The sequence below is a fragment of the Cupressus sempervirens genome, chromosome 4 (genome assembly GCF_028749045.1).
Source record: "Cupressus sempervirens isolate cs-2001-9-10 chromosome 4, ASM2874904v1, whole genome shotgun sequence".
Lineage (NCBI taxonomy): Eukaryota > Viridiplantae > Streptophyta > Pinopsida > Cupressales > Cupressaceae > Cupressus > Cupressus sempervirens.
Window position 1 is genome coordinate 876,211,031 of NC_143121.1, and position 288,358 is coordinate 876,499,388.

The 288,358-nt window shown below is 37.5% G+C and overlaps 1 protein-coding gene across 1 annotated transcript; it reads right to left on the minus strand.

Moving 5' to 3' along the window:
* Positions 1-14,838: 14,838 nt before the first annotated feature.
* LOC149564190 (uncharacterized) lies at positions 14,839-214,792 on the minus strand. Its single transcript, XM_089827267.1, has 3 exons — positions 213,485-214,792; positions 89,826-90,133; positions 14,839-15,355 (listed from the first exon to the last, which is right to left on the minus strand). The coding sequence occupies exons 1-3, from the start codon at positions 214,693-214,695 to the stop codon at positions 14,997-14,999; spliced, it is 1,878 nt and encodes a 625-aa protein (XP_089683393.1). The 5' UTR covers positions 214,696-214,792; the 3' UTR covers positions 14,839-14,996.
* Between the last annotated feature and the right edge of the window lie 73,566 nt (positions 214,793-288,358).

Consider the following 288,358-nt stretch of genomic DNA (forward strand, 5'->3'; position numbering starts at 1 on the left):
CATAATTTGCTATCTCAAAATTTGCTATCTCCCCCTTTTATCATACTTATCATTTCATTCCTGTACTTAACTCTTATTCTTATTACTTATTCTCCCCCTTTTTGACACTTATGTCAAGGGTCTTTACAATGAAATGCCATACTTGGCCAGAAATGTGCTATTTACTTCAAGGAGTACCTTCAGAGCTACATCCCAATTTGCTAATGCGACATCCAATGTCTTATGCTAGATGGCAATCTCTGCTGCTATGTGTACAAGTCCATCAGATGAAGAAAGATTGGGGTCTTTCCTGAGGATTGTTTCTGCATTTATCTGCTCCTTGTGAAGTAATTCCAAATTAGGAGTAATTGACGATTGAATTTGTATCAATTTGGCTTTTGTGGTTGCCTCCTCTGCTGCTAAGATAGCTAACTCTCTTTGTGTGTGAAGCGATTGGATAAAATGCTTCTCACTCTAAGCTGGATCTGTGGGGAGTTGCATGCTAGAAATTTTCAAATTGTTTTCCAAGCTCAGTATTTTCTGGATAGTGTCCTGTGTGAATGTGGAAAAATCACACAACTTGTTGTATAGGGAAAAGATGTTTCCTAGTACAATTTTAACTGTTATAACTTTCTTTGCTAGTTCTTCTTTAGACAGTGCTATATCACCGGATATTTTACTATTTACTTTACCTTCGAACTTCTTTTCTGACCATTCAAGCAATCTGGCATTTGTTTCTTGGTCTTCATTAGTCACCTGGTCAACTATATCAGATAGTTGTTCCATGATTGGTCTTGACTCATCTGGAGATTGTAAGAAAAAAGCTTCTATGAATATATCTTTAATTTCATTCAATGTAAGCTTATGCTTGTATTCCTTTCTTAATGCTTCTTGTCTCCTTCTTTTGTCTAATGCACTCTGAATTTCATTAATCTTTTCTTCAGTAAGAGTGCTAGATTCATAATATGGGATCTTTATTTTTTCATCAAGCTCAGGAACTCCATAGTGAAGTTTTCTGACTGCCTTTGATGAGCTCGATCCTGGTGTCTTGATTTGCAACTGTAATCCATCTGTGCTTGGCTGCTGAAGAGTTTGTGTAGGAGTACCAAATTTTGGTAATGCAACCAATGTTTGTATTGCAGTCTCCTCCTTCTTCTTTGTCTCATCTTTTTCTTCAGCTTGAATATCCCTTTTATGAATGCTAGGTGGGGTTGAACTTGTTGGTTGTTCAGATGTTTCTTTTATTTCCCCTGCTGCTGTACTTGGCACTTGGAGTGTATTAGTGACTATACTTGGTGGAGGTGGTGGTGGAAGGAATAGAATACCAGTAGTTTGTATGGTCAAAGGTGGCACTTGTGCTTTTACCTTGACTTCTGGATTCTGTAATTCATCAACACTGACCAATACAGGATTTGAACTTAATTTTGCTACAAGTGATGATTGGTCAAGGATTTCCAAATCCTCTGTAGTTAATGGATTGATGTTTAGATTTGAAGTATCTGTAACATCCTTTATTTTTATGATATCTGCAGGTGTGATGGTGGCATGAGGAGGACTAGGAGGAGATGCCTGTATATCTTGTATACTTTGATCTTGTGGCTCAACTGTATCTTTCTCTTCCTCTTTCTCCCCATTGTGTGCCTCTTCTTCCTTTTCTTCTTTCCTTTCCTCCACTAGTTTCTTCTCTTTTTATTTGGTTTCTGTCACCTTCTTTTCCTTTGTCTTGGCAATTGCCTCTGCCTTATATTCTTCATTATATACATCTTCAATTTTCTTGTAAACTATTTTCCACAATCTTTGGATTTAGTAACTACCTCTTCAATTTTATTCTACAATATGCTAAATGCTCTATACTTGGGAGTGAATCTATTATTATGCCTTTTTACGGCATTTATTATTTGATCTTTAGTCAGATCAGGCAACAATCTCGCTAATGTAGACTCCCTTATTTCTTTTTCCATTTGTAAACAAAAATGCCATTTATCCTCTATAATTTTATACAATTCTCTTGGCATAGATTCATCTAATTCTAGAGGCGTGTTCTTATACTCAGCCATCATAGCATACACAGATTCCTCTAATTTATTTTTCTCTTCTTTGGTGAGCTTAGAAAAAATCAGGTTCTTTAGACCTTTTAAATCATTATTTCTAATTTTTGAACATAATTTATCAACAATAGTCTGAGGTTTGTGTCTTACCACTTGAAATTGACTATTGTCCTCTGACTCTGTTTTCTCGTCATCTGTTTCAGGTTGGGGAATAAATTTCCTTTTGTTTGACTCAGCAGTAGTCTTCTTTGAGTCTTTCTTCCTTCCTTTTGCCTCTTCTTGGGCTTTTTGTGATGTAGCCCTTGTGGTAGGTCTCTTTGATGCAGGGGCAGCCACTTTCCTTCCCTTGGATTTAGGAGCAGAGGGAGTTGTGGTCTTTCTCTTAACTGGTGCTTCCTTGGCTTCTTCTACCTCAGCACTTTCCTCTTTGTCTTCTCCTGACCCTTGAGTCTAACTTTGAAGTTTATCTCCTTCTTCTTCAATGTCTTCTCCTTCTTCTTCTACTATTCCTTCTTCTTCTTCCATGCCAAACTTTCTTTTGATTTGGCTCACCATTTTCTCTTTCTTCTTTACTGTTGAAGCAGTCTTCAAATCTATTATTACCTTTGATTTGACAACATCATAGGTTCCAAAAAATTTTGCATTTTTATCAGCTTCTTCTGCAAGTAGAGCTGTTATTGCTGCAAAGGCTTGATCAACATCAAGTTCATAACCTAGTGGCCTAAGCCATCTTATTCTAGGTATAACTGCTTGTATGTAAGTATAATCTATATCTACAAAAAAACAAATGTCTTTTTCATATTTCTCAGTCAATGAGACTGGAATTCTCATTCTTTGTTTCATGGACTTTTTGAAGTCCTCAAAATAACCAGTCATTTGGGCATCAAAATTTTCACCCATCTGTTCAATGTATCCATTAATTTGTTCAACAATTGTTTTATCCGGGTTCCATTTTACTTTACCCATAGAAGGAAATTCTTTCATCAGATAGAAAAACATACACATCAAAACTGATCCAAATTTTCATTGAGCTCCCTTGCTCTTCCTTATAGCTCCCAGATTTTCATTAATCTGTTGAAACATGAGCTCTGCCAGATCATAAGTGTGATCTCTTTTGATTATCTTGTATACAACATCAACTGCTATACAAGGTACACTGTTCAACCTGCTTGATTGATAGAATTTGTGTGAAATGATTCTCATAGCAAAATCTAGTAGGGGATCTATGATTGTGTCGATAGTCATTCCTCTATCGTTCCATTTGGCACCTGTATTTTTCTCTATTATTTCCCTTTTGTCACTTCGCAGGGTCTTTGGCCGATCTAGGGTTGGAATACTAGTAACCCTAGGAACAATTTTCTTGGTAAATTTTACTGGCCCTAACTCTAACCAAAAAGCTCCGCCATGTATTCGGCTCAAAACTATTCGTACCCATTCAGTTTTGAAAACAATCGGAAATGCTAGGGTTTTGGTCAATCCTTTTCTTTCTACTATTGAAAACTCATTTTTTAGTACTTTGTTTTCACATAGTTTATCATATGCATTATGAATTTCTAAGTCTCCTATAGCACCAATTTTGCAATTATAACATCTTGGACCATAACAACTTTATCCGGAATAACTGATAATGCACCTGCAAGATCATTCTTGTATGCTACTTCTGGAATGGGCTTAAATTCAGGTTGTTTAACTTCGTTGCTGACCAACTGAACTTCATGACTCTCTATACCCTTAGTGGTTCCTGACCTAGATGCCATTGTTTTCCAAACTAGGGTTTATAATTCAAACAAGTTTATAAGTCCTACGTAGCTCGACACTTAAGTAAAATACCTTAAATCGATGAAATTTGTCTTGAATCGTTGATGAAATCTTCACGAATGGCTTCTGAGCTGATCTTGATCTTCTTTGCTCTTTTTCGGCTTTGCTTCTTGTTTGAATGGTGGGAAAATGATCGAAAATCAGATTTACGTACCCTTCAAAATAGAGTAATAAATGCTTAGTATGCTGCCAACTGTCTACTCGGCACTTTGAAAGGTTTCGTCATAACTCGGCTCCCATTATGTTTTACTTTACTCGGTTCTTATTGATATTTTGTAGCTCGGCATCAACTATCAACTTGGTCATTGTTAGCAACTTGGCTTCTGAAGGCAATTTTGACATATCTTCACAAAAGTTGTCAATTTTGACTTAGCATCTTTGTTTATGCTGATTTTATTTTTGCAGTTCTTATATGTCTTGGGACTGATTTATGATGTAACTTGGTTTATCAATCCCTCACACTTATTTTTTGCTTAATTTGATGAAGTGTGATCACTTGACCTATTGGGTGAAGTGATCTCTGTACTTGATGTGCTAGACTCATCTTTCTTCCTCCATGTCTTATTCATTTCACTTCTGATATGTCCAACATCCATCTTTGCCTTTCCTTTGCTGAGCTCAGAACTTGATGCCTTTGACCTTGTTGGGCAATTTTTGCTAACATGACCAATTTTTAAGCAACTTAAACATGTGGTTTGACTCAACCATCTTTTGTAGTTCCCTCTAAAATGCGTTCTTATGCAGTTCTATGGGATATGTCCATATTCTTGACAATAGTGACAGCTGTACCTGGTGTTGTAATCCCAAAATTCATGGTTTGATGTCTTTGCTAGTTGATTAACTATCCACATAGGTTTTAATCTACATCTGAATGCCCTATGTCCATACTTTTTGCAATTATAACAATGTCCATCAAATCTTTGAGTCCTTGTGACATTTGATTCGCAATTTTTTGTCTTATGTCCTTGCATGTTGCACTTGTGACAGAAACTTTTGGGTATGTTTGATTGATTGAATCTTCTACTCCTACACACATTAGCTGTATGTCCCTTCTTATTATAGAAATGACAAGTGGGTTTTGAATTCTTATCTTTATCACTTCTTTGTTCAGCACTCTTTGATGATTCTCCAACTTTAGTGCTATTGTATCCTAGTCCTAATGTATCATGGGTAGATTTTGGTGATTTCAGCAACTATTCAAAATATTTGATTGCTTCACTTGATTTGTTGAGATTCTCTGCTACCTCTTTTTCCCTGTTCAATTCATTCTGCATTTGTTCATTTTGCATCTTCAAGGTAGAGATCTCAATATCCTTTACATTGAGTTCACGATGAAGGTTCATCATTTGCGCAAGTGTATCCATCTGCATGTTTGAGATCCTTGTCAGTTCAGTACATTTTTCTTCAAGTCTGTTTGCAAGATTCCTTTTGTCATTTTCCATCATGACCTTATCATCAACTGCTCTTTTCTTTTGTTCTGTAATTTCACATATCATTATAGCCTGTGATTCATGTTCCATCTTGAGAGTTCTTATCTCATCTGCTTGAATTTTATTTTTCTCCATCAGTTCTGCTATTGTTGTATCAAACTCTTTAGTGTCTCCATTGGAAAATATGTTGGTGGTGTCAATCTCCTTGTAGTGTATATCATTTTCAGCTATGGCTAGATCCTTCCTCTTTTTTCATGAGTTTCTCAAAAAAAATTTGAATTCCTCCAAGCTATGCAGAGCAAGTTGCACATCTATCGCCTGATTTTCAATGATCTTTCCAAGTTTGAAAGCTTCCATCTTTAGATCTTTTCCCTCCAAGCTGTTAGGCTTTTCCTTGTGAGAACCTGGCTAGCTCTGATACCAATTGTTGGAATATTCAAATATGGAAAGAGTGCTTTTGTTACTTTGGCCAATAAAATTTTAACTGAAAGTAAGTTGCATGCATGTAAATACATCAAATAAACATGTAACAAAACTCATGCATCAGTAACTCGTAACACCAAAATTTTGGTAACCCAGAAACCCTCCAGGAATAAGGTAAAACTGGGGTGGGGATGATGCCCACAAAAATTTACTGCAGCAATATTGTTCAACCACTTCTGATGATTTGCCCTGTTAAAGGCTTTACACTGTATTAATAGTGACCTGGTTAGAGGATTTACAAATACTTAACATGAAGTGTCACCCGGTTAAAGGATTTTAATCACCTTTTCATAAGGATCTTACAAAATAGTTGTAAAGATAACCTATCACCATAGGATTTTTATTCTAATACAATTGCTAGAGAATATTAGATACAATAAACCTGATAGATTACAATCCTTTATTGCTGAATGTAGGCTCCTTTTCCGCCTTCTCCTAATTTTGATCCTTTGTGATCTGATAACTCTTGCTTCTGAAAATAGATTTTCTTATGCACCCTTGTATGTCCTTCCATATGTATATTTACAATGAAATTTCATCTTCCTTATAAAGACTTCGAAGTCTTAGGGTTTTTTTTGGATCTACGATCCATATTGATTCTCAATTTCCCACTCAATACTTGTCTTTTGCTGATTGGTTGCATACCTTTAGCATTTTTCTTATTGGCTGCATGCAAATTACATAGGAAAAATAAAATTTTCGATCTCATCATTAAATCCTTCGAGATTTACCTTCTGTCGGTTGCAAAAACTGTTTGCATCATAGTTTGCGTAATTTCAAACTTTTATACTGATCTACTGAGTTACTTAGCTCCTGAAGTATTTCTGATACTCAGCACATGTTGTTTCCTGGATAGCTCGGCACCTAAACAAAACTGTATCACTCGACACATGTTGTACTCGGCACTTGTTGCACTCGGCACCTATTGCACTCGGCACTTGTTATCACTCGACACTTGTTATCACTCAGCACCTGTTGCACTCGGCACTTGTTATCACTCAGCACTTGTTATCACTCGATACTTGTTATCACTCAGCACCTGTTGTACTCGGCACTTACTTTTGATCTTGGTTAAGTGTATTGACACTCAGTTGTCAAATTTATTCTTTAAGCTAACAAGTGTTCCATTCAAGGTTTCATTAAAAGATTTACCACCTCTAGGACAGGTTTGTCCTACCATGAAATCCCCTTGAATACTGAATATTGATAACATATGTTTATATTCATCTACTAATAGGTCACCATAGGAAGTGTTTTCATAATTAGTTCTGGCTAAGATTGTTAAGATAATGACTTTTTCTTGAATAAATTTAATTACAACTAGGTGTTATATACAATTTATTTGGTATTAAATTTGAAGTTTTTAACTAATCAGTGTTTATAGTTCTTTATATTCATCCCTTAACATGGGTTTTACTATTGTCCTACCATATCATAGTCATTATCTTATCAAACCATTTGGATGAAATTTTCAAGGAAACAAATAAGGAATCTAAAATTGGGATATGCAGGACCATGATTAGCCTATAGCCTATAAAAAAATGTGATTGCATTTCTTTTGATTAGGCTTTGAATAGCTTTTAAGGTTGTTTTCTTGTTCATTGGATTGAGTTCTTCCTTTTGAATTTTCCATTAGACTAATTTCATGTAACCATATCCTTTTTGATCTTCTACTACCATTGCTATATATCACCTCAAAAATTTGTTAACAACAATAGGATTATCTCTTTATTCTTCACTTGTCCACTATGACTGTTGTACACCTAGACACTAATTAAGTTTGTTATGCTTTATGACTTGTGTTGTTAGTATGCTTTAGGTGCTTTATGGCTTCTTTTGATTAGGTTTAGTAGTAATAGATCAAGATGCAAATGCTCATGATATTAAATGTTTTAGTCAATAGGTCATTTGACTATTTGTGCTCCTTTACAGTTGCTTAAGATGTGCTAAGAAGGTCCATTAATATAGAAAATCAAGATAAAAATTAAAATACCAACCCTATTCGCATAACTGTAATGAGGAATGATCAATTTGTTTCTATCCCAGGACTTCTACACTTACTGGAATCTAAACCTAGAGCATGTAGCATTTTGTAGAGAAAGGGAAGAGACATATACCAACTTCTCTTGCAGGCAAACAATGAAGCACTTCTAGAAGGATTAACAATCCTTGAATAGTTCCCCAATCTCATTACCGATATGAAGGTAAATCCATATGACGCCAAGACATTAGTTTTAAAGATGAAAGCAATGGTATATTTTAAATTATTTAGTGTTATTTTTGGAGGTTTTCACATGTGCTTTAGTTGCCAGGTTTTTGTTCTCTGATACATTCTAATATTAAGATTAATGACTGGTATATATTCTATATTCTATTTAAGGAGAGAGATTCCTTTTCAACCTTTACAATTTGGAGTGTCATTCTTCCCATCAATTCAGATGATATATACTTATAGTTCAAAAAGCAATTGTAGACAATTCATTACCAAACAAGTATTAGGAGGCCACTAAAATTCCCATTGTGTATACTCATGTCGTCATTATTGTGCACAATTCAATACCAAATAAGCTTTACTAGACCACCACAATGCCCACAACATGAACAAGAAGAAGCCCATTCCCAAACCCATGGCCATTTTCATCTCTATCTTTTACCACCACCACAGTTGGATCACTGCGCAAATTAACACCTCAACCACCAATTTCATTCGGCCTTTCATCAACCAAAAATCCTCAACATTCATCACTATCACTCTATCCTAACTCAATTCCCCAATATTCTTCATCCCAATTGGACTTTTGTCATGCCCTTTCACCTCTATTGTATTTTTTCTTTTAAACAAATGAGATTGGTTGAAACTTCAACCAATCTTGGTCAACATTTCCACCAAGTTTTGGTCAAAATTTTGACCAATTCTTTGGTCGTGGGTATGGCATTGTGGTTGTTGATAGACCATAATTGGTTGAACTTTCAACCACACTTTGGTGGCCATTTCGATGAAGTTTGGTCAAAATTTCGACCAACTACCACCAATAATGCTCATACAAAATATAGCCTATTTCAACCAAGTATTTGGTCAAATGTCCGACCAATTGGAGGGTTCGTCAAAATTTCAATGACAAAAATTGCAACACATTATTTGGTTGCAAATTCAACCAACATGGGTTCAAATTTCAACCATTTTTTGTGGAAAAATGGGTCAAAATTCACGAGTGTTTATTTAAGAAGGGTTTTAACCCTAAATCATGATAATGTGGATTCAAGAAAGAAGAAAGCATGAAGGAGTGAACAAGTGAAGTATAGAGCAAGGAAGGCTAAGTCAGAGAGAAAATCAGACAGAGCAACCTAGCAGTGAAGGACAAAGCAAAATATATCGGATAAGGAGATCAGTTTGAGATATTGAAGAGAGGAAATCTATAAACAACTTGTAGAGAAAATTGAAGGATTAGGTACTAAATCAGTTTTGGTAGATTGAGTTAGGGAAAATCTCTTAATAGAATGTTTTTAACAGACCTTATTTAAATCTCCTAATAGATTCCTTACTTCATTGTAACTATAAAATCCTTTAATCAATATGAGACCTAATAGTCTTACAAAGCTTTTAACAAGGCAGAGCCCTCATATGGTAGATCATCAGAAAGTGATCAAATTTTAGCCCTAATAGGTAGACTTTGTTGTTGCAGTAGTAAAGATTTGTGGGATACCATCCCCACCCCAGTTTTGCCTTCATCTTGGAGGGTTTATGGGTTACTAAAATCTTTTGTGTTATGTGTTTATGTTTTCATGGATGTTATGCTTAGATAGATTACATTTTCAGCATTACAAGTTTATGATTATATGGAATGAGATCTAAGATATGAGATGGATTAGGAGTGAATGTACTTAACTTGAGATATTGTTTTAATAATGAAAAGTTGTATTGATCCTGATTCCCACCCCCCCGATCTCAATATCTTGTTTCCCAATAAGACTTCCAACAATTGTATACTTGGATAATATTTTGAATTTCACTAAGAGAAAGGACGGACATTAGTTGCTTATGAGGCAAGTATTACAAAGATTAAAGGAAGAAAAGTTGTTGATCAATATTAGGACATGTTATTTCATGAAGGAAGAGATAGTACTTGAATTTTTTATTTTAGTTTTAAGCTTTGAAGATGGATCCTAGTAAGTTTAAAGGAATTATTGAATGACTTGCTTCACAGAGTATTGGAGGAGTTAGATCATTTCATGGATTAGCCAATTTTTATTAAATGTCTATCATGTATTTTAGTTCAGTTTGTTCTCCTATAATAGGGACTGTGAGAGGTGGTTAGAACGATTTTAGATGTAAACATGGAGCAAGTCAAAGTTTTGAGATATTAAAGTAGAAATTTTTTTAACTACAAGTGTTAGTTTTATTGAATTTCAACAAAGTATTTCAAGTAGATTGGATGCAATTGGAGTGGTGTTAAGTCAAGAAGGTAGACCTATTACTTTTTATGATGAAAAGTTGAATGATGATGGATCATGTAGCATGATCCAAAACGTTGATGAAAAAATTCTTACACAATCTTTCCCAGAAATCATATACCAAGTTGAATGATGTCAAAAGGAAATATTCAATTTATGATCAAGATCCTATAGTTCAAGATTTAAAGAAGTATAGACATTACTTATTGCCAAAGGAGTTTGCATTGTATTTTGATCATAAGACATTGCAATATTTGACAAGTTAAGTTAAATCAGAGATGCATAAGATGGGTTGAGTTCTTGTAGAATTATACTTTTGTACTAAAGTATAGGATTGGACAGTCAAACAAAGTAGTTGATGCATTAACTAGAAGAAGGAATTTACTGATAGAGATGAGAATAGAAGTACTTTGGTTTGATGAATTAAAGACTTTGTATGAGACATATCTTGATTTTTTAGAAGCATGGAAGGTGTATAAAGAACCAATTGTAGCTAACGAAGTAAGTGTTTGTATTATTTCATTTAAGATGATATGTTATTCAATGGAGTTCAGTTATGTAAACCTAGAGGATCAATGAGAGATAAGGGATGTATATAGTTAAGGACTTACAAGAATTATGGCATTGACAAGATAGTAATTTTGGTGAGTGAGAGGTATTGGTGTTCAAAGTTGTAGAATTTTCCAAGTTGCTAGGGGCAGTATCAAAATGTGGGTTGTATACACCTTTTCCTATACCTAGTAGACCTTTGGAAGATATTAGTATGAATTTTGTTTTAGGATTATTGAAGACATAAAGAGGTAATTATTCTATATTTGTGGTGATGGATATATTTTCTAAAATGTCATATTTTATTCCTTGTAAGAAAACATCATATATAGTACACATGTAGATGACTTATTTAAGGAAATTGTGAGATTAGATGGATTACCAAGGAGTATAGTTTCAAATAGGGAAAGTAGATTTCTAGGATATTTCTTGAGGATGCTTTGGAGGATGATGAATACTGAGTTTGAAGGTTTAGTTCTACTGTTCATCCACAAACTTATGGATGAACAAAAATTGTGAGCAAGAGTTTAGGTAGTTTGTCAAGGAATTTGGTTGGAGGCAAGCCTAGTAATTGGGATTTAGTTCTAGAAGAAGAAGAGTTTGCATATAATAATTTAGTGAAGAGGAACACAAGAAAGGCAAATTGAAGTAGTTATTGGCATGAGTTCTAAAAGAGTTTTGTAACTAAGAAATTTTAGTCTCAAGGATAAAAAGGGTGTTGAAGAAGAGGAATTTACAAATATAATGAAGTCAATACATGGGAAAGTTAAGCATCATTTAGAAGGCATGAATCATAATTATATAGAGAAGGCTGATAAGACTAGAAGACAACAGGATTTCTCAGTACGATATGAAGTTATGGTTAACTTGAAGAAGGCGGGGAGGGTGGGATTTCTAGTTGGAACTTATAACAAGTTGAAGTTGAGGAAGTTTGGACCTTGTAAGTTTTTAAAGAAATAAATTTGATTCTAGATATGTTTATGAAGTATAGTTACCTAAGGATATGTTTATTTCACTTATAATCTACATTGTATGAGTATGATGAAGCTAATTTGATTTTGGATGAAGATTCAGATGAGAAACAACAATATCCTATGAAATTGTTGGACAAGATAGAGAAAATATGGAATAATAGAGTTGGGAGAAGTACAAAAGGTAAAGAATACAAAGAGAAATTGATCAAGTGGAAGGACCTACCAGTCACAAAATCTTCATGGATTTCTTAAGCTTATTTGGATCATCTTGATCCTTCTCAAGAATAAAATTGAGAGAGTCACTTTTTTATCAACCCCTACTTTCTAATATAAGATCATCTTTGCTTTAGAACAATCTTGCATCAGCCAAAACTATTCTATAATTTACTAGTTTGTATAATCTGGGAGATAAATCCAATGATTCTTCATATCTTCAAGTTAGAATATTCGATGATTGGGGTATATTTAGGACCTATCTTAGATCATGTTTCTTGAATTGCAACTTATTTGAATCTATGTAAATTGAGCTATGATGCATTATCTTTAGGGCGGTGTGTTCTTATTTGTTCTTGAGCCTAATTGTGGAACTTGGATTTGTTATGAGGATTTACAACTTCCAATCTTTGATGGTGCATCTTACTATGTTCTCGGTGTTGGTAATTTGGCTAAGGTAAGATCATGATGTTGTCATTTATGGCAACATATACATCATATGAAGAGGGCAAGTCATCAAATTTAGTTTTATTGATAGAAATCCAAATAATTGTCTAAGTATTATATAGTTTATTTGGCAGAACAATTAGAGTTTTGGTTGACGCAGTTCATTGAGGTATTATTGGAACATGTGCACTCAAGTATAGAAAGTATAGAATATGAGGATACTATAGGTATGTGTGTGACATAGTATAGACAAAGTTATTGTAGTTTTTTCAGTTGTAGTAACGGGTCAACTGAACATGACAAAATTAAGGAAATAGATATTTTATGTTAAGGAATTATTTTGTTTACCAAAAACAATTACTTTACTAATTAGGGATGACATCCTAGATGTTAACCCTAAGTGGGAAAAGTGTAATTTTGTGTTTTGGGGCACGCGTGAAGGCATGAAGGCCGACAAAACATATTAACAAGGTATAAAGCATATTTTTTTGAATGCAATGTTATGTACAATTATTGTGATATGTATGTGATTGTTTTCTAATGTGAACTTCGATGGTAAAGCAGTAAAATGAAGAGAATGTGGAGTTGATACAATGAGTTACAAAGATTATATCAGCTATTGAAGATATCAATAGTTGTAAAGAGGTTTTTGTATTTACAATTTTGTATATTGTATATCATTGTATATTGCATATTTGGGAAGTGGGCTGAGGTTGCATGCATTCTGTAATTGTAATAACAACTCCTAGTAGAGTTAAGGCTTCTAACAAGGACTGAGACACTATACAAATATAATAGACTCCTAACGGGCTGAATTTCTTTCATATGATACTTTTGATTAGTGGATCATTTTGTGGGTATCATCCTCATTGGGGTTTTCCCTTAATCAGGGTTTTCCCTTAATAACAAAATATGGTGTTATGTGTTGCATTACTTTATGGTTGTGTTTACCATTCAGCTTGATTAGTTTATTCATTCATGCAAGTTTTAAGATTGTTAATGATATCCTTAATTGGGCAAAAGTTTGTGAAATATTGATTCCCTCCCCCCTCAATATTTCCTATTTCTAACACTTGGATCATGTGAGGACTTAAACCTACAAAAACAAGCTCTCAAATAGTGTATGTCTTGAGTTCCTTATGATTTGGGACCGAACCTATTTGTTGTATTGTGTTTCCTATTCTTAGGAAATGAAATTGATCTTAAGGTGGACTTGCATGTTGCAATGCTTATTTTTGTAATGTAATGGATCTTTAAGCATTTTACCTTTCAAACCAAAACTTCAATTGCTTGACTTTAAGATTTGCAAATTGATCACTTTCAATTACTTGATCTCTTGTTTTCTTCACTTGGAATTCAAACTTATCTTTTTCTTATGTATTGGTTTCAAATGTTCATTTCCTCCCCAAACTAGCATTAGTGTTCCTTTCCTTTCAATTTACAAATGGGTCTTTAGAGGGTTGCCACTTAATGGTGATTCAACCATGTTTCAAAGGAAACTTCCATCTTATCACATCTCTTAAGCATTTCCTCTCACCTTGCATACCACTTTACACTTTGTCATGAGTTGTAGGAATCTCAACTTGATGAGGAAATTGGCTAGGCATTAGCCATTGGAAACTTATATGGCAATTAAAAACCTCACATCCTCTTCTAGAACATGACTTGCACCTAAGACCATTTTAAGACCTAGACATGTTGCTATGTCCTCCAAATGTTTCCATACTACCACTAAGACCAACAAACCACCATCTACCAAAGTGAAAAGAGAGGTTCCTTATTTGGAATGGAGTGATGGTGTGAAAACCTTGTAACACTACAACACTCAAAATTTTAGGGTTCTGAGATTTCCATAACCATGAATTGGTTATTCCAATGCTTCAAACTGCAAGAATGCAACAGATACATAAAACTTCATATCACTTTACCACATGTTAAATGTTTCTCAAAAACGTAATATACAATTAAAAAATCACTATGAAAAATCATTTGAGCATATATTTCTTCTCTACTATGCCATTGTTTAGATATAAGGCACGATAGATTTTAAAATGATTACACTGCTTCAAACCCAGTTGGGCATGTTCCCTATCTTAAAGTGACCGTGATAGTGAAGCTCAAAGCCAGACAAAGGCCAAATGCAAATCAGTGAATTTCAATACAACCAATACCCCTGTGATGCAGATTTTCAGCCAAAAGTTAATTCCGAGCTTGCTTTGATGCAGCTTTTATGTAAGAAGATTGTTCTAAGGTTGAAAGTGTATCATCCCTCCAACAACATTGGAGAGTGTTAAGCCACCTTGTTTTAAGAAAATAAAAAGTGATCATTTCCAAGTCCCAACATTTCCTAAGACTCCTGGGAAGCAATCTTAGTACATTTGAAATGCATTTTGTGAATAAAACAATTTTTGGACAAACGAGAGAATCATGACTGAACAAGCTGGATAGAAAGCAATCTCATGGTTACATAACTTCATAATCAAGTTCCATCTACAGACAACAAAATTATGTTTGAATATTACTATTCAGAAAAATACAGATGGAAATTCTGTTTGGACATTACATTTATATTAAAAAAACAAGCAGATAAACTTATAAGTGGTCTACATATCTTTTCCCATATCCTCTCTACTTTTTACTGAGATCTTTCTTCTAGTGTCAAAGTCTAGTATCTCCAGGTCCTCTGCAATTCCTATGTAGCCATATAATACTCTCCTTTTCTTATTTGTTTCTTTATCAATCCGTACAAGATCTGGATTCCCATCATCAACTGATTTTCCTGTACACGAGGACTGTAAACGTAACCAATCTTGCCGCCCACGACAATAGTCTTGAAAATATTTGTGCAATTGTTCAGCCTCTTGCAACTCTGAAAAAGAGGGCAAAAATTTAACAAGTACTATCCCTTTGTGACCTTCCTTCCCATAGAGTGCCTTTGACTTCCCACTGCCAAATCCAAGTTCTGCAACCAAAAAAGTATAATAAGTACAATCAGGTGACATTTGTCTATAGACACAAGCTGCTCAAAATTTTGAAGAAAATTAATGCTCCTGAAGCAATGAAGGGAAAGTAAACAATGAAATATAATAATATCTATATGTAGAATTTGCTAGTTTAGATTACTTTAGACTATTGGAATCCCTGGAAATGGTCAAGTTCTAGAAAATTTTGAAGAGCCCATAGCTCATTGTTGCCCTAATATAAGAAAACCAATTTTGATTTTTTCCATTGAAGCTAATGCTGGGCTTTTCCTCAACATGATCCTTCCAAAATTCGGGAATATGTGCAATTATGTAATTACAGTCCGAAGTCCTATTCAAGTACTATCACGAGGTGGCAAAAGCCAGTCTTATCTTCAGTATCATCAAATTCGTTTGAGGATCCAAATCCATATAGCTGGTTAAAATTTCAAAGTCAAATCTCCTACCAGTCAAAAGATTGGTTAATTTCTTAAACCAGGCTATTAAATTTTAATGAGAAATATTTACAACTATTTTTGATAAATAATTTTTGTAATTTAAATTATTCCTCATTAAAATATATGGGAAGAAAGTAATTAAAATCTCAATTAAATCCCCTCCCGCTACTACCACACTCATGCTTGAAAAGTAAAAGTTTCTAACCTTTTTGGTTTAAAATGTTCAGAATTTGAGCACTCGTAACCTTTTAGATAGAAATGCTAAAAAAATGAGCATTCAAAATCCCCAACTGTCTCAATTCTCAGAAAAGTCAAAATCCTAATCTCTAAAAGGTTATAATTACTCAAATTTTGAGCATTTGTAACCTATGAACCTAACCAGCCTAATCTCTTCACATTTAGACACTTTTAGAGCTGATTCAAGAATTCATAACTGCCACGAGACTGTTTTGACAGAAAGAAATGCAGAATGTTGAGAGGATTCAAGACATTCTTAAAGCCCATGCACAAGGCTTTGTTAGTTCCAGATTCAAGACATTCTTACTTAAAAGACAATGTTATTGCAGAGATTAAATTTATTGGTGGTAATAACTGAAACAACCCCCCAAAATAGACATGCACTAAAATGATGCACACTAAAGTTAACTCCTCCATTAAAGCTCAAAAGCCAGGATTGTATTTTCTCTGACATAGCTGTTAAAGCACTGCCAAACATGCATATGTGTGAGTGAGCTGAAAAATCTTTCAAGTTATGTCAGGAAAAAGTAATCAATGAGCATGGGGAAAATTTCACATTCTCTTCCATCACCTCGACCTTGTTTGTATGGTTGTCAAAACGAAAACAAAGTATGAACATCCAGCATAGTATAATGAAAGGACACACATGAAACAGATTGTTGTAATAATTCTAGAAGTCATGCTAAATGTGGAAATACAGACAGAGGAACTGTTTGACCAACTCCCCCAAACAGATGTCATATCATAGAATGCAATGATTTTCAATGTGCTAGTGGATATACATGCAAAATGTGAAGTAAGGATACTGGATATGAACTGTTTGACAAAATGACATGAAGAGGAGTTTTCTAATGTTGTTTCTGGAGATTTCCTGTGGAATGCAACGACTGCAACTTGCCCACAAAAAGATAAATTGAAATGGTTTTATAAATTTCCCCGCAGTGCAATTTGTGGGTATAGAAACCCAAAAGGAAATCTCTTCACATTGAGCGCAACCATTTAAGGCATGGATAAAATAATTTGTTGACGAGTTTATTGAAACTTTCTAGCATGCACAATTCACAGGATTAGCCTAAATTCCACAGTATATTCCATCATTCTCTTTCCCTGCCCAAATAGTAAGCTTCAAACCAGTGTATTGACACCCATTGTCAACAGTGTGCATTAAAGGAATGTTATCTCATGATTGTTGCTTATGCTTATAGTCAATTTGTAGGAAAGACTTAAAAACTTTCAAGCAAATTGTAATTGCCAGGTGTAGAGCCAAATGCCACAACCTCTACCAGCATTATCCTTGAATGTCCCCGATTTTGGCAGGTCAACACAGTGGATGAAGTCAGCTCATCATAGTGACCCTCGTGAGCTGACAAGGTGTTTTGGGGGTCTCAGTTGTGGACTTACTATTTTTAGTAAGTCTATTTTCGGCAGTGCAGTGGGTGGCTTCACCAGTTGGTCGTCACTTGCAGTTAATAAAGTAATAAATTGCATGAGTTCTTATTTATTTATTATATCATTGAGTTGCATTATTATAATAATGTTTATATTATTATACTAATGACTTTAAGAGATATTTCTTAAAAAGCAAATTGGAAAGTTTCTAGTGTTGAGCTTTTTTCGAAAACTTCCACAATTTCTGAAGTGGAGTTTATAAATAAGAGCTCATTTCATTGGGAAAAGGACGCTTGATTATATATTTGATTTTGTGCCTTTGTGGCTTTTTCTTGGATTCTTAACTATTTGCCCTTGCTGATGTATAAGGGTTTGGAAATACTTTGCAATTTAGCTGTTGAGGTACAACTAAGTTTGCCCAACTTCTCTACTGTTCATCATTGTATCTGACAAGTGGTTTTATTCCACTGCTAAAGTATAGTGGATTTGATATTTGTTAAATAATCTCCAACTGTATTTCCTGTGGCTAGGAGTAATTGTCTTGTTGGAAGATTGAGCTCTAAAGGGTTATTCTGAGAATTATTTGTTGCAAATTGTGGTGAGGTAAACAATTTGCCTTGACCTCCTACTGTTCATACTGTGCCAAAGGAGGGTACTTGCTAAAGGTTACTGGTTGGATTGAAGAGGTGGTTAATTTGCCAAAGTCTGGAATTAATGTTCCAATTAAGGAGGTTGATTGGAATCAGTTCTAGCTACCGTCCATTATCTAGCTGTGATTTCCTATTCTCAATATTGCACCTACAAATTAGAGTCTATGCAAATTGCGGAAGGCTGACATTTATCAGTCAAGGGCTGCAATCTGTATATAGAAGTTGGTGACCAATTTTCATAGGCCAACATTTCATATACCTGCCTATGGCTTAGTTTATCAGGCTTGCGTCTAAACTAATCAAGGTGCGATTGTTTTCAGAACCCCTGTGGTTGCAAGGAGACCCTGTGGCAACATCATTTGGGCCTGCTATTTACATAAGAAGCCAACATTTAATGTGTGTAATGTTTCCATAATAAAATAAATTGTTTATCAAAATGTTGTAACGGGCCGATTGATTTAATGTATCTCCGACCCATTTTTAGTTTTGTTTTTGTAATTTGTGTCATCATCGGCTATCTTTGTACACCCTCAAAAAGTTGTTCCCGACTGGTATTTAAGCACAGTATGTAGGTTTTCTTTAGGCATGCTTTTGGATTATCTTCTATGTATTGCGAATTCCTATTAGAGTTCTAGATCGTTCGCCATTTCGAAAGTGAAAGATCTTCCCTATTTGGCTCGTGCGATTTCAGTGGGATTCAACCCTCACCCTATTCCATTGTTGCATGTAATACTTCGCTCAGATCTGGCTAATCGGAGCACCATCATATTGCGAATATTAAATTGTATACTTCTGTGTTCACTCTTTGTGTCTTGGTCGAGTTTAATATTGATTGTATTGATTTCATTCACTCCCCAATACCCGATTTTATTCGTACAGCATCTCATCGGCTCCAACCACCATGTCATGTCCCTTTTCTAGTGACATGTTATTCTTCAGGAAATTTACCTATCATGGACTCTCGTAGGCAGATGATTTTGGTGAGAGAGTCATTTTGATGATTATTTGGGGATTGGATGGTCTTATTTGCTCTTGGAGAGATGGGGTTTATCATATTTTTATTTTTATGTGTTATGCAGGGCCAAAATATTATAATTTTGAGTTGAGTTGCACTTTTTATTTTATAAAGTTACTTTTTATATAAAAGTGCATTATAAAGGGATTTCATAAGAATATTTTATGGATACTTCTAGAAGTTCTTAGAGGTTTCTTAGAAAAGTGAATAAGTAGGGTGCTTGGCCTCTCATTTGGACATCCTATGACTTGAGTTTACACTACTTTTCTCTTTGAGCATTTGTGGCGCCATGTTGGTCTGCAGATTGTCATTTGATCATTAGGAATGGAGTCTCCTAAGGATTTGCATAACTAAAGAGTTGAAATATCCTTTGAAGGGTTGCACTTTGGAAGTGCTATTCAGCTACTTCAAGTTGGGCTTATTTGGACATTTCTAGCAAGGTTTGATTTTCAGCCTGGACATACATTTTTGCTCATATCTCACTGTTGGCTGGGAGTTTGATTTTTATTTTCTAGGAGAATTTTCCTTGGAGCCTGGCGATTATTTCTACACCATTTTCGGCACCTTTCAGCTCAGCATTTATTTTTGCCAAGTGTCGAACATGTACGGTTGTACCTGCAGGCCGTACGGGCAGCAAGTTTGAGGGCAGGTTGGAGTTGTATTTTCGTCATTTTATCTTCAGCATTCAATCTCCAGCTTTTGCTCAATCCAAGTTCTTTCATTTCAGTTGTAGTTGCAAGAAATTCTCAGTTGTACTCAGCCAGTAAGGGTTTATTGTAATGTGTCATGTTGTAATGCTTTGAGTAGAAAAAATCGCATATCATATGTAAAAGCATTTGGTTATCTTTGAATGAATATATTGGTACCATTTTACATTAGTTATTTGAGTAGATTTGTTGCACAACAATTTCCTTTGTTCAACATTTTTACTTTCAGTAGTATATTTAGTTTGCATGCCAAGTGTTTGACGAAATTACATAGTTCAGTATTAGTGGTTATTAGTGGCCTATTGGCAAGGGCCATTATAGTGGTATCAGAGCTAAATCCTGCCATCCTGAGGGTTTAGCAATCACATGCAGCCACCTGGGGTTGGCTCTCACAGATTTTACACTCGCAGGCAAACTTTGTTTGACAGGGAACAAGATTTTGATAGGCAGCCAAACATGTGTGACAGACAAAAGCGTAGCCCACCAAGAGAATAGGAATGAGGATCAGGAAACAAGGGAATTTTTCAGAGCAATGGTTATAGGACAAGAGTGGATGGCTCAGGCTTTGCAAGCACTCACCATCATGGTTGAGCGCATGAACCCACAGGACAGACATAATCAGGAATCGGGCAGGGGAACACCAGAGTAAGATAACAAGAGTATAGTAGGTTCACAGGGTGCTCCTAGGCACAGGTCATGGACTGCAAACAGACCTACACGTCCTACATTCCTTAGAGAAGCAACCCAAGAGGCAGTAGAGGATTATATGCCAAAGGATTTTCAAGATGATCTTCGAGCTATAGATGTAGAATGGCAAGCACTTCCTCCACATGTTCATGAGTTGCTGAATTTTGATCACTACCTGAGTCAGAGAAGAGAGCACATGAGGAGTAGCAGGCAGAACTGGAGGCCTAGAGGAGGTCAGGACAGTGAGTTACAGTGAGCTGCTAGCAAGCTTACCTTACCATCTTTTGATGGCAGTGAACAGATGACAGCACAAATCTAGATCCATAAGGTAGATACTTTCGTACAATTGAGGCCTATGTCAGAGACGGATGCTATCAAGTATGCCACTTTGCATTTAGAGGGCACAGCACATAATTGGTGGTTACATGGTATGGTTACATTGCAGCATAATCAGGTGACATCCTATCAGAATTTTGTGGATAGATTGGTAGAGGACTTTGATAAGAAAGATACGGAGATCTTCTTCCGTGATCTTGCACAACTGAGATAGACAGATAGTTTGGAGATCTACATCAGTGAGTTTCAGAGATTATCGGTGATGGTGCAGGATGTGTCCAAGAGGAGGTTGGTTATATTATTCACAGAGGGGTTGTTTGAACCTCTAAAGGGGTGGATCAAGGCATTCGATCTCCCTTCATTGCAGGAGGCTATGAGGAAGGCACGAAGCATGGAGCTCACAACACCCTCCAGCAGGTTCACCTCCAGGGGCACTTCTTCATTCAAGGACAATAAGAAGTTTGATAAAAACAAGGGCAAAAAAGGTGACAACAAGGGTAAGTTTACTGCACCTTTGGATATGGAGACACTGAATGACTTGCGTAGGAAGAAGCTATGTTTTTACTACAGGGGTCCCTACGACAAAGATCATGATTGTCCTATGAGGCCTAAGGGGAAGGCCAATAGGGGTATGTGGGCTTGCTAAGAGGATTTAGATTCTGATAATTCTGGACATGAGGTTGACCATAGTGATGCAAAGCCTGAGGCAAAAGCAGAAGCTCCAGAGACTAAGGAGGAGCTCGAATTGCACTTCCAAGAAGCATGCTTATCTAGCATTTAGCAAGAAGGATCTTTTAGACTGTGTGGTGTTCTAGTAGGGCAGAGAGTTATTACTTTGGTTGATACTGGTGCTACGTACAATGTCATTGATGCATGTTTTGTTAAATGTCGTGGTATTATGACTGAGGAGTTTGAGGGACTACAAGTACAAGTCGCTGATGGTTATACTCTTAAGTATAACAGGATGGTTAAAAATTTGCCCTTATGCTTGAACAACTATGAGTTCAAGGCGAACTACCATGTTGTCAACATGGGTGATTTGGATATTGTTCTTGGGATGGAGTGGTTGCGCTCATTGGAAGAGGTCACCTTTAGATTGAAGCACATGGAGATTAAGTTTGAAGTGGATGGGAAGCAACACATTTTGAGATCCATCAGGAATGGAGACATCAGGACTATTTCCTTCAGACGGCTGGAGAGGTTAGCTAGACATGATGACATTGAGTGGGCAGTCGTATGTACTCCCATGCCTTCTCAGGAGGGACAGCATCAGATAGAGTATCATCCAGACATATAGTGGTTGAGAGTAAAGTATGACAGAGTCTTTAGCGACATCCTACTTGGTAGATCACCAGACAGAGGTATTGAGCACATCATTGAGTTGGAGGAGGGTGCTAAACCCGTGATGATTACACCATATAGGCATCCTAAGAGGCTCAAGGATGAGATTGAGAAAACTATCAAGGAGCTTCTTGCGATGGGTCACATCAGGCCTAGCAAGTCTCCTTTTGCTACTTCGGTTGTGATGGTGAAGAAAAAAGATGGCACATCAAGGATGTGCATTGATTACAGGGTGCTAAACAAAAGGACAATCAAGAACAGGTACCCCATTCCACGGATTGATGAGTTGATTGATGAGCTTCACGGTGCATGTTATTTCACAAAGATTGATTTGAGATCCGGCTACCATCAAATCAGAGTTAGAGAGCAAGATATTGAGAAGACTGCCTTCAGATGTCATTGTAGGCACTTTGAGTTTGTGGTCATGCCATTTGGGTTGACCAATGCGCCAACTACTTTTCAGTCCACCATGAATAAGGTCTTCTGTCACCAGTTGAGGAAGTATGTGTTAGTCTTCTTTGATGATATTCTGATTTACAGTTCGTCTTGGCAGGAGCACATAGAGCACTTGGGGATAGTTTTGGGGATCCTGCAATCGGAGTCCTTGTATGCCAACGAGTCCAAATGTGAGTTGGGCATGACAAAACTATTGTATTTGGATCACATCATTAGTGCAAAGGGAGTAAGGATGGATCCTGATAAGATCCGTGCTATTGTGGATTGGCCTCCTCCAAAGAACCTGACACAGTTGAGAGGGTTCCTTGGGTTGTGTGGTTTCTACTACAGATTTGTCAGTGGTTATTCATGTCATGTAGCTCCTATGACGGATTTGCTGAAGAAGGGAGCCTTTGTTTGGACACCTGAGGCACAAGCTTGCTTTGAGAGATTCAAGGAGATCATGACTACATGCCTTGTGTTAGCATTGCCCAACTTCTCGAAGCCATTTGAGCTTCAGTGTGATGCATCTGGAGAGGGTATTGGTGCTGTTCTAATGGAAGACAAGCACCCCATTGCATTTGAGAGTAGGAAGCTCCATGGGCCAGAGAGATCATTTAGTACATATGACAAGGAGATGTTGGCTATTATGCATGCATTGGCTAAATTCAGGCAATATCTAGTAGGTGGTAAGTTTTGCATTAAAACTGACCACAATAGTTTGAGACATTTCCTTGGACAGAAAGATCTCAATGACAGGCAACAAAAGTGGGTTAGTAAACTGCAAGCTTATGATTTTGACATCTCCTATGTGAAAGGGACTCAGAATGTGGTAGTAGATGCATTGTCACGTAGACCACATCTCACTGCTATGATTCAGATATCAGAGGATTGGAGGCACTTGATCATTACTAAGTATGCTAGAGATTCATAGGCATCCAGGATTGTTGATGGGACAGTTGTTGATACCAGGTATACACTTGTGGATGATTTGATTATCTACAAGAATAGGATATTCTTAGTCCAAGGATCAAAGGTGAAGCGAATTGTTATAAGAGCACTTCATGATTCACCTACAATTGGACATCCTGGATACTTCAAAACATATAGGCAGGTACGGGAGTGGTTCACATGGAAGGGGCTCAAGGAAAATGTGTTGCAGTATGTTAGAGAGTGCCCTGTTTGTCAACAGAACAAACAAGAGCACACCTTTCCAACAGGGCTCCTACAGCCACTTCCCATTCTTGACAGGAAGTGGGAGTGTATATCCATGGATTTTATTACAAGCTTGCCTAAGGCCCAGGGGTGAGATTGCATTTATGTGGTGGTAGACAGGTTGACGAAGTATGCACACTTCTTTCCCATCACTACTACTTACACAGCAGCGCAGGTGGCTAAAGTCTTTTTCAAGGAGGTTTTCATACTACATGGGATACCCCAGAGCATAGTGAGTGACAGAGACAGCAGGTTCTTGAGTCATTTTTGGCAGGAGGTGTTCCGTTTATGTGGCACTGAGCTCACACCTAGCACCAGTTACCACCTGCAGACTGATGGGTAGATAGAGATAGTGAATTAGTGGGTGGAGGGATATTTGAGGAACTACGTGGTTGGTCAACAGAAAGCATGGGTTAGGTGGATTTATTTATGTGAGTATTGCTATAATACTACCTATCACATGTCTATTTAGATGACTCCTTTCAGAGCACTATATGGCTATAATGCACTGAGCTTTGTTGATTTGCTCATGAGTTATGTTAGAGTTCCTCGTGCTGGGGATTTGCTTCAGGAGAGTAGGGACATTGCTGATGCTCTCAGAGATAATATTGCCAGAGCACAAAACTAGCATATATGCAAATCAGAAGAGGACAGAGAGGAGTTTTTAGGTTGGTGACATGGTTTACCTCATGCTGCAACCTTACCGACAGTCCACTCTCAGGAAGAGGGGTTCAGAGAAGCTTAAGCCTAGATACTATGGCTCTTTCAGGATTATCAGATGGATAGGTGAGATGGCTTATGAGCTTGAACTTCCAACAGACAGCAGGGTGCACAATGTTTTCCATGTGTCATGACTCAAGAAGGTGTTGGGTCAGCATGTTGTGCCTTCAGCAGTTCTTCCTCCATTGGATGATGAAGGGAAATTGGTTCTTGTTCCTGAGTACATCATTGACAGCAGAGAGAGACAACTTCGTAGGAGGACTATCAGAGAGTGCTTGGTGAAGTGGAGAGATTTACCCAAGGAGGATGCAACATGGGAGGGAGAAGATATTTTGCAACATCCAGCTTTGAGATTGCTTGAGGGCAAGCAATTTCAGGAGGAGCGGATTGTCATGTCCCTTTTCTAGTGACATGTTATTCTTCAAGGAATTTTCCTATCATGGATTCTCGTAGGCAGATAATTTTGGTGAGAGAGTCATTCTGATGATTATTTGGGGATTGGATGGTCTTATTTGCTCTTGGAGAGATGGGGTTTATCATATTTTTATTTTTATGTGTTATGCGGGGCCAAAATATTATAATTTTGAGTTGAGTTGCACTTTTTATTTTATAAAGTTACTTTTTATATAAAAATGCATTATAAAGGGATTTCATAAGAATATTTTATGGATACTACTAGAAGTTCTTAGAGGTTTCTTAGAAAAGTGAATAAATAGGGTGCTTGGCCTCTCATTTGGACATCCTATGACTTGAGTTTACACTACTTTTCTCTTTGAGCATTTGTGGCGCCATGTTGGTCTGCAGATTGTCATTTGATCATTAGGAACGGAGTCTCCTAAGGATTTGCATAACTAAAGAGGTGAAATATCCTTTGAAGGCTTGCACTTTGGAAGTGGTATTCAACTACTTCAAGTTGGGCTTATTTGGACATTTCTAGCAGGGTTCGATTTTCAGCCCGGACATACATTTTTGCTCATATCTCACTGTTGGCTGGGAGTTTGATTTTTATTTTTTGGGAGAATTTTCCTTGGAGCCTGGCGATTATTTCTACACCATTTTCGGCACCTTTCAGCCTAGCATTTATTTTTGCCAAGTGTCATACATGTACGGTTGTACTTGCAGGACGTACGGACAGCAAGTTTGAGGGCAGGTTGGAGTTGTATTTTCATCATTTCATCTTTAGCATTCAGTCTCCAGCTTTTGCTCAATCCAGGTTCTTTCATTTCAGTTGTAGTTGCAAGAAATTCTCAGTTGTATTCAGCCAGTAAGGGTTTATTGTAATGTGCCATGTTGTAATGCTTTGTGTAGAAAAAATCGCATATCATATGTAAAAGCATTTGGTTATCTTTGAATGAATATATTGGCACCATTTTACATTAGTTATTTGAGTAGATTTGTTGCGCAACAATTTCCTTTGTTTAGCATTTTTACTTTCAGCAGTATATTTAGTTTGCATGCCAAGTGTTTGACAAAATTACATAGTTCAGTATTAGTGGTTATTAGTGGCCTATTGGCAAGGGCCATTATACACCAATACTACACGGCTCAACCAAAATCGTATGGCTCTCTGCAATCATCCATACAATATGCTCATACTCACTGTACAACCCTCTGAAAGTGCCTATACAACCTTGCTTAGACTCACTGTACGGCCCTCTGGTATCCTCCGTACACACCTGCTGCATCAACCATATGACTTGTCCAAACACCATCTGTACGGCCATCAAAACACCCCCTCAACATAGTACGGACTGCCCATTCACATGTATGGTCAAGGCTCACCCGTATGGCCAAACTTTAGCTACTGTACGGCCTACTGTTCAAACTCCCTACCACCAATCTTGATACCGGACACCATACGACAATCTGTACAACATTCTCCTGTAAGGCAACACCATTATTTCATTGTTTGTTTTATCTCAGAGGTGGACAAGAACATCACAGTGGTATCAGAGCTAGTGATCTTGCTAGCCTGTGAATAGTGAATGAGAGTTTATAGCTGAAAGAGGACACATTCTGTCGATCAAATGGTTGCCAAATCAGAACTGACAGTTGCCGAACTCATGGCACTACTGAGGGAACTTGCCAAGAATCAAGCATAGATCACTAATACTCAATGACTCATGGAAGAACTCTCAAGAAGTTAGCGGACGATAAAATATCAGGAGAACAAAATGGTCACAATGCGGACTCGGTGTCGGGTAAATCAAACCCTCATCCAGCACGCTCTTGACCTTCCATGCCGACTTTTCCCCCACGAACAGAGGCGCAACACGAAGGAAAACAACCAACCTTTGAAGAGATGCAAGAACAACTGAGAGAAGACAAGAAGAGTGCAAATCTTGAGGAAGATATATCCTACAAAGATTACGTAGATCTGAGAATGAGATATTCGGGAGGTGGAAATAGAGGCTATTTTAAGATGATCTTAGAAGAAAGTTGAGTAAAGTCAATCTGTCTCCATTTGACGGATCCAATTCCAAATCTGTGCAATTGTGGGTAATGAAGGCTGATACTTACTTCTAGCTAAATCCTATGCCTGAAGAAGCAATCAAATTTGCAACGCTACACTTGAACGGAGTTGCACATAAGTGGTGGCATCACGGCACCATCACATTAGGACATGATCAAATAAATACTTATGTGGAATTCACGAAGAGATTGGTAGAGCGATTCGATGGTAAAGATCCAAAACTCAATTTCAAAGATTTGGCACAACTGAGACAAACTGGATTGATCGATCCGTTCATTGCAGAATTTCAGAAACTCTGTGTTTTGGTCACAGAAATTTCCGAAAGATGGGTAGTGCTCTTCATGGATGGACTGACAGAACCTCTAAAAGGTTGGGTAAAGGGGTTCAATCCTGCCACCCTGTCGGAGGCAATCAATAAAGCATAGAGTATGACATCGTCATCAGTGTCATCCTCTTGAAGTTACTCACATTCCAAATCACCAATGTTTCTAAGGGACAAAACTCCACCCAAAAAACCGTCGTTAGACCAAAGCTACCAGATAGGAACTCCGAAGGAAGAAACTGTGTTTCAATTGCAAAGGACCTTGGGAGCCTGGCCACAGATGCCTCAGAAAGGGAAAGATCCATTACATTGAGGTCGTGTCCAATGACAAGGATGAATAGGAGGAAACGCTCGCCGAAGATCACCCACATCACGACAACACCGACATGGTTAGTTTGAACCGTACGGAAAGAATTGCAACTTTGGTGGGGCGCAGAGGAACTATTGCCCTAGCTGGCAATTCGAGGTGCACAGTTTTTCGAGTATGGGGTACCCTTCAGGGACAAAGGGTTATGGTAATGCTAGATAGCGAAGCTACTCTAAATTTCATAAACTCATCTTTGGTGAAGCGAAGAAGTCTACCCATGAAGACACAGGCAGGCTTTCACATCAAGGTTGTCGGAGGGACTCTTTTTCCCTACACGCACCTTGTTCCTCAGCTAAGTATCATAATGGCGAATCACATGGTGACTGAGGATATCTTCATAGTAGACCTGGATGACATGGAAGTTATTCTAGGCATACAATGGATGGAGACACCTGATGAATACACTTAGAGTTTCAAACAGATGGACTTCACTTTTGTTGTTGATGGAAAGAAGGTTGTCCTCCGTGGAATGGAAAATGAAGGTCCGAGGGAAGTTTCTGTGCATTGGATGGAGACAATTTTTCAGCATGATGTTGCATGGGTTGCGCATTGTTTTATCTCGGCAGAACGCATAAAAAGGCATCGAACACCTCCACAGGATGATGAACTCTAGAATATTTTGAATAAACATGATAAAGTTTTCATTGAGATTCCTCCTAGCATACCACCTCATTGAGGGTTTGAGCATACTATCGAGTTGGAAGCAGAGCCAAGCTGGTCATAACCACACCATACCGCCATTTGAAGAAATTCAAAGATGAGATTGAAAAAACGATTCAGGAACTGCTAGAGAAAGGATGGATCTGTCCCAATTCCAACCCTTTCACATCATCTGTGGTTTTGGTCAAATAGAAGGATGGTACAATGCGCATGTGTGGGACTACTGTGCGTTGAACAAAAAAAAAAAGAATAGATATCCCATTCCAAGGATAGATGAGTTGCTAGATGAGTTGCATGGCGCAGACTATTTTTTGAAAATATATCTTCGTTCCAGATACCATCAGATCTGCATGAGGGAGGAAGACATAGAAAAGATGGCCTTTCATTGCCACTATGAACATTATGAGTTTCTGGTCATGCCATTCGGATTGAGAAACGCACCTGCTACATTCCAATCATGCATGAATCGCAATTTCAACAAACAACTGAGTAAGTACTTAGTGGTATTTTTTAATGATCTTATTTATAGTAGGACATGGGAGGAGCACTTGAAGCATCTGGATGGAGTCCTAAAGATCATGGAGGAGCAATCTTTGTTCGCCAAGCAATCCAAATGTGAATTTGGCATGACAGAAATATTGTACCTGGGGCATGTTGTTAGTAAATACAGAATTCAAGTGCCTCAGGAGAAGATTTAGGCTATCCTTGATTGTCCTCCCCCAAAATCACTCACAGATTTGCTAGGATTTTTTGGGCTATGCAGTTATTATCGAAGGTTCGTCAAAGGATTCTCTTAGCTCAGCGCACCTTTGACAGATCTGACAAAGAAGGGGTCTTTCCAGTGGAATGAAAAGGCACAACTCACTTTTGATAAATTGAAAGAGGCAATGAGCACTTGTCCCATACTTCTAATACCTGACTTCACTCGACCATTCATTTTGGAGTGCGATGCGTCCGCAGAAGGCATTGGCACAGTACTGATGTAAGATAGACACCCCATAGCTTATGAGAGCAGGAAGCTTACGCAGACAGAACGCTTCTATTCCATCTACAACAAAGAAATGTTGGCCATCGTACATGCACTAACCAAGTTCTAGTAGTATTTGGTAGGTGCCAAGTTTGTCATGCGCACTAATCACAATAGTTTGAGATATTTTCTAGAGCAATGGGATTTGAACGAGAGGCAATGTAATGGGCACCCCTAGATGTCCCAAAAAACTAAACCAAATTGCTGAAAGGAATTATGTCAAACAGTTTGCATTCAACTTCTTATTTCTCCGTTTAATGTTTTAAACCCCTTATAATTCCGGAAATCAAACATTTATTGTTTGTTGTGTTTCGTGCATGGAATTGGTATCATACAACATAAACAAGAAAGCAACTACAATGATATGCAAAGTGGAAATGAACTGCTGCTAATAAAATGTTATTTTCAGAATTCATAAAATCAAATACATAGCAGATTTATCAACTCACTAATTACTTCAGCAATATTGTCATAATACTCCAGCCCATGCTTACGAACTTGCTGCTACAATACTTTGTCCTCCAATCAGTCCACTACCTTCATAATACCATTCCCTCCAAGCGGCATAAGCGTCGGACAAGTAGTGAAGAAGATATGAGCAAAATATCAAATCTGCCTGTAGCCGGAAATGCAACTAAACTGCCTGATAATGAAGCCAATAAGAAAGAATTCCAAAGGCCAAACCCCAAGGGAATGACGTCAAGAATGTTACAAGAGAGGATAGACGCCCTCAAATGCCGAAAACAAAGCTGCAACTCACACACCAATTTCTTCTCATATTCCACCTGTCTAATGAAGCCACAAATGCTTCCTTTTATTCTATTCCCACGGGTCCCCTCAACTCATATGGGCAATGTGGGATAAAAGATGTGTAATATAAAACATATATTAAAATACCCCTTATGTCTCCCTTGGGTACACATCACCATAAAATATATATTAAAGTAACACTTTAATATTTTACAATTAAATTAGACGTTACTTTAATAAAACTTCAGGCATTAAAATGTATTAGCAATCGGACTCCGAATAATGCGAGTGATAGCTCATCGGAAAGCTCTCACCGAGGAGTATCGAGTCCAATCACCAAAATTGACCTGCACTGTGTCCTGCCGACTTACTAAAAATAGTAAGTATGCCTGAAACTAAGTAAATCAACTTCGTTTTGGCCCAAACTGGAAATGACTAGGCCAAAACACTCCAAGATCCCATTAAACCCTTCGTTAGCCCTCGGGACCATGTAGAACAAGGCTAACGTGCACACACTTGGTCAACTGCTAAAATGGGGACATTACAGTCCGCCCTCCTTGAAATTGCTTGTCCTCAAGCAACCTCAGTCCAGCCTGTTGAATAACCTGCTCACTCTCCCATGTAGAATCTTCCTCCGGCAGGTCTTTCCATTTGACCAAATACTCCTTCACTATCCTGTTTCTAAGCTTCCTCTCTCTGGTATCCACAATAGCCTCAGGTACTAACACAAGTTTCCCCTCCTCATCCAAAGGGGGTAAATCTGTAGAAGGCACTACACTCTGACCAATGGCTTTCTTAAGCCTAGACACATGAAACACATTGTGCACTCGATTGCCCTCTGGAAGCTCAAGCTCATAGGCGACTTTGCCCACTTTGCGAATCACCCTGTAGGGACCATAAAATCTAGGTTTCAACTTTTCAGCTCCGCTCTTCTTGAGCGATGACTGTCTATATGGTTGTAGCCTCAAGTAAACCATATCCCCTACCTCGAAGCTACGCTCTATTCGGTGCTGATCAGCATACAAATTCTATTGATTCTGGGCCTGTTGTATATTCTCTTTGAGCACTTTCAGAATGTCCTGACTATCCTGCAATAAGTTTTTGGCTTTGGGCACTCTACTGTCCCCCAAAACTAAATCCATGAAGCTAGGTGCTTCATAACCATAGAGTGCCATGAAAGGAGTCATCTTGATGGACATATGATAAGTGGTGTTATAACAATACTCTCCCATATGCAACCATTTGATCCAAGCCTTTTGTTGTGTAGTTACATAGTTCCTCAAATATCCTTCCGCCCATTTATTCACAATCTCTGTTTGCCCATCTGTTTGCGGATGATAACTAGTGCTAGGTGTAAGATCAGTACCACACAACCTAAACAACTCTTGCCAAAAAACACTCATAAACTTACTATCCCGGTCGCTGACAATGAATCTGGGCAGCCCATGTAACCTGAATATCTCTTTAAAGAAAAGATCTGCCACCTGTGCTGCTGTGTAAGTGGACGGAATAGCAAAGAAGTGAGCAAACTTCGTCAAGCGGTCCACCACCACATAGATGCAATCCCTTCCCTGCACTCGTGGTAAACCAGTGATGAAGTCCATCGAAATACTTTCCCATTTCCTATCAGGAATGGGCAAGGGCTGTAATAAACCTGCAGGAAATGTGTGTTCTCCCTTATTCTGTTGACAAACCATACACTCCCTGACATACCTCTGAACATCATCCTTGAGCCCTTTCCATGAAAACCGCTCTCGGATCTGCCTGTAGGTCTTGATGACCCCCGGATGTCCTGCTGTGGGTGCATCATGAAATGCCTTCAATATCGCCTCTCTCAAATGTGATGACGGAATCAAATAAACCCTGTCCTGAACTCTGATCAATCCATCTATCACCTCATAGCGATCATCCTGTATGGTACCTAAAATCAATCCAGAAGCCCAAGCATCTCCGACATACTCTGCTATAATCCGATCTCTCCAATCTCCTGAAATCTCTGCCAGAGCACATAAGTGAGGTCTCCGAGATAAGGCATCAGCCACCACATTTTTCTTACCTTTGACAAACTCTATGTCAAAGTCATAAGCCTGCAATTTAGTCACCCATTTTTGTTGCCGGTCATTAAGATCACGCTGGCTCATGAAGTATTTAATACTGTTGTGATCAGTCTTGATCACAAAATGTCCACCTACCAAATATGATCGAAATTTGGCCAATGCATGCATTATGGCCAACATCTCCCGGTCATAGACAGAATAACTTTTCTCAACTCCTCGGAGCTTCCTACTCTCGAATGCAATGGGATGCTTCTCCTGCATCAATACTGCTCCAATCCCATCACCTGATGCATCACAATGAAGCTCAAAAGGCTTTGTGAAATCCGGTAGAGCTAGAACTGGACATGAAGACATTACCTGCTTGAAATGCTCAAAACACCTCTGTGCTGCCCCTGTCCACACGAAGGCTCCTTTCCTGGTAAGATCTGTCAAGGGTGTAGCCATCTGTGAGAATCCCTTAACAAACCTTCTATAAAAACCACATAAACCAAAGAATCCCTTAAGCTGTGTAAGGTTTGTGGGAGTAGGCCACTCTACAATAGCTCTAATCTTTTCGGGATCAACCCGAACGCCATCTGCACTAATGATATGCCCCAGGTAAAGGAGCTCAGTCATGCCAAACTCACATTTAGATTCCTTGGCATACAATGACTCTCTCTCCAGAATAGATAACACCTCCTCCAGATGATGTAAGTGCTCCTCCCAGGTCTTACTGAAGATCAAGACAAATCTCCTCAGCTGCTTCCTGAATACCTGGTTCATACAACTTTGAAATGTAGCAGGTGCATTGGTTAGACCAAATGGCATAACCATGAACTCAAAGTGGCCATAGTGACATCGGAAGGCTGTTTTCTCAATGTCCTTTGCTCTCATCCTGATCTGATGGTATTCGGATCGCAAATCAATTTTGGTGAAGAAGCATGCCCCATGCAACTCATCAATCAGCTCATCAATCCTAGGAATGGGATACCTTTTTTTAATTGTTTTCTTATTCAGTGCCCTGTAATCGATGCACATGCGCATTGTCCCATCCTTCTTCTTTACCAATACTACTGCTGAAGCAAAAGGGCTCTTACTGGGCCTGATATGCCCCATCTCCAACAAATCCTTAATCGCCTTCTCTATCTCATCCTTGTGTTTCTTAGGATGACGATAGGGAGTAATCATAACTGGTTTGGCTCCCTCCTCGAGCTCAATAACATGTTCCATCCCTCTGTCAGGAGGAACCCCATGAGGAATATCGCTAAATACTTTAGCGTGTCTATCAAGTATCTTCTGGACATCTAGTGGATGACTCTTTTCTTGTGGCTCTGGTGAAGTTGGCATAATGTGGCACTCTGCCGCCCACTCTATGTCATCATGACGAAAAAGTCTCTGCATTCTCCTCAAGGACACTATTCTGCAACCTCCATCTGAAAGCCCTCTAAGTACCACAGTTCTCCCCTCATGCTGGAATCTCATCTCCAATTTCGCTAGATTGAGTGTGAACTCAACTAGTGAAGCCATCCATGTCATACCGAGGATGACATCATAATCTCCCATGTCCACAACATAGAACTCATCTTCCAACTCGTAGCCATCTCCAAACCTGATGCGAAGATTAGATATCTTCCGAGTGCATAATAACTTATCACCATTAGCCACCATGACTCTAAACCCATCATGCTCCTCTGTCTGTAACCCTCTCCTGGCTACCAACTGTGCATCTATGAAGTTATGTGTAGCCCCAGTGTCAATAAGAGATATCACTTTCTGCCCCTGGATAGTACCCCTGACCTTAAATGTGATTGCCTTTTGGGCCCCTGTCAAGCGTGCCAACGATCTATCATCCTTAGGAATGTTGCTCTCCTCTATAGTGTTACCCTCATCTGAATCGGAGTGCTGATCCTCCCCTTCTAACTCTGACTCTTCTGCTGAAAAATACTCCATTTGATTTCCCTTAGCCTTGAGAGAACATTTATGAGATAAGTCCCAAGGCTCTCTACAATGGAAGCACAGCTTCTTCTTTCGAAGTTCATTCAAGGTTTCATTGTCTAGTCCTTTTGATCCTTTTTTGGGTTTGCTATACTCTTTCTGAAATGATTTTTTGTCTTTGTCCTTGCGGTAGGAAGAATCTGTTGAATGGTTTTTTCCTTTGTATACCGAAGGGGCTAAATCTCTTTCCTTTTTAGTTGCTTCAGCTAACGTGAGTGGATCATGTCCCTTCACCCAACCTCGTAATGGATCAGCAAGACCATCACAAAATAACACCACCAATCTCCTAGGAGAGATATCAGTAACAAGTACAGACAAGCGCTGAAACTCGGCAATGTAAGCATCCACAGAACCTGACTGTTTTAACTGTGCTAGCTCCTTGAAATGTAACTCGGGATCCTTAGTGTCAAATCTCCCAATCAATGTTTCGGTGAATTCCTCATAAGATGTAATCTGATTATGCCCCAAAGTCACCATGCCATGATGCCACCATTCATGTGCAACGCCATCCAAGTGCATAGCCGCATACTTGATAGCCTCCTCCTCAGGCATAGGATTAAGCTGCAAGTATGTATCTACCTTCTGCACCCAAGCTCGTGCAGTCATCTTCCCTGAAGCATCATAATAAGGTAAAGAAAGTTTTCCAACTTTCTTCCTCAGCTCAAAGTTTTGATTCCTCCCTCCTGCTTTAGGCATGTGTCTCATCCTCAAGTCCATATAATCTCTAAGAGAAATATCCGCCTGAAACTCTGGTCCACTAGCCTCCCAGTCCCTCCTGAACTGATCCTGTAACTCGGTAATCTGCGGTTCGTTTACTGGATGAACCGGATCTCTGGGTGGAAAAGTGGGTAGAAGAGGTCTCGAGCTCACAGTCCGTGCTGGGCGTGCAACGTGTCTAAAGTTATCGGCCTCATTCCCATTGTTGCCGTGTCCATTATTACCATTAATGTTATTCTCAGGACCATTGTTGTTGCCTTGGCCTTCATGGTTATTGTTTCCCCCGTTGTTATTGTTTCCCTCGTTGTTATTGTTTCTGTTGTTGGCATCACCTGGATTAATATTGACACCCATCTGTCTAGCCATGAGCTGCAACATCATGTCCATTCGCCTATTCTGCTCCTGCTGCATACGCTGCCCCTGCTCTAATGTATCCAGTAACTGTCGGAACAGTACCTCCCCTTGATCTGGACCAGCATTTCTGCCTCCGCCTAATCCTGTATTCCTGTCATCTCGATCACCCATATTATTGTCCTGATCACAGAATATCTCCTCTGTGTCTGTATGGTTGAATTCAATGTCCCCCTGCACGGATGTACTAGACTGTTTGCTTTGCAAGTCTGAAATCCTATTTTGTCTTGCTCTGGTATCGCGGAAATTATAAGACCCCTGTCGCATGCTCAAACATAAATGCTTAGCCTGTGTTTTTTTTCTTACTTTTTCCCTCTATCCGGTTGTTCCAAATTCCCTATAAGACCTCCACAGGATGGCAGGACTTATAGCTCTGATACCACTGTAATGGGCACCCCTGGATGTCCCAAAAAACTAAACCAAATTGCTGAAAGGAATTATGTCAAACAGTTTGCATTCAACTTCTTATTTCTCCGTTTAATGTTTTAAACCCCTTATAATTTCGGAAATCAAACATTTATTGTTTGTTGTGTTTCGTGCATGGAATTGGTATCATACAACATAAACAAGAAAGCAACTACAATGATATGCAAAGTGGAAATGAACTGCTGCTAATAAAATGTTATTTTCAGAATTCATAAAATCAAATACATAGCAGATTTATCAACTCACTAATTACTTCAGCAATATTGTCATAATACTCCAGCCCATGCTTACGAACTTGCTGCTACAATACTTTGTCCTCCAATCAGTCCACTACCTTCATAATACCATTCCCTCCAAGCGGCATAAGCGTCGGACAAGTAGTGAAGAAGATATGAGCAAAATATCAAATCTGCCTGTAGCCGGAAATGCAACTAAACTGCCTGATAATGAAGCCAATAAGAAAGAATTCCAAAGGCCAAACCCCAAGGGAATGACGTCTAGAATGTTACAAGAGAGGATAGACGTCCTCAAATGCCGAAAACAAAGCTGCAACTCACACACCAATTTCTTCTCATATTCCACCTGTCTAATGAAGCCACAAATGCTTCCTTTTATTCTATTCCCACGGGTCCCCTCAACTCATATGGGCAATGTGGGATAAAAGATGTGTAATATAAAACATATATTAAAATACCCCTTATGTCTCCCTTGGGTACACATCACCATAAAATATATATTAAAGTAACACTTTAATATTTTACAATTAAATTAGACGTTACTTTAATAAAATTTCAGGCATTAAAATGTATTAGCAATCGGACTCCGAATAATGCGAGTGATAGCTCATCGGAAAGCTCTCACCGAGGAGTATCGAGTCCAATCACCAAAATTGACCTGCACTGTGTCCTGCCGACTTACTAAAAATAGTAAGTATGCCTGAAACTAAGTAAATCAACTTCGTTTTGGCCCAAACTGGAAATGACTAGGCCAAAACACTCCAAGATCCCATTAAACCCTTCATTAGCCCTCGGGACCATGTAGAACAAGGCTAACGCGCACACACTTGGTCAACTGCTAAAATGGGGACATTACAGGCAACAGAAATGGGTAAGCAAGGTTTATGCATTTGATTTTGACATTGAACATGTAAAAGGAAAAAACAATGTGGTTGCAAATGCTTTGTCTAGAAAGCTCGCCGTCTACTTACCCAAATTTCAACTGATTAGAAAGCACAGTTGTTGGTAGAATATTCCAAAAACACATTTGCCTGTGAGCTAATGGATGGCATCACCAAGGATGATAGGTATAGAGTAGTAGATGATATCATTTACTATAAGAGCCAGATATTCCTAATGCCTGAATTTAAATTGAAGTAGAAAATCCTTAAGTATACGACTCACCCTTGGCAGGACATCCGGGCTTCCTCAAAACGTACAGAAGTCTATGGGAGAGGTTTTCATGGAAAAGATTAAAAGGGGACGTGTTGCAGTATGTAAGAGAGTGTGCGGTCTACCAGCAGGATAAATCCGAACATACCCTACCTACCGGTTACTGCAACCGCTGCCAATTCCAAAACATAAGTGAGAAAGTATCTCGATGGATTTCATAACGAGGCTTCCCAAGGTGAACGGAAAGGATTGTATTTTCGTGGTGGTCAACAGGTTGACAAGGTACGCACATTTCTTCGCCATCCCCTCAGAATTTTAGTTTGCACAAGTTGCCGAGCTTTTTTTTAGATAAGTCTTTCATTTGCACGGGTTACCCTGAAACATTGTCAATGATCAGGATAGGTGATTCATCAGTATCTTTTGGACAGAATTGTTTCGGATGGCAGGGATAGAACTGTTTTTAGATAAGTCTTTCATTTGCACGGGTTACCCTGAAACATTGTCAGTGATCAAGATAGGCGATTCATCAGTATCTTTTGGACAGAACTGTTTCGGATGGCAGGGATAGAATTGTCACCAAGTACTAGTTACCACCCACAGACTAACAAACAAACAGAGATTGTGAACAAATGGCTCAAAGGTTACCTTCGGAACTACGTTTCGACACAACGGGCATGGGTCAAATGGATACATCTGGGGGAATATTGCTACAATGCCACATACCACATGTCCATCGGAATGGCACCCTTCAAACCTCTGTACGGGTATGAACCCCTTGCCTTCATCAACACGGTTCTGGGTGGCAGTCGCACACCAAGGGCGAGGGATTGGCTTCAAGAGGGACAGGACATACTGAGATGCTTAAAGGAAAACTTACAGCAAGCACAAAATCAACAGAAGATTTATGCCAACAGACACAGACTGGAGAGGAGTTTCGAAGTAGGGGACTTGGTTTATCTTAGGCTCGAACCATATCAGCAATCCTCATTAAAGGAAAAGGGAAAAGAAAAATTGAAACCTCGATTCTATGGCCCCTATCATGTAACTCGCTGCATTGGTGAAGTTGCCTATGAGCTGGAACTTCTGGAGGGTAGCCATATTCATAATGTCTTCCATGTTTCTTGTCTGAAGAAAGCCATAGGGTAGAATGTCATAGTTGCTACCAACCTTCCGCACTCAATGAAGGAAAGCTCATTTTGGAACTGGCCAAGATCCTTGAAGTACGTGAAAAGATCCTACAAAACTACAATGTGAAGGAATATTTGGTACACTGGCAACACCTACCGTTGGATGATGTGACGTGGGAGGGCGAGCACATTCTCCAACACCTAGCATTGCATTTGCTTGAGGACAAGCAAAATTTGGGATGAGAGGACTATAATGTTCCCATTATAAAATAAATTGTTTATCGAAATGTTTTAACAAGCCGATTGATTTCATGTATCTCGGACCCATTTTTAATTTTGTTTCCATAATTTGTGTCACCGTCAGCTATCTTTGTACACCCTCAGAAAGTTGTTCCCGATGGGTATTTAAGCATGACATGTAGATTGTCTTTAGGGATGCTTTTGGATTATCTTCTATGTATTGCAAATTCCTGTTGGAGTTCTGGATCATTTGTCATTTCGGAAGTGAAAGATCTTCCCTATTTGGCTTGTGCGGTTTCAGTGGGATTCAACCCTCACCTTATTCTGTTGTTGCATGTAATACTTCGCTCGGATCTGATTAATTGGAGCACCATCATATTGTGAATATTAAATTGTATACATCTATGTTCACTCTTTGTGTCTTGGTCGAGTTTAATATTGATTGTATTGAATTCATTCACTGCCCCATACCCGATTTTATTCATACATCTCATCGGCTCCAACCACCAATACTACATGGCTCAACCAACACCATATGGCTCTCTACAATCATCCGTACAACCTTTTCATACTCACTATACAGCCTTCTAAAAGTGCCTGTACAACCCTGCTTAAACTCACCATACAACCCTCTGGTATCCTCCGTACAGACCTACTGCATCAATCGTACGGCTTGTCCAAACATCATCCATACGACCATCACAACACTCCCTCAGCACAGTATGGACTGCCCATTCAGACATACGGTCAAGGCTCTCCCGTACGACCAAACTTTAGCTATTGTGGCCTCCTGTTCAAACTCCCTACCACCAATTTTGATACTATATGCCATACGACAATCTATACAACATTCCCTTGTAAGGCAACACCATTATTTCATTGTTTGTTTTATCTCTGAGGTGGACAGGAACATCACAATGTGGATAAGGATTGGTTGAAATTCTGGAAGTTGCAAATAGTTGAGAGTAATAGACAAATTACTATTCCAGGTTCCTGATTTAATTGTAATTTCAGATTCCTTTCATTGCTTAATTCACATTACCAAAAAGGGGTCGTTAGCATTCTGTATATCAACCTTATCATTCAGTATTTTTTGTAAGCATTGATAGCATTATCTAGCTTGAATTTTGAAATATTTGGTAAGCCTGCCAACTGTTTGATGAAATTTCAAATCACTAAATTGTGAAAGAAATTTGCTGATTGTGTAAGTTATAACTTGCTAAGGGTTATTACAGTGGTATCAGAGCCATTTCCTGCCAGCCTATAGGAATTGGGCTCAATTTGATCAGTGCTTTATTTTGGAGATTCAATTTTCAACGTTATGGATGGTGACAGGAGATTTAGTATTCATTATACCCATAGAGGACATACTTCTCCACCTAGAGATGGAGAATCTGAGATACGGGGTATTGTGAAACAGTTGGATGTGTTGGTGAATGAGCTGAATCAAAATCACAAATAGATGACCAAACTGATTTCAAATCCGAGATTTGGGCAAAGCATGATATCGCTTTTTCGAAGAGCAAAATGTGATGATATAGTTGTGGCTACAGATGTGCAGGCCATTTCTTATGAGACACTACACGAGTTGGGCACAGTTGTGGTAGAATGTGATGTGAATCCATGTCAAGTTCAATCGAATGATGTAGTTATTGGCATGAGTTCTAAGGATCATGTATTTGATGGCGATGCAGCGATACTAGGAGTAGGAGCATGCAAGGATACTATCATATCAGCAACCACTTCTGTGTTGGTTGAGCCATCTAGCAAGGAATTTAGTATTATGCATGCAGTGGGCATAAATGTGTGCCCTGATGATAGTACACATCATTGATGATGAGGTGAGTGGTATCGAGGCAAAGTCATGTTATAGTTTAGATTAGAATAGTGGTGAGGTTCACTTCATGGACAATCCTATATTTGACATGGATGCATCATTGTCTTATGACAATCCATTGTTTGAGGTTGATGTTGATCACTCATCTGAGTGGAGTTGGACTCAGTTTTCACCATCTGTACATTCGGTTTTGTTTTCTGTTGTAGCAGTTGGTGATGTTGTTGTGTCCACATATTTTGACATGGCTACACCTATTATTGATACAATTGGCATGAGGGCATATGGTTCTCCTGTAGCTACGTCTTTTTCTGGGATTGTTGGTGATGATTTGGATTCCAGCCCAATATATATTATGTGAGTGGAAACAAGGAAGAAGAGGATGCAGAGATTTTCTATGGAGTTGCCTTCTGGTGACATTTTGACTTCTACATTATCAGCACAAGTTTTGGGTGCTATGTTGCAAGACATGTGGTTGGTCCTAATGATGTTGGTTTGCAGTTGGATCAATGTCGACAAGTATGTCAAGCACTTCTTCATTTGGGATCCAGGTGGAGGTTGGAGTTCATTGTATTACCAGATTGCTCGAGCACAAACAATCTTGAGGAGGGAGGACTATAATGTCCCTAATTTTGGCAGTCAACACAGTGGATGGAGTAAGCTCATCATAGCTACCCTCCTGAGTTGATAAGGTGTTTCAGGGGTCTTAGTTGTGGACTTACTATTTTTAGTAAGTCTATTTTCGGCAATTGCTATTTTTGGCAGTGCAGTGGGTGGCTTCAGTAGTTGGTCATCACCTACAGTTAATAAAGTAATAAATTGCATGGGTTCTTATTTATTTATTAATCATTGAGTTGCGTTATTATAATAATGTTTATATTATTATAATAATGACTTTAAGAGATTTTTTTTTAAAAGCAAGTTGGAAAGTTTTTTTTGGAAACTTCCACAATTTCTGAAGTGGAGTTTATAAATAAGAGCTCATTTCATTGGGAAAAGAATGCTTGATTATAAATCTGATTCTGTGCTTTTGTGGCTTTTTCCTAGGTTCTTAACTATATGCCCTTGCTGATGTATAAGGGTTTGGAAATACTTTGCAATTTAGCTGCTGAAGTATAGCTAAGTTTGCCCAACTTCTCTACCATTCACTGTATCTAACAAGTATAGTGGGTTTGATATTTGTTAGATAATCTCCAACTGTGTTTCCTGTAGCTGGGAGTAATTGTCTTGCTGGAAGATTGAGTTCTGAAGGGTTATTCTGAGAATTATTTGTTGCAAATTGTGGTGAGGTAAACAACTTGCCTTGACCTCCTGCTGTTCATACTGTGCCAAAGGAGGGTGTTTGCTGAAGGTTACTGGTTGGATTGAAGAGGAGGTTAATTTGCCAAAGTCTGGAATTAAAGTTCCAATTAACGAGGATGATTGGAATTAGTTCTGGCTGCTATCCATTATCTAGTTGTGATTTCCTGTTCTCAGTATTGCGCCTGCAAATTAGAGTCCATGCGAATTGTGGAAGGCTGACATTTATCAGTCAAGGGCTGCAATCTGTATATAGAAGTTGGCGACCAATTTTCAGAGGCCAATGTTTCATATACCTGCCTGTGGCTTAGTTTATCAGGCCTGCGTCCAAACTAATCAGGGTGTGATTGTTTTCAGAACCCCTGTGATTGCAAGGAGACCCTGCGGAAACATCATTTGGGCCTGCTATTTACATAAGAAGCCAGCATTTAATGTGGATAAGGATCGATTGAAATTCTGGAAGTTGCAAATAGTTGGGAGTCATAGCCAAATTACTATTCCAGGTTCCTAATTTAATTGTAATTTCAGATTCTATTCATTGCTTAATTCAGATTACCAAAAAGGGGTTGTTAGCGTTGTGTATATCAACCTTATCATTCAGTATTTTTTGTAAGCATTGATAGCATTATCTAGCTTGAATTTTGAAATATCCGGGAAGCCTGCCAACTGTTTGATGAGATGTCAAGTCACTGAATTGTGAAAGAAATTTGCTGATTGTGTAAATTATAACCTGCTGAGGGTCATTACACTCTGCCAACATTATCCTTGAGATGTGAAAAATAGGATTCTTTGAAATAGTAAGACTAGAATGCAGAGTGTGCAAGCAGAGACAAGGAATTCAACCATTTGACTAAACACCTCAAAAAAATGTTGGATTCTAGAAATCACATCTCAATTGATTCATTGATTGGCTTGAAGGAAATGCCATCTCATGAGGATTCAAGAATTGTACGTGTAATATAAATGATTTGAAAAGGCTTTAGAGAGTTCTCAAAAAAAAAAAAAGTGCCTTTGCCATTCTCCACACTTGTGCTAAAAGTTGAAGCTTAAAATCAGTTTATGTACATCTATCAAGCTAAGTTGTCGGTTCAGAATCAGTTCCAAGTTTGAAGTTCGAGAACCAATTGGCAAATTTGTCAAAATTTTGGAAACGGGTTTGGGTTTGTTTGGGTTCGTTAGTACAAAAAGATGTAAAAATTATATATATATATATATATATATATATATATATATATATATATATATATATATATATATATATAATGAAATATGGGTTAAAATTACAATGTAGCATAGTAGCATAAACACATTTAAACAACAAAAACTTTAAAACACCATAAAAAATCAAACTTGTAATCATAGTGATCATACCATCATATAGTAACATAGTTCAATCAGCTTCAACATCAACGATTCAAAACATTTAAAATATCAAGTCCAAGTATCATTGTTTCATGTTCATTGTTTAACTAATGGAATGAAAATCTATTAAGTTCTTCAATTTACATAATAAAATGACAATGAGAGGCCACCAAAAGCAATTCATAACAACTTCTAGGGTTGTGGATGCCAAAAAACATTTAATTTTTGCCTAAAAAAACACTTTCCAGCTGTCTTTGGAGCCCAGTTTGCTGCAGGTTCGAACCGAGTTCAAAATTTTTGGTGTTGGTTCACCCGGTTCAATCCCAATTTGAACCCGATCGAGTCTGCAGGGAAAAAACAGTACCCTAGTCAAACAAAGTCTGAACCAGACCAAAACTGCGAACTGGTTCGAACTTTTCCTGTTGCGCAGGGGGGGGGGAGGTATCTGTGCAACTTAGCTATCAAGGCATGCTTGAAAGGAAGTTTTGTTGAATGTTGTAGTTGTAGCCTCTTTGTTAGAAGTACATGCAAATATGGAATCATAGACAAGCTGTGACCTCTCTTAAATAATTCCTCAAAGAGATATCAGCGCAAGGCTTGCAATGATTTCGGAGATATGCAGAAAATAGATTTCTTGAGATGACTAGAAATTTTCAAACAAATACAATTGGCAAATGTAAAACCAATTCCACAACGCCTTTGCCACGCTGGAACTAAGTGAAAATGTGTACACAACATGTGAATTGTTTACCAAATTGCTTCAAAATGTATGGTCTAACAAAAAGTAATGTTTCCCAAGTACATAAAAAATGGTTTTGTTGAAAAGGATTTTAAAAACTTTCAGGTAAATACATTGAGAAAGGTGTGAAGATGATCCCAACATCCTCCCTATCAGCAGGAAAAGGAGCTTTGGAACAGGTTATCAACCTCCATCAAAGTATAATGTTGCAAAAAAATTGGTGCATTGCAAAACATGGGATTGTGGACAAAGCATTGGTATTGTTTCATAGTCTTCCTTCAGAAGAATAGCATCTAATGTAATGCAATAATAGAAAGAAAAGCAAAATTATGGCAACTTTTTTGGCAAGGTTTTAGAAAGCTTTCGGGGATAAGCAATTTACACAATTAAAATCAGATACTACAACCTTTGCCAACGTCCTTCATGGAATTTGAACAGTTTACAGACATGAATCGCAATCTATTGAGATGGAGGGCTTTGTCAAATGGTACGGTTAGAAATGTTCAAGTTGACATGTATGTAAAATATGAAAACACAGACTTGGCACTTGCAATGTTTCACAAAATTCCCTAAGGGATTTGCACAGCATGCAATTAAATGGATTTGTTGAGATAACTTTAGAAATTCTCAAGCAAATGCAATTTGGCAGGTGTAAGGCATGTAAACCGTAAACTGTAAAGGTCAGAAGTGATGTCACATCAAGGAATACTATAAAATAATTGCAGAATTTGCACAAAGTAAATTTTAAAAAGAATGCAAATTCTAAAATTGCAGGCAAAGGCTAGAAATCAGTGCTTGGTACCTTTGAGGAACTGTGGAACCAATTATAGCATACTACAATGTTGGTCAATTTGTAGGAACGCTTGATAGAAGATGGAAATTAGAAGTTTGCAGAGAGCTTTCCAAAGATGACTAAAGTGGACTATGGATGCATGCTGACTTTGTTTACCAATGAAGCTTGAAATCATTATACTTTGAACTTTTGCATCTTCATAAATAATATATGCAGACCATTTTGTCAATTGAAGCTAAAGTGAACTGAAAGCAATCATTCTTAAGGATCAAAGATAATGATAAGAGCTTGGTGATTTGATTGAGGAAATTATTTAGATGATTCTCAAGTATGCATTAAAATTTTCCCATCTCTCTCTCTCTCTCTCTCTCTCTCTCTCTCTCTCTCTCTCTCTCCAAAATGACTCACCTAGATATGCTGAAGTGAGCATACCAAGAAAAGATAATTGATGAAATGGGTGGCTTCAAGGAAAAAATTTGTACTAAGTGTTCATATCAGATGGTCGACAAAGATGGTGGAGATGATGTTCGTGATTTGTGCATTGGAAGTAAACATAATGTTCACACCGACAAAATAAATGTCTTTCTTCCAAAATGAAAAGGTTTCAAGTTGGTCTTTTTTAAAAGTGACTTATGTCACTTATTGTAACTAAAGTTAGAAGGTGGATTCTTTTTTCACAAAAGTCAAGTGGTTTCTAACTAAACTTATTTTGTGCAAAAGTGAGGTAGTTTCTAACCGAAAAATGTCAAGTTAGTAACTAGGTAGTTATCATGCTACATGTATAACTACAAGGCAACTTGTCAAGTAGGGAGACTTAGAGAGAGGGGAAACATTGGAGAATTTTGTAGAGAAAACGTATTGATAACTTTAATGTTCAGACTTTGAACTTAAGGTTTTTTTAACTTGTCTATTTCAAAAGGATAACATAGAATGCATTCAATTTGTATGTTTTAAATGTGTTTCCTACTTATTATTTTCGATTTCTCATATGTTAAGTTGATAATCCCTTTGATTACTTACAAAAAATGATAAAACACATTCAAACCTTGGTATCTTGGTCAGAAAGTGCTAGGGCTACTTGTTTCCTTGTATGTAGAAATATGCTTCCCTTCTTTCATCATCTTTGCATTTCTAAAATTATTATTGTGCTTAACCCACTTGGTAATTGTTAGCAATTGTGAAATTCTAATTGGTCTTCGTATGTCTTCCATAGGATGTTTTTTATTCATTCTTTTATAATTTCATGTTGTATCCTTTTTGTACTCATTAGGTGAAAAGTACACAGAAAATACAAATACCCCCATCATACGAGGGAGCTACTCCTCCCAAACATAGAGGAAGGATGTGGTTGACTGCAATCTCTCCAATTATTGACACAACAAAGGGTAAACAGGGTCAGTCTCAAAGAAACAATCATAGTGACAAATTTGTTTACCAACATTCATGAAGAATCTGAAGAGACTAATACCCATGAAGTATTAAACATATGTAGGAAAGTAATGTTGACAAAATGTTAAATGCTACAGAAATAAGTGGTGGCACAAGCATAGTATAACAAAAGATTTTACCATTTAAAATCATCTCAAAAGAAACCTACAATTTGCAACACTAGCTATATTTATCCAAGTTTTCACGATGCAATGAGATTTTCCACATTTGTGTTTATCCGTAATCCATGTGTTGGTATTTATGGGTACATCAATATGGAAACCACCAAGTGTTATTACAGTATAATGGACATAAACTGTGAGCTAAAAACCACCTATTAGTTCTGATATGGTGTGCATTCTCTGAGGGATGTAAAACATGTGAAGTATACTAATACAACACATCTACGAAAATTCCTACTTGTTGAATCCTTCGCATACAAGGCCATGCATAGATCAACCAATTTTTTATAACAGACCAGCATCTTTTACATGCAAGAATATTGTACGGTTAAAGAGGTTTTGTCCAAGTGGTTTATATAGAATTGTCTTTTGCCAAATAATCAAACATGATAGGTGTTTTATAGTGCATTAAAGTGTCTCATGCATTATCATGTAGTTGTACATAAAAACCAAGACATAGCCAACATATATTAAAAAACTTAAAGCATGACTCTTTTAAGTTTAAATGAGACATTCCCATTATAACTTCAAGAAAACAAAAATAGCTCTAGAAATAGAAAAATAATTAACTACAAAAAACTATAAAATTGACTCACAAGTAAACAAAACTAAATAGAACAATTCTTTAATAAATAAAATAACTCTAAAGTAAACAAAATTAACCCTTCCATGAACATTAACACAAAGTTAATATCTTTCGGCATTTTTTAGATAAATGTATTTATAATATCTATACAACTTACACTACGTATCATAATGTAGATGAAATATAACAATACAAGCAAAAAATTTAGATCAATGACTGTTTTATTCAAAGGCAGCTTTTGTACAATCCGATTGTATATCACAGTGAATTTTGTACCAAATCAAACTGTCTTCTCAGACTACAATACACATTTAATGTCTCTAATGGTTTTTGTTGTGCCTTGCAAACACAACCTGTCATAGATAGGGACCACCCAATTTTCTTGTTGACCTTTCAGTTAGATTAGGTCTTTGTTTAGTCATAGCTTTGAATTTTGCATTATTGTCTTGGTGCTATAAGACATTGAGAACACCTTCCAAAGGAAAAGGTCGAGCTGAGAGTAACCTTCAGTCCGCCTAGGATGGAAATACAAAGGGAACCGTAAGGCCGAGAAGTCTCATAATGGAAAAGAGCATTCAAGATGAAACAATTTGGGAATTTGAACCATCACTGAAAACTGGACAATGTTGGGTATAACGAGACAATGATGGAGATACAAAGACTTCTTTTTAATTGGGGAAAAGTGGAGAGAAACTAAGATGGAGAAATTTTCAAGTCATCAAAGCCAAGCCTAGGTGAAGGTTTCATCATTTCCAAATTTACGAGAAGTTAAGCACCATTCATGAAGTTAGGAATGAGTGGGGGGTCAATTTTATGGAATTTTGATTGGTGGAAACACATAGCAATTGGATCAAGTTAGAGGAAACATTTGAAAGAACAGGAGAAACAGAATTTTAATTAAAGAGGAACATTGAAAATAATAACTTACATTCAGAAGAAATAAAAGGAAGGGTACATGGACCCTAATAACATGGATAAAAGCATTAATGGAAATCCTCAAAACCATCCGTACTGCATAAAACCCAAAGAATGATGACATAAGATAAGGCCATGTTAATCCCTAAGAAGTTGATACCTAAATAAGGGAAGTTGGGACGAGTTGTGCCCTACAAAGAAGCCTCTAGGATTTTTAAGAAGTCAACTCTTCCTGTTAGGGCCTGAATGAAAGGGGAAGGAACCTCTCTCACAAACAAAGCTAAAGGGAGGCAAAATGCCAAATTGATTGGGATGGTTTAAGAATATGAAAGATGAAATTTAAAGGAGTTTAACCATTACTAGCTAGAGATCTATGTCTCTATCCATAAGGACACGAGGTACCATAGACCCTTCATTGTTGGATGGGAGTACGAGATGCCAGAGTCAGAGTGACATAAGGGAAAATATTCATATCCCAACTTTGAAAAGCACCTACAAGGGTCTAAATAGAAGCACAAAACCCTTAAGGATGATGAAATCCCTACACCCTCAAACACGGTATAAGAGCACTATGAATGTATAAAAGAACTACAAGAGATGCCAAGAATGGTCTCTTGTGTCTTAGACATAAATAATTCTTATAAAGGATCTAGTAGAGGAACCACAATCCCTACAACAAATTTTCTTGAGAAGCAGGGCATAATGGTACAAGTCATCTTCTATTTTAGGTGCATTATGAGGAGAGCAAAGCCATCATGATCATCAAAACACCGAAACAAATAGAAAATAATTATGCCAAAATAGGGTCAGATCTATAAAGAATTAGCACAACACATTGAATAACAAAAAGAGAAAGGCAACATAGGCACAATCCTCATAATTCATTAAGAGAAAACATGCCAAAGATTTTATGCTCATAAATCTTCAAACTCTATAAATCTAGCTATATTTCCTAATTGACTGAAACATAGTTCAATCACCCACCTAGGTCCAAATGACCAACCATCGACCATATTTACAATGCAAGACATAAAGTTTTATAGAACAACCTTCCAGGTCATTTCAATCATACAATGCTTTGTTAATGTGCATAGCTATGGTCGGATTTTTTAGAACATGTATAACATCAAGGTTGTGATATGATTGCTAGTTCTCATGCTAAGAAGATCCATTCATGCAACAATCTTGTGCCCAAGTTGGTCAACCACGAGTTGATTGTGGCCGCCCTAACAACATATGTAACAATTCTCAAAATTATTAAGGCTGATCACAGAGGCTGACCTATCGCCCAAATGATGACAATTAGGGTATGGATCAACGTTGGAAGCTTCTTTGAGATAGATGAGATTGACAAGACAAGGCACTCTCTAGAGCACATAATGTTCATGTTAGATAACTAAGAGGGGGGGTGAATCGGGTATGCTCAGTTATCCTACAATTCCTTCAAACACTTTAGTACCAATTCAAACTTCATAAACATCAAAACCAATAACTCGACGATCTCATTCAACTTCACAATTAACAGTTAAAATCAATTTACTCCAAGCTGTTAACTCATTGCTTCTGTTATTACTGTGCATTAGAGATAAAACTTTACCGTTACCTAGTTCTTACCGAGTCAGTAAAAAGTAAATACCATGAAAATCAACTTGCAACATAATGACAATCACACATATGACACCATGATTTTTAATGTGAAAAACCTGTAAAGAGAAAAACCACCTAGGACTGGCAACCCAAATAATTTCACCCTTCAAAAGTTAGATCTATTGGGAGCCAGCCTTGTTAAAGGTTTACATACACATTGTTAATGTGACCTAGTTAGAGGATTTACACCAAAAGATCATCTAGACCTTATCACTCCTTGATCCCATCTCAAAAATGGCTTCTCTAAAGGACTAACAAACATCACTAATCAATGTTACCATATAAGATTTCACAGACTTGTTAGGTCCACTCTATTAAGAGATTTTTCTACTATAATTGCTAGAGAGTAACAGTTCAAATGATCTGTTAGGTTTAGCACTACCTTGCTTGTTCAAATATCTATTCTACTCAGTCTCTTTCTGATTTCTTTCTTCTGGTTGATTCACTCCTTTACTCTTTCACTTTGCACTTTGCTGTGCTTGATCTTCCTTCTACTCTACTCAGTTCACCTTGCTTCTTTCAGCTTCAACAACTTCACACTTCGATCTTCTTTCTCCAACAATTTCACCAACAATCAACAACCAAAACTTGCTCCAACTTCTCTTTAAATATTAGTCTCTTTGCTTCTAGATTCTTCTAGGTTTTGTCACTTAAGCACAATCATCAATCTTAGATTCATTGCATTTAGTCACTTATAAAATAGAACTTTCATAGAACTTTGTACTCATCCTTTTCCTTCTTCAATCTCCATCACCAAATCATTGTATTTTTCTAACTGTAGATCTTGTAACAAACTTTGACTTTATACTTCGAACTTCTTAAACATTCTTTATTCACATCATGAGTCGGCCTCAAATTCCATCTTTATAAACTTGTTCTTCTAGTTGTTACTCGGTGAACATTACATTTCACTCGGGTAATACATCACTTGGTTACCACTAAACTTATTTGGTTAACATCAATCATTAACTTGCTTTGCCAACTGCTCGGTGACAACTATAGTCACTTGGTGAAGACTATCTTTCATCTTTCACCTTGTTACTTGGTGTAGCTTGTATAGTGTTGTGAGGTTCTCACACCATCGCCCCAAAATTTTGGAGACCACACTTTTTTTATCGCCTTGGTAAATTTTTGGACTGTCCAACAATTTTGATTTTTTTGAGAGTTTTGAGTCTTAGATGCCTTCAGGCTAGGTAGGGAGAGGGCTACGTTTATTTTCACCTAGTTTCGCTTGATTTTCTAGAGCAACCAATTTCATCCTTAGGCCGGACAAAATTCAAGAGGCAATGCTTGGTAGGATAAAATTGTAAATTTGTACTTAGACATTTTCTTTTGAAAATCTGGATATAATAGTATAAATCTGAATAATTTTCAAAAGAGAAATTTTGTTAGACTTGAGTTTTGGAAAATCTTAAAATTTTCTTTGGTGAAAAAATTAATTTTGTGGAGACGAAGTCAAATTGAAAAATCAATTTTAGACTCTAGAGGTAATTTAATTTTTGTCAAAAACAAATTAATGGCATAGAAAAATTGATTTGGATATAAATTGCAAAAATTGGCTTTAATGGGTTGAAATTGCCTTGAAAACGTTTTAGCCTTTAATGAAATTGGTAATTTAATATTGAAAAATGGCTTTTGGTTAGCCAAAATCCGATTTTAATGACATATTAATTACTAAATGCTCATTAAATGGAAGTATTTAACATCTCCAAGGCATTATTTAATTTCTTTTTGCAATTTGGATCTAATTGGCAATTTAAAAAGGCAATTTTTATTTTGGCAAAGTTAATATTTAACTAAGTATTTAATTGTGGGCCATCATTTTGCATTAATTATTGTTTTTTTAGCTCCTAGGGTCCAAGTCGGCCAGCTAGGAGGGAGTAGGAAAGTTGGATATAAGAGGAGGCCTCTCTCCCATTCCCCCTCCCTTCTCACTCTTCCTCCTCAAGGTGTCGGCGATTTTAGCAAAGGCAGTCCTCTCTTCTTTTTGGGTGAATTTGGACTTGGAGCAGCTCTTCTCTTCCTAGGTGATTTCTTTTGGAAGACAGATTTTTGCATTTTTGGGCACTTTTGCTTACAATCAACCATTTTCAGAACTTGGCGATTTCTCTTGGAGGCAAATTTTTGCAATATTTGGTGATTTTTCTCCTCTTAGGGCTGCAATTTATGCCTTGGTGACTTTGGAGGGAAAATTGGAGACTTTCATGCTTGGGCAGATTTGTTTGAAGGCAGAACTTTCCACTCTTGGCAAATTTTGAGGGCAGACCTAATTTTGTGCCATAGGCAATCTATGATGGAGGTCTGATTTTCTCCATTTGGGAACTGTATTTTTCACATCAGACTTAGGCGACTTTATTTAGGAGGAGATACATGAGGAAAGTCTGATTTTTGTGGACAAATGGTGGACAGTTTCAAGTGTTTAAATTTCTGATTTGCAAGAGGATTTGAAATTCTCAAGGTCTGTTCCTAAATTCCAAAAGAGTCAAGATCCGGCTATTGGTAGAGGTGACATTTAATCATTTAGAGTTGAAAGGGGTCCTTAAGTTGACTTCCTTCTTTCGTTCTAATCTAAGGATTGCCTCCCTTGATTCTGCTTGTCTAATTGTCCACCACTTTACCATCCCGTAATAGGGCGACGAGATGGAGGATGTTAGTACAAGCAAGAATTCTAAGGGGACAAACACTAAGAAAGACAAAGAGGATATGATGCCCAAAACACCTTTCTTCTCAAAAATGAAACGAATAACCAACACCAATATCGCTATAGTAGACATGATACAGGTAAAGGACAAACTAAAGGAAGGACAATCCCCCTTAGCAAAAAAGATATATAGAAGCGGAATTGTACACGTGGCGGCTTTCCCTCTTACATTGCCCTATCCGGAGTTGGTTTTGGAATGCGCATCCAGGTTTGATCTAACCAGTCGATCCATCATTTTTGATGAAGGGAAGAGAGTGTTGGCCACTGTTGGTGGACAAGCAATTGAAGAAGCATCTAACATTTCCCAATACAAGAGCATGATAGTAGTGATGATGGATCAAGCAGCTAAATCACTTCAGGATAACCAGGAGGCCTATTTCACACGTCTAAAGTAGAATTGGATACATGAGGGAAAGAAGAGAGTCAACAGATCATCAAGGCTTATAGTGGCGAACTTCAAATCAGAATACGGAGATCTTGTTGTTCTTCTCACTCAGATCATGGGCCTAGCTCAAGGTATGCAATTTGAAAACTGGATGTACTTCATTGATGAAATTGAAAAGGGAAAAAGAAGATTTGATTGCGCTAGGATCATAAGTGAGAACCTAGAATTGCAACTCAAAACCGTGCAAAACCAAAAGCAATTCTACATTGGGTCCTATCTGTTTTACCTAATTGCTAGATTGTATAAGACTCCAGGACTTAAGGCTTTAGGAGAAGTTGGCAAGGGGCCAGGGCAATATTTGGTGCATGAATGCTATCCACAGCTCCATTTGCACAACAACAAGGATTACAAGATATTCTGTGATGCGTTTGCCATGAAGACAATAAGGGTATTACAGGGAACACCTGCTAAGAGATTTTCATCAGAAGCAAAGGCAAAGATAAAGAAGTTTGGAAGTTGGTTCATCCAATTTTCGCAATTCACCTACATTAGAGTAGCAAGGAGTATAGTTAGTCCCAAAAGGCTTCCAAGATACCCACCCAACAAGGTAGTTTTGATGGAATTCGCTAGACAACTTGAGCACTATTATAGAATAATGAGAAACGAGGGTAAAATAGGCATTCCTTCTCACTCACAATTGGTAGTGATAGTTGCCCCAATTGGGCCGCCTTTGCAGCTGTGGAGAAGGAATTGGAATGGTATCATCTAAGATGGTACAGAGCAAGGCAAAGGTTTGATCCTAATGGTCTCATCAAGGTATCTCATGGAAATGCATTTAAGCATGTTTCCACTATAGAGGACTTTTGGGCCAATGCCAAAGATGACTTTCATGTGAGGAAGCTTGCTTTCTCAAGATTGTCGGTGAACATGATGACAGATATCAAATGGAAGGGCCTTGATATTCCCGATCAACTAGAAGATGATGGAAATGTCCTAAGAGAAGATTATGATACAATAGAAGGAACATAATTGAATCCAGTGGATTGGGATGACCATCAGGATCCTTCTTTGGATGCAGTCACAAGGGCAGTAGATTTACATACAGAGTCGTGCTATAATAAAAGACTAAGGAAGCTATAAAGACAAAGGATACCTATGAGATGATGAAGCCAAAAGGAGGTCCAACAGAATCAGTCAGACAGAAGGGTGAAAGAAGTAGCCGGCAATAGGAAACAACCAAAGCCAAGAAGAGAGCCTTGGAGGTAGAGAAGAGACAGCATACAATTCCATCAAGGGAAAGCATAGTTGAGGCTAGAAGACAAGAGGTCGATTCAAACGATAAAGGGGCCGCTGTGGAACTAAGCTCTAATTCAGAACAAGTGGTTACAATGAGAGCACCGAGTATTCCCCTCTCAGAAAACCAACGAGGAGATGATATGGTAGTAACTAGCGAAGAAAAAGATGGGCCGATTGACATCGAGGCAATAAGTCAGTCGCTCGAAGCCGTTGGTGATGCTTTGTTAGTCGAACCAAATTCAGATTTGGGGAGATGCACCGCACCACTATGGTTAAGGCAAATGCTTATGCCAAGAGGCGAGGCAGTAACTGCCCGAATGGTGGAAGACATCTGAGGATTAATAGAAAAGGGTGATAGCAAGAACCAAAAACAAATGGCAAAGATGGTGGCGAAGGTAATCAGGAGCGACAATGATGGTCACCCAAAGGTTCAGATTGCTATACCAACAATCAATAAGGCAGTGGATAAGATTGTGGCCCAGGAATATCAGACAGTGGAACACGACTTGGGAATAAACATAGATGATATGGAATGTGAAGAGATTCAGGAGGGTATTGCTTTAATCAGAGAAAGGTTGAGGAAGGCAAATGAAAGGATCATAAAGTTGGAGGCCGAGAAGAAATATTGGAGAGATTTCCAACCCATCCAACAATTGCACTACGCAGCCCTTCCTCAAGATAATGGGAGCAACCTCGAAGAGATATCAGCTCAGCTACATGAAGTTAAGGATTGGATCCATGATACGATCCAAGATGGGTGAAATTTCTTGCCTTCCTTCATCTCGACATTCCGGTCATTAGTGACTATTAGGGACAAGTTCAGATTATTTGAAGAAGAGTGGAAGGATTTCCTTCCCATGAAAGATATAGCTATTTCCAGGCTATAGGCATTCATTGTGCTACCAGAGGCATATTTACAAAGGGCCAAGTTGGTTAATCAGAGAGGATTGGGTATGGTCGAATCTTGGTTTGTCGCCTTGATTACCAAATTGGGAATACTCGAAGAGATACAGAAGGCGATTGCATAGCATAACCCAAGTGTCGACACTTTCATTTCAACCATGATGAGCGACGTCAGGATGGTGCTTGATTTTGAAGACATCAGAGAAGAAGATATCAATGAACCAAGACTTGGATCGAGATTGGATGAGCTAGGAAAGGTTGCCATCAAGAAGAAACATTTGAACACCCTTTCCTCCCTAAATGCTTTCATTGGATTCGCAAAGGAATATGAGAAAGATCATGAGAAGACACTACAAGCAGCAAGCAGTATGGTGAAATCAGCTGAACTCAAGATGAAACACACACCTTGTCCTCCTATAGAGGAAGTCAATGGAAAGGCTAGCTAGGTTCATCGCCTAAGCTAAAAGAGCAAAAGAAAAGGGAAGAGTCATATTACAAGATCATTTAATGTAAGCCCAAGTGGCAATTTCTCTTTCTTCTAGAATAGGACAGGTGTCTATTTATGATTGGCTGCCATTTTGGTGTCTTCTCATTGTTTGCCACTTTTACACCTTTTTCATTGGTACATTGACGAGGTGGCACCTTCTCATTGGCCGATGGTGTGGCAACCCTAATTAGGGTTTTTGGGGTTCAATCTGGATCATCGGTTTTGCTTTTGATCTCTACAGTTGGTTGTAATTTTGGCATCTATAAAAGGCCATTTGCTCTCATTTGTAAGGGTCGGAGAAAATTGTTGCACAAGATAATACCAAAATTCGCTATTTCTTTCTCATTGTTGTGACTTGCATGGTGATTAAGGGCCTTTGGTATTATTGCATGGTTTCTACTTCCAAATAGTTAGAGTAAATTTCTTTTCAAGTTGTTGAAGCAAATTTCATTTCAAGTTGCTAAGTAAGAGTAAAGTAGATGGATAGTTGCATGGTAGCATTAGTAGGTGTTTGAGAGGGATCACTACTAGGCCACTAGCATCCTAGCGGCTTGTTGGGAAGCCTTGTGTGGCAAACTAGTTTATTATTCCTTTGAATCATTGCACCTATGGAAGTGAGGCTGTTGGTTAGCTTTCATTAGGTTCGATCCCAGTCCATTTGCTAGTCTTCCATCCTTAGGAGTAGGAGTAGGATATCAAGTAATATAGGACTTAGAACTTAGGAGAAGAGAGTTAGAAAAACACCAGTCGTAAGAACCATTCATCCTCCACCACCATCACTTTCCCACCAACATCATCTAGCATTCACAACGAACCACCATCTCCATCATCCCACCAAAGTCCAAGTCATCCTCAACAATTCACGTAAGGCCACCTACGTGATTACCAGCAAATCACATCGATAAAACTAAGCGAGTATCCACAAGTGTAAGGAACATTGGAGTTATTCTCATATCCCATGAGCAATAACTTTTCAACAGAGGAAGTGTATGTTTGATACTCCATATTAGATATTCAATTACTAATATGTTATGTAAGTGATACAAAACTCGCATCAACATTATCTGGCGCTAGAAGGAGGGCTGAATTTAAATTCATTCTTGAGGAAATTGGAGCATTGGTGAGGCACATACCCTCCACCGTTGCGCATCAACATTATCTGGCGCTAGAAGGAGGGCCTGAAAATTTTATTTTGAGGATTTGTTGGCATTCAATTATGAAGAAGAATGGTGCTCCCTAGGTCAAATCAGCCTAGAGCAACTTGGAGAACACTTCAAGATCACATTGTAGCAAGTTTGTGCTCAATTGCTTGGGAGGAAAGTGAGAACACTAGAGAGTACCTAGACATCATTGACGTGCTAAATCAAGAAGAAAAGAAAGCAAGAGCTATTGAAAGGAGAATTCGAAGGAGATTAGAACATCAGAGAGAATTGGAAAGGAAGCTTGAGAGAGAAAGGAAAGCACAAAGGCAAGCTCAAGCTATTGTTAAAGAAAACTAGAATTAAGGAGTCAACTGGGTTGGGATTATTTTCAAGCTGGATAGAAAGATTGGGTCTTTTTCCCGAAAAGATTTGAGAGATTGATATCTGATAAGAGGTAGAGGATACTGAGAAATACACAACACCAATAAGAGGACTTACTTGTGTTAGAATTTCACAAGAAATCAAGGAATCGTTGGGTAGCTGATACCTCAAATTTAGCTAGCCCCCCAAGTAGTCCACCAATTCAGGGTCAAGTTAATCCACCAATTCAAGCCCAAGTCAATCAACTAGTTCAAGCTCAAATCAATCAACCAACGATGGCTCAACCACCATTGATTCAAAACAATGCCTCACCCATTTCATTCCAATAATACCATGATCTACCAAAGAATCCGGCAGTATTCTACTCCCAATTCTTTGTTAATGACCCTAACCATACAGCAGAGGAGCATATCAAGGTATTTGAAGAGGCATTGTGCAACAGAAGAATTCGAGAGGAGGATGTCGCATGTAGACTTTTCCCTTATTTATTGGGGGAAGAACCTTATTACTGGTTTGTCAATTTTCCAGCATCATCAATAATGGGATGGGTCCAGCTCAAAGAAGCCTTTATTGCAAAGTTTGGTATGCCCACCACACCACTGGAGTTACATAGAAAGTTTGTGGACATAAGGAGACATGATAGAGAAACATTAAGTTCCTTTAACGATCATTTCCATAAGGCTTACACGAGATTGCAAGCCCCTTACACAATGACAGAGGCAGGTGCATTGGAAGCATACTACAGTGCCTTAGACAACCAAACGGCTATGTTCACAAGAATGGCAAATCCTACCCCCACAATGTTAACTGAGGCCTACACTAAAGCAATTGAGATAGGGAAGCAATTGGGCCAACAAGGAATGAAACCCCAAGGTGTTAGATATCCAAACAATCCAGTCCCACAGCTTGCATACCAGGCACCTGCAAATCAGTTAGTAGTACATCCAGGGCCTCTGTTATCTCAAGCACCACCATCAGTGCCAGTTTATCTACAGGGTGCAAGTTCCTCCCCAAGGACACAAGAAGAAAAGGATGAGATGAAAGAGTTGATTGACCAAGTCAAGAAGCTATCTATAGAAGTCACCTATTTGAGAAACCAAAACAATCATCTCCAAATCTCCCATAGAAATAATCAAGGGAATAATTACTAGAATCAAGGTGGAGGTTATCAAGGAGGGTATCAAAGAAACCATCAAGAAGGAGGATAGCAGAGGAACTATCAAGACAAAGACTACCAAAGGAATAACCAAGGTGGCAGTTATCAAAGGAACTACCAAAACAATAACTATCAAGGTAATAACCAGTCACAAGACCAGGGGTACAATGACCAGTCCAACCAGAGGAGAACTTGGAATATAGGCCCAAACAATGGAAATGTGGTGTCGCCACTTGATAATCAAGCTTCAGCAGATAATAGACCAGTGGATCGAATATTCTTAGCTGAGTCCGCCATGTCCAAGTATTGCCAATTCCATGAGACTGATCAACATTTGGAGTTAGGATGTGTAGAATTCAAGAGGGCATCTAACCTGTTTCAAAACATAATAGATGAGTCGAATAATTAGGAAGATGTTAATGTTATGGGGTATGAGATTGTCCCATCCCCGAGGTATGATCAGTGTTTGACTTTTGAAGAGTTTTCTTTCCCACTAGAATTTGAAGCTTATGAAGAACACCAAGGGAGATTTCCTCCCAAGTCAGCAAACGGACCAGTTGATGAGGAAATAGATCAGAAGGGATATAACAATGGGTCGGATTTTTCTTTCCCACCTTTGGAAGATACTATTCTAGTTCAAGGAACAGGTGGAAACCAAACATTTCAACAACCGGCTAGCAATGCAAGGTTCTATCAGAGGAACAACAAGAGAAACAATGGACCTTTTACATCCTCCATACCCCCAAATAATTTCAATACACCTCCACATTCCAACGCGAGTAATATACCGAATGCTTCAAGGGATGCACTTGAATACAAACAAGGTAACCATGGCAATGGAAATGGGCAACCGAGCTTTCAACAGAACACACATCAGAACAATCAAGGTACTCAAAGAACACAGAATGTCCAGTCGACACAAGAAGCAAATAGAGGAAGAACTGGAAACAATGCCGTGAACAATGAAGAGTTAAAGAGATTAGGACAAAGTGTGACAGAGGAGATGAAGGTGGTCAAAATCAATCTCCCTTTGTTCGAATTGTTGAAGGTAGTGGAGATTCGAGATACGTTCCTTGACAGTATGAAAGATAATAAATCCCAAGGATCTCACACTCAAGGTGCAAGAACACACACTCAAGGGAGGCCTCTTTCCAATTCGGTGCATGTGATTCAAGAGACTCCAGGAGCGAATATGACAAATTCATCTCAAGACATTTCACACAGAGAGATAGGAAGTTCTACACAAGAGATTGCATATGGTGATATCAATGAATTCAACAGAAACCCTGGGCCTCAACCAGTTTATGTGGCTCAATGTTCAACACCGGTAGAACAACAAACTCAAAGGAGTCAAGCCCCAGTAAACAATAAGGAAAAAGTGAAGAAAGAAGAGGCTGCTCAACCAACAGATTTCAGAGTGAAGCCAAAGCAAGTGCATAAGACACCCATGGTGTACTATCAAGGAAAAGATGAGCCGGCCCCATTCTTGTTATCAGTAAGGATGTTTGGGAAGCTACTTCATAATTGCCTGATTGATTCAGGAGCATCAAGTAATGTCATGCCTTTGAACATTTGCAAAAGTTTAGGAATCATGCCTTTGGGATCAAATAGAAAGGTTACTCAACCAGATAAGACAAAAGTGCCGATAGTGGGTGAGCTACACAACATACACATGCAGCTGGCATTTGATCCAAGAATGGAACATATGGTAGACATTTCAGTGGTAGATGTGGCTGATACCTATGGATTGATCCTAGGCAGAGATTGGGCTAGAAGATTGAATAAATGTATGGCAACTAACTTCTCTCACATGTGGCTCCCGTGGAAAGGACTAGCCAACCAAATCAGAATCAACAACACCCCGAGGTTAAGATTGACAATCATAGAAATGGAGAACCAAACAAAGTATTGTTTGTAGAAACGAATATGATCACCTATACACCAAAGAAGGTAAAAGTGTTGACTATGAACATCAAAAGAGAAGGAAAGGATTCCACTGAGATCCTAATTGAGTCAGATCCAAATGCTTCATCCGATGAGGGTGAAGGCATGTTTGAGAGCTTCAAGAACTTTGTGACTAGAACTGTGCAGCAAGGGATGGAGTTGGGTAACCGAACGCCAATAAGAGATTTATTATTACCCAACTGGTGCAGAATTCACAATGCATTCCACTCGGAATTATCTTGGAAAAAAGAATCCCAGGGGCCCTAAAATGAGAAGATCAACATGACATACAAAAGGTGGAGATCCAACAAATTGATAAAGCAGAAAATAGCATGATGGGTGAAACAAAGGACTGAATTACACCGCCCGATCCAGAAATAAAAGAAGATGATCAAACGAATGAGTTGAGCAATTTCCAAAAGGAGGAGTATCAAGGAAATAATGGAGTTTGGACTCTAAGGTTCGATGGCTCCAAAACCAACCAAGGAGCCAGAGCTGGGTTCGAATTAGTTAGTCCAATAGGGGCAACATATTTGGAGGCACACAAATTACAATTCCCATGCACCAACAATATGGCAGAATATGAAGCGTTGATTCTAGGCTTGTTGTGTGCTATTAAGAAAGGTGCCAAAATACTTCATGTACTCGGGGACTCATATCTAGTAATTGAGCAGATAAAGCAGAAGTTCGCTTGTCATGACAAAAGGTTGAAGACATATAGAAATTGAGTCTGGGATTTGATAGAAAGCTTCGATGCCTTCAATATCAAGTTCAGCTATAGAGCAAACAATCAGGTAGCAAATGCCCTTGCATAGACTGCAAGCTCACTAGCACCAATTAAGTTGGATGGCTTGAAGAAGTTTAGAGTTGAATTGGCATCGGTCCCATCAGTACCAGACAATGTCAAGAATTTCCAAGTGTTTGAGGATGATAGACATATCCTCAAATTCTTGACTAACTCGGATGTCTTCACTGCACAAATCATTGATGGTGAAGTGGATGAAGCGGAAATCGACGTAGGAGTGATGAGCCTAAAGACCAACACTATTCCAAAGGGAATGATTGAATTGGAAAGAATATTCAACATGGACCAATTCCACAAAACGTAGTATCAACCTACAAGAGGCGATGAGTGTGAAAAAAGTTAATTTGGGAACAGAGGATTGTCCCAAAATTGTCCATATTGGGAAAGTTTGTACACCAAAGGAGAAGGCGGACATATTGAGTTTGATGAGGGAATTCCCTGACGTGAATGCTTGGGGATATGAAGATTTGAAAACATATGATCCTTCCATCATCACACACACAATTCCACTAAAGGAAGGGAGTAAGCCATTCAAACAGCGACAAAGGCCAGTCAACCCTTTGTTGGAGCCATTGATATTTCAAGAGGTGAAAAAACTGTTGGATACACGGATCATCTTCCCTATGAGACATTCAACGTGGGTCGCCAATCTTGTCCCAGTCAAGAAGAACAAAGAGCGAAGGTGTGTTGATTTCAGAAATTTGAATAAAGCATCAAAAAAGGACAATTACCCATTGCCATCACTGAATGAGGTCTTGCAAATTGTAAACGGAGCTAAAATAATGTCATTTGTGGATGGATACTCGGGATACAATCAAGTGATAGTTGAAGAAGAAGATAGACTGAAAATGGCCTTCACCATGAAGTGGGGAACTTTTGCATATAGAAGGATGCCTTTTGGCTTGATCAATGTAGGCACAACATTTCAAAGAGCTATGGATTATGTCTTCAAGGACTTAAAGGATAAATGCATCATTATTTACATGGATGACATAACTGTATTTTCAAAGAACAAAGAGGATCACATAATGGACTTGAGGAAAGTTTTCACAAGATGTAGAAGGTTTGGAGTCTCTTTGAATCCAAAGAAATGCATGTTTGGAGTTACCAAAGGAAAGCTCCTAGGACATGATTTCAGAGAATGGTATAATGATAGATCCAACGAGTGGAAGCAATTTCCAAACTTGGCATACCAGGTAGCAAAAAGGAGCTTAAATCGTTCTTTGGAAAGATCAACTTTGTGAGGAAGTTCATATTTGCATTTGCTGAGATTGTGAAACCAATGAATGACATGCTGAAGAAGGATGCAAAAGTGGATTGGACTCCAGCAGTGAAAAGGGCATTTGAGGAGATAAAACATGCCATCATCAATGCACCAGTCCTAGTAAGCCTGGATTATGAGAGACCATTCAATATATATTCTTTCGCTTCTAATCACGCGTGTGCGGCCATTTTAAAGCAAAAGAATAAAGAAGGTGAAGAACACCCAATTGCGTTCATGAGTACACCTTTCAGAGAGGCTGAATTGAACCACCCAAATGTGGAGAAGCAACCCTATGCCTTGGTGAAAGCAGTAAAGGAATTCAAGCATTATATCTTGAGAAGCAAAGTACATGCAATTGTGCCTAACATAGCAGTAAAGACTCTCTTGATGCAAAGTGAGCTTGGAGAAAGAAGAGGTAAGTGGGTCACCACTATTCAGGAATATGACATAGAGATCCAACCAATGAAACTGGTCAGAGGACAACAATTGGCGCAAACCATGGCATCAGAGGGACCCAGACTTGTATAGCTGGTTTATGAATTGGAAGAGGTACATCCTGATGAATGGTATCAGGCCATAATCAACTATCTTTTAAATCACCGATGTCCTTCACATTTGAACCCAATGGAAAAGCGGGTGCTAAGATTCAAGAGCAGAAGATATATGCTACAAGGAGCAGTGTTGTACAAGAAAAATCACAAAGGCGTATATTTGTGATGTGTTGGAAAGGAAGAAGCAAGGAACATTTTAGAACATTTTCATGACAGATGGGGAATAGGACATGGATCAAATTTGGCCACAACACATTGGATACTAAGAGCTGGATACTACTGGCCAGCTTTGTTCAAGGACACTCACGAGCATGTGAAGACTTGCCATGTTTGCCAAACTGCGGCAAAGGGATAGAGGAAGCCAACGATGCCTTTGCGGCCAATCATTGAGGTGAGACCTTTCACAATGTGGGGACTTGACTTCATTGGTCCCATCAATCCACCTTCTTCAACAAAACACGGGTATATTTTGACTGCAACTGACTATTGTACTTGGTGGTCAGAAGCTCAAGCTTTCAAGAATTGCACTGCTAAGACTATCATTAAGTTCTTAGAGGAAAAGATCACTACCAGGTTTGGTTGTCCTACTTTTGTATGTGATAATGGTTCAACTTTCACTTCTTTGAAATTTCATACTTGGGCATTTGACCACAGGATTATTTTAAAATTTTCATCAAGATACTATCCCTAGGGAAATGGCCTAGCAGAATCTACAAATAAGAACCTTTTGACCATGATTGGAAAACTCTTAGATAGGAACCCAAGAGATTGGCACACACAACTGAGATACGCCTTGTGGGTAGACAGAACTAAAGTGAAAGAGTCCATAGGAATCACACCTTATCATTTGGTTTATGGGCAAGATCCTGTATTCCCAATTCAATTGAAAATCCCAACTTTGAGGTTCATACAGGAGTACCATGATGAGAACGAAGACCGAGTCCAAGTTAGGTTGGCTCAACTAATGCAGTTAGATGAGAAAAGAAATGCAACCCTAGAGAAATTTGCAAAACATCAAGGGGTAGTGAAACGTTAGTTCGATAGGAGAACCCAAAATAAGGCCTTCAAGATCTTTGACTTGGTCTTGTATTGGGACAAAGCCCATGAGAGGAAAGGACAACATGACAAATTTGATAAACTATGGAAGGGTCCTTTCCAAATATCCGAGATCATTGGAGATAATGCATTTAGACTTAAGACACTCACTGGCAAGGATGTCCCATTGCCTATCAGTGGGCAATTCCTCAACCATTATTTCCAAGCCTAGGACTCCACCTGGAGCCCTTTTGTACATAGTTAGAATAGGTGTGCTTTTGGTTAGTAGTTCGTTTGTTTGTTTTTCTATTCTTTAGAGTAGAGGTTTTTTTGGACCATTTGGCCTAAAGTTTAGAGTAGTTTCCCTTTCAGTTGGGTAGATTAAAGTTTCCTTTTCAATTGTTTAGAGTAGTTTTCTTTCAGTTGTTTAGTTTAGGTGTTGTGACCTTTTAGTTTCCCTCAGTCGATAGCAGTTTTGGTTTTGGGCCTTTGCAAGTGCAAAAGAGGGTCAATGTTATCACTTGTGGGCGAGGTGTGTAGATTTTACATTTTTGGTGACAAAATGGAGTCTATCTTGTTCATTTCTTGAGTATTTTCGACGAGGTTCAGAGGTTAAAGGATGTGTTTAGTTGTTGGTCTATGGTAGGACTTGTACTAAATTTGGATCAAACTCGATGGAGGTTCTTAAGTTATCTATGGCATGGTTACAACATTCTACTCACACTTAATTGCACTGAGTTTTTGATTGTCTTGAAGTGAAATTGGACTTAGTAAAAATCATACACCTGCTTCAGTGTCACTGTGGTCTTCCAAACCCTCTGCAAGCTTCATTGCTTGCAAACCAAACAAAAAATTGAAAAGAAAAAGAAGAAATAAAAGAGAAAATATCATGAGAAAAGACAAAAAGTAGTATCAAAGTGAAAATAAAGATGAGATTTGGTTCAAGGGTGTGCAATCATCTCTACTGGTGCTATAAAAATAATCACTAAAGGTAGAACCATGATTGTGGTGCCACAACGATAACTTTGTCGGGGCTATGGACGCCTGACTGGCAGCGGGGCTCTATCCAGGTTGCTTTTGAACTAAAGATATTATAATAGCTAAGTTTAATGGATCTAAAGGATTACCAAGTTCTTGTCAAGCGGGAATAAATCATTTGCACACACATGCATAACTTATGGTCAGGATGCTTAGGTTCAACTTGAGAGTTCTTTCCCTTGTTGAGTGCTCGTCATTAAATAGGTTTTCGGAGAAGCCATCTTGAGATTTTTGTTCTAAGTTATTTTATTCTTGAAACATTCAGGAACATTTCACTCGTGGAGTTGCCAGATGTTGTGAAGTTCTCACACCATCGCCCCAAAATTTTAGGGACCCTCTTTTTTTTATCGCCTTGGTAAATTTTTGGATTGTCCAACAATTTTTATTTTTTGAGAGTTTTGAGTCTTAGATGCCTTCAGGCCAGGTGGGAAGAGAGCTAGGTTTATTTTCACCCGATTTCGCTTGATTTTCTAGAGCAACCAATTTCATCCTTAGGCCGGACAAAATTCAAGAGGCAACGCTTGGTAGAATAAAATTGTAAATTTGTACTTAGACGTTTTCTTTGAAAATCCGCATGTAACTATGTAAATTTGAATAATTTTCAAAAGGGAAATTTTGTTAGACTTCAGGTTTAGAAAATCTTAAATTTTTCTTTGGTGAAAAAATTAATTTTGTGGAGATGAAGTCAAATTGCAAAATCGATTTTAGACTCTAGAGGTAATTTAGTTTTTGTCAAAAAAAAATTAATGGCATAGCAAAATCGATTTGGATATAAATTGCAAAACTTGGCTTTAATAGGTTAAAATTGCCTTGAAAACTTTTTAGCCTTTAATGAAATTGGTAATTTAATATTGAAAAATGGTTTTTGGTTAGCCAAAATCCGATTTTAATGACATATTAATTACTAAATCCTCATTAAATGGAAGTATTTAACATCTCCAAGGCATTATTTAATTTCTTTTTGCAATTTGGATCTAATTGGCAATTTAAAAAGGCAATTTTTATTTTGGCAAAGTTAATATTTAGCTAAGTATTTAATTGTGGGCCATAATTTTGCATTAATTATTGTTTTTCTTGCTCCTAGGGTCCAAGTCAGCCAGCTAGCAGGGAGTAGGAAAGTTGGGTATAAGAGGAGGCCTCTCTCCCATTTCCCCCTCACTTCTCACTCTTCCTCCTTAACGTGTTGGCGATTTTAGCAAAGGCAGTCCTCTCTTCTTTTTGAGCGAATTTGGACTTGGAGCAGCTCTTCTCTTCCTAGACGATTTCTTTTGGAAGACAGATTTTTGCATTTTTGGGCAATTTTGCTTGCAATCAACCATTTTCAGACCTTGGCGATTTCTCTTGGAGGCAGATTTTTGCAATATTTGGTGTTTTTTCTCCTTCTCTTAGGGCTGCAATTTATGCCCTGGGTGACTTTGGAGGGCAAAGTGGAGACTTTCATGCTTGGGCAGATTTGTTTTAAGGCAGAACTTTCCACTCTTCGCAAATTTTGAGGGCAGACCTGATTTTGTGCCATAGGCGATCTATGATGGAGGTCTGATTTTCTCCATTTGGGGACTGTATTTTTCACATTAGACTTAGGTGACTTTATTTGGGAGGAGATACATGAGGAAAATCTGATTTTTGTGGACAAATGGCAGACTGTTTCAAGTGTTTAAATTTCTAATTTGCAAGAGAATTTGAAATTCTCAAGGTCTGATCCTAAATTCCAAAAGAGTCAAGATCTAGCTATTGGTAGAGGTGACTTTTAATCATTTAGAGTTGAAAGGGGTCCTTAAGCTGATTTCCTTCTTTCGTTCTAGTTTAAGGATTGCCTCCCTTGGTTCTGCTTGTTTAATTGTCCACCACTTTACCATCCCGTAATAGGGCAACAAAATGGAGGATGTTAGTACAAGCAAAAATCCTAAGGGGGCAAACATTAAGAAAGACAGAGGATATGATGCCCAAAACACCTTTCTTCTCAAAAATGAAGCGAATAACCGACACCAATATCGGTACAATAGACATGATACAGGTAAATGACAGACTAAAAAAAGGACAATCCCCCTTGGCAAAAAAGATATACAGAAGCAGAATTGTACATGCGGTGGCTTTCCCTCCTACATTGCCTTGTCCGAAGTTGGTTTTGGAATGCGCATCCAAGTTTGATCTAACCAGTCGATCCATCATTTTTGATGAAGGAAAGATATTGTTGGCCACTGTTGACGGACAAGCAATTGAAGAAGCATTTAACATTCCCCAATACAATAGCATGATAGTAGTGATGATGGATCAAGCAACTAAATCATTTCAGGATAACCAAGAGGCCTATTTCACACATCTAAAGCAGAATTGGCTATACGAGGGAAAGAAGGGAGTCAACAAATCATCGAGGCTTACAATGGTCAACTTCAAATCAGAATACAGAGATCTCATTGTTCTTCTTAGCCGAATCATAGGCCTAGCTCAAGGTATGCAATTTGAAAACTGGATGTACTTCTTCATTGATGAAATTGAAAAAGGAAAAAGAAGATTTGATTGGGCTAGGATCATAAGTGAGAACCTAGAATTGCAACTCAAAACCGTGCAAAACCAAAAGCAATTCTACATGGGGTCCTATCTATTCTACCTAATTGCTAAATTGTATAAGAGTCTGGGACTTAAGGCTTTAGAAGAAGTTGGCAAGGGGCCGGGGCAATATTTGGTGCATGAATGCTATCCACAGCTCCATTTGCACAACAAGAAGGATTACAAGATATTCTGTGACGCCTTTGTCATGAAGACAATAGGGGTATTACAGGGAACACCTGTTAAGAGACTTTCATCAGAAGCAGAGGCAAAGATAAAGAAGTTTGGAAGTTGGTTCATCCAATTTCCGCAATTCACCTACATTAGAGTAGCAGGGAGTACAGTTTGTCCCAAGAGGCTTCCAAGATACCCACTTGACAAGGTAGTTTTGATGGAATTGTCCCAAGAGGCTTCCAAGATACCCACTTGACAAGGTAGTTTTGATGGAATTGGCTAGACAACTTGAGCACTATGATAGAATAATGAGAAATGAGGGTAAAATAGGCATTACCTTCTCACTCACAATTGGTAGTGACAGTTGCCCCAATCGGGCTGCCTTTGCAGCTACGGAGAAGGAATTGGAATGGTATCATCTAGGATGGTACAGAGCAAGGCAAGGGTTTGATCCTAATGGTCTTATCAAGGTATCTCATGAAAATGCATTTAAGCATGTTCCCATTGTAGAGGACTTTTGGGCCAATGCCAAAGATGACTTTCATGTGAGGAAGCTTGCTTTCTCAAGATTGTCAGTGAACATGATGAGAGATATCAAATGGAGAGATGTTGATATTCCCGATCAACTAGAAGATGATGGAAATGTGCTGAGAGAAGATTATGATACAGTAGAAGGAATAGAATTGAATCCAGTGGATTGGGATGACCATCAGGATCCTTCTTTGGAAGCAATCACAAGGGCAATAGATTTACATACTGAGTCGTGGAATAATGAAAGACTAAGGAAGCTACAAAGACAAAGGATTCCCCTTACCTATGAGATGATGAAGCCAAAAGGAGGTCCAACAGAATTAGTCGAACAGAAGGGTGAAAGAAGTAGCCGGCAACAGGAAACAGCCAAACACAAGAAGAGAGCCTTGGAGGCAGAGAAGGGGAGAGAACATTTGAAGCCTCCAACCAAGAGACAGCATACAATTCCATCAAGGGAAAGCATAGTTGAGGCTAGAAGCCAAGAGGTCAATTCAAGCAATAAAGGGGCCATGGTGGAAGTAAGCTCTGATTCAGAATCAAGTGGTTACAGTGAGAGCTCCAAGTATTCCCCTGTCTCAGAAAACCAACAAGGGGATGATATGGTAGTAACTAGCGGAGAAAAAGATTGGCCGATTGACATCGAGGCAATAAGTCAAGCGCTCGAAGCCGTTGGTGATGTTTTGTTAGTCGAACCAAATCCAAATTTAGGGAGATGTACCGGACCACTGTGGTTAAGGAAAATGCTTATGCCAAGAGGCGAGGTACTATCTACCCGAACGGTGGAAGACATCCAAGGATTAATAGAAAAGAGTGATAGCGAGAACCAGAAACAAATGGCAAAGACGGTGGCGAAGGTAATCAAGAGCGACAATGATGGTCACCGAAAGGGTCAGATTACTATACCAACAGTCAATAAGGCAATGGATGAGATTGCAGCCTAGGAATATGAGATAGTGGAACACAACTTGGGAATAAACACGGATGATATGGAATGTGAAGAGATTTAGGAGGGTATTGCTTCAATCAAAGAAAGGTTGAGGAAGGCAAATGAAAGGATCATAAAGTTGGAGGCTGCGAACAAATATTGGAGAGATTGCCAGCCCATCCAATAGTTGCACTAGGCAGCCCTTCCTCAAGATGGCAGGAGCAACCTTGAAGAGATATCAACCCAACTACATGAAGTTAAGGATATGATCCATGATACGATCCAAGATGGGGGAATTTTTTTGCCTTCCTTCATCTCGACATTTCAGTCATTAGTGATTGTTAGGGACAAGTTCACATTATTTGAAGAAGAGTGGAAGGATTTCCTTCCCATCAAAGATTTAGCTATTCCCAAGCTACAGGCGTTCATTTGGCTACCAGAGGCATATTTACAGAGGGCCAAGTTGGTTGATGAGAGAGGATTGGGTACGGTTGAATCTTAGTTTGTTGCCTTGACTACCATATTGGGAATACTCAAAGAGATATAGAAGTTGGTTGCACAACACAGCCCAAGTGTCGACACTTCCATTTCGACCATGATGAGTGACGTCAGGATGGCTCTTGATTTTGAAGACATTAGAGAAGAAGATATCAATGAACCAAGACTTGGATTGAGATTGGATGAGCTAAGAAAGGTTGCCATCAAGAAGAAATATTTGAACACCCTTTCCTCCCTAAATGCTTTTATTGGATTCGCAAAGGAATATGAGAAAGATCATGAGAAGATGCTACAAGCAACAAGCAATATGGTGAAATCAACTGAACTCAAGATGAAGCACACACCTTGTCCTCCTATAGAGAAAGTCAACGAAAAGGCTAGCTAGGTTTATCGCCTTAGCTAAAAGAGCAAAAGAAAAGGGAAGACTCATATTAGAAGATCATTTAATGTAAGCCCAAGTGGTAATTTCTCTTTCTTCTAGAATAGGACAAATGTCTATTTTTGATTGGCCGCCATTTTGGTGTCTTCTCATTGGTTGCCACTTTTAGACCCTTTTCATTGGTCCATTGACGAGGTGGTACCTTCTCATTGGCCGATGGGGTGGCAACCCTAATTAGGGTTTCTAGGATTCAATCTGGATCGTCGGTTTTGCTTTTGATCTCAACCGTCGATTGTAATTTTGGCATCTACAAAAGGCCATTTGCTCTCATTTGTAAGGGTCGGAGAAAATTGTTGCACAAGATAATACCAAAATTTGCTATTTCTTTCTCATTGTTGTGACTTGCATGGTGATTAAGTGCCTTTGGTATTATTGCATAGTTTCTACTTCCAAATAGTTAGAGTAAATTTCTTTTCAAGTTGTTGAAGCAAATTTCATTTTAAGTTGCTAAGAGTAAAGTAGATGGATAGTTGCGTGGTAGCATTAGTAGGTGTTTGATAGGGATCACTACTAGAACACTAGCATCCTAGCGGCTTGTTGGGAAGCCTTGTGTGGCAAACTAGTTTATTATTCCTTTGAATCATTGCGCCTGTGGAAGTGAGGCTATTGGTTAGCTTTCATTAGATTCGATCCCAATCCATTTGCTAGTCTTCCATCCTTAGTAGGAGTAGGATAGCAAGTAATTTAGGACTTAGAACTTAGGAGAAGAGAGTTAGAAAAAAACCAGTTGTAAGAACCATTCACCCTCCACCACCATCACTTTCCCACCAACATCATCTAGCATTCATACCGAACCACCATCTCGATCATCCCACCAAAGTCCAAGTCATCCTCAACAATTTGCGTAAGGCCGCCTACGTGATTACCGATGAATCACATTGATAAAACTAAGTATCCACAAGTGTAAGGAACATTGGAGTTATTCTCATATCTCATGAGCAAAACTTTTCAAGAGAGGAATTGTATGTTTGATACTCCGTATCAGATATTCAATTAGTAATATGTTATGTAAGTGATACAAAACTCGCATCAACATATATCTCATTACATTACAAGATTCATGATTGAAACCAATCAAACCAACATTACATTATCACTATCCAACTCATTTAGGTGCCCATTGAAGACCATACTTATCAACTCTATCATCAACATACTTTCTTCAAATCCTCTTCTACAATCAAATCCTCTTCATAAATCAAATTGTATGGCACTCTACTAAATTAGCATAATGTCTAGTTGTAACATATGAATTTTCTAGTCTTGAAAAGAAGAACTACATTCTGAAATAAAGTAGTTATGAAAGCAATACTTGAAACCATATTACTGAAGTGAACATCTTTAATCCATTTCATGCAAAATTAACTAAAATAACGATCAACTAAATAACTGATCTCTATAGCATTACAAAAGAACTCAAATCATTACCATCAATTCTATGATATTTAATAATTACAAGAAAATGAAATTCATAATAAAGAATTAAAGAGGAACAAACATGATCTAACTGAGGTGTCTTATAATGTTGTGCAAGCCTTGACTTTCGGGTAAGAGGAGAAGCATTAGCCTAGGCTTAACCTCCCAACCATAGATCTTATCATTTCCCAACACAATCTTTTATCAAGAAAAGCCCTCCCTACCTAGCAGGGTTAGACTTGGGGCACTATCAATCCATCTATCCCAGCAATACCGGTGTTTAGAATGTTCGCTCAATAATAGCGGGCATGCTTGATTAACTAGCACCACTGACATCATGTGATCTATTGAAGGCAAGCATGCCTTTAACGACCTTGGCCAAGGATTTAGATGGGTTTTATGATAGCTGATCACCACCGCTCGACTTGACAACAGAGTCTATAAATTGGACAACATGAGCTTACTTGGATGCTCTTAGAGTTTAATTATATATTTATCATGTTTGATAGTTCTTAATTTTTGTTCTTCCTTTTGCAGGGATTTCCTCCACCTCTTCACCTCTTTCATTAGTCCTTCCAACTAGGGTGAATCCTTGGTGATCGATCATGCTGCTAAACATGGAGTTCCTCAATTAGCAGTATATTGCTGACTCTCAGCTGAAAACATGAGATAAAACAACTCTAGCAGTAAGCCATTCTGATGAATCAAAAATCATAAAATAAGATGTTTCACAAACGTACATAGAACTGTTCTTTATGAAAGTCACACTTGTGCATTCCGACTCATTTCGAATGGCATTTAATTATGAAGAAAGAAGAAAGGCCGGAAGACATGAATCGAGTTCTTATACTTCACTTGAAACATTGAAACATAAAATGATTGAGGAACAATGGCAGGTTTAGATTTACCAAGATAATTACTGGCATCGATTTCGGAATAAGAAGAATGAAAGTAAACATAACTTGATCGTTGATCAGTGAGACTCAAGAAGTCTTGACTGAGCGGCTCAAGCTGTCTGAACTGTACAAAAATTGCTAGAAATCTAGTATGTAAAATCTCGTGAAATAAATGAAGCTCGATCTTTTAATGGAAAAAAATTCGAGAGGAAAGAAAAGCTGAATGTTGTCCTCGGCAATGTGAGAAGTTTTAATATAATGTCACAGCCCAAGATGGCAGTTTTAAAAACAAGATCATCGGTTTTCTTGAATTCACTGATTTAAAAGGAAGAGGCACCAAATGTACTCAACGCCTCTCATAGAAATTTATAATTTTAAAACAAATATCAAAGGGCTCCTTTGAAGAGTTATTAAAAGAAGAAGATCCATAATTATATTTATATATATATGCATATATATATTATTTTCAAAATGATGTCATCATACTATTATTATGTCCAAGGTCATACCTATTAAAATACACATCTATATATGTGCATAAATTGGAGGATTATGATTTATCTTAACCTCATATCCTCCTAATGTATATATATGCATGTATATATTTATACATATGTTAATAGAGACGAGCTTGGAGATTTAATATCATGGTGGCATCATACCTTCATACATACATACATACATACATATATATATGCGTGTGTGTGTAAATGATGAAGAAAATGAAGATGACAATATAGAACAACAAAAGTACGAATTTTGATTATATTTAAATTTAAAAATGTTTTTTATGTTGCCCGAGTAGCTCATGCGTGTCCAATGTATGTACCCTATTATGAAGTCGCTAGATCCTTGCCGAGGCAGTTAGAGGCCATACCTGACAATCGGACAAATGGACTAGAGTAATGTCTCATTCCTTAAATCTTGTTTAACAATGCTTTCTGCCCTTCATCTACTCTTGCAACCACCTATGCAACATTTTCACAATAATAACAAGTTCTTCCCATTTTATATCAATACCAAAATGTAACACAGATAATTGTAACAATGGCTAAATACCATGATCCAATAAACATAACAAGAAACTATTAACTACCATTATCAAATACATGACACACAACGGTTAACTACCATCATCAATAAGCAATTATACAAAATAACTATTAACAATCAAGTTCACGTGAAATAAATAGTTAATTATAACTTCATTTTTCACATGATCAAAGGAAATGATGGCTTTAGACTAATCATCTCAATGGCTATAAATTAAATTTAAGTAGGTCAAAAATTTGGGATGTAACACTAGTCAACTAAGACTTTGACATCAATGAAAACATAACAACTAATATGACTCTTTCACATACATTCATAGCATTCTCAGTTACATCATCAGTTGGCACTAACAATTCAAGGGGACCAAGAGGCATTCCACTAGGGTTCTCAAGGAGATTGAGAACATGGGAGGCCACCTCAATGGTAACACCATGTTGGATATGTAACAAATGGTTGCTCTAACCCAAGGTGATCTAAATAAGAACAACTTTGCCAAGTTTACCAACCCCATGAAGCGAAGAGAGTACATGTGACTAGATGACCACAAGAGGATTATTCCAAAAGCAATTAGTATTCTTGAGCAAAAAGATCCTAATGGAGTATATTGGAATATGCCTCAATTGGGTTCTCTAAAATTAGGTCAAAGAAATGATGATTGTTGATTAGGACTTGGTGATGATGGAGCTGCAGTAGCTAAGCAGAAGCAATCTTGTCTTTCAGGAAGAAATGAGCATGCCAAGTGATCCCATTCTAAAATTGAAAACCCTTTAGTGTTTTCTACAAAGGCTTGTATCAATAAGCCTATCACAATAGAGGTGGATCAACTTCATACAAATCATGATGCCAAGGAAATCTGATGTACTCTAAGTCTATTACTGTGTTGAATAGCCAAAATTCTAAATGGATATTAGCTATAGGCATATTTGACATAGATAGAGAACTAGATAGTATACCAACATGTCTAGAAGCTAGATCTGTAAATAGAATTACTGATACAACCAATGGTTCTAGGTCTAAGGAAATGAAAATAATTTGCTCGAAAGGTGGTCTTACACAATAATGGGATAATTTGTCTAGAAATGTAACTCTTTTGGCAGAAAATTATAATTGTAGGGTAGTTAGATGTGAAGATGGTTGCCTATAGGTTTACACAAAATGTAGAAGGAGAGCCTTGCCAATTGTAATGGTAAGTTATGTGCCAAAATTTATAGACCGTGATAAGGGATGGAAGTTACATCTACTTACACATAGGGACTAAATGTATCTCTAGAATGTATTTCATTAGAATTGCCTTGCACGTGACTCTCTTGCTTCTTTAGTTGCTTCATCCACAAATTCTTCTACAAATGGCTCGTTCTAAAACTGTAGGGAGCCCATTTCTGCAATCTTTGCTAAGTTCTATATCCATTGAACAATGCCTGCTTTGGTGATGTGGCGATGTGTGTTGTTGTTGCATGCATAAGGTCTCTATTTGTTGGCATATTCGATGGGAACTCAGATCTTGCGATATGGTTGATCACATATGAAGGAGCTTTGGGTAGTTGTCAGAGAATGCACAAGCGGAGTGTCTGATGTGTGAGATCACCCAACTCACGAGTTCCAAGGGGACATGCTTTCAACGCATTGGATTGATTTTCTGCAAAGGATCCGGAGGGGTGATGTTTGTAGTATGCTTTTGTATTAGAGGGAGCATCTAGAGGATTTGCTTAAATTGATATCTGAGGATCTTGGTCAGACCGACTCAGAGGGAGTAGACCATGTCAAGATATGAGGATTGGTTTCCTCTATGGGAAATTGCAATAGTCATAGGACTATAATTCATGGGATGGAGTCCCATTTATGTAGGATGGAACACCTTTATGCTGCAACCTAGGTCATGATATTCCTAATAGATGGATAATTGGTGAGCTTGGAATCAAGAGTGATGCAGACTCCAACCTTGTATTTCATGATAGATCAAAGCTTGTAGAGATCAAATATCACTATATTAAAGATATCGTGCAAAGGAATGCTATTCAATTGAGGTACATCAGCATTGATGATCAAATGACCAACATTCTCACCAAGCCCCTTGCCAGACAAAAGTCCTTGCTAATAAATTATTCCCTATAAGGGAGAAGTTTGAGGTACAATCCCTTGTTAATAAATTCTTCTCTATTTAAGAGAAGTTAGAGGTACAATCCCTTGTTAACACATTCTTCTCTATGAGGGAGATGTTTAAGGTGTAAGCCCTTGTTCCACCCTTTGGTAGTAGCCATGGTGGATGTCATGTGAGAAAATCCATGACTTAGCATTCTTCCCCATAAGGGAGAAGTTTGAGATGAAAGCCCTTATTCCACCCTTTGGGAGTAGTTATGGTTGACCCATCCTCTAGGAGTAGCCGTGGTGAGGGTTATGTGAGAGATTCCATAACTCAACACTTATGTTGATTCACCCTTTGGGAGTAGCTATAGTGAAAGTGGTGATGAGATGAAGACATCACGTTGAGTGATTCCTTGATGGGCACTTGTGCACTTGTTCTTCCCACCCTCTAGGAGTAGCTATGGTGGATTGTGAGAGACTCTGTGAATTAACACTTGTGTTTATCTGGGAGTTGCTATGAATATCAATTGAGTGATTACATGATGAGCACTTGTGTTCCTTTGCATTTCCATTCATGGGAGTAGTCATGATGAACCCATCCTCTGAGAGTAGCCAATAAGAGGGAGTGTCAATGTTATTGTAGCTACAGTCGGATTCCTTCAAGCCAACATAGATAACATAAAGGTTGTGAGAATATAAATATTATATTAAATAATATGAGTATTGGGGTAATATATTTTGTACTATAATTATTATAATTATATTGGGTCATCTTGTAAGAGTGGTAACCCTTGGCGAAGAGGCGCCACCAATAGATATAAAGGAAGAATAAAACTTCCTTTTTGGGTAACAAAATAACATACAATATTATAGTAGATCAAATTATCTGTAGTGCTCAAGAGAGACAATCAGGTATTGTCTATGGTGTGGACGAGAGATCAGTGCCTATGGCTAAACGAGCGCAAAATCAACATGATCACTTTTCTACCAAAATCTAATGGCATGTTGAAGAATCAAGCATGGGTCCTTTGATCTTCAAAGATGCGGAAGAGTATAACCTCATTGTTGGTTGATCACAGCATGCTTGCCGACCACGGCTGAAAATGGTAGTCATGGCAGTTTTATGAAGATGATCATTATTACATGGGCTAATTGAAAAATGTGTCCCTTGACAGATGATAAACTAGTTGTTAGCCTTGTACTTTTATGCATTGTAGCATATTCCCTATACTTTCAATTGCACAGATGGTTGCTTCTAGTCAAGGATTAATTTTCATACTCACTTTAGGTTTCTCTGATTAGTTATCTATGATCAGCATTAGGTCCAATTTTCTTTGAGCTACTTTCTACAGTAAACTAAAAATAGAATCAAGAACCACAATACAAAATTCAATGAAAGCAACGAAAAGAACACAAGCCAAAATGAGCAACCCTGAGCGAGAAGGAAAAAACCTACAAGGAAAAAATAGAGAACAAAACACTACAAAAGGTTAGACAAAATGCATATGTCCTCTCAACAATCAAAAGAAACATGGTTCAGGTTTAGGTTCAGGTTCATGTTCAGGTTCAGGTTTGAGCAACCCTAAGCCCTAATCCGGTTCAAGTTCGAGCACGGGTTTGGATGCAAGAAACCAGTACATGGGTTAGTGAAAAAACAAAGTTCATTATGGTTCGTGTGTGTGTGTGTATATATTATACATAGACATAAACATAAGAGAAATATACATAATTGTACAACTAAATCATTTCATAGTATGAATGTATGATGCTTGATCATTGATCAATGCCAAATGTCAAAAGATAAACATTAAAAATTTAAATACTTGAACATTGATCTATTTTCATGATTCTAAAGAAAAGCATCACATTGGATTACTGAATTACTAAATGAAAATTCAAAATATAGTTCATTAAAGTTTGAAACATGACTCAATGTCCATGAATCATGGAAGTGTTCATCACTCATCAAATGGATTATCAAAAACATTTGGATCAATTGGGTCTTCAGCAGTTGCAAGTGGTAAATCAACACCATCATTGGAACCCAAACCAGTTCCGCTAGCACTTGAGAGTGTTGTGTCATCATTGACATCATCCACATCAAGCAAAGTGGCTCGAGCAAGTTCCTGAATGGTCAAATCCAAGTCAGAGACTCGAGTGCTACATTCCAAAGCTTCTCTATCTTCTTATTGAGTTTTGGATTCTTAGGTGCCACGAGGCAAAAGTTGTAAACAAACACCAAGTATTCTACTTTCTTGCAGGTAACCAATTACACTTACTGAGTGAATAAAAAAGTGTGTACTCCAATAATGCTCAACGGTAGAAGAGCTCACAACCTAGAGAGGAAACCAACAAAATAAAAAATAAAAAATATAAGATAAATTCAAGACTGTTGAGTGTTAAATTCTTTAATGCAACTTGCCAAAAAAGAAGAAGAAAAACTCAAAAACTTACTTGTGATAGGATTTTGATTACAAGAGGTTGAAGGTACATTTAATCTTACCCATGAAGGCACCATCATATAATAGAGTCCATTTTTCTTTGGTCATTGATAGTAGTAGGGTCTATATCTTTTCCTAAGATGAGTAATGCAAATTATCTCCTAACATTTTTACACACCTCTGGATCACTAGAGAATCTACTAAATTCCTTACTCTTATACCCACTAGCAACCTCAGCATCTCTATATAGTGCCACTCTAGTCATAATAGAAAGTACCTCTAGGCTATAATACCTGGGAGACAGAGCATATGCTAGGAGGTGCAAAGGTGTAGTTATTGTGCTCCAGTAATGAAGAATAATTGGGTTCACCTTTTTGTATAAGGTGTCCACACATTTATTCTCTCTCCTTTGTATGACCTAGGATATCAAATGATGTTCATACAAGTTATCTTGATTTAAGTTATGTTAATTAAAAATTTATATATCTCTCACAAAAAGGAATAGAGGATTGTATTATAACTCGCCAATTTTACTTTCTCCAACATGTTGTCCATGGCATCATAGACGTCCCCCAAGCATGGTTCATTAGTGTCAGCAAACCAAATCAAGACATGATAGGCATGATGAATTCAAATGCATAATCCACACAAGCTCGTCAAGCATTGTCCAATATCATTTCCTCCACCTTTTGGTCCCTTGTTGCATTCGATTGCTTCTAGATACCTGTCATGTCCCCATTTTTGGAGGCAATTTGATTTAATTAATTTAATTAATTAGGTTGTCCAAAATAATGAATATTTTATGAGGATGACTAATTAATTAAATAAGTGGTATTAAGTTAATTATTTATAAAGTTATCAAATAAATAAATATTAAAAGGTAACTTTATATCTAATTAATTTAATAAAGTGACTTGAATTATAAAATATTTTATAAAGTCACTAAATAGATAAAATAAAGTAATGTTCTAGAAGCTTCTAGAGAAAGTGGAGAAAAAAGAATAAATAGGCACCCCGAGCTTCATTCTAATCATCCAAATTTGTTGTTGTTGATGTTGATGTTAGTTGATGTGCATTGTGGAGCCTAGGGTTTCTGCAATAGTCACAACTAGCCATTGAGAATGAAAACTCTCAATTGGTACGCGATTTTGAGGGTGTGAATTATCACTTTAATTATTGCGGCTGGGAGGAAGATACTTCAGTCTTCTATTTGTGCTACATTGAGAAAACATATTTCAGTTCGAAAAAGCAGGCCGAAAAAGCAATCCAAAAAAAGAAGGCCGAAAAGGCAAAACCGAAAAAGCAGGCTAAAAAAGCAGGTCCGGAAAAGCAATCCAAAAAAAAAAAGCAATCCGAAAAAGCAAAGAAAATTATTACAGCCATCTACAATCAGGGGCGGCAGCCAGAGAGGCACGACTTGGGCACTTGAGGAGGTTATTTTCTGTTCAGTGGTATTGCAATACATCTATTCTCTACGGCGACTTCATATGCCAGGTCTAATGTGTATTGTCATAGTTGCCTTTCACTATAGAGTGTTGTTGTAATTGTCATTTCGTATCAGACCTATCATTCATTAATAGATATATCATTCATTTTTACATTCCTCACAATGGTATCAGCAATCCATGGCTTTAGTTGTATTTAATCATGCATGTGATTAGCGTACTGCTGTAGGGGAGTATTGAAGTTAGATATTTAGTGTTGCATTATTTTTCATTGGCAACTGTAGGTGCATATTACTTTACCAGCAATCATCATATTTTGATATCTTTGTAAATGCCAAGAGTCTTGGCTAACTTAGTATGAATATTGTATTGGATACTCATTCTCAATTAAGGAGATACAATTGCTAGTCATTAATAGTTGTCTTTGAGCGTTAATATATCATTTTTTATCAACTAGTTAGCTTGCATACCAACTGTTTGTTAAAATACCAGTTGGCTGTAGGTGATCATTTTCATGATTAGAACTCATATATGCATTCACTATTGCCAAAATTAGTTGCATATTTATGTTAGGTCATTGTTTAGACAATTTGGAGTCTTTTGTAAACATTCTCTTTGAGGCAAATCCAAACAAGAATCACTGCAGCAATCTGAAAAGTTATATCAGTCAGAGGACCCTTGCTTGCAAAGTGTTTGACGAAATGTCAAACAACTGAAGTATAAAGATTTTTGGTGTTGGAAGAAGTTATAACCTATTGGGGTTATTACAATACCCCATTAGTTTCTAATAATCATCTATGATACCTTTTTCCCCTCACACGTCATCTAAGAACGATTGTGTGTGATGCAAACCAGATTTCGGCCACCAAAGAACATGTTAATAGTAAGTTAATTACACATTTAAAATATGTAAAGAACACAGATATTTATTCAATTATGTAAAATATGATATAAAATTATAAATGAAACTAAATTTTAAAATTTACCTTCAATAATTCCAATTTGGAGAAAGTTTTGAAAATTGCTTGACATATGGTGGTTTATCACAATCATCTAAATCTCCTTGCCCTCATCATATATTTGCTTCATCCATTCAATTTGGGTGCCAATTGCTTGCATCACCAAATTGAGAGAGTGGACGGTGCACAGTGTCCAAAAGATCTTATCATATCTAGCCTCTACCAAAGCACCTACAGCCCTACAAATTTTTGCATTGTTCGTAATTACTCAGACAACATTGTCCTAACCTACCAACTTTATGAAGACAATGAGAAACCTGGCAATGAACTAACTCGGCATCTTTTACTTCCCCTTGTCAATCAACCGCCCTCAAAAATATTGATTCCTCAGGAGATACAGAAATTACATTGATTAATAGATGGTTTTTGCAATCTTTCCATCCATTAGAAACAATAGACTCCCCCGTACAGACCCAAAGATCTCTTATTGGTTTTTGTTAACATTTTTTCTCTCGCTATGCAATAAAGTGGTGTACACCTTTTCATTTATTCAAGGCCTTGGTAACCAGAAGGTGCATTATTTATTACTTGCACCATCTCCCTCCATTAAGGGGATCTCACTAAGTTCAATGGAAGACCATTCACATAGTGGCAACATTCAATTTTTTCATCAACAATATCTTTTAACTCATTTTGAAATGCCTTATTTAATGGGCCTCTCTTGCAAGTGGTGATTTATGGTTCTACTTCTTCATCCTCCCTAGAAGGCACAGGCAAGAAGGGATGTCTAGAGGCTGGTTGAGTGGGTAGTGTTATTGTTTTTTGTTTCCCGTATATCCACCTTGTTTCCATTTTGCAACTAATTTTTCTGCATCTTCTTGTTCTTTTATGAGTGTTGTTATTTGCCCAACTGACAACCCCTTCTTATCTAACCCTAGGCCTTTGCACATATTAATTCCTTTACCACTAGGGCCCAAAAAATGAAGTTTAACTCAGTAGTAGGAGCTTCTACATCGTGGGTTGCAAAAATTACATTTCCAAATAAACCCCCACCTCCAAGACATTGAGAAATTCTTGTAGTGTGTCTCCATAAAGGAAACCCTTTATCAATTTTCAATTTTTAAGTCTTTCTCCACCCACTGAACTTTGACAACTCATTGTTGCAATTTGTAACAAGCATGAAAAAAAAATACTTCAAAACTTCTACAAAAACTTGCAAAAAATTTTGAACTTTTTGAAAACTTAAAACTATCTATCAAAAAAATAAAGAATATGGTTGAAATGCATACCTTAAACACTCAAATATTCTTTTTGGATGGTATTCACCTCTCAATAATCTATCTCCTTCAAATACAATCACCTCACTTCAAACTTGGAAGATGGAGAGAGCAAATGTAAAATAAAATGTGTTTGGAGGCTCCATATTAGGGTCATTTTAGGGTTTAGAGAAAGATTGCTTTAAGTGTGTTTGGACCCACTTGACATGTTTGGACATCATGCATCTATGGGGGTCTGCAGGCGATGCGCACAAGTCTTCACTAGGTTCCCACAAGTTCATGCCTAATCCACAAAAGGTTCTTGTTCGAACATGTGGACTTGTTCAAGTTTGTGGTGGTGTCGACTCGAACAAATCCACAAGTCTGAACACAAACCCTATACGGATCAGACATGGACCATTCCATGTACCCAAACCAAGTTGTCTGAACACAAACCCTGTATGGATCGAACATGGACCATTCCACATACCCATGCTAGGTTCACACTCGGATTTGGTTCAAGGGTAAAAGGAGAAAATAACTTACGATTTCACAAACCAAATCTCTTGTACTGAGGCAAACCCTTTTTATTAATGGAAGCTCATATGTATCTCTTAAACCAAGGATACTCAAGTTTTAATCCTTAAGCCAAAATTGCAGCAGGAATTAATCTCAAACTCATGTCCTAATTGGCTCTAAAAATACCCCATAACGTGATTAACTCTAAAAGTACCCTAGAGAGTTATAACTACAAAAGAGATGAGCTAACCTCAACCCTTGATCCACCATCTCTTAATCCAGTGTCCTCATTAAAACCCTAAAGGTGAACCAATAGGCTCCTAGAAAACCCACAACCCATGTCTTTTTGTCATGTGCTTTTTAAACTCACTTAAAGCAAATAAAAGTGGGATAACTTGAGTCTTTTGGCTAGGAGTCACTTAAGTTTTCCAAAAATAAAAGGCCACAGCTTAAAATCACTTAAATTCATGAAGTTGCATACAAAAATGTGCCCACAGCTTAAGAATAGAATAGAATACAAGATAAAGATTCCATACCCAATAATCCTCTACATCCTCTTCATCTTGGGTCATGCAACAAAAGGACAGCCAATGCACTGCTAAGCCTTGTGGCTTGAGTTGGGAGCAACACAGTCTATGATATGTGTTAAACTGTAATTTAATTTGAGGGAAATCAGTAATATTCTCAACAAATTTAGTAGTATGTGTTTTTTGAGTAATTTTTAGTGTTACCCCAACGTGGGGGTGTAGCGGTGCAAGGGGACATCGAGATGAGTCTCGGATGCAAGAAAAAAATGGCCTCAATTTGGGGATGGTGGGGATCCGGCGGCAGGGGAGTGAGTGGGGGGGGGGGAATGGGGGGAGGGGGTTGCATAGTATATACATAATATATATGACTGAAAATGCTAATTATGAAATGATACTTCAATATATTATATAACATTAACATACCAAATATAGTTGAATACAATGAATAGAGAAAATTGAAATGCAATTCACAAACCATAAGTTCAAACTTGAAACTTGAAATTTCATAACCATTACTAATGACCATTTAACAAATTAACTTAGTTCAAGATGCAAGATTCAAAATTCATTATTCAAATATGATTCTATGAATATCATATATCATAAAGATGCTCATGATGACAATGACCCAAATAGCATGAAACAGTGAAATAATAAAAATGTATCATAGCCATATCAAAGTGAGTACAATCAACAAAATGACAAAATGTCAATAATGAGAATGGAATCATCTCAAGTGCTCTCTAGTAATCCCCTATACTGAAGTCCTCATCACTGGAACTACTAGACTCCTCGTGGGTAAGATCCTGATCCTCTAAAGGAACACCAACTAGCCCATATTGGCTTCTGCTACATCGTCATCCTCATCAATCTGAGCTGGATCCTCTGGCTCCACATCCCATCGTGTCGTAGGGCTCTCCTTGTATTCGTGTGTCTTGCGATCTTTGAGCCACAAGTAACCATGTATAACAACCAACTTCTCTGCTCTCTTAGAGGTAAGTCTGTTCCCCTTAACAAAGTCAATGAAGCTATAGGTGGACCAATTCCTCTCTGCAGCTAAGGAGCTAGAAACCTGAGATAACAAAGTTGAAAGTTACAACTTACAAATTACAAACAAACGTTCATACAATTTGTTACAAATGGTAAATCAATAATTAATAATTATTAAATCAATGAATCATAAATTAAAATCCAGAGTAAAACTCTTAAAGTTAAGATTATAAAGGGTTGGAATTAGTAATTAGTATTACAAACCTGAGAAAGCAATTGGATGGCTAGTGAGGTGATCTTTGACTTCTATGACACATGACATTTCAACCACAAAATGGAATTCTTTTGTGCCATGGTTTTGAGATCCACCATTGCAATATCCAAGTATCCTACAAGTTACAAGTTTTAAAGTTTACAACATAATATTGAAATAACTTAAATAAAGTTATAACTTATAAGTAAAGTAACAATTAGTTATTAAAAGAACTTATAATTATAAAGAATTTAGAGCACTGAATCAAGATTTAAGGATTACCTGAAAGACTAGCAAATTCAGAACACTCGATGTGAATCTCACTAGCAGTCTCAATATCATACATTTTGGCAATGCATCGAAAGAACCCATTCTTCACCTCATCATCCTGAAGTGGTGTGATTCTACCAAGCCTAGGTATGTACCACTTCGGGTTCAATGCATAGGCAGCCATGTGCAAAGGAGTATTCAACTTCTCCCACTTGCAGTGAATGATAGGCTCAATGTTCTTAGTATAGAATGCTAGAGTGGGGTCTCTCTCACGCACAACAGCCCTCATCTGCCCAAGCATGGAATCAATGCACTCATAAACCTCTCCAAGGCTAGGTGAATATGCATCTCCATATCTGATCACTTGAAATATTGGAGTAATGATGGAGACTATGTATTTTGCATCACTCCAAAACTCATCCCTCTTCACTGTCTCCTTTAACCTCTTCCCTTGCTCTATTCTGAACTCAGGCCATCAATTCCATTCATGTGTCATAACCATGAGTTGCAATGGCTCCTGCAACTCAATCATTCTCTCCAAGAGAATATAATATGATGCGTACTTGGTCTCAACTGGTTTCAAGAATTGCTTCTTTGCGAAGCTCTTGAAAAATGCATGTGATGTATGGTGATTGTAGATAAAAATCTGCACCTCTCTCCCATCATTAACCACCTTTTTAATCCACTCTATTTTCCCCATGTCTTTGAATGCATTGTTCATGGCATGCACACAACATGGAGTCCACCAAATATGACTATAGGCTGCCCTAACAAGCCTCCCCGGAGCTTTGCACACATGTGCTGCATCTGTCACAACTTGGACCATATTTTGTGGCCCAACCTCCTCAATGGCCACCCTAAGCACATGAAACTGAAAATCAGCATCTTTATGATGTCCTGAACAATCAACTGCCTTCAAAACGTATGGGCCCTCAGTGCATGTAATCATAATGTTGATGAGTGGATGATGATTAATGTCCATCCACCCATCCATGATAATGCTACAGCCTGAATCCATCCAACATGCTTTCCTCTGCTCCATCAAGATCCCAACCTTTTCATAGGCTCTATCCAACACTGTGGTCCTCAACTTGTGGTCACCTAGTGGCACATATGATGGCTCTCCCTCATTCACTGCCATGGACATCATCCTCACAAAATAGGGAGATCGAGCCACATGTGTAGAGATGCCATTGGCAAAGAAGAAATAACCAACAGCATCATCTAACCAGTCCTTCGCATGCATGTTAAATAAATGAGCAATGGGGTTACTACCACTACGACTTGTAGTTGCTTTCCATTTCCCCCTACCACTATCCCCTGTTGAATTGTGTGTAGGTGAGGAAAATGATGGTGTAGGTGACATAGTCCTTGCTCTCTGATGCAAGATACGAGTAGATGTATCTCACTGCCCCTGTAACTATTGTATATTCTATACCTATTGCCTAGCAAACAAAGATCTAGGCATTGGAACATCACTATCATCAGGAATGCCCCATAGTTTGTTCACTTCAATTCTGTATTTGACATTTTCAAGATTTGACAAGAATATGCATGGGTTCATGCCATAGCCACTCCAAAAAAGGTGTGAATTAACTCTTATAATGCTATCAAACCATTATGTGCCACATATATTGCACTTCGATTTATGTGTGCCACCACCTGAAGGTGTAGGGCATATAATTTTCATAGAAAACTGTTTCAGAGGGGACTTTCGATCATAAGGACCCCTAGCATACTTTGTCAAAATCTCTAACGGGCAATCAATAGAAGGCACCCCTAGTGCAACATAAGGACGCTCTTCCTCACGCTTAGATTGACCACCTACATCAGCCCCATGATCACTTCCTTCGGGCTCGGGCTCAGGATCATAATCAAATGCACTTGCCTCATTAATTTCCATGTCTTCTGCTCTTTGGCCGGATCTAGATGTTATTTATAAAACTGCATTTCACAAAATGAAAATAAAATTATAAAAATGATCATGATACATTTCAGCCCAAGTAAAAATAAGTTATACAAACTAGTTTCAGCCTACTTAACACTTAAAAATTTACTATTTAATTTTAGCATTTACTATTTTAAAATATTAAAAAAGGAAGCTAAATACTAAATACTAAATACGTTTCAGCATATGCCATATTGCCATATTTTTATTTTAAGAACAATGAAAAAAATTAAAAATTAATATAGATAACAAAAATTATAGAACTATCAACTATAAACAAGATTCAAGAATGAAACATTCAAAAATTTAAGCTGAAACTTGAAAGTAAAACTAAATACTAAATTTAAAATTTAAAAATTATAAATTGATTTCTAAAACAAAAAAAGTTGTAAAATAAAATATTTTAAAAACCTACTTGAACTTGAGGAGACACTTGCCAAATCAAATCTTCTTGCTCCTCTTGATCTTGCAATCCCTTGCAAAATCACCCACTAAGCTCTCACAAACACCTCCAAAATCTTTTGCTCACCTAGCTCCTTGCTGCTCTAAAACAATGAAATGAAATGGTGAAATGAAAATGAGGTCTATTGGTCTTATTTAACCTTCAAATAGACCACATGGGACCCACACCCAATTAGGGTTAGCATGCCTAAAAAACAAAAACAAAAATGCAAAAACACTTTTTATTTTTGACTTTATTCAGCCCTCTTCTCGGAGCACCCTGTGAGCACCCGGGAAGCACCCAAGCACCCACCACGCACCCGAGCACCACGTCCCACCCGGGTGCTTGACCAGTGTGGCAGGGTGTAGCGGGGGTGCGGCGGAGGAAAATCTCTCGGCAAGGTTACTCGTGTGTGTGACGAACCCGCACTAGGTGCACCAGGGTTTTGACTTGGGTGCGTGCACCGGGGTTACATTGGTAATTTTATAAATTATGTATTTCAAAAGTTTGATAAAATTGTTGGGTTATTTCCAAATTTTTCCCAAAGTTCTTGCCCAATTTTCAGGGCCTACCAAGTTTTTGTTGAGTCTGACTTTTCAAAATGGTCTATTGTCATATTCAAAGCATCAAAATGTTATAATTAAGGAGATAAAATTTATTGTGCAAATCTAATATTACTTTCTTGTCATGTCCCAAAGGATTCCATCACGTTTTTTAGTCATGAATTTCTATCCAACCATGATACATACTTTGCATTCTCAAAAAGTTAATCTTCTTGATTTGTAATGTTAGTTTCAAGGAATGGGCATTTTAGTGGAGATGAAAACTTGCGGTAGAATTGTAATATAATTAACATGTTAAATGATGTTCAAGTGCACTAAAGTATGCATAATATATGGTATCTTATTTGAACAAAATTTCTTGGACCACACCATGAACATGAAAAAACAATGAATGAAATTTCTAGCTCTTGCTTCCTGCTTCTGTTTTGCTTCATTTGTTCTTTACGCAAACACCGTTTGGTGTTCCACTGCTGGCTGCGGCCCTATTGTACTCTTCAGTCCCTTAGACCCATTTGTGGTCTCTTGCTGGACATTAATAATTTATCGTATCTTATCTCCTCAATATTTTCTAAAACACATTGTTGTTCACTAGTTTAGAATATGAATTGACTTTTAAGGTGAACTACAAGCTTTCAAGGAAAACGTTTTGGCTCTTAATTGGCAATGCAGCATATGACAATTCCCTAGAGGCTTGATGCTTCCTCTCAAAAATATGCTTTGGTTAAATAAAGCTGGACTCTAGGTTGTTCGCTTGCAAGAAAAGAATTTCAAAAAATCAAGTATTGATTGCCACCTTTTCAAATGATAAACATGATAAGGATGGTAAAACTATGTCTCTATGTATAGAACAAACATCTAGTGTTACCTTGAGTTTCTGGTACAAGGACGGTAGGGGATGGGTTTTTGGGATGGCAATTGTTTTTACCAAAATTGGGGACGGGGGGTGCAAAGGGGACAGCTATATAAAATATAGGGAAATTTGCAAATATATAAGGAAATTTCCAAATATACATGACATTCATATGAAAATATGGATAAAGCATGGCATTTAAACATTAGCATTTTAAATACAGATAGCATGTCAGCATCACAGTTTTGGAGGTATGAGAGTTGGAATGATGTGTTGTTTTTGGTGTATCATTTTGTTGGTGGCAATAGCCATAGATATTTCCATTACTTAGATGGGACTGAATCTAGTCTATTTCTTATGTCAAGTGTCTCTATTGACTGGGTATGGAGAGTAAAATTATAATTACTTTTAAAATTCTTTTTTTCTTATATAATGGAGCAAGGATAGGAGGTTTCTTTCTGGTTCTTTCATCCTTAAGCTCTTGAACCAGTTTATTGTTAAAATAAATAAAGTATGGTGGCTTGCCACTTTTATTCAAACAAACATCATAGAACCTTATCATACAAATTTACAACATTTCATTGTTTCAAATCACAACATGCAATCAAAATTCGGAAATCAGAATTCATTGTCAATATCATATATACATGTGATAATGAAAAAATATGTAAATAAGTTTAACATACAAAACCAAAATGGCCAAAGGCTTAGTGCTTCTATATAGTTTCATTTTTTGATCTAAAAATCAAAATACATAAGAAGTAAACAAAGCACGCTGCTGCTCCTATTCCGATTCAGCCAACTCTACATCAGAATTGAGTCATCTCCATCATAGCCCATGGGAAGAAGGGCATCCTCATCTAATGGAGCTTCAACCAATCTTGGTGGTGTCTCCTCATCAACTTAGGCCTCATCTTCAAGATCAATATCCCAGCATAATGTTGGAGTCTGCCTATACTCTAGAGTCTTGACTTTTTTGCTAAAATAAATTTCAAATTTTTATTTTTTTTGACATTTTCGCTTGCATAGAATTGGGGACGGACGTTCATCCCTGATATAGTCTGGAGTCTGACTCTTTAGCTAAAATAAATTATTTATCGACTTTTTTGCTTGCACATAATTGGCGATGGGCAATCATCCTGAGCATAGTCAGGAGATGGCTACAGTGTCCCTGATACTTCTAGACATCCACTTTCCTTCTAGGTGACATCCCCAATTTCTAGGACATCTCCATTGGATTTGAAAAAAGCGGGATGGGGGAGATTGGAGGGATTGGGGCACGATGTCCTCAAGCCATCCCCAAGTCCCTGAAACGTTGTCGGTATGAGGACGGGGGAAATAAGGTCGGGGACACATCCCCAAGTAACCCTGTAAACATCCCATGTCTGGAATGGGAGAAAAGGAAAGGATGCAGGTTTCAAGATTCAGTCTGCGGTACCATTGAAGTTGCCAAGTTATATTTATCCATGTCAAAGTTATAGTCTAAATTAAAAATAAAATCACTGCAGAAAAGATAAAACCTACAAAAGAATGAAGAATTCAATGAAAAGGCTTGTAATAGTTGTAACATACTAGGGAAATGGTTTTGTTGAAGTGATTTCATAGAAGGCACAAATGCACCAATCTTAAAGGATTTTTAGCACTCAAAAGATAAAAACTATGTTGCATGGGTACCTGTACCCACACCCTAGGACACATACCACCCATTACTCAGTGGAGAGCATCATAGCTAAGGACCTTGATTAAGATTTCTGATTTTTGTCTCGGCTTTCTGTTTGCATATCAGCTAATTGTTTATCAAGCTTAATTCAATACGTAATTAGTTTGAAACTTTAATACAATAATAACAGTGAACTTTCACATTGTTCAAGTCAGAAGTTTACCATTTGCAATATGTCATTGTTAAATGATTTATGATCTTCTTGTTCATGTTTTAAGTCTACCTTTTGTGTTATGCATCTAAACCTATAGCATATATTATTATTACAAACATATTGGAAATCTGAAAATGAAAACAACACATTACATCTGCAAACTTTATCATTGTTCTTGTTTTGAAAAACCATTGTTGTGACTCATATTTTCAGATTTTCAATAAAATATTAAATTATATTAAAAACATTGATGTGTCCAAGTGCTTGGGGTTCCCTATTTTGAAAAATAACCATACCCATACCCTAAGTACACAAGTACCCCCATTCCCATGCAACCTTGGATAAAAATAAATCTGATACAGTTAAAGAAATATATTCATGAAATAGATAGTTATGTCAGTGCAGATAATGATCATACAATCAAGTTATTAATTGATTAAAACACAGTGAGCAAGGTTCTCAAATCTATTATATCGACCCTTCAATCTTTTGGCATGCAGTAAGCCTCAATATTGTACTAAAGAAAAGATGACAGAAAGAAAACTGCTAAAAAATCATCTTGTGAGAGTCACCTTTAAGAAGTTTATCCATTTCTGGATTTCCAATTCCCTCCCACTGTCCATCTTTATCCTGTCCCACATGTGCATTTTGAACTATAACCAATGGAGGCCATAAGATAAGGTTCTCCTTATTTGCTCTTGCTTCAGGCAAACTCAATGACTGATAGGACCTTGCATTGTCAGGTGGCATATTATGATTCCACCCCAGAAAAACACACAAAGCTTTATACAGTCCCTTGTGTTCTGCCAGCAATTTAGTCTTTTGAGAATCATATGCATGCATGGCAAGGCTGTGAGCATCTACGAACTTTTTAGAACTCCTGCAAAGAAGGTGAGACCTATAGTTATGAATCCCAATGAAATGCAGACAAGAAACAAAGTCTAAAAGATTTATGCACAAAAGGCTCTGTTTACACAAGTAGATTTTTTTACTCATCCATTAATAATGAGACCAAATGCCAATAAAAAAATTCTTTATAAGTTCTGTATTAGTTAATAGACTTTAACAATGTTTATAATTCTTCATCATAGAAGTTATGTCATCCACAATCCATAAACGTTCTCAGATAGAAAAGACTACTCTCTTTTTCAAATATCAACATTTTGGATTACATTTGTGATCCATCATCTGCATAACTGGATGTCTGTCAAGCAGTTCAGGGGCATTAGAACACAACTCCATTGGCTCCAAAATGGAGATTCTCGCTGATTTTACAGAAAGTGAGTGCCTGTGAAAGACAGATGCAGATAAGGAGTGGAAAGCCATTCATACAATGCAATTGAGGGGACTAGTATGGAAATCATGAAGAACAGGAAAGACAAATCTTCATTCTTAAAAAATGTAAGGGATCACAGACACACTAGTTCAGCTCTAGAAATGATAAAATCTTGTCAGAATTTCAGTAACAAAGTTGCTAACACAACCTCAGACAGCAGAGTCTGTTTGGTTAATTTAATTTTCCTGAAGAGTAACCCTCACCGAAGTTGATTTTTAAGAACGAGCAATGGTAAACTAAGATAATGAATTGGGTTGTAGATTACATTAGGAGGCTAGGTATGGGAAACCCCAATCCTGTTCAGACAACCTGATGCACTAGAAACTTCAGACTCTGCTTTTTTTCGAACTCTACGTTTGAGTTACTCCTTTCAAGGTATGGCCAACCACATCCAGTGAACAGCAGTTGCCAGCATTCTTGATTTTCAAAGGTGAGACAAGATACCTTCAGAACAAAGTGCTCCGACAACTGTCAGTTCACAGATGGGACATTCTTGCCCATGCAATAGAGTTCTCCAAAATTAGTGTTTGCAAAAAGAGAAAAGTCTGAACATGAGTGTGTATGCCTCTCTTAATCAAATTATGAGATTAACAGATGCCTACATTCTCACTTGCATGTGTGTATCCATGCAATAGGCATTTGGGAAAACACATATTTTTGACAGATCATAATTACCAGAAGCTCCATTTATTACCAGCTAGTCAGTGTTTCTTAGATCAAGACATTCTATATTACTTTTTATTTGATATATGCATAGTTTCCATGCTCAAACTCAACTCAGACTCAAATGACCCCAAGCTTTCAACTTGCCAATATTTGGCAGCTTAAAATACTTCTTTTCTTTTTAAATAAGATAAATTTTTGTAGAATTTAGTTATTAAATGTATCAATGAGTTTATAAACATTGGGAAAGTGTTTTGTATTAGATTGTAATGACCCTTCTCAAATCTGATCTCAAAATGCTGATAAAGGTTCAAAAAAACACTTTGCATACAAGGGTCACATGACTGATATAAAATTTCAGTTTGTTTTTATGGCTCTTTCCTTCACTTAGCATCAATAAGAATGCTTGCAAGAAGACTTTGAATTGACTAAACAATGACCTAACATGAATGTACAACTTATTTTGACAATATTCAATGCATATATGTGACTGAAACTATTTGCAATATGCAGCTACAGAAACTAGTAATTTCGACAAACACTTGGGATGCAAAATTATAACATTATTTATGCCAAAAAAGACAACCTACAGCCAATTGACATTTTGTCAAACAATTGGCATGCAAACTAATAAGCTGATCATGAGTGATAAATACATATTCAATTACACTATATCAGACCAGCAACTTATGTCTCCTTTTATTGCACATAAATGTCAACTACAATGCTAGTATGAAATGGCCAAGACTTAGCTTACATCCGCATGAATAATGCTTAAATCTATTACAACTTTCACCTATAGCCTTACCTCCTAATATGCATCTAAATGATAAGAACAATGCATGAAATATCCAAAGGAACCTGATTGTAGATGGCTGTAATAATTTTCTCCAATGCTGCCTTTTTGCTTTTCTTTTTCTGTTATGCTTTTTCACTTGCTTTTTTCAGATCTGCTTTTTCGAACTGCTTTCAAAAACTTAAACCCTCAGGTAGTCTGAATATACAAATTAAGCTCAACTTGAAATGGCTGAATACCACTTCCAAAGTGCAACCCTTCAGAAGGTCTTTCACTTTCTCAGTTATGCAATCTCTTGAGAGGTATCGTGCTCAAGGATTATGCTGAATATTTGCAGACTATCAAGCTCCACAAATGCTTATAGAAGATGTAGTTGAATTATCAAATCCCCCGTATCCAAATGGGAGCCCAAGCCTATTTATCTACTTTCCTAAGAAGTTACTAAGAACTTCTAGAAACATCCATTATAAAATCTCATTATAATGCACTTTTTTTTAATAAATAATTTTATAAAATAAAAAGTGCAATCTCAACTTAAAATTATAACATGTAGGCTGCGTATAAAAAGTAATGATAAAATAATATCTCCAAGAGCATAATAAGCCATCCAATCCTCAAATAAACCCCAGAATGACTCTCTCATCACAACCACCAGTCTACGAGAGTCCGTGATAGACTGATTCGGTACGCAAAACGATGTCAACCAAAACGGGGACATTACATAGATTTGAATACAACAAGAGTACATTACATCATCATGCAAATACAATAGCTAGCAGAGAATTAGTGTGATGCTTTTATGATTGTCATTGAAAATTGAAATCATTATCATAAATTACATTTCCATACAAGTTACATGTTACAATAATTTGCAATTTTTTCTTCTCTATTCTAATGAGAAATTGAGTAGAGGCCTACTCCCAGTAATCAATTGCAGCTCCATTCTCAACCTAGAAGGTTGTGGTTCCTCTATCAACCTAAGAGGCACAACTCCACATCTGCCTTATGTTAGACATCATCGACAATAATGACATCCAATTCAATCTATCTTACTTCTAGTGTACCTACACACTCAATACTCTCAAAATCAGAAATTAAATCTTTTACAAATGAGGGTTCAATCACATCTTGCATGACCTGCGTGATCCAATCTCATTTAAGTTTAGACTCCTTGGGCCAAGCCTAAGGTTTTATTGCCCAAAAACTAAGTTAGAAAAGCATCATGGAATCAACTTAATGGTTACTTTGTGTAAATGACTTGAAACAAACTCTAATTACACTCAAATTCAAAAACACTACAAATTTGGGGCTAAACACAAGGGCACTTAGCTTTGAAGATTCGGGTTGCTTCCACCCCATTTTTCCCATGAAAAAACTGCAAATAAGATATTGAAAAAGTTTGTAAGCCAGAAATATTTGTAAGATACATGAAAATACTCCAATTTTTGTAACCTAATTATTGGATGGGTGTCTACTCTAGAAACTAGGGACCTATTGAGGTGAGTTTTATAATCTTAGAACGTACAGGATAGAAGACTCATCATTTTAGGATAAAACAAATAATATTGAATCCTCTCTTGAATAAAGACACCACTTGTGTTAAAGATGCAATGAAAGATCATAAAGATGACTCCAAGGTTCCTTCTCTATGGTGATACTCAGTTAGAGATAATAATGTGATATACTTGTATCACGAGGGGACTTACGCTTGTTCACTAGGACTTTATCAACTAGACTTTGAATGATATAGCTTCACAATTTGCAATAAAAATATATTCCTAATTCCAACTCATGAAAAGAAATGAAATTAAACTTACGATTCTAAACTACTTTACTTACACAAGGATGCAGGGAATTCTGAATATCCTTGGACTATGCTAGATGTAGTCTTGTCATCAACTCCACTCATCTAGTGCAATCTTCTAAGGTGTATACATAACATGTTCAAATTACTACCATGTCATCAATTCCATCGATGGATGCCAATCAATGTGTTACATCCCAAACTTTGCTACATTTAAAAATAATTTTCTTGCCGTCGAGAATTCATTTGAAGTTAGTTGTTCGTTAAAATTGTTGAAATAATTGTTCGTGTGAAAATTGATTTATCAGAAAAGTTGCTGAGATATTTTGATTCTTGTAAAATGGAATTTTGGTTATTGTTTCATGTGACATGTTAGTAAGTCATTATGAAGGGAATTGAAAAATGAATATCTTATAAATTGGAAATGATTATGTGATATTTTATTATTATTTCAAAATTATGGAAATATGTTATTACCTGGAACCATTTCCATTTTGCAGAAGCACAATGAAGGGGGGAAGTGTTGCCAAAATGGGAGTTAGGAAGGGGACATCCAAATCCACTGTTAACCATTAGATATGTAATCTAACCACATAGACCAAGGATGAAATGGCTGGACAAGCAAGAAAGTACAAAGGATGACCATGAGCTAACTAGTTAAATTAAAAACATTATAAAAACTCAAATAAGAAATATTACCTTCATTATATGGATGAATCTCAGTGCATTTTGTTATGCAAGCACATCTTACTATAATAATATTGTGTCTATACTCATACTTGTGTGGTATACAATGTGTATGTAAATACACGCGCACACACATATGTATGTATGCAAATCTCAATATTTGGCGTATACATATACATATGCATATGTATATGTATATGTACGTCTATATATACATGCATATTAGGGATACTCAAACAAACATGAATATAAAAGGGGCCACATTAATATAATAAGTTATGAATGATACTGTTGTTGCCACCCTTGTTCTTTTATTTTGAACTTTGGCTATGATTTTTCTTATTTATTTAATTGCCTTGAGCAGCCACCCTTTTATTTCCTTGTTGCCTATATGGCATCAGGCTATAGTTTCTCCTTTTATTAAAATTATGTTCTTGGTAGGTTGTGAGAACATTTTCTTTGCCACCTTAGTCTTTTGCATAACTGAGCACACACATGGGTGGCCATTGATTACCATGCCCACTCTCCATGGATGCATTATATACACATAGCTATCACCCTTTCGAATGGCTCTTTTTCATACATTTGTTACCATGGGAATTTCTTCTTGTTCATATTATATTTCTTCTCCACCCATCTCAAGTAAGGAAAGGGTGAATATAATCAGCAATTATTCCAGATTTTGCTGAGCTTGTGAACTAATACAGTATTCTTTTCCGGACACAATTGAAAGCTTGGAAGCATAAGTGGGTGCTCCTTTCATACTTCACAAATCTTGCCAATTGAATCAGGTCATGTCTTACATTTAAATATAGTTTATCATGCTCAAGTCATGCAATATGAACATGTCATTGCTTCTTAGAGTCAGTCTCTATATTTGTTTTGCCATTGAAAGTTTAGAATCAGGATGTGTATTATTAACTATTCATTTATACTATAAACTTGTTACTAGAGGAAATTATCTAATTGTCGAAAGGCTCTACCTGTGGTAGTATTTGAATTCAAAAACACATGTTTATGTCATGAGTGCTGACCCATACAGAGATATGGTTGTTATATCTCTAAAATGGGATGTTGCTCTATATGATGAAGTAATAATTAGAATGAAGGCTTAATTCACTTATGATGCCATGGGCCAGAACTGGCATGAAAGATGGCAAATGTATAAGTACTCTTTGAACCAGATATCATATAATGAACCTCCCTAGTAAGCATCCCAGAGGACCAGCATGGTCGAGATGAAGGGAGAGAAAGTGGGAATAATCCTGCAATGAAAGGAAAATATAAAATCAGTAATAACATTCAAATGCAACAACTAAGTTGACTCATGGAAATCCTTTGTATAAATTCTTATTGTCAAGTTGAGCGGTGAGTGATCGGGCATTTAAGTTGCTCGTCCAAAATCCTTGGCCAAGGTAGTTAATGACATGATTGCCACTATGATCACCAGAGGTCAAAGTGCTAGCAATTGTGAGATAGGCTGATTAGAAAGCGTCCATAGCCTCATTAGCTGACTAGTCAACACTCTAACACCAAGATGCTCAATGGCTAGATAAGGGTGTCCCAAGCCAACTCCCAAGGTAGGGAGGGTCTTTCTCAATGGAGATTGTGTGGGGATACTAAAGGCCTGCAGTTGGGAGTTTAAGCCCATGCCAATGCTTCTCTCTTTCTAATGCCAAGGCTTGCACAACTTAGGGTCATTATTCACTTATTCTCTGGTAACCTTTTCATATTTTTCACATTTCATTTAATAAATATGTTGTTTTCATGTAATTGAATATTTCCTAAAGTCAAGAAATTAGTTTAGTAAATGTAGGTGAAATCATGCAAATCTAGTAGTTGAATGGTTGTTAGTTTCTAATCATTTGGAAATGTAAATTACAATTATTTTGTATTTTCCCTTTATGTGAAAGAGTGTAATAACTGATTTAATTGTATCTCTTTTCATTTGGTTAAGATAGATGCCTTTCCCTTTAAGTTAACCAGTTAATTAGACTTCAGATTTTTAGCATGTTAACAATGAGAAAGTACCAACTGAAGTTAAATTCATAATAATATCATTCTGAACACAAGGCAAGACTTACAATCAGTAAGCAACTAGTGGTCTGGTGACTTGGTCTATGATTGAGTCATGCAAGGATGCATTTACAAATGCCCTTATCCCACGAAATTACTCAAAGTAAATTCTAATTAAATACTTGAAATCAAATCTATCTGAGGAAAGTAGATTATCGTGCAATACTCCAAAAAAGATTACAAGTATTCACCGTGCACAACACAACAATGAATATAGAGAAAATTTGGTAGTACCCTCCAACATTCTCACTTACAAATGAGAGAAGTGGGGTTTAAATAGGAGTCCCAATTACAATGAAAGGACAAGATTAAATCAGGATCAATGGCCCAAATTTACTCACAAAAAACCTTAATTAGGGTTGCTACAATAATTAAATGCATATGTAATGAGAATCAAGCACCTCAAGATGAACCTGCACCATCTTAAAAAGTGTGAACTTTCTTCCTAAGACCTTTTAGCCCTCCTTAGTATGGTTTGGAACAATAGGACCTCCTTTTGCATTTAATAACTTATATCCAAGTCCTTCCAATCTTGCTCAAATCTCTAAGTTGGCATCAATTTCTATGCATAGCTTTCCATTTATTCCCCCCAACCACATAAATCATGCTTTAAATGCATTTCTGGCCATTTTTCATACATATGTCATCATTTTCCCCCAACCCCACAATATTTCTCGGATCCGGAACTTTACACCTCCAGGTCAAGGACGACCTTGTCCCCTTCCTTGGGCAAGGGACAAGGTAGTCGCTTACCCAAGTACTTTACTTCATGAAATCCCAATCCCGATGTCAAATATTATTGTTTCCTACTTGTGCAATCAGCCCTTTCAGTTTTAGTGCCCACATTGGTATAAAAGGAGGCCTTCTCACTTATTTAATAATCCATTTTTTGTGCAAGCTACTCATCCACAATCTTTATAAGAATCCAATATACACACAACATCTGCCCAAGGAAAGCCATGCTCAAGCAATCAAGCAAGTGCATTCAAGGATTTCAATCAAGCAATCAAGGCATCTTTCTTTTCCCATCCAAGCATTCAAAATCTTCATCATCCATCATGCATTTTTTCTCCTAGATCTAGCTTCTTTTCTTCTTTTGCTTTAGTATTTTCTCTTTCCCAGACATTGTTTGGTGCTCCTATTGTTGGTTGTCTATTTGTTTGTATGCTTTCAATCCCTTAGACCCTTTTGGTGGTCTCTTGTTGTACATTAATAAATTTATCTTATCTTCATTGGAGAGAGTATAGTTTTTCCGTCAAGGAGGAGATCCACTTCCAAAGAAGCATTCATCATTGAGGCATATTGCAAGAACATACATACATGAGGTTTTGTCTTACATGATTTCCTTTTTGTTTATGTGTTGACTCAAGGCTATTGTGTCAACATAATTGATGACATATCAAACATTGTTATGGTATTGTTATTGCTACATTTACTACTACTACATGTTAGCATTCCTTCATTTACATCTATTTCAATTTAAAGTTGGTTCCTCAACTGGGGCTTGAACGAGGCAAGCCCAGCCCAACCAACATAAATTCCCTCTCTAATGTGTGCAGATGCAGATCTACAGTTGCGTGGATCAGATTTGCAGATCTAGGGTTTCAACTTCCGATTGAATTTTTGGGTTTCGGATTTTTGTACAGAGTCAATCAAGGTCAACCTTGACCTTGACCCAAGTCATCCTTGACTTTGGAATTTGTCCCTATCCCAAGGCCTCAAGATTTTCTGGGTTTACAAAGTAGATCTCAAACAGTTTCAGTTTTTGCTTCAGTTTGATAGTTTGTTTCATGTTTGTATCTTACTAAGTATTCTTGCCCTTTTGTCATTTCATACTTCTTTCTTTCACAAAATCAGATTACATAATCAATTTCATAGCGCACTCGTTTTCATCATAACATTACAATCCCTTCTCTTAGGGAAAGGAGGAATGAAACACAAGCTATTCCTTATACCTAAGTAGATCACACATCGGTACTTTCTCCTTTGTACCAATTGGGTTTCCCTTGTGGGAGATCTTGATATTTCTCCTACATTTGCAATACTAGACTACATTTTCACCATTACAGAACCAATGAGAAAATTCAATGGCTTGAGGACCAATAAACGAATAGGAAGATGCCTAGTCATTATACAACTCATCATCCAAGAGATGTGCCCCCCTTTTTTTCCCTTCTAGCATATTCAATGAACTTAAACATGATTACTTTAAGTTTACTGTGGTAATACTGGGTAGGCTGCTATCATGCAGCTCAATGGCCTTTGACATCTGCATGCAAGTATCAAGTATGTTCTCCCAATCTGAAGTATGTCTCTATCAATTATTAATGGAAATAATAAGATAAAGAAAACCATTCAATTGACTCCTCTCAATAGAGTCCATGTCCCTGAAGTAAACTGATTGCATCTCTTCTTTTAACTTCTCCATATCTAACTAACTAGAAGCATCAATGTCAAGGGAAGTAATTTCTTTACATCAACAAGGATCTTTGAATGTATCTCAAGTAAAGGACCCTCAATATCAAGACAATCAGCCTATTCATGCTCAAATGTAGACCTCCTCATGGACATGTAACAATAACAATGACCAACGTCATATGCACTATGTAACAAATAGTTTTTCATATAGAAAACAAGACTAGTTTAAATAAAGATTTTCCAACAATCATTGATAGATAAATAAATTCCTATTCATATGACATTAACTATTTTAACAATCAACTGAAATAGCCATATCATTAATCATATGAAAATAAATAGTTATAATGACTAAATGAAGATAACTGTATTTAGGATCACCTGAAAATTACTGTATTTATAATCAACTGAAAATAACTATATTAACGATCAACTGAAAATAACTGTATTTAAGATCAACTATCCTTTCTTCATACAAGTAAATGCTTAACAAGGAAAGAAGGAAAGAACATACAAGAATCATCCAGAGGGTCTTTAGCTGGTTGTGCAAGCCTCGGCTTTGGTGAGAGGAGAAGCATTGACATAGGCTTAACCTCCCAACCTCAGACCATACTTATCCCCACACAATCTATTAAATTAGAAAGGCCCTCCCTACCTCGAGATCGGGCTTGGGATGTTCTTAGTCCATCCACCTAAGCATCCTGGTGTTTAGAATATCCACACAATTATGAAACAGACATGCTCGCATAACTGGCGCCACTGACATCAAGTGATCATTAGATGGCAAACATGCCTATAAACTATCTTGGCCAAGGATTTCCGATGGGCTCAACCACCCGATCACCACCGCTCGACTTGACAATAGGTTTCATTACAAGGATGAGCATGAGATATTAAGTAAGATTTATTTATATTATTTTAAAATATCAAGTCTAATTTTTACTCTCTTTATCCTTGCAAGATTTCATCTCACCTCTTCACCTTTTCCATGGCTAAACAACCGGTGAGTCCTAGGTGTTCGGAATTTCAGAGCATCCGACTCTTTATGATTCATGATTGTTGCAATCTTCTAGCATTTCACAATCTTCTTTTACAGGTTGAACTAGCATAAATATTTATCAGCCGACTTTAATATCTAATGGCAGAAATGAATCCATACTTTAACACTTCAATATGCTTATTACTAGCAACTCTCTAAAGTTATTCAATTATACTTGATGAGACACTACAACTACAGCTATGGAATTTGCTTGTAAGAAAAATAGCATGGGAATAACATAAACTGGAAATGGTTTTCACATGACCTGATATAAAGGTGGATTTGTCCTAAAGATTTGCAAGTTGCCTTACTAAACAGCACTCCTTCAGTTGTTGTGGATCGATTACAATGCCGAGATACTCAAACCTCAGTGTGAACAAACACTTACGGCAGAGTTTTATGGCTAAACTTGTGTATTTAAAATACAGATTGAAAAAGAGAATCGACTCAATAAAAGTCGAGTGTTATGGGAAGGCGGTAATAATTCTGGACACATAGCAAGGAAATAGTCGGGTGAAATGAAATACATATCCACCTCTTCTCTCAGTTTCCATTTAAAAGACAAGTCAAGACTTCTTGGCTTCGGTAATATAAAAGATTATTTGTCAATTTAAATTTGCCAAGTGTTAAATTGGTTGAAAACTCTGATACCGATTCGTGGCCCTGCTCCCTGGCTTCCGGATTCGATACGGACGGATGCGGGAAGCCTCCGAATGCGCTGCGGGTGCTGCTCGGAAGCCTCTCGCATCCGGATGCCTGCGGGTGGCTTCGGGGCAGCATCCGCAGGGAATTCGGGAGCATCCGGACGCATCCGCGGGAGTTAGGCGGAAAACAAATAAAATAAAGTATATTTTAACTTAAAACTATGAAACAACATGTGACTAAAAGCATTTTTTAAAGCATTTTTTCACAATAAAACCCTAAAACGACCCTAGATGACAACATAGAAGCATTCACAAGAGTCATTTTAGAGTTTTGTTTGCACCTACAGCCACTCCATTGTGAAGCTAAGTTCAGCATTTTCGAAGAGGATCGATCGAAGAGGGAGAGATAGCTTTCTCAAAGAAGTTTAAACCATTCAAGGTAAGTGATCAATCCTTTTCTTGAGTATTTAGATGAATTTTTTTGAGTTTTTGATGATTTTTTTAAGTTCTTGAAGATTTTTTTAAAGTTTTTTTTCAATTTTTTTTTTTTGAAAGATATGTAGAAGCAACTTTGGGTATCTATTTTAGTAGTTTTTCTCACTTCTTTCCACTTGTATGCATGATCATTGATGTTCATCGTTGTTAGGAACTAATTAAAATTTATTTATTTTCTTATAAAATAGGTTGCAAAAAACTAGGCAAGAATGGATACCGGTGGTAGTGCTAGTCAAAGTTCAGTGGAGGGCCAAAGAGGGGAAGGGACTCATAATTTCAAAATTGATGTAGGTTCTCCTTTGTGGAGACATACAACACGGATATCACAGGTTTCAGGAGGTGGGTCATACTATTGGAAGTGCAATTATTGTCAAAGTAACAAAGGAAAACCTTTCAATAGCTCATATTCTCGAGTGAAGCTTCATTTTATGGGCCCTGCTGGCAAAGGATTTGGAATGTGCAAAGGCAAAAATGGTACTGGGATGACTAGCGTGGAAATACTTTCATTTGTAAGAGAACAAGAAGCTGCTGATGCATTGATCAATAGATCAAAAAAAAGCTACTATCAAGGTCCTTCCTCAAAGAGCAAGCCAAAGACACCCACTGAACCAATGGCATCCTCCCAACACCCATTCTTGCAGGTACCTGTGCCAGAAGAGGATGAGGAAGAAGTGGAAATTTCAACCCGTAAAAGAGGCCCATTGGACACCGCATTTAAAATGGGGGAAAGAGACCGCGCTGATGAAGCTATTGCACGTTGCCTCTATGCGAATGGGCTTTCTTTCAACTTGGTGAGATCACCATATTGGAAGGAAATGGTGGCAGCAATCAAAGAATCACCAGCTGATTACACAAGCCCGGGCTATGAAAAGGTGCGTACAACTTTATTGCAACAAGAGGGCACATATAGAGAGAGACCTTCAACCAATCAAAAAATCTTGGAAAACTTCGGGTCTAACTATTGTGTCAGATGGTTGGAAGGATACAAGAAACCGGCCACTGATTAATGTGATTGCAATTTCCCCAAAAGGGGTAATGTTTTTGAAGGCCATTGATTGTAAAGGGCAAGTGAAGGATTCGGAATTCATTTCTAGAATTCTCATTGAGGCCATTGAGATGGTGGGTAGTGAGAATGTGGTACAGGTGGTCACTAACAATGCCAAAAATTGCAGGGGTGCGGGTGCTTTAGTTGAGAGTCGGTATGACCATATTTTTTGGACTCCATGCACTATTCACTCCCTTAACTTGATCATGCAGAGGATTGGCACTGAAGTAGATTGGGTGAAGAAAATATATGAAGAGGGGGAGGACATACAGATGTTTGTGACCAACCACCACATGTCACAATCCATTTTTAGAACATACTCCAAATTGGAGTTGCTGAAGGTAAATTAATTTTTTTAAATTACTAAGTTTCATGGTTTTGTAATTTAGTTAAAAATTAAAATTTATAATTATATTGTCAATTGACATATTGTTAACTTGCTTAGGTTGCTGAGACCCGTTTTGCATCTCATACAATCGTTATGAGACGACTCCTCAAGGTAAAAGATGCATTAAGTCAAATGGTCATCGGTCATCAATGGGGTGTATGGAAGATCTCAAATTCAGAAAGAGCACAAAGGATCAGGAATTTGATCTTGAATAAGAGTTGGTGGGCTTGTGTGGCATATGTATTGGATTTCACCGCGCCCGTCATGACTATGCTCCATTTTGCTGATACAGATACACCTTTCTTAGGGGATGTGTATGATGGCATGGACACCATGGTTGAGAAGGTAAAACATTCTATACAAGCACATGAGAGTGACCCCACACAATGTGAAGCCTTATGCAAACAAGTGCAAGCAATTATCAACCATCGCTGGAATAAGATGACTACCCCATTGCACCTCCTTGCATATGCCTTATCTCCTCGGTACTATAGTGAGGAGATAGCTGGTATGCCGGGTAGAGTTGCACCATTTGCGGATGAGGAGGTTGCTGAGGGGTGCCACAAAGCCCTTTCAAGACTCTTCCCACTAGAAGAAATGCATGAAAAAGTGAGGGAAGAATTTGGGTTGTTTGCTTCGGGGTTAAAGCATTCTCCATTTGCACTAAAGGACCAAAATAGAATGGGAGCTATCACATGGTGGTACATGTATATTTAACCTTTCAAGCATCTTCAACCTCTTGCAATCAAAGTCCTATCACAAGTAAGTTTTTTATTTTGTTTTGTAAATTTGTTTTAAAATTTTATGTTTACACTTGCATTGTAGAACTTAGTGTTTCACACATTCTATAAAATTAATTTGCTTTTCATTTGTATGTTTTGTGACAACTATATAGGTTGCTAGTTCTTCTGCTGCTGAAAGGAATTGAAGTACATACTCCTTTATCCATTCGGTGAAGCGCAACCGGTTAGGCTCCAAGAAAGCTGAGGACTTGGCCTTTGTCCACACCAACTTGCGTCTTTTGTCACGTAAGAATGATCATTACAAGGAAGGGGCAACAAAGCTTTGGGATGTAGCCCCTGAGTGTGCAGATTTGGATGCAACACTTCATGATCTTGTTACAATTGGAGACGGTGATGATGTTAGTGTGGCACGTGGTGCATCTAGCATAAGTGGAACCATGCTTGGTTCAAATGATCTTTCAGCAGTTGGAGATGACAATGAGAATGTGGATTTTCTTGCAAATCCCTATGATTCAGAGCCAGACTCTGATTGATTGAATTTTCAGACTTCAATCATTTACCATGTTTTTAAATTTTATTTTGTTGGAATCTTGAACATGACCTATTTGAACTTATTGTTTAAGAGTCAAGACTAAACGCTAATGTTGGACAAGCACATATTGATATTGATATATGAATATCATATGAATTTTGAAATATCTTGAATTTTGTTTAAGGGTTCAACTAACTGTTAAGTATCATAGATTCATAGTCATATTATACTTTATCAAATGATTTGTTTTTGTATATTTCTTGCATTTCGTTGCATATGTTAATATTATAATATTTTATATATATATATATATGTTTCCTCCCACATCCGCATCCAAAAAAAAAAAAAAAATCCCCGCATCCCGTATCCGCTTCTGGAATCTACTTCGGAATCCGCATCCGAATCGGTAACTTAGGTTGAAAAGAAAGGAAAAATAAAAGGGATGGAAGAAAGAGTTGGAAAAATTATAATTCAATTATTGTTATAATATATATTTACATACATTCATGTAAATATATCAATGGGGTGACATCATTTCATTAAGTTATTATAATATAATGGTGCCATTTCATTTTTATATCTATGTGTACATATATACATATATATTATAATAATATGATGAAAAATCCTTTGAGGTACGTGATGGAGCCAAAATTCCTGAGTCTCCATTATAATTCGAAGAGTACAACATAGAAGCAGCAATATAATCACTGAAATGCATCAGATTAATGTTATTGGATTATATGATCATATAAGAATCAATAATTGTATCACTATTGAAGCCGTATTGATATCAGATGCCATTGCATTTATACAAAGGATCAGATCGAGAGTGTGTTCATAAGGACAGAACTAACAGTCTAGAGAACCAGAGAGTGCCTGAGAAAGTTATTTCAATGGGTGTCTCACTTTATACACCAGAAATAAATATACTACCATCTACTTCAGTTTTCTTTCAGTATTCTGAAAATCATCAATAGTATTGAAGAATTTACTTTGCTACATACACTTTGCTTATTATAAAGGTGAGTAAGGGACATTAGGGCCAAGGAATGTCCTACTATACCACATAATATAGATGCATATGTTGGCCAATTGAAGAGTATGATGCAGCAATCCATGCAGTTACTATATTGTGTCATGTATCTGTTATGCTGATTAGCACTGCTGCTACAGTAATGAAGCACTAATGAATATCAAATATGTAATTTTAAGTTCCACAGATCAGCATAAAGCAACTATCAAGAGCTGGATATGGTGTTCAATAAGAAAACTGAATACTTACCCTCCTGTGTTACAAGAATCCCTTTTGACATCACAATTGTGCTCATGTTTATTATAGTTATTCAGTTATGGAGATAGCAGTAAAATCAATAATCAATTAGAATTAAAGTTATTGACTCTCCAGTTTTAGTTGTCTATGTCCAGAATTATTTTCAATGGATATAGTGGTAATTGGGGGATTGTTCTTAAAGTATAAATGCCCAGAAATATTTACAAGTTTCCAACCATTTGACGGGCTATATATTTAGAACTGGTTAAGAGGCTAAATGATAAAATGATAATAATGAGCAAAAGTGTTATTTTTCTAAGGATACTATCAGATGTTATAGACCAGTATTGTTGCTCAGTTACTGAGATTCAGGAATCACGAAAGAAAATGGGTTGTTGAGTTTGTCAGTTTCCAAGATATATGTTCGTTTTTCAGAAATGAAACTATCAAGTGGGTAATATAGTGATCAACAGATCTGTTCTTGTGCCTTGGAAATGTTATAGAAGCATATGCAGGGATCTGGGTTGATGGATGAGCATTGTATTCTTATATGTTAAGTTTTTATGCACAGTCAACATTAGCAGGTGTCTAAGAGATATATATCAATGCATCAATGTATCAGGACCGCTGTATATTCATCCATGGGAGCAATCTGTATGAAGGCAATACATATGTATGGCAGCCTGTTGAGCAGTTTGAGAAATTTATCATTGTGCCCAATGAAGGACTCCTTAACTTTCATAGCCGCCTAATTTTGGAGTTTTCCTTATTTAATGCCTTTCTAAAAAAATATTGTTGCAGGAACGCACATGAAGCCAGTATGAGCATAAACAATGAAAGTTTTATAAAAGAATCACCAAACGCATTATGGGGACTGGTCAATCAATTCTAATACTTCCATCTTGAGGACATTGTCTATTTTTGGCAAGCATGGCTCTCAAACGGAAGAGGAAATAACAGGAGAAAACATATTTTTTACTAATCACGAAAATTGTTCTGAGTAATATATTCATATATAAATTGTTTTAACTCTGTTTTTGTGGCAGGAGGAGCTGGTGAAAAACTGGAAAAGTATTATGAGCAGAAGATTTTCAAGCATAATTTGGAAAGTAGATGGCGTCGTCGGGAGTTTTAACGGGTGTGAGATGAAAGAAAGTTCCAGGTGGATGTTGTGAGTCGATATTTCAGAGTATGGCTAGCAGGTTAATATTCAGGAGTTGGAATCGCACAGAGAAGGAGCCCACGCAGATTCAAATTATGGAGTTTACGGGAGTTGCAGCAATCTGTTATGGCCCTAGCGTGACTTTCTGCAGATGAAGGAAAATGATGGTAACCACGATTCAGAGGGCTATCTGTCCAAAACGTTGGCAACGTGGCTATGTCAAGCAAGGAGGAGTATAAATTTGTAAACACCAAAGTAAAAAGGGATCTTTATGTTTAATATGCCAAAGATTTTAAACACAGAATTATAACCTATAATTATTTTGTTTAAAGGTTTTATTAACATACATTGGTTAGTTTATTTATGAAAGGGTGCAATGTTTGGGAGGGAAACCGACACCTTTCAGCCCTCTACAAGTATATGATGGAAAATCAAACAAATTACCATTCAAAATACTTTGAAAAGGCTGTTGACATTCCTGAAGCATATATTATTTAATTTCTCTTCTGAAAAGGATTGAAGTTGAACTAAGCTCCTGGACATTGAGATTATTGGGCGTATATATCAAATACTGTAAGAAATTGTGTTGACTGGAGCATTAACATTTGGTTGTCTTCAGCATAAATTTTTTTGCAGTATAATCAATAAGAATTTTATTTTCTCTAGAGTTAAATATTATATAGTTCGTCCTTTGTGATCATTTTATTCTTTATTTATTAACAATTCATTATCACGTTAAGTAGATCAAATTGTTCATTGCTATTTAAATTTGACAAATACAAATATTTTGAAATATTATTGTTCTCTTTATTTGTATCTATTTTGTCTCTATAAAGGTTAAAACATTATAGACTGGTTTAAATATGCATAAAAAGAAATAATTTGATGCACCGTGATAACTGAATTGTTTATAGATACAATATACTTAATATCATAAAGTTGTATGTGAGAACATATACTTTTGACTCTATTGCCCATTTAAAATTCGGCACTAATTGTTGTCGGTAAATGTATAATGTAGCCGACGGGTAGAGTAGTATCCGAACGGGCGCATGACGCTTGAGTCACCCCTTCGGAAAGGTATATGTACACGTCCGAGATGGACTTTGGAATCATCGATAGATCATTGTAGTAAGTGTAATCAGATTGTAATCTGCAAGTGCATACATGAATAAAGTACTTGTTTTGAATTGAGTCGTGTTATACATGTGTTAAACTTCTTACCCTATGCAGTAAATATTTGGCACCGTTGCCAGACGAACCTGGAACGAAGGAATGATATGAAGATTGATGCCGAATTTGCCAAACAAGGATCAGAACAAAGTAAAAGATAAAAATGAACTAAGTATAGCAAAAGAAATTTTAATTTTAACACAGCAAGCAGAGCGCAAACAGAGACTTTAGTAGATTGCCGAGGGGCACCGAAGGGGTGAAGAGGCACAGACGGAGGGAGTGCATTCACCTAGTAGGCTGAGTGCCGAAGAATTGCTGGAAGAAACTCGACAACGCTTAAATTTGGTGGAGGAAACAAGGGAAGAATTCCTTAACCTATATACGCCGAGGGGGAGTGTCCGAACGGAAGGGAAGCAACTCGCACGGCTCAGAGTGCCAAGGGAGCACGAGCATGGAGTGATCTCTTCGTCCCTAATACACCGAACGAATGGATACAGGCGGAGAATAGAACGTCACTTGAAGACTTCTCACCAGACAACGCAGTTGTTGGAAACAAGATTGTTGTACAGAACAGCGTAGGAGTCCAGAATAGCGTGGGAGCACAGAACAGCACGGGAGCTCAAAACAGTGCGTGTACACAAGTACCTCAGAATCAAAGACAAGTAACAATGGCTGGCCCTAAAGAAAAGTTCCCCAAGTTTCACGGTGATGGTTCAGCAGACCCTATCAGACATTGTAAAACATGTGAAACCATATGGACAGCAAATGGTGTGACAGATGAGGATGATTAGGTAAGAAAATTTCCAGCGACCCTACGGGGTGTGGTGATAGATTGTTTTTCTGACACTAGTCCACAGAAACTTAATACATGGGAGAATGTTAAAAAGAATTTATAGCAAAATTTAGGTTACTCCGAGATGATAATGAAATAGTGGCAGAAATCTATAGCACCAAACAAGGAAAGAATGAGACAGTCCGAACCTATGCCAAGCAACTGAAAGAATTGATCGGAAAGATGGAGAGTCAACCAGCGAATGGGTTGAAAAAGCGGTGGTTCGTGGAGGGGCTACGGCTGGCTCTTAAAAAGAAAATGAAGATTGTACAACCGGCATCGTACACCGATGCGTATACTCATGCCATGGATTTGGAAAGCGAACAAAAGACGAGTAAGAAGAAGAAGCATAAATCTTCTGATTCGGATGATTCATCCTCGGAAAGTAGCAGTAGCGATGAGGAATCAAACAAGAAGGTGAAAGCACTACAGAAAGACATGCTTCGGATGATGAAAGAATTCAAAAATTTGAAAAAGAATCCGGATACAGTAAAAGGAGAACTGTGGTGCACAGACTACAAGGAGGACAGCCATACGAAGGGTTCATGCCCGAAGAAGCAGTTTTGTGACATCTGCCAAGTGGCAGGGCATTCCCTGAAAGAGTGCCCGTTTAACTTGAAAACAAAAGGACACCAGCAAGTGTTACTAACGCAAGAAGCATCAAACAATAGCGACAACACGGGCAATGATGCAACTTCAGGTGGATATCAAAATAACAATAGACGCAGAAGGGGAGGAAACAATAACAATAACAATGGAGGTCGGGGTAGAATACAACATGATGCGAGTGGACGGCCAATGATACAGTGTTGGGCATGTAATCTTTGGGGTCACTTCGCGAGGGACTGTACTACAAAGGAAACGCCGCAACTACTGTGCAGATGGTGTGGTCCAGGGGACCATGAAGATTCAAAATGTCCAAAGCAAGGTGTAAATTTATTAAGTATTGAAACATGTGATGAGAACGTGTTGGCGATCATGAGGGAGCAGGCGAGGAAAGAAAAATATCCGAATGCGGAAGAAGAAAAGGAGAGGTTACAAAAAGCCTAAACAGAGATAGAGAAGCAGATGAAAGCAGAGAAGTCACAAGTAAAAGACACTGTGGAAACTCCGAAAAGAAACCTGGCGGAACAAAACATGGTGAAGCAGATAATGCAAACGGAAGTGCCAATTAAATTAAATGATCTTCTTCTCACCATGCCACAGCTGTGTACGGCTATTATAAATATGACACCATCCCCGAGAGTGACAGAGGAAGCAAAGGATAGTAAGGAAACAACCATGGCAGCCGCAACAGACCCGATGTTACTAGCACTTACGATAGGTAGACACCCAGCAATAGTGGAGATGGGCAGTGCAAACGGATACAATAGAAGATGGAGGATCAAGAGTGAATGTGATGTCGGAAGATATCTGGAAAAAACTTGGACAACCAAAACTATGGCCACCCACCTTTCAGTTACTTACAGCAAATCAACATGGGATAAAACCTGTTGGTGCTTGAAAACGCTAGAGGGTTTTCAATTATCCCCATGAGAATATGACATATCTAGAGGGCAGCTAACTCCCATTTTCAACATGCCATTTCTGACAACAGGCCAACTATAAGGCATGACCCTTCTTCTACTTTAGGCTCTGCTAAACCTAGGTGGGTAGACCTGAGATTCAATTGATATCGTACCAGTGCAAAAACATATCCCTGAATCTATTAAGCAAATTTTAACCTTATTTCTCCTAATAACTCATGAAATAACATCAATCTACAGTAGCTAAATGTAGATCTATGAATCTCAAAAGCTGAGTGAGGGCATTCTATTTAGGTCCTTCAACATAAAATGTAAAGATCGTTTGATTAATAATGTTGAATTCAGCAAAACCTCAGATATGTAGCAGTAAGACCTAGTGATCCTATAAACTGATCAGTGTCTTAACCATTGGGCAAATCCATGAGTCATAAACACACATATGGATATCTGATACTTGTTTATATACTCAGATATCTAATCTATCTATTTAACTTGTAAATAGACATCAATGCTCAAATTAAATCTCATTCTTACATGATATCTCCATCAATAAACTTGCAACCTTGTTGATTCCCTGAAGCATTTACACAACCTCTTGGGTCATAAGCAACAATGAATAACATACAGCCTTAAGGGACTGCAATTACAACCTAAGCTTTATGTCAAAGATTGTAAAACATTGAAAATTAGCTGATAAAGGAGACAAGATTCAACTGAAACTCAACCTGCTATTCTTTGTATTAATTTCCTTGAAATCATACAGTTATATGCATGAAAATGAAAGCATGAAAAACACCTCACAAATCTGAACTATCTATATTTATCTTTCCTACTGCTGTTCATACAAGAAGAATTTACTGAAGAAAATGGTGTCACAGTCATGGGAACACATCAAAACTGGATTCAAAACCTGGTATCATAGTAGTGACTGGTTTTCTCCCCAAAGACTGGAACCCTTACAATGAGAAAGAAAAAGATAAATAAAGGAAGAAGACAATCCCAGATCTGATCAGGAAATGACAAGTGTCCACCCAGAATTCCTTCCTAAGAAGATGAAAAAGCCTCTCTCTATCCTCTCTCTGTAATTGAAAATCAAATCCCTTCATTTTGGCTCATAAAATGTCTCAAAATATAATGATGAAAGGATGTAACTGACTCTTGATACTAAAATGCATTCACCGTAAAAGTGAAAATCAGTTACAATAACCTCAAGAAGCCAAGAAAACATATCAAAACTGACTTTCTTCATTTTCACATTTCAGCCAGCCTTTAAATCTGCCCTCTAACCAACTCAATGATGAATGATGCTCATTCTACTGCCAATGCCCCAAGAATCACAAATTGACCTATAGCATGAACTGATGAATACCTGTGTACAATCTGACTTCAGATTCAGAAAGTTCAGCTCTTCCCGGTTCCGGTGGTATATTGGAGTGCACGTTTTGGTTGAAAATTTCTCCAATTATGTCTCTTTAAAAATTAGAACTCTGCTCCATGGCTTTCAAAGTACTTTAATATTTCAAAAATTTGAAATATTATAAAGTTTGAACTATGTTTGAATCAACTTTATTTAAAATGATCAGTACGTGCATCTCAGAGGACAGAAATAAAATTTAATTTTATAACCTTTGAAATTTCCTCTACTCTTCCATCTTGGTCAAACTTGGTTTGACCATCCGCCACATGTCACTCTAAGATTAGCTCTTTTTTCTGGCAGGACCCACAGTCAAACTCTGCCCATCTATCCACATCGACACCACCTCACCACATGCCACATCATCATCGCTACCTCACTATACTAACTTCCTTGCAACTCTCCCATAGTGAGTTAACGACAGCCGTTGGATTCGCCACATGGCGCGATCTGGTGATCTCTAAAAATTGCTTGCCACATCATTGCTTGGTTATTCTATCCCCACTGCCTAGCTGCCACTTGGCACCCACTGGTTTGCTAACGGATTAGAAATGGGCCCACATTGCTTACTAACTCCCCGCCGGACTTTGAAATTTTCTGGCTAGTCGCTATGTCGTTTGCCGGAATTTCTTAGATTTTTCCGCTAGCGCCATAGCAACTAGCCGGATTTTTAACCTTCTAGCGACCTCATGTTTTTTGACGTCATCAATGTTTTGCATTTTCCCGGTCAAAATTTAACCTTCGACAAAGCCCATCTAGCTGCGGGCCCACTGCAGTTAAGGCTTCAAAAGCCTTTGTCATTGACATCTAGCCTTTTGTCTACTGGTCTATTAAAAAAAATAGAAAGAAACCCACCCAGCGAATGTGGGATATTACAATGGATGTTCCTTTACTAACGGCTTCTCCTCCTATTTGTTTGCACAGGGTCTTGCTTTAACTGCGGCTTTGACCTATTACATGGCATTGTCTGATTCCTTTATATGCCATTTTCCTTTTGATTTGCGTGGAGTTTGTTACGTGGGCTTCCTTTTTAAATGCTCTCTGCATCTTTTTCACATTGCCGACTACCCCCTTTAGTGGACATGGCCTTGTTTTCATGTGCCTGCGGCTTCATAACTTGCAGATTGCTTGTGTTTAAAATGCGTGGAGATCTTCTTTTTATTACTGCATGGACTTATGCATTTTGTCCTGCCGGTTTCCTTCACACCAGTGGCTGAGTCTGCTCCTTATTTAAATGCGTGGGGTTTTTTAAACTCTAACTGTGGCTTTTTATGGCATGAGTTTTCTTTTTCTTCATCCTATGCTACCCTTAGACACTGGTGGATTTTGGTGTCTTTTGGCGCAAGTTTCTTTATATCTTTCTCTCTGTCCCTTTTGCATGTCGTGGTCTTCTTTTTAATTGCTATGTTGACTATTGATCCCTGCCCTGTTCAACATGAACTTCTTTGTGACATGTGTGCCCTCCTGACTCATATCTTTTTCGAGCTAGTAATGGCTATCATAATGGAAAATTCCACTTTCAAAGCTATTGTTCTTAGAATGATCTAGAAGTCTTCAAACTGAAATTTTCCATAAGAAGATGTGGGGGATCGCCATAGTTTCAAAATTTTCAATTCTCCATACTTCAAGTCTGGCTTTCTAACCTGCACCTTCTTTCATGGGATCTCCAAGTTTCACATCGTGCACTCTTTCTGGCACATAGACAGGAACTTGCTCAAGCTCTGATGGACAAATCATGTAGTATGGCTGCACCAAGATGAACAAAATTATATACCCCTTCCTGGGATCTTTGGCTTGCACGCATCTTATCGGTTCTGAAGGAATCAGTCGGACCCCCAAGTGGGTCCAGCTAAAAAAAATTCATTTTCGGACAACTGAACCATCAAATTGATCCATTGGCCACCTCAAACTAATTTGAATCAAATTTGATCACTGACTAATCATTTGAAACTCACTTTATCACTGCTCTACAAATTGTCAAATTTGCGCCAAAAGCTCTTTTAACTAGTTTTAAAAAACTAACCCGAACCTCTGACTAGGCTCTGAGAACTGACCTACTGATTCTCTATTCCAAACTCTTTTAGCCTGTCGAATCTCGTCTCATGACGAATTTAGGGTCAAAAGATATTGACCGTCAAAGTTGCCTTCTCAAATTGACCTGCAAGAAAACATGTCAGAAAACAACAAATTGGGTTTGGATTTGGCTCGAAAAATTGGGCAAACGGGTACATGAGAAGACAAAAACTGGGGCATTAAATCTCTGTGATGAGAACATTATGAATCTATGATTTGGGCTCATGATGAATAACTGGGCACAAATGGCAGACATTCGAAGTTCGCTACCTGGATTTGCAGGATAGTGGACACCAATAAAATATCATTTTTTGGGAATGGAATGACCCTGGAAAAGTGTGAAGACAGGTTCCTCAAGGATTGAAAACTAACACACTTATAGTATTTTTAGAGAAGAATATAGGGGAACAAACCATTCAATCTTACCAATCACAGATTAGGAGTTATAACGCCACGAACAGGGGTACTGACAAATCTGCAAATGCCGACACCAGTAAAAAGATAGAAATTGCGTTTGGAATCGCGCTTGAAAACTGATCAAACGGATTCGTCAAGACTTAAAAATTGAAAGATAACAAGTCTCTGACGTTTACAATGCAACGCAAAAAGAATTTTATCATTTTGGTCAACTGGGTCAAAGTTATAGCATGTCAAACAGGCCTTCCCAGAATTTTGCACAATTACACAAATGCACAAATCAGTAACTGACCAACTTTGAGTTATTCGAAACCCAGTCAAACGGATTCGAAATGACTCGAAATCTGAAACATAGGTTCTCAAGTATGGACACTAGACATTCCCAAAGCGGTAAGTCATGAAACATTTCTGGGTGCGAGATATTCAATGGCAAACACAGGCTCATGTCTCTGTTTGACACTTAGGGTAAAATGCAGATTTAACAATAGTTCAAAACGAGACTTAGTCAAATGACTCGAAATGACAATTTATCATCATGGAACATGTGGATAGGCTGAATGGAAGGTGTTAGAAACATTAAACACCTCATAACCTTCTCAAGTACGGTCGGGTACATAGGCATTAAAAGCGTTTATAGGGCTTGATTTCTCAAAATTCTAAATTGTGACTAAAAATGAACCAAGCAATTTTTAGTCCCAACAAAACCCTTGGGCACTCTAATGGCACAGCCAGTAACAATTGGGACACAACCATTTTTACTCGATTTTGTAGTCATTCCATTAAAGAGAAGAGGGTACAACGCCATCCTGGGACGGGGGTGGCTGGTGCAAGCTAAGGGAAAGCATGATTGGAAAAGGAATACCCTGTCAATAGAGAAAGGAAGCAGGAGATTTATAATCGATTTGCATACACAGATGGTAGGAGAAGAAGCAGCGTCGTCGGACTCTGAAGGCGAAGGTGAGAATGACGACGAAGGGAAAAGAAGGCTGGAACCAGATGAAGAAGGGGTGCTGAGATTAGGAGGGTCAACTGATGACGACCTAGATTAAGTAAATGGATTGCTACATTGGCAAATGGAAGATTATGAGGTCTTTCCGAGCTGCAATATTTTGAGTATCGAGGAAGGAAAAGAAGGCCATGAGTTTCCGAAGGAATACAGTGAACTGAAGGAGGGAGAAGCGCAGGTGGATGAAACACCTACCCATACGTTCAGTAAAGATAAACCGATAATGTATGAAGAACCGACAGTAAAAACAATGAACTTGGGTGATGAGGAGAATCCGAAGAACATTTTTGTAGGAGATGATTGGAACCCAGTACTAAAGGTGGTAGCATTCAGAATATTCATGGAATATAAAGATGTTTTTGCGTGGACGTATAAGGATTTAAAAGGAGTGCCACCAGAACTATGTGTCCATCGGATACCATTAATCGAAGGTGCGGTACCAGTACGAAAGAGACCGTACCGAATGAACAAAAACTATGCAGCGCGAGTCACGGAAGAGATTGACAGGATGCTGGAGGCAGGTATCATCTTTAAAGTGCAGACAAGTGAGTGGGTATCACCGATCATGATATCCTTGAAAAAGGATATGACACAGATAAGAATATGTGTGGATTTTCGATGTCTGAATGTTGTGACAATTAAAGACCCATTCCCGATACCATTTACAGATAGCATTCTGGAGGAAGTGGCGAGGCATGAAATTTACTCATTCATGGACGGATTCTCAGGGTATAATCAGATATCCATCGCTGAGGAGGATAAATTAAAAACGACATTCATAGTCGAGGATGGAGTATATGCATACAACAGGATGCCATTCGGATTATGTAATGCTCCAGCGACCTTCCAAAGCATTATTCTATATATATTTGATAAGATGTCTGTTGGAAATTTTAAAGCATTTTTAGATGATTGGTCAATTTTTAGCACAGAAGACAAACACATAACAGCGTTAGGAGAGTGTGTGGAGAGGTGCAGGAGAGCAAGATTAGCATTGAACCCGAAGAAGTGCAGGTTCATGGTGGCACAGGGGAAGCTGCTCGAGCATATAGTTTGTAAAGAAGGATTGAATACGGATCCAGACAAGGTCCGCGTTATCTTAGAGATGCCACCCTCGATAGATGTGTCAGAAGTGAAGTCATTTTTGGGGCACCTCGGTTACTACCGAAGGTTTATTAAAAACTATGCAAAATTAGTTTATCCGCTGGACAAGCTCACCTACAAGGGTGAACCTTATAGATGGGAGACTGAGCAAAATGAAGCCTTTGAGGGATTGAAGACAAGGTTGGCTACGGCTCCGATTTTAGCTTATCCGAATTGGGATAAAGAATTTCATGTCCATGTAGATGCCTCAAATTATGCCATCGGAGCAACACTGGCACAGACTGGCGACCACGGGTTGGACCATCCAGTGTACTTTGCAAGCAGATTGTTCTCAAAGGTGGAGAGAAATTACAATACAACGAAGCAAGAGGCGTTGGGGATGGTACATGCAGTACAGAAGTTTAGACACTACTTGTTGGCTACTCCATTTGTATACTACGTAGATCATCAGGCGTTGCTATACTTGGTCAATAAGCCGATTATTTAAGGAGGAATAAGCTGATGGTTGTTATTATTACAGGAGTTCACATTTAAGATCGTGGTACGGCTAGGGAAGAGTCATGTGAGTGTAGATCACCTATCAAGAATAAAATCAGGGGAGCCACCTGAAGGAGTTAATGATGATTTTCCAAATGTGCAACTTTTTCATGTTATAGTATTACCAACCTGGTACACAAGCATTGGAGAATATCTATCGACAGGGCAATTTCCAAGCAACATGTCACCGAATAAAAGACGAAAATTGGTGCTGAGAAGTCGAACATTTCAGTTAATCAATGGGTTGTTGTATAAAATGGGACCGGACCAGATTCTCAAACGGTGTGTTCTCAAGGAGGAAATTCTGAAAATATTGACGGAAGCACACGAAGGCTTGGCGGGAGGACACATGGGACCGGATACTATAGTGCAGAAGATACTTTTGGCAAGGCTATGGTGGCCGACTGTATACAACGACACCAAGGAGTGGGTCGTTGCGTGTGATACATGCCAACGGGCCGAGAAACCATTGAAGAGAGATTTTATGCCTTTGAATCCCTCGCACGTGCAAGAACTTTTTGAGAGGTGGGGACTGGATTTTATTGGACCGCTGAAGGTAAGTAAAACAAGGTACCAATACATCATGGTAGCAACGGAGTACTTAACTAAATGGGTGGAGGCACGCGCATTACCAGACAATTCTACAATCAGCACAACAAAAATTTTATATGAACAAATTATTACAAGGTACGGGATCCCACTCCAGTTGACAAGTGATTGTGGAGGACATTTTGTTAACCACGTTATCAGGGTACTCAATACTGATTTCAAAATTTACCATTCATTGTCGAGCCCGTACTATCCAAGGGCTAACGGACAGGCAGAAGCAACGAACAAAATTTTGGTGGGAGTGATTTATAAATCCTGTGCAATTGAGGGAGAAGATTGGGAAGAGAAGTTACCATCTGCTTTATGGGTGTACCGCACCTCGTATCAAGTAACTATAGGAAACACTCCGTTTCAGCTAATGTACGGACAAGAGGCAGTGGTGCCGACCAAGTTCATGATGCCAAGTTTAAGGATAGCAATCAAGAATAAACTAGGAGACAGGGAGAGCTTACGAGAGAGACTATACAATCTGAACAAACTCGATGAGCGGTGGTTGCAGGCACAGTGGGCCATCGAAGTTACACAAGCAAGGAGGAAGGCGTGGCACGACAAGCACCTAAAATTGAACAACTTTCAACCCGGTCAGCTAGTACTGAAGTATAATGGATGAAATGAAACAAGGCCTGGAAAATTTAAAGTTAAATGGGTTGGACCGTTCAAAATACGGGAAGTTGGATATAATGGAGCAATTAAATTATGGACACTGGACGGAAAAGAGATTCCAGATGTCATAAATGGATCAAAGTTGAAAATATACAGAGAAAGAAAGGATCCTCCGCGGACAAATAATTGATGTACGAAGAAAAGATGTCTGTAAATAATGTATATATGTGGGAAGTGTATATTTTGAAGTGAAGTTAGGAATTTTAAAATAAATAAAAAAACCAAAAACAAAAAAAAAAAAAAAAAGGAAACAAGTCAGCTGTAATAATCAGAGAACAAGTGAGAAGGTTGAAAATAAAGTATGACAAAAGGAAATGAGATGAGAAGCATGTAGACTAGAAATGGAAGAGCAATAAAAACATATATAAGTTGATTTTTAATCTAATTTATATATATACACCATAGAGAGAAATAGAGAAGTGTGAAGAAGCAAAATGAGATAATAAAGTAAATCATAAAATAAATGTATTAAGAAGCGAATTTTAAAATAAAATAATAAAGTGAATTAGAAAATAAGAGCAAAAGCCTTGAGAAAAAGGCCATATAGACAAAAGTGGACGAGTTTAATGATCGTACGGCTTTCCCAAATAGTCGTATGGCCTCAAAAGGATGTGGGTTGAAAATAAAATAACAAAAATGAAGAAGAATAACACAATGGAGGAAATTTACATGATCGTACGGTCTCAAGGCTGATGTTTTAGCAAGAGGAACAATACGATATAGTAAAAAACCAACCGTACGGCAGATGACAATATTAGGAAGAGCATACCATATGGCGAGGATACATGAGGAACCATACGGACTCAAGCACAGGAACACCGTACGATGATGAAGAAATTGGATGAGATACTTCAGACCATACGCAGCCCAAACTAGCATACAGAACATAATACAGCACCAAGAGCGGAGGAAAAGAAGAGAAATCACAAGGGACACCCGGACTAAGGTTTTTATGTTGCAGTCGAAGTGAAGGATTCATCCACAGGGTTCTACATTGGTGTGAGCCGATAGATAGATCAAGTGATAACTGCCACTGGAATTCACGACCTACCGGCAGAGAGCTCATTAATCGATTGGGATAGATTTTGAGAGAAGTTTTTCTCAGTTCCTGTTCAGAAGAGGAGGTTGATAGTATCCTAACCAATCGAGGGAAGAGTAGAATAATTGGGATTGCAGAGCTAGGGAAAGAATCCACAGGCGTACTATTCATCTTTTTTCTGTCTTTGATTGGAACCGATGAAGTTGATGCTAATGTTAGGAAAAGGAGTTACGAAAGTTGAAATAGACGGGGAAAAAGGTCTTATGCATATAAGTAGAGAAAGAGAGGAAGAAAATTCACAAAGCCCTAATACGTATTCAGAGTAGAGTTGGTTATTAATTATTTCTAGAGACAGTCCAAAAACTGGTGCATTTTCGAGTATGAAAAAACTGAATTACATGCATTTGGAAACGATTGTGGTCTGATATTGAAGCCGTAGACAAATCCCCACTATTGAAGCCGCAGGATATTGGAAAACACAGACCGTATGGACAGCTGAAAAAAAAATTTAAATTTTTTTTTTTAAACAAAATTGCAATAAATATTACAAGGACCGTACACAAGAAAGGATTTGAAGCAGATGAAAATGCAGAAGGATGGATATCATAAGGATTGAAAAACATTAAAGCATTGTCAAGCAAGGTAAAAAGAAATTCTTTAGAGCCGTATTGGGGAATTTTATAGAAGTCGTACTTTTCTAAGACAAGGTAGCTGTACTAAGGAAGCCGTACCATCACCTGGGAGGCTAAATCCAATCAAACAGTATCATAGGAATTGTTCACAGGATTTGAAGAAGCCGTACAATACGGAAGCCGGCCAAAATTGTGGAAAGTAATTGCCATAACGGTGTGACATTTATTCACAAAACAACAAAAAGGGTAATAGTATGGAGTCAGCTGGAAAGAGGGCTTGGAAGAGAAAATTGGACGAAGACATGAACAAGAACGCGAAGACACTACCGTCTGGAATTTGTGTAGCAGGAGGGATGTATGCGGGAACCAGTAGTGCAGGCGCAAGTAAGAAGAAAGCAAAGCAAACGAAGCAGCCGACAGAACTTCCTACAGTACAGAGTATCACGTTTAAAGGGTTAAATGGTGTAGAGTCTCGGAAATGGTGGCAGGAGACCCCAGACAACCACCTGGTAAAAGCTAGTATCCGAAGAGCACAAGTTGAATGGGTAGTGCAAATGCCTGTATTTTGCATCAGAGACTACGAAGGGTTTTTGCGCATTATGGTTGAAACATATGATAGGTTCTTCAAAAGCAGTACATTCGAATACCTTGGTTGCAAATTAATAGTATCATTCAGACCGACTGATTTTACACGGGTATTTGGCATACCTGGTCATGCATAGGGGGGAGAAAAATAGAATGCAAGCCGAAAAAGTTGAGCCGTGAAGTGAAGTTGAAGCTGATACAGCTTGTGTGCGAAGACCTGTCGCAAGTAGAACAGGAGGCTCTTTCAGACACGTCCAAAGGCAAAGGGTTGAAGAAGTCTAGTATCCAGGAGGGTCATTGGCATTGTTTAATGGATATAGTTAAAATCCGCCTCACAGGTTCGAGCCGCGCTTCAGAGATCTCCTTTCCCCATGTAGCCATGAACGGAATCTTGCACGATAGAGTTTATGACTGGGCAGCACTATTGGCCGAGTGGAAGTCAGAGTTTATGACATTGCAGCACAAAATGTTCTATATGCCACATTATGCTATTGGTCTGTTCTTAGAGGCGACGACACGGATGATCCCAAATGATGCACTGGAGGCAAAACCAAGATCACTCGCACCTGGCGAACCACCTATAATGCAATGGAAGCACTTGGATACTCTTGACACCAAAATAGTAGGACAGAAGCGACCAAGGCTAGATGGTGGCGTCACAGATAGTGACCGAGAGGAGACATCTTCAAAGGAGAACGGGTCTGAGGGGGAAGAGGAAGATGACAAAGAGGTAGGAGTGATCATGGCTATGCCCTTGAGATTTCCACGGCCTGTGCTTTCAACTACGACACACTTGGTTCTGATGGGTACACATGGTATCCTAGGGTTTGGACAGTTCAGACAGTCGTTGGTGATGACGCTAGTTTTAGCTACAACGCAGCCCACTGTAGAGACACAAGATGTAGCAGAGTCACATCCAGCATCGACGGAGATAGTAGCTCCGGAGGCATCGATGGAGCCGGCTCATGAGACTCTACCAGATACCAGAGAGACTTTGATACCAAACATGGAGATGGAGATAGACACAGAGACAGGGGTGTTGGACGTACCTGTAGGCAAGGAGTTGGGGGCATCAGGTGTCCGACTGGATATAGTAGGATCTGATACAATGGTCACAGTAGACACGACACTGTTGGCATCACCTGAGCAAGACAACAAGAGAGAGGACAGAACCCAGAGGGTGAGTGCTTTTCTGAGTACAAAATTCCACCGAACTCTGGCACCTCAAGTGACATACTTGCCGACACCCACGCGGAAAGTAATTTTGGAGACTCCATTTCAGGAGGGCGCGCACGCATAGAGTGAGGAGTACCGCATAGCGCTGTTGAGCGTATGGCGGATGCAGTGGAGAAGGCTATGGGTATACAACAGGAAGACCCACTAGCACAGGAGACAGTGATGACGGAGGCAGTTTTTCTTGATGATGTCGCAGCTCTAGCATCTCGAGCTTGCGAGGTTTTGGCTTCAGCAAAGACGCAAGCATTGGAGTCAGTAGGGAAGGAGCTGGAGAGAGTCATATCCTTCATACGGACGGGATGTCCAACTGCCTTTACGATTTGTTTTGAGGAGAGGGGATGGCACGATGTGGAGACCTCGGAGATGCGGCAGGATTGGTCCATGATGAGGAATCCCGAGATGGAGGGTCGGATTGAGATACTGATTCAGGAGATCGCACGGTTACACAAGGAGATATATTACTCTTCGGAGGAGTCAAGCGAACCAGATAGCAGCTGAGAGAGCTCGGGAGGAGTCAGCTGCCAAGTTTGCCTCGGAGAGGGCAGCCTGAAAATCAGAGAGGGCGGCCTGGCAATCCGAGAGGACAGCCCTGTTAGCAAAAAAAGAACAGTTAACAGCAGCAAACGAACAGTTGGCGGCGGAAAAAGAAAAGATGGCAGTGGAAAAGGAGAAGGAATTAGGAGAGGTCGGAGAGATGATGTAGTCAACCCTAGAGCTCCAGTTGGAAGCAGAAGCTGAGCTGAAAATCAGGAAAGAATAGGTCTACAAGCTGAGGGCAGAGGTGAACGAGTTGCAAACGCAGATGGCCACTACGCCAGGGACGCATCCCTCTGTCTAGTACTTATACATTGATGTAATTTGTTAATAAATTTTGTTAGTGAATTTTGTTGTATTGTCGTCCGGAGATGACCTTTCTTTTGGGGGGGGATGATGTTGTCAGTAAATGTATAATGTAGCCGATCGGTAGAGTAGTATCCGAACGAAAATGTGACGCTTGAGTCACCCCTTTGGAAAGGTATATGTACACGTCTGAGATGGATTTGGAATCATCAATAGATCATTGTAGTAAGTGTAATCGGATTGTAATCTACATGTGCATACATGAATAAAGTACCTGTTCTGAATTGAGTCATGTTATACATGTGTTAAACTTCTTACCCTATGCAGTAAACACTAATCATTAAACTGTTCATATTTCTCAATCTATATGTTGGCAATTTTCTATATCTTTTTCTTTGAAGGGTTTGATATTTATATGTTTTAATAATTCATTTTAAATTTTTCTTTCAGCAATTCACAACTTTATTAAAACAATCATAATTCGAAGAATAATAGTCACCATTCGTAATCCAAAAGTTTTCCTTAAAATCTTGCCATTTAAGGAAATTGTCTTTGCATTTTATCTATTCACTGTAAAACATCTTGGATCCAAGTTTTTTTGTCCAAGATCAGGTGTACAGGCCTTGGTTTCGCAGAGCCAAAAGTGCAGAGGATCTAAATCAAATCAATTTATCCTGTCAAGTTGGCCACAACCGATTAGACATCCCAGCATCGAGCAGGCAAGGCTCATAGGATTGTAATCTACGGTTTTGATAACCAACAGATGGGCGACTCTATTGGAAAAATTACAAGTAAACTTTGCATACTTACTCCATCAAACCAATATAGAGACTCATTAAAACATGATTTTGTGGTAAGTTTCAGATTTTGTCTTTTTCTAGCCCTTTGCCAAAATTGTGAATACGTTATTAAGTTTAATTTCAGTATTTTCCATTTGCTATTTTATAAGTTTCAAACTTTGTAAATCAGTTTTCTTATCAGCATTTAAGTATAAAATACATAAAGTTCTTCCTAGGGTTGAAATTTATGATTGTGTTCAAAACTCTAATTCTCGCTTAATTTGAAATTTTATCCATCTCACATAATACTTTGAAAGAAACTAAGTCTAAAGTTTTATTGTTATTTTCAAAAAATCACTTTTCAAGTTATTGTTGGCATTTACTCTGCTGGGAAAACACCTAGACATTTATTTCTTTCCTTTCTAAAAAAATAAAGTGGCAACTCTATTGTGTTTCATTAACATATTTTATTGAAGAGCTTTTATTTACTTTTAAGGTGTATGTGGGGAAGGTGGTCTATGAATCCCAAACCTAAAAGGCTTGAGCAGTTAACTTTTGAGAAAAAACCAAGAAAGAAGAAAGTTAAAAATCAAAAATCAAAAATGCTTTACACAAAACACTGAAGTTTTCAAGAAAGGACCAACAAGCAAAATGAAAGAGACAATTCAAGTCACAATAGTCCATAAAATGAAGAGAACTTTAATCCATTCTTTCATATTCCTAGGGTAGATGAAGAGCCGGATTGCGAGATAACCCATATTAAGGATGACAAAGAGCATGAACAGATAATGCAATGGGATATGATTATAAAGAAAATGGCTGAAACAACAAATGACAGTGGTGCAATATTAGCAAAAACATTAAAAATGCAGCTAAATCATATCCTTGAAAAAATAGGGATATCAAAGGATCTTATCGTTTCCCCACTTAGAAAAACTTGAAATGAGGAGAAGTCAGATAGGTGGAGAGAAGAAAGGTCTGAATAGATGCAAAATGAAGTAAACACATCATCAAAGTACAATCCACCTCATAGAAAGACTCTGCAATCACAATTCACCACTAGCCATGTTAATCCGCTATATGAGAACAAAAAGGATAAGAATCAAAATAACAACTTTAATAGGCATTTCAACAATAACCAACGGGCTTGGAATGCTGAACAACATACCAGAGGAGGTCTGTAAAACAATGGAAACATCAAACAACCTTATGGTATGAATCAAAATAATAACAATCAAAATACCCAAGGTTATATAGTACAAAATCAGGGCATTAGGAATCAAGCAATAAGACAGCCTATGACAATCAAAAGATATAGACAGCTTGATTTTGGTGGGATTAGAGGATATCCAAATCCAGTATCTAATGATTTAAGGAATACTATTCCGAAATTTTCAGAAAAAATGGGACAGAATTTACTAAGCGGCATGTGATTAATTTGAAAAATGTAATCGAAGATTTTGAAGATCATGAGGATGTATTCATGAAACTTTTCGTGCAATCATTAACTAAAGATGTTGCAGAGTGGTATAGAAGTTTGCCAGATGGATCCATTTCTGGATGGTGCAATTTTGCTGATCAATTTATTGAGCAATTTGGTGATCACAATGACACATCTTTTGCATCATATGAATTGAAAATTATTAAGAAGAATATAAATAAATCAATATCAGGATTTAATAAAAGATTTAACAAAGTTTTAAATAGGATCCCTAGAGAGACTAGACCAGTGGATTCATTTCTTATTGATTTCTACTTAAGTGCATTTGATAGTAAAACTCATTATGCGATAAGATCTCAAAGATCCTCTTCACTACCACAAGCTTTCGAAGTTGCTATGATGATTAAAAATAATAAGAAAGCAACAGGAAGAATCAACAGAAGGGATGACCCAAAATTATATAATCCTAAAAACCCTAAGAAGGATGAATTAAAAGAGATCATGGACATGCTCAAAGATATGAAGGTTAAACAAAATAGAAATGAAAGACCATCATTCCACAGAAATGACAGGGTGAGACTTCAAGACATGCCTTACAATACAAATTGGAAGAATGGGAAACTAGAAAGACCGAATTATGTTAAGGACACCCCTGATCCTTTAAAGAAAATCAACATTGTTGATGATGGGCCATGGTGTGATGTATGTAGGCTACCCCATGATCCTAAGTATTGCATTGTTGCACAATCTGTTTTGGAGGAGGAAAATCAGGAAGGTGAAGAAAAACCTGTGTTTAACACCATATCATCAAAACCATTATGGGGTAGAGATGAGGATGATTCTACAGACGATGACCAAAATTTTGATTATCACTACAGAGGTTTTAATCAGCAACGTTGTATCCAGCAGGTGTTTTCAGATGAGGAAGATATACCTATTTTAAGGAGATTGACAACAGAAGAAAAGAAGCCTTATACTATTGTAGTTGTAGAACATGCTAAACACACCTATCAAAGAAGAAATAAAGACAACACTACTGATCAAGGTAATCCTATTGGTATATTTGGAAAAAATCAGCAACAGGTAGAAACATCTAAAAAATCTGGTAATCAAGCTCAGGTTAAGCAAAAAGAGAATAATCAGTCTTCTAAGCTAACCAAACAGCTGGTCACGCACAGTAATGGTAAGCAAATATCTGACTGTCATAATTTTATGCATCATGCATTGTCTCAGTTGAAAATTATTGTTCCTCTAATGGAAATGATGAAATTTCCTGATTACAGGGAGGAAACTTTGAAGATATTATCTAGCATAGAGGATATTGGTAATAAAAATGATGCAAGAAATAATGAAGAACTGCCTATTGTGTATCTAGGGATAGCATTGAATAAAAATTCAAATCAAGTAGACCCATTTTATTTAATATTGTTGATAAATAATAAATTGATAAAGAATTGTATGATTGATTCTGGTGCAGCAGTTAATATCATGTCTGCTGATGTAATCGAAGAAATAGGTCTCAAAGTAGATACTCCTTTTGACAAATGCTATGCTATGGATAATAGATCTGTGCCAGTAGTCGGAATTATTAAAAATATTGAATTTTGTTTTCCATCATTTCCACACATATCATACAGGACTGACATCACTATAGTTGAGAATTCAACGAGTTATGACATGTTGTTATATATACAGTGGTCGAATTCGGTTGGTGGTCATGTATAGCTGGATTTGTCTTATGCTACTATACCAGTAGGGGGCAAAGAAATCAAAATTGAGAGGGAACCCAATCGTATTACCTAGTTGAGGATTACATACCGGATCCTGAAGTCAACTTTTGCCATTCTGATATGGATAATTTCCAGGTAAGTATAACTAAACCTGCTTCAAAAGTTATTAATCCAATTTCAATACATGCAAAAGAAGATTGTAATAACATTTGGCAAATGTTCTTTGATGGTGCCTGTAGCAAGGAAGAAAATGGGGCCATTGTTATATTTATTTCGCCATCAGATAGAATTTTTAAATTTTCTTTCCTATTAAATTTTGAGTATACTAACAATATTGCTGAATATAAGGCTTTGATTATTGGTCTTGAGATTGCTAAAATTCATGTAATTAAATTACTCACCGTTTTAGGAGACTCAGATTTGATTATTTGCCAAATTAGGCATAAGTTTTCAACTAGGAAACCAAGATTAAAACAATATTATAATTATGTATGAGATTTGTTTGAATTTTTTGACGTTTTTTCTATAAAATGGATTGATAGGTCAGCCAACTATTTGGGTGATATAATGGCCAACCTTGCTATTAGACAAATTGATCTTCCCTTTGATGAGGTTATTCAAGTAGAAATGAAAAATAGACCTTCAATACCAGATAATGTACAAAACTGGTCAGGAGGATTATGAAAATCAGTGTATTGATTGGAATGGATGTGCGGAAGAAGAGGATGGCAAAGAAATGCTATTTGGAAAAGAAATGGTTCAATTAAAAACAAACAAAATACCTAAGGGTCTAGTAGCTTTAGAAAGAATCTTTGATGAAAGAGAAAGTGCAAAACCTAGAAAATCCACTAAAATCCAAAACAATAGTGAGATGATAAACTTAGGAAGTGAATTCTCCCAAAAAAGTTTATATAGGGAAGAAGTTATCATCCAAGATTAGGGCTGACTTGATTTCTTTGTTAAGTACAGACATGTTTTTGCTTGGAGTTACAATGAACTTAAAGCTTATAGGGAAGACTTGTTTCAACATGAAATACCATTAAAACCTAATGCTAAACCTTTTAGGCAGAGACAATGCCCAATCAATCCGACTCTAGCCCCAAAGATATGATATATGTGGAAATGATGGAAAACAAATGCGGAGTCTTACATCCTTTTGAGGAAGACTCCGCATTCTACATCCTTGGGTAATATAGGATCCCAAAGGTCTCTCTCACTACCTCCTCTCCAAAGAATGAAAAAACCCTTCCTTTAAATTTAATCGTCTTGGATTCCAAATCATAATGTCTTGCACAGTCTACCAAGATTCTGTTGCACTGAATGGCTAATGGGAGTCCAGCTAAATGGTAAATGCCACTTTTCATTATTTTGACTATCATGGTAGAAGGCAAATCATCCTAGATTTCAAACATCCTTCACTTCATTCTCCTCATATCTACGTGTTCCTGTAATAACCCCAATAGGTTATAACTTCTTCAAACACCAAAAAATCTTTATATTTCAGTTGTTTGACATTTCGTCAAACACTTTGCAAGCAAGCTCTGATACCACTGTAATAACCCTCCTCAAATCTGCCCTCAAAAATGCTGATGAAAGCTTAAGGAATTTCATCAAACAATTCACATGCAAGAGACGTATGACTGATATAGTATTTCAGCTAGCTTCAAATGACTTTTTTTACAATTTGCATCAATGAAAATCTTGTGCTAGAAGACTACAATGGACTACACAATGACCTAACATGAGTGTGCTACTAATTTTGACAATATTCAGTGCATATATATGATCTAAGTATGAGAAATGAACACCTACAGCCAACTGGCATTTTTACAAACAGTTGGTATGCAAACTAACTAGCTAATAAATAATGATATTAAATTGCTTAAATGACACCAGCAACTATTATCTTCTTAATTGCAATGAAAATTACAATGCTCATGAAATATGGCCAAGACTTTGGCATTTGCATGGATTACAAAATGATAATGCTGGTATGATGCACACTTATAGCTGAAAGCTTATAACACCCTAAAAAACAATACTAACAAAAGAACCTGGTTGTAGATGGCTGAAATAATTTCCTTCTATGCTGCCCCTTCTGCTTCGCTTTTTTCGAACAGTTTTTTCGGCCTGCTTTTTCGGTTCCGCTTTTTTCGGACAGCTTTTATGTTGAATCTCAAGACCATATCTTTCAATGGCATCAAGATTTCCAACTTGAAGGGATTTCGTCCTCCAAACTATTGAGACATAATCTCCAGAAAATTTCTCAATTTCTTTGATATTTCCAAGCCTGCTTAAAAGAAGCTCTTTCCATTTCTTTTATAGTGTTCTCACAAGAGCTCCGTCCTTCGTTTTCTCAATGTGGGATAAAACATAACTCCCTTTATGTAACTTATGTCTCCAATGTGTTATAAAATAAAGGGGACTCTTTTAATTTAAATATTTCCCACAAACTATAGTCTATGCATTAATAAAGTTAAATATTTAAATTTAACTTTATAAAATAGCTTTATCAATGCATAACAAATCTTATCAATGATAAACAAGTCTTCTTGTCGATTTTAAACAATTACCATCGACATACCGCTGCCCCTGCATGTCCGACCATGTCCAAGATGACTTACTATAAATAGTAAGTATGCCCAAAGTTGCCTCAAAACCCCTCAGAAAGACCTGCAACTGAAACTATCTAGGCCAAATGGCCTTTAAGTCCCTTTAATGTCTTGGTTAGCCTACGGGATCGTGGGGAAATAGGCTAACGACAAAATCATGCTATGAATGCTAAAAAGGGGACATTACAGTTCCATATTCATATCTGCAACCTTCTTCCACTTGGAGGATATCAGGGGCTTGGGATAGAATGCCCTTCATAACTTCTTTATCAGCACCTTCATCACTTCTATCTCTTTGTTCTCCACCATGTTCATGTTTGAAGCTCGAGGTCAGTATGCCTTATGGGATTTAAATAAAGGGACTGATTTCACACTTTTAAACCATTGATTCTATCCTTAAATTCAAATCCAAGACTTAAAACATTTAAACTTATTCGCCGCAAATAAAACTTGGAATTAAGGACAATACAATACTGAACAAATTAACCCCCAATTGCCTTAATCTTATAAAAAAAGAAGAGTCTTTGAAGCCATAAAGATTAATAAAAATCTAAAGAAAAAGTCTGAATACTAAGTCTGAGGACTAAGTTTGCAACTAGGTAAAATCAGACTTCAAGATCTTGCAAACCATACCTTTAGTTGACCAAAAAATAACATTAAAATGGAAATATCAAACTTCATCATAAAACTATTCTGATTTTTTAAAATTTTCTAAAATCAGCCCTAACATCATGGAAAATGAGTTTCAACTAATGACTAAAGGTTCTAACATGAGTTCAAAAGCATATTATAAGCCAAACATGATCAAAATATCAATTTTCACCATTATGTTAAATTCTGATTTTTGAAGATGATTTTTTGCACCAGAACAATTCCCTAAGACTCAGCAGTGATCTTTGATTCAATTGGAAAAGCAACGAATTTAATATGAATTTTGCAAAAACTGCCCCTGTTAGGAGAAGTTTCAGACTTAATCTGAAAACTAAAACTTTTCAAGCTGGTGTCTGGGAATTTGAATTTGATCCTTCCAAAAGAGGTCTTACTTGAATGCAAACAAGTGTTAATGATTTGGGAGAAGTCTGTGGATTAAAAAAAAAATCGAACACTTGATGCATGTTCAAATTTTGAGTCTGCAGACTTCATACTTACAGCCCTCTAGGTTGCTTGTTTTTTATCTTGGAACCCGCTTTTATCCCTCAAGCCATCTACAACCATCTTCCATGTTATTTGGTGGCTGGAAAAAATCCTAATATTTTTTATGAAAATCGTTTGTAGAGGATTTTTAAGTTTCAGATTTGAACCTGGAAACATTTGTGTTCCCTCACCAACTCACCATTCGGGTGCTTGGCATGGCCTTCAAAAATACTGATTTGTCTTCTTCACTACTCACTTGCAATCTGATTTCTTTGGCCACCTCTGATATTACCTTCTTTCTGGGTTTGAATTTCAGTCCTCCTCCACCTTGGATGATTTTCCTTTTGACTCTCTGGCTCTTGCTTTGACCAGTTCTTGACTATGAAGTCAATTCACCGTTCACTTTGCATTTATTTAGTATTGCTACAGGTCTTTTAAAGGAGTTTTTGGCTTGCATCTCCTCTACACAGCCAATGTGGGATTAAAATTGCATTGTAATAATTAATTTTGAGTCTTGTGCAATATTGAATGCAGCACCTAGAGATTCGTGCAAAATTGACAATCCATTGATTATTCTATTTCTACCTTCCAATCATATAACTTTTTAATTGGCTTCAAATTTATCTTCTTTTTTTCATTTAATTCTAGAGGAGGGTTTTTAATTTGAAGGAGAATTGCTTGCATTTTCATGATTTTTTGTCTTCAGACATCAACTTCATGAGGCTGGGGCCAAAATAACCTCCATGAGGATAAGTAAAAATCCTTAATACTTCCCCCTTCAAATTTGTTGAAATATTCATGATGGAAAACCGATTGGAAAGGGAATTATCATTTGTTATTTCTCCTTCCTATTCAATCAAATATCATTCCACAAGAGGGAAAATCAATCCTGATGTGGATAATTAGGATCCTCAATAATTAGCATTTTTTCTTTATCCATCTCCAAAAGAGGAAATTTGGTCTTCATCTAGCCTCTTTCTTGTTCCTTTTTAATATCCATAAGGGGAAATTGATCCCTATAGGCATAAGTTTAACCCCATACTTAACATCTTTCATTCATTCATAATAGCCTTCAAGGGAAAATCAATCCCAATCTAGACTTGGGGTGATTTCACAATCATCTGGACAATGGGAAATTCTTCTTCATCGGGATTTTCCTAAAATAGAAGCTCAAAACATTTCTTTACGTCGGATATTGGAAAAAACATCTTCATTGTGACAAAGGGGAAATCAATATCCATCTGGACAAGCGATAGGGAGATCCTTCACCTTGAGTCAAATTAGACTCCTTCCTAGGTCTCTTCCTAGACCTTCTAGGGTTCTATCTTCTTAATCCTAACCCTTGGTGAACTCACATACTTCTCCTTTCCACAAAGTTCTCTCTACCAATTGAAAACAATCGCTCTTCCTTTTGAACTCACAAAGTAAGTTCACTCAAACTCTCACCATGGCCATGCCAAATGCTTGACAAGATGGAGTGGCTTCCAAGCCTCCTATTTCAATCATACTTGACTCCATTTTGCATGTTCTAGGAGTAATTTCTCTACTGATTTCAAAGTGCACTTGTTAGAGGGCTAGTAGCCCTATTAGGCCTACAAACTCAATTTTCTACAAATAACTTAAAAACTCTACACAAGAGCCCTAGGATAGATCAGTGATCCTGATATCCTTTTGGAAGAGCCTAAATGATTTTAAGGACTAGGGGTCTCCATGGTGTCCGTACAACCCCTTTCCCAATTTGTGACAAATTACTAAGGGCTTGAACTAATTCTTTGTTCACTGACCAAAACTTGCTCCAATGGATTCACCAACTCCTGTCACTACTTTCAAGGTTTCCTAGGACCTCAATCAACTCCTTGATGCCCTTTGGTCCTCCTTACCAATCCATCCTTGCAAGTTCTAGCCCTCTATTATTCTCTTCCTCTTAGTTGGGTTACTTATAGACTCGCCTAGGGCAAGATGGGAAAAATAGCAAACTATGTTGTTTTTCCTCCAAATTGATATATTACACTATACATTGAAGCCACTTTCAAATCCCCAAAGGCTATGAAGAACCCACGGTGGGAATTCAAGAAAATGCCATTTTTATTGCCCAAACCTTGGAATTGGCAGTGAATAGGCCATTGGGTTTAGATTTTTATTCTACTATACAAAACTAAACTACCACTCAAACCAAAACTCATAAAGATAGAAAATAAAGTCTTCTAACTAACTGCAATGAAAAATTTGCATATTCAATCCATTCAAATGTAGATGTGGAGGAAATAACTCTGACTAGCAAAATTAATACTATGAACAATTTGCCTTGCTATTCAATTTCCTTCTCCACACCAACCAACATCTATACAAACAGTTGGGAGGGCTTAAATATCTTTCCCCAATATGTCTCATCGATTGGCTAAGCCCCATAACTGATTTGGAGGAAAAAGCAAGTTTTGTGCAAATGTTGTCATTGACAACTTTTCAACTATTGAACAATTTTACCTATATTTATCCACTTCCATCTCAAACTAGTGCAGAATGCCTTCCTTGGCAACATGAAGCATATTTTACATCCCTTCCTACCCTTTTCAAGCATTGTGGGGTTCGTTGGAATGATATGCTGAACTTGGCCAACCTTGGCAACTATTGACCAACACTAGACAACTTTTGGTAACTTGTGCCCAAACTCACAAATTTACTCTCAAACCTATCTAAACACACCTATGAGATTCTCTTGGAGTCCTCATTATAGAAATGACTTGACTAGGGTCATTACAAGCCAAAATTTTGCATTGGGTTATAGCCAAACTCTAGGTGCTCCTACACCAACAAGATAATTCCCTTAAAATTTTCTTAGTATAGAATCTAGTGGGAAAATCTATCTACATTTGGACTCTTAAATTGTTCTTTGTTCTTTGTTCTTGATATCTAGAAGGGGAAATTTGAACCTCATCTAGACAAATTGCTCCAAAACTTAGATGTGTTATCACAAATATCTCCTCATGAATGGACAGTTGATCTCTATCTAGACTTTCATGATTTCATGAGGGGAAATTCTTCATCCATTCTGATTTTGTGCATTTTGAAAGTGGAAATTCTATTTCCATCTGGTTTCAAACCATTTTAAGAGTGGAAATTTATTTCCATCAAGATAAAGAGCAATTTTGAAATGGAAATTCTATTTTCATCGGGATATGATGCATTTTTATAAGGAAAAGATGGTTTTCATAAGGTTTTTTCACATTTAAGTATGGAAAAACAATTTTTATAAGGATTTTGAAGCCCTCAAACGTATAATATGCCTTTATACTTTTGGAAAATTTGACTAGCCAAAATATTAATACACTTAAGGAATTTCATCTCAGCCCATTACAACTTGTCTTAATGGATCCTTCATTTGGACACTCCTATCTTCATTTGTAGCCCGATAATTTGATCACTTGACCACCCAACCTTTTGAGCTTTGACTATCATTTCTACTACCAAAACCTAACTACAAGCAAAAAGAGGAGATCACCATTTTCCATGGGGCAATGGTGTGAAAATCTCACAACATCTAGTAAATCTAAGGAAATTTTCATAAACATTTCAAGTATAAAACTTGTATGGAACCTATTGAAACTCTAACTCCAATACTCACATTGGTCTGACTGTGCAAATTGCACATTCCTCTTCTCTCATAGAATACCATTTCAAAGCCATTAATAAATTACCCTTGGTTAAGCATGATCGGCGATCCTTGGTAATGACCATTTGTCAAGCATTAACATTAACTAATTAGTTATGTTTGTTAAACATTAAACATCTCCTTCTAGATGCTGATTTTGAGAAGGTACGTACTATGGGCCGACCTAGATAGGTGTTACATCCCAATTTTTGACCTAGCTTGAAATATAGCCATTGAGGTTCGCATTAAGTCAGTTGGCAGTTTAATTTGATATAATCTAGCGAAATGGTAAGATAGTCAATCATTATGATTTCAAGTGAAGATGACATGTTAGTTGATCGTTAATTGCGAATTCATGGAATTAAGATGAAAGGATAACTATTATGATTATTTATGATTATATAATTTGTAATTTAATTATAGAGAAATTCCTTGCAGGGAGCATATCGAAAGGGTGGAAGCATTGTCAGAAAAGAATTAGGCAGGACATCACCATCACTGAGCAGATGGGTAGAGAACCTAACGACTTGGAACGGATTACATCTGCAGGACCTGCATGAGTTATTTATTAAATAATTTAATCAAAATAATGGAGTTAAAATGTAAACATATCTCAAAGGATTTTAATATATCTTTCATCATATTATTTTAATCAATATTTATAAACGTTCATATATGTATAAATGATTTAGCACCATTATAATTTAATAATTAATTAAGTTGCTTGTACATATTAGATTTTAATAATTATAATAATTTTTTAAACCTTTCATCTTCTTTCTTTCTTTCTTTTCCTCCTCCTTTATTTTTATTCTTTAAGTCGATTTGAGAGTATTCGAATGGTTTCTTGTAACCATAGGTAGCCGTAGAGACAAGCTAGATCTTTATTATGGTCTCAAGGCATCCTTTCACATATACTTCATCGGCTTTCCTTTTTTTCTCCAGCAGTCGAGTTTCCCTGATAGCAATAGAGACAGAACCAGATCTGATATTAATATTTTTGTCTTGCCTTACGTCAATACCAACTTCCGCAGGTTACTGAACGAGATAGGCGGGTTAAACAAGTACGGCCTTCTCAGCAATCGGTGACAGAGATTGAGTCACGTAAGGAATCTAAATTCAATATGTATGGTTGTTTATACTTCCCTTTTCATATTGCAAATGCAGAGTTTAATCCATGTGCTGGCAAATCATATCTTAGTTTCATATTAGTAAAACCCGACTTGTATAAAAGACCACCGATTTCCATTACAGATATAATTGTTTTTCATTTATGGTTTATGACTGTGATCAAAGCTTGAATCTTGTCATTTTCCTTTTAAAGTTGTCATGATCTTTGATAGTCTGTCATATTTCCATTGCAAAGTTTGTTGTTTCCTTATGTGGTATTATGACAACGATAAATGCTTGAAGTCTGTCGAAATCCATTGACAGTTGACGTCTTTCCTTTTGTGATAACGTTACAATGATTTATACATAAGTTTGATAATTTCTTTCATCCATATAGATATCCAAATATGTAGAATTTCTCTGAAACATTTATGGTAAATGGCAAGAAAGTTACCATCCCAGTTGGAAATCAATTGCATCCTGATATAATATAAACAACTGAGAGTGAGATATTGAAACCAGTTAACCAAGGAATTCACCAGGTGAAAATGCTAGTATATGGTGAAGAAGGTGAAGTGTTCTGAGGCAGTTATAGTATGATAACACCTAGGAATCACCGGCTTGGAGGCCTAAATAAGGTGAGAAAGTGTAGAGAACCTGCAAATTGAGATTGACATCAGTATTCATAAATATAATACATAAAACATTACTTTAGCTCATGCATGCTCCACTCATGAAGAATGTTGTCAAGAATGTTGTCAATTTTGAGATCTTTAAAAAACGTAATCATAGAATGTGAAATGATGGTTGTATGTAATCTTCTTGAATAATTGATAGAGTTGTCTGCTCTGAGAAATTCCGAATACCTAGGACTCACTCGACTGTGTAGCCAAGAAGATGGGTGATGAGGTGTGAGAAAGGAATCATCAATAATATGAATCAATATCAGATATGACATAATAACACTTATCACTTTAAATATGAATAATTAATAGTTCATGCATATTCCTGTTAATGTGATCTCCTGCTGCCAAGTTGTATGGTGAGTTAATTACCAGGAAGCCTAGTAGATGGCGAGATGACCCCTGCCTATTCCGGGTAGGGAGGGTCTTTCTCGTTAGAGATTGTGTGGGGATAAAGTTGTGGTCCAAGGTTGGGTAGTTAAGCCCCTGACAATGTTTCACCTCTTCTCAAGATGTTGGACATGCATCAGACAGAGATAAGCTATGCATTCAATTGTTTATAGAAAAACAGGTAATATTACTTTTATTTATAAGGAGGTAAGATTAAATTGAGTTATTTCATTGTTATTGTTATTTTACACCTAGATATAAGAGATAGAATCATGGATTGCTTTCATTTATATGAATATTGAGCATAAGCATATTTCTAATCTTGAGATACTATCATAGTTAAGTAATCGGAAGGAAAAGAATCCTGAAGCACAAAATTGATGGAGTGATGAATGGAACCCTAAGTGATACAGTTGGGCTTAGAAGCCCTAATTGAATCTATGGTATCGAAAGCCCTAATTGAATCTGTGGTATTGGAAGCCCTAATTGAATCCGTGGTATTAAAAGCCCTATTTGAATCCATGGTGTTGGAAGCCCTATTTTAAATCAGTGGTAGCAGAAGTCCTAATTGAATCTGTGGTTGCAGAAGCCCTAAGTGAGCCCTAAATGAACCGAAGGTAAACAATGCCCTAATTGATACAATGGTATGTGATTCCCTGATTTTATATAATGGTATTTAATGATAATCATCATTTGATTTTGATTTAACAATATTGGATATGTCATTTTTGTGGTATTGTTATAGAGGTATTTGTGGACTAACCCAGGTGGTTGCAGAAGTATCCCTAGTTGATTTCAATCACAGTTTTTCGAGGTATGTGGTTTTAATTTCTGTAGTAATTTCATTTGATGGTGTTTTTAAGTTTTTAGTTAAAAAATTTTGTCTAACTAATTTTTAACAATAAATCTTATTCACATGAACTTGAATGATATAACTATCTTCCTATGAAACAAAGTAATAACTGTATTCTTTGAGTAAGATAGATGTTAATTTAGACCCGGGAAAACCGGATATTACAATAGGGCCATGTCCCTTTAAGGGACATGCCCTTTGGTTATGGCATATGAGGTGGGTGTAGTTGTAGTTAAAGGACACACAATTGAACACCATGTCTGCTCCTATAAACAACTCTGCCACAAATTGATACTTGCTATGATAAATATATATTTCAAAAGGACAATCAATATTGTCATCTCATTTCAAGATCAAAGATAAAGGAAGATCAACACAGAGAGCATATTAAAGGTATTACCATAGATCTGATCATTTTAGAATTTGCAAAAACTTTACATGGTATCAGAGCTCTGGTAGTCGAACCTAGGCTCTGCAATTTAATTAATCAAACTTGATATATATCTATCATCATTCTCCTATCTTCAATGACATACACAATCAGACCCGAGGACAGGTTTGATGGAAAAGAACACTTTGATGCTTGAAATTTTAGAATCATGATGATTCTTGAAGAAAATGATGTAAAACAATTTGTTGATTCAGTTGCCAGACAACCTGTTGTTGAACCTCATAAAACTATCTGGAGTAAAGGAAACAGGAAAGTCATACAAATCATATTAGATGGAGTGAAAAATGAAATAGTACTTGTTGGTGTTTTAAAACGTTACACTTCAAATTATCCCGATGAGAACAGAATACATCTAGGGGCAGTTACTTCCCATCTGTAACGTATCCTTTCAGACACCGGGCCAACTATAAGGCTAGACCCTTCTACTTCAGGCTCTGCAAAACTTAGGCAGGTATATCTATAGATTCTTTATATGGTACCAATTGTTCAAAAGCATACACTGAATCTAAAAAAAGCAGATAAACCCCTTATATCTCCTATACTCATGCAATGACAAAGATGTGCAATAGCAAATTGTAAATCCTATGAAATCCACAAGCTGAGTGAGGGCATCCTTTCAGCTCTTAAACGGAAAGTGAAATGGATGATTATAATTTTGATTTCAACAAATCCCCAAATATACAACAATAAGAACAAATTGATCCTGTAGCTGATCAATGCCTTATCTATTGGGCAGTTTATAAATCACACACATACATCTATGATACCAGTGACATATTCCATACATCAAGATATCAGATCTATCCTATCATTTTGTGAATCAGACATCAAAGCTCATAAAGACCTCATTCTCATGAAATATCCTTCTCAAATAACCAGCAACCCTGTCAAATACATGAAGCATTTACTTGGCTCTTTGTTCCAACAGCAAAACATATGAGACATACAACCTTAAGGGGATGCAAATGGGTCTAAATTCTTTGTCCCTAAACCACACAACATTGCAGATTACAGAGATAGGAGACAAGAATCAAAATGAAACTATGAAGATTCTTGCCCATTGTATTCATTTCTTTGAAACTATACATTCAAGATGCATACGAATAACTCCTGAAACCACTAAATAGATCAAAACTATCTATATTAGCTTTATTTACTATTGTTCATACAAGAAAGAACACTAAAGAAAATTATGGAAATACAGTTCTGGATCCAACCTTGTGGCATCACAGACTAAGTGCAACAAACATGGTATCACAGCAATGAAGAATATCAAAAACTAGAACCCTTACAATGAGAGAGAAAGAAAAAGATATAGGAAAGGAATGAAATCCAGGATCTGATCTGGAGGTGACATGTGTCCACTTGAATCTTTATTCCCGGCTGTTGCAAAGCATCTCTCATCTTTCTACAACCCAAATCTGATATGAATCTCATCATCATGTGTAACAAACTTGAAATATCTCTTCTTTAATGATGAAAAACCTTATTCTAAACAGATCACCAGGTATGCATCTGAAAATGCTGCTAAATCATTCATTAAACTTATTTGGAGGGGAGAAAATCCGCCCCTAACTGCATTTTTACTGTCTCTGACGTTCACCTAGTTCACCATTTCATCTTAAATCAAATCTGAACTGCTATACTTGAATGTGGTTAAAAAATGGGTATCTGGTACAAAACCCTAAATAACTTGAACCAATTGGCTTCCTATGTAGAAACAAACCACAAATATGGAAAGTTCACTCTCTCCCAGTTCCGACAATATACGATAGTGCTATGTCGGTGTATCAGGAGTGCCCAAAAGATTAGTTTGAAAAACATGCTCCTGGTCTAGTTTGCAAGTTTGCACTTTTTTAAAAAAAATTAATTTTTCCCCTAAGGTCAAAACTATATAATATATCCCTTTGAATTTAAAATATTCTTGCATGTTCAGAATCAAAAGGACTGATAAAAATATTATTTTCTAAATTTTAATTTTTCCTCCAGAATTTCATATGGGTCAAACTAGTTTGACCGGCTTTGACACGTGGCATTATCTAATTGGCCCAATGATGCTACGTCAGCTCCTTCGTCACATGATGCCATCCCATTGGTTCTCAAAGTGCCATGTCTAACTAGGCCTCTTGCCACGTGGCATCCTCTGATTGAGTCACCATGTTGCCATGCTTAATCGACGTGCATCTTTCCTTGGCGATATAGCAACAAGCATCTGATCTGCCACGTGGCACAATCTATTGCACTTAATCTACTCGCTGCCACATCACCACCCCAATGCCACGTGTCACTGCCATTTTCCTCGTAATCCGTGCCATGTCACCGATGCCATGTAATTGTCCCCGCTATGTGGCAACTTGTCACTTTGTCACCATGAAATCCCAGGTCCACCAAGTTGCTAACGACACAAGGACATCATGATACCTATCGCTCCTTGCCACATCATCACCTCGAGAAGCGCACCAAGCTTTGATCTCATCCACCACATGTCGCTCTAGGTTTGTCATTGGAACTGATAACGTCATCTTCTCAATTTGCGCATGTGTTTCAAAATTATCTTATAGTCGCCAACTTGGTCGGGGCCCACCATGCAAAGCTTCACCTTTCAAAACCATCGTATCTTTAAGACACTTAAAAGGTGAGTGCTTGGTCTTTTAAACACAAATAAAAACCCTTGCGGCGTCAATGTGGGACTAAGTGCTTCAAACACTAAAAAGCTACGCAGCTTCTAGCGTCCGCTTCATTAGACCACACTCGTGATCTAAATTCTATCAGTGCCACCATGACGTGAGGTATTTGCTCCTGCCACTCAAGCTATCCTATGGTGATTTCTTAGTCATGTATTTGCCCAACCAAGACTTCATTCTCATCACAGCATTAAAGCTATGAACTTCACATTCAGCTATTCATTCTCTGCCACTAGTCTATTCTTCTCTCCTTAGCCCGCGGCTTCCACAGGCTCTCATTCATAGTAGGAGTTGTCCTTCATCACTTATGCATCCTAGTTTGTACCTACATGCTATCCTTGGCAAAGGCATCGACATACCTGAAGATAGTTTACGGCTCTCAATTGGTGGCGAGGGGCAAACCAAGCACCGATCGATCTTAACCGAGTTTCCTACATCAATCCTCCTACATTGACAACTCCTCCCTCAAGGCTTTCACGCAATACCTCCAATCACTTGTCAACATGCAAAGGCGCAACAAAAGATGTAAGGAGAAAAACGGCAACATCCTGCAACAGAGGTTAATGTACTAGCAGTTTGCCTTGCAATTGAAAAGGTTTAATCTCATTCATTTTATAGTCGTAGCCTATCTCATATCATATTCCAAGGTTGCTACTAGCTTCATCGAAAGAGATCAAAATAATTTGGATTCAGTTGGTATCTTCTTATCAGATAAGTGACATGTCAGATGGTATTGTTGTCAATCAGAATTGCGCCTATAGTGAGATATAAAATCTAGCTATCTTGCTGAAACATGGAAACTCTCTCAGTTGGTGGGTTGTCCTAAAACAAAAGAAGAATCTTTGGAAGCTAGGCCAGTTCCTAAACTGTGATCACCTATTCCTAAATTTAACGCGAGATAACGGTAAGAAATGAATACAAGTAATGAAAACTAATCCTAGATGAGGTGATACACCAATGGTTTTGAATGTAACTTTAATCAAATCAGCACAAATTATGAAAAAAGACAATTGATTCACAATACTCAGAGAAACACGTAACCATGAAAGTGTTTCTATGCAAGGACCGGGATCTTCTACTTTGAAAGGGATACCTAGGTTTCACCAATTTTTTGCAAAAAGACAATAATCACAAATATAGAATTGTAATCACATGTATCAAGATTCAAATCTACAATAAGGAATGTAGCTTAAATGAAGGCAAACACAACATTAAAGTAAAAAATTCACAATATTGCACAAGAACCAATGAGAAGGAACCATTTAATCTCTATAATCAATGCTGAAAAACAATCTCTACTACAAATACCCTTACAATCAACTCAAAATCTGCAATGTGCATAAATCTGAATCCGAAAGAAGATCCCTCACAATGAGGTGAATATACAATATATAGAAAAAATAACCCTAACTCAGATTCCAAGATCATGCCTAGAAAAAATCATCCAAAAATGATGAAAACTATGAAGAAGCCTCTGAAAACTGCTCTCAACCATCTACTCAACAAATAGATAACTTGAAAATTGCCTCTAGCTCCTCAAAATCATGCAGAAAAATCCAAACTCAGATGCATTAAGTAACCCACAAATATTGCATGAAAAATTGCTCCTAATTATGCAATATATGCATAAAACAAGCTCTTAATGTGAACTGCATACATAATTGATCTCAACTGCCCCATAAACCGCTAAAAATATCACTCTGTAACCCCATCACTGCATGAGAAATTGAAACTGTCCTTGGCCTCCAAAAATAGCTCCTTACTTAAGTGTTAACTGAATGTCCCCTTTAGAGTTTTAAAATAGACTCTCAACGTACCCTCCTTGCATTTAGGAACTTAAAAAAAACGTTACTCCACTTAATTCCCTCTTTTAATTAATAAAATCAAAGGTTTTATAATTGTGTCCTCTTGATTTATTAATTTTACAATTAAATGTTCTTTTTATTATATTTAATATTATTAACGTGTTTATTATTATATCTTTCATCAATTTTTTAAAAAAATTATTTTTATAAACACGTTAGTAATATTAAATATAATAAAGGGAATATTTATATATATTTTTATAAGTGCTACAAATTATGATAAATATTTTTAAAACTATACAGCACTTATGAAATATATATTTCCTTATTTTCTTTATTATATTTACTTAAATTTTAACAAGTATTAAATGATAAATATAAACATTTATCTTTAATACATGTTAAGACTTCAACGAATATATAAAATGGAACTCCAAAATAAGGAAAAAGGCAGATTTCCTTGGATGGACCCGAAATCAATTTAAATGGAGTTTATTTGGCTTATGAAAGGCAAAAAGGGAGGTGGAAAGACTTAGTTTTACTTTTTTCCTTTTGCAATTTGAAGTTCACGTATGAGAGGAAGGAAGAAGGGTTTGTGAAACCCTAACGCCATGGATGTTATCTGCTGCAATTTCCTTTTGTGATTTCCCTTTTGACGCCATATCTTGGTCGTTTTTCCTTTGCCAAATCATGGTGTTGTTGTCTGCTATTGATGCCATAAGCATTAACTTTGGCTGCGGGTTGCTTTGAGAACTCACGAGTTTCTTCTTTGTGTTGAACAGCTTCATCTTGCTTTGGCAGCAGATTTCAGTTGATATTGGGCAGCATTGAGACGCCATCTTTGTGTTTTTTCCGTACGCGAGTTCTATGTTCTTGCTGTGGGTTTGATCTGGGTAATTGCTTATGTGTTGGGGTTTCATTTGATTAGCCGTGAGCTTGCCATTGCTGGTGTATACTTCTATTGGTAGCCGATTTTATTTTGGTACTGGGCAGTTTTAAGGCGCCATACATTCTTTGCTCCTTTGGCCACGGGTTTTGATCTTATGATATTTGCCGGTTTCTCCTCCATGGCTGTATGCTAGCCGCAAGTCTTTAGAAACCCTCTTATTTCCATAGGTTGTTTATGAATATGGAAAAATATGAGATAATAACATTAAATCTGCATATGGGTTTGCATATTTTTGACTGATTTTTTGCAAATAAGAGTTTCTTTTTATGATGAATATTGTGAGGACTCTATTTTTTCAATTGAGTTGCCTTCTTTATTGAATGGCTAGAGCTTTACCTGCTGTTATCTTTCTTTCCTTATGATATGAGTATGGTTAATTGCTGGTTATAAAAAAAGAATAACTGATTTCCTGTCATGGGCACTTGCAAAATGGAGGGTTCATTAAAAAAAAAAAATACTACATGCTTATCCCTGTATACTGATGTGCATTCCAGCATGTGTCCTTTATTTTACCCATTAGCATTTTACCAATATACTTCTTGTATACTGTACTGATTATACATAATAAAATGCCATTTTTTGTAAGAATGTTTATACAGCTTCCTTTTAAATCTCCTAGAAATATTCCAACTTTTGTTGCTACGGTGGAAGTATGTGATTTTTATCTCTGTCTTTTTTGAATCTTTGACATGATCCGTAATGCATAAACCATATTTTGAGGGAGTTAAAAAAAACTACTTTCAGCAATCATACAAGGTTCCTGTTATTAATAAAACTCATGCTTCTTTCCAATCTTTGATAATGATTTGAGAGATATCTCTATATGCCTGTTCCCCATGTGCTAACCCTTAATTGTATTCCTTCAATTTCTGTTCCTGTTTGTTCATAATAAGATGAGTCTGGGTAATTATCATGAAAGTAATCTAGATCTTATATTGAAACACTGGGATAAAATAATGATATGCATTGTGCTTGAGAAATCAATATTTTGATGACAGTCCTATTATGATCACACATAACACTTGACCAGGGATGCTATCATATGGTAGAAGTACTAGCCCCTTGACTATTACTGTTTGCCCTGTATGCTTCACACAGCCCAATCTTCCATATGATTATTTCTTTCCCAACCTTTCCAACCACATTCCTATTTCCTGTAGCTGTAATCACTGCCATGAATGGAAAAAATCTGCATATTGGTTTAAAAGATATTCATGAAATGTTTATGTTATGCTGTTGATAGCCTGATCTTTTATTATTCTTTCATGTTCTTCATTGCTGTTCGGAAATCTTTAAACCATACCATGTTCTGCCTTCTTTATTCCTTTTTCTTGTTGATTTGAAACTCATAATTTGTTAATCTTTGCTTAACCCATTATGACTGATTGCATCTTTAATTATTTCTATATGCTTAAGTATACTTGCAAAAATCCTTGAAATTTGTTTAGCCTAAGACTCAAACTTTATATGTCCTTCATGATTTGATTGAAAGGTTTCATTCTTATATTTGCATGCACGTCCCTTTAACAATCTCCTCTTGTCTTCAATCTCCTGCTATGGTTCAACCGGAAAGTCTCATACATGTATTTTATGTATGCCCCTTCGACAGTCTCCCCATGTCTTTTGTCTTTGCCCAAACAAACTCAACCAAAAGGCTTCATGCATGTGACTTATGCAAGATCCTTCAACAACCTCAAGTTTTCATACCTATATCTGTAATGTCCCCTCTTTAGTACAATATTGCATTATTCGTGGATTTGCCTATTACAGACTCTCGTAGGCAAATGGGATTGATGAGAGAGTCATTTTAGCGTTTATTTGGTGATTGGATGGCTCATTATGCTCTTGGAGATATTATTTTATTTATATTTTGTCATCATTTTTTATACAGGGCCTACATGTTATAATTCTAAGTTGAGTTGCACTTTTTTTTATAAAGTTATTTATTATAAAAGTGCATTATAATGGGATGTTTCTAGAAGTTCTTAGTAACTTCTTAGAAAAGGATGCTTTTAGAAGTTCTTAGTAACTTCTTAGAAAAGTAGATAAATAGAGGGCTTGGCCTCTCATTTGGACACACTGGAATTGATGATTCTACTACCATTCTCTTTGAGCATTTGTGGCACCATCCCGGTCTGCAAATATTCAACGTAATCCTTGAGAACAATACCTCTCAAGAGATTGCATAACTGAGGAAGTGAAAGACCTTCTGAAAGGTTGCACATTGAAAGTGATATTCAGCTATTTCATGTTGAGCTCCATTGATGTATTCAGTTTTGGATAGAGACTTGATTGAGGGTTTGAGGTTTTTGTTGCAAGTAAACTTGTGCTTCATTGATACATCAAGAGGATCAGTTCTGGGAGAACTTTGGATATAAATCAGGGCATTTCTGAGGCGTTTTTGACAGGTCCTGTTATACAACGAAGGCATACATTTTTGCTCATAACTTCCAACTGGCTAGGAGTCTGATTTTATAATTTTGGGAGGACATTCTACCACCCTAGGCGCCCCTTTTCTTGGTATTTTCGGCAGCCAAAACTCCAGCATTTATTTTTGCTAGGAGCCATACAGCCAATGCAGGTACGGCTGTACCTATTGGCAGCGCTGGGACTGTTTTGGGAGTAGATTTTTTTGGGCGCAGCACAGTTGCTATTTCATCTGCGTGGTCATCAATATTTGATCAACAGTACACTGCATGTTCCAGGTTCCTTCATACAAGTTTAATGATATTTTATGTGCATTCATGGTAGCTACTGTAGTTGAACATTTTGTATCAGACCTGTTTGGAATTATTATATGAGTTGTAAGCCAAGAGTCTTGGCATTGGCATTGACTTCATTGTTAGACAATTGCATTTTTAATACCATATCATTAGTTAAGAATTATCACTTGTTGTTTTGAGCATTGAATGTTAAATTGGAGGGTGTACGTCAATTGTTTGATATAATGTCTATGAGCTGTAGCTGCACATTTAGATCATGACACTACATCCATTACATTTCAGAATACAAAAGAGAAATCTGCATTGCATCAAGGACCTTGTCTCAACATCATAGGACTCTTTGCAAATAGTAAATATCTTGAATATCATTGGTATAACATTTCTACATTTAGATTAACAAGTTACAGGGTTGCATGTGATTTGTTTGACAAAATTACAACCAGCAAATTTGGACAAATTGTGATCAGTTTGAGCAAGGTTCTTTACAATATCTGCACATGGAACAAACTCATTAGCATAAACATGTTTTATTTTCAAATTTCTCTCTTGCCTTCTTGTATTTTAACATAGTTATCTGAATAACCACGTTGTAGGAACAATAGAGTATAGATGATAGGAAAGTTATCCATTGCTCAGTTCATATGAATTGACCCATTTCTTCTCTTATTTTTGCAGGTTTACTCTCAAATGAAGATGCGGGATCAACCCTTCAACATTCAATGCAACAAACCTTCCATTCAGGCAATGGATGCCTTTCCTCTTATCTTGTCTTTTTAGTACTTTTATGTTTATACAATGTCTTTAATTCAGATATTTATGTTAGGAGTTGAGAATGCTTTGTAATATCTAAATGCATTGTATTTAACTACTATGTAAAACATGAACACTTTATACCTCCTCAAAACAGTTTTTAGATATTTCAATAAAAAATATACTATTTTGGTACTTGTATTCTGAATCAAAAGTGATCAGTTTCCTTGTTTATTGATTCCTGTACTTTACATTCTGCACTCTTTTCATTCTGTAATGCGTATTCTCAGCAACTAAACACAGTTAGTCAACAGATAAAACATACTTAGTTCAGCATATAACATAGCAATTTAGGAGGTATGTTAAATTGGTAACAGGTATTTGAAATAAGATCTGTGATTTAGATGGGATTTTATGGTAAGAGACCAAAATAACGATGAACAGTCAAATTAGCATTAGAACCAAGACTAGGAGAAAATCGCAGTCAATAAGGAAGACTACAACTAATAAAATTGCAAAGTATTTGAGTAGTAGAGGATTTTAGTTTGACTTCTTCTTCACAACCGTCAAAGAGTCCATCAATTCTTTTGATTGTACTCGAAGTGATCTTTTGGAAGATTATATAGCATAGCTTTTCAAGGCTGCCTGAAACAGACTCTTAGTATTTCTTCACATTATTGAGTGAAATTTCATTGGCACTATTTGTTGACTTTTCAAAAGGAGCAAGAGATTCTTCTAGAAATTTTATTCCTCTAACCTTTATTCTAAAATGTCTTTTCCTCTGTTGAAAAGGTTTCATGCCCTTTACTTCAATTGGTTCAACACTGATTCGATTCCTCCACGTCAAAAACTATCTTTGATCATTTCTCCTAAGCCTTCATCTAATAGATTTTCTTCACCACAATGTGCATAGGTGTCACTGTTAGTTGGAAAACCTTTGAGTTGGTTTGAATTCCATCTGACTGGTCAATGTCTTCAGTCTCATTTACACTTCCATTTCTATAATAACTAAGATTTTAGTTTGATGAGATCAATTGGGCCCCAAAGTGGGTCCGGCTAAAAAAAAATTCAAGCTAAAACACCTAAATTCTCAAACTAATCAAATGAACATCTGATACTGACTAGAAACAATTTGCATTACTGATTTAACCTTTAGAACTCATTTTTACTCTTTCTGCAACTTGTCAATTTTGTGCCAAGGGGTCCTCTGACTGACCTTGAAAACTGATCAAAACACCTGGGTGAGCTCTAAAAAAATACACATATTGATTCTTTGCTCCACATTCTCTTACGCTGTTAGATTTCGTCTCATGACGACTTTGAGGTCAAAAGATATTGACCATCGAAGTTGCCTTCTCAGAACTGCCTGCAAGCAAACATGTCAGAAAACTATAAATCGCATTCGGTTTTACCTTTGAAAACATGACAGACTGACACTTGAGGGCACGAAAACTAGGGCATTGTTTCACTGTCACGAGGAGAGTATAAATCTGTGATTTGGGCTCATGACGAATAACAAGGCACTTTTGGTGAACGATCGAAATGGGCTACTTGAAAATTGTAGAACTGGGAACAATGGCAGAAAAGTGACTTTGGCAAACGGAATGGACCTAGGAAAGAGTGCAGACAAATTCGTCAAGACTTGCAAACTGGCACACTTAAAGAGTTCTTAGAGTAGAACACAACGATACAATCCATTTGATCTCACCTATCACGAAATCAAAGTTATGACATCCCGAATAGAGGTCCTAATCAATCTGCACTTTACACGACACTAGTAAAACTTCATAAATTGTGTTTGGAATCGCGTTCAAAAACTGATCAAACGAATTCGTCATAGTTTCAAATCTAAAACATAGCAAGTACCTGACCTCTAGTATGCTGTCCAAAATGAATTTTCTCATTTTGGTCAACTGGTTCAAAATTATAACTGGTCAAACAGAGCCTCCTAGAATTCTAAACAATTTACATCAGCATGACAACAGTAAACAACCGACTTTGAGGGATTCAAAACCTAATCAAAACATGTCGAAATGAATTGAAATCTGAAACATTGGTTCTCTGATATATGTACTAAACATTCCCAAAGCAGCGAGTCATGAAACATCAATGGGTGCCAGATATTCAAATGCAAACTAAGCTACCTATCGTTGTTTGACACTTGGGCAAAAATACAGATTTGGACATTGCTCAAAATGAAACTTCACAAAATGACTTGGAATGACAATTTGTCGTAATGGGATGAATGGATATACTAAATATAAGGTGTTAGAAACATTAAACACCTCTTAGGCCTCATACGAATGGCCGGGTACACATGCATTAAAAGCACTTATAGGGCTCAATTTTTAGAATGGTACTCAAAATTAGGGCTTCAATTTTGAGTCCCAACAGTACTCATGCTAACGAAACATCAAACAACATTTGATATGATAAATGCATTATTAAATGCATATGAGGTTAACAATGCAACTAGAGTTCTCGCACTAAAAAGGCAACTAAATCATATAAAAATAAAGAAGGGAGAATCAATGATTTCTTACTTCCTAAGGGTTGCCAATCTAAGAGATGAACTTGCAAGTATAGGAACCATCATTAATGACACAAAACTAAGAACTAACACTGATGGCTATAGATTGATTACCAAATTCATGGGAAACATTCGCACAAGGAGTAAGTGCCCGAGATAATCTTCTTGACTTCAATAGACTTAAGGGAGATTGTCTTCAGGAAGAATCCAGAAAACTTAAGAAATGGGGAAAGTTGAAAACTGAAGATGAAGAACTTCATGTTCTTAACACAAATTCCTATAAAGGCAAGAAGAAGCACTTCAAGAAGAAAAAGGGTAATCAAAAGAATGACAAACCTAAGAAAGATCTATCCAAAATAAAATGCTTTAGATGTGAAAAGTCTAGACGCTACAGATTTAATTGCCTTGAGAATTCTAAACAGCAAGTGAACTATACAAACATTACTAGGGAAGAAGATAACTATGATCTTGAGAATCATGTATTGTATTCAGCACTATCAAATAAAGTCTCAAATAAGGCATGGGTGATTGATAGTGGATCATCTCGACATATTACAGGATACAAAGGAGCACTAGACTCTATTTTAGAAAAGGTTAATGGCGAAGTGACCCTCGGTGATAGTTCAGCACATTCCAGTAAAGGAATTGGAAATTGGACCTTGAAACTAAAGTCGGGTAGTTCTCTTCTTCTCAAAGGAGTACTCTATGTACCACAAATAAAAAGGAATCTAATCTCGATTACAGCACTTGAAGATGATAGACATAACGTTGCATTCATGGAGAGCAAAGTAATGACCTGGGTTAAGAATTCCTCAATTAAGAAAGCAAAATTGATTGGTCAAAGGGATACTTGAATAAATTAAATTCAGAACCTAGTCGACCTATTCAAGCCTTAATTCATGAAGCTATTGATATAAACGAAATATGACACAGAAGGTTAGGACATCCAAATTTCAAAACCTCATCAACTATGGAGAAGATGGTTACTAGTTTACCTAAACTAAATAAAGATCACTCAAGCATATGCAAAAGATGTGCTCTGGATAAGAACACCAAAAGTCCATTTCATGATAACACTAGAAAAACTAACAATGTTTTGGAATTAATCCACTCAGATTTATGTGGACCTATATTTGTTCCTTCCCTTGGAGGATTCTAGTAGTATATACTTTTTATAGATGAATTCTCTAGAAAAACTTGGATTTGCTTCTTAAAAGGTAAAGAATCAAAAGAAATCCTTAAGAGGTTTAAAGAATTTAAAACCTTAACTAGAAACTTATCAAGACATAAAAGTAAAACTCTTAGGACTGATAATAGAGGAGAATATACCTCGGATTTTTTTAAAGAGTTTTGTAAAGAAATAGAAATTAAGAGGGAGTTTACTGCTCCTTATAGCCCACAACAAAATGGGGTAGCAGAGAGAAACAATAGGACAATTATTGAAATTGCAAGAGCGATGATATTTAATCAAAATCTAGAATATTATCTTTGGGCAGAAGCCTCTTAAACTGTTGTTTATATTCAAAACAGAAGTCCTCAATCCTACCTTAGAGATAAAACTACTAAAGAAGTCTTTACTGAGGTTAAATCTAATATAAGTCATCTTATGATTTTTGGGTGGCCAATATATATACATGTTCCAAAAGAAAAGAGAACTAAGTTAGAACCCTCTAGGAGGAAAGGTATTTTTGTACAATATAGTAAAACATCTAAAGCATATAGGATTTTCATACTTGGTCAGAAAAATATTGCACTTAGTAGGGATGTAATTTTTGAAGAAAATTTAGTATTCAAAAGAACCCTGAGTTCTGGAGATCCCTCTCTCTTACCTAGTTCTAAAGAAAATACTGAATCTAAGTCTCAGAGGGGGAATATTGAAGAAATTGAAGATGAAATTCAAAATCTCAATCTTGAAGAAACACAAAATTCTAAGAAGAGACCAGTTTGGGCCATTAAAACAATAGAGAAAGCACAAGACTTTGTTGCACCATCTGGAACCTCCAAAGACAGCAAAAGACCAAAAAGATTTTCTAGTTATGCAGCAAACATGAGTGATTTGTCTAAATCAAAACCAACCAATGTTTCAGATGCTATTAAACATATAGCTTGGAAGGATGCCATGACGGAAGAATACCAATCCATTATGAAGAATGATGTTTGAGAAATTGTTCCAAGACCTAAAGGAAAATTTGTTGTTTCTTCCAAGTGGATATTTAAAATCAAGCATGTTGCTGACAGTAGCAATGAAAAATATAAAGCCAAATTCGTAGCCAGGGGATTCTCTCAGAAAGAGGGGATTGATTATGAAGAAACCTTTGCTCCTATTGCTAGATACACCTCCATACGAGCAGTCCTAGCTATTGCAACATCGAAGGGACAGAAAGTACATCAGATGGATGTAAAAATAGCATTTCTGAATGGAAAGATTACAAAAGAGGTATATTTGGAGCAACCCGAAGTATTTGAAACTCATAACTCTAAAACTTTTGTTTGCAAGATCGAAACAGCTCTCTATGGGCTTCAACAGGCTCCAAGGGCTTGGTATGAAAGAATTGATAAATATCTCACCGGCTTAGGATTCTCCAAGAATGAAGCTAATCAAAATCTATATTATAAAAGAGATAAAGATGATATGGTAACTTTGATACTATATGTTGATGATTTACTAATAATAAGCGATGTTCATCTCATAGATCAATGTAAGAAAGATCTAATCAGAGAGTTTGAGATGAAAGATTTAGGACTCACTCATTACTTCCTAAGACTGGAAGTATGGCAAAATTATGACAGCATCATACTTAATCAAGAAAAGTATACATTAGACATCTTGAAGAGATTTGGAATATGAAACTGCAAGTCTATGTCTTCTCCAATGGAGACTAATCTACATAAACTTAAAGAAGTAGTAGCAGAATCACCTTCCATAGATTCTACTCTCTGCAGACAGATGATTGGGTCCCTTATGTACTTGGTAAATACAAGACCTGATATTTGCTATGTTGTTAACACCTTAAGTCAATTTATGTGTGAGCCAAAGGAGATTCACCTAGTTGCAGTCAAACACATTATGAGATACTTACAAAGCACTCTTAACCCTAGGCTCAAATATGAGAAAGTTGACTTGGATTTACATGGATTCACAAACTCAGATTGAGGTGGAAGTGTTAAGGATAGAAAAAGTACTTCAGGATGTCATTTCAGTTTAGGATCAACAATGATATCATGGATATGTAGAAAGCAGTCTTCAGTAGCACAAAGCTCCATAGAAGCCAAATACATTGTGGCAACGATGGCCTTTCGGGAAGCAATTTGGCTTAGAAAGTTCCTTGTAGGATTATTTGGTTAAGCCATGAATCCTACAATTATTCATTGTGATAATTAGAGTTCCATCAAGCTTTCTGTGAATCTGGTTTCCATGACAGGTCCAAGCATATTGAAATTCCTTACCATTATGTTAGAGATATAGTAGATAAGAATACTGTAATATTAGAATACATTTTTACCATAGATCAAATAGCAGATATTCTTACCAAACCTCTCTCTCAAGTAAAGATAGATTACTTTAGAAAGAAACTTGGTATGGTTGAATTATAAATTTTGTATTCTTTAAATTATTAATAAAATAATTTTATTGTCAAACTATTCACTGTTATGGGCTCCACCATTTGTATTCATTATTTGAGAGGTGACGATCTCTAAGATAATGAATACTTGTATAAAAGACATTATGAGAGATGACGATCTCTTAGAAAATGTGTTGAACAGTAGAGAACTACTGTCAAATCTAGATGAGTTCAAGATCGTTTGTGACAGAGACATTTCCATGCCTATGAATCACAACTTGGATAAAGAAAGAATTTATTCTTCAGACTTTATCTTTTGTTCTGGTAGATCTTAACTCTGGATCATGTTGTGATATAGGATTGCCAGTACCTATGTCACAACTTGGATAAATGAAGAATTTAATCATTCTTCGAATTTTATCCTATGTGTTGCATTCCATGCAATATTGTCATTGTAACAAACGAATTTTCCTAACCAATTTAAAACAAATATTTAACTAACAACTAATCCCATTCACATGACAATGACTTCCATTAACTAATTATGACGAGAAAGAAGTAACTACTACCTAATCTATAAAGGAAATAAATAAATGATTACATTGCTATCATTCAAATCAATCTAACATGTTCAACTGAAAGTAAAGTAGCAACTACCATCTTAAACATCTAATATTTTTAAGCATATATTTCTGAACTATCTATTTATGCTCCCATGATTCCAAAGGTAAAAGTGCAAAAGAACATAAAGAGATAATGGAGAAATCTCTTTGTCTTGTTGTTCAAGCCTCGACATTGGTGAGAGGAGAAGCATCGACATAGGCTTAACCTCCCAACCGCAGACCATACTTATCCCCACACATCCTAACTTAATAGAACGACCCTCCCTACTTCAGGATTGGGCTTGGGATATTCTTAAGTGTAGCCATCCAAATATCCCAGTGGTTTGATTGTCCGATCAGCTATTCCTAAATAATTGAAGCTTCTAGACAACAAAAAAGATCTCATGATCAACACATCTGTCTATATCTACCTTGGCCAAGGATTTCAAATTGGGTTCGTAAACCCGATCTCCACCACTCGACTTGATAACAGGTTTCATCATTAGGACATGCATGAGCTATTATATGTGTATGTTATTTATTTGATTTCAATCTTGATTTTGTTTGCAGGTTAAATTTTACACCTCTTCACCAATCATTGGCCTTTCTACCAGGTGAATTCCTCGGTGTCATTACATATTCTAATTCCATGCAAGGTAGTGTGTTTAAGCATTGCAAACATTTGGATACGTTCCAATATACATAATTATCTCAGTTTCAGAGGCCGATTAATTGGTGTAAGCTCGGGGTCATTTTAATGATTGAAATCATAACACTTCAGATATCAGCAGGTAGCATAATGGATTATCTATACTAATTCAATCTTAACCGACTGAGGAGAATATGTCAATTCAGATTGAGAAGATGAAATAAAATAATGGTTGGGAATACATGTGCATAGATATTGCTTTATACTACTTAATTGAATTCTCACAGTTAATCAAATTTAAGTCAAAAACAAGATATCAGACTGCTGGTAAAAGTTATTGTGGTTGGGCGTTATGTTTTCGACTATACTTTCTATTTCATTTCTCTGCTCAAAAACATTCGACAACAAGGTATTTAAAGGTAAACAAATTCTACAAAAGGTATAGATATTTTTCAAAAATAAAGAGTATAGAAGCCGACTGCAACAAGAGTCGCGTGACCTGATCTTCAAGCTCGAATTTCTTCTTCCGCTAGCTGATACTCTTGGTCTCTACTGTATATTGCCTTGTTTCGATTTTCTACCACTATTGGACTTGGATGAATTCAGAGGAATGAATTCGGATTACAAAGATAAGAAGGTTTAATCTGAGGTCGTCGTTCATAGGGTTTGGCAACAAATGTAGCAGATTTGAGAAGAGAGTAGGAATATCGCAGAAGGAAGAAGGGGGTGTCTCAAATCGATTCATGATGAATCTTTTAATGGTCAATCATGACCTTTGGGCTACCATTAGTTAACAAGAAGGCTTTTCGAATCCTTCAAAAATTTGAATTTCGAAAAGAAAGAATGAGGGAAAAAGAATTAAAAGTTGAAGAGTTTAAAATTTATTTTATTATTATTATAAGCCCTTATGTATGTTTACGTATGTATATCGATGAGGTGACATCAATAGATTATATAATTGTAATTTATTGGTGCCACTTCATTTTTATATATATGTATTCGTATTTAAGAGTTTATAATAATGATTAAATAAAAAAATTCAATAATAAATCTTCAAAGGTATGAATTATATTTAATTTAGATTATTATTTTTTAAGTTCTTATTATATTGTTTTCCTAATAGCTCATGAGGTCCTATAATGCAATCTATGGTCAAGTCTTCGTATCATTTCCAAGGTAGTCTTAGGTCATACCTGTCGATCTTGATGACGGGACCAATCGACCATCCCCTTCCAATGATCCCATTTAGCAATGCTTCCCCTCTCTTCAATCTTCTTCTTGCAATCATCCAAGCAAAACATTCTCGCCAAAACATTAATTAAAAAATATATTGATCATTAATTCCAATCAAACAATTGTCAATCATCTAATGATAGTTATAGGTTGCTTGATTATTTTCATCGTCCATATTAACTAACTCATTTCACATGATCATGAAAGAAATAATTCGTTATCAGGTGGTACAACATATATAATTAACTAACTCATTTCGCATGATTAGGAAAAAGAAACAATCTATTACCAGTTGATGCAATGTGTATAAGTAACTAACTTGTTTCACATGATCAGGAAAAAGAAATAATATGTTAACAGTTGATACAACGTATATGATTAACCGACTTGTTTCACATGATTACGAATAATTCATTAAACCAACAATTATGATCAAATCAAAAATTAGGGTAAAATTTGGGATGTAACAGTCATCACTAGTATAAGTGAAAAGCCATATCACAAGATGGTATGACGTAGTATCATGTGTTCCATGATACCACATGCTCAGAAGATTCAGATAGATGTAGAGTATCAGTCTATGCTTATTCATCATAATTGATGATGCTAGATATGTTATCTCTCAGTATGATTATCAAATTAAAAAGGAATGTTAAAACTCTAACTTTGATACTCAGCACATTCCTCTTCTCTCATAGACTACCATTTCAAAGGCTATTAATACATTACCCTTGGTTAAGCATGATCGGCGATCCTTGGTAATGACCATTTGTTAAGCATTAACATTAACTAATTAGTTATGTTTGTTAAACATTAAACATCTCCTTCTAGGCACCGATTTTGAGAAGGTATTGTGGGACGACCAAGATAGGACCATGTCCCTTTAAGGGACATGCCCTTTGGTTATGGTATATGAGGTGGGTGTAGTTGTAGTTAAAGGACAAACAATTGAACACCAAGTTTTCTCGTATAAACAACTCTACCAGAAATCAATACTTGCTGTGATAAATATATATTTCAGAAGGACAATCAATATTGTCATCTCATTTCAAGATCAGAGATTAAGGAAGATGAGAACAGCAAGCATATTAAAGGTATTACCATAGATCTGATCATTTAGAATTTGCAGAAACTTTACAGAACCAAGAAACTTTAATTAATTCCCTTTTCATGTTTTAAATAACAAGGAAATGCACACAAAATGGAAGGAACCATGAATTGATTTAAGAATTTTAATCTTCACTTACCCATGTGTGTGCAAGTGGTGTTTTTTACACACTTGACAAGAACATCATGTTGGCATTATGTTGTATTTGTCATTAGTGACAACACTTATTCGATTCTGTATGTTCACCGAGCTCATCACTCAGTCTACAGTTTATACTGAGCATTCAGTGGTTGCCAAGTAAGTTCATCACTTAAGCAGTTCACACCGAGCGTTCTTGAAGCTACCAAGTGATAGATGTGTAGTGTTTACCGAGTGATAGCAAGGTAAACGAAGGATTCAGTATTTATCGAGTGACACTATGTCTACTTGAGTCTCCAATGGTTACCGAGTTCGAAGCTACGTTGTGCGATCAATATGGATCAAGCTTCTACTTCTACCGAGTGCATGACAATGTCGAGTAATGCAGTGGACACCGAGTATGAGAAGTTCACCGAGTCAGCTTTAGAACCCGAGTTTTCTACTGTTTGGCCGACTCAGTAATATTTTGTTTACTTGTGTTTTAGCTGACCTTGTATTTGTAATTATTGGAATGGTATATATGTAATGTATTGTACCATTTGCAATTAATGGATGTATGAACAAGTATGCAAGAGAATATCAAGGAATGAATATGTAATAGGAATCAGCAGCAGAGCGGAGTATTCAGCAAGGTCATCAAGGAGCAGCAAAGTCATATCAGTCACAAGAGGTGATCTGTACTTCAAGGATCTAATCAGCAATCAAGTTGTAAGTCAGATCCACTGTTTCATCCTAATAGGTTAACAAATTTTCCAAATCCTTTAACAAAGTAGACTTAACAGTCTTTGGTTAAATCTCTTAATAGAGTGCATACTTCATTGTATGTTTGTAAAACCTCTAACAAGGTGGATCTAGCAGTCCAAATTGCTCTAAACAGGGTAGATCATCAGAAGTGGTCAATGTAAGCCCTACCAGGCCAACTTTATATTGCAGGAGTGAAGTTTTGTGGGTATCATCCCCACCCCAATTTTACTTTCTATTTGGAAGGTTTCTGGGTCACCAAAATATTGTGTTTATGTGTTATGAATGTTTATCTTTTCTTATGCATGCAGTAGATTAGATAAATGAATGATGAATGGATTAAATGTTGAATTAATTTAAATTTTTTGAGGTTACTAATTCACCCCTCCCCTCTCAGTAACCTAGCTAGTCTTGATTATTTCCAAAAATTGGTATCAGAGCTTTGTGGTTCTCAAGATAAAGTTTGACAGCTTGAGCAAAGATCAAGGGCAATGGAGATATTTGTAATGATCCCGAGCCCCTCCGGATTCGCCTGAGTGAGATTGTTTTGGCATATAGGAGGGCAAGAGTTTTGGTTGTATGGCTGATAGGAAGGCAGATCCGTATGGGATAATGGTCGTACGGCAGGAGCAGAAACAATTAGTCCGTACGGTGGAAATATGTCCATACGGGAGGAAATAATATGAGTCGTACGGTGTATAATGAAGGATTGAGATGTCGTAGGGGGTGTGAGGTGGCCAGGTCCGTACGGGATTTAAGGATACCATACGGTGTTATTAATGGTCGTACGGTAACTTCCACTAGCCGTACGGGGTGTGTAATTGAACACTTCAAATCGCACAGGTATGAATGGCCGTACGGTGAATGTGATGACTACAGACGGCGTATGGAAGTGGATTGAACTAAGGGTGATGTGTGGTAGTAAATGTATGGTTCGTACGAAACAAATTAGAGGGAATGAAATGGCGTACAAGAGGAATGTAAGGAAGGAGGTGAAAGAACACAAGTGCAGAAGAAACACATACAAATATGCAGACGCTGAGCCAAGAGTCTCACCAACAGAGAACAGATATAAATTATGCCTTCAAATTGCCCGATACATAATGAAACGAACACCAACGGAATAGGGTGAGGTTGAATCCCACCAAAACCATGCAAGCCATATAGGGAAGGTCTTTCACTTCCGAAATGGCGAACAATGCTGAACTCCTACAGGAATAAGCAATACAGAGAAATGAAATCCAAAAGCATGCTTACAGACAACCTATAGCCATGCTTAAATACCCGTCAGAAAACGTTCCGAGGGTGTACAAAGATAGCCGACAACGACACAATCTACTAAGACAAAAATAAATATGGGTCTGAGATAAATTAAAAATAATCAGCCCGTTACACAGATTAATTAAATACATTTATTTTTGTTGGGGACATTACAGTCCTCCCGTCCCAAAATTTGCTTGTCCCCAAGCAAGTGCAGTGTCGAGTGCTAGAGGATGTGTTCGCCTTCCCACGTTGCATCGTCCAGTGGTAGATGTCGCCAACGTACCAAGTACTCCCTGACGGTTCGGTTCCGCAAGACCTTTTCACACACTTCGCGAATCTCAACAGGTTCCAAAATGAGTTTCCCCTCCTCATTGAGTGGTGGAAGGTCGGTAGTGACGGTTATGTTTTGCCTGATAGCCTTCTTCAGACAAGAAACATGGAAGATATTGTGAATGCAGCTACTCTCCGGAAGCTCCAGTTTGTATGCTACCTCACCAATGTGACGGATCACGCGGTAGGGACCATAAAACCGTGGCTTTAGTTTCTCCTTCCTTGTTCCCTTTAATGAGGACTACTGGTATGGCTGAAGCCGGAGATGGACCAAATCCCCCACTTCAAAACTACTCTCAATCTGGTGTCTGTCGGCGTACACCTTCTGTTGGTTTTGTGCTTGCTCAAGGTTTTCTTTCAAGCTCCTCAGAATGTCCTATCCCTCCTGAAGCCAATCCTTCGCCCTTAGAGTTCGGCTGTCGCCCAAAACTGTATCAATGAAGGCAAGTGGTTTGTGCCCGTATAGAGCTTTGAACGGTGCCATCCCGATCAACATGTGATACGTGGTATTGTAGCAGTACTCCCCAAGATGGATCCATTTCACCCACGCGCATTGTTGTACCGAGACGTAGTTCCGTAGGTAGCCTTCAAGCCATTTGTTCACAATTTCAGTTTGGCCATCCGTTTGTGGGTGGTAGCTCATGCTCGGTGATAATTCAGTCCTTGCCATCCGAAACAGTTCTGTCCAGAAGATACTGACGAATCGTCCATCCCAATCGCTGACGATGTTTCGGGGTAACCCATGTAGGCGGAAGACTTCTCTGAAAAACAGTTTGGCGACCTGTGCAGCCTGAAGGTCTGAGGGGATGGCGAAGAAGTGAGCATCCTTTGTCAATCTATCAACTACCACGAAGATGCAGTCTTTTCTGTTCACCCTGGGAAGACCTGTTATGAAGTCCGTTGATATACTTTCCCACTTATGTTCGAGAATCGGCAGAGGCTGTAACAGTCTGGCAGGAAGAGTGTGTTCGGATTTGTACTATTGGCAAAAAGTGCATTCTCTGACATGCTGCAACACGTCCCCCTTCAGTCCCTTCCATGAAAATCTCTCCCAAATACTTCTGTAGGTCTTAAGGAAGTCGAGATGTCCCGCCAGGGGGGGAGTCGTGCACTTCCTTCAGGATCTTCTGCTTCGGCTTGGATTTTGGCACTAGGTAGATCCGATCCTTATAATAGATGATATCGTTCACCACCCTATATCAATCGTCGTGGATGTGACCATCCATTATCTCACAAGCAAACGTATTTTTGGAATATTCCACCAACAGTTGTGCCTTCCATGGTGGGTTTTCAGGACAAGACATCTGCAACAACATTGTTTTTCCCTTTTACATATTCAATGTCGAAATCAAAAGATTGAACCTTACCCATTTTTGTTGCTATTCATTCAAGTGTCGCTGCTCCAAGAAATATCTCAGACTATTGTGATCTGTAGGGACAACAAACTTGGCACCAACCAGATATTGCTGGAACTTGGTCAGTGCGTGAACAATGGCCAACATTTCTTTATCATAAATAGAATATAGGCGTTCGGTTGGTGTAAGCTTCCTGCTCTCATAGGCGATGGGGTGTCTGCCCTGTGTTAAAACTGCTCCAATGCCTTCCCCTGACATGTCGCATTCCAAAATGAACGGTCGAGTGAAGTCGGGTAGTGCCAGCACCGAACAAGTGCTCATGGCCTCTTTTAGCTTATCAAATGTGAGTTGTACTTCTTCGTCCCACTGGAAAGCCCCTTTCTTCGTCAAATCTATTAAAGGCACGCTGAGCTGAGAAAAACCTTTGACAAATCTTTTGTAGTAACTGCACAATCCGAAGAACCCTCGCAAATCTGTGAGTGATTTCGAGGGAGGCCAATTGAGGATAGCCTGAATCTTCTCCTTATGCACTTGAACCCCGTATTGACTGACGACATGCCCCAAGTACAATATCTCTGTCATTCCAAACTCACATTTGGACTGTTTGGCGAACAGGGACTGTTCTTCCATGATAGTTAGAACCTCGTTCAAATGTTTCAAGTGCTCTTCCCACGTCTTGCTATAAATGAGAAGATCATCAAAGAATACCAATAAATACTTATGCAATTGTTTGTTAAAGATGTGGTTCATGCACGATTGGAATGTAGCAAGTGCGTTGGTCAGACCGAACGGCATGACCAAGAACTCATAGTGTCCGTAGTGGTAGCGGAAAGCCGTTTTCTCCACATCCTCTTCCCTCATTCGGATCTAATGGTATCCGGAACAGAGATCTATTTTTGAAAAATAGACCGCGCCATGTAGTTCATCTAGCAGCTCATCTATCCTCGGGATGGGGTACCTATTCTTTATTGTCCTTTTGTTCAGTGCGCGATAGTCCACACACATGCACAACGTTTCGTCCTTCTTCTTAACCAACACCACGGATGATGCGAACGGGCTAGAACTGGGACGGATCCATCCCTTCTCAAGCAACTCCTAAATTGTCTGCTCAGTCTCGTCTTTAAGATTCTTAGGGTGGCGGTACGGTGTGGTTATGACAGGTTTCACCCCTGATTCCAACTCTATTGTGTGTTCAAATCCCCGATGCGATGGTATGCAAGGAGGAATATCCATGAAGACCCTTTCATGCCTACTTAACATATCCTGAAGCTCTTTATCCTGTGGAGGTGTTCGGTGCCCCTTTATAGGTTCCCTCGAGATAAAGCATTGCGCAGTCCACGCAACGTCATCGTGCCGCAAGATTTCCTCCATCCGATGTACGGACACTTCCCTCAGTCCTTCATTTGCCATCCCTTTGAGAACCACCTTCTTCCTGTCAACCACGAAAGTGAAGTCCATTCGCTTGAAACTCTGAGTGTACTCATCAAGCGTCTCCATCCACTGTATGCCAATAATGACTTCCATGTCGGCGAGATCCACTATAAAAAAGTCCTCCATCATCGTATGATTCGCCATTGTGATGCTCAGCTGAGGAACAAGGTGCGTGTAGGGCAAGAATGTCCCTCCAGCAACCTTGACCTGAAAACTTGCGTGTGCCTCCATCGGAAGATTTTTTCGCTTTACCAAGGAGAAGTTTATGAAATTCAATGTAGCTCCGCTATCCAACATCACCGTGACCCTCTATCCCTGAAGGGTACCCCGCACACGAAAAACTGTGCACCTCGGACTGCCAACCAAAGCAATGGATCCACCGTGCTGTACCAAGGTGGCAATCCTCTCCGTACAGTTTAAGTTGGCCAAGCTGGTGTCACCGCTAGGTTGGATATCTTCCACTGGCATTTCCTCTTGTTCCTGTTCGTCTTCTTCATCGGACATTACCTCGATGTAATGAATTTTTCCTTTTACGAGGCATCGATGGCCAGGTTCCCAAGGTCCCTTGCAATTGAAACACAGCTTCTTCCTTCGGAGTTCTTGTCGGGATGCTTCATCCAATGACAGCTTCTTGGGCAGAGATTTGTCCCTTGGAAACGTTGGCGGTTTCGGATGTGAGTGACTCCAAGAGGATAAGGATGATGGCGACGATGAGGCCATGCTACATGCCTTACTAATTGCTTCCGTCAAGGTTGATGGATTGAATCCCTTCACCCAACCCTTCAGTGGTTCTGCTAGCCCGTCCATAAAGAGCACAACCCACCTTCATTCAAAGATGTCTGTGACCAACATGAAAAGTCTCTGAAATTTTGCGATGAACTAATCTACTGATTCCATTTGCCTCAGTTGCGCCAGATCTTTGAAATTGAGTTCGAGGTCTTTTCCATCAAATCGTTCAATTAATCTCTCTATGAACTCTGCATAAGTCTTTATTTGATCATGCCCAAGTGTGAGAGTGTTGTGGTGCCACCATTCGTGTGCAACGCCCTCCAAGTGCAATGCGACAAATTTGATTGCTTCTTCTTCAGGCATAGGATTTAGCTAGAAGTAGGTGTCGGCTTTCATCACCCACGCCTATGCTGAAATGGAGCCCGAACCATCAAATGGAGACAAGTTCACTTTACTCAATTTTCTCCTCAAACCATCGTTAAAGTATCCTCCTCTGTTTCCGCCTCCTGCATATCTCATTCTTAGATCTGTGTAATCCTTGTAGGAAATGTCCTCTTCAAAATTTGCATTCCTCCAGTCCTCCCTCATCTCTTCGAAGGTTGGAAGTCTTTCTCCATGATGTGTCTCTGTCCATGGTGGGAAAGTCGACATGGACGATCGAGAGCGTGCTGAGTGAGGGTGTGATCTGCCCGCCACCGAGTCCGCACTGTGCCCATTCTATTCTCCAGATATTTTGTTTTCCGCCAACTTCTTGAGAGTTTCTTCCATGAGCTGCTACGTATCAGTGATTTGTGCCTGGTTCCATGCAAGGTTCCTCAGAAGTGCAACGAGTTCGGCACCTGCCGGCTCCCGTTCCCATTCTTCAACCATTCGATCAATGGAATGTGTCCTTCTCTTTCGGCTATAAACTCTCATTCACTATCCACAAGTTGGCAGGATCAAAGGCTCTAATACCATTGTAATGATCCCGAGCCCCTCCGGATTCGCCTGAGTGAGATTGTTTTGGCATATAGGAGGGTAAGAGTTTTGGCCATACAGCTAATAGGAAGGCAGATCCGTACGGGATAATGGTCGTACGACAGGAGCAGAAACAAGAAGCAATCCGTACGGTGGAAATATGTTCGTACGAGGGGAAATAATATAAGCCATACGGTGTATAATGAAGGATTGAGATGCCGTAGGGGGTGTGAGGTGGCCAGGTTCGTACGGGATTTAAGGATACCGTACGATGTTATTAATGGTCGTACAGTAACTTCCACTAGCCGTATGGGGTGTGTAATTGAACACTTCAAATCGCGTAGGTATGAATGGTCGTACGGTGAATGTGATGACTACAGATGGTGATGGAAGTGGATTGAATTGAGGGTGACATGTGGTAGTAAATGTATGGTCCATACGAAACAAATTAGAGGGAATGAAATGGCGTACAGGAGGAATGTAAGGAAGGAGGTAAAAGAACAGGAGTTCAGAAGAAACACATACAAATATGCAGACGCTGAGCCAAGAGTCTCACCAACAAAGAATAGATATAAATTATGCCTTCAAATTGTCTGATACATAATAAAATGAACACCAACGGAATAGGGTGAGGTTGAATCCCACCGAAACCGTGCAAGCCAAATAGGGAAGGTCTTTCACTTCCCAAAAGGTGAACAATGCCGAACTCCTACAGGAATCCGCAGTATAGAGAAATGAAATCCGAAAGCATGCTTACAGACAACCTATAACCGTGCTTAACTACCCGTCGGAAAACATTCCGAGGGTGTACAAAGATAGCCGACAACAACACAATCTACTAAGACAAAAAAATATGGGTCCGAGATAAATTAAAAATAATTGGCCCGTTACACAGATTCATTAAATACATTTATTTTTTTTGGGGACATTACAATATTCAAACTTGACAAAGCTATTGATAATGAAAAGTCAAACCTGGAAATGACCATAGCTCAACTCAAGAAAGAAAAAGAGCATCTTTCCCAATCCTTGAAAAGAAGGAAGGAACTTGCAAGACAGATGAATGACCATCAGTATGTTGAAAAAAAGATAGAAGACTTTTTCGCTTCAAGCAATTCAGATGAAGCTAATGAGGCAATCAAAGAACTCCTAGAAAAGAATGGCTCTCTATAAGAAGAGGTAAGAAAATTGAAAAGAGAATAGGAAATTTAGTCAATAAGAATGTGTGAAATCTTGGAACAAAGGAATAAGGCAAGTGAAGACTTAGAGGCAAGAAACAATGCAAATCAAAATCAATACCTTCAGCAAGAAAGTCTCATCAATCAGCTCTCCAATGCAAATGAGGAAAACATGAATTTGAGATCTGAAAATGAAAGCTTAAGGAATGATCTAATCATTGAAAGACAAATCAATGAAAGATTGAAAGCTGATCTAATTTCTGAAAAGCAATTCAATGAAAGAATGATCAAATCCCAAGCAGATATGGATCAATTGAATCAGCAAAGTGAGCAGAATCTTCATAGGCAAAAAGGTAAAGCAGGACTCGGATACAAAGAAGAAGGTGAATCTTCCAAACAAGGTGCCCAAAGGAATCAAAGACCTACTTGCAATCACTATGGTAAGTTAGGTCACACATCAAACAAATGTTGGAGCAGTGGAAAGGCAAAATTCAATAGAAAATGCTACAATTGCAGTCAACATGGTCATAAAGCTAATGAATGCAAGGAGAAACCAAAGTTTGAAGGTAAATGCCACAAATGCAAGAAACAAGGTCACAAGGCAATTGAATGCAGATCTAAACCATTCAATCTAGCTGAACAACTTGTAAAGGCAATATTTGGTTGGGACTACAATACCTGGTGTAGATGTCACTATTGTGGAGAATATGGACACATTGGCATAAACTGTGCAAGGCATCACTTGAGAAAGAGAGATACAACAGTAAGATGTTATACATGCACTGAACTTGGTCATATAGCTAAGAATTGCATGAACATAGAAAAGGTTGAAGATGAGAAGAAAGCTAAAGCTGATAACATCAGGAAGCAGATGAGACAGCAGTGGATTCCCAAATCTACCGAGCAAAACAGTTCAAATGATGGCCAAGTCACTCAAGAAGTGGGTGACTCCACCATTTCCAATTAGATTCTTTGAAGGAGGAACTGGAGCTGCATCTTCAAGTTATATCTCAAGTAGTTCCAAATGAAAGAAAGCAGAAGATCCAAATTAGTATTTCAGATACAAAGGGATCACATGAGATCAGGTCTTACCGAGCAAGGTTAGTCATAGACTCAAATGAGCTAGGTCGGGAAAAGTAAAGTTTTGTTCAATCACCGAGTCACAAGTTTCTACCGAGCTAGTGAGTGGATGACAGTCTGTCACGCACTACGTCATTATGGTACCTAGCATTAATGGAGAAATTTTCATCAAAAAGGATAGAATTCGACTTCATTTTTCACCGTGACTTCAAAATATACACAGCTAAGCAATTCTAGGTGCATCCAGGCAATTTCGAGCGAATTTGCAACAAAGAATTTGTTTGAAAAATTTATATCATTTACCAAGCAGCAATGGCATCCAGAAGTAGCAGTAGCAACAAGGCAAAAAGAGGATCTGAGATGTTGGTAAAAGGTGTGGAGTGGAAAGCGCCAAACTTCAAACTTGTACCAGCAATTGCAGAATCTCTGGTCCCTAATGCTGCCCAATCTCAAACCCCTCCAAAGGTACTTCTAATTAACAACATTCACACTCATTTTAAATGTTTTGTACAAGAGATTGGAACCCTTGAGATGGATAGTGCCCTAGAAGAGATGTATGTTGATGGTTCATTAAAACCCGAGCATAAGCACCTACAAACCAAAGGATTAACCCATATCCCGCACATGCCAAGGAGCTTCCAGATTAAGTGGATTAGGTACATTCTCAGTCGTGTGCATAATGGACAATTATGCTTAGAGCAGCCAGTGTTAATCACCAAGAAAATGATTCATAAGATTACGGGTCTCCCCATGCTGAGCAAAGCCAAAACTACCAAAACCCTAGGTTGGGATGAACTTCAAAAGAAAACACTAGCCGAGTGGGACAGTAGAGGTTTAAAGATTAGCACTGTTTCTGACATTGAATTGAGATTTGGCAAGATTTACAGCTCTAGTTGTTTGAATAGTGTGCCATGTGAGGCAGTGGATTTGGCATATAAAGTTGTAAAGAAGAATTTGGAATTTGATCTGTCTGAGTTATTATTGAAGCAGCTAAACAAAAATATGGACAGTATTAGGACATCAAAGAACAACCCTTGCAAATTCGGTTCTTTGTTGACATGTCTTTTCTTTTATGTTCAAAATTTTTTCCCATCAAAAGGTTCTGTAGTATGGAGAAAAGATGTTCCAATTTTGTATCAAATTAATGAATTCATTGCAGAAATGGGTATAAATTTTGATAGCATTATGGATAACTACTTTGAAGATTTCAAGGAGAAGATGAATAACAGGTTCAGGATTCCTCCCAAACTTGTTGAGGATTACAAAGATGATATATGCTTTATGGTTGATTGTGATAAAGTGTATATTCAGGCAACCTCTTCCTTATGAGGTAAACATTGATGAAACCAAGGACATCATTGAAGCACTGGTAAATGAACCAGTAGATCCAAAGCTACCAGTTTTTGGAACATATAAGGAAGCTAAAGCCAAAATTGAGCTTGAAATCAAGCTACCCTAGGCAATTAGCAAAGGTAAGAGGAAGGTAGACAAGTTGAAAACTGCAAGTGCTGCTCTAATGCTTACAGAGGGTAAAGGTGAAGATATTGAGGAATCAGAAGAAGAAGAACAAGAACAAGAATCTGAGAAGGAGGCAGAGCCAGCAAAGAAGAAGGGCAGGGTAATCATTACCAAGCCACCCAAGGCATCCATAGCTGTATTTTCAAGAAGATCAAAGAAGAAAGGTGGGACTGAAGTTGTGTTCAGCAAGCCCCCACTTACCTTCCAGGAAAGGTTAAAACAGATGGAAGAAGGAGCAGGCATCACAAACTTCAAGGCCCTAAAATTTGAAACAAGGACTGACGCTGAAAAGATGCAGATTGAGGAGTCGGTACTCAACAAAATGGGAAAATGGAAATATTCCCCGAATCAGATTTCTCCACAGATTTCAAATGAATTGTTGGCAAGATTAAAGCCAAGGTGGGAATCTGCTATATAGATAGCAAAAGACATCTATGAGCAATCACTGAGGCAATTGCTCCCAAATCTTTCAAATGCAGAAGTGAAGGCAGCCATGAAAGAAAATGAAGGTAAAATGATGATTAGATTCCATACATGTTTGATTTTGATTAAAGACATTGAGCATGTGGTTAGAGATGCAACAAACATGTGGAAGAACATCTATCATCGGCACAAGCCCAGTGATGATCCTGTAGAGATTAAGGATGATGATGATGATGATGACAGTCATGATGAAGAAGAGGATAACACTCCATGTGTTACTTTTGATGTTGAAGATTATCAGGCACTGAAAGATGATGATGAAGAGAAAGAGGAAGAAGTTGAACAGGAAGACAAGGAAGAAGATGAAGAAAGTGATCCAATGAGAATAGCAGCAGAAGTCATTGCTTCCCTTCCTCACTCTCCACCTAAAACTGCTACATCATCAAGGTTTGAGATAGCTTCAGCAAGTATGATTGCAACCACTTCAGACGCATCATCTGCACAATCATTATTTGCCACCTCACAGCTCCAGGTATCTACAATGGAAGTGACTACCACTTCATCTACTGAACTGCAGCCCTCCTCATCAATTCCCAAGTCATCTACTTCAGCAGTGTGTGAAGAAGCCAGTTCTTCAATTGTGTCAACTTCTTCTGCAGCATGTACAGCAAGTTTGCCATCATGTTCTACAGTTTTGTCTACTTCAGCTTTAATTGCATCAACTTTTGTTCCAGTCAGTTCTTCAGTTGTAAGTACTCCAGTTTGTGCTCCTCCTATTGTTACTTCATTTTTGGGTAGCACCTCAGTTTTGGATACAGTTAGCACTTCTTTCAGTTTTCCTACAGTTGAACCCATTCAAGTTTTTACTGCAAGTCCAGCAATTTCTACTATTGTTTCCATTTCTAAGTCCAAGGAAGTAAGCTCAGAAGTAAAACCAAAGACTCCTCTAAAACTTCTACTTACTGGTAAAGAAATTGATGAAGACATTGATTTGGACAAGGAAATTGTTATTCCTAAGTTAGATCTGGGTACTACCACAGTTGATGAAATGAGACTGGTCAGTCGGCTTTTGGAGAAAAAAGCAAGGCAAAAACAACTAAGAGCTGAAAGAGATTGAGAGATTACTATAATTGAGAATGCTAAGAATATAATAACTGAGGCTATAGGTGTTGATGTGGATTCATCTCAACACATTTTGTTGCAATTGGAAGAAGCTATAAATAAGTTCAATGAGGACACTTTTGGCCAAGAAAAACTTATTGAGGAGGCAGGGAAGAAGTTTGATAATAATGTGCTTGAGCACATTGCTTAGCACATTGCCATTAACCAAGTAGAGTTATCTACAATTTTGAGCAATCTTGAACACTCTTTCTCCAATGTGACATCACTTTTTGGCAAGTTATGTGATGTTACCGAGTTTACCAAGGAGATCAAAGAAAAATTGAATAAGATTGATGTAGATATGAAGGCAAGCGCTCAGAGGCTACAGCTTGACCCTAGTTCAAGCTCAGCACATCACATCAAGGTGAGATTTTTGTCAGAAATGCAGACAGGATTGCTAAGAGAGGAAGCCAAGATTAGATCCACATTGATAGATATCCAAAATATGATCCTTCTAGTTATGGACTCAATGTAGAAACACATTGCATATTCAAAAACATTGGTCCAGGATAACAATTTTTCCATAGCAGATCATATGATTGAACTTTCTGCAGAAGTTAAAGTGGCACTCTCCACCTACAAAATTTTGCAAGACAACTGGGATAAGACATTGGCTCTTATTCTCAAGGGACACTCCGAATTTCTCTCACATTTTGGTGTCTCTATTTTAATATATTGTATATACTCTTTGGCATTATTCTCAAAAAGGGGGAGTAAGAGATAATAAGAGACTTGTGGAGACAATAAGGGAGGAAATAGATTGACATATGTACAGATAAAGGCTATGTACATATTATGCCATATGTATGGGGGAGATATGTAAGAAATATATGTACAGCAGCTCAACAAAGATCAATTTTGAAAAATCAAAAATCAATATGTCAATGTACACATGTCTTGGCTCATAAGTGTTTTTGTCACTAATGCCAAAGGGGGAGATTGTTGGCATTATGTTGTATTTGTCATTAGTGACAACACTTATTCGATTCTGTATGTTCACCGAGCTCATCACTCAGTCTACAGTTTATACCGAGCATTCAGTGGTTGCCAAGTAAGTTCATCACTTAAGCAGTTCACATCGAGCATTCCTGAAGCTACCAAGTGATGGATGTGTAATGTTTACCGAGTGACAGCAAGGTAAACGAAGGATTCAATATTTACCGAGTGACACTATGTCTACCGAGTCTCCAATGGTTACCGAGTTCGAAGCTACGTTGTGTGATTAGTATGGACCGAGCTTCTACTTCTACCAAGTGCATGACGATGCCGAGTAATGCAGTGGATGCCAAGTATCAGAAGTTCATCGAGTTAGCTTCAGAACCCGAGTTTTCTACTGTTTGGCCGACTCAGTAATATTTTGTTTACTTATGTTTTAGCCGACCTTGTATTTATAATTATTGGAATGGTATATATGTAATGTATTGTACCATTTGCAATGTACGGATGTATGAACAAGTATGCAAGAGAATATCAAGGAATGAATATGTAATAGGAATCAGCAGCAAAGCAGAGTATTCAGCAAGGTCATCAAGGAGCAGCAAAGTCATATCAGTCACAAGAGATGATCTGTACTTCAAGGATCTAATCAACAACCAAGTTGTAAGTCAGATCCACTGTTTCATCCTGACAGGTGAACTAGTTTTCCAAATCCTTTAATAGGGTAGACTTAACAGTCTTTGCTTAAATCTCTTAACAGAGTGCATACTTCATTGTATGTTTGTAAAACCTCTAACAAGGTGGATCTAGCAGTCCAAATTGCTCTTAACAGGGCAGATCATCAGAAGTGGTCAATGTAAGCCCTAACAAACCAACTTTATACTACAGTAGTGAAGTTTTGTGGGTATCATCCCCACCCCAGTTTTACTTTCTATTTGAAAGGTTTCTAGGTCACCAAAATACTGTGTTTATGTGTTATGAATGTTTATCTTTTCTTATGCATGCAGTAGATTAGATAAATGAATGATAAATGGATTAAGTGCTGACTTAATTTAAAGTTTTTGAGGTTATTGATTCACCCCTCCCCTCTCAGTAACCTAGCTAGTCTTGATATTTCCAACACATGAAAAGTTTGTAAATCTATTCTAATTAGCTATTTGTTATCCATACTCCAAAAGCATCTTGGGGATGGAACCTTTTTGCCAATCAAGCATCCATAGCCCCAACGAAGTTGACATTGTGATTCCACCATGAACATTGCTCTACTTTCAGCAGATTTGCATTTAATCGTACTAGTAGAGGTATTCGCACACCCAAAGGCAAAATGTCTTAAACTGTTATTTCTTTTCTCATTTTTTAAAGATTCGGGTTAGAGAGCTGAACCCAGGACCAACGGGAAGCATACCCACTACCCAAACTAACTCACTTCCCTGTCATTAACACTTTATCCAATTTCGCTTTTCACTCTCAAATTTCATCTTGTCTTATAAGAAGTGAAGCTTATAATCGGTTTGGGGAAACTATAGTGGTGTTGAAGTAGTTGTGAGATCCTTCACTAATTTTGTAAAGAACTCCTGCTGGTTCTAACTTTCAATTCAGAGGATTGACATTTTGTCAAACACAATGCATGCAAACAAATAAGTAAGTTTCAACAATATCTGAATTTCATTGAGATAAACTAGCCAACAAATATGTAATATCATTAAAATTATCTTAAGTAACATGGAATTTTGTCAAATACTTGGCAAACATATTATTCAGAAAATGCATCAGACTATTCGAAGACATTTCATCATACAGTTTTCATATGAAATTAACTGCTGTAACTATCCACAACCTTAATTGAGTTCGAACATTTGAATTTCCTTGCAATGATAAACAATGCTTTGAAAAAATAACTTAATTTGCAATATATTAAAACCTGGTACCCCAGAATGATAATTCACAGCTCTCTGTTTTGCTAACACTTCTAGTATGGATAGCAGTTCTGATTTGCGGCAGCCACTGAGAAACATTCAATGCAGCTCCAAGGATGCAATCAGATATTATTAATCACCCAAAAATTAAGATTGCAAGACTGAATTCAAGTTTTATACCAAACATCCCACATTAAACCTTAAAAAGTCACTGCATGAAAGCACACTAAATGGCACAATTCATTGGCATGTCATTCACCAACTCAAAGTGCAAATGCTGATAAGAACATGCATTCCTTCCAGTTGTAACAGTTTCAAACCCTTAGCTTCTTCCAACAAAATTCACCAAATTTCCTTACAATGATATACAATGCTTCGAAAAAATATCTAAATTTGCAATATATTAAAACCTGGTATAGGCCCAGAATAATAATTCGCAGCTCTCTCTGTTTTGCTAACACTGCCAGTATGGATAGCAGTTCTGATTTGCAGAAGCCACTATGAAACCTTCAACACAGCTCCAAGGTTGCAGTCAGATATTATTAATCACCCAAACATTAATGTTGCAAGACAGAATTCAACTTTTATACCAACCGTCCCACATTAAACCTTGAGAAATCACTGTATGAAAGCACACTAAATGGCACAAATTCATTGGCATATCATTCACCAACTCAAAGAACAAATGTTGATAAGAATTCACATTCCTTCCAGTTGTAACAGCTTCAAACCCTGAGCTTCTTCCAACAAAATTCACCAAAACAAAAAGCATGAACAACATGCAGTAAAAAAACTCATGTGGGTCTTTTTATAACTTTTGCAGAAGGACGATGCAGGAGCATCAGAACATGCAAGGATCACTAAAGAAGACAAAAGATGGATCAAAGGCAAGGAAGGGTGTGAACCAATCAATTGGCATGTTTTGAAGCAAATCATGGCCTTAGGAGGCTTTAAGGATGTTAAAAATGTAACGAATCCTAAAGGGCCTGTTAAGATCCTAAGGATCTTTAATGATGAAATAAGGGTAGAAAAGAAATATGGATTCAAATAAGTCCTCAGGACTCTTAGGAAGGTTTAGGATTGGTTAAATTGGTCTTGAGGACCTACTAGGCAAGTTTAATGGGTTAAATAGTTGATTTATACAATAAATTGTAAGTTGGAGAATTCAAATATTTGAATCCCAATGGTTAGTTCATTTTGGAGGGAAAGTAGTTTTAAGAAGTTTTAGGCATAACTAAGCATGGAAACCAATCCCAATCAGTTGGGGTAGTTGTAGAGGATGTTATTAAGTCAAGTTGGAGGCATTGTACGGAGAGGGGCACTAGGAATGATGCATTGTACGGAGTATGCAAGAAAACTCAATAAAACTCCATTTTTTATGCAAGTTTGATGCTTTCTATATAGCTTTTTGTGCTGATCTGTTCTAAATGTTCTGAAGTTCATTTCAAGTCTCTAATTTTGCAGACAGTGTTGATAGCCATTAGGAGTAGTGTTCTTTTTTTTAGTAGTTTTGACAAGAACTAATGTTTGGATGATCATTTCATGAATGACACTATTGATTCTCATGGAATGACTCATCCCTGACTTGTACAAGACTATTCTAACACTTACATGTGCAGATGAGAGTTTGTTTGAAGGTGATCAACGAAGAAGGAAGTGTTAAGGGAGAATGGAAAGGTAGGTATGGAGCAACAGTAGAGGATCTGTCTGAAGGAGGGGTAAGTTTTATGATTAGAGATGTCTAAATACACCCTAAACAAGGTGAATCTAGCCTTGTTTGATCCCAAAAGTGTTGGGACGGCATCTAATTAGAAAGCCCTAGTTTAAGAGAGTTTTGAGGAGCAATTTGGGGCTTTTGGTGTTACATAAGCTTTGGGACTAATTCCTCTTGATTAAATACATTTATAACCTAAGAAGAGACTGTCTAGAGTTTGTAGTCTTGGGAGTGCAAGGAACTTATAGTTGCTTTGTTAAATTGCCCTCTTTTCATGCATTTTTGTGCCACGGTATGGTAACAATAGGGTATGGCCCAAAGGAACACATAGAATCCTTCTGATATCTTGTAGTGTAGCCAAAAGGGTATCTAAAAACCTATAGAGTTAGGTTTGTGCTTTGGAAAAGTTGAGAGAAATTCAATCTTCTTTCTCGCTGGAGGCCTAATGAGGGGCAACTAGGCCTAGAAGGCAGTTTGAAGAGATTGGAAGAATTGGAGAGTTGGGAATAGTTTGAAACCGAGAAAATCCTTTAAATCCAAGTAAATACCATCTAAATACATCAACCCTACCACTTGGGATCTTGGTGAAGAGTCCTTGTTAGCTTTTGAAGACATTGAAGTACTTGAGGGCTTGGGGAATACTAGTTAACCTTCACAAATTGGCAGGTTTATAACTAGGCTATCCATTCACCACTCTTACCTCTGCATCAAAGGACTACCACACTCTTCAACTAATGTGGGATAAATAGATATACGTTTTCCTTTTAATAATTCATTTACTCCAATACTTAATTAGTACCTTGGCTTAAGCTGTTGTCGGCAGATTTTGTATTTTGTAGCCGACTGGGTTATGCCGTCGGAGATTGTGTATTTGTAGCCGACAGGTAGATTAGGATTTTTTTGTAGCTGACGGACCTATTCTGGAAGGTTCGGCGGAAAGTATTTATACACCCTCTCGAGTCATTGTAAAGCATCTGATCACTAGTTATGCATAAAAGAGTATCGCTGTTCGTGTTCATTATTGGTGTGCATTTCTTAATCTATGCGGTAAACATTTGGCGCCGTTGCCCGATGGACCTGGAACAAAGGCTGGAATGAAATCTAATGCCGAATGAGTTAAATAAAAACAAGAACAAGCTAAAGGACAAGGATGAAATTCGCACAGTTCAGGATAATTTAACTCTGGCACAGCAAGCAGAGCGTCGAAGGATATTCCAAAAGATTGCCGACGGAAACAAGAGCGCGAAGGAATTGTTGGAGGAGACTCAACAGTGGGTGGAGTTGGTGGAAGAAGCTCGAGAGGAGTTTTTGAATTTGTGTTCGCCGAGGGAAGAGAATTCAGACGGAAGAGCATCAACTCGCACGGCTCGGAGTGCCGAGGGAGCACGAACGTGGAGTGAACTCTTCATCTCGGATACACTTCTACAGGAGACAACTTCAGAAGATCCTTCTTCAGCAAGGTTTGCAACTGTTGAGACCACCGGTGTGGGAGTGCAGACCGCCGGTGTGGGAGAGCAGATCGTCGGTGTGGGAGTGCAAACTGACGATGTGGGAGTGCAGATCACTAGTGTGGGAGTGCAGATCACCAATGCGGGAGTACAGATCACCGGTGCAGGAGTGCAGACTGTCAGTGTGGGAGTTGAAAGCCACGGTGTTGCTATGAACAGCGCCAGTGTTGCAGGAACAAACAACGCTTGTGTACAAAAGCCAAGAGTGATGGCGGGACCAAAAGAAAAGCTGCCAAAGTTTGATGGCGATGGTACGGCCGATCCCATTCGACATTGTAAAACATGTGAAACGATCTGGAGGGCAAATGGCATAATTGATGAAGACGACTGGATAAGGCAATTTTCGGCAACCCTACGGGGAGTGGCAATTGACTAGTTTACTAGTACAGATCCGCAGAAGCTAGACGGTTGGAATAACATTAAAAAGGAGTTTCTCGCAGAATTTCAATTGTTGTGTGATGATAATGAAATTGTTGGCGAGATCTTCAATACCAAGCAGGGGAAGAATGAAACTGTCCGCGTCTACGTCAGGAAATTAAAAGATTTGATAAATAAAATTGAAAATAAGCCAGCGGACGAACTTCAAAAAAGATGGTTCGTGGAAGGTCTACACCCAAAGTTGCGGAAGAAAATGAAAATCGTGCTGCCGTCGTCATACACAGAAGCTTATAACAGAGCACTGAACTTGGAAAGTAAGCATAAGACGAAGAAGAAGAAGAAGACTAGCTCATTTGATTTTGGTGACGATGAGCCTTCCGAAGAAGATAGCAACGACGATGAAGGCAATAGCAAGAAGGTCCGCACCCTATAGAAGGACACGATCCGCATGATGGAGTTTAAAAATATGCAGAAGGAAACAAAGGGCAATGAGTTGTGGTGCATGAAGTGTAAGAACGACGGTCATACTAAAGGATCCTGTCCAAAGAACCATAACTGCGATATTTGTTAGATCATGGGCCATTCGACAAAGGAATGCCCCTTTAACATGAAAATTAGAGATCTCCACAGGTGCTTCTTACACAGGAGGCTTCCCCGTCAGGTAGTAGCAGAAACACCAATAATGCAGGTGCCACGTCGAGAGGATATAGGAATAATAGAAAAGGGTACAACAATAATAACGATGCGAACAATAATAATAATAGTGGCAGCCAAAGTCGAATCTAGTATGATACGAACGGATAGCCGATCGTTCAATGCTGAGCATGTAATTTGTGGGGTCATTTTGCACGGGATTGTACAACGGAAAACACACCGAAATTATTATGTAGATGGTGCGGACCCGGCAACCATGAAGATGCTAAGTGTCCAAAATCTGGAGTAAACTTGATCACTGTCAAGACGGATGAAGAAGAGGTTTTGGCAATTATGCGGAGGCAAGCAAAAGAGTACCCAGACCCGATGGAAGAAAAGAGGAAATTTGGGGAAGCGCGGGCGGAGATGGAAAAGGCATCACAAGTGAAATCATCCCAGTTGAAGGACACCATCGGCACTTCGGTGAGGAATGCCGCCGAACAAAACATTGTACAACAGATTTTACAAATGGAGGTACCGATTAAGATAAATGATTTGCTTCTTACGATGCCTCAGCTCCGATCTGCTCTCACAAATATTGTGCCAATTCGTAAGATACCAAGAGAACCAGGAAGAGGGAAGGAAATTGCTGCAGGCGGAGAAGATCCAATGTTGCTAGCCCTCACATCTGGCCGGCATCCCGCGGTTGTCGAGATGGGGATCCTCGGACATGTTCTCACAGACACAACAGTCGACGGAGGGTCCGGTGTAAATGTCTTACCCGAGGAGACCTGCAAGAAGCTGGGGCAGCCGACATTGTGGCCCTCAACATTTCAATTGCTTACAGCAGACCAGCATGGCATCAAACCTCTAGGCGTTCTCATGGCACGGCCAATGACAATTGGCACACAGTCGTTCCTGCTGGAATTTGTTGTGATCTCGTTGAAGAGAAAAGGATACGACACCATCCTTGGCCGTGGATGGCTTATTCAAGCCAGAGTAAGACACAATTAGAAGAGGAACACCTTGTCACTCGAAAGTAAAGGTTGGTGATTTGTTATTGATCTGCACACTCAAATGGTCGGGGAAGAGGCCCTGTCGTCAGATTCCGAGGGAGAGGAGGATGAAGGAAGACAACCTATGGAACCAAATCAAGAGGGAGTCCTGCGATTGGACGGAGGATCAACAGATGACGACTTGGATTCGGTCAACGGTCTCTACCACTAGCAAATAGAGGATTACAAACTATTCTAGAGTTGCAATGTACTGACAATTGAGGAAGGTCCGACCAGGGATGGATTTCCAAAGGATTTCACTGAGGTAAACGAGGGGGATGCACCGTTGGATGTTACACCCACCCATGCATTCAGTGAGGGGGAGACAATCAAGTATAATGAAGCTACACTACAAGCAATGAATTTGGGGGATGAAGCAGCACCGAAGAACATTCTAGTAGGAGATAATTGGGATCCGGTACTCAAAGCGGCAACATTCAAGATATTCCTAGAATACAACGATGTATTTGCATGGACATACAAGGACTTGAAGGGTGTACTGCCAGAGTTGTGTGTGCACCGCATTCCACTGATCAAAGGAGCAGTACTTGTACGAAAGCGACCCTACAGGATGAACAAGAACTACACTGCATGGGTCACGGAGGAGATCAACAGGATGTTGGAGGCCGAAATTATTTTCAAGGTACAGATAAGTGAATGGGTGTCGCCCATAGTTATCTCACTAAAGAAAGACACCACCCAGATCCGGATATGTGTGGATTTTCGATGCCTCAATGCAGTCACAGTCAAGGATCCTTTTCTGATTCCGTTTACAGACAACATTCTGGAAGAGGTCGCCAGACATGAAATTTACTCTTTTATGGACGGGTTCTCTGGATACAATCAGATCACTATAGCGGAGGAAGACAAATTAAAGACTACATTTGTCATCGAAGATGGGGTCTATGCATACAATCGGATGCCATTCGTGTTGTGCAATGTGCCAACAACCTTCCAGCGGATTATACTACACATCTTTGACAAGATGTCCGTGGGAAACTTCAAAGCATTCCTCAACGATTGGTTGGTATTTATTGGTATTTAGCATGGAAGACAGACACTTAGCAGCACTCGATGAATGTATGGAGAGATGTCGCAAGGCACGGCTGGCCTTGAACCCCAACAAGTGCAGATTCATGGTTCCGCAGGGAAGACTGCTCAGACACATCGTCTGTAAGGAAGGATTGAAGACTGACCCAGACAAAGTGAGAGTCATCCTAGAAATGCAGCCCTCTACTAATGTGACGGAGGTAAAGTCTTTTCTCGGACATATAGGCTATTACAGGAGATTTATCAAAAAATTTGCCAAAGTGTCATACCCGTTGGACAGGTTAACCTGTAAAGGAGAATCATTCAGATGGGACAAGGAACAGGATGAGGCATTTGAAGGGTTGAAAGTACGACTGGCTACTACACCCATCTTAGCATATCCGGACTGGACTAAGGAGTTTCATGTGCATGTTGATGCCTCAAATTATGCAATCGGAGCAACCCTGGCACAGACGGGCAGCCATGGGTTAGATCATCCAATATACTTTGACAATCAATTGTTATCAAAAGCGGAGCAGAACTACAGTATGACCGAACAGGAAGCACTGGGAATGGTCTACGCCGTGCAAAAGTTCCGTCATTACTTGCTTGCCACACTGTTCGTATTCTATGTTGATCACCAGGCTTTATTGTACATGATCAATAAACCTGTCATTCAAGGGAGGATCAGCAGATGGCTACTTCTATTGCAGGAGTTTACTTTCAAAATCATTGTCCGGCCGGGGAAGAAACATGTCAGTGCCGACCACCTATCGCGGATCAAAACAGGGGAACCGGCAGAGGGGGTGAATGATGACTTTCCCAATGCGTAGTTGTTTCAGATTGCAGTATTGCCGGACTGGTACAAGAGTATTGGAGAATACTTGTCAACAAGACAATTTCCTAGTGAGATGCCAACAAATGAAAGGCGCGAGTTGATAATTAGGAGCTGTACTTTTCAGTTGATCAACAGATTGCTCTACAAAATGGGACCGGATCATATTCTTCAGCGGTGTGTTAGAAGAAGAGATACCACGGGTGTTGAAAGAAGCACATGAGGGTCCCGCGGGAGGACACATGGGACCCAACACCACTGTGCAGAAGATATTTCTCACAGGACTCTGGTGGCCGACGATGTACAACAACATGAGGGAATGGGTCATCGGATGTGACACTTGCCAACGGGCCGGGAAGCCAATCTCTCAACCCCTCCCATGCGCAGGAACTCTTTGAGCGGTGGGGATTGGATTTCATTGGACCCCTGAAGGTCAGAAAGGCTAGGCGGTGCCGGTACATCATTGTCGCAACGGAGTACCTGACTAAGTGGGCGGAGGCACACGCATTACCAGATAACTCAGTCGTCAGCACAGCAAAGTTTATTTATGAACAGATCATTACTAGGTATGGAATTCCGTTACAATTAACAAGTGATAGGGGAGGACATTTTGTTAATCATGTCATTCGACTGCTCACCACCCAATTCAAGATTTGCCATTCACTGTCGAGTCCGTAATACTCGAGAGCAAACGGACAGGCGGAGGCTACAAATAAAATCTTGGTATCTATTGTCTACAAATCCTGTGCGGTTGAAGGTGCAGATTGGGAGGAAAACTTACCCGCTGCCCTTTGGGCTTATTGCATAGCGTATAAGGTGACAATAGGGCACACGCCATTCCAATTAATGTTTGGACAGGAGGCGGTAGTACCAGCAGAATTCATGATTATGAGCTTGTAAATAGTACTGAAAAACAAGTTCGGTGACGTCGAAAGCTTAACGGAGCAACTGCATAATTTAAATACGCTCGAGGAGAAGCGACTGTTGGCGCAGTGGGCAACAGAAGTGACACAGAACAGACGCAAGGTCTGGCATGATAAGCATCTGAAACTCAGCAGGTTCCAACCGAGCCAGTTGGTGTTGAAGTACGACAGTCGCAATGAAATCAAACCAGGGAAGTTCAAGATTAGATGAGTCGAACCATATCAGATTTGAGAAATAGGCGACAATGGAGCAATTCAACTGTCGACCTTGGATGGGCAAGAGGTGCCTCACACAGTCAACGGATCCAAATTGAAAATATACCATGCCAAGAAAACTTCGCCACCGTTGTTAAATGAGATGGCTTCTTTGTCGTTGTTGCAAAACGGCAACGCCCCAAGGAAAAATTGAAGAACTGTATTTTTTTTTTTTAAATTAAAAAATTGAAAAATTGAAAAATTGAAAAAAAAAAAAAGAAGAGAGAAAGAAACCCGCGGACCACGCACAGAACCTTTTCTGCAGCGTCTTGTCTACCGTGGGGTCCCTTTCCACGTATTCTTCTGCCTTCCCATGGAGTCTTTCCACATTCCTGCGGCCTTTTTTTTCTCCACGAATGCTTCTTTGCTGGGCGCGGAACTCACTCCTTCCACGGACTCTTTTTTCGTGTGTCGAAGTTCATTTCCGCCAGACTTCTTTTCAAGCAATGGTGAAGGAGGGGATGATTCGCGAGCCATAACTGAAGAAAGCTCTTGCCATAGTTTTTCGCGGACCCATCCTCCCGCACGTGACTCTTCTCCACGCAACGCTTTTGTTACAGGGCTGACTATTCGGCTTCAACATCTACAACTGGTTCCTTTATTTGCCTACCATCGACACAACTTGATATTTTTCAACCATTGCCACGGCTTCAGAATATACAGCCATTGCTTCCTTGCCATCTGAAGATCGTAGTGAGCAGATTTGGCAATCAAGGATCCATCAAGGTCGATAAGAGATTCCTAGCTTGATTATAGCACTGTCACAACAGTTTTCAATCCGTAACTGACGAAGATGGAAATAGGCGTGGAAAGATATGGTATGGTCATCTCCATTCTCGAGTGGCGTGGACTGGCAATTCCCCTATAGTCTTTGGTAAATTCATTTTCTGCGGAGGAGGATGGGACTTCAGCAATGGAGGGCAAATTGAAGAGTAACCGACAAAACAAGAGGTGGCATGGGTAAGGAAATAAAGCATTCAGAACCCTATATTATATAAGGAGAAATAAGTCGTTATTGCATGGAATCGGTAGGCAAACGGAAGCAATGGAAGAGTCAGCTGACGGCAAATATGGAAAAGAATGCAAGGGTTTTGGCATCTAAGATCCGGGTTGTAGGGCCATCGGGCTCCAGTAGCAAGAAACAGAAAGTGAGGGAGGAACTCACTCATCTCACCATCCAGTTTGAGGGTCTTAATGGCAGTGAATGCCGGAAATGGTGGCAAGAGACCCCGAAGGCAGACCAGATTAAGCAGATTTTGATATGGGCACAGGTACATTGGGTCATCCAGCTTCCAATTTTCTCCATCCGGTTATTTGAATCAGTTTTGCGAACTATGATAAAGACATATAGTCGGCACAGCAGAACAAGTACATTTATGTACAAAAAGTATCAGATGACGGTGTCCTTTAAACCAAGGGATTTCACTAGGGTTTTCGGCATCCTTGGCCCCAGTGGTAAGAAGGTGGAAATTAAGAATCACAAGCTCTCTCAGGAATGGAACATTGGATACGACTGGTGGACCGCAATCTTTCATCCGAGGAGATGGATTCAGTGGTTAAGGGGTCGAAATATGAACAGATCATTACTAGGTATGGAATTCCGTTACAATTAACAAGTGATAGGGGAGGACATTTTGTTAATCATGTCATTCGACTGCTCACCACCCAATTCAAGATTTGCCATTCACTGTCGAGTCCGTAATACTCGAGAGCAAACGGACAGGCGGAGGCTACAAATAAAATATTGGTATCTATTGTCTACAAATCCTGTGCGGTTGAAGGTGCAGATTGGGAGGAAAACTTACCCGCTGCCCTTTGGGCTTATCGCATAGCGTATAAGGTGACAATAGGGCACACGCCATTCCAATTAATGTTTGGACAGGAGGCGGTAGTACCAGCGGAATTCATGATTATGAGCTTGTAAATAGTACTGAAAAACAAGTTCGGTGACGTCGAAAGCTTAACGGAGCAACTGCATAATTTAAATACGCTCGAGGAGAAGCGACTGTTGGCGCAGTGGGCAACAGAAGTGACACAGAACAGACGCAAGGTCTGGCATGATAAGCATCTGAAACTCAGCAGGTTCCAACCGAGCCAGTTGGTGTTGAAGTACGACGGTCGCAATGAAATCAAACCAGGGAAGTTCAAGATTAGATGAGTCAAACCATATCAGATTTGAGAAATAGGCGACAATGGAGCAATTCAACTGTCGACCTTGGATGGGCAAGAGGTGCCTCACACAGTCAACGGATCCAAATTGAAAATATACCATGCCAAGAAAACTTCGCCACCGTTGCTAAATGAGATGGCTTCTTTGTCGTTGTTGCAAAACGGCAACGCCCCAAGGAAAAATTGAAGAACTGTATTTTTTTTTTTAAATTAAAAAATTGAAAAATTGAAAAATTGAAAAAAAAAAAAAAAGAAGAGAGAAAGAAACCCGCGGACCACGCACAGAACCTTTTCTGCAGCGTCTTGTCTACCGTGGGGTCCCTTTCCACGTATTCTTCTGCCTTCCCGTGGAGTCTTTCCACATTCCTGCGGCCTTTTTTTTCTCCACGAATGCTTCTTTGCTGGGCGCGGAACTCACTCCTTCCACGGACTCTTTTTTCGTGTGTCGAAGTTCATTTCCGCCAGACTTCTTTTCAAGCAATGGTGAAGGAGGGGATGATTCGCGAGCCATAACTGAAGAAAGCTCTTGCCATAGTTTTTCGCGGACCCATCCTCCCGCACGTGACTCTTCTCCACGCAACGCTTTTGTTATAGGGCTGACTATTCGGCTTCAACATCTACAACTGGTTCCTTTATTTGCCTACCATCGACGCAACTTGATATTTTTCAACCATTGCCACGGCTTCAGAATATACAGCCATTGCTTCCTTGCCATCTGAAGATCGTAGTGAGCAGATTTGGCAATCAAGGATCCATCAAGGTCGATAAGAGATTCCTAGCTTGATTATAGCACTGTCACAACAGTTTTCAATCCGTAACTGACGAAGATGGAAATAGGCGTGGAAAGATATGGTATGGTCATCTCCATTCTCGAGTGGCGTGGACTGGCAATTCCCCTATAGTCTTTGGTAAATTCATTTTCTGCGGAGGAGGATGGGACTTCAGCAATGGAGGGCAAATTGAAGAGTAACCGACAAAACAAGAGGTGGCATGGGTAAGGAAATAAAGCATTCAGAACCCTATATTATATAAGGAGAAATAAGTCGTTATTGCATGGAATCGGTAGGCAAACGGAAGCAATGGAAGAGTCAGCTGACGGCAAATATGGAAAAGAATGCAAGGGTTTTGGCATCTAAGATCCGGGTTGTAGGGCCATCAGGCTCCAGTAGCAAGAAACAGAAAGTGAGGGAGGAACTCACTCATCTCACCATCCAGTTTGAGGGTCTTAATGGCAGTGAATGCCGGAAATGGTGGCAAAAGACCCCGAAGGCAGACCAGATTAAGCAGATTTTGATATGGGCACAGGTACATTGGGTCATCCAGCTTCCAATTTTCTCCATCCGGTTATTTGAATCAGTTTTGCGAACTATGATAAAGACATATAGTCGGCACAGCAGAACAAGTACATTTATGTACAAAAAGTATCAGATGACGGTGTCCTTTAAACCAAGGGATTTCACTAGGGTTTTCGGCATCCTTGGCCCCAGTGGTAAGAAGGTGGAAATTAAGAATCACAAGCTCTCTCAGGAATGGAACATTGGATACGACTGGTGGGCCGCAATCTTTCATCCGAGGAGATGGATTCAGTGGTTAAGGGGTCGAAATGTAGAGGGCTTTGCAGAGATTTCATTCGAGAGGGTCACTGGAGGTGCATTATGGATGTGATCAAGAGTAGGTTGATGGGTGCGACTCGGGCTTCAGATATTGCATTGCCACAGGTTGTATTCATGAATGGTATCATGTAGGGTATGGTGTATGATTGGGCTTCGGTCCTTGCCGACAGGATGGAGGAATTCATGATGCTTCAGTACCGCACATTCTTTATGCCATATCATGCGATTGCCCTGTTTTTGGAGGTAGCGGTTAATCAGATACCCATGGATGATTTTGAAGTGCCACCACGGAGGAAGTTGGCACAAGGAGAGCCTCCGATATTTTATTGGAGACATCTAGACACAGGTGGGACAGCCACGGGACAGAAAAAGGTATTTCAAGAATTGCAGGTGGCGCACGGGGACACTAACAACAGATGGGAGGAGACTTCGGAAAGCAACGGGGCGGGGTATGAGGAAGAGAGTACTTTTGCAGAGGTTGGCAGCGAACCAGCAGATAGTGAGCCCACATTTTTCACCCTGCCACAGTTGTCAACTTCGGCGCACTTGTCCGCCCCCACATCACACATTCCCCCTTTTGGTCAATGTCATGCACCGGTTGTGATGACCCCGTCGGCCGTACTAGATGTCCCTTGAGCAGTAGCAAAACGTGTCCCACCGTCAACAGCTGTTGTTGCACTAGCAACCACTCCAAGAGCGACTTTTTCTGCGGCTGTAGTAGATGAGCCAACCTCGCAGAGTGTCGAATTACCAGTGCCAGAGCTTGAGCCCCAGGTTCGCTTGCAGGTGATTGATTGTGATGCAGTCGTCACTATTTCGTCTTCCTTGTTAGCATCCATCAAGCCAATACAAACAGTCCAGTTAGCCCAGCCAGCACAGCAGGAGGAGGGCATGGAGTCCGCACAGTCAGAGCAGCCGGAGGTGATGGATAGAGCCAGCGCTTTCTTGAGGCAGCAATTCCGACTCATCCCTGCCGAGGTTGGTTCGTCCATCCAGTCCCCCGAGAACATAGGAGTATCAGCTACCGTACCAGAGCCTCAAGAGGTGGGGTTGCCACAAGCCGAGGTTGCACCAAGAGCAGAGGAGACCACACTGGATGTGAGCATGGTTCCTGCAGCTGAGGAACAGAATAGTGATGCCGAATGGTCATTGGAGGGCTTTGCAAAGGAGGATTATGGGTCAGATGAGGACAGATGCAAAGACTACCTCAGGGCTATGAAGGTTGCGCTAAAGAAGGGACACAATGTGGCATTGCAGGCTATGACTCGGCAGAGGGAGTGGCATTTGGTTCGAGCTTACATCAGGGGGATCTGTCCATAGCGGTTCCGATCATGTTTTGGGGAGAGAGGTTGGCCAACAGTTGAGACACTGGAGATGTTGGCAGGCTGGGCCATTGAGCCAGAGATTGGACCGAGCGACACTCCGCTGATGAAGTTGGCACATGAGATTGTGGGACTGTAAAAGGAGGTTTATTATGCTCGCAGGTGCGCGGAGGCAGACAGGGCAACTGACAGGGTTGCAACTGAGAGATCTTTGGTAGCTGAGAGAGAGGCTCGAGAGGAGAGAGAGAAGATAGCTGCTGACTTGGCTAGCCAGTAGGCAACGTGGACAGCTGAGCGGGCAGCACTATTGAGGGATATGGCAGCGGCCATGCAGGATAAGGACGCGGTTGTACGGGATAAGGATGCGGCTAAGCACGAGTTGAAGTTAGCCAGGAGACAAGCTATGGATGCAGCGCTTCTTCTCAAGGAGACCGTAGAGGTTAATTCACAGATTCAGAAGGATCTGCGCATCCGAACAGATCAGGTGTATGAGTTGCATCGTCAGCAGCATGCTTCAGGGGCACTACCTTCTCTCTAGTATTTTTTGTGTTGTATGCGGGTTGTCTCCTATTTTGCTAGTCGTCAAGAGACAACTTTTCTTTTTGGGGGGATGATGTCGTCAGCAGATTTTGTATTCTGTAGCCGACTGGGTTATGCCGTCGGAGATTGTGTATTGGTTGCCGACAGGTAGATTAGGATTGTTTTGTAGCCGACGGACCTATTCTGGAAGATTTGGCGGAAAGTATTTATACACCCTCTTGGGTCATTGTAAAGCATCTGATCACTAGTTATGTAATCTGTTGGCATATGTGAATAAAAGAGTACTGCTGTTCATGTTCATTATTTGTGTGCATTTCTTAATCTATGCGGTAAACATAAGCTTCCATGAATTAATTGAATAAATGCCCCCTTCCAATGATTACTCAATCCTCACCTTAAGTGAAATTATAATGTGGCCACTAAAATAATAACTCCCAAAATACTTATCCTTTTAACATATCGTCTAAAATAGGAGTCACACCTATTATTTCCCCACGTGAGCAAATGCACTTTCAAAAAATAGAAAGGGTCTCTCTCAATCATCATCAAACTTGCCACATATAGTAAGTACATGAAGCTAAGCCCAAACGAAGTCCAATCTGAGCCAAACGAAGACCAATCTGGAACATACTAAATTGTGAAGAAGCCAAGACCCTCCCATAACAGAGCCTTTGCATCAGGAGTCCCTCTATCCACAATAATTAGCATATGAGGATCACAATAATATGCTAATCCCTCAAACTATGATGCTCATGAAACTGGGGAGATCACAAATTTCAACTTTTCTTCAAAGACTTCAATGATCTGGAGCAATTAAGTTTGAGTAAGAATGTTGTAACTAAAAGAGGTATTCAAAACGCAACAGACCACTCCATTCCAAATTTAGTACAAATCCTTTTTGAATGATAGGTTATTAGAAACAATCTCCAATTCAAGAGATCCTCACAAAGAGATATCCAAGAAATGGACCAAACATAACTAGCGAGAGTATACCATTGAGTGCATTAAAAATATATCACCTTTGCCACAAATGGGATCCCTCTCCAACCTAACCTACTAAAGCAAGGAAGTCTAAATTACAACCACTAAACCTAGGACAACTAAACCTAGAGTATACTAAACCACTAGAACCAAACGACCCTAGGAAAACGTAAGACAACTACACTTAAACTAACTTGAGCCAATAGACTCAAAACAAACCTACAAACTAAAGAAACCTAAACTATCTAGTGACCAAAAACAGGCAACCATGATGGGAGCCACTAAAGATCTCAAGTCAAATGGCTTAAGGAAAACTAATCACATGGCCCCCAATACACCTAAACTAAAACGACTGAAAGGAAACCTACTCTATGTACAAAAGGACTCAAACGGAGACCTAAGTTCGGAAGTAATGCTTGAGAAATTGTTGTTACATCCCAATTTTTGACCTAATTTAAAATATAGCCATTGAGGGTCAGATGAAGTCAGTTGACAGCTAAATTGGTTATAATCCTGTGAAATGATAAGATGGTTAGTCATTATAATTTCATGTGAAAATAACATGCTAGTTGATTATTTATCACGAATTCATGGAATTGAAAACTTGTTATGAAAATATGATTTAACTACGGAGAATTTCCTTGCAGGAAACACGTCGAAGGGGTGGAAGCATTGTCAGAAAAGAACTAGGCACAGGAGCATCACCATCACTAGGCAGATGGGTTGAGGACCTAGTGACTTGAAATAGGATACATCTGTGGGACCCGCATGAGCTATTTAAATAAATAATTTAAGAAACATAAATAATTGAGTTAAAATATAAAACATGCCTCGAAGGATTTAATATGATCTTTCACATTATTATTATAATAGATATATCTATATACATACATGTAGATATAAAAATGAAATGGCACTATTATATTATAATAATTTAATAAAGTGATGTCACCCCATTAATATATTTACATGTACTTATATAATATAAAATTATAATAATATTCAAATATAATAACATTCGAATTATAATAATATTCGAACTATTATCTTCCAACACTATTCTTTCCATTTTAATATTCCTTGCTTTTAACTTAACACTTGGCTTGATTGATGTAGGAGCATCCTGGGTTGCCTTGTTATCTTGCTCATTTTTGTTCATTCTGCAAGTTGGTGCCTAGCAGTTCCAGTTCCTTCATGTGCCAAGTTACTATAGCAATTCTTTCATGTCCCGAGTTACTGTAGAAATTCCTTCATGTATCGAGTTACCCAGTGTATGTCGAGTGACTCTTCATGTGCCGAGTTACCCAGTGTATGCCAAGTGTCCCTTCATGTGCCAAGTTACCAATGTATGCCGAGTGTCAGCATTTGGACGTGATTTCTATGAGCCAACTTGCGGGATTTATTTCGATCGCGACATTTATGTTAAGATCTTTTCTTGGGATGTGTCCAGACCATTGTTGGGTCGGCCCTCCTTTTATGTAATGTTCTAGAATAATTTGTAAGCCATTTTGACAAATATATATAGAGTGTTTAAGCTTAGAGTTGGGCAAGTTTTTTGGAAAGAGAATGGAGAGCAGAACTGAAAGTGCGAATTTGCAGTAGGATCTTTGAATGTGAATGTATTTGTAATTGGCCGTAACTCAGAAGGCCTTACAGTTGGGCATGTATGAAGATGTTTTGATGAATCAATAAAAGTATTTCTCTCTTCTTCCTCCTTTGGTTGTTGTTCCTTGTGTTTGCTTCCATTGTGTTAACTCTTGCGAGGTGGTTTGGATAGTTGGGTGAGCCTTTGGCCCTAGTTATTCATCCTTTGCCTACATCATTGATAAATCGATTATAATCTTTTATGTTTGGAAGCCAAGAAGTCACGACTTGCTCTTTAAATGGAAGTTGTGAGGGAGGCAGACAAATATCTCTATTCTTTCAATCACCCGACTACCTTTTAGAAGATCGGCTTCCTTTATCAATTCCATCTTCTTTGCACATAGTTTCCGGCTTCATTCTCCTTTCGAAATCTCTGCAATTTATGGCAGCGTCTGTCTTGTTTCAGTCTGCCGTATGTATCATTATTATTGAGGATTGATATAAATAATGTGGTTACGCCTGAAGGAAAAGGAAAGAAGTGCACATACAAAATTGTTTAGCAAGTTCCAAACACCCAACTTTTATATATTTCAAGCACCTGTCTTTTCCATGATACCAACCACAAATCGAGAGCAACATTTATACTGGGAACCAGCATTTAAGGCAAGTTGTTGAACTGTCAGCAAAAACCATTCATCTTACAGAACATATCAGGTTATGTGATTAACCCAAAACCAAACATTGCAATGTAACTTCTACCAATTTGCTACAACATTTCTGATTTATATAGCAGTATGCTACAATACTTATCATGATAATATCTTGTTTGATATCTAGTTGATATTACGAAATTAATTCTCTTTAAAATAGATTAGATCATGGCAAGTGATAACCAAGTACCATAGTATGGATCCATAAATCATTATGCCCCTGGATATTAGAATTAAACAATCAATTCTAAAATCTTTAAAGAACATAATCATGTAATCACAGATTGTGAAATGCTGGATGTATGTAATCTTCCTGAATAATTGACAGAGCCATCTACTCTGAGATTCCGAACACTTGGGACTCACCCGGCTGTATAGCCAAGGAAAAGGGTGAAGAAGTGAGAGAAAGGAATCTGCAATAACATTAAACAATATCAGTTATAATATAACAAAGTTTATCATTTTTAAAAGGAAATATTTAATAGCTCATGCATGATTCAGTTATTGTAATCTCCTACTGTCAAGTCAAGTGGTGTGGTTAGATACTAGGATGCTTAGTGGATGACAAGATGATCCCTGTCTATTTCGAGTAGGGAGGGCCTTTCTCATTAGAGATTGTGTGGGGATAAGTTAAGGTCCAAGGTTGGGCGATTAAGCCCCTGACAATATTTCACCTCTCCCCAAGTTGTCGAATGTACCATAGACAAAGATAAGCTATACACTCGATTGTCGGAACAGGTATTTTTACTTTTATGATGTATAGGCAAGACTACGGAAAGCTTAATTGAGTTATGTCATCGTTACAGTTATTTTACATTTAGTTGCGAAAGACAAATTTATCTGATGAATTGTTAAATCAATCTTTCATTTATATAAATATTAAATATGAGCAGATCTTCTAATCTTATGTTATTGCCACAATTAAGCAATCGGAAGGAAAAGAATGATACAGTGGTATCTGGAGCCCTAAATGATATAGTGGTATCTAAAGCCCTAATTGATTCAGTGGTATCTGAAACCCTAATTAATTCAATGGTATCTGAAGCCCTATTTGATACAGTGGTATCTAATGCCCTAAATGATCCGATGGTAATTGAAGCCCTAAGTGATACAGTGGTATCTAAAGCCCTAAATGATCCAATGGTAATCAATGCCCTAATTGATACAATGGTATGTGATGCCCTAATTTTTATATAGTGGTATTTAATGGTAATCGTCATTTGATTTTGATATAAGCGGTATTAGATGGTAGTCATCATTTGATATTGTTATAGTGGTATTTGTGGACTAACTTGGGTGGTTGCAGAAGCATCCCTACAATGATTTCTTGGTTCAAATTCCATGGCATGTGGATTTTAATTCCTATAGTAAATTCATGGATGGTGTTTTAAGTTCTTAGTTAAGAAATTTTGTTTAACTGATTTTAACCGTCAATCTCTTTCATATGAACAAAACTGATTTAATGACCTTCCTATGAAAATGAAGTAATAACTATAATTCTTTGAGTATGTTAGTTGTTAATCAAGGCCCGAGAAAAGTGGTTGTTACAATTGTCAATTGATAGGCAATGAGACATCCTCTCTAGTCGGCATTTTAAGCTTCAAAACATTCTTTCCCAAATATCAAATAATTGATATGGATATTTGCAAAGATTGTCAAAATTATTTTGATCACAGTTTTCATGTACTTCGTCCCAATATAAGACAAGGTCCAATCTTTTGACGACCTTTATTCCATCTTATCTGTCAAACTGTCTCTCTAACACCCCTTGATGTTTTCCAAATTTATCTACGACTTCATCTCTCTTTTTATCTATCTACATAAGTTGGGGCAATCTTGTTAAGACCATATCCTCACCATCTAAGTATTCCTCCATGAACTACAAAGTTGGAATTTTTAATTAATTAGGGAAGATTGGGTCTTGTCTATACACCAAATAGTATTGGGAGGTCCGTAAGTAACTCCTGATTCTCGTTTTGTTTGCCCAAAGAGTAAACTTCAATTGCATGTGCCAATCCCTTGGGTTCTTATCTAACAATTTCTTAATGACACTAAATAGGTTTTTATTGGTCAACATAGCTAGACCATTTCCTTGGCAATAATAGTCAGATGAAATTTTCAAAATAATTCCACGATCCAAAGCTCAGTTAGAAAACTTACGAGGAGAAAGAGCAAGAACTCTATCACAAACCAAAGGATACGAACATCCAAACCTTGTGACAATCTTTTCTTCAAGAAATTTGATAACAATGTGAAAGCCTCAAATTTTGTCCACTGAGTACAGTAGTCAATAGCAGTTAGAATGTACTTGTGTTGTGCTGAGGAGGGTGATTGATCATATCGATAAAATCAAGACCTCACTTCACAAATGGTCTTACTACAATCACCAATTATAGATGCATTGTGCGATTTTTTTCTCAAAAAGCAATTGTCTGGAAAATCTCCTAAAATGTGACAAATCCTCACATGCTCATTTGTATCTTTGAATAAAGTTAGCCAACAATATCATAATCTCAATATCTTGTATGTAGTGGCCAAACTTGCTTTGACCTCTCCCAAACTTATCATGAAAATGTTCTAGAATCCTTCCTGCTTCTTTCCAACACATCATAAGTAAATGCTTTCATGATTCTACTTGTACAAAACTGATCCCTATAGCATGTATCTCTAACTCTTCAATTACAACACTTTCTTTTGTACTACATTTAAATGGGAAGGGCACTTTTGGTTTAACAAGTAGCTGATAATGTCCTTGTGCCATTCATCTGGGCATACATCTTCTAGTTCATATACTTGTTGCACTAAGCCTAGTCCATCCTATGCAATCTTTTGTGTGAGCTTTTGTCCTCTAACTAGCTTCATTGGTTGGATATCAATGTCATGTTCCTAGATAGTGGCAACCCACTTTCCTCATTTCTTGCCAAATTCACTTTGCATTAGTAATGTATTGCAATATCAGGAACTATAGCATGTAATTTACTCCTCAAGATGTTGTATCTAAACTTTATTATTGCTTTTACCATGGCATAAGCTTGTTTCTCCATATTAGGATATCTCAATTTTGCATCTTTCAATAGGGCACTCATAAAAGCAATATGATGTTTCTCACTTTATTCAGTTCTTTGTATTAAAATTTCCGCACATGTATGATCTAAAGCAAATGAATATATAGAATGACTTCTCATAGTGCACATCATTCAGGGGTTTCACAATCTCAGCAAATTCTGAAATAAATTTCCTAACAAAATTTAATCTCTTCCAAAGAAAGATTTTAACTCCATACTAGTTGGTAGATTTAGCTTTGAGATAGCTTTCAATTCTTTCAGGATCAATTATTGTGGCCTTTTTTGAAATCACGTGTCCTAATACTTTTCCTTCTATCACTCCAAACATGTGTTTCTTTGGACTGAGGGAAACTCCAAACTTCCTACTTCTTGAAAACACCTCTCTCAACTCACTGACATGATCTTCTATCTTTTTTGAAAAAACATTGAGGTCATCCATATAGATGATAATACATTTATCTCTCAGATTTTTAAAAGAATTGTACATGGCCCTTTCAAATGTTGCAATTGTATTAATTAGGCCAAAATTCATCCTTTTGTAGGAAAATGTCCCCCACTTGGTGGTGAAAGACATCTTTAATTTATCTTCTTCTTCAACCATTAGTTGATTGCATCTTGAATACTCGTCCATAAATGACATCATTTGTGATCCATTCACTATTTGTAAAAGCTCCTCCAATGATGGAAATGTATAGCTATCTTTCTCTAAAGCTTTGTTCAAATTTCGGAAATCTACAAAGCCACTGCACACTATATATTTAGATTAGGATATTGGTGACCAACTTTATTCAAAGATACAAATGAGCATGTGAAGATTTGTCACATTTTCCAAACAACCATTTTTTGAGAAAAAAATCAAACAATGCATCTATAATTGGTGGTCGCAGTCAGACCATTTGCGATGTGAGATCTTAATTTTATCGATATGATCAATCGCACACATTCTTCTTTCTTACTGGAACCATATCGGTGGCCCACATCAAGCGTCAAACTAGAAACATGAGTTTTATAGTTAACAACTTCTTCATGTTTCGACAGATCAATGGTTCCAACAAGGGGTTAACCAAACTCTAATGTTGTTGGGAAGGTTTGCTTCCCTCTTTGAGTGGTATCATATGCATAATGATGGATGGATCATGTCTTTACATCCTAATAATCCCATGTTATCTCATCTCAAAATATCTTCATTAATTTGAGGATATCTTAATTTTCTTCTAGATTGTAAGTCTTCCTATTATGAGGGTTTCACACCATCACCCTATTGCAAATGGAAGCCATCGCCTTTTGCTTTAGCAATAGTAGTGCTCTTAGGTGGTTTCAAGTCGTCTTAGTTGGTAGCAATTTTCAAGTCTCCAAGTCAAAGAGATGAGTTTGGGCAACTATGGCCTACTGAGATGGTCACGTCTATCAGGAATATGGGTGAGAGTTGAGCTAAGCTTGTCAAGCATATGGAGTTGAAACCAAGTGATTTGTGATGAAATAAGTTCAAACCTTTTGAGAATCCTTGATCCGGTTTATTTTCACCTTAGAAAGTCAAGAAAAGTTGTAAGAGGTAACACTGTGTAAGGCATGTTGAACCCTGAAATTTAGCTTGTAAGACTACTAAAGGCACGTTGAATCCTGAAATTGAGCTGGTAACACTGCTGAAGGCATGTTGAATCCTGAAATTTAGCTATGTATGGAATTTTGTGGAAACCCCCAAAATCTAGATTCTTTATTATAACTCCTATGAGGTCGAAACCTATCTCAAACATCCTAGCTCTATTTATATAAAATATAACTTATAGTTTATATAACTCCTCTCGCCCTCTGAGTTGAAGAAACTGGCTTGAAGATTTGAGAGTTAACTTGCAAATAAAAAATCATAGCACTAGGTCAGGATCTGACCATGTCTTAAGATTTATAATCCTAGAAACCAATTTCCACCCCCATTAAAAAGTGAGTTACAAGTGCAACTTGATGGGGAAAATGAAATAAAAGAGAAGTTGCAAAAGAAAGAAAGAATCCTAGAGAGATGCAAAATTTGCTTCACTCTTAGGATTGACTCCCAATCCTAGCAGGCATAAAATTTTCACCCTCAAAACATGAGCTATTCAAGGCATAGTTTGAGATCATCGTACACAGAAAATTCAACCAAGGAATGAGAAGATCAATTAAGAAGTGAAATGAGGGTATTTTGAAGACAAAAGCGCTAATGATAAAAGTGTGGTGAAGATACCAAAGGGACAACAGAATCTGCTGCCCTCTTAGGATTTATAATCCTAATCAACTTAAGAGTTCTGCCTCATATAATCAGATCAACTAAAGAAAGAAACTTACTGAAGTTTGAAGTGACGATCCAAAATAAAGCAATGGCACTCAGTGGCAGATTTATAAAAGGGGAAGTAGTGAAAGTTGGAGGACAAAGAACAGTGATAAATAACCACAAAGGATTCCTTGAGAAGCAGCAGAATCCACTCCCACCCTAGGATTTAAAGTCCTCGGCAATGCTAAACTTCCACCTTGTCTTAATCAACAACATGAAGCCATGGAGGGTGAAACCAGGGAAATGAAAATCAGATGCAAAGTCGCGAGGAGTTGAGGGAAGTTTCATGCCCAACTTCAAGACAAACAAACATGGAGAGAATTCAAAGTAGAATTCCTAGAGGGATAGAGGAATCCGCTGATGTCTTAGGATTCCTAATCCTTGAAAGGGCCGCCCATGTTAAACCAAGAACTCTCCTAGCCTCATCCAAAATCAAGATCAAATGTGAAAATGATGATATGTTCGATAAGATGGGCATCACGCAAATAAAAAAAAGAACAAGAGCATGGAAAAGATAATATGATTGACAAAAATTAGAGAGTCGGATTAGTTTGGCCGAATTTAATAACAAAGGATAATGGGTTTGAAGAAATGAAAAGAGAAATCCTCAGGAGGTAGCAGAATCTGCCTACCTCCTAGGATTCTAAAATCATCTAATACACCCAATCTCTGTCCAGCTATGGGGACAAAATTCAAGCCTCTCGGTGATATCCACCTTGGATTATTGGTGTTAGAAACTTGTCTCCGACCTCCAAATTTGCACGATGAGGAAGAAAAAATGAAGAATAAGGAGATGGGAGTGATAAAATGTTAGCAAAAAGATGAGAAATCAGATTGATTGATTTCGCCAACACCTAATGCAAGAAGTGAAATTGAGTTTAGAAAAAGGAGAAAAGGTGAAAATCCTGGGGAGGTGGCGGAATCTACCTATCTCCTAGGACTCACAATCCTCCAATACATCATAATTCCACCCAGATTCAAATCAAGGCGGAGGTAGGGATGAGAAATACTTGGTAGCTAATGATCAAAAACTTGCCTTCACCTCCTCTCAAAGGCCGGCCAGCATGAGAAAAATGGGATTAATGTAAATGGTTTTATTGGCCTATAATGGTATAGGTCGTCCCAATACATAGACACTCCCCTTCATGCCTCAAATCACCTATAGAAGAAAGGAGGTGGTGATTTATTTTCACATCAGACACAAGCAGATTAGTCTCTGCAATTAATAGTGAGTCCCTTCTCCAATTAGCAAAGACATAAAAAAGGGAGTGATTTCATCTTTGGCAACAACTTGGAAACTGGAAGAAGAGAAAATTGTCTCATAGAAGCAGCGAATTCTCTCTTGTTAGCAAGTTGGAGATCTAGGAAGGCATCATTTTTTTTTTGTTTTCAAGACAGTTCCTACCCAAAATCAGAGATAAAGTATGGTGAGTTGAAAGAAATATGGGCATGTATTTATATTGCAAAACTTATTTAGAGTCCAGATTTGCAATAATTCATTTCAAGTTGCAAGATTAAGATCATTTTATCAATAAAATCAAAAGTTGGGATTTGCAGAAAGAAAGAGAAATTTGGTCTTAAACTAAAAAGAATCCATGATGAAATGCCTTCCGTGTCATGTCCCCAATTTCTACCGTTCCTTAGTGACAACATTTCTAGCAAGGTTGGTCTATTATCTAGTTCCCATAGACCAGCAGAGCGTAGAGGGAACCAACACAGGGGCTTTGAGAGTCATGCATGAGCTTCCCAAGTAGTTTGGAGCAGTAGACAACAGTTTCCTACAATTTAGGAGGGATTCCTAATTTGTAGGGATTGACTAGGAGTGATCTAGGAGGCATTTGGAGACCTTGGCGAACGTTTTGGAGACTTAGAGTGCATCTCCTATTTTTTTGGAGGCATTCCTATTTTTTAGGAGGAACTCCCAGTTCAGTGACAGTTCTCTCAAAGGTGCACACAGTAGGGGAGAGTCATTGGGACTCAATTTTGGTTGATTGGGGCTGTCTCCTACTTTTTAGGAGCATCCCTAGATTTTAGGGATGGACTGCCAATTGACCCATCTTGTCCGGCATCAGTCACAGACAGGTGACAAGGTCAAATTCATGTTTGATTGGTCATTTTGGGCCTTTTGGGACCATTTGGGAAATATTTTAATATATTTAAATATTTCCTAAGTTGGTGATTAAATAAATTAGGTTAATAATATAACCATTTTGGAGTAATAAGGGGATTCTGGCTTCAGTTGATCAAGTACACCTATGTGTTATAGCTCGTTGGAAAGGTCTCAAATTATTATACATGATTTTTACTATCTATAGACTTTTTGGTGCCTTCATCTATGGAATTTTAATAAAGTAATGTTTTTCCTATAGCATGGACGACTTTAATTGGGAAAATATTATTTTATTATTATTTTATTTAAAGGGCAAAGTGTAATTTCCCTTTAGGGTTCGATTTATAGTTGGAAGGGGATATAAGGAGATGGAGACCTAATTTCTTATTATCTTTTGCATATTGAAAAACTTGTTTTTGTGAATTGGCTCTGAGAGAGCAATTCTTCATCTGGGACGCAAACCCCAGGTTCTAGATTGGTTGGGACGTAGCCCTCAGCAGTTATTGGCATTGGATTCTTCAGACAGTGTGCGTTGCTATCAGGGATAGAGTATGCCATTATTTATTGTGGATTCAGGTTGCAGATTTATGGTTTCAGCGTTGCAGATTGATTCTTTCAACTAGGACGTGATCCTTGCAGTCTTAGGGCTGCCATTTGCAATAGGTACACCCCACGTGGAATATAGGGAATGCTTGTATTCAGCCTCAGATGTATCCTTGATTCATGTTTATTATTCACCATCCAGTTTGGCATCATTGTTGGATGTAAGCTCCTTGGAACTGCATTGGATTTATTATTTGGCTTTATAAATCAAAAATCTGCCTGGAACGATTTATAACAATTCTAATTTGGCTCTATGCTCTTATTTATTTTCAGTCTCCTTTCATGTTTATTGTTCATTATTCATTACTATTGTGAAAACTATCAAAAAACAGAAAACAAAAACAAAACCTTCTGCAACTTCTGTCTATTCTCAAAGACCATCAAAGAAATCACAAGAAAATATAGTTTATTAATTTAAAAACTACAGCAGATCAGCAAGAGCATCCATCAGGGATCTTTCATTTTGCCTGCTTGATTTGATGTTTATGCAATTTATTTCATGAGAACTTTCAGATTTTCTTCATTTCATCAATTCATGAGCTTAATGCATTTTTTCCTTTGTTTTTGCAAGGTGAATATGGAGAAAGGAGAGGCTTGGGAAGCGAACAATAGAGGAAAAGTTAAGCTCAAGGACTTCAAATGAGGAGGTTCAAAAACAGATTATCAAAGTGAAAAGTCAAGGCAAGATCAAGATGGAGTCCAAGAAAAAAAAGATACAAGTGAAAGAAATTATCAACCAACTTTAATTTCTTCCAGAAATCCAAGTTCATTTTGAAGGATCCAAGTGCATGAAAACTTAATCACTTGAAGACATTCAAGTTTCAAGTTTGCCAGTACAATCAAGTCAAATCATGGCAATGAGAAAATTTGATTTCCAGGGATGAAGATGGAGAAGATTTGAGAAGATGAAGTGATTTGGGAATATGCCATCACAATTGAAGGCTTGATAATGTTAGGTATAAATAGATATTCTCTCATTACAAAAGAATTGATCAAGTCTTCAAGATAAGAATGCTAAGGTGGCACTGACTTGTCTTCAACCTATGTTACCCAAGGACACATTTCTAGCCCTAAGCCTTGAGTTTCGGAAACTGTTCCTGTTTCGAGGACTTGGGGATGGCTAGAAACGTTTCCAAGTCATCCCCACCCAAGCAAAAAAATCAAAAACCCGTCCCCAAAACTTTTGAAACGGTCAACACATTTCCAGAGGGTGTTGAGCATCCCAGGCACTCCGTAGCCATTTCTTGAATCCGTCCTGGGCACTACTTGAAGTTTCCAATTTTAAAATAAAATTCAACTTTAAAAGAAAAAAATTAATATATAGTGATTTTATGCCCATTCGCTGGCCCCACATTAAAATAATAAAATATGTTAATATAACCCATGTTGAAAGAATTTTTTTTGAAAGCCATTACAAACTTAGCATCCAATTATGACTGAAAATTAAAACTTCAACTTTTGTTCAACAAACCAAACCTGAAAATGATTGTAAATCAGACTTCTATTTGATATTCATATTGCAGACCTGGAAATGATTGCTGCTGGGTTGAGGAATACCCTAATTGTTTTCACCTTTGATAATGCTCTAATAGCAGCAATAATTGCCCAAAAATAAATTGCTGTAGCTGATTACTACCCAAACAAGATGGCTGCTACCCATCTAGGAAGATTTGGCACAACAAATTCGATTTTTCTCCAAAACCCACAAGAAAGGGCTCTAAAGTATAATCTATGGGAGACTGATTCTCTCATTTGATGTCATCCTATGTTACAATTCTTAGACAATGATTTGATTTGATGCTATGTTCAATGCTGATTTGATGAATAAAATTGATAATTTTAAACTATGTTGGTATGATGAATGTGACAATGTTATGTAATTTTGAAATTCATGAATATATATATATAGTCCTCCCCTGTTATCCCCTATTTCAACCAAAAAAAAAAAAGTCTCGGAAACCCGTTTCCTCATCCCCCCGTCCCTCATCCTGGAAACTCGAGGTAACATAGTCTTCAACCAATTAGAAAATTCTAGTTACATGCATTCAAGTACACTCAATCATATTATGCCAAGTGTACAATGTTTAGATTGGCTCTCAAAAGCATATTAATTTTCTTATTGGCCCATAGGGTGGTGCCTTCATGTAACTAGATGATAGTGTGGCAATCCTAATTAGGGTTTGTAATAGGTAAATCTTGGCCCATGATCCCAAATTGATCTTGGCCCTTCATTATGATTGAACAGCTATAATAGGCCAAGGCCTTCTCATTTGTAAGGAGTTAGATTTCAAACTCATTGGAGAGGACACTAAGATTAGAGAAGGAGACTTGTTGAAATTGTTGTCATAATTCTATCAAAGTAATTGTTGATTTATTGTTGCATTTCATGGTGGATTACTTGTGTTGCTTTAAAATATTGCATGGTTTCTTCAATTTCTCATTTAAGATTTTATTTTATGTAAGTAAAAGTAGAAGTAGATGAATGGAAGATATTGTTGAATGATGATTAGTGGGTGAAGCCAATGTCCACACCTTTTGGTACTTGTTGATTGTAAGTAACATTATAAGATTAGTCTAGGCCTAAATTGCAAGTGTTTAACTTCTATTGGAGATTGTCATTTAGATTCCACCTTCATACAGTATTTGGATGAATATTGACAATGTGACAACCATGCTCACATCCTTAAAAGATAGCACCCTCCTATGCCTAGATGACATGGCGAAGCAAGGAATGGTTAGAGGCCCACTCCATCATCAACATTGTCTTACATTCTTAGAGTTAATAGAATTTCTAAACCCTTTAGTTTTTCAAGTTATTTGGTTTGAAGTGTTTGAAGAAGTTAAAGTCAAGTTGGTATCCACTGAATGAACAATTTAAGTCCTTATTAAAGAGAGAGTTAGAGCTTTAGTGTTTCATCTTGGAATGCTACATATTTGATTTTGTATGTTGCAGTAGAACAAAACTCAAATCAACACTTCCCACTAAACACATCTCTTGGAACTTCTTTTATCCCAAGGTTAACCTTTTCACATTCACCCCCTTCAGAAGGTTGATGTTTGTTTGATCTTGTTGTATTGGTCCACATAAAATCATCCCCTTTAGAATAATGTCAATCTTTAAACTCATAATCCCCTCTAGATTAACTTTTTCTTCTTCAATCTCATCATAATCAATAATTTGTGTTGTGAAAACACTTGTATTTGTCAAGAAATCCAATATGTGTTTATCATCATTTAACACTTAAAAATTAGTCACATTATCTGGCATAGACAACACTGATTCAAGTTCTACTCTATTTCTTCAATCCTTCCAATGTGAGAGGTGCCAATGAACTTTCTGCTTGAGCCAAAGAATATCCCACTTTGTTAAGGATCGATACCCAAACATATATTAAAGGTGTCAAAGCTTTCTAACAAATCCCATACCATGTTTCAATATCTCTTCAAACTTTTTCCATTGCAAGAAAACTTTTGTCTAACTTGTTATGAATCACCAAATTCATGAAGTATCTTTGCCCTTTTTTTTATTGCACATAATAAGCTCAGGACTAGAGCCTCATACTCATCCATATTGTTGTGCAAGGAAACTATAATCTATCTGTTGTTAAATATGTCTCCCCAGATGGACTTGTCGGTTAATATCCAGCTCATGATCATTTCTTAGTCAGAATCATCAAATCTTAGTGTCCAAACTTGATTACCTTCTTCATATACCTTTCGGGGTTCCTTTGGTAAACTTGATTTGGTATTCACTTTTTGTTCCCGTGTTAGAGCTTGATTTCTCTTTGCTCCTATCTCACTACTTCCTACTATATCTTCTTGTGGGTAATTCTCTTTGGAATTGCCTTTGACCCATTGAACCACTTGAGGATTTTCTGATTCCAAGGCACCTAGAATCCGTTTTTCCACTTGTTCTAAAGCGATCTTGCACATGGAACAAAAAAGTTTTGAATGGAAAGCATCATGAATTCTACACCACTTGGGTAGCAATAAATCTTTTAATGAAGTATGATTTTCCAATTTGAGTCCTTGTCTTATACTTCTCAACATAAAGTGTCTGAAACTTTCAAACATTCCTTCTCCGTCATTAGATGATGGGCCTTTGATCCTTTTAAATAAATAATTCCATTGAGTTTCCATCTCCTAATAATTCCTTCCCTTTATTGTTTCATGAAGTTTGTAACATTAGTATTTCTTGACCTTTGGTTTATAGAAAACAGGATTTGACTCAACAAATACAACTTCGTTGTTCTCCCCATATTCTACGATTGTCAACTTTAACCTTGGTGTGCTCTCGATTCTAAACTGATTAGGAACCCCCCTCCATGATAACCACATATGTGAAAAGTTTGTGGCTACATTCCCATTCAACATTCTTGTCCAGCCTCTGCCTAAAAGCATGCCATAGCCATCTAGAATCTCTACTACTTATTTATCAATCAATTGTTCCATTATGGGCTCATATGCCAATTGCATATGAATAATGATCAATGATAATCCTTTTCTTCTTTTTAATTGTAGGTGTCAAAGCCCTTAGCTAGAGTTATCTGCTTAGTAGATGGGAATCAAACCCCAATGGGGAATCTTTATGAGGTCACAGATAGGGCCAAAGAGGCTATCAAAAATTACTACAAGGGCCTCAAATTTGGCCCCATATGGGAAATTATTAGTAGGAGGTGGAACAATCAATACCACCAACCCATTCATCCAGCAAGGTACTTAACCTTCATTTTAACTTCTCTCCATCCTACTCAAACCCCAATAGGGAGGTCTTGAAGGTCTCACTTAACACATACAAAGGATGATACCCAAGGTTGAAGTGAGAGACCTAATGGACATTTATCAGAATGCAAGGGGCAAGTTATTTTCTTCAGACATGGCGAAAAGAGGAAGAAACACCCAAAACTTAGGTGCAATATTTGACTTTTAAAGTCTTTCACATGCATATAAGTGGATAAAAACTAAAATATGTTTTCACCTTGCTTTCTCACTCTTCAATATTTTATTTTGTAGATGTTTGGTGGCCAAATTGGGGAGGAAATTCCCCAAATCTGCAAAGACTTGCGCTTTGAGTCTTATGCCAGTATTGTAGTTCATCCAATTGTGAATGCAATTTAAGTTTGTTTAAGGCCATCCACACGAAGAAGAGGAACAAGTTAGTGCAAGAATGACTCAATGGCCTTGTCTTTGTGCAATATAACCTTCGGTTGCACATAAGAAAGGTGAAGGAAACCCTAGAGAATCTACTTGATTTTGATGACAGATCCTTGTTGTGATTGGACATCATAGGAGCAGTCTTCATTGTTTATAGGTGATGAGATCTATAATATAGAAAGGCATGTTGAGGAGTAGGTTGTATTCGCAATGGGATTGGATGACATTTAAGAGGATGAGGAGGTTGAGGATGATAACGAGTCATTGCTAGTGTCAACATCATCTACATACAAGATGGAGGTCGAATCGCAACTAGTTGTGCAGAGGGAGGAGGCACAAACATAGTGGACTTCTAGGACTAGACCCCCTACCCCTCCAATAAATGTTACTAGTTGTTGAGAAAAGAAAGAGGACAATGTAGACTATTTTGATGTTGTTTTTACTTATGTTGAAGTTAGTAGCTACGATAAAGATCTTTATCTCTAATTTCATGAGATAGAAATATGTTTGTTATACATCATGCAAAGAGGCATGCGTACAGAAATATGAAGTGTTGAATATGTGGAAATACAAAGGGTTTTATTTTTGGAACTCAAACAGACCTTGTGAAAAGATGAAGAGTCTTATGCAATCTATTTATATGAGTGCTTGGTATCATAGATTAAAATCTCTCCAAGAAGTGGTAGATGTCTCTACTTCTCGCAAGAGCTTTTCCAAAACGATAAATTTAAGGTTTTCTGGTGAGAAATTCAAGCCGAGAAGACCTCAAATTCTCGCCGATAAGTTGGCTACTTCTATGCAATAAATTGTGAGCTTCTCATGATAACTTAACTGCTTCTATTGAGAAACACTAGTAAAACTAGGATACCCAGTGACTTGTCCAATCATTCTTTTTTTTGCACTTTTGAGTGTTTGGAGGAGAGGAAAAGGGTTTTGGTAGAGACAAATAGTTTCTAGCAACCTCGTAGATAGATCACAAGTGGATCCAAAGCAAATTTTGGATTCACAAGTAATTTTTCTAAATTCTTTTTCCTTTTAGTGGGAAGGGGAAACGGAAGATATAGATTAGTTTCATATTTTACTTGACATTTGTATTTGCTTGTCTTTTTACAAAGACAATTTCCTATTTCTAGTTTTCTTTAGAGTTTAGAGTCTCTAAATAGGGCTTCCAGTCATTGACATTCCACATGAGGATGCAACTTTGTTACAAATTGCATTTATAAATATCTAGATCAGCTTGTTTGGTTTGTTTACTCATTTACTGACTCATTAGATGCATATCCTTATTGAATTTTGGAAAAAAATATATTTCAAATTAAATTTATGTCATTTTTAAAATTCCCGATATTTTTCCGAGAAGTTGCCGAGAACTTTGTCTTTGCCTTGCCGATAAGTAGCAAAGAACGATATTTTGAGCTATGCTTGGTATATTGTAAATCAATTAAGAGAAAGCCTTGTACTAGAACTTTTTTTTATCAATAAAGGACATATTTTGTTGGTGTGGCTAGGTTTTTCCCTTCAAGTGGAAGGGTTTTCCCAGGATGATTTTGTGTCTTTTTTTGTGTATTGCTTATGCTCTCATTTTTGTTGTTTATCTTTAATATCTAGGCTAAAACATTAACATGGTATCAGGGCATGTTTAAATAACAACATTTGAGGGTTCATATTTGCAAGTTATATATTCAATGTTGAGATCTTTCTCTATGTATCGACTATTTATCCTGCGATTTTGGTTGAAATTCAATTGGCATATCATTCTTCTCTATTAGTTTTTATTGTGAAAATTTGTGTGATTCCCATTGTTAATGTTTCTAGTTGCATATGAGACATTGTTCATGCCTGCGATGACTCCTTCTGTTAGAAAGTTGTATGTGTTCAATACAAATTCTCAACGATGCATTCTGTGATTGCAGAAAGTCCTCATTTGTGGATGGTATTCTTTATGAGGAGTTATATGCAGTCTCATTATGTTGATATTGTCAAGCCTCAACTTTTATTATCATTGTGTCTATTGGTATCTTCTATGATGGTCTCCTCTGTATGATTATGAAATGACTTCTTCATATTTATCGAAGATCTTTCTTATGTCGTGGGATTGCAAAGGATACGCCTTGTATGTGCTAGTTCAAGTATGGGGTCAATGTGGTGATCGATTTGTTTTTCTCACTCCAATTGATTTGTCAGCACTCTCAGACCCTATCAGAATCATTACCTTGGTTGAATCGTAAATGCCCCAAAATCCATAGTTATTTGACTGCAAGGAAAAAAAATTTCCTTATATCAGATGCAGAACTGTCAATATTGCTCTTATCAATAGCTTTTTCAGCATGTGAAAATTATTCATGATATCGGATGTTCTTATTATCGTTACTATGGATATCATCTGTTTTGGCTCTATTGTCTTTCTGCTTTCAAATTATACCTCTCATTTGTGGGAGGTTTTTTTGGTCAGTTATGTTGCCTCCAAGAAGTATAACGACAATGCATATTTTTGGGACTCATCTTCTTCTATTCCCATGTGCATGGGTCTAAGTACTCATCTTTTGTTGTTCTCGTGGAGAAGTCTTTATCGGACATTTCTTTTGATATTCTGTGAATTCTGAAATAAATAATCTTGAGTCGAGCTTGAGTTTTCTTAACTCTGAGATAAGGTTATTCAAGAATCAATCTTGATTGAGTTAGAAAAGACTCCATGTTCGTTTCCAAATTGATTTGTGTTGCATAGCACTTATGCTTGTTGGAGCAAATTATTTGCAGTATGGAAATGGAACCTTTGTCGTATCAAGCGGGGAGAAAGAAGGCAGAGTTAACAATGACATGAGGGAGTTGGTTGATTTGTTGTCGAAGTTGAACCCTGCAACTGAGGAATTCATCCCCACATCTTACAAATTCTCTTCCCCTAGCGACGGTGGCAATAATAACGGCAATAATGGCAACAGGCGAAAAGAAAACGAAGAGTTAATGGGAGGTCTTTAAGAGCTCAATGTGAAGAGAGCCTCAAGAGAATTGTTTACGTAGGTGATAGAAGAGCATCTTGCAGGTCTTCTTAAATTGCGGACAGTAAACCGTGAATATTCTAGGCACATCTTCCCAAGCCTTTTATGACCTCCGAACATGAAAATTTTGTCGGATTCCCAAGGGATGGTATTCACAAAGACAGTGGGTGCAAATATGCTTTGAGGGATGTTGATATTTTTGTGTCTAAACTTCCTTTGTCTTCTGCAATCATTGTTGGGAGACACTAGCTCACATGTTCTTCAAAGGAGCTTCGTTGATCTTTAGTGCTTCCACATCTTTGCATTTCACTCTTGCTATCACCAAGGACTATGATATGAATGTCAAAGTTATTTTGTCAAACATTTCACCTGCTGATGGTTTCATTTTTCTCATGTGTGTGGCACCATCAATGTGAATTCATCTGCATTTTTGTGAGGCGATACTGCTATGGGCAATAACATATGTCAGAATTTACTTTACATTGTGCTTCTACACAGAGTTTAGACTTGCCAATTGCATTTATTTGAGAGCTTTTGTGACTTTTTGGGTGTTTGGTCATTGTGTACACACACTCTCATTGTATCTTGTGATATATCTTTGGCTAAGATTTCATAAAGTAAGGCTCTTTCTTTTCCTATATCATCTAAGGTACGTAATCTCATCCTCTATATGTATTTCTTATTAATATGTGTATCTTTTCTCCATGCTTTATGTTGAGGATTTGTCATCTTAGTTTTAGCTCATGATAGTCAATGAAGAGCAGAACTTTGAATTCTTGCAAATGTGTGTATTAGCCTTGAGTTAGACTCCCTTGTATCTAGAGGTCATGTCTTCAAATGATGAATCTTCTTGCAGATAGTAGTCTCTATGAAATTTAAAGTGTTGATAATGATCATGTCATGGCATCATATGTTATGGACTTCTATCAGTTTATGATTTTCTGTGTTTTGGAACCGTTTTTCCTTAGGTCTGGTTTCCTCTATGGAATTTGGAACATCGGTCATGCAATGATCATTTTCTTATAGAGTCATTTCAGATGTATAGTATATTTTCTGTTGTCAATGAATATTAAAAGTTTTTCTTTAACTTTGATGTTGCTCTGGTTTTATTTGATAATATTCAGACCTGTTTTATGTCACTTTCCGAGTATGTATATTGATCACAACTCATGTGACTGTCCATGAATTTCTCCTCAATAATAGTCGGCTTCCTTAAGTTTGAGTTGTGGATCACAGTTTTTATTTTTGGGCGCATCTTAATTGGGTAGTACCTAAGTTGATTGATCTTGAAAAGGGGAATCTACTTTGAAATTGATGCATCTTCTTGGCTTTGGAAATTATAATCTGCACTAAATTACAGTTAGACATTTTCTGATGAAACTAAAGAATCTGAGATCGTATTTCATTTTAAGTATTATACCTCTGTTCATTGATTTTGAGAATCAGAATCAAATCATATGCATGTCTTAACTTTGTGCAAAAGCCTATGATGAGAGTGGCAGGTTATTCTGGAAAATGTCGGTTCTCATTTTCCCTTATGATAACATCTTTATTGAGTATCAAATTTTGTTCAAACAAGTTCTATGATTATCATATGAATGTTGGTCTGCACTTATTCATTTTATTTGCTCATATTGTGTTGAGATCAGACTTCAAAGAGATAAGTACTCTATGATTTTTGTATCCTAACTAGAAGGAAAGTATATCTTTGCATTGACCTCTATGATAAGAGGATCTTATGAGCCATTATAAATCTCTCTTGGTTGCAGGGTGCAATGGGATGATTATGAAACGTTGTTTGCAATCTTGATACTAAACTGGTGGCACTTTATTAGAAGAGGAAGATCATATTTAGAGAGAGAGACTATTCAACTTCAGAGGGAGATTACGTGACAAAGGGAGATGTCCAACCCTTTGCAAATTTATAGGAGAGTCTACCATTTTATTGTGGTGATTAAAGTTGTCCCTACTAAGAGAGAGTCTATGTTATTAAATTTGTCCGTGCTGAGAGGGAGTCCCTATTAAAAGAAAATCTCAGTTATTAAAGTTGTCCCTGCTGAAAGAGAGTCTCTATTAAGAGAAAATCTCAGTTATTAAAGTTGTCCTTGCTGAGAGGGAGTCTTTGTTAAGAGAAAATCTCAATTATTAGGGCATTCTTCTCTGTGAGAAGGTTGAGGTGAAAGCCCTCGTTCCACCCTCTGCAAATAGGTACGGTGGACCACCCTCTACGAGCAGACATGGTGGAAATGTATTCTTCTATAGGAGAAGTCTGAGGTGAAAGCCCTTCTTCCACCCTTTGTGAGTAGGCATGGTGGAAAGGTATCCTTCTCTGGGAGAAGTTTTGAGATAAAAGTCTTCGTTCTACCCTCTGCAATCAGGCATAGTGGAAAGGTATCCTTCTCTGGGAGAAGTTTTGAGATAAAAGTCTTTGTTCTACCCTCTGCAAGCAAGCATAGTGAAAGTCATGTGTGTGACTTCATTCTATGTGCTTATGAAGTAACTACGGTGGATTATGTTATACTGAGATAAAATATGTGAATTTATCATCTTTGGTTGCAAATACGTGGGCATGCCTGACTAAAGATCTCTCTCTTGCTAAGAGGGAGTGTTGAAGTTAGTGGTTGCGAATGAGATCTTTATCTCTGATTTTATGAGAGAAATATGTTTATTACAACCATTATGGTCATCTTCAACTGAGAGAGATATTTGTGATTATATTTAATATTATGCAAAAAGACATATCATACGTCATGATAAGAGGCATGCGTATGGAAATGTGAAGTGTTGAATATGTAGAAATATGAAGGGTCTTATTTTTGGGACTCAAAGAGAACTTCTTGTGAAAGATGAAGAGTCTTATGCAATCTATTTATATGATTGCTTGGTATATTATAAATCAATTAAGTGAAAGCCTTGTACTTAAAAATTCTTTTATCAATAAAGGACATATTTTTCTGGTGTGGTTGGGTTTTTCTCTTTAAATGGAAGGGTTTTCCCAGGATAATTTCTTATGTCTTTTTGTGTATTGCTTATGCTCTCATTATTTTTGTTAATCTTTAATATCTAGGCTAAAACATTAACAACTTATAATTTTTTAAAGATAATTTGCTATTTCAAGTTTGCTTCTGAGTTCAAACTATCAGGGTATCGCTATGTCATGTCCCCATTTTTGGAGGCAATTTGATTTAATTAATTTAATTAATTAGGTTGTCCAAAATAATGAATATTTTATGAGGATGACTAATTAATTATTTTAATTAAATAAATAAGTGGTATTAAGTTAATTATTTATAAAGTTATCAAATAAATAAATATTAAAAGGTAACTTTATATTTAATTAATTTAATAAAGTGACTTGAATTATAAAATATTTTATAAAGTCACTTAATAGATAAAATAAAATAATATTCTAGAAGCTTCTGGAGAAAGTGGAGAGAAAAGAATAAATAGGCACCCCGGGGCTTCATTCTAATCATCCAGTTGTTTACTTCTCTCTTGACATCAAATTGTGATTCAATCACATAGTCTATTGTGGAGCCAAGTGGTTTCAGATAGTCAATTGATCTTTGGGAACGAAAACTCCCCTGGATTAGCATAACTGAGGAAGTGAAATATCTTCTGAAGGGTTGCACATTTGGAGGTGATCTTTGGGAACAAAAACTCCCTTGGATTAGCAGAACTGAGGAAGTGAAATATCTTCTGAAGGGTTGCACATTTGGAGGTGATACTTCAGTCACTTCAGCTAGGGCATCATTGGGCCTAAGGCCATTTTCAGCATTTCAGCATTTCAAGAGGTTTTTAAGCAGGCCGAAAAAGCAGACCCGAAAAAGCAAGCGGAAAAAGCAGTCCGAAAAAAAGCAGGCCAAAAAAGCAGATCCGAAAAAGCAGGCGGAAAAAGCAGTCCGAAAAAAGCAATCCGAAAAAAGCAATCCGAAAAAGCAAAACGAAAAAAGCAAATTCTGGAAAAAAAAGCAAGCAACAAGGGCAGCAGCTAGAGAGGCACGACTTGGGCACTTGAGGAGGTTATTTTCTGTTCAGTGGTATTGCAATTTATCTATTTTCTAAGGCAACTTCATATACCAGGTGTGATATGTATTTTTCATAGTTGCCTTTCACTATAGGGTGCTGTTGTAATTGTCATTTTATATCAGACCTATCATTCATTAATAGACACATCATTCATTGTTGCATTTCTCACAATGGTATCAGCAATCCATGGTTTTAGTTATATTTAATCATGCATGTGATTAGTGTACTGCTGTAGGGGAGTATTGAAGTTAGATATTTAGTTTTGCATTAGTTTTCATTGGCAGCTGTTGGTGCATATAACTTACCGCAATCAACATATTTTGATATCTTTGTAAATGCCAAGAGTCTTGGCTAACTTAGTATGAATATTATATTGGATACTCATTCTCAATCAAGGAGATACAATTGTTGGTCATTAATAGTTGTCTTGAGCATTAATATATCATTTCTTATCAGCCAGTTAGTTGCATACCAACTGTTTGTTAAAATACCAGTTGGCTGCAGGTGGTCATTTCCATGATTAGAACTCATATATGCATTCACTATTGCCAAAATTAGTTGCATATTTATGTTAGGTCATTGATTAGACAATTTGGAATCTTTTGTAAGCATTCTCTTTGAGGCAAATCCAAACAAGAATCACTGCAGCAATCTGAAAAGTTATATCAGTCAGATGAACCTTGCTTGCAAAGTGTTTGACGAAATGTCAAACAACTGAAGTATAAAGATTTTTGGTGTTGGAAGAAGTTATAACCTATTGGGGGTTATTACACGCTACCAGCCATCAGCATTCCACATGAGGATGCCATTTTGTACCCTATTTGCATTTAACTATATCTATACTCAGCTTATTTGTTTTGTTTACTCATTTACTAACTCATTAGATGAACCTCCTCATTGAATTTTGCCAACAAACTACATTTCTAATTAAGTTTAAGCAATTTTTTGAGTTCCCAATTTTTTTGCTGATAAGATGTCAATTAATCTCAGATTTTTTACCAATATTTTTTTGGACCTTGGCAATAAGTTGCTGATAACAATATTTTCAACTATGGTAGGAAGAGATCAGAAATTGTCACCATGATTTTGTTAAAGTTAATGTATGGTTTTTATTGAAGATATGAAGGATCCTTTTGTGTAGCTTCTATAATTTGCATGTTTCCTACTTCTCAAGTATTAGTTGAAGTTCATTGATTGAAATGAACAAATGTGAAGATGTATGATAAATTTCATGTTCATACCATTTGCAGTATGTTGATTGCAAACCGCAGTGCATGGTTAATCTAAACCCACTTAAACACAAGTTTGATTGTGGATGTTCATTTAGATTGCACCAGTATTGGGTATTTGAATGAATGATTACAACATGAAAATTCTTCATTATATTTGGAAATTGCATCATTTTTGTGTAGTTGTTTCATATGGGAAAGAAAAACTTAAGGAATTCACTCATCTAAGCATCATCTATTGATCTCACTGTCCCTAGGAAGTAGCCTAGACACTCTAAACTCTTTTACTTTTTTATCATTCTTTGAAGTTCAAGCCAGTTCAAGAATTCAAGTTCCAGCCACTTTGAGGGAAAAGAATTGATTGTCCTAGAACATTTACAAGGTCATCCTTGTGATTACCAGCAAGATCATATCATATATACTAAGTTATATCCAACATAAAGTCACTCATTTAAAATTGTAAACCTTGAGATTGCTTCGTTTGATCACAAATTTGTTACTTTGTTTAGCATTTAAAGTTTCCTTGCTCAAGAGAGGATAGGATACTTAGTATTTTATTGTACGTGTTGAAGTGGTCACAAACCTCACACCAACACAACCTCATGCAATAAAGATTCTATCACGGATAAGCTTTTTTTTAACCATTTGTGTTCTAGAATTTAGTAAACATTTTTAACTTTATTTTGCATTTTTTATTTCTAAATCTTATTGGTTTACTCTCCAATTTCAGTAGAATACAAGTTCTTCCTCTGAATGGAATTGGATTATATACTCCATCCAATCAGTGAAATGTAACCAGTTGGTTGCAATAAAAAGCAAAAAGCTTGGTTTATGTTCATTCCAATTTATGTCTTCTATCACATAAAGAACACCAAAACAAGGATGGGTCAACAAAGCATTGGGATATAACCCTTGACTGCCAGTGTTTTGAAGAACTTGCTAGAGTTGCTATGGGTGATGATGATGAGATACTTACACATGATGCACCTAGTGGGACTGGCAGTGTTTTGGGTTTGTATGATGTTGAACTTGTAGTAATGGATGATGATCTTCATATGATGTTAAACTTGTAGTAATGGATGATGATCTTGATCTAGATCATTTTGATGGTTGATGAAGATAGAAGACAATTACTATTTTTCATTGTAAGGCATATGACATAATATTGAAATTCTGAACTATCAATTGCCATTTAATTATTATTTTTGACATTTGGCATTGATCAATGATGAAGTGACAAACTATCAAATGTGTTTATTTTTACAATTCTATATATTTATTAAAATATTTTGTAGACACACATGTACCGCCCATAAAAACATTGGCCCACACCCAAGTACCAGGTTCTCATTCCTATATTGGCAACTTAAATAGTTTTAACTCTCTTTGACCAGTTTTAGTACAAGAGAACAAAATTCATGTCATTTATAAGACATATTTAAGAAAGTTTTCTAAGAATATTCTATATTATTCAGGGAATTTCTGGAACTCTCTTCAACAAGTTTCAGTACAAGAGAACAAAATTCATGTCATTTATAAGACATATTTAAGAAAGTTTTCTAGCAATATTCTATATTATTTAGGGAATTTCTGGAACACATCAGCTAAATTCTATTGATGTCTACAGACATATAAATTACAGACCTAAGGAGACAATCATCTGATACAGGAGACAACTAGTAAGGGTTAACATACCAAACAAAACCCTAAATGTGGAAGAAAATAAAGAATGAGCATACACTAAGGAAATAGCATAGAACAAATAAAGTTGTGTAAAGGCTAATATTTAGTTTAAAAGAATAAAGAAAATCAACTTCAAGACATTAAAAGGCTAAAAAGATTGTCTTAAGAATACATTACGAGGATTGAGGATCGGCTTCTTCAGAATCTGTATTTAGGAATGCGTCTAGAGTCTAAATAAAGAGAGTGATTCCTTATCTATTAGTTGAAAAGAATTATTCTCATAGGAGTCTTCCCTTGATGCAAAATCTTGTGAACTTTTGGGTCAAGAAATCCATGCACAGAAGATTGGTTTATTTTCACAACTCAGAGAGACTCATATTGAAGATTATTTTGTCCCAACAATTATGGGTAGATCATTTGAAAGATTTGGGTGCTAGGTCTATTGGCTGTGGTACAAAAAAATTGTTGTTAAATTGAATAATGAAAGCTAATCAATTTCCATTTATATTTCAGATTTTCTCTGGCAAACTTTTGTTTCTAGAAATTTTTTTAATTCGGTTCAGTCAGATTTAGGTTTGAGTTCAGTATTTTGATTTCAAGTTTTTGTTTTATATCATAGACAATAACAGTTCCACTTAGCTCATTGTATCCCACCTCCATTTCAAACCCAGAGTTGCATTGCCGGAATTAAAGCTGTATCAGCTATAACCAACATCCCTCAAATACAAGGGATTATGTATGTAGTGTGAAGCAGCTACGCCAAATATTGCAAAATCAATCAAGCATATGATCAAATGTCTAAAGCGCATCTCAAGGAAAAGAAACTCAAGCTCATCAGCTGTAGTTTAGAAAAGATCAAGGAGCATGAAATTTATGAAAAGAAGGAAAGAAGTTAAAACATAGAAATTATAATAATATTTGCAAAAGGCAAAAGCAGGTTAAAAGGTCCCAAAACACAATTCAGTTATATTAGTCAAAAATAGGGTCAGAAAGATGCTGGTCTCCAAAAAGTTACTGGCAACTAAAGCATTGCAAACATAATCCTAAAGAAGTTAAACCAAACCATAAAATCTAAGCACAAGTACAAACTGCCATGTGAAGAAACGAACCCTCAATAAAACACAAAGACAATAAAGATCTTAGGTGTAGACCAAGATAGGAAGCCAGCAATGTCACATGTTTGGAGCACCTTAGTCAATCTTGGGTTCACATTGAAATATGGAGCACAAGTAGGAAACAAAGAGTGTGATAATATTGTATATTTGATTCATCTCCAGGTTGCTCTTTGCTCACCACCTGAACAAAATAACCAATGAAAGGACAGATACAATTTTTAGTCATTGAAAACGAGCAGAGATAAGAAAAAGTCACAAGATAGGAAACTTGTAGCAAGTGGACAAGCAGCGTAAACGAGAAGAGATCATGAGGCAGGGTTAGTGATGTAGGTGGTGGGGGTAATCTAACATTGCGGAGGAATGTAGTAAAACAAGCTTGGCTTTGGACAATAATGGTGATGTATACCTTATACAGATGAAGCACTTTATAAGTAATAAATGTATGGGCATGAACATGAGGATCTCATAGAGATATAATCTGCATTTGGAAGAGAAATAAAAATCAGGAGCTGACCGAGTGTTGGACATCATTTACTGTAAAATAAAGATATTAGGAGATAAAGCAAAGAACGTCTGCAGAAAACATATGGCCCTATTCCAAAAATGAGAAACCTCAGAATTATTATTTTCATTTCCAAGCATTGAAATGTGGATTTTAGTTAAAAAGTAAAATCTCACCTTGGCATATAGGAGTGAAGCAGAAAATATTGGATGCAAAAGTGGCTATTGTGAGAGATAGTTAAACAATGAAGAGGAAAAGCAGCAGTTTCCAAAGGAGTTCCTTGAAATAGTGGAGGGGTACGGAAATCAAGGAAGAACCAGATGACGAGTATCACATAGAGACTAGATGTTGGGTATTAAAGGCCTCACCCTACCCCTTGTATATTTTAGGACAGCGGAACGAAAGAATACTCTTATGTGTGTAGGACAGAATTAGAACCGTATCTAACTAGCTATTAAGATTTTTTTTCTTCTAAATATCAGAATTTGATAGCCTGCCAGGAAATATTCATGAGCATATCTTTTAGTTCATACTTTGTGCTAAATTGTAAAGCATCAACCATACAAAAGAAATCCCAATTCTGAGGAGAAGGTGGAAACGAAGGTTTAGAGAATCCAAAACCTTTTCAAAATTTTCCATCTAATGGAACATTTCTGATAAATGCTGTAGTATTTCAATGGGCAAACTTTGTGCAAATATAGATAGATGATACTTTTAAAATCCAATGAAGTACATGAAAAACATATAGACGAGTGAAGCTTGGGAACCTTAAAAAGGCTTGACGTTTCAACAACTCTGAAATGAAGAACAACTTAATTACCTGCCACACACAATACAAATTAAAGAGCCAGATTCACTTTGTCCCTGCAACAGATTCTTCTGATTTGAATCCTCGCTTAGCATTTTTGAAAATCGAAGAAGTGCAATATGAACACGCTGCTTGAATTCCTCTGAATTCTCACTCAATTCAGACTGCTGATTAGACTCGTCATAGCTATGCAGAACACTCTGATTTTCTAATTTTCCATGTTTTATCTGCAACGTTCTTGAATGTTCAGCATCTGGATATGTTTCATAAGTAGAACTGAATCTTCTTTTCTCCCTGCGGCTGTTTTCTTCCATCTCTTCTCCCCAGATGCTCGAAGTATAGTGACTGCCGGTGCTCGGTATTTTGCTTAGGCCACCAATGGATCTGACCGCCCATATTTCAGATGGGTATTCATGTATATACTCAGAATTGTCATCAGCAACTTTGCGCAAGCAATCATTAGTGAAATTTGTTGAACTGCAAAATTGTTCTATATTGGAGAAGTTATGGTACTTACTATCAACTCTCCATCGATTATCATCCATCTCCGTTTCATGAAATCCCATAAGATGGCTATTAACAGTGCGACCTAATGATCCCCTACATCTACCAACTGCAGTCCTAAACCGAGACCTGCATGTTTCTGGATGTCTAATAGCCAAGAGCTCAGAATCGCTACGTGTTAGTAGCCTTGAGGCAAAAACTTCTTGTGAATTATCACCATAGACACGGCTGGTTTTTGAGTATCTTGGAAAGTCTGGATCTAAATACTTGCTCTCAATTTTATCAACTATTTTCCGGTCTCTCCATCCGTTATCAGTCATGCGATCAGACAAAGCGCCGTTCATAATTCCCGCACTTCTTGCTGGCACCCATGGTTCAGACAAATGCCGATGCTTGTTATCATACCCATCATCAAACCCAGAAAATACGTGTGCACTCTTTTCCTCAGAGGATCTCCCCTGGTGCTGGACTGAGAATTCCAAGTTCGTATCTTTATATTCAACCTCTGGTGTTCTTCTTGTTTCTCTCCATCGACCATCATAATCACTGCAACAACCACTATATGTCATCGTGCAGTTATCAGCCACATAACCGCTAATGTCCGTATATTTCCTTTTCCGCGGCTCATCCATAGTAGCTGACGAGCTGAATTCTTGCATGGAGAGGCTTGTTCTTGACTGTGAACTCGCTAGTGGTCCCTTCATCCTGGAAGCATACATATTCTCTCTTACATTATCCTTCAACACACACTTACTGGAAGGAATTGGTATTCCAGAGGAGTCTAGAGGAGTCTAGTGATGGTTTTACGAGCGAGACAGACAACTTCGAAAAAGTTTACGCTATTTAATCAGGCAGAGAACGGAGTCCGGACTAACGGAGCGAGAGACATCCGGGCCTAACGGAGCGAGTTCTCGTGGGTCTCTGCCGCAGTGGGGGCGTTTTCACCTGCTTGTCTTTTTGCGGGAAAGGAGGGAAGAGGAAGCAGATGTGACCCGTGAAAGAGGAATCCGGGTGTTGAATTTCAATTCCTATTCAACAGCGTGCAGCAGCCAAGGTAGGGCCGGCAACAGCGGCAATCAGTGCAAGGGCAGATTTGGTTTGGTCGGCAGTTTTGGCAACCACTGGGCCCAGTCATCCAGTGCTAAAGGCTTTGCTATTACTAGTGGGTCCATATTTGTGAGATTCCAGAGGTAGATCCCAGGTACGCCTTTTTCCTTACTCTTACTTCTTACATTTCAGTCTACACCTGTTCAGAGTTCCTGTATTACTTCTCTTAGCTTTGGTAAATGTACAACGGTAAAACTACATAAAGAATCTATATCAAAGCACCAATGGGTACGATATGGTCCCCATAGAAGGAACAAGCGAGAAAATCATAAAAACACCTGCAGAGATGATGCAGGAGCATCCAGAGGTATAAGGGCAATTCTGTGTCACCCAAAAAAAATATACTTAGACTTAGTTTCTGTTTCATGTGTTTTCATTTTTGGATACCCATTTGGGTCAAATAAAGATTCCAACTCTCACAGTTCCACTATCAGTGTTCGTGTAAATTCTGAAAAAATAGGAGTATGTAATTGAGCCATCATTTTAATGAACTAGGAGGTGTAAATTGGCTAGATAAATGTAATTGTAATTTAAAGCATTCTAAAAAAAGAATCAGGTCAAAAGGCCCCACGGTTTGAGAGTTATTGCAATTTTTCGGGTTGTGGAGACCTCCTAAGAATGCTTCAAAGTCAGGTTAGGAGCATTAAATGACCTCGAAAAGGGTCGAAAAATAGGGGACGAGCGAAGCTGGTCCATAGGGCTCTAGAGCGCTTCGAGAGCTTTCCGAAAATGTAAACGATTCGTCAATCAGAGCTACGGTTCAAAAATTATGCCTCCCGGAAGTTCAGTTACCGCTACTGGATTCTTCTAAATTTGCGTCGACTTCTAACGCAGCTTCTGGAACCTTCTATTTGGTCGGTGGATGCCTACTAGCACTTTCTAGAATGTACTCCTAGTCCTTAACCCTCTGGAGTCTATTTAAGGAGATTTCTGACATTGTAAAAGGCAGTTCGGAGTGGAGTTAGAGAGGAGGTACTGAAAGGAGAAATTATTTCCAGATTTATGTTATTGTAAGCCCTTAGGGCATGTTTTGAAGTTTATTTTCTCTGTACTGAATGTACTAGCTTATTTTTTAGTGAATACAATTTTCTTTTTCTATTGTGTCCATTCTGTTCTTGGGTTGTGTCCCCATCAAGTGGTATCAGAGCTGGTTTTCCTGAGCGTGTAGACAAAGCATCAACTATGAGACAGTTTGCACCAGGACTGTGTGGTTGTGGGTTTGAGTTAAGAAGATGCCTCCACGAAGAGAGCGTGGCGGAAGGGCCAGAGCTATTAATCCTGAGGAGGTTAGAGCCTTTCAAAGGCAGGTACAAGCATTGCAGGAGGAGCTCCGTAGAGGAACAATTGTGGCCGCAGATGATAAAAGTGAAGATGACAACGAAGAAGACGAAATTGGACCAGAAGGGGAATTTGACGAGGAAGTTCTAAATCATGCAGAGGAAAAGCTTTTTAGGGCCATTACTAAGTTTGGGAAAAGACCTACAATTGAAGTGGGTGTATTTTCAGGAAATCTAAAACCAGATGAGTTGATCGATTGGATCAATAAAATTGAAGAATACTTTGAGTATGAGGATATCAGGGACCTAGATAGGGTTAAGTTTGCAAAGGCCAAACTGAAAGGCCATGCCAAAATCTGGTGGCAAGAGGTTCAATTGGAAAGAAATAGAAGAGGAAAGGAGAAGATCACAAGGTGGGATCGCATGGTGGACAAATTGAAAAAGCAGTTCATTCCTATGGACTACGAGCTTGATTTGTTTAAGAAGATGCATGGGTTAAAGCAAGCAGGAAGATCAGTCCAAGAATATACAAAGGAGTTTTACCGACTCTTGATTAGAGCAGGGCATGCAGAAGAAAATAAGGAGAAGGTTGCTCATTATATCAGTGGGTTGCGACCTAGCATCCAGGGGGAATTAAGTCTGGTAAGAATGACCAGCATTGAAGAGGCATACCAGTTTGCCCTACGAGTTGAAGAGAAGCTGAATAAAAGGTTTGAAAGAAGACAAAGAGGGCGCGGTCAAGGAGGAAGGGGAAGCAGTAGATCATCTGGAGGCCACAATAAAAACCCAAAAGAAAAATGAAGATGTGGGTACTAGCAGGAACCAGAGGAATGAGGATTTCAACCGCTCCCATGATCAAGACTTTGAAAATCAGAGAGGAAGAGGTAGAGGACGTGGACAAGGAAGAGGCGGCTTACATGGTACCTGTTTCCATTGCAATGAAGAAGGTCATCGTGCCTTTGAATGCCCTCAATAACAAGGAAGGACAGATAGGAGAGTTGAGGGCCAAGCTAGGGTTGCTCATGTGGATGAAGATGCACAATCATCACATTCAGAGGATGTAGAAAGAGGAGAGACCTTGGTAAATGAAAGAGTCCTACTAAGTGGTGAGATTGAACCAAGACAACGGAAGAGTTTGTTCTGTACCAGATGCAAGTGTGAGGATAAATGTTGTGACGTGATCATTGATGGTGGTAGCACTGATAACTTGGTATCAGAAGAGATGGTCTCTAAGCTGAAGCTCAAGAGGGAGAAACATCCCCAGCCCTATCGGATTGCTTGGGTAAAAGATGATCATAAGGTCCTGGTAAGTGAACAATGTTTAGTGAAATTCAAAATTGGGAGTTACCATGATGAAGTTCTCTGTGATGTTATTTCGATGGATGTTTGCCATCTATTGGTGGGTAGACCATGGCAGTTTGATAGACATCCAGTACATGATGGACATGCAAACACCTACGCTTTGACAAAGGATGGAGTTCGCCACAAATTGAAGCCCATGAAAAAGGAAGGTGAAAAGGTATGTAGCAGTGTTAGGATTTGTCTTGTTGATGAAAGGAAGTTTTTAGATGGCATGAAACATCAGCATATGTGCTATGCTTTGATTCCTAGGAAAGATAAAGAAGGTAGTAGTGAAATACCACTTGAAGTTTCAGATTTACTAGGGGAATTTGGAGATATTATCTTTGATAATGTTCTAGATGGATTGCCACTAGTAAGGCAAATCAGTCATCAGATAGATTTGATTTCAGGAGCTGGTTTGCCTAACAAGGCTGCTCACAGGATGACTCCTACTGAAACAGAGGAGCTAAATAGACAGGTTCAGGAGCTGTTGAGGAAGGGCTTGATTCGAGAGAGCCTGAGTCCATGTGCAGTACCTGCAGTACTTGCACCAAAGAAGGATGGAGAGTGGAGGATGTGTACAGATTCTCAAGATATAATAGGATAACCATCAAGTACTGGTTTCCTTTACCAAGGATGGATGATCTTATGGACTGCTTGAGTGGAGCTCAGTACTTCACAAAGATAGATCTCAAGAGTGGTTATCACCAGATACGGATTCGAGAAGGAGATGAGTGGAAAACAGCCTTCAAGACCAAGGAGGGTCTTTATGAGTGGTTAGTCATGCCCTTTGGATTGACGAACGCCCTAAGCACCTTCATGCGGCTCATGAATGAGGTACTTAAGAAGTTCTTGGGAAAATTTGTTATTGTTTATTTGGATGATATTTTAATTTTCAGCAAGACTTTGGAAGAACATTTATTGCATATTCGTAGTGTCCTTGAAAGGCTAAGGGAAGAGAAACTGTTAATTAATCTGAACAAGTGTATCTTTGCAAAAAGGGAGTTAGTCTATTTGGGGTTTGTTATATCACCTGAAGGTCTCAAAATGGATCCAGAGAAGGTAAAGGCCATCTTGGAATGGCCTACTCCAAGGTCTGCTACTGAGGTAAGATCATTTCATGGTCTGGTTAATTTTTACAAGAAGTTTATTAAGAATTTCAGTGGCATATGTGCACCCCTAACTGATACAATAAGAGGGGATAGAAAAGAGTTCAAATAGATTACAGGAGCTGCGAGAAGTTTTGAATTGTTGAAGAAGAAGGTAACAAAACAACCTGTGTTGGCACTTCCAGATTTTAGAAAGGTTTTCCAGGTGGATTGTGATGTCAGTGGCAGCGCTATTGGGGCTATATTAAGCCAAGAAGGTAAGCCTATTGCATATTTTAGTGAAAAATTGAATGATGCAAAGAAGAAGTATTCTATTTATGATCAAGAGTTCTATGCAATAGTTCAGGCCTTAAAGAAATGGAAGCATTATTTATTACCAAAAGAATTTGTTTTGTATACTAATCATCAGGCATTACAATACCTAAATAGCCAAGGTAAATTGAATCAGAGGCATATGAAGTGGGTAGAGATCTTGCAGAGCTATACATTTGTGTTGACGCATAGAAGTGAAAAATCTAACAGGGTTGTAGATGCACTAAGTAGGAGACAGTTGTTGCTTACAGTAATGCAGGTTGAAGTAGTTGGGTTTGATGAACTCAAGAATTTGTACCCCGAGGATTCTGATTTTGCTGAAGCATGGAAAGCTTGTAAAAAACCTGTTGCTATAGATAGAACCAAGTGGTTAGACTATTTGATTCAGGATGGCATGTTGTTCAAGGGTAGTCAATTGTGCATTCGAAGGAGTTTCATGAGGGAAAATCTGATTAAGGAGAAACACAGTGGAGGGATGGCAGGACATTTTGGTCAAGATAAGACCATTGTCATTCTTAGAGAACATTATTTTTGGCCTCAAATTTCATAGGATGTGAAGAAGTTTGTATAGAGTTGCTAGGTTTGTCAAGTTGCTAAGGGGTTTAGTCACAATACTGGCCTATATCAGCCATGGGAGGACATAAGTATGAATTTTGTTCTTGGATTGTCGAGGACACAAAGAGGTAATGACTCAGTATTTGTGGTGGTTGATAGGTTCTCCAAAATGGCACATTTCATTCCATGCCACAAAACTCATGATGTTGTCCATATTGCAGACTTGTTCTTCAGAGAGATGGTGAGACTACATGGTCTCCCAAGGAGTATAGTTTTTGATAGAGATACTAAATTTGTGGGGTATTTCTGGAGGACATTGTGGAAGAAGTTGAGAACAGACCTAAAATTCAGTTCCACGCATCACCCATAGACTGACGGCCAAACAGAAGTGGTAAATAGAAGTTTGGGCAATTTGTTGAGATGTTTAGTTGGGGATAAGTCCAAGGGATGGGATTTGATTCTACCACAAGCAGAGTTTTCTTACAATAACTCTATAAATAGGAGTACTGAAAAATCACCATTCCAAATTGTATATGGGAATAGCCCAAGGACTGCACCAGAATTGAGGAAGATAGAGCAAGGGGAGAGGACAAGTGCTGAAGCGAAAGAATTTGCTGAACATATCAAGCATCTACATGAGGAGGTTCAGGCACACATTACCAAGATGAATCAAGAGTATAAAGCTAGGGCTGATCAAAGGAGAAGACATAAGAAATACCAAGTAGGGGATCTAATCATGGTGCACTTACAAAAAGAAAGATTTCCAGCCGATACTTACAACAAGCTGAAAATGAAAAAAATTGGCCCCTGCAAAATTTTGAAGAAACATGACTCAGGAAATGCATATGAAGTGGAGCTGCCAGATGGTATTCACATTTCTCCCATTTTCAACATTGCAGATTTAACAGAGTATCATGATGATGGTGCAGATGAGGAGCTGGTGTTAGAGCCATGTCCAATTCTTGCTTCTAAGAAGGAGGAGATAGAAGACATTCTAGATCATCGTGTGGGTAGGAGTACCAGAAACAGGCAGTATGAAGAGTATTTGGTCAAATGGAAAGGAAAACTGATCGAAGACTCAACTTGGATTTCAGCAGCTGAGGTTTCCCATTTGGGATTTTCTCTACCATTCATTAAGTGACAGGGTCACTTTTCAATTTACCCTGGGTGTCTGATGCAGGAGCATCCAGAGGTATAAGGGCAATCCTATGTCACCCAAAAAAAATATACTTAGACTTAGTTTCTGTTTCATGTGTTTTCATTTTTGGATACCCATTTGGGTCAAATAAAGGTTCCAACTCTCACAGTTCCATTATCAGTGTTTGTGTAAATTCTGAAAAAAATAGGAGTATGTAATTGAGCCATCATTTTGGTGAACTAGGAGGTGTAAATTGGCTAGATAAATGTAATTGTAATTTAGAGCATTCCAGAAAAAGAATCAGGTCAAAAGGCCCCACGGTTTGAGAGTTATTGCAGTTTTTCGGGTTGTGGAGACCTCCTAAGAATGCTTCACAGTCAGGTTAGGGGCATTAAATGACCTCGAAAAGGGCCAAAAAATGGGGGATGAACAAAGCTATTCTATAAGGCTATAGAGCGCTTCGAGAGCTTTCTGAAAATGTAAACGGTTCGTCAATCAGAGCTACGGTTCAAAAGTTATGCCTCCCGGAAGTTCGGTTACCGTTACTGAATTCTTTTAGATTTGCGTCAACTTCTAACGCAGCTTCTGGAACCTTCTATTTGGTCGGTGGATGCCTACTAGCACTTTCTAGAATGTACTCCTAGTCCTTAACCCTCCGAGGTCTATTTAAGGAGATTTCTGGCATAGTAAAAGACAGTTCGGAGTGGAGTTAGAGAGGAGGTACTGAAAGGAGAAATTATCTCCAGATTTATGCTATTGTAAGCCCTTAGGGCATGTTTTAAAGTTTATTTTCTCTGTACTGAATGTACTAGCTTATTTTTCAGTGAATACAATTTCCCTTTTCTGTTGTGTCCATTCTGTTCTTGGGTTGTGTCCCCATCAAGAGAAGACACTTGTACAAGTATCATTGACTGATCAACCAAAGATAATAGAGGCACAACCAGAACTAGGTGGGTCCACCTTGCAAAACACAGGATCTGTCAGTAACAGGGTGGCAGAGAATTTGATAGTCAGGGCACCTGTAACAGCAGAACAACAAACTAATCTGGGAGAAGCTACGAAACACAATGACATCTCTGGTAACAGTGGATTGGTCTTGACATACGGGGATAGTTTAATGCACAACAACATCATCAAGTGGAATCAAGGGAGCTTCCTCATTCTTCCAGGACCCTCAGCAGGACACGCGAGTTCATTCAATCTTGGAGGGACAATTGGTAATTTACCCACAAACACTTTGAGCCTCTCACAAGCCAGTGGAACACCCATAGGAGGAAACTACACCTATGTGAATGCCAAGCAATATAAAAGAATAATTAGGCAGAGAAAGATACGAAAGTTTAAAAATGCAAAAAGAGGGAAGTTAGCAGCTTTACTTCCGAAACCGATTCCACATACCTCAGACAGCTCAAGGGAGGGAGAAATAAATCTGAGGTCGAATGAAATATCTGAAACAATTAAGCGGTTTGATAATATCAGAGATATTAACGACAAAGAGAAGATAAATAATTCTCAGGTGATAGACATAGTGGAAGATGGGCTGCCAAATAATTACAGCCCCACAAGGACACCTATGATGTGGTACCCAGACATCTTTGTGAATGATTTGGTAGCTATGAAAGAAAGGGTGTGGGCACTTGAAGAGAGGAGCCAAATAGAAGGTATCACAATGAAAAGAGTTACTAAGGATAACTAGAAATTGGCAGCGGAGGTCAAGTCACTTAGAGAACAAATTCAAAAATTGCAATTTAATATGGAAAAAGGAGAATATGAATTAATATTGTTAAAGAAAGAAGTAGGAGAAAAGAGGATAGCAGCAAGTACTATGGGAGAAGGAGAGGCTATAGAAGGAGATAAAAATCCGCAAATGAAAAATATACAAGATGCCATCGCCAATATGGAAATAAAAGAGAATCAACTCAGAGAACAAATTAAAGAAGTTAGATCATGGGCTAACATAGTAAAGGGACCAACAAACACTCCTATTGACAACATAGAAAAGCAAGTTCGAAGACAGATTAGAGAGAAAAAAGAAAGAAATGAGAAAACAACAAATATCGTCATCAAAGGGCTACGAGACTATGGAGAATAGGAGAAAACAACGGATTTAGTTAAAGACTTCTTTAAAGACCAATTAGACTGGCATGGAACAATCACACAAGAAAAAAGAATCAGAAAATGGATTAGAGGAGGCAAAGACAGACATGTTAGGGTGACAATGAGAAATACAGGAGATAAAAACAACATTTTCAGCAAGAGGAAGTTTCTTAGAGGCACACACATATATCTCGATGATGACCTCACCGTAACTCAGCAAGAAGAAAGGAGGCAGGAATGGGAAAAAGTGAAAACAACAAGAGATAACGGCAAGTGGGCGTGGCTACAAAATGGCAAAGCCCAAATTAGTGACAAAATCACACGCAATAAATAGGAACTTGGGCCCACCCAGGAACATTTAACTATAGTTAGCTGGAACTGTAGAGGTTATCCTTGGAGAAGAGGACTTGGGTTAGGGCCGATAGCTAAAGATAATGACATTATTATGCTTACCGAGACACATGAGCATGATGGATGTAGGGTTCCAGATTTTGAAGGGTATAAGAAGGTATCACTGTGGAATGAGAAGATAGATAATGGTAAGGGACATGGAGGCATTACCGTTCTAATAAAAGAAACTTGAAGCAGATTTGTAAACTTAGAGAAAGAAGATGTAAACAAGCAATATATTTGGATTAAAATAACAGAGAATCAGATTTCTACAAGGGTGGTTGTCTGTTACTTCACCCCAAAAGGCTCAAAAATGTATAAAAAGCATAGATTGATCGAGAAGACCCATTTGTTGCACTCAAAAAAGACATAGCAGCTTTTAGCTCTCTAGGGGAAGTAATGATAATAGGGGATTTCAATGCTAAAACAACAAACGACCAAACTCTCAATCTTAAGGAGAGTTACAATGAAAGAAGAGACCCAATTTGGCTTGAAGCAGAAGGGACACAAAAATGGGAAAGATCTTCACAAGATAGCATGGGAAAGATTAATCATCTTGGTGTGGAATTACTAGGTTTATGCTGCCTATATAAGATGGTCATATGTAATGGTTTGGAAAAATGGCCTAAATCAGGTGGAATCACATGCAAAAGATACAATAGACAAAGTGTTGTTGACTATGTAATATGCTCGCAAGAATATGTCGCAAAGATAATTAACTTTGAGATAGAGGACTGCCCCATGGAGCTAAAATCTGATCATAACCCCATCTTGATAAAGGTGGCCACTCACTTTAAAGATCAACGTATTGTCCCAAAACCTTTACAAAAGAGGAAGATGATTCCGATTGGCAAAGTTTTAATGACACAAGAAAACCATGCTACCTTCCAAAACTCTCTTTTGCGGCTGTCTAGGTTTTCAGAAAACCATCCTGAGTCTGATAAACATCATCTCATGGACAAGGATAATCTTGTTCTTACTATCATTAAAGCACTAGAGGAGTGTAAAAGATCTAGGGCCACAAGAGAAGCCAAGAACACTTTTCCGGCCAAACCGTGGTTTGATGAGGAATGCAAAACAACAAAAAGAAATTGGAAAAAGAACATAAATAAAGAAAGTAGAAAGGAGTATGATCAGCTAATTAAAAAGAAGAAAGGAGAGTATATAAACAAGAGAAGAATCGAGTTGATTAATCTTGGTAAAAACAACCCCAGAAAGTTTTGAAAAGAACTTCAGCAGAGAAAAACTCAGATAGAGAACAACATAACAGGAACCAAATGGTTGGAATATGCCAAGACTCTCCACGAGTGTGATCTAGGAGAATGTAGAACCATGGAAACAAAGACTACAAGGGAGTTATTAAGTGAAAAGGATATTATCCAAGGCATAAGGAGGTTAGCTGTCGGTAAAGCGCAAGATATAGATGGGCTTCAAGCTGAATACTTAAAATGGGGTGCTGAAACCCTCACACCACACATCACTAAAATTTTCAACAGTATCAATAGAGAAGGCTTCCCTGTAAAATGGACAACAAGCGTGGTGATCCCACTCCACAAAAGTGGAGATATAAATAATCCTTCTAATTATCGAACCATCATGATCAATCCACTATTTAGCAAGTTATTTGACAGCTTGGTAGAACAAAAAATCAGCAACTGGGCTGAAACGGAAGGCAAACATGCAATAGGGCAAACAGGCTTTAGACCAAAACACTCTACTATAGATCATGGCATCACTCTTAGACACTTGATTGAGTAAGTCTAGGACACTCCAGGGAATGAGGCTTTTTGTTGTTTCGTGGATTTTAAAAAAGCATTCAACATAGTGCCACGTAATAAATTATGGGATAGAATGGAAGAGTTGGAAGTTCCTAAAGAACTTAGGTCAGCGGTTTACAGATTATATGAGTAGGTCAAAGCTAAAATCAGAACGACAGAAGGGCTATCAAAAAATTTTGACATCAACGTCGGGGTTAAGAAAGGGTGTCTGCTATCTCCAACATTATTTGGGCTCTATATTGACAAGTTAGAAGAGTGGATAAACAAGACCAATGGTGAGGGGGTGCAGCTGGCCCACTTTGTGATAAGATTTCTCTTATATGCAGATGATCTCATAATTCTTGCTAGAACAGCTAAAGGTTTGAAAGAGCACTTGACAACACTAGAAATTTTTTGCCATGAAGTAGGAATGCAAGTTAACACTAGCAAAACCAAAATTATGATCTTCTCGTTGAAGAAGAATAGGAGCATACAAGATGAGTTTCTATTTGAAAATAGACCACTTGAGATTGTGGAAGAGTATAAATACTTGGGCATCGATTTTCATAACAAACTCAATTGGGATACTTGCAAATCAAAAAGGATCCAAGGGGGCTGGAAGGCATTATACTCTTTACAAAACAAGTGTAGGAATGCAGAATTATGGGATTAGACGACCATGAAAACTCTTTTTGGTTTGCTGGTCACTCTGGTTATTTTATACGGATGTGAAGTGTGGGGAGGTAGTATGTCCGAACAGAAATGGCGGCAAGTAGAAAGAATTCAAAAACACTTCATCACATGCAATCTTAAAGTCAAGACCACAGTTCCGTATGAGATCCTTTTGGCGGAGGTGGGTTCCTTTCCATTAGAGGCCGTTGCTTTGGTCCGGATGATAAGCTATTTAAAGAAAACCCAAGGGTTGGAAACACATCGTTGGCCTAAGTTGATCATAGAGGAAAAACTTATGAGGCGGAAAAGCACATGGATGAAGCAAAATGACAAATGGATGCGAAAATGGGATATCAACATCCAAACCTTCCCGGATAACATTATAGAAATAAAAAAGTTTTTCAATGAAAAATTTTGCAATATTTTGTGGACAAGACGCATAGGGCGAAAAAAATCTTATTACATTAAAGAATTTAATCCCACTTCTAGTCACGATGAAAACTCCTATATAAGAGCACCTATTAACTGGAAAGGAAAATTGTTGATGGCATAACTTCGAACTAGTTCACATAAGTTGCGATGTGAAACTGGTCGGTGGCAAGTTCCAAAGGAAGATTGGGCAGATAGAACATGTTTATTTTGTAATATGGGAATAGTTGAGACAAAGCAACACTTTGTCAAAGACCGCCTGGCTTACAATGACATCAGATCTGGCTATACAAAAATATTGCAGAATAGGGACTTCAACTATTTATTTGAGGAAGATCAAGTGAAGAGAGCAGCGGATTTGATTACCAAACTTCAGAGAAGGAGAGACAAGTTAACCGAAACTTTACAACTGACTAGTTTCGCTCCTGACTCGGGAGGGTGATTGCATGGGTCCCATAGACTTCTTTAGTCTCATGGATGTCATTAAAATCTATCATATCATATCATATCATATCATATCATAGCTATCAATTAAGAAAATCTGGGAACCATGCAAAATCCCACATTGGTTTGCGGGAAATGGTGGCATATGATCACCCCTAGTTACGCCTTCCCTCAAATTTCTCATCAATTTAAATCTACGTTCTCCTTGAAAATCCACAGGGTTCGTACTCAAAACTATGAATTGGGCTCTCAAGACACTTTTAACTGTAAGGAAAGCAGGGCTAGATGGAAACTTATCACTACATTGAGAGGTCTACAAACCCAAACCACAGGGACTCTATGTCCACCTTTGGCTGTACCAAACAGAATTCAAATTCCCACTAGACATTTGCCTTACACATTTGCCTCTTTCCACACTCTGCATCTGCCTCTTCACAAGTCATCTTCATCCTTGAACTACTACAACAACATTCTAATGATTATGATATTCGCTTCCATCTAGCACACACAATTCACATAAGGAACTTACGCACCACTTTGCAGGAAAATGTTTTTTTAACTGTTTCAAACCTGAAAGCTTTTTGTTTTGCAGGAAAAGGTTAACGAGTTCAATCCCGAAAGTTTTTAATTTGTTATTATTATTATCAATGGTAAAAACAACACACGAGATTAGAAATCAACACCCCCAAATATAATAATTTTTCACCAATTAATGATCATCACTTCCAAACCTGAAAGCTTTTTGTTTTGCAGGAAAAGGTTAATGAGTTCAATCCCAAAAGTTTTTAATTTGTTATTATTATTATCAATGGTAAAAACAACACACGAGATTAGAAATCAACACCCCCAAATATGGATAGTTTATCACCAATTAATGATCATCACCTCCAAACCCGAAAGCTTTTTTTTTTGCAGGAAAAGGTTAACGAGTTCAATCCCAAAAGTTTTTAATTTGTTATTATTATTATCAATGGTAAAAACAACACACGAGATTAGAAATCAACACCCCCAAATATGGATAGTTTTTCACCAATTAATGATCATCACCTCCGTGCATGGCCTCATTAATCGGCCAATGGTTTCTACATTTAACGTCCCAAAACCGTTGTGGAAATATCTTCACCTCCTAAGGGGCTTAACTAGCCTATGTTTCAATTGTCACTAATTTTATTAAGTAGCACTTATGTCATAGGAGGTGTAAGGTAATAGTCGATAGACGATTTTATACGTGTTTTAACTTAACTATCTATATGACCAACTATGTGAAATTAATCAGATTATCCAGGTAATTTCTCCTATTTCCATCATTTGCCCTCATCAATTTTTTTTTTTGGCTCCTGTAGTCATGGCATGAAAAATAAAGTTGCCCAATAGATAAGTTACTCTGCCACAAATTCTTGTCATGGCAGATGGACCCAATAACAAAAGAAACAAGAAAAGAAAATGTATCTGAAAAACAAAGTTACCTGATAGATAGGTTACTCTACCAAAAATTCTTGTCATGGAAGATGGAACCAATAACTCAAGAAACAAGAAAAGGAAATATATCTCAACCTACTCTGCCGGGGGAAATAATAGGGAAAACCACCATGCGCTATCTTGCTTCTCAAATTTATAAAGAGCATCAAGTTCATTATCATTCATTGTGACATTAAATGATGCCTCTAAGACAAAGTCTTATTGTCTCCCTTGTCATTTTTCATGGTTGTATTGAGGCAAGAGTGATTTTCCTTTTGAAAGATTCAACATCTTTTGCTTTGTTCATAGGAAACCCAATGATTATAAGTGACTAACTATCAGGTTCAAAAAATATAATCTAAAGCATAACCTCAAGCATCCTTTCATGTTTTGCATTTGCTTGCTTGATGGTTTAATATTTTAAGAATTGTCGAGTCAACCCTTCCCACATATTTCTATTCAATCTTGGACATAGAACTCCCCTTCATCCCAAAGGAGGTATGAAAACCATTTTGATACCAATTGTCAGAATCTCTCCACATAATTGCAAACTTGCATATGTAATAAGAAGATAAAATCAGAGTAACATTGCTTAAAGGCTCTCATTTGCAGGAAAAATAATTCTTAACAAAGTTAACCCAAATAAACCAAATGTCAATTACAATCTACTTTTGATATCAATCATAGAGATGCTAATGAAACATTTTGCATACAAAGCCAATTAATCCTGATCAAATGGTTCGAAAAGCAAGGAAAGTAAAGGTTGGTACACCAAAAAAAAAACATCCATGTAATAATTACTTACTAAAACTGAATTCAAAACATTTGTAAGATTCCTCAAAGGAGTAACTTGAACCTAAAATCGTACCACACAGTAAACCAAAAAATCATTACAATCTAAACACAGGTAGATAGTACCAAGTGACAAGTTATATCTGACAAAATATCTTGAGTCTATTCAAAGGGCATTGAAGCACAAACTCACAAATCATGAATATTAGTGTTTGCAATTGTTGTTCCATTTTAATTGTAATTAGTATATTGAATGGACAATTGATGTTTAACAGTACACAAAATAAACAACTACCAAAATATTGACAACTAAAAATCTAATTTGAACTTCATTCATACGAATATGTCAAAAACCTTTTAGTATGTGTTTTCTTCTCAAATTAGCAGTTATTTGAAATTCTCAGACCCTATATTTATAGACAGAAGTTCAACATATGACAAGATTTATGAATAGGTTTTAGAAAAATTTAACCTCCCAAAATTATTGTGGAAATTAACTTCACCTCTTTGGGGGAAGGGGCTCAAATAGCCTATGTTTCAATTGTCATTAATTTTATTAATTAACGCAATATTAAAAAATTATTAGTAGGTTAATAAATAAATTGGTATATTAAAAAAATAGAGTAATTAGATCAATTGTGTAAAACTATTCGTACAGTTCAAAACTATTATATTATTTTGAAATAAATTAGGTAAAATAGATCAAAAAATTATTATATTTATTTATATTCTATTTCTTAAAAAAATCATTATATTGACATATGATGCTTAATATTAAACTATTATTAAGGTATAATTATTGATGTAGGAGCATTTTGGGTGTAAGGGCAATCTTGCATCACCCAAAAATATCTCTATTTCTAATTTTGTATTTTCAATAAGGGTTATTCCAATGCAAAGTTGTTATTTGTATAAGCTTGCTAATTTTAGTAAGTTGGTATCATATACTAAGATTGTCCTATTCTCATATGTGGAGGTTCATCTTAAATATATCAACCTACCAAATAAGTTTCATTGTCATATCATATGAATTAGTGTAGATATTGCAAAAAAATTATATGAATTTTGGCTATCCAAGCTTCAAGTCCAACAATGAAGGCCTAAATGGCTTTGAAACAAGGTCAAACCTCAACTTGTAGATGCTTGTGCAATCAATTAGTGTAGAACTTTAGCCAAGGATTCCACACCAGAATGGGGTTATAATAGTCCATTGGATCAACAGTTAGCTAGTAATGGTCTCCAGAAGTGGAACCATCCGAATATGTAATTTATAATTTGTCTTGAGCCAATTCTATATAATAAAGTGTAATGAAATAATATAATATGAGGTTGGCCGACCTCAAGGGTTTGGATTTAATATCTAAAATATTTCTCGAATGATGAAAAATGTCTATATAAGGAAGGCCCATAGGTTGTCTACAACAATTATGGGTGATAGTCACAACTCTATCTTGCAGACTATTGTAAGGAAGTTGCCCATGCGGGTTTGCATATTGTAATTTTGTAATTCCACATTTGTGGCAATAATAATAAAAAACTCATATTTTTCTCTCTTAGTTGGTGTTGTTTCTCTATTTGTATTATGTGTTGTGATTTCAAGGGGAGCACCTTTCATTAATTATATTCTTTATCTCATTATATTTTATATTTCTAATAAATTTTGTATAAAAAAATAGTAAGAATCAAATTATTGTTTCATATTTCCATGAAACTCTTTACAAAAACAATATACACTTGATGTCTCAAACTAAAAATATTCTTTCTAATATATTATGTGATTACCCCTAATTTAGAGGCTATCAAAAATCATAGTTTGGCATGTATTACTACTCAAGTAGCTTAATTTATTACAAGTAATGACAAATATAACTCATAATGTGACTAGAAATTAACATGTTTTAATCTCAGTTCCTTATTTCCTCTTCTATATCTATCATAAAGAGAGAGTGGATTTACTTGTTGTATGGCGCTTGACACTAGTACCTACCTTCCCCTACACAACACCATCCTTCCACTCTTAGGAGTATATTGAGAAAATAAGAAAATTGGTTATACACATCTTAAATCCTTTGCATTAGAATTATATGCATTTTATAGAAAACATAAATCTACTCAATACTTTCCTAATATACATTTTTTAATCAATATGTTGCATATATCCCTAATGCATAGTATATTACATAACACATATGCATATATCATATATCTTAGTTCTTCAACGTAGATTTCTATTTACTTATACTTTTTCATACACACACACACACACACACACACACACACACACACACACACACACACACACACACACACACAAATGATTAAAATCAACTAAAAATATATATATTATATTAACCCTCTAATGTATATAATATTGAACAATATGTATAAGTGAGATATTATATCAACTCTTCCTATACCTCAATTCGAAAAACTAATCACTCTCCTTCATTTCTATATGCGATGATTTACTTTATCAGTGGTCAAGGTAAGTAATAGTCTCTTTGATAAGTAGGAGATAATTTCCACAGCAAGTCAAATTGTGATATTGCTATCAAGATTTAACTGTGTATTTTTTTAGTCAAACTCATTAACCCATATTTCATGAGTAGTGATTCAACATGAATCCATCTCTCATGAGAATAAATGAACACTTAGCACTCATTGGATCTAGGTGATGCCCACAAAGGTGAAGCATCGAGACTTCCCAAGAGGTCACCCATCCCAGTAATACTCTAGCTTGTTAAGCGTGCTCAAGCTAGAGTAGTACTAGGATGGATGACCTCCTAAGAAGTCTTAGTGCTTCACCTCTATGAGCATCACCTAGATCCAATTACTACTAAGTGCTCCATTTATTCTCATGAGATATGGATTCCTGTTGAATCACTACTCATGAAATACAAATCAATGAGTTTGACTCAAAAACTACATAGTTAAATCCTAATAGCAATATCACAATAGTCTATTTATCTTTAATCAATGGTGATCCAACTAAGAAGCTCCCCATACATGATGGTACTTTGTCAAACTTTATCAGTGGTCTAGGTAAGGCAGTTTCATCTTGATTTTGCTCATATTCATGGGGTAAAATAACATGGATATTTTTACCTTCAATAGGGTGACTTGGCCCATTGGAAAAGTCATGTCCCCTAGCTGCCCAAATCATTTATTTTAATGAGCGGTCTAATCATTTGATTTTATAAATAAAATAACTTTAATCATTGTTATAATCTTGAATTTATGTTTAGATATAAACTTAGATTTTTAAATATCAATTACTAGTAAATACTTGTTCATATAAAGACTGTATGGGTATTTGACCATTCTATTCTTTTTTATTCTTTGTTTAGTAAATTTAATTACTAATAATTTATCAAAGGAATAGCTATATTTTACACCCTCTCTTGAATATTATATCAATACATTAGTCATTGTCACTCTCTTCTATTGTACATATTTTTTATTGATATTTCAAGAGTATTGTTTTATAAATAATATAGTTAGTTTTCCCTTTTGTTATTTATTACTAAGCTCTATACTTGGAAGGGCCATCACATATTACAATACTACTATTTTAATATATCATATATTTATTAACAATATTAACATATGAGGGGTTTGTCATGTCGTGTAATGGAAACATAGTGATGTTGATATGGCACACAAAGTTCGAGTCCTCCTGGATGGACACAGATTGTTTGAGGTGTCTAGCCCCCACATGATCCTTCTTGTGATCTTAGTATATTTTGCTCAACGCAATCAACTACATTTGTACATGGTTGGTGATCATTTGATTGTTGGTCGAGCATATAAATTAGAGATATAAGATGGTATAGAGTGGATGAATCCACAATATGGAGGGATAAGGATACCATGCGTGAGCTTGGAGAGATAAATATCTGTGTTCTCACTCTAACAAGAGAGTGATATCAACAATGTTACAGATCTAGGAAGTGTTAAGGCTTTAGTAAAAAATAGTGCAGACACCACAAGGGTAGGGTATAATAATAATGTTATTATTTTAATATACTAATTCTAGAATAAAAGTGCCACTGAACTTTTAAAATAATATTATTGTTTTTAATCTCTCATGCATTTAAGGGTCACAAACATGTTGAACCAAATGCTTTTAGTGTTTATTAATGGGGTTTTCTTCATTTGTATGTGAGTATAATATGTATCTTCATCATAATTCTTAGAGTAGGATAAGTACTGGATCTATTGTGCATGCTCAAAGCTAACAATTAATAAGGCAATATGAGATGTGTAATAGGTGTCAACTCAATAACCATGTTTTGACTCTTGTGTGCATAATGAATCTCATAGTGTTGATCGTAACTACCTAGATGTCAAAACAATAGCTCTAAGGACTTAGTTGCATATGACAATAATCATAAAAATTATCAAAATATGATGTATTATATAGGAGAGTGGGATACACAAAGTTAGCTATGATGACAACTAATAGCCTTTCCCTGTATTTTGGGAGGAAAAAGGTTTATTTTTACTAGCATATACATGTTATACATTTAATCTATATAATTTTGTAAGAGATTTATTATTAAAAGTGTGTTATATATGATATATTAAGTAGAAAGGTAAAAATATAATGCCCAAAATCTCAAAGCAATTTTTGTGTGCAAAATGATACATTTTTTTCTTTAGAGGATACACTTGTGTACATTTGTTCAATGCCTTTTTTAACACCAATAAAAATGTAGGTTATCATGTCTAGATAAACTTGTCAAATAGTATAGCTTTTTTTTTTTTTTTATGTGGGGAGTTTTTGGGCATGATAACCTATATTTTTTACTATTACAAAAAAATAGGAATTGTTCAAATTTATGCAAGTGCATTGTTTGTTTACACACAAAAATTGCTTTGAAATTTTGGGCATTATAAAAAAAAAAATCTATTTGGAATACGATATCTTTGGGCACATAGATTATATATTAGATATATATGCTAGTAAGAATGAGATGAACAATTTAAAATAATAATATAAATAAAATTAAACCTGGAATACATATCTTTAATTTAGATATGGAGGAAAGATGTTACTTGTTAGGATAAACCACGGACAGAAATACAAACTACATGCAAATATAACCAATAACAAAAATAATAGAACACACAGAAATGAACACAAGGCACCAAGATTTAACGTGGTTCACCCAATCCTTGGGCTACGTCCACCAAACAGCAAGTCCGATCTTATTACAATCCAGTGATTACAACCTGATTACAATCCGTAATCCCTTACAGCTCAATACCGCCGCAAGAACCAATTTCGTATCACCACACATAAAAAATACCCAACCCTAAGCCCTTTTTATACAAGTATTAAACCGCTTTAGGGTTATAACATGTCGGCCATATGTCGGCCATAATATGTCGGCTACCATGTCGGCTACCATGTCAGCTACTTCCAAAAAAATTTTTTTTTCGGGGGAACCCCACTATTTATGAAGTATGTACAGTACTTTCCTGATCAGTCACCACAATCTAACATTACTCACATGTGGTGGAACCAACTTCTCTATGGAGAAAAGCTAATGCATAACACATAGATAATGTAGTGATTGCCTCTTGGTTTGCAATAGGTATGTTGAAGAATTTTGGAAGGTCAAGTACAAAAAATTTATTCTAAATTTTGTGTGCATTATGTTATACATGAGGTCAGTTGATTTTTTTATTTTTATTTTTTATTTGTGTGTGTGTGTGAGAGAGAGAGAGGTCTTAATCCTATAGAATTGATATACTAATGTTTTTGGTATATAAATATTTGAGATTAAACAAAGTTCTACTTTGAGTCAATAAGACAACATTTATATCCTTCAAATTGAAAACCCTTATATTGATTGGCATTTGGTCTACTAATAAATTTCTAACAAAGATATTAGAGACATTATGTGAAGGAGGAGAAACATATATGTCAAAAACAAATATGCCTCTCACAAGCTAGACATTAGTGGTGATGTGTTTACACTGCATTGAAGATTAAGACCAACTTGGATGTGCTACAAGAGTGATCAAACATGATCATCCACATGATAGCGCATCCATTACATATGAAAATATTGAATAGTACATTCAACAAAATCCTTTTGTTTAAATGCATATATTTTGAAGATACCTTTAAATCAACTATGCATCAACTTGCAAGAATTCAAAAATGACAAAATTGGTTGACTACCGTGATGAATGACTTAATCTATTCTAGAAAAGAAGTAATATTAGACATATATTATCTTGAGTGACTCTATGAAATAGTATGGCATTGATATCTCGAGTAAAGTTACCTCTTTTAATAAGAGAAAGAAACAAGAAAATTGTGCTGCTAAAAAATGTTAAATGAGAGAGAACCAATGAAGGCAATAGAATTTTTAGTGCTTGGGCTACATACAAGGATGCTCATTATGTGTGAAATATAAATGATGAAAAATGTGACTTGGGAGAGAGGGAGAGAGGAAGGGATAAAATGAAAGAGTTGTTGGATTTGTTGGAAAACTGATTGAAAAAGAATACTATCAAAGAGGGAGATTGTTGCAAAGAAGGAAGATGGTTGATAAAGAATGTTTTCAATCATTTTTTTTTCATTGATTTCAAACCTACTATTTTCTGGAATGACAATTGCTTATAAGATCCAAGTACTATCACTTAGTTGATTGATGAAGAGGATTTAATTAACAAGATGTAACAAGAGCACCCAAGGGAAAGGTTGAGTTATGGTTTTGTAATGAAGTGCAAGGATCAATAAAGACAATAGTTAAATAATGTATTGATAATATACTTAAAGATATAGAGGTTGGTCACACTTAGAAACATTGGAGGAATAAATTGCAACAAGGTTGACTATGAAGCTTAACTAAGTTCATTAGTGAATGCCGAGAAAGCTAGTTCAAGCCAAGCAAATTTTTTAGTTAGTGTCGAGCAAATGAAAAATCTAGTGTGTGTCGAGTAATACAGAAAGAGCCGAGTGTGTTCAAGTGCTGAGAAAAGTAACAGGTACCAAGCATCAGAAAAACTTAGTAAATGCCGAGTGAATCCACAGTAGGTGCTGATAGGCCAACACTGGGGCAAATAATAATAGGGTAAGTGCACAAAGTTGTGGTGCCAAAAGGGGGGTATAAGTGGACACCTTTTTCCTAAAATCAGCAAATTCTGGACTTCAACAAGAATTTGAAGATAGTTACACTCAAAATTTTAAGATATGACAAAAATAAAAGTCATAGTCCTTTGAATCTAGTTTCTAAACTACTGATTTTTTTCCAAAATGGTTTAGTTTTAGGTCCTCAAAAAAGGGGGCCACAGAAAGTGGTACTGTTTATTCCAAAAAAACATAACATAGTACAAAGTGTGGCCCCCCTAAAATTTTAACTTTTTTTTTGAAATTCTTTAATCGCTTTGGTCAAAAGTTACCTAACACTATGTAGTTTATCCCAGATTTTTCGGGTAATTTTATAATGTGTATTTTTTTTTTAATGAATTTTTAAATTAGACCCATCCCAAAAACATGAAATATCTGTGTGCTCCCCCTAGAAATGATTGAAAACTATTCTAAAATCAAAACTTCTTTTTTTCAAAGTGTGTAGAATGGAGTCTAGTTTCTAAAAAACTAAGTTGTTACAAAATTCAATGAATGAGCTAAAATCTACAGCCCAATTAGTACATGGTGGTTTTTGACAAAAAATGAACATACATTCAAAAGAAATTATAGATGAAAGATTTAAAATAGTTCAAATTAAAAATAAATTATATGGTTAGATAGCTAACACAGAGACCTATAATGTTATGTAACCTGATCTTATCGATACCCAACCACGAGGAATCTTGAAGGGGAGCACACAAGAAAAATCAATCATTTTTTGTATGTTTGCTGGAAAACACGTCTCAGACCTGTTTATAAACTCCAAACCTTTGGGTTGGATCTCCAAGGCAAAACCAAGCCTTAGGCTTGGTTTTAATGCAAAGCTTTGAATAGCGTGTGTGCCCTATAGCGCACATGCGCTATTAAAATGCTATTGAATTTGAGGTAGTGCGCATTCGCTATAGTGCGCACGCACTATTGAGACCTAAATTGCAAACCAAAACCAAGAGAGAGCTAGGGGGGTGGGGCGAGGGAATGGCTATTTGTGTGTGTGAGAGAGATAGAGAGAAAGTAGGGGATGGGAGAGGGGAGAGAGGAAGTGAGAAAGAGGAGAGGTGGCAGAGAGATTATAGGATGGGAGATAGAGGAAATGTGAGAGAGTAGGGTGGCAAAGAGAGTACAAGATGGAAGAGAGAGGAAGTGTGAGAGAGAGAGTAGAGGTGGCAAAGAGAGAGTACGGGATGGGGGAGGGAGATTGAAAGTAGGGGATGGGAGAGAGAGGAAGTGTGAGAGAGAGTACAAGTTGGGAGAGAGAGATTGAGAGTAGGGGATGGGGGAGAGAGAGAGTAGGTGGTGGGAGACGGAGTGGGAGAGGAAGAGCGAGAGAGAGGAGGATGGGAGTGCATGTGTGTGAAAGAGAGAGAGAGAGTAGGGAATGGGAGAGGGGGAAGATAGAGTAGCTTGAGAGAGAGTAGGGGACGGAAGAGAGAGTAGGGGATGGAAGAGAGAGTAGGTGATGGGAGAGGGAGTGGGAGAGGGAGAGGGAGAGGGGGGATGGAAATGTGTGTAAGAGAGAAAGAGAGAGAGTGTGAAAATGTGAGAGAGGGTAGGGGGTAGCAGAGAGAGAGTAGAGAGGGAGAGAGTGAGAGTGAGAGTGAGAGAGAGAGTGAGAGAGAGTGAGAGTAGGCAGTGGGAGAGGGAGAGCGAGTGAGAGAAAAAGTAGAGGATGGGAGAGGAGAGAGGGGGGATGGGTGTGTGTGAAAGAGAGAGAGTAGGGAATGAGAGAGGGGAGAGAGAGATAGAGAGATTAGGGGATGGGATAGAAAGAGAGTAGGCAATGGTAGAGGGAGTGGGAGAGGGAGAGAGAGGGTGGATGGAAGAGAAAGAGATTAGGCAATGGCAGAGGGAGTGGGAGAGGGAGAGAGAGGGGGGATGGAAGTGTGTGTAAGAGAGAAAGTAGGGGATGGGAGAGTGTGTGAGAGTGTGAGAGAGAGTAGGGGTGGCAAAGAGAGAGAGTGAGAGTAGGGGATGGGAGAGAGAGGGAGAGAGTGAGAGAGAGAGAGAGAGATAGTAGGCGATGGGAGAGGGAGTGGGAGGGAGAGAGAGAGGGGGAATGGAAGTGTGTAAGAGAGATAGAGTTGGGGATGGGAGAGAGTAGGCAATGGGAGAGGGAGTGAGAGAGAGAGAGAGAGGGGGGGGGGAATGGGAATGTGTATAAGAGAGATAGAGTAGGGGATGGGAGAGAGTGTGAGAGTTTGAGAGAGAGTAGGGGGTGGTAGAGAGAGCTTGTACAGGATGGGGGTGAGAGAGAGAGAGAGAGTGAGAGAGAGAGAGAGAGAGAGAGAGAGAGAGAGAGAGAGAGAGAGAGAGAGAGAGAGAGAGAGTAGGGGATGGGAGAGAGTGTGAGAGAGAGTAGGGGATGGAAGAGAGAGAGTGAGAGTAGGGGATGGGAGAGAGAAAGTGAAGAGGGAAAGAGAGTACTTGAGAGAGAGAGATAGTAGGTGGTGCAAGAGGGAGTGGGAGAGGGAGAGAGAGGGGGGATGGGAGTGTGTGTGACAAATCTAGAGAGTAGGGGATGGGAGAGGAGAGAGAGAGGGGGGATGAGAGTGTGTGTCTATGAAAGAGAGAGAGAGAGTAGGGGATGGGGGAGAGAAAGTAGGTAGTAGGAGAGGGAGAGAGAGAGGGGGAATGGGAATGTGTGTAAGAGAGACAGAGTAGGGGATGGGAGAGAGTGTGAGAGTGTGAGAGAGAGTAGGTGGTGGCGGAGAGAGCTCATACGGGATGGGAGAGAGAGAGTGAGATTAGGGGATGGAGTGTGAGAGAGAGTAGGGGATGGGAGAGAGAGAGAGTGAGAGTAAGGGATGGGATGGGAGAGAGAGAGAGAGTAGAGAGGGAGAGAGAGAACTTGAGAGAGAGAGATCTAGTAGGTGGTAGGAGAGGGAGAGGGAGAGAGATAGGGGGGATGGGAGTGTGCGTGACAGATGTAGAGAGTAGGGGATGAGAGAGAAGAGAGTGGGGGGATAAGAGTGTGTGTGTCTGTGAAAGAGAGAGAGTAGGGGATGGGAGAGAAGAGAGTGGGGGGATAAGAGTGTGTGTGTCTGTGAAAGAGAGAGAGTAGGGGATGGGAGAGAGTGTGAGAGAGAGTAAGGGGTGGCAAAGAGAGAGTACGAGATGGGAGAGACAGAGTGAAAGGATGGGAGAGATAGAGTGAAAGGATGGGAGAGAGTGAGAGAGAGAGTAGGGGGCGGCAGAGAGAGAGAGAGAGAGTACGGGATGGGAGAAACAGAGTGAAAGGATGGGAGAGAGTGTGAGAGAGAGTAGGGGATGGGAGAGAGTGTGAGAGAGAGTTGGGAATGGGAGAGAGAGAGAGTAAGAGTAGGGGATAGGAGAGAGAGAGTAGAGAGGGAGAGAGAGAACTTGAGAGAGAGAGATAGTAGGTGACCTGGGAGAGGGAGTGGGAGAGGAGGAGAGAGAGGGATGGGAGTGCGTGTGAAAAATCTAGAGAGTAGGGGATGGGAGAGAAGAGAGAGGGGGGATGGGAGTGTGTGTGTGTGTGTGTGTGTGTGTCTGTGAAAGAGAGAGAGTAGGGGATAGGAGAGAGTGTGAGAGAGAGTAGGGGGTGGAAAAGAGAGAGTACGAGATGGGAGAGACAGAGTGAAAGGATGGGAAAGAGTGAGAGAGAGAGAGATAGTAGGTGGTGGGAGAGGGAGTGGGAGAGGAGGAGAGAGAGGGATGGGAGTGCGTGTGAGCAATCTAGAGAGTAAGGGATGGGAGAGGGGAGAGAGAGAGGGGGATGGGAGTGTGTATCTGCAAAAGAGAGAGTTTAGGGGATGGGAGAGGGGAGAGAGAGTAGCCCAAGAGAGAGAGAGAGAGAGTAGTAGATGGGAGAGAGGGGCGGATGGGAGTGTGTGTAAGAGAGAGTAGGGGATGGGAGAGAGTGTGAGAGAGAGTAGGAGGTGGCAGAGAGAGAGAATGGGATGGGGGAGAGAGAGAGAGTGAGAGTAGGGGATGGGAGAGAGTGTGAGAGAGAGAGTAGGGGATGGGAGAGAGTGTGAGAGAGTACGGAGAGGGAGATAGAGAGAGGGGGATAGGAGTGCATGTGAAAAATCTAGAGAGTAAGGGATGGGAGAGAAGAGAGAGGGGAGATGGGAGTGTGTGTGTGTGTGTGTGTGTGTGTGTGTGTGTGTGTGTGTGTGTGTCTATGAAAGAGAGAGAGTAGGGGATGGGAGAGAGTGTGAGAGTGTGAGAGAGAGTAGGGGTGGCAAAGAGAGAGTAAGAGATGGGAGAGACAGAGTGAAAGGATGGGAAAGAGTGTGAGAGAGAGTAGGAGGTGGCAGAGAGAGAGAGAGAGTACGAGATGAGAGAGATAGAGTGAAAGGATGAGAGAGAGTGTGAGAGAGAGTTGGGGATGGGAGAGAGTGTGAGAGAGAGTTGGGGATTGGAGAGAGAGAGAGAGTAAGAGTAGGGGATGGGAGAGAGAGAGTAGAGAGGGGGAGAGAGAGAGAGAGATAGTAGGTGGTGGGAGAGGGGAGAGAGAGAGAGAGCAGCCCAAGAGAGAGAGAGAGAGAGTAGCAGATGAGAGTGTGTGTAAGAGAGAGTAGGGGATGGGAGAGAGTGAGAGAGAGAGTAGGGGATGGGAGAGAGTGTGAGAGAGAGTAGGAGGTGGCAGAGAGAGAGAATGGGATGGGAGAGAGAGAGAGTGAGAGTAGGGGATGGGAGAGTGTGTGTGTGAGAGAGTAGGGGATGGGAGAGAGAGAGTAGAGAGTAGGGGATGGGAGAGGAGAGAGAGAGGGGGATGGGAGTGTGTATCTGTAAAAGAGAGAGTTTAGGGGGTGGGAGAGAGAGAGTAGCAGATGTGAGAGTGTGAGAGAGAGTAGGGAGATGGGGGAGAGAGAGAGAGAGAGTAAGAAGTGGGAGAGGGAGGATGGGAGTGTGTGTGAGAGATCTAAAGAGTAGGGGATGGGAGAGGAGAGAGGGTGAGAGAGATGGAGAGAGGGTGAGAGAGATAGAGAGAGAGAGTAGGTAGTGGGAGAGGGAGAGCGAGAGAGAGTAAAGGATGGGAGAGGGGAGAGAGAGAGAGTGTAGGGGATGGGAGAGGGGAGAGAGAGTAGGAAGAGAGAGAGAGTAGGGAGAGAGAGAGAGTAGGCAGGGTGGAGAGTGATGTGTTCTCACATAGTGCATACGCGCTATAGCGCGTACGCACTATGTGAAATCACCTAAAAATGGTCAAAAAGCAACTTTGGGGCCCGTTTCATTCATTCTCTGCTTTTGTTCTGTTCTGCACTTTGTTATCCCGATAGATATCGCGGGTTTCAACATAGCAAACACTCTTTCAAGGTGGCAAACACTCTTTCAAGGTGGCAAACACTATTTCAAGCTAACAAACACTATTTCAAGGTGGCAAACACTTTTGGAAGCTAGCAAACACCAAATTCAATCATTGGATACACGATTTGAAGACTTTTTGAATATTCCTTGTATAGAAAAGGTTAGTGCAATCTATTTTAAATATTGTTTGTTGATATATGGATACAAATTTGATTATAATTTGACATGTTGTTTAATATATAGTGAATTCATTGAAATTTATATGTTTCAATGAAATGTTATTTCGAAATGGTTAGAAATTTGACAAGTCATTATATATATATATATATATATATATATATATATATATATATATATATATATATATATATATATATATATATATATATATATATAGTGTATTCATTCAAATAATTATAATTTTTATATGTATTTGAATAATTTGTAATTTACACATTTTAAGTAATTCAAATGTTTGAATAATTTGACATGTAGAAATCATCATCATGTCAAGGAAGAAACCAGAAAATCAAACAAATGAAGATAGGGAGAGAGATTTGGCAATTAAAAGAGGTAAAATGAAATTACTATGTGAGCAAAGAAAATTGCAAAGCAATAATGAAGAATTGACTTTCGAAGAGGACCAAGAACCACCGGTACCAAGAAACAAAGAGGAAGAATTGGAAAGACAAAGAGAACAAATGAGACTGTTACGCTCAAGAAGACAATTGAATTGTGAAGCTACACCATCTTCTAATGTTGGAGTCATATCGTCCGCTACACCATCTTCCAATGTTGAAGTCATATCGTCCTCTCATGTTGAAGAGACACTGATTTGTAGATCCGACGATATACACACTCCATCATGTCATGTTGACGGCACAACATCAATACATCAAGTAGGTGATATTCCATCTTTTGCATCTTATTGCCAAGGCACATCATCTTCGGTTCAAGGTACGCAATACACTCAACCTTATGTTGATGTTCAAAATGTTGAGAGAATTGAAGAGATTATAACACCTTCTAGAATTCGTTTTAGAAGACCAAAATATTTGATTGATATTGATAGTAACATTTTGAAATCAATGCCTGACAAGATTAGCAAGCGTACTTGTCAAAGAAAAGTTAATCGTATGTGGAGATTATTTTTTGATGAATTAAATATTACAGGTCAATGCCAATTATTTGTTGAAATGATGAGGAATTTAAAATTTAGGCCTATCATGAAGATTCTTGGGCTAAGAACGATGGATGATTCAAATGAAAAAAACATTGTAAAGAATCTAATGAATGCTTATGACAAAGTGGGTTCTAAATCACGCACCAAAGATAGTAATATCGCAAGATGAGTACTTACATCGACAATAGTAAGTAGCCAAATGAAGAAAGCTCGACTCATGAGAAAGACAAGAAAAACATTAAAAATTGGTAGAGGTACTCTAAGGAGAGCCATGCTAAGGTGTGAGAGATTGGAAGATCTAACAAAAAATGAGTTATGGACATTTAGCGGTAGACTACTGCGAAAGGATAAAGAAATTAGTGAAGTGTTGAAATCATTGATCAAAGATTTTTGGAAAAATAACACATGTGTTTCCCCTAATCAAAGAGATGTTGTAAGAAGGAGGATTGGTAGCCAAAATCGCGAGCCACATGCAAAACATTTTTTGGACACAACTCAGACACAATTTTTTGCAAAATTTATTGGTATATATCCTCAAATTCAAATAAGTCAAAGATTTTTTGAGATGGGTAAACCTTTTTATGTGACTACTATGCCCAAACTAACCAATGACTTCTTCTGATCCTATAGGGTTTCTTCCTGACCCTATTCCCAAGAGGATATCTCCCAACTATCCCCTTCCCTAGGATCTATGCACACCAATTGACTATGTCAACTTCAATCACCCCAATATTCAAATGAAGGCATTTTCTCTCTACTAGGAAAAATTGGGCACAAACCCCAATGCAATATCTAGGGTTATTATATGGTCCTCAACTTGATATTTCCAAACTCTCCTAATCATCACAAGACTCCACTCACCAACCCAAATCATAGATTTCCTTTTCTTTCTTACTTGACCTACTAGGTCTAGAGCCCCAATTAGGCCAAAATTTTCAAACTCACTAGGTGCTCTTGCACCATTCTCCCCATGTGACAAAGAACTCATGGTGGATAAATCTGAAGGAATTTCATAGGAATACCTTTCTTTCCAAAATCACTCTCATCTATCCATGCTACTTCAGATTCTGGTTGATCCTTCCATTTGATAAGATGCTCCATATAGGTGCCATGACAAGTCTTCTTCTTGATTCTTGGATCCATAACCTTTTCAGCTTTTGGCCGAGATTATAATGGGATAGTGACTTCTTCAACCTTTGATTTTGTTTGTCCTTCTATGAATGTAGGCCCTTTATATTGAACTTAGTCCTTGACATTAAAGATAAGGTAAATTTCCAAGTTTGGTGGGAGTTCTATTTTGTCGGCATTAGAACCATAATTTGCAAGTACCTTACAAGGTCCTATCCTATGCATTTGTAGCTTGGTTGGAACACCCTATGTAAGTACCAAAACTCATCCTTGGCATCATATCATGGCCTCAACACTTTGGATCATCTCAAAACATCTCATCTAACATGTTCCAACTCCTTGCACACTCTCAGCAACTCATCTCTTACACTTTCTCAATTTTTCCTCTTCTAGGCTTGTTCCAACTAGCCCTTGCCAGTCACTAATTTGTTGTTTTCTCCAAAATTTTCCACAGAACTTCCTAAACTATTGGGTGATTAAAATACCCTTTTCCTCACTCTAAAATATACTCCAAAACCAACTACACTTGTTTTGTAAAATATCACTCAAAACTGGCTATTTCAATATGCCAACTAGGCCTAGTTTGAGGCCATTTACAAAGCAACTCACAATCCCTTGACTTTTGGAACTCCCATGACCCAAAAAATTCTTAATACATGACTCAAATGCAAGGATTCTTCTATTTTTTTGGTCTCATGATCAACTTTACAATGATTTTTACAAAACCCTCCTTTCTAGCCCCTTTACCCTAGGGCTTTCTAGAACTCTTACTTTGCAATGTCTCTAGAACCCCAAAATGGTTCAAACACCTTCACTTTGGTTATATTAGATGACTTCAAACATAAAATGCAACTCTTGTTTGGAGAAAACACTAAATCCACCTTGGGAGCAATCACATACCCCTTTTTATGCACTCAAATTTTAGGGAAAACTATGCAAATACTTCTTAAATGGTTTCAACACTCGAATTTTCAGATGGAAATGGTTATTATAGACTCAAACCAATAAGAAAAATCCCAAACTTGAGGTTTCTCAACACTCAACAATCAAATTTCAAAACTGTTACCAGCACTTACTACTAGGACAATTTCTAGTTTTAACGGTCAAAATCCCAAACCATACAAAGGACCCCCTGCTATTTTTTCATTTTTAAACACTCTTTTTGGAGACCTACAATAACCTCTCTCACTTTTTGGAGATCACACTCCGTTTTCATTTTACGATGCCATCTCGGGTGATGCTGAAACTTGCAATGTCGGCTAGTACAGAGTTGCCAACTGCCAAATCTCTCTCACCTTTCCTCGTGGGATTGATCTGTCTACTCTGTTAGCTCTCTGTGGCCAGGTAAACCCTATCCCCAACCTCTTCCTATCCCCTTCAGTGCTCAAACATTCTCAGGCACGCCAATCCAGAATGTCCCCAAGGGTCACTAAATGACATAGGGCTGTGATCTTTGACGGGGCATATCTCGGAGCTCGTGCAAGGTATGGATGCGATTCTAGTTCCTACAGGACCGTGTTGCGAAGACCTACAATAACCTCTCTCACTTTTTGGAGATCACACTCCATTTTTGTTTTACAACGCCATCTTGGGTGATGCTGAAACTTGCAGTGTGGGCCAATACAAAGTTGCCAACTGCCAAATCTCTCTCACCTTTCGTCGTGGGATCGAACTGTCTACTTTGTTAGCTCTGGGTGGCCAGATAAACCCTAGCCCCAACCTTGTCCTATCCCCTTCAGTGCTCGAACGTTCTTAGGCACACCAATCCGAAATGTCCCCAAGGGTCACTAAATGCCATAGGGCTGCGATCTTTGACGGGGCATATCTCAGAGCTCGTGCGAGGTATGGATGTGATTCTAGTTCCTACAGGACTATGTTGTGGAGACCTACAATAACCTCTCTCTCTTTTTGGAGATCACATTTTATTTTCATTTTACAACGCCATCTCGAGTGATGCTGAAACTTGTAGTGTTGGCCAGTACAAAGTTGCCAACTGCCAAATCTCTCTCATCTTTCATCGTGGGATCAAACTATCTGCTCCATTAGCTCCGAGTGGCTGGGTAAACCCTATCCCCAACCTTTTCTTGTCCCCTTCAATGCTTGAACATTCTCAAGCACGTCGAACCCGAATGTCCCTATGGGTCACTAAATGCCACAGGGCTGCAATCTTTGACGGGGCATATCTCGGAGCTCGTGCGAGATATGGATGAGATTCTAATTCCTACAGGACTTTGTTGTAGAGACCTACAATAACCTCTCTCACTTTTTGGAGATCACATTCTGTTTTCATTCTACAATGCCATCTCGGGTGATGCTGAAACTTGTAGTGTTGGCCAGTACAAAGTTGCCAACTGCCAAATCTCTCTCATCTTTCGTCGTGGGATCAAACTGTCTGCTCCATTAGCTCCAGGTGGCCGGGTAAACTCTATCCCCAACCTCTTCCTGTCCCCTTTAGTGCTCGAACGTTCTCAGGCACGCTGAATCAGAATGTCCCTAAGGGTCACTAAATGCCATAGGGCTGCGATCTTTGATGGGGCATATCTCGGAGCTCGTGTGAGGTATGGATGCAATTCTAGTTTCTACAGGACCATGTTGTAGAGATCTACAATAACCTCTCTCACTTTTTGGAGATCACATTTCATTTTCATTTTACAATGCCATCTCGAGTGATGCTGAAACTTGTAGTGTTGGCCAGTACAAAGTTGCCAACTGCCAAATCTCTCTCATCTTTCGTCGTGGGATCAAACTGTCTACTCCATTAGCTCCGAGTGGCCGAGTAAACCCTATCCCCAACCTTGTCTTGTCCCCTTCAGTGCTTGAACATTCTCAGGCACGCCGAACCAGAATGTCCCTAAGGGTCACTAAATGCCACAGGGCTGTGATCTTTGATGGGGCATATCTCGAAGTTCGTGTGAGATATGGATGAGATTTCAATTCCTATAGGACTGTGTTACAGAAACCTACAATAACCTCTCTCGCTTTTTGGATATCACGTTCCATTTTCATTCTACAATGCCATCTCGGGTGATGCTGAAACTTGTAGTGTTGGCCAATACAAAGTTGCCAACTGCCAAATCTCTCTCATCTTTCATCGTGGGATCAAACTATCTGCTCCATTAGCTCTAGGTGGCCGGGTAAACCCTATCCCCAACCTCTTCTTGTCCCCTTCAGTGCTCGAACATTCTCAGGCACGCTGAACCAGAATGTCCCTAAGGGTCACTAAATGCCACAGGGTTGCGATCTTTGACGGGGCATATCTATGGGCTGTCAATACTTCGACTATACTTTAAGTCAACGATTATCGATATGTGAAAAAATGGAACTCGTTGTATTTTGAAGTACTGAGAAGATGGCCTTGCCCTTCCCTAGGAGTTTCAGAAATGGGAGACATTAGGTAAGAGAGTGAAAATGTTACTATCGCTTCAACGCACATGACGCAATTGGAAATGCAAATTTTGATGGTAATCATTTTGTGATAAGGGAGAGACTAGGGATGATCATTGTTACTATCTCTTTAGTAGTGAAATTTTGTTTTCTCTTGAATTTGGTGGTGGGAGATCAGTGGTAAGTCTCCTTGGATATTCCTTCTTATGATGTTAGTAACAAGTGTTGCTCTTTGAAAATGCTTGTACAATCTTTTTTAAATTATTAGATAAAAACAGAGAATTGTAAGTATTAAACATGATTAGCCTTTAGTTCCTAGAAGATCTTTATTTCCCCATCAATGCATTTAGAAAGTTAAGTTTTAAGAAGATCATAAAAAAAAAAAATTAGAGAAGCGATTTAAACATTTATATTGATTGGAAACACGTGAGTCTTGAGTTTCCTCTACCTTTTAAAGAACGTTCCTTAGCTAGCAAACCTAATTCCACATTCCATAAGACTGTCATTGCGCTAAAGATTTAGGAAACCAACTGCTGTAAGATAAAGCTTCCCGGTCAATAATAATCTAGCCTATTGAGGAACATAATACTTCTCAATTAAACTTGTGTTAATTCAGTATTAATTTTGTAATTAACTACAATTTTAGTATCTGTGTACAGGGGGTGGCTGAGAAAACTATTTGAGGTCCAATTTGAATATATATTTGTAAGGATCTCGACCAAGGTTCACAACTTCGATGATTAATACATTCATTCAGGCTAGAACCTCACTACAAAAAAATAATATATAAAAAGGGTAGTGAATAATGTCATGTCTAGACCCAAATCAACCAATGAAAGTCAAATTAGCATAATGTGGAACAACAATATATGCATTGAGTGGGTTGTCATAAAAAAGCTCATAATAAAATTCATGTCTAGAATTAAAAGACCTTAAAGAACATTTATGCTTGTAACACAAATGGCCATTCAAAACTGAATATGATTACAATATGTGAAATAGCATTACAAGAACTTGTAATGCTCTTGTGAACATCATGTTAATTCTTTTAAGAATCCCTAAGATGCTTGTTATACTCAAAATTTTGTTGAAATTGAATTAATTTTTATCCTGTCGGTTAATTGGCTTAGGGTGATATATGCTTCTTGGATGGAATAATGAATTCGTGATTAACTCTGCATTAAGATTCATAGCATCTTCTAGTTATTTGCAAAGGAAATTTATAAATTACTTGCTAATGTCATATGGCTTGCTTGAGAAAGATGTCCGTGTTCTTATTGATGGGTACTAATGACTATCCACATTTAGTTCTTCAATATCCTATTTGACAAGCTTTCCATAGACATTTCTTTTCCATACTAAGTATTTTTGAAAACATATTTGAGTAGAAGGACTACAGTAGATACTACATGATGTTTTAACAAATAAAGTAATGGGTTAAAGACTATTATTTCCAAGGTATTATGTCATAGTATTTTAATTGCAATGATCTTAGACTAATGATATTCTTGAAGGTAACTTCGACATGCAGCAAGAAAGACAACCTACAGCCAAGGCTATATTGTGCCTACAACCAAAGCCATAAATGCTCACAGCCAAAGCCACTAGTGCACATAGCCAAAGCCATGGATGCTTATAGCCAAAGTTACAAGTGTTCGCAGCCAAAGCCATGAGTACATGAAGTCGATGATCACAATTGTTTACAACTATTCACCAGAAACAACTTCTTTGCAGTTTTTGAGAAATACTAATAAAGCAAAAAAGAACATCTACTAGTTGGTAGACATAATGGTAACTCTCTAGCAATTGAATTTAATTTCATACATGCACATATCTAGTTTAATTTCATACACGAACATATCTAATTTAACGTCATACATGAACAAACATATAATATAAAATGATAACCAATAATGTCATATACATTAACAAACACATAATATATTATGATAACCAATAATGTCGTATATGAACAAACATATCATATATTAACCAATAATGTCATACATCAAATATAGAATGTCATACGTACATCAAATGTGTATCGAATATGTCTCTTAGATGCCTATATATATACATGGGGAAGGAATCAAGTCTCTATATATATGTATCAAATATCTCAACTACATCTTTTCCTTCCCACAAGGGGAAGGAAACAAGTCTCTCGATGTCCTCTATCATCGTGTGGAGGGAGACAGTGGAGATGACGGGACCCTCCTGACACGCTCACTTGACCTCTTGTTGAGGCTCTTCTCCAGGTCCAACTGATACAAAGAAAGTAGATATGAATCAATATTTATTATACGTTGAAATCAAATATATGTACTCACAAAATAAATTATTTTCTTCCCACCAACAAATAGTCACTCTGTAAGTCCACCTCAAATGCTCGTGGACGATCAGGCGTGACAAGACCTTACAACAATTCAATAAATATAATCACTTATAAATAACATTAGAAATTTTGAGATTAACTATTATAAACAACAACTAAAACGAAAAAAATTCTTTCATACCTCCGTCAGTGGCCGTGAGCTAGCCACAGCTACGACCACTCCACTATCAACAGACTATCACAGATGAGGAGGTGTGTCCGACATCATGAGCTGCATGTCATACAATACACGTTATATCTAACATGAAACATGGAATAAATATAATCAAATGAATTAAATTAACATGAAACAACTGTACCTGTGTGAAGCTCGTATGATGTCTCTGCTCTGCGTCTGTGGTAAAGGTTGAGGGTCCTGTGGAGAACTGATGCACATGCATATTTTTTTTGGTCAATACTTAATATGATTACATAATAAATATATGTATTAATTAAAATGATTAAATTGATACATACCTCAGGACTCGTCGAAGGGACAAAAAATGGGCCTGGAGGATCACTGCTAGGCCCAGGAACACTTTGACCCTAAATTTTGAACAATGTCAATAAATCCTAATTAATTAATCATTCACTATACATATGAAATGTGATCAAATTAGTAATTTACCTATGTGTTAATGCCAAATGTCTCGTTCAGGAACTGATCGGTGACAAGCCCATCATCTGGACCATCTCCGACATGAGTGCCAAATGTGCATAGGGATCCGCATGAAGTGCACATGTGACCATGATGTATAGAAGGCTCACCCTCAACTAATGGGCTTGTGGAATGGATGAGGGTCTGCGTCAAAGCATTAATGGTCCCTAGAGTGCTAGCCTCTACATGTTCCTTCACAACTGAAGGAATAATCACATGCTCGCACTGTGGATGGACCACGTCTGCCCTAACTACATTAGGGTCATGACGTGCTCTTGGCCTCTCAAATGATGACCCCCCACCTCTACCCTGGGAGTCTAACATATCAAAATAATTGGGGATCTCCCCAAGGACAAACTCACAATATAATTTCTTCAAAAAATACATGGGGACCTCGTGATTGTTGCAAGGAGGGGCATCAAAAACCATCCACCATCTATCCCAAAAATTATTTCTAATAGCATCATGTATGCACCAATGGATGGGGAATCGTTTAGTACCCTCTCTAACAATATTTTGCTCACCGGGTTTTCTAAATAATGCACATATACTACCTTTTGGTATTTCCTTTTTTCTAACATCTTCATATGACAATTTATTTGCATAAAATCTTTTTTGTTTATCCCTATTAGCCCGCCAAATATCTAACTGACCACTAACTGAGGCTATCTGAGTGTTAATGGATTCGAGGGATGATGCCAATTGAGCCCTCATTGGATTGGTTTGTTCGGATTCTTTCAACCGAGCAATGATTCCTTCTAATTCAGTTTTGCCTCTCTCTATTTCATTTCTTATATTTTCTTGTGTGCCTGGTGGAGGTCTTGCAATTGGTTTGGGTTGTGGAATTTGTTCTTCTTCTTGAGGAGGGTTTTGGTTTTGGGGTTTTTGAGGGTTTTGATGTTCTTGTGGATTTTTTGGTTGATTATGAACATTTCCTGATAAAAAATCAATTGAAATTCAAATAAATAAACAAATCTAAATGAAATTTGTAAAAACCCTACAAAAGAATATAAAAAACTTACAAAACAATATGAAAAATATATCAAACAATGCAAATTTAGTTTTATATCACTTACGGCGTCGTCGTGGGTGCGCTTGTGGTCTTGGATTTCGTCGACGAGGAGGCATTTTGGCAAATGGTGGTGCAAATGTTGAGTCTTCAACTCGTGTACGCGTTGCTCGCTGTAGGAGTAGAAGAAAATGTTGATGAAAATGATGGGCTGCGGGTTTGCAGCCCATCATATATACTTTTTATTTTTAAAAAGCACGTACGCACTATAGCGCGCACGCGCTATAGTAGCGCGTACACGCTTTTTAAAATAGGAAAAAAAATTTCCTTGTCACCTTTTTGGCACCACAACTCGGTGCATATGCCCAATAAAGAATTAATGAATTATAATAAAGTTTGGCTAGTCTATTCGTGTCAATCCGAGAGTGTAAGCTTGCCAAAGGTGTTTAAGCAATATGCTATCAACGGGTGCAGCTTGTGATATGAGAAATTATGAATGCATCTACAACACACAAAATTGAATCTATGAAAACTGAAATAAAACTGCAACATGAACTATCACTTCCTGCAATAGGAGCTTGGTTGAAATCTACTAAAGTAATTCTGACAACAAAAACATCAACAACAAAAATGTCTTTCTACCAGCAATAACAATATAATTACCTCTATTCAAAACTATGAAAATACATTAGTAATTCAGATTATGGAGAAATAATAATCATATTATACCAATACAAATCTTATTACAAACTGCTACAAGAACAACAAGCATACAATATCAATACAAATAAGATTACCAGTTAAACAATCAAATTAATCTCGAATTTAAACAAAACTTGATATTAATGTAATACAAACATACCATATTGAAATAAAACCAGAAAACACACCAAACATTCCAAGAAGTGGGCCCCCTCCTCAGTCCATTAGGTGGTGAGATTAAAAATGTTTGAGCACAAGTCTACTCAACATGATAGATAATATTTATTTCTCAGAGGAATCGTATAGAATTAATGCATATATTCCCTCTAATTATGAATTACGTTGTTTATATACATAGCCTACAATACAAAATAGGAATAGCTTATAATAGACAACATGACAGATATCCTACGGCCTCATTTACAGGCTGTGAGTAGTTGCAAATATAGCTTATTTATGCCAAATGGGTTTGTTCCATTTTTGGCCCATGGCTAACAAACTATAATATAATAGTTTGTACAATCTTGGATTATAACAGATAGTAAATATAGGAATAAAATTCTCATGTAAGACTTGCAAATCTTTCTTCCTTATACCAGTCATGCAAGTCATTTGTTATTTGCAACTAAAAAATAGGAAGAATGCTGGTCAGTTTAGGTCCTCCATGTGGATCTATCTGTGTATACCACATATATAATGCTTGATAGTTTCAACAAATTGACTTCAAATAATATGAAACATTATTCCATAAGCTCAAATGGAATCAAAGCACAATTTTTGTTAAACTGATCTTCTAGATTAAGATTGCAGCGACAGTTATTTGATTGATGGTGAAATGCAATGACCACGTTCTGCTGGAAGATTAATAGTTTACATCCAAAATGTGACAAGAAGTTTTCTTATGCATATCAACATGCTACAATATTAAAGATTAGTAAAACGTAATCAATGATGAATTTTCCATATTTTAATCCCAAAACCTCATTAAATACTACTTATATATATTAAACCATATGCAACGTAAAATGGCAAAATGGGTGGTAATGGAATGGAAATGGAATATGGAAATGAGTAGGTAAGTGCATAAAATGGATTAAAATATGGTATTAAATGGGTCTTAAATGGCTCTCATTAGGTGCCGAGCATTAGTAAAACATAGTTAATGCTGAGTAACACAGTATCTGCTGAGCACCATAATTTTAATAGTGCCGAGCTACTGCATTATTAGAAAAGTCAAAGATTTGCCAAATCTGAGCTGACAAGTTTGCTACCTTGAATTTTGTGAACCAATTGGAGGATAAGGATGATGAGCTAGTGGCATAGAATTCTATGTAAACTATTTTTGAGTGAATTCAAGAGGATTCTTCATGAAGTTTCTAGAAGGAACAAAATATGGGTTAAATTCAATCAATCCTACCTAATCCATTCAAAATGAAATTAAAGGAGGGAAGAATCGAGTAGGAAAAGAAATTCCAAATTTCTATTTAAGGAGTCACAAATTAAGAAGCAAGAGCTACTGGTGTGCCAAAATTGCAAAGTGGTTGAAAGGTGTCAAGGAGAAGACATCAAGATGAGAAGGAAGAACAGAGCACAGAGACTTTGCTTTGATAAGTGGTTAGAAAGAAAATTGCACTGGTATATCGAGCATGGAGACTCAAGGAGACAAATCTTGACAAGGGGAACAAGCTGTCAAGAGCTGCAAAGACTGAAAGCTAGGAAAAATTGTGAAGAGCTGAATTGTGATATGAAATCTGCAAGATAAGTTGTGAATTGTAATTAAGTCAAACCCCTTATTGTTACTCTCTAGAAATTGTATCAGTTAGGGTAAAAATCCTATGGACTTAGGTTGGTTTAACAACCATTTGTAAATCCTTCAACAAGGTGGCATTCCAAGTGAATGTTCTAAAGTCCTCTAACCAGGCCCACTTCTAATAGGGTGGTTAAATCCTTTAACTAGTTCACATTTAGTAGTTTGTTGTAGCCTTTAACAGGGTAGGCCTTTCACAGGGCATCACTTCAGAAGAGTGATAATTGAGTAGCATGTTAGTGGTGATTTTTTCCAAATTGGGTTTCCACGTAAATCACTGTGTTATGTGCTGATCTTTTCATGTATTATGTTTGAATGCTGATTTACAGTAACTTGCTAAGTAGGAAAGTCTAAGCTTCGATGTATGAACAGTTTCAAAGGCTCACTTTACTTGATGAAAATGTTTTAATTGGACATTTGGAACAATTGGTATCAAATCCATCTGTTAATTTAGTTTGAAGGTACTAAAAGCAGGAAGATCACGATTTCCAAGAGAGAAGTTCCCAAGCTCAACAAAGATAACTTTGTTGCATGGAAAAGTCTAATGAAACTGCACCTTGGATCAATAGGTGATTATGCAAAAACCTCAATTGGAGTGGAACATGTAGATCCTACTAGACCCCTTTCTATAGATGATTTTAACAAAAGGAAGGAGCATAATCAGGCAATGCTAGAGATTGTGTCTGCACTCAGTTATGTTGAATTTGATCACATCAAAGGATGTGATACTACATTCAAGATGTGGAAAGCCCTATCAAATATCTATGGAGGAGATCATAATGTTTAAAGAGCAAAGAGAGAAAGCCTCAGAGGAAAGTTTGATGACATGAAAATTGAAGAAGGTGAGAATGTTGCACAATATGCATCTAGAATGAAAGAAGTGTAAGTGTAATAAGAAGTCTAGGTGGTCATTTGGAAGATGACATTGTCAATAGAAAATACTTAAGAACTTTGCTCCTCATCTATGTTATTAGTGTTTTAGCTATTCAAGAGCTAAGGCGTGTACCAAGAAACACACTAACCTTTGAAGGAATAGTAGGAAGACTCATTGCCTTTGAATTGGCCAATTATGATAACTACAAACTTGAGAATCTTGAATCTGCTTTCAAGGCTAAGCTATCATTGAAAGATATTAAGGAGGTGAAATCAAAGAAGAAGAATAGAAAAGCAAAACATGCATCTAGTGACAACAACATAGATGAGGAAGATGTGGAACAATTGGAAGCACTACTGGCTATAAGATTCCATAGAGGCAAAGGTAAATTCAAAGGTAAGCTCCCTATCATTTGTTTTAATTGCAATGAAGTAGGACATATTATTGCAAGGTGTACATAGAAGAAGAACTACAAAGAAGGAAACAAGTACAAGAACAAAAGAGAAGATGATAGCAGAGATTACAAGGACAAAGGCAAAAGATGCTACATTGTTGAAGAAGATTCTGATGAGAATGATAATGAAGTAGTTTATGTAGCAATGAAGGATGAAACGTATGAAGATGAAGCAACAACATTGGTAACCTGTGTGAACAAGAATGACAAATGGATCATAGACAGTGGATGCTCACACCACATGACAGTAGATAAAAGTAAGTTTATCACCTTTACCCAGAATGATTTTTATGTGGTTTCCATGGATACTTACCCCATAATTGCATTTGTATGGTGTGCATGTATGTTTTCTTTATGTTTGGCATTTTCTGATGTGGTTGAGGAAGGGAGTCATAGTTACCTGCTAGTCGAGATCTACATGATGAACCACTTCTTGCCATTGCCTATTTAGTTTAGATTATTATGTTTGTACATGCATGGATTTTATGCATATTGCAAGTACTAGGTATCGACTTCTCTGAATTGCCAGGATGAGTGTACCCTATCGTAGTATTTCAATGGTATAAGTGGGGAGATAATAACTCTTGAGTCCAAATCCTAACCCTAAGCCAATTGTCCTAGAAAGTAGGACAAGTATCTAAGTTAGTTTACCTATCTAAATTCATCAAGTGATGTGAATTTGTGATTTTAACCTTGGAATTTGATTTTTGTCCTGTCTTCAATTGAGTTGTTGTATTTGGTTTTGTGGTTCTATTGTGATTTTCTATTCTTTTTGTGGTGAAAAGTGGCAAGCCACTGAAAATATATTTATATTAATAAGGTTGGTTCAAAGGCTCGTGAAGGGAAGAACACAACAAGAAACCCTTCAGTCTTTACCAATTTACAAAACTAGACTATAATATATTTGTACATCTTTACAATGATGTTTTCCCCATTAAAAAAATTTACATTTGTAAAATAATACAAATTTACATTCTTTCAAAAAGCACTGGAATCTACCACCTCAAAAAAATTCTATTATCCACCCTAATATTGTATAAAAAAATACCAGGAATAGAGCAAAATTGTGATATTGACATATTCACACCCAAACAACCATGACATCCAATTGGTACACATAATATATTGCATAACCAAAACTCAAAATGTACATCCCAAAATATACCAACATGAATCCAGAGAAATAGGAACTAGTTTAAGACATGCTCTATCCTTTACTATGCACATCAAAAAACTAAGTGTACAAGTATGTAAGTAGTTAATAAGGCTCCTACTCTTTCTGAGAAGCTTCCTAATTTGCCGAAAGATCCAACCTTCCCATTGGGTTATCAATTTGCATAGTGCCAATAGAATACCTAACTGAAGCCCCCAACAGTTCAAATTGTGTCACTACCTCATGATCATGCATTAGAAGTTTATCAATTGCTCTAGCTTTACCTTTTAACTCTACACAAGCCTGTGGCAATAAATAGCCTTTGTAACACTAGATATAATGTTCCGATTGGCCTAAACTACCACCCCCCAAAGCTTTGGAAAAAGATGCCAAGAAATTTAAGAACTTTGAATTACCTCCGTCTTGCAAAAAACCATGCACCCTGCATAAGGTAACACACCCACTGCTATGTTGTACTTGCAAAGAGCACTCCTAATAACTTCCATCCCAAGAAAGTTTTCGAAACCAAGCTTATATGAACTACCCTCCACCATACTCAAATCCTAAAGGAGTTCAGTGATATAAGTAAAGAAATAGGAGAGGATATGAGATGGGAATAAGGCTTGTGGTTGCAATGAACATAGATCTACTTGTCCCAGAATTTCTATAAAATAATGCATACAAACATCACACTTTATATGCAACACTTCCTTTAACTCCTTTTCTAGTACACAACCAAACCATGGGAATTTGTGATCTTTCCCCAAAATGAACACTCTAAAAAATTTGCACTCATTTTCCAAAAATGCCATGACCCACAATCTCGGAAAATACCAAAAAACCCAAAGCAAAACCACATATTTAACAACCTTCATCGCACAAGAAATTAATAATTACACACACTTAAAAGGTGACCTCTATCTACCATAAATAGAACCAGCAAAACTAGCGCAAGCAAGGACCTTTTGCATACCATGAAATGATCTCATTCTCCTATATACTTCCATGTAATGTACCACTTCTGTCAACTTGCAATCCATTAAACCTCCAAATCCACTAACAAATCTTCATTGTACTTGTGCAAAACTTAAAAAGCCTCTAATTTACAAGTTGATAGAAATTCACATCATATATGTACTGCAAATGATAAACACTGGCAAGAAAAACCTATTAAATTCAATACTCCTCCACTTGGTACTTGACAAGCACTAAACCCAAACAACTCAGAAAACACTAACTGACTCACTTGATAAGCACTAGACTGAGTCACTCAACAAGCACTATACCAAAATGAACTTAGTCAGCTCTAAATTGGGTCACTTGACAAACACTATATCGAGTCACTCGGTAAGCACTATATCCGAGCAACTTAGAGAACTCTAAACCAAGTCACTTGGCACACAATGGCCTGATACACGTAGTCAACACTAATGTCAAGTTTCTTGGCAACCACTAGGCTCGAACAACTCAAGCAACTCTAAACCGAGTCATTCAACATACATTAGCTTGAGACACTCAATCACCACTATTCCCGAGTCACTTGGCAAAAAAAATGCCTGAGTAACTCAGCAATAACATTTGCTCAAACTTACTCAGACTACACTTAAGCTCGACATGTGTTCAGAAAACACTGGATCTTGGTAGAGACTGAGAGATTTACAATTACATCTCATTTTAAGAAAAGATTTTTTCCTATTCAATTAATTTGAATAAATTTGGGAAACTTGCAGCTGCAAAATTCGTAATCCTCAACTCTACATCCTGTAAATCACAACCAATATTAGACAACTTGTCCTCAACTTGATTCCCTTCTCTCAAAGTGTGAGAGAAAGAAACCATTTTAAACTTGTCAATAATTGACCAAGCTATCTCTAAGATATATCCAAAATTCTAGCTCTCTGCTTTACATTTCAAACATGAGTTGATGGCCAGTGTTGAATCACCTTCAAGATGAATATTATCTATCGTTAACTTCATCACCAATTCTAATCCTAAAATCAAAGCCATGACTTCTGCATGATTATTAGTACCTGCTTGAATTTTATGAGCCAATAATGCCACCACCTATCCTTGATGGTTTCTGATACACACCCTAGCCCCTGATTCCCCTAGATTGCCTCTTGAACAACCATCAAAATTTAGCTTAGAAACACCCACCTTTGGAGGAATCCATCTCACAGCCCGCCTATCCACTTTAACACTAGGTATTGAAGCAATGAGATTATAACATAGAGATGGTAAATTTATCCATCTATTTGACAATGCGATATCCCAACTAGTAACAATAAGATGCATAGAAGATCTCCTGGAATATGACAACACTACTTCTCCTACTACAGATTCTAGTGCTGATAACATACCTTCAATATTTATATGTTTTTGATAAGATAAATAGGTTTTAAGGGATCTTGAAACCCATAAGTTTTACAAAAACAAGGCTGATAATAAGCAAAAGAAGCCCAGCCAAAACAGAGGTCGAACAGCTGAAAAAAAGCCTGAAGGCCCAGCCCAAAACAAAAGCCCACAGAAAGGCCAGAAAACAAACAAACAAAAATAGACTACAGAAAGCCTATCCAAAAGCCAAAAGCCAGGAAGATGAAAAGACAAAAGACAAGAAAACTAGTCTTCAGTTATCTTCTCCATTTCCTGCATAATCTGAGCTGCCTCGACTATCTTTTGTTGCTCCTTTGCCATTTGATCCTGGACCTTCTCCATGCTCTGATCCATACTAGTGAACGTACTAATTATGGCCTTGTCATCATCTGACCTGGCCTTATCCCTGTTCTGTCCTCCCTCCTCCACCAGCAAGCCCCTATCCATAAGTTTACCAGTAAGGGATTGGATGTTGTCATTCATCGAAATCAGGAGAGAAATCATCTGACTTGCCAGGTTGTGGTTGTAGTTTTCAAGATTTCTAAATCTCCTTTCATTTAAGCTTTCTCTATTATCCTGGTCATCCTAGCTGTCATTACCTATCTTATTCTTAGTACTTTCCATCTGGGATACCCTTTCTCTAACTTCCTCCAGCTCATGGAAGAGCCATTTGCTTGATCTGAAGTTGTCAATCATACTACTGCGGGCATTATTCAGAAGGTTCATTCCAGTCTCCCTTGCGTTGTCTGAAATGGCCAGGATAGCTGGGTCTATGAGCTCATTGAGCCTAGGCTGCTCCAGGTTGTCCAGCAGGATCTGAGGGTTCATAACTTCCCTAAAAATCCCCATAGTAGCAGTCCTCACATTGAAATTTTTCCAGGCCTTTCTCCTATTTTTGACTTGCACTTCCCCCTCGTTCTCACTAGTGATGACATTCACTTTTTCCTCCGAAGGAGGCTGAGATTGGACAGGGGAGAGGAATAGCATCCATCCTCTAATTTCTAGTCTCCTCAACTCTCACTACCTCCCTCTTCCATTTTTTCCCAGGTTTCTCCTCTTCCAACTCCTCCTCCAACACTTTGTCAAAATCTTCCATATCCATTTCCTCCTCCTCCTCAGCATAACCCTCTTTTGCTTGAGCTTGGCCATGATCCCTAGGGCTTTTCCTGCTGGGAGTTGTAGCTATGGACTATTTCTTGTCCTGACCTTTTTTCTTCTTTCCTGAGGAAAAATTCTCCTCCTCCGAGCTAATGCTCTCAATGTCATCAGAGTCTGAAGAAAAGCTAGACCTACCTTTGTCAATATTCGTATGTTGGTTTCTAAAAATTTTCTTATTCCTCTCCCACCAAATTGCCCAAATAACTAATGTTGGAATACATTTCCAAATACAGGAGTAGTAGGAATGATTTCTTGAACATGGCCAATCACGGAACTTATCCCATAATGTATTTGGTAGAGGCATCATAAAGTTTGATTTCTGAAGAATGAAAACGCAACATTGTTGTGCCACTTTACATTGAATGAAAAGATGGTCAACTATCTCCTCTTCCTCCAAGCACAAAAACAACTTTCAAGTTTTGCATGATGTTCAATTTTGATAACTTTTCCCCAGTCAAGATTCTCTTCTTTAATGCCAACCATGCAAAACAACCTGCCTTTGGCATGACGGCTGAATTCCAACAGAAATTGAAAGCCCTAAACAATTTTCTACCACCTTCTAGACTTTTACCAGCTGCATACCCCAGCTTCACCGAGTATCTCCCCTCTTGGTTCGGGGCCCAAATCAACTCATCTTGCTGATTTGAGATTAAGACAATTCTTGTTTTACATAAACCTACAAAATCTATTTTAATTTGTTCTGGGATTGACAAGTTCTCTGGACTCTTCCAATTGACTCGACCACAGATAGGATCAATAAATTGGAAATAATATACAACATGTGAACCCCATACAACACAAAATATATGACTCCAAGCCTCTCAAAGGAATGAGATTTACAAAAAGGTGTGAGGCCATTCCAAGAGTCTTGCCAAAAAAGCGCCTTAACCCCATTATTAATTTTCCAAGACAAGTATCTAGTGACTAGATCTCGAGATTCCACCATAAAATTCCAAACTGTTGAACCTTTAGGTAATTGCTCCATAATAAAAATTCTAGTGGGATCTAATGTATCTAAATATTTCCTCTACATGATCCTACACCATTTTGCTTTAGCTTTCTTGTACATAAACCAAACCAACTTTCCACCAAAAGCTAGATTCCTTGAAGATAGATTTGGCAAATTTATCCCACCTTCATATTTCTCGTGAGACATTTCCTTTAAGGAATCTTTCTAGCAACTAACATATTTTATGTCCATAATAAATCCAAAATAATACCTTCAATCTATTTGATGATACTACTAGGAGCTAATAACACCAAGAAGTAATAGTTGGGAATAGTTGCTAAAACTGATTTAATTAAAAGAATTATGCCAGACAGTGACAACCATCTCACCTTCCAAGCTACTTTTTTTGCTTTGATTCTACAAACAAATTTTTTCCAATAAGAAATTTTATTCTTACCCATAAAGAATGGGATGCCCAAATAAGTAGAGAGCAACTGATCCTCCTCAAAATCCATGATCTTCCTGATATTCTTTACAATACCAATGCCAGTAAAAAACATAAAAATCTTTGATTTTGCCACACTAATCTTCTGACCAAAAAGTTGCATGTATTGATCCAAAATGTACTTAATATGCTTGGCTTCCTGCACATTAGCTGATCCAAATAACAAGGTGTCATTTGCAAATAATGAATGAGTAACTGCCAGATCCTTACCACCAAAATGAATGCCTTGCCAAAACTGTAACTGTTGAGATTTGATAATAGCCCTACTGAAAGCTTCTGCCATTAGAATGAATAAAGCTAGTGATAATGGATCACCTTGCCTAATTCCTTGAGATGATTTAAAATAACCCTCTAGAGAACCATTAATAAGGACTAAAAAGTTAGCTCCCAAAATGCAAGCTTTAACCCATTTACACCAAGCTTTGCAGAAACCAAATTTCTCCAAAACTTTCATAAGAAAATCCCAATTTACCCTATCATAAGCCTTCATCATATCAAGCTTAATCACAAAAGAAGGAATTTGATGTTCACTAATATTGTAAAGAGTCTCATGAGCCACAATAGCCTCTTCTGACGTTTCTTTACCAAGCACAAAACCACCCTATTCTCAAGAGATGATTCTTGGCAAAATTGATTGAAGTCTTGAATAAATTGCTTTAGTGAAGATTTTATAAATGGTATTAAACAAAGAGATTGGCCTAAAATTAGAAAAAGTTTTAGGATCCCTAGACTTCTGAATAATAGCAATATTTATAGAATTAAAGTGCTTAAACATAATGCCCTTTTTCTTGGATGATTCTAAAGCCAACAACAAATCCCAACCCAAAACATCCCAGCATTTCTAAAAGAAAAGAACAGTAAAGCCATCTGGTCTAGGTGCTTTATTAGGCAGAAAGGATTGAACCAACTTCTGAATTTCCTCCAAAGAAAAAGGTTTCATAAGTTCTGAATTATCTTGCTCTGTTTTGATACTTGGGACTGCTTCTAAGAAGGAACTGATTTGATTTACACTTTCTTCCTTATTAATTTCTGGATCAAGAAGCTCTTTAAAAAACCTAACCCCTTCCCCTTTAATACTAGCTTCATCTAATAAAATCTTTCTTATGTGCTGATCAGAAATTGAGAAAATAGACTTGCTTAGCTTCCTCTGACTCGTTGCTATGTGAAAGAACTTACTATTGTGATCATCATCACTAAGCCATAGCTCCCTAGATTTATGTCTCTAATATTCTTCTTCCCTATTACAAAGTTCTACCCACTGTTCCTGTTTAACTTTTTGGCAAGAGAATAAATTTGAATTAAAACCAGATCTAATAATTTCCTCATTAATCTCTTCTAGTTCCTTTTGTACTACATTCTTCTCCTCGAATATGTTTTTAAACACCTGTTTGTTCCAAACTTTAATTTTACTTTTGAGATATTGTAGTTTCTTATAGAACTGAAACATTCTATTTCCTTTTCCCTTTGGGGCACTGACCCACCATTGTCTAATTAAAGACAAAAAATGAGGATGTCTCAACCACTTTTTTTCAAACTTAAAAAAGGATTTATGATATGACATAGCCTGAACCACATCATTCTCTAAAGTTAAAGAAATTGAAAAATGATCAGACTCCAAAAAAGATAGAATGTCTAAAGAAAATTTAAAAGAGGTTGATTTCCAAGCTTGTGCTGATATGAACCTATCAAGTTTTTCTGCAATTTGCAAGAAGGCATCTCTCTTATTGTGCCAAATGAAACATCCATTGGATGGCCCAACCTCAAATAATTCATTTTCAATAATAAAATTATCAAACTCTTCCATAACTTTATTGGAAGGAAAGATACCTCCCTATTTCTCCTTCTTGTGCCTAATAGCATTAAAATCCCCTCCGATAATATAGCTTTGTGTTGGTAAACATCTGACCTTTCCAGAGATAACATTCCACAACTTAAGTTTTTCTGCAACACTAGATGGGCCATAAACATTTATAATAACCAACAAAATGTCAAAATGTTGAAAATGACAACATTGCCATCCTAGACCTTGATCCACTAAACTACCATAAACTAACCTTGGATTCCACAAGGTAGTTAAACCTCCTGACACCCCCACATTGGGACAATGGACATATTTCCAAATTTTCCATTTAATAACTAATTCTTGATACTTTTCCTATGATAATTTTGTCTCTTGAAGTAAGATAATATCTCCTTTTGAATCATCAATAAGTTTTCTAATCCTCCCTCTTTTGTCAGGAGCATTCATACCCCTGACATTCCATGTAATAATCTTCATCCTTCCACTAGAGGACACTTAGTCCTCTTGGTAATTCTTCTTATTACTTGAAACTTTTCTTCCAATGTAGATTGAATACTGGCTACAATTTCTTCCTTTGCTTTCATGCTTTTACTCTTTCTACCTCGAGTCTTGGGTGTACTGGACACTAGAATCTTTTCTCCAAGAGACTGCATAGTGGACAAGGTTTGTGTAAAGTCAAATTTGGCTTCACACCCAACTTGCCTTAATTTTTGTGCACTCTCTCCATCCCCACATGTTAAAGCAACTTCATCAAGAACATATGGATATGTCTAATATTGTTCTTCTTTTAAAATCTCATCTGCAATTGACTGGAATTGTTCTGACACCACAAAATTAGAGATCTCTTGAGCCAAGCATTTAATTTCATTCTCCACATTTTTGCCCAATCTTACTACTTTCATGATCTCCTGAAATTCTAGTACAAACAACTCCAAAGAAGACTTATTGAACATAACCTGATGTGTGACTATATCTATTATAGACCAACTATCCCTACACCACATATGTTGATAACCTCCCTTGAAAAAAACTCCTCTCCAAATTATGTCTCAAATTTTAATATATCAACATATGCCATAAGTGTAAATTGATCTTTGAAGCTGACTCCTAATGTATATAGTGAGAACTATTTGGCAAAATGGCATTGTTCTAGACTCCTAAGAAGCATAATTTGTTGATTATTGACCACATTCTTGAAGATTTTTGCACAGACTACTTAGGACATTGATACATATCCCTTTCTTGAGTTGGACTCTAACTGTCACTAGAGCCATCACCAATAGAGGAGACCAATGGTTCTTCTGATCTTGATTCATTCTGAGCCTGATCATTGCTAGTCAAAACATTGTTACCAATAACCTCATCTGAAACCCACTTGATCTCCAAATTTAAAATTGAACTCTGTGACCTAATACAATTATGATTCTTCTTTTGTGGAGATACATCCTCTCTTGGTGACCCCAAGATTGACCCAAAACTAGCCATACCCCCATCTAGAGTATTGTCTTCTAGCCTTGTTTCTAAAACTTTAATTTCATCACCCTTCCAAAACTTATAATTCTCAGCTATAGTTACATGATCTTCACATATCATAATCTGATCTATGCTAGAACCTTGAAAATCCAAATTTAAATGGCCTAATGATGAAGCATATTGCTCAATTACTTCCAGCCCTTGAATTAATATTTTTTGCCTTCAATCCCCCCATTTTGAATGATAGACTATGCATGTCAGAATTGGCTTTTGATTACTCAAAAGGATGCAAACCCTAATTGGACAAAAAACCTGTTCAAATGGAATCAAATCATGTTTGATGAAAATTGCCACCTGGTTGGCTAACAATTCCACAATCTTTGTATCTCTATATTCGAGAGGCAACTCTAGTAGCTCTATCCAATGCGAAAAAAAATTAACATCACCCGACTTTGGGGAAAAATTTGGGATAAAAGGACAAGTTGAAATACCTTATCCTTTACAAAACCAACCTTTAAATTTGTGTGCCCAATCCCTAGACTTTGTTGAACTAAACAAAACTGTAAAGGAATTTAATACCTATTCATGAAATAGAACCTCTTTCATATCTTTCCAATTACTCATAACCCATTCTTGGATGTCATTTCTTTGCAAATTATGGTCCTGGATCTACACCCTCAGTGCTATGCTCCTCAAATACTCCACATGTGGGGTCAACAACCTTTCTAGAATAGTGATTTCTATTACTCCCTGACATGCAAGTGCAATATCCTCCAAACTATTTATCCCCAATTGCTTATTTGTCCAAATCTACTTTGTTTTTCCAATTTGTTGTATGATCTTGTTTTTTCCCTTCAAGAATTTGGATCAAAGGTAGCTCTATTCAATTCCCCATTTTGCTGCTGGGTTTTATGCCCATGTTTGGAGCACTCCCCCTCTTCCCAATTACTGGGGCATTAACAATTTGAACCCACTCCTCCTGACGCCTATTGATCTAAACCAACCACAATCTTACCATCATTAAATGACATATCTCTATCACAAATATCAAAGGGTACGTGCTAATCTTTCTTCCCTTGGCATTTGACCTAAAACCTTGGATTAACAAAGAAGGGTTTGGCCGGTTCCACAACCACTTTCTTGAAAAAGATTTCATTCCAAGATTTCTCCCGTCCTCCTGCAAAATGTTGATTTCACCCAGAACTGCTAAATCCTTTCCTCCCTTGAAATTTCTCTACAAATTTTACTGCGTGCAATTTTTTGCCCGCACCTCTCATCCAATTCTCCATCCCTGACAACCTCAATCCTCCTCGTTAGCATAAAAAAAATGAAAATACAAGTTTCACCTAAATTTGAACTAGTGGAAACCATGGAGAGAAAGGACCCAATACTTACTAGAGTTACTATTTAATTAAAATAGTTTTATTTTGAATGATAATTATTTAGGAGTTTTATTTTAAATAATAAACTCTACATATTGCTATCGATTGAGTTAATAAATATATTATTAAAAATGTCTATGAATTTAATTAAATAAAAAATAAAATTTAAAGATAAAGTTATAGTTCTAATTTTATCATATTTATAATTATTTAATTTAAAAATAATTTATTTAGGAGTTTTATTGATAAACTCTAAAAAATATTATTAGTTAAATTAATAAATATGATATTAAAAATGTCTCATGATGAATTAAAGTGAGAAAGAAAATTAATTTAATAAAGATATTTTAATTTAAATTGCATAAAGTTGTTACATTAAAATTGTATATAGAAAATTCAATATGAAATTATATTTAATTAATTGAAAAATTAATTTAATAAAAGAATTAAATTTAAAAGATTAAATTAAAGTTCTAATTTTAGCATATTTATATTTGTTTTATTTAATTATTATTATTTTAAGAGTTTTATTTTAATAATAAAATCTAAATAATATATTATTTGTTTAAAAAGAAAATATTAAAATATGTGATTATTTGATTAGTTAAAAACTAATTAAATTTATGCTTTAAATAAAAAGTCTAAATTAGAGGTCTAAATTTATAAAATTGGTTAAAGAAAGATTAGAGTATGATGTTATTTAATTAATTAGAAATTAATTAAATTTGTACTTCAGTTTAAAATATTTATTTTAGAAGTCTAATTTAAAGAGTTGGATAAAATTAGAATCAAAATATTAAAAGATTAAAGTTTTAATATTATTTTATTATGATTATTTAATTAATAATTATTAAATTAAAGTTGCATTTAATAATGAGCTTTAATTATTCTTATTAATTCAAATAATAAACTATGCTTTAAATAGTGCTTACACTAATTAATAAGTGGAGGAAAAGAAAATATAAAAGAATATTTTAATTAAAAAGTTCTTTAAATGTGCATGAAAGAATTAAATTTAAAAGATTTGATTCAAGTTCTAATTTAGGCGTATTTATATTTATTTTATTTAATAATAATTTATTTAGGATTTTTATATTTAATAAACTCTAAATAATATTATTAGTTGAATTAATAAATATTATACTAAAAAATTACATGATTTAATAAGGGAGAGAAAGCTTTAATTTAATAAAGTTTATTTTAATTAAATTGCATAAAGTGTGTGCATGAAAATTAAAATATAGTAATTAAAGACAAAAGGTTTTTGCATGATTGCATGATCAAAGCCTTGATTTGGGAAAAAATTCTTTATTAAGGAAACCAGAGCTCATTTCTAGATACATAGGTTTGAAGGAGCCAATTTCCAAAATGAGGGTTTTCAAAGGAAAAGAAAGATTCTTGCATGTTTGTGCATTCATTGTTTTCGCATCAGATCCAGGTAGGATCTTGTGGATTTGTGCAGTAGTTGCTTGTACTTCGAATCCCTATCTTCTTTGTGTTTGTTGTGTTTCTATTTTCAAAAATTCTCTAGGTTGAAACTCTTGTTTGAGAAAATTGATTTCCATTATAAAATTGTCTTTGATTTAATCTAAAAACTTTTAGTAAATATTGAACTTTAGGGTTTTCAAAACCTAATGAATTATGAAATTCACTTTTGCATGCACTTTGTGTAACGTGTGATTTACTAGTGTTGGGGTTTTCGAGTTTGACTTAGCTTTGGCCAATCAGGATGTTTACCAGTGGCTTGGGATTTCTATTTTGTGATGTCATGATGATATTTTGATCTCAATCTTTTATACTCAACCACATTAATGTGTCTAGTATGCTCTATGAGATGTTTTGATGAATTGATTGTTATTTCTTTCTAGTGTTCTTGTATGAAACTGAGGTGAATGGTGTGACCTATCTAATATAACCTTTGAGTCTTTGATCAATTTTTTTGGGATGCTTTCTAGTTGCTTGTGAAGAACTGAGGTGTTATTATGAATTATCTTTTGATGCTTTCTAGTCACTTGTATAGGACTAAGGTGAAATTTGTGATTCTTTGATTTATACTTTTATGAGCTTAGGGTAGGTTATCTATATGTAATGTTGGGAATTGGCTTGCAATGAAGGTTGGGGCCCAAAGTGGCTGCCAGGGTAACCCATTGTAAGTTGTTTAATAAGTAAAAACACTACACTAAATGGGAATAAAATGAACCTAATAAGAGTCTTTGTATGTTCTTGCCCATGCCTCAAGTGCTAGTACAAACTAGGATGACAGTAGAGAGAATGCTTGGTTGTGATTATGCATCGTTAGTATGCCTTTTCAGTATGAAAGGATGCTAGTGCCACATAGAGTCACTAGGGGTCTGTGGTCAAGTTAGACTACCAGGGTAACTCTAGCATTGATTCGTGCGATGACACTTTCCCACTTGCATTGTAAATTTTCTACATGTTTGTGTTACCTCTGGGTTTAGATATTGTTTGTATCTTGGTACCTTTGAGTTAGGTTGCTTTTAGGTTTTCCTTGACTTAGATGTTGGATTTGATTGTTGAGTTTGTTATACTGTTTGGGACTTGAGACTATCTCCTCAGCATAGTGGGAGTGGGTCATTTAGGTTCCATGAGGTTGGGTGGTACTACTTTTTCTTATACCGTTGAGATCTAACCATCAGATGTCACTATTGGATGTGTTTGTGCAAATGTTCCTTTCTATCTATTCTTGTACTTCTATGATGGATGGTTATACTTAGTGTATTGTATTTGATTTCAAAAATCTTACAAGATGATGTAATTTATTTCATGATGTATATTGTTTCGATCTTTCATACCTTGTGACCAATACAGTGGATGATTGTGCATTATGTTTATTGCCAAGTGGCATCATATATAATTGTATATTATTTAAATAGATTCATAATGGTATATTGTTATTTGATGTGGATTTATTATATATTATATATATTATTAATTAAACTTAAATGTGATTCAACATCATGGGACCCTTAAGAGTTGTAACCTATTTATGTGTTGTTGTTGTATGAGTGTATGTTAATTACTTCTACTATATTATTCTATTGTTGTTAAGTTATTATCTTTGAACAAACAAAAAAAATGTTTGACAAAATTACTAAAACTTTAGGTTAACTTATTTTGGGTCACATGGTGTGGCATTACAAATCTGTTCTTATTCCCATCTTTTTCAATGCTTCCACTTGTATATGAGCAATGTTAGTATGCTAATAGAAACCAAATTTAAATAAAGCTTCTACAAACTAAACAAAATTCATAAACTTCAAGATAGACTAAGATGAACTCTCAATTGAGAATATGAGCCATTAATGGGCTCTCTCAATGAGAAGCTCTCTTGTTGAGTGGCTTTGTCTAAATAGATAGGATGTATGCTCAAGCTTATTCTTCAAAAAGGGCTTCAAATGGAGTTGGAATTTGGGTGTGAGTGTATGGTTTTGATGTAAAATGGCTTCTCAAAATGGAATTATGACTTTACTTCATGGATTGTGTTAAAATGGCTTGGGAGAGGATTCCTTAAATAGGCAAAGGGCTTGAGGGATCAAGGACTAGGATGCAAGGATGGGAAAAAGCTTATGGAGGGCTCAGATTGCATGAGAGGAGAGCACATGGATTGTGCTTCCTTACAGCCAATCAAAGAGTGACACATGTCACATGGTGAGAGGATGGAGGAAAGGGGAAGGATGAGTCAACAAAGGAGGCTCAAGGGATAAAATCTTCATAAAGACCCTCATAATGGCTTGTAAGAGCAATAAAAGGGCTTGGAAGAGTCATTTATGGCCTAGTGGACTTCATAAAGTTTTATGGTTGGGATATTTTGAAGGAGATGAGAGAAATTTTGACTTGGGCTTGATTAGGAAGGTTTTAAGCTTGCTTAGGCTTGTGCAAATGATTAGACGATGGATTAGGATGGTTTAGGATTAGCTTAGGGATAGGCAAGTGGATGGCATTTAATGAGGGTGGGTGAAGGAGGAGATATTTGTTAACTTTGGCTTGGGTTAGTAAGTCTTAACCCATGTTTAGGGAATGTGACAAGGTTAGGAGGGGATTAGGATTAGGTTTAAAGACATCTTCTAGAAGAGTCTAGGCTTTGGATGAGGATGAAGACTTTCTAGAAGAGTCTAGAACTTCCTAGGATAAGATTTTATGAAATAAATAAAGTTTTATTTATTTCAAGGGTTTGGGTTGAGGAGATATTTATTAAAATATTTTTACTAAACATGAGGATTAATATTTAATCTTGATTAAATATTTTGAATTGGGATTAGGGGTAGGAAATGATGGGATTAGCCTTTAATTAAAATTAAAGAAGGATTAGAAGATTTTGGAAGAGGTTAGTGGTCTTAAGGAAATTGGCCAAGTTTTGGGCAAAAAATAAATTTTTTATTTATTTTGGGTTTTTTGGTCAATTTATTAATTAAATAATTAATAAATAAGGAAATAATGTTTAAATAAGATTTAAACTTTTTTGGGAGGGATTCCTTAATTAAATGTTTTTAATTAAGATAAAGGGATTTAATGGCATAAAAATAAATAAATAAATAAAATAATTAATTAATTAATAAATGATGATGTCATCAGAAATTTTTCAGAAAATAAAAATACTTTATTTTCTAAAGGTTTTTAGGTGTCTACACCACTCACTTGATTTCCTTTTGTTGACACAATTTCTTATGTTGACCATTGCTGTAAGTTGGAAATGAACAATGTATGTTAATCATGTGTGTTTTCAAAGTAGTTATTAGGATATACTAAGTTTCAAAATTAGAATAAATCAATTGCCTTTTGTGGCTTGAGATTGTGCCTTTTAGCGCATCTCTATATTCTTTACTTTTGCAAATTAGGACCATTAAATACGTGATGCATGTATCAAAGTTGTTAGCAAGATCATTCACACAAACCTAGGATTGCTTCTAGCAAGTTCATCCACCTCTAGGAAGTGTGTCCCCTTTGGTGAGAAGCTCAAATCGGTAAATAATCTGGTCAATATATAAATGAGGGGAAGGGTAAACTTTCTCACTCCATTAAGCAAGTTCAGGCGGTGTATTTCTAGGGGCAACCTGAGGTGAGAAAAATTGGGCAACCTGAGGTGAGAAAAATTTCCCACAATTTTAGTATGTCTGGAATAGATCCCTAAATGGATCACATATGTAACAACTAATTCTTTGACTCCATAGACCTTATTATGATCCAATTTAGTAGCTACCCTTTTATCCTTGGTGTATTACTCATGGTGCAAGAGAATATAAGGCTTCTCAAAAGTTACTTGGCATATGTGTTTTCCTTGGTAGAGGCATAAGGCTACTTAGGTATCATCTCCAAGAGTCATTGTCCCTGCAGAAGGGGGGCTTCTATTTTTCATACCTTGAAGGATCTCTCACATGTAATTTTGTCGATTGACTCTTCTATTGACTCACCTCTTCAATTGGAGGGAAATATTGCACTAGGTCCAGAAAACATCAAGATGGGCTCCTCCTGATGGGCCTAATGAGTAATACATTAAAACCAAAGTGACCTTAGGGACAAAAAGTGTGTTTGAATTGTCTTGTTTGTGCAAAAGACCTATAAAAAACATTTTTTGAACATACACATTCTTATGGTTACTATCAAATCCTTTTGCTAAAGAGATCATTTGTTTGTCCCTCTCAAAGTTGTTTTGTCCTTTGAGAGACTATTTTCTCAATAATATGTATCCAAAAGGGTCTTATCCTTGTTGTTTCAAAACAATTTTTAGCAAGTCTATTCACAAAAACTCCATTCTCTCTAATTTTAATTCACCCTTTTTACAAATGAACATTTCTTATTGTCTCAAAAACTATTGTTATCAAGTCCATTCACAACAAATTTAGGCCAATAAATATTTACTTAATCCATTTCAAAACAAACATCCTTACACCATCTTTTGGATAAAAATCCCTTTGTATACACTCAAAAATCCATCTTCCAACCAAATTTACCCTTACTATCTCAAAAGGATTGTTAGCAAGTCCATTCATGACAATCTTAGGCCTAGCCTATCGCACTTTATCCCTTATAGTTAAACTCAAGCCACTTTTTCCTTTTGACAAAAAACCATTTCAAAGACCTATTTACCCAAGAAAATCTATATTGCCCAACCTAAAGTGAATGATATACTTAGCGTAGTCACTACCTTAAACTATGGTTGTGATAAACCTAGTAGAGATGTCTCATGTCAGATCCACCAAAGTCTAGGTTCAAAAAAGTTAAACTTCCACACACAATAGTTTATAGAGAGATAGAAGTATAACACATAAAGTATACACCTAATCCATGACTTGCCAAATTAGATCAAATTGAGAAGGAAGGTGTTGAAGTTTCTCTACAAACTAAGTGGGATCAAAAAATGTAGAACTTAGCCCTAAGATGTGGAATTAACACAAGCCTTATTGAGTACACTAGCTATACCCACTTTGATTAAAGTTCTTCTTCTTCCACACACACATTGCACTTACCATATCATAAAGTTAGATCTCCATACAGATTATCATCCTACCTAAGCATTTTATAGATTCATCATCTTTTAGGTCATATACTTTAGGTATCCAAATTCACTCAAACCAAATATAGATCAAAACATCCTTCATCATCCCCATCCTCCTTAGGCATTTGGTGTCACTTTTTTGACAATTGTCTTCCCTACATCCTACATCCATCACACTATCTCAGTTATCCCTCAAACTAAGCACTATTTAGGGTAATCAATCTTTTTCATTTGTGTCCCTCATCACCTTGAGCAAAAGGTTGGGCTCTACACTTGATCATCTTTATCTTCCAAAAGCAGGGCAAAATTTAAGAAAACCCCTCCAGAAAAAGATATAAATTATTGGCGAATCTTTAATTATTTTGAAAAATGAAATTATTTTTATCGATGAATGTCTCCATTTTTAAATTTTAAATATTATTTACTTTGGCAATTATTTTGGAATCATAATTTTGAGTAGAAAATGTTGGCGAATCTCAATAATAATAGGAAGTTTGCTAATCATCATGGAATATTACAAATCAAAATTGAACATGTTCTATCTAATGGAAATTATGAGGATAATTACATTATATTTTAAATCAATAGTGGAAACTAAATATTGGCAATATATCCCTAAAGTAACTAATAATTATGATAATTATTATGGATTAATTTTAATTTCTTTGATAATATATAATATTTAGGTGAATCAAATCTAATCATGTATCAAATATTATGGTGAATCTTTGAGTTTAAATTTTTTAGTAAAATAAATTGTTGACTGATTTTAAATATTTTAGAAATAAATTTAATAAAAATGTGGCAATTTAGGTTACATTAAATCTTCAATTATTATCAAATTACTAGCAACAAATTTCTAAAATTTTCAAAATTACGGATATTCACAACTAAAAAACACCTTGTCCAAAAGGTCACAAGTTTACCTTAGGGTTGATATCACCACCATATCTCAAGCTTACACATAGGGAAAACATCCTCTCTTTTATTTTGACACCACATCACTAAGCTTTAGGCTTCCTAGAGTTTATATCACTCGATCACTTCCACTCTCTTTGTCACACGTCTTTTTGAATCATAGAACACCCTTCCATCATAGTTGTCCTTAAAAGCATTTTAGCAACATCATCCATAAACATGTACTTTCACTCATTGTCCCAAAAAGTCTTGTATTTCATCCTTAGAAAGATCATTCTTTCATGCCAACTACCACGTGCCTCGCTAAGAACCAAAGGAAGAAGAAAGACATGGATCTCAATCTTAGCAGCAGTTCAACTAGTGCACAACCTTACCCTCCAGTGTCTTTAGTCATACACAATCCACCACCACAAAATCAAGAATAATCAAGCCCCTCATTAGATGTAGATGAATTCATGAACCAACTAGGACATGCAACTATGATTAACACCATTATAGACCAAAATAGAGAAACCGTTATGGAAAACTTTCTAAGGGATAATGTTGATGTTTTTGGTTTTGGGAAACCACCACCTCTAGATATATCTAATCCCACTCCCTTCTTATTTGGTAGATTATCACTACCCCTTGATGTGGCTAATCGAAATGATCCTTTTTTAATCCCAAAAGGGGGGTATCAAACAATGCAACCAGAACCCATGGACCCTAATATCCCATCAACCCAACTTGGTACCCCTATCTCATCCAACAATCAACCCACCATTGCTCAAACATTGGTCCACACAACATCCCAACAACCTCTCATCTCCAACACTATTGCTACCACTAATTTAACATTTGCATCTATTCTATTTAATATTGCAAGATCTTCATCTTCCAAAAATGTTGCTTCCACTTCCAACATACCCACTAGTAGTGCATTTGACACATCTTAGTCAAACATCCAAACAACATCACAATCCATTATGGGAATGTCATCAATCAGACCTACCATTCCATCTTTCATTTCTTCCAATCCATTTGTATCTATGTCAAACACCACCACTCCATTTTTGCTTGGCCCTTGGGGTTTTGGACAAACACAAGGAGTTACCAAAAGCTTTCCATTTAGTACTTTTGTCCTACCAACTTTCCAAGCATATCAACCCATACCATCACCAATCAATCCATTGCCACCTATCACTAACTACTTCTCTATGCCACCCTTGGGAAGTAGCCAAACAAACCCACAACAACATCCACCAGCAATAGGGGTGATTCCCTCTACCAACTTTTTGGCACCCATCACCACTCAGTTGCCTTCTCAAGTAGGAGTGCAACTACCATATGTTAGGCCAAATATACCATCTCAAAATATAGACTCAATATTTCCACCACCACTTCTCTAGCAACAACCACCCCAACAACTGTATGTCCAAGCACCAACACAAAATTATCTATCTAGACAAAAATCCTATATCTACCCACCTTAGTAGCAATCCTCTTAGTAAATGTAGCAATATGTCCAACCACTACCCCAAAAAACCATAAATCCTACTCAAGACACCATTCAATCCATACTTAATCTGCCATAATACCTCCAAAAAAACCATCCACTTTTACCAACACAATCTAAGACATACCCTACATCAGAGGCACCAATACCAACACCTATCAACTCTAAATGGGAAGAGATGAAAAATGTTCTCAAGGCACTCAAAGATGGGACAAATACCAAAACTTTCAAATTTGAAACATGTTAGTGAACAAATTGTCTTTCTAATTACACAATGATAATTTACTCTATGCCCAAGACTTGAAAGTACAAAAATGTTCACAACAACTAAGAAAAGCTCATGTTATTTGTTTTCTCTCTGAATTTATAGGTACAACTTCCTTTAAAATATTTATCAATGAATCAAAAACTAATTTTGCACTTTTTCAAAAAAGGGCATAAGGAATCTCACATACTCCTAGGTAGTGAGGTGATAATTCATTCATGTAATAAAGAGAAAATAATTCACAATCTTTCCTCTGAAACCACTCATTCAAAGAAAATAATAATACAACAACTTCATAATAATCATTCAAGAAATTTAACCAATTGTGAACTATAGAAGAAACAACAATAGATATCTTCAAATGATAAATTGATTGCTCACAAATTAATAATGATTTAAACACTTTAAACACCAAGTCCCAAAGTTGGATCTAAGATGATATATATATATAGACTTCCTTCATGCATATAGTCATTCAAAAGAAAACATATATATGCTATCTATCTATTGCTGTAAAAAGTATCTACTTATCAAAGTATTTTCTAGCTTTCTATTCTAACCCCTAATTAGTTCAATGCCCCAGTATTTATAGTTTCATTACAAATATGAAAAGCCTCCATTAAATCCTAGCCATTTCTATTTAAATGGTTACGATATGAACAAAAAATAGTTTTTAAAACAGTTGCCTAAAACATGACCGAAAGTAACTATCCCGATCAAACTTCATCGTTGGTCTTTTCCTCTTCACCCATGGTTTGCCTTACCAATTTCTAGCTTCTGAAGGTGTTCATGAATTCTTGCATCGCATGGGAGTTGGGGTTCTTCAAACTCAACATCTTAGTCCTACAAGCATCTTTTTTCCATTTGAGTTCCTTGATTTTCAAGCTCTTTGATGGCATGAGATTCTTGTTTAGACATAACATGTATTTAACATTTGCTAGTGTGGTGAAATCACTAGCAATAGGAAATTCATTATCTTTGATCTTTGTAATAACATCATTGAAGCTCTTTGTGAATGCTTTAGAATCCATGTTTCCATCATCAAATTGTAGAATTCCCATAGGATTTACTATATTCATATCTTTAAGAAGCTCCTCATGCATCCCAACAATATTGCTTTTGATGGATTGCATCTCTTTGATAGCTTCTTTGTAGATTGATTCTTTCTAGCCCATGTTATTTTTCATGATGAAAAACATACATGAATCCACAATTTTCATAGGATTCCCACTTAGAAACTTAAGCACCCCAAAATTTTCAACTTCTGTCACCTAAAACACAATAGCTTGGCATCAATTCTATTTGGTTTCCCATCCTGGAATAAGAGTTTGAATCTCTCCCAAGAGCATTTCCCCTTCAGCATACATAGTGGTGAATTCTAGGATAAGCTTATTACCTTCTTTGATAATGGAATTCACCCAATCCTGCATTGCATCCGAGAGTAGCTTCCCCTTTTGCATCTGTTTTATAAGTTGTTGGCTATCTATAGAAGTAGGAATGAAAGATTGAGGGGCTTCAACAACTGGCAGGGCTCCGAGATTCATCAATGAATCAATATAAGTAGCCATGGTCACTACTAAGGCCTTGAGTTCCTTTTTCTCCCCGCTATCCTTTTCTAACTAGGTTAATATATGATTAGCAGAAAACTTAAAAAAGTTATTGCCAATATTTCTATTGATGGTTCCAAGTTCAATTGAAGTAACTTTGAAGCCTTCATTGTCAATTTCTCCAAATTCAAATTTTTTCTTATATGTAGCCAGTTTTGCTATGATCTTCCCAATCACTGGGTCTTTAATAAAATGGGCATCAATTTTTAGCTTTTTAACTTTGGAACCATGTGCTTCATATTTTGTTACAATGTCTTTCACAGGCATACATATTGGTTCCAAATTTCTTTTCTTACTGACTGAACTAGATAACTAGGATGGGACAATGGGATTAACAGATATTGCTTGGGTATCTCATGTAGGAGTCATGAATTTAGGTTGGTCTATTCTAGGGGCTTCAATAAATTGCACATCACCATCGAGATTGTCTGAGAAACCAAAACCATCCCCCAAATCCTGTACTTGGGTCAGCATCTTTTCCTTCTGAACTTCTTGTTGCATGAGGGCTTCAAACTTAGTTTTAGATTTGGTTTAAGGTGTCATGTTCTGTGCGGGTGCTGGCATCTTTTCTTGTTCTCCCAAGGTTGACACACCTACAACTAGAGATGAAACTTGGATGTTAGAGGTCAATAATTTAGAAAAAGAAACCATTTTTGGAGACGGTTCATTGACTACTTTCATGCTCTACCTCCTTAGCCAATTGTCTGTATCAGTGAGAATGGATCTAGTTCTCAGATTTATATCATCTTCTTCTTCCTAATTCCAATCCACTTCTAATTGTCTAGAATCACTAGCTTCCTCCCACCCAGTTCAACAATGTTTGAACCATCTTCAACTACTCCTTCAAGTTGAAACTTCAATTTCAAGGAATTGATTTGTTGAAGTGTTAATCTTGAGTGGTCTCTTTTTAAACACTTCTTTCTCATTTTTAAAATCTTTCCATAAATCCTTCAGGTGAGGGATTGTGGATAATTGACCCTTTAGACCAAGAACTTGAGCTGCAAATCCTTTACTATCAAAATCCCTTCTTCCCTGGTAAGACCCAAAACCAAAGTCAAGAAAATTGCTTCCTATGACTAAAGCATTGATCATGCTACTACAACTCAAAGGGCCAAGCTTGATAGGAAACACCAACTCCCAATTCTCTTACAAAAGATTATCCTTGATGACAGAGAGTAATTTCCTATAGACCTCAACTAAAACAAAACAATCAAGTGCATAACATGGCAACCTTATTGGCTCATCCTTGAACCCACCTATTCTCAAATAGCTAAACTTAGGGAACTATATGTAATAGCTCCCATAATTTTGAATGAGTCCTTGGGCTTCTAAGGACAACCTGGGTATGGGTGTCTTTTTCAGGGATAAATGTACACTTTCTACCAATACATCGTGCACCTTTCTTAAATTTTCTAACACTTTATCTCTTTGTAGCAGGGGATAATACTGATAGACTATTATTTCCTCACTCCAAATCTCATGGGCTAGGGAAGTGAGATTACTGACACAAGAAATGTAGTATGTAAGATAAGAGGCCATGTAGAAGTTCTCCTTGGATTCCTTAGCACGTCTAAGCTATGTTCTTAATGAGCTAGCAATTATTTCTGCCCAATCCATCCATTGTTATCCCTTTAAAATAATTTCAACATAATGAAACATCCATTCTTCAAAAAGTAGGACATTAGCCGAACCCTTAACTCAATGTAATAGCACTACAAGATCATGAATATGAGGTTTTAGGTGATCTTTTATGACTATCTTGGGTAGTCTTGAACCTCCACCATAATTACTCATTGTCCACTTCCTAGCCAGGATATTATGGAATTCTCTTGGGGTTTCTTAGTATTTGGGCAGGGATTAGATAGGAGAAAATGCAACAAATGTACTTTCTGGTAGACGCAACACTAAGGTGATAGTTTCCCTGGATATTGATATCACAAGTTCTCCATCTTTATTTAGGATACTTTTACTCCTCACATCATAATGGTCAATACAAAGTTGGAGTAATTCAGGGCTTAATAGGGTAGGAGGGAAAGTTGCAACTTCAATCAGACCATTAGTTAGAATTTCCATATAACCATTTAATTCATCGGCTTGCTCAAGGAAATTCGATTTTAATTTTTCTAGCATAACACCTTCTAAATTAGTATCACAAATAATGAATCTTTTGCACTCCAAACTTGACACATTCCCAAAGAAATGCAACATGGATTTCATCTTAAACAAGGAAAGCAAGGCTCAAATCGATTCTATTTTTGAAATGCACAAAGATGGTAGAACAAAAGGAAGGATTTTCTATGTTCTCACCTGTAACTCACTAAGAATAATAACCTATTTTCTTGTCCCTTAACAACTCCTTCTTGAAATTTCCCTTTTGCATGATAAACAAAAAGAAAAAATATATTCTTTTTAAGGGAAAGAGAACATACATGCAAAAGTACAGCCTCAAAATGAGGCATTTATGATAGATCAATTGCAGCTAAGCTCACACATTTGAAATCTTTCGACGTAACCCTTTTATTAAATGCTTACCTTTGTGTCTATACTGACAATGATTAGCCTTGTGTGACACCAAATCCTTCCTTTTTTGGTGAAAAGATCTCCCTCTTTACGTCACGATGGCATTTTCCCATACTTGAAATTAAGGCATCTCCTTTGAATTATTACCTCTTGCTGTGGTAATTTATTTCATGTAAAAATTGCAGCTTCACCAACTCGCAATTAATTTATGCCAAAGAGTCTTGGTTATAGAACCACTTTGAACTACTTCGAACCAAGCTTCAAAGGGGTTCAAAGTAGTTCAAAGGAACACTTTGAAGTCTTGTGTGAATTACCCATAGAAAACAAAGGTCAGCGTAAAAACCTTTGATTGAACTACTTTGAACTAATTTGAACCAAGGTTCAATGTGGTTCAAAGAGGTTTAGACAAAGATGAGGAAAGATATGAAGCTTTGGGTGACTTTATATAATGTTTTCAATGATCGGGAGAGCATGAAGTGACCATAAGAAGCTTTGATGACTAGATGAGCAATCTAGGAAAAGTTCAAAATATGGCAACTCATAATATGGCTAACAAAATAGTTTACCCATACCCATTTGACAAAGTGATAACAACGACACCATTTCCCAAATATTTTGAGGTTCCTAAGTTTAATAAATTTAGGGTGAAAGGAGATCTAATTACACACGTCAAGGAATTTTATATGTATTTCCAAGAAGTGGCTTACAATGATGTATTTCTCATGCATCTATTTCCTAAAAGCTTAGGAGGGCCTGCTTTTGAGTGGTTCTATCAGATCTCTCATGGCACCATCAAAACTTTCATTGAACTATTAGAGGTCTTTGTAGCCCAGTATGCTCACCTAGTTGAAATTGAATTATCTGAAGTTGACCTAGTTCACACCAAAAATAGGAGGAGAATGCCTTGTAGACTAATTGCAAAGATGGAAAACTCTCACAAAATGGATTTCTTGCACCATCCCAGAGCGTCACCTCATTAAAATGTTCATAAAAAATGCCCATCCTAGTCTTGCACATCACATGGTCATGAATTGTCTTCAAACCTACAAAGACATCAAGGAAAAGGGAATGGGCCTTGAGCAAGGACTTATTAAAGATGGTTTCATCAAGGTCTACAAGGAAAACACCCAAGATCAAGGTCAATAGAATGACAAACCATGGTACTAGAACAAAAATAAAAACATAGTTACCAATGGAGCCACGAGCACTCGACATGTTCATATAGTTGGGACAGAATCTGACATAGACAACAAATTTTATCAGCAAAAATCTTATCAAGAGCAACAATCAATTTATGAAAAACCACCTATACAAAACAATCAACATACTCAAAATCAGACCAATGTTATCACACTCTCAACTGGAGCAAAACCACATGTTCAAAGGAAACCTTGAGTATAAACCCAGTTGGGTGAACCCCTTAATGTTATTTTCAAGAAATTGGCCAAGGACAACCTTATTCAGCACCCTCAGACACAACCATTAGAAATTAGTCTAGAGCATCCTAGTATAAAGAAAATGAGTTCTACAAATTCCATTGCATTAAGGGGCATAGCCCCCTTAAATGCAAGCGGCACATGGACTATGTCCAAGATCTTATTGACCAACAAGAGATCACAGTGGGGTCACAAGCCTTTCCAAATGTAGGTTTACTAATATATCAAAAGAATTTTCCTCCACATAAAAAAAACACAAGTAAAGCCCCTGCAAACAATCCCATCACCAACAAACCAAACAATGCTTAAAACAAAAGAAGGTGAAAATTGAGACAAGTCTCAGACCTATACATTAGCCTACATGGACTATGGAAACTTGATCAGATGTGTATCACATGTCTAACCTTCTATAAATGTTATAAATATCAAAGGCCCAGATACCTTATGTGCAGTCACCACTAGAAGAGCTCAAATCAACATAGTTGGACCATCTGTATCTACCCAATCAAGACCTCCTCCATTAGGACCACCCCTATTAGGACCACTATATAACATCTTGGAACACCTTAAAAATATGCCATCTCAAATCTCAATTTTAGATCTCTTACGCACAAGCCCACTTTATCAAGAGATCCTCAACAAAGCTCTTCATGAGTCACACATCCCTACTGACATCAACGCCACTAAATTTTGCAAAGTCATAGGCCATCTATCTATCTCATGTGCATTATCTTTCAAAACTTTAGACATTCTAGCTATTGAGCCTGATCATATTCTTCCACTTCACATAGCTGCCATGGTTTTTGACTTTGCTATCGAAAGGGTCATGATAGATAATGGATCAGACTTGAATTTATGTACTTTAACATTCATCAAACAAGTGGGATACACTAAGGTAGATATCCTCAATGAGGTCATCACTATCAAAGCATATCAAAATCTAGAATGAACCACTAAAGGAACTATCTTGCTACCTATCAGAGTTGGCCTGACCACTCAAGAAATAAATTGTCATGTAGTTGATCTTAACCTTTCATACAACATCCTCCTCGGTTAACCATGGATTCATGCCATGAAGGTTGTTCCATCCACATATCATCAGTGCATTAAATTTCTACATAATGACATTAAGATAACCATCCACATTGATCCTAAACCCTTTTTCATATTACAATGTGGTGGAAGTTTCATAAACCAACCATTTTCTTGGAATTGAGATCAATAACACCATGACTAGCTCCTCTACCACTTGCTACAATCTAGACATCATTTTAGCCTCCACTCTTTCTACAGTTAAGATCAACTGCAAAGGTTGTGAAGAATATATTCTTTTTGATGCTTTTGTTATTGGTTCTTTACCACTTGATCCACATACTAGAGGGCACATAATCTACTAGGAGCCAAAGCTAGACATAGCCCCCCAACTCACAAAACTTGGGAACACCACATTCTTTGCTAACACTATTCTCGATGGAGAGGAGAGAACTCTCGATATTAGCACATGGTTATACAAAGATCCACCTCCCAAAAGTGAGGAACTCCTTGAATATTTCAAAAATAAATATCCATAGTCACATCACCTTACTTCCAAGTAGTGAGATTAACAAGGAGGTGGTCTAGGTCATGAAGAGTTAGGCACTACACAACCTGTAGAAGCCTACAAAGAAGAAAAGAAGAAAGGCCTAGGTTATGGACTCTAGGCAACTGGGGGCACCACAAAGGGTGGTTATGCCTTCATAAACATCCAAAACAATCCTGTTGAAGTTGAAGAAATTCTTGAGGAAGTTGAAAAGAAAGCCTATCATGATATTTTCCTTGAAAAACTTATCTATGAATCTCTGTACTCTATGAACTTTTCATTAACATCATAAACTTACCACTCGCGCATCCAAACCCATTAATTGGGACCAACCAAGTGTTATCAATGTCGACAAATTCTCCATGAGGCATGCACTTCTCAGATTCATGGGAGCTGATTTATGATAATGAAAAATGGACAACTAAAATTTTATGATAATTTAAATGGATTTATAACTATGGTAATGAAACTTGGACCTAAAATTATGATAATGAAAGTCTATTTAAAGCTATAATAATGAAACTTGGACCTAAAATTATGATATGGAAAGTGGATTTAAGGCAATGATAATGAATAATGGATCTAAGACTATGATAATGAAAGTGAATTTAAGACTATGATAATGAAAAATGGATATATGATAATGAAAATTATAAATATCAAAGGCTTACATAGTCAATGTGCAGTCACCACTAGAAGAGCTCAACTCAACATAGCTAGACCATCTGTATCTACCCCATCAAGACCCCCTCTATTAGGACCACTCCCATTAGGACCACAAAATAACATCTTGGAACACCTTAGGAATACACCAGCTCAAATCTTAATTTTAGATCTCTCACACACAAGCCCACTTTATCAAGAGATCCTTGATAGTGCTCTTCATGAGTCACATGTCCCTATTGACATCAACACCACCAAAATTTTCAACCTCATAGGCCATCTATCTACCTCTTATGCATTATCTTTCAAAACTTCAAACATCCCAATTGTTGAGCACGATCATATACTTCCACTTCACATAGTTGTCACAGTTTTTGACTTTTTTGTCAAAAGGATCGTGATAGACAATGAATCAGCCTTGAATCTATGTACTTTTAACATTCATCATATAAGTGGGATACTCCAAGGTAGATATCCTAAATGAGGTCATCACTATCAAATAATATGACAATATAGAACAAACCACTAAAGGAACTATCGTGCTACCTATTAGAGTTGGCTTGGCCACCTAAGAAACAATTTGTCATGTAGTTGATCTTAACCTTCCATAAAACATTCTCTTTTTTCGACCATGGATTCATGCCACGAAGGTCATTCCATCCACATATCATCAGTGCATCAAATTTTCACATAAAAGCTTGACATAACCATCTATGTCAATCCTGAACCCTTTTCTTATTGCAATGCGATGGAAGCTTCATATACCAACCATTGTCCTGGAATTGAGATTGGAAACATCATGGCTAGCTCCTTAGGCACTTGCCATGATCTAGACACCATTTTAGCCTCCACTCTTTCTATGGTTAAGATCAACTACCAAGGTTGTAGAGAATACAATCTTTCTAATTCTTTTGATGTTGGTGTGTTACTGCTTGATCCACATACTAGAGGGAACCCAATCTACAAGGGGCCAAAGCTAGACATAGCCCCCGAACTCACAAAACTTGGGAACACCATATTTCTTGCTAATGAGATCCTCAATGGAGAGGAGACAACTACTGATATTAGCACATGGTTATACAAAGATTCACCTCCCAAAAGTGAAGAACTCCTTGACTATTTCAAAAAGAAATATCCATAGTCACATTGCCTTGCTACCAAGCAGTGGGATTACTAAGGAGGTGGTCTAGGCCATGAAGAGTCAAGCATTAGACAACCTACAAAATCCTACAAAAAAGAAAAGAAGAAAGACCTAGGTTATACACACCCCACAACTAGGGGCACCACAAAGGATGGTCATGTCTTCATTAACATCCAAAACAATCATATTGAAGTTGAAGACATTCCTGAGGAAATAAAAAAGAAAGCCTATGATGATATTTTCCTTGAAAAACTTATCTTAGGAGCCTCTCTATTCCGTGAACTTTCCATTAACCTCATAAACTTGCCACTCACACATCCCGAACTCATTAATTGGGACCAACCAAGTGTTATCTATGTCAACAAATTCTCTATGAAGCATGTGCTCCTTAGATTCATGGCAGCTAAAATGCTACACAAGAGACAACCTCCACAGTCACTTTATGTCTACAAGTTGGATCTAAAGGGTTACTTCAAGGAGGAGGAAATATTTAGTCACAAAAATGAACAAACGAAAGAAAAAAAAGGAAAAAAAAAAGGCGCAAAAGTATTCTGTGGTGAAAACTCCTCTAGAGCACCATCAAATCACTTTAAAAATGAAAGAAAAATAAAGGAAACATTCAATAGTGAAATTTTTTTTGAGGCACTTGACAATGGATATTCCATCCTTCCCCCACAAGATCACATGCCTCCAATATCATCAATCCTGACAGAGTAAACTAGGCCAATCAATATCAATTTAACAAAGATACCAAAGATCAGATACATTGTTGCATCTCTACCACCTAAACATGCAAAACTTATCATCGAGGTCTGAGAAAATATCAATCACTTTGAATGATCCTATCAAGACATGTCGGGGTTAGATCCAAAGTTAGTGGTACACCACTTGGTTGTAGATCCAAAGGCTAAACTAGTCAAGAAATTTTTTTGTAAGATGCATCCTGAAGTTGCTTTATAGGTTAAATCAAAGTTAGAAAAAATGCTAGATGTGAATATCGTTCACCCAATTGACTATTCAGATTGGATCTCCAGCATGGTACTTGTTACAAAGACTTCTGGTGATATAAGGATTTGTACAAATTTTAGGGATCTTAACAAGGCTTGTCCAAAGGATAATTTCCCATTACCAAATATTGACATGATTATAGATACAATCAGATTTAAATAGTGGAAACAGATCAAAATAAAAAAAAATTCACCACCCCTTGGAGGACCCTTTGTTATAACATGATACCATGGGGATATGAAAAACATAGAGGGAACCTATTAGTGAGCTATGATGGTCAACTTCCATGATCTCATCCATAAAACTCTTGAGGATTATGTGGATGATATTCTAGTTAAGTCTCTTGATTCCCTTGATCACTTATCTCACCTCGAGGAAGTGTTTAATCAATTGGCTAAGTACCATCTCATGCTCAACATGAAGAAATGTGTCTTTGGTGTCACATCTAGAAAGCTCCTAGGGTTCATTGTATTATAGTGTGGTATTGAGATCAACCCTAAAAAGGTCAAGGCCATCATGGATATGGCTCCTCCTAAGACACTTAGACAAATTTTCTCTCTCTAGAGAAAGCTATAATTAGTTAGAAGATTCATCCAATAGCTAGCTAATAAATGTCACCATTTACACACTTGCTAAAAAGGGATCAAAATTTTTGGTGGGATCCTATTTGCCAATGTAACTTTGAAGTGATCAACCAATACTTGGATAATCCACCTATCTTGGTTCCACCAGTTGCAAGAAGACCACTCATAGTATACATCATAGCTACCCCAACAACACTAGGTGCTCTTCTAGCACAACTTGATGATGAGGGAAAAGAGAGGGCTATTCACTACATCAACTGCACTCTACTTAGGTATGAGCTTAATTACACACCCACGAAAAGGGATTTCTTAGCTATGGTTTTTGCTACTCAAAATCTTTGTTATTACATGTTGAGTCACACTATGCAACTAATATCCAATATTGATCCATTGAAATATATGTTGTTATGCATAGTACTCATGGGGTGTCATGCTTCTTAGTTAGTTTTCCATCTAGTATGTTGACATAAAATTTATCAAAGGTCAAGCTATAGCAGATCACTTGGCTAAGGCAACCTTGGTTGTTGATCACCCTCTCATTATGGAGTTCCCAGATGGACATCTTTTCCTAATTGAGGAACAACCATCTTGGAAGTTATACTTTGATGGATCTTACACATCCCATGGTTTCGAAGCCGGCATACTCTTGGTCACCCCTTAAGGTGACTACATACCTAAGTCTTTTGAACTCTAGTTCTAGTGCATAAGAAACATCTTAGAATAAGAAGCTCTTATTGCAGGGCTTAGAATAGAAGTTGAGTGGAACATCACCGAGCTATAGGTCTTTGGAGATTGACTACTTATTATCAAATAATTCCTAGATGAATATCAGACTAAGGATGATAAGATTCAACCTGAAAAAGAATTGGTAGATCAGTTGAAGCAACACTTTACTAAGATCCAATTCACATAACTGCCTAGATTGCAAAACAAGGCTGCAGATGCCATGGCTACTATTGGTTGACTTTTGGAGATCCCTTGGGAGGCTACATAGTATGGATTCATAGCTAAGCAGCTACATGAGCCCACATATGAGAATGATAAATCAAAATGAGTGTGCATCTTGGTTGATCCCCAATCCAAATGGTACCATTAAATCCATGCTTACCTACTAAATGGTATGATATATCCCCATCTCACACAAACCCTGTTAGGATAAAACTATGGACAAAAATAAAAACTACATGCAAATATAACCAATAACACAAAATAAAAGATCACACAGAAATGAACACAAGGTACCAAGATTTAACATGGTTCACCCAATCCCTGGGCTACGTCCACCAAACTGCAAGTCCAATATTATTACAATCTAGTAATTACAACTTGATTACAATATGTAATCACTTATAGCTCAATACTGCCACAAGAAGCAATTTTGCATCACAACATAATGAAAATACCTAACCCTAAACCCTTTTATACAAGTATTTTATGCCATTTTTGGGTTACAACATGTCGGCCATTTGTCAGCTACAATGTTGGCCACAGCCTCGAACCCCAAAGAATTTATGAAGTATGTATAGTACTTTCCTGATCAGTCACCACAATCTAACAAACCCAACACTAGAACCTCGTTTGCAGAGCATCTCGCTACACTATCATAGCTAACACCCTATATCATTGTGGTTATTATGAAACTCTCTCTCGGTGTTTAGACCAAAATGAGGCTACAATGACTCTCAAAGAGGTAGATGTCAGACTTTGTGGTGCTTACATGAGTGGTATAGTCCTAGCTAAGTAGATACTTAGAGCTAGATATTATTGGTCTACTTTAGAGCATGATTCCTACGAATTTTTCAAAAGGTGTCTACCCTATCAACAACATACAAATTTGATTTGAGTCTCATCTCAAAATCTTCAACTTATTGCACCACTGTGGCTATTTGGATGTTGGGGGTTTGACCATGTTAGTGTTATATATCACTACTCTCTTTTGAAGGACACAAGTGCATAATCATCACAACATATTATTTTACTAAGTGGGTAGAAGTAGTCCCACTTATCACTACTACGAGAGTTCAAGTTTTCAAGTTTATCCTCTATCATATCATATGTTATTTTGACATCTCAACTACCATTTACTGACCATGGAGGTAACTTTGAAAAACTTAATATGGAAGATTTGTGCACCTCCCTTCATATCCATCACCATTTTTATAGCCTCTACTTCCCACAAGGTAATGGTTAGGCTAAGGAAACTAAAAAAACCTTACTCAAAATTCAAAAGAAATTTGTTAATGATTCTGGCCACAATTGGCTTTTGTAAATCAACCCTGCCCTATGGGCCTATCACACTTCATTTCATAAATCCATAGGCACAACCCCATACTCCTTGGTTGATGGTGTCAAAGAAGTACTATCCATCAAGGTTGAACTCCCATCCTTGCACATTTCTTTACAAGGGCAGATATCAGATGAGGATTACAAAGTAGCTAGACTCACCCAACTCAATATACTTGATGAAAAAAGGCAAAAGGCCTATGACCATCTCATGGTCTATCAAAATTTCCTAAAGTGCAACTTCAATAGGAAAGTTCATCTGGGCCAATTTCAAGTAGGTAACATGGTCCTCAAGGAAAATATGAAGGTCTAGGTAGACCAAGAGAATAAGGGCAAGTTTGAGCCCACATGGCTTGGTCTGTATGTTGTCACAACATATTTTGGCTTAGGGGTGTATCAACTATCAACACTTAAGGGAGAAATACTGAATGATCCCATCAACATCATTTATCTCAAGAAATTCCATGTCTAAAAATCTCCTCAGTGTATCCCACTAATCCTTTGGAAAAAACCATAAAACCCAAAAAAAAGGGTCCAAAAAGGCCAAAAAATAGCAAGTAATAAAGGAAGCAATCATCCAATGGTGAAAACTTGGCAATTCAAGTGTCTTGGATAGGTACCTTGGTGAAAATATAGCAAATAGGTGTCATATGTACTTGGCCTATTCATTATCTATCAATGATCTACACCTCCCACACCATCTTCCACA

Bases quoted from the DNA above. Each gene is read 5' to 3' on its own strand.
- LOC149564190 (XM_089827267.1), bottom strand. From the start codon at position 214,695: ATGTATGCTTCCAGGATGAAGGGACCACTAGCGAGTTCACAGTCAAGA. The intron at 90,134-213,484 runs GTAATTAAGTTG...CCTTCTTTGCAG, and splicing joins ATTTGTATTGTGTGTGGCAG to GAGTTCTAAAAAGTTCGTAG. The intron at 15,356-89,825 runs GTGACTCTCACA...TTTTGGTTGCAG, and splicing joins AATGGATAAACTTCTTAAAG to AACTTGGATTTGGCAGTGGG.